General features: G+C 45.8%; 4 protein-coding genes and 1 long non-coding RNA gene across 9 annotated transcripts; 3 read left to right on the top strand and 2 right to left on the bottom strand.

The window, feature by feature from the left end:
- Positions 1-103528: 103528 nt before the first annotated feature.
- Positions 103529-104460, bottom strand: LOC139056026 (uncharacterized). The gene is made up of 3 exons (XR_011512094.1): positions 104115-104460; positions 103741-103878; positions 103529-103663 (listed from the first exon to the last, which is right to left on the bottom strand). It is a non-coding gene; the product is annotated as an uncharacterized lncRNA (long non-coding RNA).
- Positions 104461-107453: 2993 nt separating this feature from the next.
- Positions 107454-221249, top strand: LOC139051003 (importin-4-like). The gene is made up of 28 exons (XM_070527983.1): positions 107454-107666; positions 111716-111802; positions 114307-114392; positions 117431-117472; positions 122572-122704; positions 132469-132605; positions 132694-132736; positions 136088-136153; positions 136668-136769; positions 144034-144117; positions 146670-146816; positions 150348-150401; positions 158191-158300; positions 163758-163866; positions 174898-175045; positions 179297-179407; positions 179899-180015; positions 180089-180212; positions 180395-180506; positions 182148-182287; positions 186060-186307; positions 191265-191458; positions 195254-195433; positions 210604-210815; positions 211972-212104; positions 213176-213280; positions 215691-215760; positions 221043-221249. Exons 1-28 carry the CDS (start codon positions 107601-107603, stop codon positions 221171-221173), a joined length of 3291 nt encoding a protein of 1096 aa, XP_070384084.1. The 5' UTR covers positions 107454-107600; the 3' UTR covers positions 221174-221249.
- A 6563-nt stretch (positions 221250-227812) lies between these two features.
- On the top strand, positions 227813-236968 carry LOC139051018 (uncharacterized). The gene is made up of 11 exons (XM_070528003.1): positions 227813-227985; positions 229937-229955; positions 230181-230330; positions 230574-230618; positions 230779-230805; positions 230967-231009; positions 235008-235038; positions 235189-235259; positions 235410-235443; positions 235679-235709; positions 236901-236968. Exons 1-8 carry the CDS (start codon positions 227828-227830, stop codon positions 235202-235204), a joined length of 489 nt encoding a protein of 162 aa, XP_070384104.1. The 5' UTR covers positions 227813-227827; the 3' UTR covers positions 235205-235259; positions 235410-235443; positions 235679-235709; positions 236901-236968.
- A 20184-nt stretch (positions 236969-257152) lies between these two features.
- On the top strand, positions 257153-264519 carry LOC139051006 (E3 ubiquitin-protein ligase MARCHF2-like). 5 transcript variants are annotated; one of them, XM_070527997.1, is made up of 4 exons: positions 257153-257376; positions 258851-259237; positions 262797-262885; positions 264293-264519. In XM_070527997.1, exons 1-3 carry the CDS (start codon positions 257168-257170, stop codon positions 262876-262878), a joined length of 678 nt encoding a protein of 225 aa, XP_070384098.1. In that variant the 5' UTR covers positions 257153-257167; the 3' UTR covers positions 262879-262885; positions 264293-264519. The 5 variants fall into 5 exon arrangements, with proteins under 5 accessions (XP_070384098.1, XP_070384100.1, XP_070384094.1 ...); XM_070527999.1 differs by having other exon boundaries at positions 258851-259265; XM_070527993.1 differs by lacking the exon at positions 262797-262885 and having other exon boundaries at positions 258851-259210.
- Positions 264520-267301: 2782 nt separating this feature from the next.
- Positions 267302-269903, bottom strand: LOC139051001 (uncharacterized). The gene is made up of 5 exons (XM_070527982.1): positions 269084-269903; positions 268191-268351; positions 267874-268072; positions 267569-267762; positions 267302-267495 (listed from the first exon to the last, which is right to left on the bottom strand). Exons 1-5 carry the CDS (start codon positions 269796-269798, stop codon positions 267415-267417), a joined length of 1350 nt encoding a protein of 449 aa, XP_070384083.1. The 5' UTR covers positions 269799-269903; the 3' UTR covers positions 267302-267414.
- Positions 269904-288358: the final 18455 nt, after the last annotated feature.

Raw genomic sequence — 288358 nt, 5'->3', positions numbered from 1 at the left:
GACTTCCACCCATGTAAAAACGCGCAGTTACCCCACCGAATGAAGCAGGGCACTTGCGCCGCGATCAGCTTTGAAAGTGTCTTCCACCCATGTAAAAACGAGCAGTTACCCCTTTGACTGAGGCAGAACAACTGTGCCACGATCAGCTTTGAAAGTGCCTTCCAGCCGTGTAAAAACGCGCAGTTACCCCTCCGACTAAAGCAGGGCATTTGCGCCACGATCAGCTTTGAAAGTGCCTTCCAGCCATGTGAAAACGCACAGTTGCCTATTCGACTGAAGCAGGGCATTTGTACCAAGATCAGTTTTGGAAGGAGGTCTCTATCCATTTAAAAACGCGCAGTTACCCCTTCGACTCTAGCTGGACATTTTCGCCATAGTCAGCTTTAAAAAGGTGTCCGCCAGCCATTTAAAAGAATTACAGGGTTTCTTAAGATCCCTCCTATAAGAGGTGAACGGCGAAAGCCTACTCTTCCTCCTCTTATCATTCACCTCTTTCTTTTGCCTCTTCTTTTTCTCGTGTTTCTTTTAGTCATTACTGCTCACTACTAAGCATATTTAGTTATTTCTAATCAATTGTGGTCATTACAAGCCGTCGTTAGATATGTTGGTCATATCATAGTCATTAGTAGTCGGTTCAGTCGTTATTAGTCATTACTGGTCAGTACTAAGCATTTTTAGTCATTTCTAATCAATTCTGGTGATTACAAGCCGTCGTTAGACGTATTGGTCATTTTGTAGTCATTAGTAGTCATTTTAGTCATTACTACTCATTACTACAATCTTAGACAAATGCACGCCCTTTGGAGTGTATATCTGCCACAAAACAATGATCGTCATCTGCCTTGCTTGCGTTTCCCTTCTTGAAAACGCTGCGCTCGCTACTTTCCTGTCGTGAATGCTCTGTCATGCTGATAATGCGCATGCCGTTCGCGACTTGGAAGTACCGGACTCGTGGCGTTAAAGAAAGGAAAAGCGGACGAGACAGATGACGATTATTTTTGTGTGGCAAGATACGACCCAAAGGGTGTAATTTTGCTTAAGAGTGAAGACATTTGTAGTCGTTTTTAATCAACTGTGGTAATTACAGGCCGTCGTTAGAAATATTGGTCATTCAGGAGTCATCAGTAGTCATTACAAGTCATTAGTAGTCATTATTATACTAATCATTATTAACCTCTACCAATCTCATATAACGTTATCATTCGCTAACCGTCACTATACCAACCATTCTTTATTCATTAATCTGTTTTCATCTGGCGTGACAACGCTGCGGACACAGAGGTCTGCTGACACAAACTTCACCATGAGCCTTTATTCAACTTTTTTTTTAATCAAAAAAAATAAAAATTCATGTAACCCGCCGTGGTTGCTCAGTGGCTATGGTGTTGGGCTGCTGAGCACGAGGTCGCGGGATCGAATCCCGGCCACGGCGGCCACATTTCGATGGGGGCGAAATGCGAAAACACCCGTGTGCTTAGATTGAGGTGCACGTTAAAGAACCCCAGGTGGTCAAAATTTCCGAAGTCCTCCACTACGGCGTGCCTCATAATCAGAAAGTGGTTTTGGCACGTAAAACCCCAAATATTATTATTAAAATTCATGTAGAAACTCCTCTCGGAGCTGTCTAAGTATGCGCAAGCATTGTTCCACTTGCTCACTTCCACGCAGCCCGGTGTCATTTTCAATGTTATGAAACGTCGTCGGACCAGTATAAACGACAGCGTTGTGGCTACGCGAACTGCTGCGGACGGCGGCGCGAGGTGAATTGATGACGCAAGCAAACTAATGCTGAATGCCTTGCCCATACTGTAACTATAAGAAAATGGAATATACCGGAGTCTACCGACTGGCGCCTACACTCTTAGGCAAAGTTACACCCTTCGGGGTGTATCTCTGCGACACAACGATAATTGTCATCTGCCTTGCTTGCGTTTCCTTTCTTGAAAACGTCGCGCCCACTACTTTCCTGTCGGGAATGCTATGTCATGCTGATAACGCGCATGCCGTTCGTTACTGGAAAATATCGGCCTCGCCGCCTTGAATAAAGGAAATACGGACAAGACAGATCACGATTATTGTTGTGTGGCAAAAGGGTGCAATTTTGCTTAAGAGTGTATATGCCATGCACACACATATTACCAGGTTTTAACTGACGGGAAGAAACATTACTGTGCCGCCTGCGAATAAGAGTTTCTTTTACAAGCGCATACTCATTCCTAATTAGAATGGCGGACACGGCCAATTGTAACACATCTGGTGTTGAGGAAACCACCAAACATCTCTTATGCGACCGCCCCGCATAGGAAGATGGGAGGACTGCCCTTCGGACACCTTTCGGGCACTTAGATGACAGGCCTTTTACAGAGGAGATCTTGGGACCGTAGCCGCGTGCGTCTACTATGTGCAAGGCTACAAAAGCGCTGCTGCGTTTTTTAAATGCACCAGCCTGTATGACCGCCTGCGACTAATTCAGCGATGAAAGCTTCTCTGTTTAACTGTGCAAAGTGTGAACTTCTCTTGTACTTCTCCTTTTTATATCCCCTTTCCCCCTTCCCCACTGCAGGGTAGCCTACCGGGCTCAGCCTGGTTAATCGCCCTCCCTTTCCCTTATAACCTCTCTCTCTCTCTTTCTCTCTCTCTCTCTCTCTGACTTTTCCGGCGCGAATTGCAGTCTGCGCATCTCCGTGTATCTTGCTGCGACGTCTACTGCCTCCTATAATGCATCTTGTTCTGCTATGGACCCTTCCGACCTTCCATATTGTGATGTCGTCTGCATGCAAGGCATGTCTGATCCCCGGTATTTTCTCGAGTTGGGCTGGGAGTTTCATCACGGCCATGTTGAAAAGTGTCGGCGACAGCACTGCTCCTTTTGGCGTTCCTGTATTAGGTGATATGGTCTCGACCGGGTGAGGTGGGTCTTCACCGCAGGAATCAGGAAACGACGACAAAGCCAGGCATAGTGAGGATGAAAAAAAAAGTAGAAAAGATTGTATTCATTTCATTGGTACATGGATGTGACTCTCATCTGAGTCTCGAGCAGTCTCTTTTTTACATGTGGGCCAGCACGGCCTTAAATAACCATTGGCGGTCCTGTCGTCGTCTCCGTCTTCTTCCGGAGCCAGTGGATTAGTAGCGCTTTCGCCGTCCACGCTTTTGTGTCAGCTTGTGAAGTGCGGGGGGAGGGGGCGCCTTGCCTAACTCGAGACAGCTCTGTGGCAGTCGTGGATTGGAGATTGTGCAATGAGGTTCGCTTCAACGTTTTGTCTTTCATGGTGGCCAATCCACACGCTAGCGCGCGCAGCGTGAGCGCAAAGCTCGGTGTGTCCCACTCAAATGCCTGGATGATTTTGAAAACAGCTGGACTGCACCCTTACCATCTGCAGTTGCATCAATGCCTGGAGTCAAGGGATCTTCAAAAGAGACTCAATTTTGCGAATTTGATTTGGATTCAGGAGGAGCAGAATTTTGACTTTCTCACCAAGGTATCCGGACTGACGAGGTGAACTCTTCCTGAAATTGCCAAGTAAATATCCACAATGCCCACTATAGAAGTGAGCAAAATCCCCACTGGCTAGGAAGATCCTGCCACCAATATCAGTGGTCTTTTAAACATCATACCTTGCTGGTGAAGCAGCGCACTGACACGGATACAGTGAAGACACTCAAGAAAAGACGACACTCGCTGCACTCGCAACGTTTGGTGCGGAATATATGACAACACAGTCATTGGCCCAGTGTTTTTTAACAACACTCTGACCGGCAAGACGTATGTGAGCTCCTCAAAGGGCCGCTTGAAGAATTCTGCGGCAACATGCCACTAGCCCAGCTTGACGCAATGTGGTGTCAGCAGGACGAGGCCCCAGCCCACAGCTGCAGCCAAGCACGAGCAAGCCTTGATGTTACCTCCCCAGGGCAATGGATAGGGAGAAACGGGCCTGTCCTGTGGCCGGCAAGGTCACCCGACCTCAACCCTCTTGACTTTTTCTTCTGGATCACGTATACACGACGAAAGCGACGACTCCAGAAGCTTTGCAGGAGAAGATAATTGAAGTCTGCCACAGCATTTCACCGGCGGTGCTCAAGGCAGCGGCAGCAAGCGTTCTCAGAAGATCTCAGTGTTGTATCGCTGCAATAGGTGACCTCTTCGAGAGCTTGCTGTGAAAGCGCATGAAAAATAAACGTAAATTCAGTGAAAGACTGCGTATGGTCATTAATGATACTCTTATTGCACCATTTTCAGCCTTCTGAAAACTGAGTTTTTTTATTTAGGGATATTGAATTTGCTTACAGCTATCGAAAAATGACGGACCTGTTGCCTCCGGCAGCACAAGCGATAACCGCTGCGTCTGCTTATCGCTATAAGGAACTTTCGCGAGGGGCGCACATCGGTGGCGTAAATGGCACAGCCAACGCCTACGTGGTTGCACTGTCGCCTGTTAAGTGGTAGCGCGCCTATGGCTGTTTGTGCGCGGAACGTTGGGGAGCAGTGCAATCACGACGCGCAAGCGGGCATGTCACTTGTTTTGTATTTCGCTGGCATCGTCAGTAAGCTGAAATACACTAATATATATATATATATATATATATATATATATATATATATATATATATATATATATATATATATATATAGAGAGAGAGAGAGAGAGAGAGAGAGAGAGAGACAGACAGACAGACAGACAGACAGACAGACAGAAACAGTTTATTCGGACGTTTTGCAAACTGCTCTGCAATTTTCTAAATGGAATTTTTTTCCCAGCTTCGTTACTTCAGAAGTTGGTTTGTTAATCTTGACTAAAAATCTAATTAAGCAAAATACAAAAATAGCGTGACACACTACGTAGAAAAGTGAGCAACATGCACTTGGTCGCGTCGTGTTAGAGTGCATGCGCATCTTTTTAAACTCTGGCTAATATCAGCTGAAACACCCTTTATAAAGTGACTTTTGCTTAGATACGTAGATTTATTGGATACATATATGTATATTTAAATATATTGTTGAGAGGTTTTGTGGACACATGCAGTGAACTTTGTTTCCAGAACTTTGTGTCGCATTTGTGTATTCCCTTGTACTTCGAATTTCTTATGTATATTTTCCAGAACTGATGTTTTTATGTGATCTCTGTTGCGACTACGATTTCGGTGCAATTACAATACGCAGGCAGGATTCCGTAAAGGCTACTCAACAATAGATCATATTCACACTATCAATCAGGTGATAGAGAAATGTGCGGAATACAACCAACCCTTATATATAGCTTCCATTGATTACGAGAAAGCATTTGATTCTGTCGAAACCTCAGCAGTCATGGAGGCATTACGGAATCAGGGTGTAGACGAGCCATATGTAAAAATACTGAAAAATATCTATAGCGGCTCCACAGCCACCGTAGTCCTCCATAAAGAAAGCAACAAAATCCTAATAAAGAAAGGCGTCAGGCAGGGAGATACGATCTCTCCAATGCTATTCACAGCGTGTTTACAGGAGGTATTCAGAGACCTGGATTGGGAAGAAATGGGGATAAAAGTTAATGGAGAATACCTTAGTAACTTGCGATTCGCTGATGATATTGCCTTGCTTAGTAACTCAGGGGACCAACTGCAATGCATGCTCACTGACCTGGAGAGGCAAAGCAGAAGAGTGGGTCTAAAAATTAATCTGCAGAAAACTAAAGTAATGTTTAACAGTCTCGGAAGAGAACAGCAGTTTACAATAGGCAGCGAGGCACTGGAAGTCGTAAGGGAATACATCTACTTAGGGCAGGTAGTGACTGCGGATCCGGATCATGAGAAGGAAATAATCAGAAGAATAAGAATGGGCTGGGGAGCATTTGGCAGGCATTCTCAGATCATGAACAGCAGGTTGCCATTATCCCTCAAGAGAAAAGTATATAATAGCTGTGTCTTACCAGTACTCACCTACGGGGCAGAAACCTGGAGGCTTACGAAAAGGGTTCTACTCAAATTGAGGACGACGCAATGAGCTATGGAAAGAAGAATGATAGGTGTAACGTTAAGGGATAAGAAAAGAGCAGATTGGGTCAGGGAACAAACGCGAGTTAATGACATCTTAGTTGAAATCAAGAAAAAGAAATGGGCATGGGCAGGACATGTAATGAGGAGGGAAGATAACCGATGGTCATTAAGGGTTACGGACTGGATTCCAAGGGAAGGGAAGCGTAGCAGGGGACGGCAGAAAGTTAGGTGGGCGGATGAGATTAAGAAATTTGCAGGGACGGCATGGCCACAATTAGTACATGACCGGGGTTGTTGGAGAAATATGGGAGAGGCCTTTGCCCTGCAGTGGGCGTAACCAGGCTGATGATGATGATGACAATACGCAACCGGTGACAGCTGCTCCTGCGCAGTACATTGGAACGAAGGACAGCGTCTCTGAGATTTTTCCCTGGCCGTTGCATATGTACAAAAATGTAAACAAGGCCCTCGAATGACAAAGAATCATTAACATATTTGTCCTCAACTTGTTCATTTCACAGCCTTTACATTTATCATATCAGCGGCATGCACTGCTTTGCTGGTTTCGCACTGATATAAAGTTCGTGTGATATTTTCTTTCTTATTAAATGGACAAAGAGCATGGAAGCATTGATATCAATTATTTCTGGCATAATTTTTGGGACATAAGAATATATTCTTTTATGAAAAAATACATATTTTGCTTTTCTTGACAGTGCGTAGCGTTCAAGAATTCGTTTGCAGCATCTTTGGCAATGGCAATGCAGCTATTCATGTATTTGATCCCTCGACAAATTATGTGAGGAGGCCAAGCTCCCAAGTGAGCCCCCCTCCCCTCCCCCCCGATTGAAATTTCTGGCTACGCCATTGGTGCTGCAGTACAAGCGGATGAATTCGCCGCACGTCGCGAATCCGAGAAAACGCGGGTCATTCCATTCACTACATTCATTAAAGAAGAAAAGAAGCGCCTCTTTCACAACGACAAAGCTGGAGGTGGGACCAAGGACGGGCTGACCAAAAATTCAGGCCAGAATACCACCACAGCGAAAGACGAAAGAAAAAGCAGCAAGAGCATTGGATGCTACGAAACCGGTCGTCTGTTTCCGTTGACAGGAGCCTGGACACCTTGCTATCGGCTGTCGCAAGCCTAGAATTGTTTTTTTTTTCTTTTGTGAATGACGACAACTTGATGCTCTTAGAACCCTACCTTCGCGACCTAGTAGTGAATGGAAGGTCATGTAAGGTACTTAGGGACACAGAGGCGACAATGGACATTGTCCACCCAGTGTGTGTTTAACCTGAGGATTTCACCAGGGAATGTGCGTGGATCCAGCAGGTAGTTGAAGAAAATAGTGTTTGCCTGCCCATAGCCACAGTGAAGATTGAAGGGCCGTTAGGACTATTGCTGACGGAAGGAGCAGTATCGCAAAATCTGTCAAAACAATAACCCTACTTATTTTCATATCACTTGGAAATTATATTAAAGAAAAAGGGACTGAATTTCGGTGATCCTACGGCCCAAGCTCTCACTCTTTCCAAGGCTCGAGAGATCACGGCAGAGATAAAACACGGCAACGAAGCGAAAAATATGCCTCATAACATAGACGCTCAAGAAGCACAGCCCATAGCTATTGAAATCAATGAAAAAGGCGCTAGAGAGGAGACATCCGGGTCAGTAGGAATACCGCAGCAAGGGCTAGCCGAGCAATTAGAGATTAATTCGCCACCAACACATTCGGCAAGCACTCCAGACTTACTGAATGTGGTTGGAGGAATCGCGACGGAGGAAGGGAGCGATTACGTCGCGAAAGTAGAAACAAGGACTATCCCTGAGGACGTTCCTTGCAAAGCCGAGTCCAGTTTAAGCAGTCATAAACGATTCAAGGAGGGGCTGAGAAACTCTCTCGTACTTCCGCACTTGGGCAACTTTTCCGAATCATCAAAAGGAAAGAAGAGTGTCAGTGCGGTCCAGCAGGGCAGGAACCCAACGCTCGGTAACTTCAGAGGCGCATTAAGCGACCACCTGGCATGTCAAAAGTTGGTTAAACTGCGCAAGATCAAGCGAACCAAGTATTCCGCTCAACAAAGAATAGAGAAAGTCGCCACACCGCAGCCCGTAAGACAAGCTAACAGGCCATCACACAGAACTTCCAAGGACTCGTTGTGGCGGGTGAGAAAACGAAGGCGTCACGTAGCAGCAAATGAGAACGCGTCACCGCGAGTAGGGGTACGGCTGAAAGATTCAATTGGGCGGAGATACGCGTGTGCGAACGGGACCAGTCAGACTGTCACTGCGATAGAATGCGCCGCGAGAGTGAGTGAAAAAGGAGGCTGGCAATTCCTCCCGCGTTTACGGCCTCATTTTCGGGGACGAAAAAGCAAGCCGCGGGCACACAAAGTTGCAGAAGACGACAGAAGGCTAAGTATGCCTGGCGCCCCTTGATGCCTTCGGCGAGGCCCGAAAGCTTTCAGAAAACGATCCAAACGGGTGCGCATTAGGCGTTAATAATTGTCAAACTAGGCGCATCGATAAGTTTCTTGATTGTTGTGAAGGTCTCCTTTTGTTCTTTTTTTTTTCTTCGAGGGCATTTCGTTTGGACGATTAACGCTATTGCTGGGTTTCAGTGCGTTCTCAGTCTCACAACAAAGATGGCTTTCTCGGAAAAATTAAACACAAAAACGTTAGGCATTAGGCTGGTTGGAAAACGCCCTGAAATATGGTTTTGTCCTTTGTCAGTTTTCAGAAATCTCAAATGAGGACTGCAGGTACGATTATGATAGTGTTATGTGAAGAACGTGTGAACTTGGCAGTTCTCGCGGTTGGTTGGGTGCTCGCGGTTGGTTGTGCCCTGGGCCGAGCGTGGTTTATTTCCAGAAAGCGTCACCAGGTGGGCCTTGGAAAGATCGGCGGAACGAAGCAAGAAGCACGGGGTCTACAGGTCTCCACCAGGTGCTCGGATACTGCAATCCCTTCGAGACATCTTGTGCCGGCGGACGGGCTGTTATGATCGACCTGTCGGGTGTGAGAAGCGTTCAGGCGTGCTTCCCCACGTCGACATGATTGCCCTCTTCTCCGAAGAGGGCACTCGATGACACGCTTCTCTCCGAGCTGCAGGGCAAACCAAGAGGCAAGAAGGCTGTTGTAGCTTCGACGGGGCGGCCTGACGAAGGACCTACGGCATGAGGCCTAAACGGCTGGGGCGCGCAGCGCCGCAGTAAAGAGCCGGTCTGCTCAAGTCGAGGACCAGACAAAGAATCTTTTTATTTCAGCGAGGGAAAACGCAGCAGGCAACTTACAGCGTTTGGCGCTGAGTGGCGCCCTGACGTAAACGACCCAACACCGAAACCGTAAGCCAACACAGGATACCACATCACCTCTCCCTTGAGAGGAAAATGCGCAACTCGCTCTCCTCGCAACAAAAGCAAGTCATGAGTTACAGAAGAACACATGTTAGCACTGTAATACGCGTGTTTGGTAATGGCATCTTTATACAATAGAAAATGACACCTTTGGCTTCCCCAATTTAAGAGAAACGCATAACATGAAGACTGAAAATAAACATGATTGCATTACAGTTCTGAAGAGTTTCAGATGCACACTGGCACACAGATCACACATGAAAAAGAGTTCACCGAGTACAAGTAGACAATGCGAACATCTGTGTGCCCCCTGGGACAGCACCGATGGGTGGCTCATTCGTCCTGAGCCTGACTCGAGACAGCTCTGTGGCTGTCTCGAGTCAGGTTGTGCGTATAAAGCACTTTACACTCCCAAGAAGTTGGGATAGTCCCCGCGTGAGGATGCTAAAGACCTAAGTAACGTTTAAAAACTTTTTTGCATAAAAGGCAAATTCGTATGACGGTCAGTACCGTAGTGATGATTTGCGTACTGCACGTTTACGCTACAAGAAACGTAAGGTATCCCTTATACCAGTAGTAAGTGGAAGAAAGTGTGAGAAACCATCATCAAGGGATAGGTAGTCACTGGAGTGACTCTTTTCAGAAGTTTTCAAGAAAATCCTGTCGTGCAGGGCATTCCACAAGTTTGAATGCATTCCAACGTTTTCCATTTTCAAGCTTGAAAGTATTGCGACCTACCCTACGGTGAATCTTAAGTAGACCCGAGTATTTAGGACCGGACGTTCTCGAGTTACGTACTCAGACAAGATGTCCTGGACGAAATTGAGGACATTTTGTTGCGCGCCGACGGTCCACGTACGTTTTAACACTTTTGGCGTAAGAGCCGAATTCGCATGCAACCACTTCCTCAATAGTCTGGAAGCTGTACTCAGTATCCTGATCCCAGACAAAAGGTTGTCCTTGCTTTAGCAGTTTCCTACGCGGTTCTACCAATTCAGCGTAATACGGGATCAGTTTAGAGTAGTATCGCGTGAGATCAAGAAATGAATGCAGTGACTTCTTGTCAGTTGGCTGCGATGCATCAACAATTGACTTCACTTTGTTTGCCCGCGGCGAAATTCAGTTTGCACTGAACCTAACTCCAAGAAAAGTGAGCTCTAGGACACTGTATACACACTTTTCATTTAGCTCCATGCCAGCAGCTGAGACTCTGGAAAGTGCAGTTTGCAGATTTTTTTTATCGTACTCAGCTTGTGTGCGGCCCCAAATCAAAACATCACTTGGGCAGCACAAGGTACCTGGACAGTCTTTTAAAACAGATGACATTATCTGCTGAACAGCGGAAGGCGCAGATGCCAATCCGAAACACAAACGCTTGAAGCGAAAGAGACCGTCATGAGTGATGAAAGTAATAAGCTCATGGCGTTTCTCTGACAATAAAACCTGATGATAAGCGGACTGTAAGTCCAACTTACTGAACACAGTAGAACCAGCGAGTCGATGCAACAGTTCGTCAGCCCTCGGTAGTGGAAAGGTGTCTATGACGATAGCCTTGTTGGATTCTCTAAGATCGACGCGAAGCCGAATGGAATTGTCCTTCTTCCGAACCACGACGAGCGGAGAAATCCGCTCGGACGCTGAGACTCGTTCGATGATATCAGCTGATTCCAGCCGTTGCAGTTCGGCGGAGACTTGCTCACGGAGAACCAAGGGCAGAGGACGCAGTTTCGCTTGAGACTGGTTGCACTGAAGCTCGGAGATTAACGTCGTGGATGAAGCCCTTTACAAGTCCCAATTGTCCTGAGAACAGATGGGCGAACTCTGTTGGAGCTTTGTGCGGAAGAGACGGAAGCTGAACGCTTGGGTGAACTGGAAGTCCTGATATTTGTTGACATGTGAGCGAAGACCCTTGAATGTCATTGCCTAAAGCTTGAATGGCGTCAGAAGAGAAGCGCCTTGGTTCCTGACGTGAAATGTCACTACTGCAGCCTTGTTGCGGTACTTGACGAGCACGGAGAAACGTCCTGAATGCAGAATTTCTTGCTGCGAATAATTCTTGAGTCGGAGGCTCGAAGGAGATAATAGAAAAACCTTGAAATGTTCTTTGTACAGGGAGCTGTTCATCAGCGACACCGCAGCTCCTGTATCCACGAGCAACTTGAGTGTAGTATTCGCAATGAGGACTTCAGCGTGAATTGTTGCCGGACGGAAATTCGGTGCTTGAATTGTAAGCACAGACGGGACTGTAGTGGCTGATTCTGTATCAGCGGTAGTGGAAACAAGTTCCGTTCGAGCAGGGGACTGTCAATGCGTTCGGTTCCTCGAACGGCAAACTGAAGCGTAATGTCCCACTTTTCCGCACGCACGGCAGGAAACGTGTTTGGCCGGACAGCCTGGATCGGATGCGATGTGGTGAGGTGAGTCACATCGGTAGCAATGGACTGCGATTTTTCGACTGGCTTCGCGGAGTTCGGGCCAGGCGCCATGTTGGCCGGCCTCCCCAGGTCGCGACTTTCCGTCATGCCGCCGAGCGCCATCTTCAAGCCGGCGGGTCAAGGGACAAGGGTGGCGGGAACCGCCATCTTGCGCGCCCGGGCGAGGAAGGTGATGGCTGTCGACACCATCTTGGCGTTGCGTCGAAACGCGCTGAACAGACGAGCTGTTGAAGACTCGAAGTTCTTTGTGAACTTGCTGTACGGTTCGTCCGATTTCCTGTGCCTTCTTGAGCGTGAGAGACGATCCTTTGTAGAGTAACCTTTCTCATATTCTTGCTGATGCGACGCCTTGCAAAATTTGGTCGCGAAGGGACTCGTCGTGCCAAGCGCCGAACGCAGAAGCAGGAGCTAGCCTTTGTAGCGCGGTGACGAAGTCCGGAAAGGTTTCCGCGGGTAGTTGCTTCCTGTTCCTGGAGATAATGCGGTGCACCAGGATATTGGTGCTTTCTTCGTAATGCTGGTTGAAGATGCGCAGAATGTCTTCGAACGTAGTAGCTGTCAGGTCCATTTGCGACGCGAGGTCGTAGTAGAGACGCTGCCCCTCGAAGCCTAAGCTACTCAGTAAAATGGATTTCTTCCTCTCGTGTTGTAGTGCCTCGCCTCCGGTTGCCTCGAGAAACGTGCAAAAGCACCGTTTCCACGTGAGTCACGGTACCACAGGAGTACCGGGTAGCGCCAGGAATGGCGGCATGGGGGGTACGAACGCCATACTGGGAACCGAGAACAAATGCGGGAGAGTTGATGTGGACGAAGCCGAAGTAGACCTAGGGTCTTGCATGCCGGAAGCAGGAGAGCAGCAGAAGTAGAACGGCAAGGGCACGCGGGAAGAAAAGTCAACGGTTTACCTCGTCGCCAGTTTGTTGTAGCTTCGACGGGGCGGCCGGACGGAGGACCTAGGGCATAAGGCCTGAACGGCCGGAGCGCGCAGCGCCGCAGTAAAGGGCCGGACTGCTCAAGTCGAGGACCAGAAAAAGAATCTTTCTATTTCAGCGACGGGAAACGCAGCAGGCAACTTACAGCATTTGGCGCTGAGTGGCGCCCTGACATAAACGACCCAAAACCGAAACCGTAAGCCAACACAGGATACTACAAAGGCGCCCTCCCGCTCTCCGAGCTGACACAAGAGGATGCATGGCAAACCAAAAGTCAAGGAGGCGCTCCCCCCCCCCCTTCCCCACCGCGCTCTCCACAAGCTGACACAAAAGGGTGCACGGCGAAAAGCACAACTCCACAGGCTCCGGAAGAAGACGGCGACGACAACAGGACCGCCAGAGGTTATTTAAGGCCATGCTGGCCGACGTGTTGAAGAGACCGCTCGAGAGACAAATGAGTGTCCCATCCATGTACCACTGAAGTGAATACAACCTTTTTTTTTCTTTTTTTTATCCTCACTATGCCTGGCTTCGTCGTCGTTTCCTGATTCCTGCGGTGAAGGCCCACCTCACCCGGTCGAGATTATATCAGTGGTTTTCCATGATATTTAATAAACAGCGCTAAAAACGTACACCGGACAACATAATAGAGTATGGGACACGCCGTGTATGTCCCATCCTCTACTATGTTGTCCGGTGTACGTTTTTAGCGCTGTTTTTTAAACAACATGCTAAACACCGCGTTCGGCATCAGTTGACGTTCTTCGAGATGCGTCTTTAGCCTGTCTGAGATCACGCGTTTCATCAGTTACCGAGGCAAGGCGTGAGCGAAATGGGTCTTAGATTCTCCAGGCAGGGCGTTTTCTCATGGCGTGGTATTAGCGTAATCATAGCATGCTTGGATTCCGGGGGTAAGATCCCTCTTCTCCAGTGTATACATCGAGGATTTCCAGTATTGCCTGTACGTTTGCTTCGTCCAGGTTATGTTGCAACTTGTTGGTGATTCCGTCCTTGTCCAGGGTGGTGTTTCGAGTGAGCCTTGCGATCTCTCGCGTCAGCTGGGAACACTTTATGTCCCGGTCGAGCTCGATTTTTTCCAGTCCGAAGTAGTCGGCCACGGGCGGTGCTCCGAGTATCGGCTTGCCAACGTACCTACATTGTAGGACACACAATAGCTGAACGTCTGTGCCTGCGTAGTTAAGTTTAGTATTCGGGTCATCCTATGCTTGCTTTCTCTCTTGCTCTGGGTCGGATCTAGTAGATGTTTGAGTATGGCCCACGTCTTCGCAGTGCCCAGCGTTCCTTGGAGGGAGTTGGAGTGCTAGGGAAAGATCAAGAAAGGAAGAGCGGAAAATGGATCCGACAGGAACGTTTTTGTAGAGACATATAAAAGAAAAGAACCGCTATCCAGTTTGAAAGTGCTTATTCTCCGCGTTCGCACACGATAAAACAAATCTTTAACCATAATGTCGTAAAAAGTATATCCATACTTCCATGTAAAATAGAGCTCAGAGCAAAAGTGAAGAACACGGAAAGTCGGGGGCGCGTTGAAAACTCGCATAGAAATGACACGTACTGAAGAGTGAATGTTGGGGCCGTGATAGCGGTGTAGGTTAGTTGTACCCTGCTCCAAGCTCCACTCCTCCACCTCTTCTCTTTTCTTTTCGTTTTTTAAGCAGTATTGTGAAAAAGAAGTGGAATGTCGCCTATATAAGACGGCCGTACATGTGAAAACAAAGGCATCAGTGAGAAGCTAGTGGATAACGGTGTTCAATACCGGACCGCTCGGCTGCTTTTCCTCGCTGATACCTAAGCAGTAAAGCATCATGGGCCGAAAAAAAGAAAGAACGGAAAAAGAAACAGGTGCCGCGCACGTACTGCTGAGCGCTCAAGAACATCCACGCATTCGCGCGATTCCTCGGGGCTGTTTCAACTCGCGTAAAACCTCGGCGGGATAAAAAGGGAAGAAAAGGAATAAAAATAGCGTGCGCAAGGAAATCGGGGCGACGACACGAGGCGGCGCACTTTTCGGGAAGGCCGAGTTTAAGGTAACCGTGCGTGCCGAAGGAGCACACCGGCGTGCGCGGCCGATAAGCCGCCGCCACGCACGGCGAGTCACCGCCGCCGGCTCATCATCCATCCGCGCCGGCTGCAGCTCGGGCGGGCGGCCGCTGCGCTGTCCATCACGCAGGGGCCGCCGCGTGGCATTCCTCGCTGCGGGCGCTGGCGCACATCTCCGACGCGCACTCGAACAGATTGCGCGGCACTTTGGAGTGCGCTCCTTTTCGCGCCGTCTACCGTTTGCGAGCCTCCGATGAGCGCCTTCGAGCCGATCCTTTTCTTTCCGGTTTCCGGCGGCGACTGCGATCGACTTTTTGGGGAAAAGCGACGAATGGAAGTGCAAGATAGGGAGAGAAAAAATGTGCTTCTGCTCTTCTTCCCCACCACTCTTCTCGGCTGCCTCGCTTTATTTGCACCCCCCCCCCCCTTCCTTTTTTTAATTCTCGTTCGTCCAAATCGTTCCACACATTTTTGTTTCTGAAAAAAAAGACAGAAAAGAAGAACAAAAGAAATGGGGTGATGAGGGTTCCGCAGCGCATGTTAGAGCAGATCGCCGACGACAAGCGGTTTGTCTGTTCCGCCGCTGCGCGAGCCGCAGAACGCAAGCCTAACCACGCCGGTCTATGGGAGCGAATTCCGGAACATCGGCTAGGACACGTATGTGGCTGCCGATAGGTTTGGTGATCGGTAGCTCTGCGGCTGGTTCGGGCGGCTGTTTTAGTGGCGGTTGACACGAGCGACGACGGACCTAGCAATGCCGTTTGACTAAACCCTCCAAGCTCTTGATAAGATAGCTTGTACCGCTCATAAGAGAGCTTAGATAATAATGATAATCACATTAAAAAGCGCAGAGAAAAGGCGGTAAGGTTAACCAGCCTAGTTTCTCAACCTGCATCAGGAATGGGGGGATTATGAGAAATGCGTTGTTGCGTCCCCAATCGGCCGTGCGCATTCTTTGGGTGCTCCCCACGAGGAAGCCCCTTCATTAGCGCCCGCCTTGATGGCGACGGGGCCCCCCACCGACTGTGGTGCGCAAACAAAGAAGCTCACCTCGAAGCAACAACAAATGCCGCCCCCCGTGGAAGCAGTAACGACCGCGAAGGGCAATCTCGCGACCCTGACAAGGTGACCGTCACGGAGAGGAAGCAACCGTCGACGACTTTCGTGGAAGGAGTGTGAACCCCTTCGAAGGTCGGACATCAGAAGTGGAGTCCAGTAAGGTGGTGCGACCATGGGCGGAGTTCTGTGAACCGTACGACCCCTCTGATTGGCCGCAACAAGGTCATCGAATTCCTTAGTGTAGGGAACTAGGGAAAAATAACTGCTTAAAAAGCAGACACCTTTGGTGCAGTGAACTGTCTGCAAACATCTGTGTGATGACATGTGTGCGCTCAGACAAGTAGTGATCGAACATGCAAAGGGCTCTTACATGGAGTGCGCACCTATATATGAAGCCAGTTGTATAAATAGGTAAAATAAAGCCATTTCTCGTTTCCTTCAACCTGCCGACCTCATATCCTCAGCAACAGGAAATTCTCAAGAATAGATATGGACGGTGTGGGTCCGCTTAGCCAGTCTAGTGCGACGCCCGTAGTGCAGGCCAGCTATAATTTACGCGCTCTGGCGGCGAAGGCAAGTGACCCTCTATATGAAGCCTGAGTCCGAACCACGGACCCAGGAACCGGGTTACAACAGCGCAGAATAAGTGAATGCACGCACACTCATGTACTCATCTCCCAAACTCAGATTGTCGGTTATGCTATGGTCGGCTTTAAAACCTACTTCCAGGGATCTGGTTGCTTTCTGCCTCGTATACAGGCTATGGCACGGTCTTAAGATCTTGTTGGTTGATAAGGGTATCTCTTCTAACCGATCTAAAGCGGTGCGAAGGGCAAGCCCGTCGTCGCCAAAAGACGGACAGTCGCGCAACATATGCCCCGTTGGTTCACAGTTGGTTCACAGCACAAGAGTGGAAGCAACACACCCCTCCGCTTCAGGTAGACGGCACCTGCCGGCTGACCCGCCGAGGGGAAATCGGTAGTTGCCCTTTTCCTGTCATGCTATCCAAACTTCAACTTTCTCTCTTACTTTCAATCTTTTCTGCCCTATCCCACACCTAAGAATATGTTCAATCACAAACTCGCCCAGCTGTGTTACGACATCCCACGACATGAACGACTTCCCATCATGTGTTGAGCCTAACGTAACAGTACGTCTTTTCGCAGATGATTGTGTTCTCTACTCAACAGTAGGCTCCCTGGACGATCAAATTAAGCTAAACACCCCACTAAACAGCATTGCAAATTGGTGCGAAAGGTGGGGGATGAAGTTCAACATCACTAAAACAACATTCATCACTTTTACACGTAAAAAGGTACCTGACATACTCATTTACAATATAATGGACACAGCAATAATAAGATCAGACATTGTAAAATATTTGGGTGTGACATTCTCGAGCTCGCTCAAATGGGACACTCAGATTGATAACACATGTGCAAAGTCGGACCTGGACAAAGATCACCAATGGTGACCTGCTGCTCGAACTAAAGGACAAATCTCAGTATCAGAAAATCAGTGACTTAGAATGCATTGTCGACGTTGCAGTTACTGTGTCGACACATCGATTCATGAGCTCAAGCCGGGGAGTGATATCAGAAGACCTCTTGGACCTTAGTGGCGACGAGCTGTTGGAAGGTTTTTAGGACCAATATCTCATAAAAGTAGAAAGGCTCACAATCCAACAGGAACGAAGAACAAATTCTAAGAAAGCATGTTGTTCTAACCTTTGATTAAAGTATGCTCCCTAGTACACTGGTGCAGGCTATACCAAAGCTCGTGTAAGTCCGTACATTCTAAACCTTCTCAGATGCTTTAAGTGCCAGTCTAATATTAATGCACCTGCCGCTCTGCCCAATGTAGGTTTTCCCGCACTTGAATGTTTAACTGATGTCATGAGACCTTCTTATGTTCATATACTGCGGTATTTGCAATCACCTATATATGTGCTGTTCGTTTCAATAAAAATTTAGTTGAGAGTTAGCGCTCGTCCAGTCTGCTTCTAGTCTGTGTCCGTGTCACTTCGCGCTACAATTCAATATCACGTGATAAATTGCTTTACGGTTTGAATTTAGCGCTTCTTCAAGTGAATGTGCCATCTGCCGGTAGACATTTTTGCAATTGCTAGTAGGTACAGCGGGGCGTGGCGTTTCTCGCGGCGCTCGATGTTCCTGCGCAGGCGCGAGCAAAAGCGGGTGCAAGAGAGAAAATTTGAGAGCCTTTGCTCCTTGAATATGTGACTCTGCCTAGTCACTACGGAGGAGGTTTCTTAGCGCGTGTTGTATGCGTTTGTCCCCTAGACATGCCGGCATCGGGGATGCGGTCGAGCTTGTTTGTTGTGTGGTCGCTGCTGGCTGCCCGCGCGGCTAGGCAGTGGGCACGGACGCTCTATTTGGTGATCGCTGTGTCTGAAGGGGCAAGGTTCTGACTGGTGTTGTAAAAGTCGCTGGTCGCTTTTTTTCGTCGCGACGACAGATTGCATTTTTTAGAAGCGCTGCTGCAGGAGGGCCCATGTAACCGGCAAACGGAGCCCTCAGGAGAGCACTTGAGGTTATAATAAAACAGGCGGCGCAGGATCTCCGGGGCACCCAAGGGGTAGCGGGGGGATCAAGGCTGGAAGCACGGCGGCCCGTGGGTTGGGGCCGCGGAGGCTTCCGCCGCCCAAACCCGAGGACTAGTCTGGATTTTAGCTTTGGTGTCTCCGTTGCCGGTTTGGTATCCTGGAGGCACCGCCAATCATGCGAAATAATGACACGTTGTTTGAATTAGTAAAAAAACACGATTGAACAAATATAATTACGGCCAGCCGCCAACTTGCGACGCTAAGTCCAGCACTATACCGCGCCCCGCGACTCTTGCCGGCACGCCTAGGGACAAAATCATGCAACACGCGCTAAGAAACTCCTCCGTAGTGCCTAGGCAGAGTCATATATTCAAGGAGCGAAAGTCCCCATATTACCTCTCTCGCACCCGCTTTTACTCGCGCCTACGCGCACATGTGCGGCGTCTCCGCTAGTGCCACGCCACGCTGTACCTACTAGCAATTGTAAATACGCTGCCGGGAGGGTGCAAAACGATTCTCTCCTGTCGCATGACTTTACCGCCCCTCTCTGAGCTGCTTTAATGGTTTGAACGCACCACCTATGTACAGACTAACTGCCGAAATGCATATGTTGTTAGACAGGACTACCCTCTTGTTGTAGTCAGTTGAAACTTTTTCACCCTCAGCTGATGCTGTGAACTATAATTGTGAAAAAAAAATTTGAAGTTGAGTTACAGTTGTGCATTGCCGTGAAGTTCCGGAGGAGAATGTCCGGAATTCCTAGACATGGGACAGAATTCTAGTAGGCGCGTCGCTTATAAATGTACCATGCTTGTAATCAGCCAAAACAAGCCAAGCCAGCGCTTGTCTTCGTCGTTCTTTTGGTCCCTGTTTATGTACACGCTGCAAGCGATGTTTGAAACAATGGAATACCAACTAGCCCGTACCCAAACCCTGCTTAAAAATACTGCTTTATTGTTAAATTCGAGGCTCTGACTTACGAATGTTTGGACGTGGGCTGGTTGGTTCTTTGGCACAGACAAAAAACAGCCCGTAGGCGAAAAAGCGCTCTATTTTCGGAAAAAGGTGTCATTCCATTCCCATTCCATTACGGGCAAAATGCGCTTAATTCCATTTCTGTTCCTATCCGCGGTCACGAAAATGTGGAATAATTCCGGAGTCGTTCTAACTCCGGAGAGGTAACTCCGCAACCCTGAATTGGGAAGTACACGGATTTGCCTGATCATAGTGCTTGTGGATTCAGGCGTTCTTGCGGCTTTGTATATTACGCTTTATAAGCATTCATTGTCGTAAATTTCAGAGCAATCTATACTCTTCGCAGTGCAGAAGACGCTGTGAACACGCACAATCGCTACTAATTGCAACGATTGAGCTTGTCGAGGTGGCCGGACCGAAATGCGCCAAGTCTCTCAATTCACCGGCTTGCCCGCGATAAATTCTTAAGGGCGTTATATGTTATGTCGATGCATGCATGCGTGGCGTAATGGTTTCATTATCGGGCGTCTGTGCTAGACGTCTTGTGTTCGAACCGTCCCGTCGGACAATTTTAATGTTTATTTATTTATTACGCCGTACATTGTTGAAAATGACGAGTTTGCAAAGTCACATAGCCGTTTGAAGCAGAAGGACGAAGCCTAGGTAAATCCATGTACTTCCCATAATTCCTATGCTGGTACAACCACTCCCATTACAGCTTCCGTAGACACTAGCGCCAGAGTGCCCTCTAGTATTTATTCTATGAAATTCTATGGTGCTTGACGCGTGACGTCGACAGTCATCCGCAGCTGCGACTGCCGTATCTTATCTGCCGTCGCGTAATGCATGTGTATAAGAGCAATGTACGATAGCAAAGCGGGGCTTCTTTCGTCACCCTGGAGCACGGCCTTCTAGACTGCTTCCTTGGAAAGCGTTTAGGCGTGCGCTACGCTAAACTCCTCCACACGACATTTACCCAAATTCACTCATGTACACCGCCATGGATCTATGGAACAGCAGCAAGTATATATTGTAACGAACAATTAAGAGAGTCCAGACACAACTATTTATTGTGGGCTAACTTGTGCCCTGGGGGTAAATAAAAAGGACTGTCGCGTTCTAAACAGGAGTGTCTTCTTCTTCTCTCTCGAGCGTCGCTTCACCTCTTCTTCTTGTACACGCCGACAACAGCCACGTACGATGCGAGTTCATGCGGCGAAAGCACGTGCCAGTCTTTTCCTCCAATACGCCATTGTCCTCTTGGGGGGGGGGGGGGGGGGCACGACCCTGTGCGCGTTGCTTAAATATGTTTCTGCCTTGTATCATTATCCCCCCTCCGAAACGCATCGTCCCGATGCGTAAAGCGACGATATTGATCACAAGCTGTTGTCCATACTTAAGTGGTATATGACACAGAATAGATGTTTGGCAGAATATTCACTGCCTGTCATAATATGGCTTCAGTCTGACCAAATGTACAGTTTCTGTGCGACGCCGGCATCGTGATAAGCTCACTTGTATTTCTGGCGTAACTTCGTAGATCAGGTGACTGATGCGGCGAAGCACTCGGTAAGGCCCGAAATAACGGCGCAAAAGCTTTTCGGACAGGCCGCGCGTCCGCACGGGAGTCCACACCCCTACTCTGTCACCTGGTGCATACTCGACTTCCCTTCGCCGTAAGTTGTATCGGTCGGCGTCGATGCGCTGCCTTTGTTTAATGCGATGTAGCACCAGCTGACGTGCTTCTTCGGTCGTCTGTGTAAAGTCGCTGATGTCACGGTTCTGTTCTGTACTGTCGCTGACAGGCAGCATTGCATCCAAGGGTGTGGTAACTGTTCGATCAAAAACAAGTTGGAATGGCGTTACTTGAGTGGTCTCTTGCAATGCGGTATTGTAGGCGAATGTTGCATAGGGTAGTATCTTGTCCCATGTACGGTGCTCTAAGTCTACGTAAATTGACAACATATCGGTCAGCGTCCGGTTCAATCGCTCGGTTAGCCCGTTTGTTTGAGGGTGATAGGCAGTTGTTTTCCTGTGGCTGGTATGAGTCACTTTCATAATGGATTGCGTCAAATCGGCTGTGAACGAGGTACCTCGGTCCGTGATAATTGCAGGGGCACCGTGTCGTAATACTATCTTGGTGACAACGAATTCAGCCACTTCAACGGCCGTTGCACTGATTAGAGAGGATGTGTGGGCATATCGGGTTAGGCAATCCGTCGCTACTACAATCCATCGTTTCCCTGATGACGATGTCGGACATGGACCGAGCAAGTCCATTCCTACTTGTTCGAACGGCGCTCCTGGGGGTGCTATTGGTTGAAGGAGGCCTGCGGGTTTTAATGGAGGCGTTTTGCGTCTTTGGCAATCCCTACATGTTCGTGCATAATGATGTGCTGAATTCAATAGATTTGGCCAGTTGTACTTAGCATGACTTCGGGCGAACGTTCTGCTCACTCCGAAGTGTCCTGCTGATGGGTCATCGTGACAGGCTTCCAAGATTTCGGATCGCAAAGCTGAAGGAACAACGAGTAGAAATTTCTCTGTGCTGTGCTCAAAATTTCCTTTGTACAGGACACCATTTCTCATCACATACGATGACAATCCCCGGCAGAAAACTCGCGGAACATGGACGGGGTGTCGTCCCTCGAGGTGGCTGATGAGTAAGAGCAACTCGGCGTCAGACTATTGGTGTTTGGCCATTTCAGATGTGGTCACGGCTCCAAGAAACGGAAAGTCGTGTCCATCTTTCACAGGAGCAGGCAAACAATCAGCGTCACTGTGCTTGCGACCTGACTTGTTCACGACCGTTATGTCGTATTCCTGCAGCCTCAGACTCCATCTAGCAAGTCGTCCAGAAGGATCTTTCAGGTTTGCAAGCCAGCACAATGAGTGATGGTCGCTGATTTCTCGGAACGGTCTACCGTATAAGTATGGTCGGAATTTTCCTATGGCCCATATTTCTGCGAGGCATTCTTACTCTGTGGCTGAATAGTTGGTTTCAGCCCTCGAAATAGTGCAGCTAGCGTATGCAATTCGTCTTTCCTCTCTGTTTTGCCATTGAACGAGGATGGCACCGAGTCCTAAACTGCTGGCGTCTGTGTGGATGTCTGTTTCCGCTTCCTCATCAAAGTGCGCAAGGACCGGGTGATCTTGAAGTCGCCGTCGTAGCTTATTAAATGCATCTTCTTGTTCACTTAGCCAGACGAAAGGCATATCTTCTTTCGTTAATCGCGTTAACGGCTCGGCAATCTTGGAATTTTTTTTTTTGACGAAACGCGTGCAGTAGGCACAAAGTCCTAGGAATCGCCTAACGGCCTTGTTATTGGTTGGTCTAGGAAACTTTTGTACTGCTGCGGTCTTCTCAGAGTCAGGACGGATGCCTTCGGAGCTAATCACATGACCGAGGAAAAGGAGCTCATGGAAGCCGAGGTGACATTTTTGTGGCTTTATCGTCAGCCCTGCTGAACTAATAGCTTTCAGCACAGTCCTTAGTCATTCCACATGCTAAGCAAAAGTGGTAGAAAAAACCATGACATCATCAAGGTAAACCAGACAGGACTGCCAATTTAACCCGGAGAGCATAGTGTCCATCATCCGCTGAAAGGTGGCAGATGCGGAACAGAGGTCGAACGGAAGTACCTTGAATTCGTATAGTCCGTCTGGTGTGACGAATGCTTTGTTCTCACGATCTCGTTCGTCCACTTCTATTTGCCAGTACCCGCTTTTTAGGTCGAGGGAGGAAAACAATTTCACATCCCGTGGTCTATCGAGGGTGTCATCGATCCTCGGAAGTGGATAGACATCCCGCTTTGCGACAACGTTTAGCTTTCGATAATCAACGCAGAAGCGCAAGGTCTGATCCTTTTTCTTTACCAGAACCACAGGCGACGCCCACAGGCGGGTCGATGGTTGAATTACGTCGTCTCCAAGCATTTCTTTGACTTGCTTGCTGATATTCTCTCCCTCCTTCGGTCACACTCGGTAGGGATGCTGGCAAATAGGCCTCACATCTTCGTCAACAATGATACGGTGTTTGGCGATGGAGGTTCTCTGGACTTTCGGTGCCGTTAAGAAACACGAGGAGAATTCCCGTACAAGGTTCTCTATTTGCTGCTTCTGGCTCGGTTATAGTGCTGCTTCGATGTTGACGGATGCGAGTATGGAGTCTACGTTGTTAGAATCCAGTAGTGCAGCATCGGAAGGGCTCAAATGCGTAATCTCTTCATAATCGTTAAGGCGGGCAATGACGGTTCCCTTCGCAACATGCCGGACTTCATTTCCAAAATTAGTCAGGAAGACATTCGAACACCCGTCACGCAGCCGAACAAGACCCCTTGCCATACAGATCCCTTTTTGGAGTAAAAGCCCAGTGTTACTGTCTGGTATTCCTTCATAGTCGCTGAATACGGCGCTTCTTACGGCGACAGCTATGCTGGATCTTGGGGGTTTCGTGACGTCGTCGTCTATAATCTGAAGTGCATCAAATTGTTCTTCACACTCTAACATCGCGATGGCGTGCTTCGTCGAGAACGACACACAGGATTCCTGCAAGTTGATTACTGCACCGTTCGCCTGCAGAAAGTCCATTCCAATAATTAACTCCCTTGAGCCTTCTGACAGGACAATGAAACTAGCGACGTATGTAAAGCCACGTATTCCGATTCTAGAAATGCACCTGCCCACCGGGTTCCTAAGGTCTCCTCCTGCGGTTCGAATTTGAGTTCCTCTCCAAGGGGTCAGCCCTTTCTTCAGTCTTCTGGCAAGTACTTTACTCATAACAGAATGGTCTGCGCCTGTGTCTACTAAAGCAGTAATTTCGCAGCCGTCTACAAACACACATAAATCGGAAGCAACGTCACTCTTTCCGCAACTGCCCTCACGTCCATCCTTATATTTCAGAATCAGCGCTGGAGGCTTTGTTCTTGCGTCGACAGCGAGCTCACCTCCACAGATCACAGGTATTAGTTTTCCCGACGTGAGCATTGGGGGCGTCGCCTTGGGGAGCTTGAGGATGGACGCGGGCTCGGTGATCGATACCTCAGCGGCACTGTTGACCGAGGTTGATGTTGCTGTGTAGTCTGCGGGCTTTGGTGCGTTGATAAATACTCCTGGATTTCAAGAGGGCGTTCACCGTTTCTTGGGCAAGGAGCATTTACGGAAAACCCCCAAAGTCCCGCTCTGCGGTATTCGTACATCCTGTAGAGATGACTAGCTTCGCCGCAGTGGTAGCACAGTGGGATTCTATCAGGAGTGCGCCATATGTCAGGATTCCGGAATCTCGTCTCCGGCGGAGACGGCAACAACCGAGGTTCGGGTACATGCGTAGTTGGCGCGACGAAAGTACGTCCTGGGGATCCTCTGAGTACCTCGGCGTACGACACCGCCGGCCATACCGGTGACGACGCTTGCGGCTGTGCTTGCGCGTGCTGTTCGCAGACTGCTTGTCTCACTTCTTCACGAATCACTTCTGCTAACGAAGAGACCACTGTGGGGCCGTTGTTCAGCTGTTGCCTCTGGAGCTCTTCTCGAACCACAGATCTTACGAGTTCTCGTAAGACCTCGACGCTTTTCCCGAACATTGCCGACATCGCATCCATAGAAGCGACGTTGATATCGCGGTTGTAGTCTCTCGCTCGCTGTTGAAGTGTCCTTTCCATTGTTCTCGCCTCGGAGCGGAATTCGGCGACTGTGCGTGGAGGGCTGCGAACCAAACCGGTAAAAAGCTCCTGCTTCACAGCGCGCATCAGGTGCCGAAGCTTCTTGTCATCGCTCATGCTCGCATCGGCCCGGCGGAGTAAGCGGGACATATCTTCGACATACATTGCCACGCTTTCGTTGTGTCGTTGGCTTCTTGCTTCATGGTTTTCAAACCACGTTCGCGCACAGTCTTGCAACGCGAAGTAAACGTTGCGGAGCTTCCGGTTTTCGTCCCATCCGTTGTAGTCCGCGACGGGCTCGAAGCCTTCGAACCAGTCCTCGGCGTCTTCGAAGGTGTCTCCGTGAAAAGGCTCGGGCATCCGCGGCTGATCAACAAAGATGCGGGTTGAGGCTGTCTGGAATGTCATTTCAGTATTGTCTGCTGCTGCTATTATACTTTGCTCCGGCAAAAGAGGAAACTCAGGCGACTCACCACGTAGGCGACGGCTCGTGCGCTGGTGGACAGGCGTGAGCTCGTTGGGTCTCAGATGGCGTGGCTCGGGCTGCTTTCTCCAACTCGAATTGGGCTGAAAATCATTACCCCGCACCTCCACCAGAATTGTAACGAACAATTAAGGGAGTCCAGACACAACTATTTATTGTGGGCTAACTTGTGCCCTGGGGGTAAATAAGGACTGCCGCGTTCTAAACAGGAGATCAGGAATGCCTTCTTCTCTCTCGAGCGTCGCTTCACCTCTTCTTCTTCTTGTACACGCCGACAACGGCCACCTACGATGCGAGTGCATGCGGCGAAAAAGCACGTGCCATTATTTGGTCGTCTTCTCCTTCAATATTGAAAGCAAAACCATAGAGCTCGGCACTAGAGGTACACCACAGGGAGCAGTACTTTCTCCTTTCCTCTTTAATACCACCATGAGTGGCTTATCCCGACAGCTCAAAGAGATTCCTCATATCAGGCACGCCATCTACGCCGATGACGTAACGATCTGGACGTGCACTGGGTCGGATGGAGAGATTTCAGAATCACTGCAGGCAGCGGCTGACGCAGTGCAGAAACACGCTCGCAACAATGGCCTGAGCTGTTCGCCGAAAAAGTCAGAATTGCTTATAGTCCGGAAAAAAAATCCCGCAAATGCGGCTGCTAATTTGCCGGCACACATTCAGGTGCAGGTAGCTGGACAACCGGTCCCACCCGTTCCTAAAATCAGAGTGTTAGGATTGTGGATCCAGCAAAACACGAACAACCAAGAAGCCATAGCACGACTCCAAACTACAGCTGGGCAATTACAGAACCTTCTCAGGAGGGTCTCCAACCGACGGCACGGAGTTAAGGAGAAAGATGCCTGCAGGTTAATCCAGGCTTTCTTTCTGAGCCGAGTGGCGTATGTCTGCCCTTACCTGCATCTCAGGATGAGGGATTTGGAACGGATTAACGGTCTAATCCGAACGTTATTCAAACAGGCTCTTGGGCTACCAAAATGGACTAATACAGAGGCACTCCTGAGTCTAGGGGTGCATAATAACGTTGAGGAAATCATAGAGGCCCACAAATGGGCTCAAACAGTTCGATTATCCGGCACACATGTGGGACAGCGGATCCTCGACACCTTAGGGTATCGCCCAGCCTTAGACATCCCGCAACGACAGCGAATACCTAACACTATCCGGACCAAGATCATTATCCCCCCGCTTCCGAAAAACATGAGCACTGAAAACAGCGGTAGACGCAAAGCTAGGGCGGCGGCACTCTGGCAATGTTACAAAAACCAACCCGCCATATACGTGGATGCTGCTCGCACCAGTGATGGTCGACACACTATAGCCGTCACTAATGGCGACGGGCACACCATCAGCTGTGCGACGGTAAACACATCTTCCATTGTGGAGGCGGAAGAGGCCGCCATCGCCATGGGCACCTCCATTCCGGGCACCAAGATTATTATATCCTACTCAAAAACAGCGATTCGTAACTACACCTCAGGTTTCATTTCCCCTCGAGCATTCAGAATAATTAACAAAAACCTCAATCAATTGAAGTTGGTGTGGGTACCCGCTCATGCGGGCAACCCTGGCAATGAGGCCGCCCATCTAGCCGCCCGAGCAGCTAGTAACCGGGAGGTGGGCTTGCCCGTTGGGGTTGACCGACATGAAGGTATCCACACCTACAACGAAATGACCGTTTATTACCGCGAATCCAGGCGAATATATCCATCCCCGCACGAGACACTGACAAGAATACAGGCCACTAACCTCAGGAGAGTACAGACTAGATCTGTACTTAGTCCAAAAAGGCTAGCTGCAATGACCGGTGGTGAATATCCACCAAACTGCAAACATTGTAGCTGTCCCCTTGCGGACCAAGATCACATCTTGTGGGGATGCCAAAAGAACCCTCCCCCGAGAGAACTCTTTAGGCGAGCTCCCTCACATGACGAGTGGGAGAAAAAAACGAAAACTTCCAACCCGCAAGACCAGATACGGTTGGCGGAATGGGCTGATAGCGTCGCGGCTAAGCAGACGCCACGCTAGCCCACACCGCTGGGAAAGAAAGCTCCACTAAAACTTTACAATAAAAGTTTTCTCTCTCTCTGTCTCTCTCCTTCAATACGCCGTTGTCTAATTTGGGGAGGCGCACGAACCTGCGCGCGTTGTTTAAATATGTTTATGCCTTGTATCAATATATATATATATATATATATATATATATATATAAAAGATCATATCGTGAGAAGCCAGCAAAGACAACATAGGGGAAATTACCTGTACTTGCTGAATGATTTAAAGAAATTATAAATAAATGGCAATGTAAGTGGATGAAAAAACAACCTGCCGCAGGAGGGGAACAATCCCACATCCTCGCATTTCACGTGCGATGTGATGCATATATATTTATATATATCAGAACTTCTTTACAGCGATAGCTGTTATGGACTTATTCCCTTGGTAACTTTGATGTCAACCGGTGCCGTCGCTGGAATCCTGAAATTACAAAGAAAGAAATGAACGACAAATTCTTATTTAGAACTTACGAGCAGCAGATTGGCAGTAGAGGACTCTACCTCTCATTCACTCTGCTTCTTGTTTATTGCCTTATTGTCCCTTATACCAACATAAAATATAGTATATACAAATGCAAATCTTTAGCCGTTTATAGACTTTTCGCAAAAGGACCAAATTTGTTTCAAAAGAGCCAAATCGTTCAAAAACACAATCCCCTCATGTGGTTGAGGAAGTGCGAGGCCGAATTCTCTTTTTAAATTATGGAGCTTTAATGAGGAGGGAAGATAACCGATGGTCATTAAGGGTTACGGACTGGATTCCAAGGGAAGGGAAGCGCAGTAAGGGGCAGCAGAAAGTTAGGTGGGCGGATGACATTAAGAAGTTTGCAGGGGCAACATGGCCACAATGAGCGGGGTAGTTGGAGAAGTATGGGAGAGGCCTTTGCCCTGCAGTGGGCCTAACCATGATGATGATGATGATGATGATGATGATAATGATGATGATGATGGCGTGCATAAACCACGATTTGGTTATCGCCGTAGTCTGGGACTCCGGAATAATTTGGACCACCTGCGTTTCTTTAACGTGAACCTAAATCTAAGTAAACGGGTGTTTTCGCATTTCGCGCCCATCGAAATGCGGCCGCCATGGCCGGCAGAGTTCTCTTACATGGTAGTCGAGAGCAGAATCCAAATTCACAAAGCGTTTGTTAGTGCTGCTTGTGACTGGCCGGCCGCCTTCACTTATAATATTTCCAATACCGTGGTATGTTTCCTTACGAATATTTTTGGCGTAAAAACATGTTTTTGTGTGTGTGTACACGCCCAGGAACGCAACTGCATTAAGCCCCATTGTGTGCCTTCCATAGACTGGCGTGATATACGCATTCGGCTACGTCACATGGGGGGGGGGGGTGTCTTTACGTCAATATTACCTCCTTGGAATGCAAAAGTAGCGTACTGAGTGTCAAATTTTAGTATGAATATCTGAGAACTCAAGCGTCCTAGAAAAACCAAACAAGATGAAGTCTTCGGACGTGATATTGTAATAAAATATTTATATCAACTTTTATTCTAAACCAGTTTCTCCACTCTATACCACAAAATTAGAAATATAAAGAACACGCCTTAGTTAATTATGTATTTGCTACCTTTTTTCATGAAAGTTGTTTGCACCCCAGCACATAAAACACATGCGTGTGCTATAGCCTGTGCGCATGGTGTCTGTTTTAAAGTCACTCATACATTAAATTTGAAGACCCTGTGTCAAATAAGAAAAAAAAAGAAAGATCGCTTAGGCGGCAGTCTGACGCGCGACCTTGACCTCGCGAGAATCTTGCATCGTAGCGCATGCAGAACCGCAGCTGCGTGCCGATGGATATCTGAGCTTTTTTTTGCAAATTTTGCGTTCAGTGAGCCTTTTCAGTTAAAACCGAAGTAGTACAGAATTTCTTCTAAATTGCCTCGACTTAAGTGCTTCCCGGATCCCACTATTCAATTGCCGCGGGGGCCCTCTAATTCATTTCAAAGCTTATCATCGGACCATCATTATTTATCTCATTTCACATTGCAATTTGTCGTGCATGCAAGTATGCCCGTCTCGTCACAAGCAACGCACATCATGACGATGAGGAATCGCGCTATCGGTCCCAGGGGTCACAAGTGATTTTCTAAACAGTTAGAGCCTTTGTTAACAAAATACGGGCACGTAGTGAGTGAGTGAGTGAGTGAGTGAGTGAGTGAGTGAGTGAGTGAGTGAGTGAGTGAGTGAGTGAGTGAGTGAGTGAGTGAGTGAGTGAGTGAGTGAGTGAGTGAGTGAGTGAGTGAGTGAGTGAGTGAGTGAGTGAGTGAGTGAGTGAGTGAGTGAGTGAGTGAGTGAGTGAGTGAGTGAGTGAGTGAGTGAGTGAGTGAGTGAGTGAGTGAGTGAGTGAGTGAGTGAGTGAGTGAGTGAGTGAGTGAGTGAGTGAGTGAGGAAACTTTATTGCAGGTCCGGCGAGGACGCTAACTCGTCGCGCACCCGGCTAGTCCCACGTCGGGACCGGCACGTGGTAAGTCAACCATGCTAACGGGAACATTCGGTACGGCGCCTCTGTGAAAGAGGTTCTTGGCAAAAGCTGTCGCGCACGCAAAAATAGCCTCCTTCGACACTTTTCGCCGCTAGCAAGGCTGCCATCAGTTATTGGTCAGCGCATTAACTGTATACGCGTACAACAGAAGCGGCGAGCGACAGACGCCGGCCGGTACGCCGAGCGAAGCCCTGGACTGGCCCCGAGCGCCCACTCAAAGCGCCGTTGCAAAGCCGTGCATGAAACCTGGCGATAGCTGCCCGCGTGCCTACCGCCGACAACACCGGCCAAGAAAATCCGATCATCAGCTCTTCTACACATAACATGCTTCGGGTGCGTCCTCCCTGAGATGTTTATTCGAACGCAGCGAAAACATCGGACGAGCCAGGCTTTTTCATCGATCCCAAGAAAGATCACCGTGGCGAGCTGCGCAGCGCCAAAAGAAAACCAGCCATCCCCGAACGCTCGGGAGCTGCCTCTGGTCGGTTGGAGCCTGGGCGCTTCAACTTATCAAGCTTTCCAGATTTCTGCCGCATTCGACCGCCAAGTTGCTTCTGCTCTGACTACAGTTCCGCTCGTCCGTAGACTTCTCTAAAGGAGAGCACGCGCACTATCGCCGTTTTCCAGTCCCGAGGAGGAGAAACATGTGCAACCGTGGCTGCAGAGCGCTCGCTTTTTGACGTATACGCGCGATTGCTGTGTTGTTGATCAGCAGAGACTGCGATGGTAAGCCACTGGCGTCAATGCATAAATGAAGAGCACGTATAGGGAACCGGTAAGAGGAACACACACAGATCCTTTCATTCGGCAGGATGCGAGCGGAAGTCATACGGCGGGTCTGTCAAGATCACTTGGCCAAACACTCAATCGTGTGCTATTCTGTTTGATCGCGCGCGTGTCAATTTCCATAGAACCAATCGTCATTATCGCCTATATCAATATAGCGACACAACGTATTTCCACCATCGAAACGAGTTATGTATGAGGTGTGCACTGCAGCGGGACTCCTCTATTGCGGCGCCATCTAACGCCGCCGCCGCGAAGCCTGTGCGTGGCCTCCGAAATGCATGGCTCGCCGGTGCGTGCGAGAGCTTAGGTGCGCGTCATGCAGCTGTTGGGCTTCTTTCTGGTCAGGCTGCACCATCTAGCGGCGCTACCGAGAAGTTCTCGCGTAGTCTCCGAGACGAGATGCACGGCGCTCCAGTGCCTGCGAACGCTGAGAATTGCTCCCGAGCTTGCCGCACCCTCAGTGGCACGTACTCAGTGACCCAAGTTGTCGAGAGGCTTATTAAAGAGCGCCACATACACACTGCATTCACGGCGCAGCTAGCTTAAAGCGTTGGCGTGAAAGGCGTTAATTGAAAAGCAGCACATTCTCAGTGCATTTGTGGCGCAGCCTGCTAATGCATCGGGTGGCTGTCCTTGAGGAATGCCTGTGACGTCGGATCGATTCTGCCGAGCATCGAATAAATTTAGGGGATCCTTTTCGTCATTGAAGAGTGACACACACCTACTGGGACAGAACAGAGCGTGCGTCAACTTCGATAAGAAAACTACGGCAGAACATCACGTGGCAATATTGACACTTGTTTGAGCGACAAAGATAAAACACCTGTCTTTATATACATACATTACTTTACATAGTTACCCGCTAATAACGGATGTTACCCGCTAATAAATTCCAGAGTTCAATTGTTGATGGAAAAAACTATGGTTAAAGGAATCAGTGTGGGCGAAAAAGGTTGAGATATTTAGAGCACGGTGACTCCTCGTATATGAGGGTTCGGAAGAAGTCAATTAGTTATCTAGAGAGGAGAAGCGAGGAGAATTGATTAACGTGTGAAGGAATTTTGGGCATTCAAGTTTGCGACGGTCTGCAAGAGCAGTGAGACCAAGTAGGGGAAGAGAGACGGCGAAAATTCCTTTTCATATCTCTTACAAACAAAACGCACCGCCTTTTTTTGCACTGATTCTAGTTTTTTGACGTCACAGTGTTTGTATGGGCTCCATACAACGCAGCCATATTCGAGGATGGGGCGAATGAGGGTTTTATATGTAAAAAGTTTAGTTTCTTGTGGAGCGAGAATGGCGGCGTGCGATGCAAGTAACCTAGTCTTTTAAGGGCCATGTTACAGAAGACGTCAATGTGTTCCGACCAAGACAAATCGTGTGCTAGTAGGATACCTAAATATTTGAATTTAAAGACCCTATTTCGAATTTACCCCTAAACCAAAAATTATTTACTTTTTTCTCACTCAATAAGTGGACCGTCTCGAGGCGACCACATACAACTGAGAAATGTTCCGAAGCAAACCGAAGTAAATTTAAATACCTGTACTCATGAAGCATCATCAAGTTGCTACTTTATTCATATGTAAAGCGAAAATAACGTTTTAACAAAATAGAGAAATAAATAAGAAGTCATAGAAGAAAGCCGCCGTCGTTAATGTGCATTGCAAATGGCGTAAATACAATGAGTTATCATTAATCTTCCAGCAAACAGTACACGAAGCTAACGATTATTATTCTACTCACACACTCCCGAGCACATTCAAAGCTGACTCAGAAAGTTTTCGTACCCCGTTCACCTGACAGATAATAGCAACCGATATTTAAGGAATGTAAGCGGCTGTGTTGTAGATACCGGATGAGTCCGTGCCGATTCGTTCAACAATCACTTCCGTCCGTCGTTTACAGAAGGTGCACCGGTGTACGATTCCAGAGCTCTGGCTTCAACACTCGCCATCCTCCCTCCGAGCCCTTAACGCTGCCAGAGAATGGTGTTGGGCGTGCATTAAGTCAATTTCGAATGAACGCTAGCTCTGTACCAGACGGTATCAGTCCGAAACTTATTCGCATAACTTCTCACTTGTATTCTAGTTTATTGTGTATCCGCAATCACTCTGGCTGTATTTCTGGTGACTGGAGCGCATGTCGTGCCCATACTTAAATCCGATGATAGTTCTCACTCGAAATTCTATCCCCTCGTTTCCCGACCGTCCCATTGCTGTAAGCTTCTTGTAATGTGTAAGCACATTATATATAGGGAAGATATATATATATATATATATATATATATATATATATATATATATATATATATATATATATATATATATATATATATGTGTGTGTGTGTGTGTGTGTGTGTGTGTGTGTGTGTGTGTGTGTGCGTGTGTGCGTGTGTGTGTGTGTGTGTGTGTGTGTGTGTGTGTGTGTGTGTGTGTGTGTGTGTGTGTGTGTGTGTGTGTGTGTGTGTGTGTGTGTGTGTGTGTGTGTGTGTGTGTGTGTGTGTGTGTGTGTGTGTGTGTGTGTGTGTGTGTGTGAACAAGAAGGGAACCAGAGGGGCTCGATTATTGTTATTCACGTACATATAAAGCCAACAGGCAACGAAGCTGCAGAAAACACAGGTGTAATTAGCTATGATTGAAATTGAAATGTTCAAATTTGTGCAAAATAATGAAGTAAGAAAATGGAAATGAAAGTGGCCGAAAATATAACTTATTGCATAATTATATCGTGTAAATGCGAAGGTTGGGGGTTCGGTCCCCACTGGCAATAAATTATATTTTCGGCCACTTTCATTTCCAATTTCTTACTTCATTATTTTGCACAATGTTGAACATTTTAACATTTCAATTTCAATCATACCTAATTACCCCTGTGCTTTCTGCAGCTTCGTTGCCTGTTGGCTTTATATGCACGTGCATAACGACAATCGAGCCCCTCTGGTTTCCTTCTTATATATATATATATATATATAGTCATGTAATGAGAAGCCAACATACACTGACACCAAGTACAACATAGGGGAAATTGCAAGTGCTTAATAAATGAAATAAAGTAATGACAAATTAATGGAAATTGAAGTGGATGAAAAAACAACTTACCGCAGGTGGGAACCGAACCCACAACCTTCGCATGTCGCGTGCGATGCTCTACCAATTGAGCTACCGCGGCGGCGTTTCCCCGCAGGTGCACGTTAAAGAACCCCAGGTGGTCGAAATTTCCGGAGTGCCCCACTACGGCGTGCCTCATAATAAGAAAAAGGTTTTGGCACGTTAACCCCATAATTTTTTAGAAATAGCCTAGGCCGCAGATAACATAATCCTAGTCCATCAGCTGCACTATTCAGAGGTGGACATTACTTGCGGTACAAATCGAAAGACATATTCAACTAATTAACAAAAATGCACTAATTATCATTTCGGTTAATTACTTTACGGCACATAGTGCAATTTACGAATTGTAGCCGGTGAGTTTGCAAGGCGTATCCACTTGGAATGAATTTCCAGAATGACACCTGTTTGGATATATGCGCCATCAAATCAAAGTTGCCCTAAAAATGCAGTGTTCGACTTTCTTTTTTTTTTTAACAGAACGCTCATTTATGCATTGAAGCACAAAAGTAACTGTAACGCCCATGTACTCGTATTTGTACCACAATTTAGGAAACAATATGTCGAAAATGTCATCCTGGAAATTCATTTCAAGTGGATACGTCTTTCCAAGCTAGCTCACTGGCTGCAATTCGTAAATGGCTATATGTGCGGTAAAGTAATTAATTAATGACTGAATTACTGAAATTGTGTTAATTAGTTGAATATGTGTTTCGATTTGTCGCGCCAGTAATGTCCGCCTTTTCGAATAATCCAGCTCAAGGGCAAGAATTATGCTATCTGACACAGGCGATATTTAAAGGTTTCCTAAAACTCAGAAATGATCACCCTGTATATGAAGAGGTTTTAAGGCAAGTTCACCTTAAACCTGCCTGTTCGCCGACTGCGTCATTGTAATGAAGAAACGAGACGGAACTCTGTTTTCTCTGAGAGCTGTCTCTGCTGTTCTTCTTCGTCGTCTTCCACGCGCTGGTCCCCAACCCGGAGTCGGCTCTCTTTTCCTTACACAAAGGGCATTGCTATTTGACGGGGAAGATCTTCCGCTAAAGATCGAGAACATGATTCAAGATTTTACAATGCGCGCTGTACGAACCTCTCGAGGGCGATTATTCGACCACTGCCAGTGCGGACTTGACCTCAGCCCAGCAACATATGCAGATGTAATCCTTGTGCCTGGATAATGTCTTTTTTTGACCAAATTAACTTTGCTAACAGATGCACTCACTGACTTTATCAGATGCATCCTAGAACGAAATTGCTTGAATTTTGCCCCTTTTTGTCGCGGAGACAGGTGCACCTCGGTGCAGCTCCAGTCATGTGCTGCAGATGTCAATGTGCAATTTTTTTTTATTTCTTCGGTTTTGTTTGCATTTCTCCAATCTTTTTAGATTTTTCGTATATTCCTAGGAGTTTGTCCGTATTCTACTTGCTGTCGTTCAGTTACATAGTGAATGCGATGAAGCACTTTCTGAAGTGTAATTCACAGCGGTCAATTATCTTTTTAGCGGCGGCTACAGTTTATCGCAAGGCCTGCGCGATTTCTCAGCGGCGCAACAAAATGCCCGAGAGAGTGCAGCGAGCAGTTTACTCCCAGCGATCTCACATCTTCTTACCCGTCCACTTTGTATCCCCACAAATGCATATATAGTCAAGTGACGTCGCCTATAACACAATCACTGGCGATCACAGACGCGTTCTGAGCGCATAGGCCGCATAGATCTCGCTGGTATGATCAAAGATTCGGCGCAAGGTATTCTTTTCTCTTCATTTCCTTCTTCGCCGATTCTCTGCAGTTATACAACTGACGAAACTTCGCAACGCATCGCCTTTAGCAACTGCGAGTAGGCGGGCGACGCGTTTACATTTTTTTCCCGCACTGACGTTGGCGGGCCCATACGAGGCACGCACGCGCGTTCCGTCTCGATACACGCTTTCCTAGCTATCGGTCTCCGTGCGAAAACTCTCGCGCTTTCCCGGAAAACATAAAGCGGGTGCACCGGTGGGTGAGAAAGCGAGCGAGCCGCCGAGGGTTGCGCCAATGCGCCCACGAAGAGACGCGTGGAACGCGCTCAAGTGCAAAGCGTGTTTACGTTGGCGCGAGAACGCGGGGACATTTTTATCGCGCCACCGCACGCGCCTTCTGCGCCGCAGTCGACGCCCAGATCAGCCGCCATTCACCCCAGGCTTTGATTCTGTCGAAGAACTTGCTCGCGCTCGCCGCGGGCTTCGGTGGCTTTGACTTCTGACGCCCAGTGCGCGTCGTTTCTTTTTTTTTTTTTTCGAAGAGGCATTTTTTTTCTCTGATCTTGTACTCGTTTCATTGCTCTCTCGTTCTAACGTGGTTGGGCTATATGGTCACGTTGGCCGACCTGGTTCGGCGCTGCATGGAGGCCGAAGCTCACCCACCTTCCGTCTACGGTATTTTTTTTTAGAACGATACCTTTTCAAGTTCACTCATTTTCCCTGCTAGCTCTTGTGTGGGTAGCGTAAAGCGCTCCCAATCTAAGCCCCAACTGTCAGTAATTGAACGCCGGGGCACCTTCAATAAATTAACACAACAAGCTGCCAATTTCATTCTCCATGTGCAACAGCGTGTACGTGCGTGCGTGCGTGTTTTACGCGCCGAAAGCGAATCGGCATGATGGAAGTTGGAGACGTTCTGTCTTTTTTCAGTACAACATTTGCGTTCCATACGCGTAGCGACCTTCAGAAGTGTTTATTTATGCATGTTCACGCTAGAACGACCACACTGACAACCGAATTCATTGTCGCTGCCAACAGGAAACGACACAAAGTATAACAGTTGGATGCGGTGGTCTACGACTCTCATAAATATGTGCAGTTGACGACATGCGCTGCCAAATTACGACGCAAAACTCAATTTCTTCAAGAAAATTTTTAAAAATTATGGGGTTTTACGTGCCAAAACCACTTTTTGATTATGAGGCACGCCGTAGTGGAGGACTCCGGAAATTTAGATTACCTGGGGTTCTTTAACGTGCACCTAAATCTAAATACACGGGTGTTTTCGCCCCCATCGAAATGCGGCCGCCGTGGCCGGGATTCGATCCCGCGACCTCGTGCTCAGCAGCCCAACACCATAGCCACTGAGCAACCACGGCCGGTAAGAGGTAAGAAAATTTTTAGATGATAGATTTACGTGTAATTGTGGTTTGTGCAAATTTCGATGTCCTCGCAGTATTTCATCGTTTCTCCCTACTTTTCACTTATGAAACGTTGTTTTCCGAAGGTAGGCCAGCCTTCGACGTGACTTGTACCCTCTGCCCTCGCCCGGCAGCCCTCGCAGATCTGCTGCACCTCTTGTGGGATTGTCCCGATTTCACTCATCAAGGCGCCACTACTTGTCAAAAGCGGGGCGGCACCCAAGCCGCCCACCTGACTACCAGCTGTGCATCTATGGGCCCGCACCACAGATACTCGTTATATTTTATCAAATCTAACCAACTATGCACTTGCATGCACCAAACGCTTCGTGCCGTATGGCAAACTTCCGAATAAAAAAACGCAGCCGAAAATATCATGAGCATTTCAACTTGTTTAACCGAGCATAACAGGAGGAAATATACTGTAATTGTTATTTATACATGTAGATTGCAACATATAAGCCAGCGCAAACTTCATGTTTTTTTTTCTTTAATAAGAAATGGTTCAGAAGAAGAAAGCAAAATTTTCATGTGGTATATTTAAATCACTGTCAATTTCATGTTACGTCCACATTGCAGTAACCCACAGAATCAGAATTTACAAAGTTCATCAACGGAAAGTTGTGTCATTCTTCGCTCGCCAAATGCGGCTCGGAGGCACTGGAAAAATCGAACAGTTCCCACAATTGTTGTTTTGCGTTAGAAGCAGGTTAATTCGAAAGGATTTTTTTATCAATGTTGCAGCGGAAGCTTTGAAACTGTTGGCAGCTATTAGCGAATGTTTGCCGATGGAAAGATCGTGCCTCACAATGATACAAACAAGCAAAATTTTATTCCTTAAATAAGGAACTATAGTTTTGAGTAGGCACTGAAATTGACGATGATGATTATGATGATTATGATGATGACGATGATTATGATGATTTATTGGTATCCCCTTTGAAACACGGCGGTGACAAATAGTAAGCTGACCTGCTTGAGTTAATCAGGTTAATCAAGAATGAGACAGACAGGGGAAGTGGGGGGTGGACCGAATTCTTTCTTCCTTTGTATTTCTTTCTTTTATTTTTTTCTTAATTTTTTTTGACGAATCATGGAGGGCAGATTGCAGAAATGTTATCGAAACAGTTCGGAACAGTTTGACATTAGAGCGCCCTAGGTTCAGTTTCCAGTGGCGGCGTGTACGGGTCCAGATATTCTTAGCACGCTCTGCTGCATCACAGGTTTGACCATCGCCTTGGTCAGATGCAATTTGGCATGCTCAAAGTCTGCAATCCAGGCCCGTAATTTTTAAAAAGTTCAGTAATGCCTTGATGGCCTTGAAACTCGACTGAGCGTCTGGCCAAGGGCCTAAAATAGCGTCCTCCGACAACGGTGCGCTGTCTTCTATCTATCGCCATCGTCACCCATCATGCACCTATTTCTTCCCTCTTTCTTTCCCTCTTCCCCTTCGCCCAATGCCGAGTAGCTGGCTAGAGGAATATACCTCAGGCCGACCTCTCGGCATTTCGTGTCATTAAACTTCTTTCTCTCTCTCTTGGTCAGATGCTCCGCAACCACTGTTTGACTAAAGGCCGGAAGCTCACAAGGGATTCATGCAAGGTTCAAGACGGACGTGGGGGCCAAATACTGCACCGGGGAGGCTAATTCCTGCTCTGACGAGGGAGTGTCCTCTCTAAACCTTAGTAAGCATTCCTAATTTTATTGCAGCTGGACTGGTAATGTACCCCTACAGGATCTCGGCGGTTCTTCTTTTCTTTTTGCAGGTTTCAGATGCCACTGCAATCCTGAAAATGCAGTGGCTGGATGAGGATCGGAACTTGGGGCCTTAAGAATACAAGCCCAATTCTCTACCTCTGCTCCAGTTCTAAACTCCACGCTAGCAGAATAGATAAGATTGAATGCACGAAGATATCTGCCACCAAGTAGTGGCAGTGCCACCAAGAATATATATATATATATATATATATATATATATATATATATATATATATATATATATATATATATATATATATATATATATATATATCACTCTTGATCGCTGCTTTTAGTTTATGAGAGAGATCAACAATTGCCCCGGGGGATATGCAAGCAGCGAGGTTTAGCCTTGTGTGAGGTAATCAATCTAGTTTATTCATAATGTGTTATAATAGGTACGTAGCGCTGGCGTGCACAGAAGTGATTCATTCAAGTCCTGCACCGCCCCCTTGTTCGGAGAAACAATCAGCACAGCCTATAAAGCAACGAAGATGGCAAGCGGCAACCTCCTTCTGGAGGTTCGTCACAAGCTCCAGCATAACAAATTGCCAAACCTGGTCTCATTGGGAGACACCCCTATATCAGTAAGTCCACACAGCTCAATGAGTACAATCCGTGCAGTGTCATCTGACCTCTTCGTGAAAGCGAGTTACTAGAAGGATGGAAAGATCAAAATGTTCCAAATCTCCAGATGATCAAAATAAGGCGCGATGATAAAAAAATTCCTAACGAAACACTTGATAATCACTTTCACATCACAATCCACATCGATTTTCAATCACAATCCACTTTCAATCACAATCCACATCGATTCTTCAAGTGCCTGCGGTTTGGGCATGGGGCGCAAACTTGCCGAGGGCACCATATACTTGTGCAACATGTAGTTCGAACGATAATTCCGCTGACACTTCTTCCTACATTGCTCACTGTTCAAACTGTGACGAAAACCACCGAACTTACTCGCGACCACGCCCGTCATGAAAAAAAATGGTAATTATAGAGGCTCAAGGTAAGAGAGATCTTTTCCTGAGGCAACAGATACGTATCTACACAATTCACAATTAATTATAACTACATTTCACTGGTCATGGGGCAGCGCCACAGTCCTCAGCGTGCGCCCGAGTCACACGTACACGAGCCGGCGGTGCACTACTCCGGCGGCGGGTGCGTATGGCGTGCGGCCACGTGGGCCCTACTTTGAAAACGATCTGCGATGAGGGCAGAGTTTAGGTGCGTCGAAGGCTCGTAGCTTCGTATGCGCTGTGTTCTCACCGCTTAATTCGCGTTGAAGCGAGAGGCAGCACGAAGGTCGATTCGCTCGCTGCTGCTGCCGCTCTTGCTCACGCCAACGTTTTGACAGCGAGTGTCCGCGCTCATCGAGTGAGGCGTGTTTATGTTTGCCTGTGCGGACGTGATACCATGCTTGTTAATATAGTTGGCAAGCGAATGCTTACAAGCTTATACAATGGCCAATAAAACTACTATCTTTACTTCGTACAGCTGTCTACTAATTTGCTATTGCAATCGATGCTTCACCTTTCTGGCGGAACTGCGACATTTTCTCTATTATAAATAAACATCATTAATCTCTTTCAATATTGATACTCAAATATTACTCTCCAAGAATAGGGGTCTTATCCGCAATCTTGGTGATGTCAAAGAACTTCGTAAATTTAGTGCGATGGTGCTATGTGTCCACGAAACACAACTTTAAATCTGCATACACAAACTTTCTTCGGCAATATGTCACTTCGTGCAAGAACCGTGACCATGCTATCACCTCGTCGGGCGGTGTGGCCATAATTGTTGATAAGGGTGTTGTGTGCCAGCAATTATGACTCTGAACGGTGCTGTCCGAGCGGTGTTGTTCGATGTTGTCACGTTGTAGTGATAATGATGAAAACAGTTGTAAAACTTTGAATGTCGAAACTAACTTTTTATTTGATGAACCTGTTCCCACAAAAGCAAGTTACACTCAAAGCACTACCATAGCGGCGAACACAGTCGGCGATCGTCGAAATCTGATCTGCGGGGCAAACGCGTCGGCTTTTATACATGAGTCATCGAAGGTTCCAGAGTAATCGCTGGTGCCCGCGTGTCTTCCAGAAAGTACTACACAATTCGCGTCGCGTATAGAGTATAGACAACGGATAGAACCATTGACAACATTCGAGAAACTTCCGATACATGCAGGCGCGTCCTGCGCTGAGCGATAACGTTTAACTTTTGTTAACCGGTGAAAAAAAATCGGTACCCCGAGAAAGGTCAACAAGTACGCGTGTTAGTTTGCTAGTCCCAACTAGCTCGTTCTACGTCTCTCCAAACTATCAAGTTCATCGAACAAAATTTCAGAAAGTTACCGAAAACTTCCGGAAGCGTATGTAACCGTAGATGTCAACGCCCACAGCACTTTGCGGGGAGACTTTCACTGCGATGCGAGAGGTTGCTTGATAGAAAACGTCCTCTTTTCCTTCAGGCGCGTTTTGGCTTAACAACAGAGAGCCAACTTTCTACAGCCTTGTATATTGACACGTGTACTTGTCTTTATCGGGCGACAAGTTTTGTCGCCTAACAAATGTTATCGCACAGCGCGGGACGCGCCTGCATGTATCCGAAGTTTCTGGAAAGTTATCGATGCTTCTATCCGCTGTCTGTTGTCGCCGAACGTTGTGTTATCTGATTTCATCGCTTGACACGAATGGTGTAGAACATTTTAGAAGGCATGCGGGTCCCAACGTTTAATCTGGAACATCCGATGATTGCTGTATAAAAGCCGACGCGCTTGACCCGCTGATCAGATTTTCGACGATCGCCGACTGTGTTCGCCGCTATCGTTGTGCTTTAAGTGTAGCCTGTTTTGTGGGCACAGGTTCGCCCAATAAAAGCTAGCTTTGTCTTTCACAGTACTGCTACTGTGTTCTCTCTTTACCGTCACTACCACGTGACATCTGGTGGAGGTGCTTGTGCGTTCATGTACCGAACGCCCCCGCAAAGCCGCGATCCAAGTCCGAAGCCCGAGGACAAAACCAACGTCGACCAAGACCAGCCACCAGCCAACCAAGACCAGCGAGCTAGCCGCCGGCTGCAAGGACTGCCCCCAGAGCACGGACTCCTACCTGAGACGAGCAGGAAGATTGCCACCAAGTCCTCCCCAATGGCAGCCCCAGCATCCCCCGTCGTGCTGCAGCAGCCCAGGGAGCCCCCCACGTTCCGCGGTTCAACATTCGAGGACCCGGAAACCTGGCTCGAGACGTACGAGAGGGTCGCTGCATTTAACAGCTGGAACAGCGACGACAAACTGCGACATGTATTCTTCGCATTGGAAGACGCTGCCAGGACGTGGTTCGAGAACAGAGAAGCCACGTTAATGACCTGGGACCTTTTCCGAAGCGCCTTCCTGAAGACATTCACAAGCGTCGTTCGCCGAGAACGAGCCCAAGCACTACTGGAAACCCGAGTGCAGCTGCCCAACGAGACCACGGCTATTTTTACAGAAGAAATGAGCCGCCTATTCCGCCACGCCGACCCGGAAATGTCCGAGGAAAAGAAAGTCCGGCTACTAATGCGTGGTGTTAAGGAGGAACTTTTCGCCGGTATGGTACGAAACCCGCCGAAGACTGTCGACGAGTTTCTTCGCGAGGCCACTAGCATCGAGAAGACACTCGAGATGCGAAACCGGCAATTCGACCGCCGCACCAACGCTACAAACTATGCCGGAGTTCAATCACTGGCCTCCGAAGACCTGCGCGAGGCTATCAGGGCAGTCGTACGAGAGGAGCTTCAGAAGATCTTCCCGTCGTCGCAGCCTCAAGTGGCCTCGATCGCTGACATCGTCAAAGATGAGGTTCAGAGGTCGCTTGGAGTTCCGGAGGTGCAACCTCAATTACCGCAACCCCAACCCGAAGCGATGACCTACGCCGCCGTCGTACGCCGTCAAGGCCCACCTCAGCGACCGCGCCAGGGCCCTGTAACGCCGCAATTCCGTCGACCACCGCCGCCGCCGCCGACAGCGCGCCCACCCGTCGCCCAGCGGAGCTACCCGAGGAAGACCGACGTTTGGCGCGCTCCTGACCACCGCCCACTCTGCTACCACTGCGGGGAAGCGGGTCACGTCTACCGCCGATGCCCATACCGCGACATGGGACTGAGAGGGTTCGCCGTCAACGCGCCGCGTCCAAAGCTTGGAGAGCGCCCACGTGACATCGCCGACTACCTCGCCGCTACTCAATGGAGCCCTCGACGACCGTCCCGTTCGCCGTCACCAGGCCGCTACCTGTCGCCGCAGCGCCGACCATACACCGGCCCAGCGCGGGGCCGCTCTGCGAGCCCATATCCGGAAAACTAAAAGCAGCAACCGATGGAGGTGCGGTTGCTGTTCGTCGAACTGACGAAGATCCTCCGCCGTCGACGAACATGACGAAGAAATCATCTCGACGACCTAATGACGACACGCCGCCGTCCCGAAGAAGTCGCGAAGCCAACACTACACCGACGAAAGACGACTTGACGACGCAACGTTCCAGCTTCAGTTCAACACGACGCAGCCGTGATCCGACGCCAAGACCCAACTGCAACGCCAGACAAAGAACCACCGACCTCGACGTACTTCTAGACGGCCACGCAGTCACTGCCTTAGTCGACACAGGGGCCGATTACTCTGTAATGAGTGGACACATCGCCGCCCAGTTAAAGAAGGTTAAGACTGCATGGGAGGGTCCCCAAATTCGGACCGCTGGAGGACACCTCATTACGCCGACTGGAATCTGCACGGCAAGAATTACCGTTCATGACCGTACTTACCCTGCCACCTTCGTTATCCTGCAACAGTGTTCGCGAGACGTCATTCTCGGCATGGACTTCCTGAACCAACACGGCGCAATCATTGACCTGAAGTCGAAGTCCATAACGCTGTCGGAAGATCGAGCGATACCACCGGAGAGCTCTAGTAGTCACCGTGCCTTAAGTGTGCTCGAAAGTCAAGTCAGCATCCCGCCTCGCTCCAGCATTGTCATTTCCGTAGGCACCAAAACGCCTGCCGACGTAGAAGGCGTCATCGAGGGTGACCAACGTCTACTGCTAGACCGTGAAATTTGCGTCGCAAGAGGGATCGCTCGACTGCATGGAAGGAAAACTGAAGTGTTGCTGACAAACTTCAGCCAGGAGTTCAAGCACATCAACAAGGGCACGACGATCGCGTACATCGAAGAAATTGTGGAAACCAGTAATGCGTTTGTCCTCTCGGATTCCGCCGCATGTAGCCCGACGACCATGGTTCCCGAACCAGACTACGACATTAATCCAAGTCTCCCAGTGATTAAGCAACAGCAGCTCAGAAGTCTGCTCCGACGATACAAAGGCTGCTTTTCGACGACATCGAGGATTCGACAAACACCAGTCGCCAAGCATCGCATAATCACCGAGGAGTACGCTCGACCACTCCTCCAGAGCCCTTACCGAGTTTCGCCGCGAGAACGCGAAGCTATAAGAGAACAAGTCCACGAAATGCTGCGCGAAAGAGATCGCGAAAAGACCGCCTTCATCACCCCAGACGGCCTCTACGAGTTCAAGGTTATGCCATTTGGACTGTGCTCGGCGCCTGCAACGTTCCAGCGCGTGATGGACACGGTTTTAGCGGGATTGAAATGGCAGACCTGTCTCGTTTACTTGGATGACGTCGTTGTATTCGCCGGAAATTTCGACGACCACCTTAGGCGGCTTGCCACAGTACTAGAGGCCATCAAGTCATCAGGGCTCACTCTGAAGCCAGAAAAATGCCGCTTCGCTTACGACGAGCTTCTGTTCCTAGGCCACGTCATCAGTAAATCAGGAGTACGCCCCGACCCCCAGAAAACAGCTGCCATCGCAAAGTTCCCGCAGCCCACCGACAAGAAGGCAGTGCGTAGATTCCTTGGCATGTGTGCCTACTACAGGCGCTTTGTCAAGGACTTTTCACGCATCGCCGAGCCGTTGACACGTCTAACTAAATGTGATGTTGAGTTCAAGTGGGAAACGCCGCAGGCCGACGCATTTGAAGAACTCAAACGACGCATGCAGTCGCCGCCGGTACTTGCGCACTTCGACGAGCACGCCGATACAGAAATTCATACTGACGCCAGTAGCCTAGGCCTCGGTGCCGTTCTAGTCCAAAGGAAAAACGGAGTCGAAGAGGTGATCTCTTACGCTAGCCGGTCGCTGTCAAAAGCGGAAAGCAACTATTCTACGACCGAAAAGGAATGCCTCGCCATCGTTTGGGCTACAGCTAAATTTCGCCCTTATCTTTATGGCAGGCCATTCAAAGTCGTCAGTGACCATCACGCGTTGTGTTGGCTAGCGAGTATAAAGGATCCTTCAGGACGACTGGCGCGGTGGAGCCTCAGACTACAAGAATACGACATCACTGTAACCTACAAGTCCGGACGAAAACACTCCGATGCCGATTGTCTATCACGCGCCCCCATTGACCCGCCGCCGCAAGATGACGAAGATGACGACGCCTTCCTTGGCATGATAAGCGCGGAAGACTTCGCTGAACAGCAACGGGCAGACCCGGAGCTAAAAGGCCTGGTGGAATATTTGGAAGGGCACACCGACGTTGTCCCCAGGGCATTTAGGCGCGGATTATCTTCCTTCACGCTTCGAAACAATCCACTCGTGAAGAAGAACTTTTCACCAGTCCGCGCAAACTACCTTCTTGTTGTCCCGTCAGGACTTCGTCCAGAAGTATTGCACGCCCTACATGACGATCCGACCGCTGGACACCTCGGTTTTTCCCGGACACTATCGAGGATACAAGAAAAGTATTATTGGCCGCGCCTGACCGCCGACGTCGCCCGTTATGTCAGAACATGCCGAGACTGTCAGCGACGCAAGACACCGCCGACAAGGCCAGCCGGATTACTACAGCCAATCGAGCGTCCTTGCCGACCATTCCAGCAGATCGGGGTGGACTTGCTGGGACCCTTTCCGACGTCAACAACCGGAAATAAGTGGATCGTCGTGGCGACGGACTACCTCACCCGCTTCGCTGAAACTAAAGCACTGCCGAAAGGTAGTGCAGCCGAAGTGGCGAAATTCTTTGTCGAAAACATCCTGCTTCGACATGGCGCCCCAGAAGTCCTCATCGCCGACAGAGGAACGGCCTTTACAGCGGAGCTCACCCAAGCCATTCTGAAATACAGTCAGACAAGGCACAGGAGGACCACGGCCTACCACCCGCAGACGAATGGTCTTACGGAGCGGCTGAATAAGACCCTCGCCGACATGCTAGCGATGTACGTCGACGTCGAACACAAGACGTGGGATGCCGTCCTGCCGTACGTAACATTCGCTTACAACACGGCGGTGCAAGAAACAACACAGATCACGCTGTTTAAGCTGGTTTACGGCAGGAACCCGACGACGACGCTCGACGCCATGCTGCCCCACGTGACTGACGAAGAGAATGTTGACGTCGCTAGCTATCTCCAGCGCGCCGAAGAAGCCCGACAGCTCGCCCGCCTACGGATCAAGAACCAACAGAGGACCGACAGCCGACACTACAACCTCCGACGACGCTTTGTTGAGTACCAGCCCGGCGACCGTGTTTGGGTTTGGACACCGATACGCCGACGAGGACTCAGTGAGAAACTACTCCGACGCTATTTCGGACCCTACAAGGTCATCCGACGTATTGGCGCTCTGGACTATGAGGTCGTGCCAGATGGCATTTCGCATTCACAGCGACGTTGCGCACGACCTGAAGTGGTCCACGTGGTGCGTCTTAAACCATTTTACGGACGCTAACGAACTTTCCTTATTTTGTTTTTTTTCTTTGCTATGAGTGCTTACTTATTACTTTCGTTTGTTTGCAGCATCGGGTCGATGCTTTTTAAGAGGGGGGTATTGACACGTGTACTTGTCTTTATCGGGCGACAAGTTTTGTCGCCTAACAAATGTTATCGCACAGCGCGGGACGCGCCTGCATGTATCCGAAGTTTCTGGAAAGTTATCGATGCTTCTATCCGCTGTCTGTTGTCGCCGAACGTTGTGTTATCTGATTTCATCGCTTGACACGAATGGTGTAGAACATTTTAGAAGGCATGCGGGTCCCAACGTTTAATCTGGAACATTCGATGATTGCTGTATAAAAGCCGACGCGCTTGACCCGCTGATCAGATTTTCGACGATCGCCGACTGTGTTCGCCGCTATCGTTGTGCTTTAAGTGTAGCCTGTTTTGTGGGCACAGGTTCGCCCAATAAAAGCTAGCTTTGTCTTTCACAGTACTGCTACTGTGTTCTCTCTTTACCGTCACTACCACGTGACAATATAATACGTACTCCTCCGTAGACTTGAACAAAGCATCCAATACACTCATGCTGTGCATGAAGTGGAACGTCATTCAGAATACTTATTGAACTGACCATTTCCCGATTGTTTTGGACTTAACAAAAATGAAAGAATGCTGTCCACATGATCTCCGAGGGAAAGTCAGCTCAGAGGACTAGGAGTGGCATAGAAAACTCGCGCATTTGACCGAATCACATCTATACATCTCATATTGATGTCGCAATAGCGTATTTAACAGTACTTATTAATGATGGTGCATCAGTATGTATCTCAGAAACTGAAAAATCAGTTTCAAGCTCACGCACTCCCTGTTGTAATTGCGAATGTAAGGAAGCACGCAGAAATCGAAATAAGGCTTGAAGCCTCCTTCGTGACTCACCAGCTACAAAGAGCCTCGTCAGCTTCAAGAAGATAAAATCACAAGGTAGAAGAACGCGTCGCCGTGCTGAGATGGAAAGTTGCCAAAAATGTATCTGTAGCGCAAATTCTTATACAGACAAAAGTTAAGCCTGGAACAGAGTAAACAAATGAGAAGAGCGGCAATCTCATCGTCTACCGTTAGTTAATACCCATGGAGATACTCTCGAAGACAAAGTCGAATTTCTAGGTGCACACATCCCATTACTCCGGTACATTCCTATGACATAAACAACAAGCAGAGTGACTATCGCTGGATCGGAAAAGCGCACGAAATTTCATTCAGAATGGCTGAATTTTAGGCTTCACTAACTGTTGTAATAAGTCCGCTCCAGGAACCCACCATATAGTTCGACATGATCAAACTCTTAAGCCCTGAAACCCAAAATACACACGTGCCGCTTTTCAACACCATATGGTATACCGGAAACTTTCCATCCGCTTGGAAAGAAGCAATCATAATTTCCATTTTCAAAGAGGGATATATAAGGATCGGTCTTTAGCCAGCAGTTACAAGCCTGTAGTATTGACAAGCTATCTCTGCAAACTCTCCGAGAAAATGATAAATTGGCGCCTGTTCCATTATTTTGAAAGTAACAAAATACTAAACTCTTTAGAGTGTGGTTTCAGGGAAGGTAGATCTACGACAGACCACATTGTTATCATTGAGGCGAACATCAGGGATGCCTTTACACACATGGCGCTTTGAAATTCTTCGTTATCTCTCCGGAATGGGCATCCGTGGCAACTTGCTGAGTGTTATCGAGAGTTATCTGTCTAAAACGACGTTTCGTGTGAGGGTTGCCCGCGTTCTACCCCGATCATTCAGGCTAGAAGCAGGTGTACCCCAAGGCAGTGTGCTGAGCTGTACTCTCTTCATTGCAGAAGTTAACTCTTTGCTTACTGTCATATCACGCACGATGCTTTATTCTGTATATGCAGACGATGTGCAGATTGGATTCAAATTATTTAATCTTGCTATCTACGAGCGACAAGTTCAGCTTGACCTGAACAAAATGTCTAAGTGGACGGATGAGAATGGATTCAAGGAATGTACCTTGGTACTCTTCTCAAATAAGAGAGGTATAATACCGGACCCCATCTCAATAGAGAACGACTATCTGTGAGCCCTGTACATAAAGATTTAAGTATCATATTATACCCCTGACACGCAGGCACTCCAAAGGCCTTTGGACGAGGGATCATCTACCGAAAAGGCGTTCACGCGGGTTGACACCCAGAAAGCGGTATCTCCTTTTCGGTGAAAAATTCTTTGCGGGAAATTAGATATCCGAACTCCTTTGTTGGCCGTGCGCAACACTTCAGCAGCACAAAACTTGACAAAACGCAATGGTGCTTTATTAATAATTTTAGTGCTTGCAAAAACGATTTTAGAATTAGCATTGACGCAGCTTAACCAGATGCACTTTTTTGCCGTTTCTTGAGCTACAGTTTAAAGAGGCAGCGTCATGTGCTTTGCTGCGTCGCTTACTGAAAACATAAAAAGAAGTCTTTGCCGTACTCTGTCAGCGGCAAAACTCCTTTTGGTAAGGGGTCCTTCAACGTAAAACAAAGGGGTTTACTCCAGTGGGCTTTAGTTCGCTCTTGTGTCAGGAGTACTAGACTAAAATCTAATTTTTAATCTCCTTATAAAGTACCAGAGAGCGAAGTGACTCGAAACGATTACTTTACTCAAGCGCGTGCCACGCGCTACCTCGGGTAGCGACAAATGTCTCCGGATCTTGTACAAAAGTCTCATACGGTCACGCCTTGACTATGGAACCATAGTGTATCACTCTGCAGCACACAGTACCCTACAAATACTTGATATTGTCCTCCATCTCGGCATTCACCTGGCGACAGGTTCATTTAGGGAATGCGAGTCGAAACCCATTATATTAAGTCAAAAAATGGTCATTACGCCTTTGTAGGACATATCTCAGTTTCTCGTACTTCGTCAAGGCAAAATCAGGTGATTAACACCCATGTCATTCAACTATTGGCGATATGCACAGTGCCAGACTGCATCGCAACCGCTGAGCTGTGCAGGACTCTCTTGTCCCTCCGTTTGGAAGCACTGGTGGAAGAAATAGGCGTTCCACTTTTGGAAAATGTTCTAATGCCTCCCGCTCACCTTTCACCACCTTGATAATGGCTGACCCCTGAATGACTGACCATCTATCTCCTTTGTAAAAATACCAAAGGGCGTTCACCTGAACCCAGATATGCGCGCGCACTTCCTCGAAGTTCAGTCGAAATATTGGTGCGCAGAAATTTATGCCGACGCTTACAAGTCGCCCAATCGTGCGGGTTATGCGGCTCTCGGAGCGCCATTTTGATATCCGGCGCTTCAAATCCACGTACAAATATTTTCACAGCAGAGGCACACGCGATACTTTCAGCTGTCAAACATATAAAGCCAGCAAATCTCGTTAAAGCTATTGTGTTCACAGACTCATTAACTGTCGCAAGAGTTTTAATGAGTCTTCGAAAAATCAAGGACCCCTCTTTAACGAGCAGTATACACTGCTTTGCTCACCCGTATATGCGCAACCAAATGATCTTCTGCTGCGTACCTGACCACAGAGGCATAAAGAGGCAACGTGGCGGCTGACGAAAACGCCACGTCGGCAGCTTTCCGAGCTGCAGGCACAAGGGTACCAGTCCCGGCCACAAAGCTTAAACCTTTCTTACGGCGTAAGTTGAGAAACTATTGGCAAAGGCTGTGGGTTAAACGAATAAACTACACGCGATCAAGGCCAATTTAATCAACTGAATACCTGAATGAAGGCCAACACAAATAGAAGTATTTATTTGTATATTAAGAATGCGGCATACGTGCGGCACCCACTCATATCTTCTGACTGACAACGATCCTCCGACATGTGTTGAGTGCGGCGATACACTCACAGTGCTGAATGTTCTACTTGAGCGCGGCGAAATAGAGGGCAGATAGGAAAAAAGTATTTTTCTTGCCGTATGGAAAACACGTCGCTCTACAGCCTGATCTTTTTTTCTGAACGATGAACCGCTTTTCAATATTATAACAGTTTGGAACTGTTTACCAGACGTGGACGCGCTGAAAATCTAATGCCCAAGCAATTTGTAGCAGAACCTCCCCTCGGAGGCTGTAGCTGCAATGTAAGAGGAAGAATAACTCTCACCTACGTTCCTTTTCCTTTAAGGGCCCCTTGGAGGCTGCAGAGCTCGCTCAAATGTCATTTACATGCAATGTTTTATCTAGTTCTTAACCGATCATCTTAAACAGTTTACGCCCCATCACGTGTATGCTCATATTTTCATTGAATGTGGTTTTTAGGCATATTCGATAATTTTATGCCTGTTTATAGCCACGTTATCCGCGTCATGTTTCTCACACCATTTCACAATTTCAAAACATTGTTCTGTCGCTCTTTGGTCATATCTGGCCCTTTCAGTAATAAAATCCATGCAGGCTTAGTGTGCAGTAGAATAAAGTGGAATGCACTGCATGCATTCGACGGCTAACACAAGCAAGAGACCAAGCGTATATCATAGACGTGTTATCTGCTATACACACAAATGTTGCATAAACGTAACTGTGTTCCAAAAGGCATCGTGCACGTATGTGGTAGAATTTAAAACTATGAATGAACATCGCAGAACCCTACTTTTATGAGGGTCCGGCGCACGACACCACCATGCAATAAGAGCACGCTAATGGCCGTGCATTCAAGTCGGCGTGCTTACAACAAATGGCTACACTCGAGTGCTTGGGAAGTAAACTATAGGACAACTGGCTGGTTTTATGCACCCTAAACCATTATGCGCATATACACTCCTCACCACAACAATGACACGCGGCATGTTTAATACCTTGGCCCGCCTTCAATTCATAATTTTAGCGTTTCCGTTCAAGGATGCTGGAATGTATGCAAGGAGCAGTGCACGGCGACCTGCTGGCCGTACGTTAATGCAGTATCTCTCATTTTCGACTTGCACAAATCAGTAAAGAATACCTTGGCCCAGGGTGTCAATCCAGCACCGAAACTGAGTTCTGCTCTCTTGCAGACCAGGTTAACTGAGCGAACTGCACACTCCGCACCGGTTGCAAGTGCGGTGAAGAAGTAATTGTTTGTCGGACGTTGAAGACGACAGCGACGGTGGCGAAGACTTGTGTGTCAGCGATTCGTCGAAGGTGCATCACAAATGTGCAGCGTACATATGTGGGTTTCACAACCACCTCCACAGAAAGGCCGCGCAATCAAATCAAAGGACAATGGCTAGCTGAGTAGGTCCTCTCGACGTAAAATATAAAAACTATGGCGGTACTGGAAATCCCTCAAATAATCGCTTTTTGAAGCGAAGGCGTTCACTTGTTTGAGCATAAACCTGGAGATGAACGGACTGTGTGGGTTGAACTCGTTGTCGGAGTTAGAGATGGTGAAAAAGTTCAGGTGTATATGACAGTGAGATTAGTTCGATGAATACAATCTACAAGTGACCAAATACGAAAAGAAAATGCAGTGCACGCTGAAAAAAAAAAAACAGTTGAAGAATCAACGTCTTCAGTCAATTGGCTTTAATATAGCAACTTAGCACCTCAGGTGGTTGATGAGAAAAAGGCCGGATCTACATCTTAGGATCGTAGCGATAACATTGTGTCTGCGTCAATCTGCTGTCACTGGCGCGTCGCTGTCCGCCAGACTAAAGAGAACATTTTTTTTTCTGCTTTAATTGAAATGCTTCTGGAAATGTGCCGTCCTTTTTCCCAACAAAGAATACGAAACGTAGGATAGTTTTATTTGCATAGAGTATGAATATTTATTGACAAGAAAATATCTTCCTCGTACGGCTCCATGCTTCTACCTAATAATCGTCGAAGTAGACTTGCTGTTCTCTAAGGAACTGCTTGATAGCTTACAAAAGCTCGCAGTTGAGTAGAAGAAGCAAAGAGCGGGAAACTTCTCGGGGAGATAATCTGGTTATCTGTGAACTCCTTACAGTGCTTGTCTTTAATACTTGTCGGCCAGTTCTTTCTTGCCAATATAATGACACTCCTACGACGCGCATCTGAAGACCTAGAGGCCAGCGGCCTCTGCATGTGAAGATGCGTGTTTCTGTTAATCGGAAACCGCTGACTGACTGCTGGCAAGTCAACGGCTTCCACATAACAGAAAACCCAGACGAGAGCCTGCCCCATCGTACCTGTTGGCAGGCTCCGTGGAAAAGCAGAAGGAAAGAAGTGGCTGTTTTTAAAACAATACCGGAAGCATTGCTCTTCGTAGTTTTACTTAACACTCTGTAGATCTCGTCGCCTTGGCAGTCGTCAGTGCTTCCCCTCGTGTAAATCTCCTTGGAGATGCTCTATAGCACGTCAGCGATCTTGGATTGTGGCATTCTAACATAGCGACTGCTGGCGATAACTGATGAAAATGTATGCCGTTACATACCTTCCGACAACTGGCATTACTGACGCAATTAACTGGTAAAAACCAACAGCACTTAACATTACTGGACCTATTACGAAATTCACACCCTCTCACCACCAACACTGTGCAATCTCCTTTTCATCACTAACTTTCTCGCTCTGCCATTCAAAGAAAGAAAAAAGAAATCTTGAGAACTCGATGCTAGCTTCGGCTTCTCCTCTCTCACCACGCATGCGCTAAGTTATACATACAGTGCATGATGATGAAAACGGGAAGACAGTTTGAGAGGACTGAATGCAATAATGCGTACATACGAGCAACGGTGAAAGACGACATAGCGAAAAAGAAAGGAGCGCGACATGAAGGGCCTGCGGTGACGATCCGCGCCAGCGCAGGCGCTTACGAAAAGAAGAGGAGGCGGCCACGCTCACCCGTCAGCCGTGCGGGTCCAATGGCATTCCGTCAAGAGTTGGGTGACCGCCAGGACCGTGGCGTCGCGACCACGGACAGTGGAGACAGCGCTCAGTCGGCGAATACAGTACACGTCCCAACAAGGGCGTGCGCGTGCGATGTAAGTGGAGCAGCCGCGGTGGAGAAGGACCGGCAGCAAACTCTCGGCAGAGGCTGGAAAGAAGCAAGGTTGAAGAGAGGGAAGCGTTAGGCAATCACGCCTAAGCACGCCTTATCGACGAGCTTCGACGCATCTTGTGAAAAGACCGGACGCAACCACGCGCTCGCGCTATACAGCGCCATGCAGCCCAACGAAATCAGTATGCATTTCGCTCAAAGAATTTAGCATTAAAGAACAGCGTGTGCAGTGTACAGGCACAGGCGGTGTGCAAGTCCTCGCCGTTTCACCTTTCGCCTGTGTTCTTCGAAGGGTCAGAGAGAGAGAATTTATTATAGTAAAAAATCGCCTTGATTCCACCCTGCGAAAATGGATGCATGGCGAAGCTGTTGCCGACGTTAGACAAGCACGACCGACGTTAGACGATGTTATACAGGCACCACCCCCACAAACGACGAACGCCACGCGCGCGCGCACGTGTGCGGAAGTGCAGCATACATGCTCATTCGTCTATAGGCAATCTTCCAAGCGCAAGTGCCTTATTGAACTAATTGAATTTCTCAAAGTAAATTGCGTCAGAAAGTTCCTAAAGTACGGCTCGCACACAAGCTACAGACATGAGAGCTTCGGATTGTAATTCTAATATGCCAGAAAACATATTTCTCTTACACGGCAACTCAGAGACAAAGCCTATTTTCCACCTGGCGTTCGAGGTCTGTCTGAGTGGCCGCGGCCGCTAGGTGGAGGTACGGTTTTTAGACAGTGTTTGCTATAATGTCGATTGCGGTGGCAGCTCCCGCGGTGTAACAGACGCAAGGGCACAGCGCCCACGCATCAAGGACAGATACATTGTGAGCACACGTACGTCACGCGCGCACGCGGAAGTGCAGCATACATCCTCATTCTCCTATAGGCCCTCCACCGAGAGCAAGTGCGTTAATGAACTAATCGAATTTCTCACAGTAAACTGCGTCAGGAACTTCGTAAAGTATACGACTTACAAGCTGCAGACTTGATAGCTTTTCGAATATACGAGAATAATTCGGCATCGTCACGGGACAATATCGCCTGATGACGCAATGTGATGCCTCTTAGAGAAGCAGCAGACTGTGCACTTTCCGCTTCTTTGCACTGTCTCCGGGACCGGCCCACATTTTCGTGTGAGCGTAGCGCATGCGGACACGAAAAATCCCGACCAACTAGAAGCTAACAGCTTCGCTGTAAAAGGCAGGAATATATATATATATATATATATATATATATATATACATATGCGCTCAGATGAATAATCCCCATGAGAACACTCTCCAAAGAAAAAGAAGCTAATTATGAGCAGACCGTGAACATGCCGCCCAAAACAATGTCCTGGGTGTGCTGTACTATATCACGTTCTTCGACTGGGGTCTTTTTGTTTAAAAGGGTGCTGTGAAGGTAGTATCGTCATTACGCGACAACGATTTACTAGCGGCAGGAGACATTACTAAATTTCCGATAATCGCCCATTCACTTAACAACTAAGATATTTTAGCCAGTTACTTTTTTTCATTCCGCATTTCATGGCACATATTTCAATCGAGGAATCGAATTCGACGAATTCCCATATCATGAAGCTGGGCATTCATGCATGTAAATTGCGCAGAAATGCATCGGCTTTCTTGTTACTATTTTCACAAGAAACCTTCTTCACGCAAGCTGCCCTAAAATGACTAGTTTAAATGTTAATAAGCAATTTCATTCACTGATTGCTTTTAGTGATTATCACGATTTACTGATGCCTGCCATCACTACAGTATGCGCTACAAAAGAAAGGACATCGTTAATTAGCCCACTGTTGTTTTTGAAACCACTTTCTTCTGACGAAGCATATGACTTTACTTATTGTTACTTAACGTGCTTTCCTTGCTAACTTAATTTTACTTACATTACTTATTTACTTTACTTACTTACTCGACTTACATTACTTTCTTTGCTTACTTTACTTACGTACTCAGTTTACTCACTTACTTTATTTTACTTACGTTGCTTTAACTTTGCTTGCTTACTTAAGTGCTTCCACTAACTTACTTTTACTGACTTTCTTTTAATTATGCTTACTCTTAGTTACTTTTACTTTACTGTTCTTACTTACTGTCCTTACTCACTTTCTGACTTTACTTACTTACTTAACCTACTTTGGTTACTTGCTTAGTTTTCTTTACTTACTTTAACGGTTCGTAACAGCTTGTATGCTGCCTGTCATGCTCTGCCACTCAAGTCCAATGTGGCATTGGAAGGCCTGATGAATGTACTATGTTATCTAGAAATAATAAAAAGAATTATTGTTATCATTATTATGACTATTACTTCTTTACTTAATTAGTCAGTTATTCACTTACTCACTCTACTCACTTACTATACTTACTTACTCTACTCCCTTATATCACATTATTTTCAATACTTTAATTTACTTACTTTATTTTAGTTACTCATTTTACTTTACTTACTTTACTTACCTTGCTTACTTTTACTTACCTTCGCTTGCCTTACTATGCTTTCTTACTCACTTCATTTACTGACTTTAGTTACCTTACTTACATTGCTTTACTTTGCTTACTTGCTAACTGTACTGCTTTACTTTACTTACATTGTTTTCCTTACTTAGTTACTTACTCATTCTGGTTACTCACTCACTCTACTCACTCATTTTACTTACTTTACTTTCAATACTTTAATTTACTTACTTTATTTTAGTTACTTACTTTTATTACGTTTACTTACTTTTACTTTAGTTACTTACTTACCTTACTTACATTGCTTTACTTTCTTTACTTACTTACTTTACTCATTTGGTTTACTAAGTTTGCTTACCTTAATTTACTTACTTACCCTCCTTTACATAGTTACTTCACTTACTTACTGTACTGCTTTACTTTACTTACATTACTTTACTTAGTTACTTACTTACTCACTCAGAATGGGAAATCTGTGTTAAACAATCATGCCATACGCATACATTCCACCTCTTTTCGTGATAATGAGATGGATGGTTGCTGATACAAGACCCACTGAAGGTGGCGATGTGATATGCTTTAATGATGAGCCTGGTCATCTCGTTAAGGCTTTTTTCTAGGATCACTGCATCTTTAGAGAGAGGCCAGCAGGGGCGTCATTTGCAGTGCTGTGCAAGAAAACCATCGACCTGCTCTTTGTTTAGATTGTTATTACGCTCTCTTAACCTATCATTAAGGCATCGTCCGGTCTGGCCGATGTAGCAAGCTCCGCAGGTTATAGGTATCTGGTAGACGGCACCTGTTATACACCCTAAGCAAGCTTATTCCTGCGATTCTTTTCGCAGGTCGTCTTCTATGTACCTATACAGGCGTGGCCTTTCTACATAGACTGCTTAATTTGTTAGGCGCTGAAAACGCCACAGGAATGTTATTGCGTTGTGCTGTTTTCTTGAGTCGATGTGACAATCCAAGCATGTACGGTATGATTACTACGCTATTCTTCTCTGTATTAGGGCACATTGGCGAGGAAACTTTCGATTGAAGTTGCTTCAGTAATCCCTCAGCTACCGATACGATGATGTGGCTAGGGTATCCAGAGTCACGAAGGCGTTTCACTTGTTGTGTTACATTGATTAGATGCTGCCACGATTTCTTTAGAGTATTGATTAAGCACATCTTTACGATGTCTGTCTTGACAAGCTTAGAGTGCGAACGAAATGAGAGCAATGGTTTGTTAGCGTGCGGATGATAACAACAGCATGTTTCTAGAATTCTAGATAAGTTAGTAATGCTGAATGAAATAAAGAATAGTCTGTTATTGTGGCTATTCTGGAGGGTAACTCATTCCATTCTTTTATTGATAAGGTCAAAGGCGAATTCTTATACTTATCCGTCCGGACAAAGACAGGATTAACTTTGTAGGCTTTCCTTTACTTACTTTACGTTATTTGCTTATTATAATTAATTTACTTACTTACTTTAATTATTTTACTTACTTTAATTACTTTACGTACTTTACTTGCTTGCTTACTTTCCTCGCTCGAAGGCATTAGAGAAATGTGTGGTTCGTAATAACAAATTTGTATAGCAATGCGCGGTTTAACAATCTGTGTTGTGCACATGTGATTCGAAGGTTGCATCCTCAGAAATGTTGGCGATGGAAGCGTACGGGCGGGTATAATGCAGACTTGTTCCTGGAATAAAAGAGTCCTAGGGTAAATTTGCTCGTCCAGACGGCACATCAACTTTCAGGCTGTAATCAGAATGGAATGTGCACAAGGTACGTGTTTTAAGGTGTCTTAGTCTAGAGCAGGGGCCTTCAAACCCCGGCCCTCCGGTGGTTCCCGACTGGCCCGTCGTTCATCGAGACTCTGTTTATGGCGATCGACCGCAGCGGCGCCTCCTCGAAACGGAGACGACCACGCGCTTGTACTTGCACGCACAGCATGCAGAGAAAAGTGGTAAGGCAAGACATCTTCGAGTAACTAGCCATACTCGAGCTGGAGTGGGACAAACGAAAATGTGTGACAACCGATGGCAGGAAAAATAAACTCGGAAAAAGAAAAAATGCTTTTGGTAAAGCGATGCCTGATTAGTCGGAAACTGCCGTGGCAGGTTTTTGCTGCACATTTTTCTACTCTGCATACTCAATGGAAAAGCACTCGGAGCAAAATATGTGGGCGTGTCCTGTGAATTACACCAGTCTGCATGGACTTAATCATCATTCACTTCCTTGAACTTTGTAAAGGGGCTGAAGCAGAGTTCATGGATATGAAGAGGGAACACAATTTACCAGACTTACCAGATTCTTATCACGCTTCTTCTGCTTCGGAAAAGAATAGTCTTTTTGTTTCTGAAAAGGACCGACCTGAGCCGTTGCTGTCCGTGTCATGAGTGGCTTTGAAAGTGAGTGGTGGCGGTGGTGCTGCCGCAGCGGCAGAAACAGCAGCGGTATGTCAGCGTCTGGAATAATTCTGACTGGCAGAACAACTAGAAAGGAAGAAAAAATTTAAGCAGGCAAGTCAATAGAGTAAACAAAAGATGCAGTCTGGTGCATAAGCAAGCGCATTAGTAGTGGTGCTCAGACAACAAGATGCATGCACAAATTTACATTCGTTAATACCGAGTTCCATGCGCCAATTATCGCGTCAAGAAGAAATTCTGTCGAGGTCCCTTTCTAGCTTAAGAGAGTCGTCAGGGCTAGTGAGTTTGTGGTATACTACACAATCGCTGGCAAATAGTTCAATGGGGGAAATGTGAGCAATGCCTGTTCCATTACATTCATGGGAAGTTCAGGGGTAAGTTGCAATTATTTCGTTATGTTCTTTAGTTAGTGATCAGCCGTTTCTTTTTAAGGGTCTGACTGCATGAGATTCTATAAGATCACTATAAAAATAAATTATGTGTGCATTTTTAATTACTGCTACTCTGAAATAAATCCCTAAAAGATGCCTTCTTTTTCTGTGTTATGGTGATATTATCAAATGTCAATTGAAGTCCACGATCAACTGATTGTTGTGCAGCATACTGTATATATAGTCCATTGCAAGTGCACTTACGCCATAGGAAGAGAAAAACGCATTCTTATCGTCCGCATACATTGGCACTTCGTACGATCCAGGTAGGCATGTTATGTCGTTAATATGTTAGGTACAGCAAGCCGCCTAATTTGCACTATTTTAGGACACCTTGCTGTAGTAACAGCATACTAGAAGCAATTATTTTCAACTGAATAAATTGTTTTCTATTTCACTAACTTTTTACCTACTCATATGCAACACGACATACTCCATAAGTTTCCAGTTTCTTTTTATTGTCATTATTATTATTGTTATAATCTCATCGTCTATTGAATTAATGCTTTCTCATATCTAAAAACAAATGATATGTTACCTCTGTTTGTTAAGGGTTAATATATCGTTGATATCTAATAAGCCTCGTTTACCTTATTTATTTTTCTGGAAGATATACTGGTATCGGCTTAAATTAGAACAGTGCTCCACAACGTTACCTTAGCATACGGGGTTAACACATGCCACATTTAACTAGTAGGGTAAAAGCCACTGGAAAGAGACAGGTTGATCATGTATACAAGTACTTCAGTGGTTTCATATGTCACGCTTTTAGTAACAGTCGAAGAAAGATTCCAGCCCCGACAAAATATATCTGTGCGTGCGTGCGTGCGTGCATACGTGCATGTGTGTGTGTGTGTGTGTGTGTGTGCGTGTGTGTGTGTGTGTGTGTGTGTGTGTGTGTGTGTGTGTGTGTGTGTGTGTGTGTGTGTGTCTTTATATACATTTAAGCCATTATATATAATTATACTAATTCATAAGAAGGGGGAGGGTAAAGAATTCAAGAATTATAGGCCTATTAGCTCGATTTCAGTATTACGTAAAATATTCACCAATATAATTTCCAGTAGAATCAGGGCAAAACTTGACTTCAATCAATCAAGAGGACAGGCTGCCTTCATTAAGGAATATTCTACAATGGATCAAACCCATGTCATCAATCAGGTATCTGAAAAATCTGCGGAGTACAATCAACCTCTCTGTATGGCTTTTTATAGATAATGAAAAGGAATTTGATTCATTAGAGGTACCAGCAGTCAAAGTGGCATTGAGTAATCAAGGAGTACTGGAGGCACACGTGAATATCTGGAAATATTTACAAAAATTCCACAACTACCTTGGTTCTCCACAAGAAAAGTAGAAAATTACCTCTAAAGAAAGGGATCAGGCAAGGAGACACAACCTTTGCAATGATATTCACTGAATGCCTAGAAGTATTCAGGCCATTAGACTAGCAAGACATAAGAGTGAAGATGCACGGCGAATATCTCAGCAACCTTGGGTTTGCAGATGACATTGTCCTGTTCAGCAACACTGGGGACGAACTACAACAAATGATTGAGGACCTTAACCAAGAAAGTGTAAGAGTTGGGTTGGAGATTAAGATACAGAAGACAAAGGTAATGCTCAATAGCCTGGTAAGGGAACCAGAATTCATGATCACCAGTTAGCCTCTAGAGTCTATGCAGGAGTACGTTTCTCTACATCAATTACTCACAGGAGACCCCTGATAATGAGCAAGAAATTTACCAAAGAAGACAAATGGATTGGAGTGCAGACGGCAGGCATTACCAAATCCTGACTGGGAGCTTGCCCCTGTCGTTGAAAAGAAAATTGTGCAATCATTGCATTAATTCTTTCGGTGTCGACATATGGACTAGAAACTTGGAGGTTAACAAAGGAGCTCGAGAACAAGTTAAGGACCGCACAAAGAGCGATGGAACGAAAAAATCGTGAGTCATTCCACTCTGCGAAGGTTGATGACCAGCGAAGCTGTGTAGCACACGACAAAGAGGTGACACAGCATTTTGTACAAAGGTATGAACACATTTATTGTCTTGATCGGTGGTCGTTACATTAAGTTTATTTCATTCATTTCATTTATTTTCACCTTAAAGGCCCGGACGCATTACATAAGGGAGGGCTTTAATCCTTGTAACAATGTTAGAACAAATGTACAGAACAGTAAAGAAACAACAATAAAACAAATACAAGCCAGGAACAATTGTGAAAAAAAGGGGAACATCGTGTTAGAGTAAGGGTAGGTGGGATCGGTAATTGAGCAGTGTGGTTATTTAACATTTCTCGGAACGTTTTACGGTCAGTGCATGACACGATATCTTTTGGGAGATGGTTCCAATAGGTTATAGCGTCGGGAAAGAATGAAGTGTTCATGGCAGATGATCGGGTGTTAATGTTTGCTATGTGACAACTGTGGCTTAAGCGAGAGGATGCATGTAAGGGTGGATTTAACAGGGAATGCCTGGAGTGTGGATGGTAATAGAAGGTGTGAAGCAAGCAGAGACCAGAGATGATCCGGCGGGAAGCAAGTGATGGTAGTTCAAGTGTACGTTTTAGTGCGGTTATGCTGGTATCAAGAGAGTAATTCGAAGTTATAAACCAAGCAGCGCCATTTTTATTGCTTCTATGTCATAGGTTATATATGATTGGGAAGGGTGCCAGATAGATGACGCATAGTTTAACTGCGGACGTACGAATGTTAGATATGATAGCTTTTTTTTATTTCTGGTGATGCGGCTTTCAGGTTGCGTTTTGAATATCCAAGGGTGCGTGAAGCATTAAAACAGATGGTGTCAATATGAGTTGCCCATGATAGTGTCGATGGCATGTGAACGCCAAGATATTTGTAAGACGGGGCATTATTAATAGGAGCTGAATTGATGGTGTAGGTGTCACTGGTTAAGCTGTGGTTGCGGGTGAATGACAGAGCTTTGCATTTAGTAAGGTTAAGCGGCACGTACCATTTCTCGCATCATACTGCGATGGAATCGAGATCCTGTTGCAGTGCGGTGACGTCATTCGAGCCTTTGATTGGGGAATATAGGACACAGTCACCCGCGAAAAGAAGTAATTTATTCCTAATGTTAGCAGGTAAGTCATTGATGTATATGAGGAAAAGTAAAGGCGATAAACCAGCGCCCTGTGGCACACCCGATGTTACGCTGCTTAGAGATGAATTATGGTTATTTGCAGAGGTAAATTGTGTGCGCCCTTTTAAGAAGTGTTCAAGCCAGGTAAGCAAGCTATTTGGGATTCCGATAGATGCAAGCTTTTAAAGTAGGTGATTGTACCTTTTTCTAGTCGTCGGGCAAGCTTTCAGTCTTTAAGGATTGCGTAAATATTAGGTGTAATACCTGGCTAGAAATGTTACTGGTGTTAACTAGTATTTTGGCGTTAATTCCATCACACCCGGCTGAGGTGGTTAGTTTTAGTGAATTAATGAGGCTATACATATGCCATCAGGGTTGATCTTGATGTCTGGCATTAATTTCACTGGGAGTGGTGGGATTGGTTCAATGGGAGTGTCATCAGTGTTGGAGAAAACTGAGGTGAAGTAGTCGATAAGAGCTGACACGCATTTCTCAGAGGTAATGAGATTACCATCCGGATCTGTTAGTTCAATCTGTCTAGTATGTATCTTTACTGAAAGTAAGCGCCAGAATTTATTGGGGCTTGATCGTAGAATCGTAAGAAGGTCATGATTAAAGAAGTTATCTTTGGCTATCGTCAGCTCCTGAATATATTGGTTAGCGCACAGTTCATGTTTTCCCCAGGTTTCTGAGTTATTTGTAAGTTCGACTTTTCTGTAAAGCCTTTTCTTTTTAGTAAGGAGAGCTTTGAGCCGTTTGTTAAACCATTCATTGTTGTGACTTTGGTCTTAGCTGCATTCAAAGAGAGGTTATTATCTTTGCACCATTTAGAAAAGGAAAGCACGTCTGACTGCAGGGTGCGACAGTCATCAACAGTGTGAATTTTCTTTAAAATTTTGATCTCATCGGCATTAGAAGGAAAGAAGAGTTCGAATAACGAAATGAACGTCATTAATAAAGATTATAAAACAAAGTGGTCTTAATACTGATCCTTGAGGGCCGCTGCTAGTTGCCATGTAAAAAAGAAGACGTTTGGCCATTGACGTTAACATAACATGATCTATTAAGATAACTACACAAGAGATTGACAAGTGACGAATCCATATCACAGTGCGTAAGCTTGATCAGAAGCAGTGAGTGGCAGACTACATCGAAGGCTTTTGCTCAAGTCACAGTAAACGGTGTCAACTTGCCCCCTTTGAAGCACCGGCGCGTAGATCTCTGTCATGAAACTTGCGAGATTTGTGATAATGGAGCGGCCGGTGAGAAATCCATGCTGATTCGGAATAAGTGAGTTCTTCACAGTAAAAGACAATATATTGTGAAGAGCGAACTCAAATATCTTAGACGCTGCACAGAGAAGAGAAATCGGGCAATAATTCGAGACATAGGTTTTACAGCCAGACTTAAATACAGGGAAAACGCGAGCAGTTTTCCACATGTAAGGGAAAGTGGAAGCGCTCAAGGAGTTGTTAAATATAGATGTCACTACTGGAGCAAATATACTTCTGTAAGCTTTAGAACTGCGGAGGGGATGCCGTCGGGGTCGCATGATAGGGAAGGCTTCAAGCGTTTAAGGCATTCGTGGAGGAGATTTTCATCAAACACAGCACTACATGCAGGAACCATCGTGTCCTCCTGACTCCCCTGCAGCTTTAAATAATGATGAAAAATGGGCAGCAAAACAATCCGCGACTGCTTCGACTTCTACTCCCTTAGAATCAAGCAGGCGAAAATACTTTTCACGTACATTAGAGCGCTTACAAGTGCACTTCCGAAATTCCGCCGGCCGCTCGGAGGCGCTCTTTTCCAAGAATGCCATATATATGAGTCGTAATCCCGCTTATAGGGGCGTTTACAGAGGGCCCGAAAAAAGCGGAATTCTTCTCTCCACTATTAGGCGCATGAATTCTAGATTTTTGGTGCCCGCGATCTTTATTTTTACGGCAATTATGAGTTTCAACGAGATTCAGGGGGGATATTTAGAGTGTTTAGGTCTGTACTGGGGAATGTATTTGTGCATACTGCTCAAAGCAAGCTCCGTAAGCTGATCTACTTGGTCATCAACATTGGTTTTGTTTGTAACCAGTGACCAATCGGTGGCGGTAAAGAAATCGTATAAATCGACATAATCCCCACGCTTGAAAGCAAAGCCAGAGGATTCATCTATGCCATTGGAAGGAGCTCTGCCTCAGGGCTGACAAAGAGGCAGTTATCTCGAGTGACAGATGAAACTTATCGGGACGCACAAGGGACATTTCAGAATGAGAGACATCTAAAATATGAGCATTCGAGATGCAAACGTCTAAAACGTTGCCACATGAATGAGCGATCAAGTTATGTTGCTGAAGGAAACAGAAGGACAGAAAGTCCAACAAGAGGCTGCATTTCTTCTCTATGTAATGATTGTAATGAGAATATCTAAGCTGATCCAATCAATTCCAAATGTATTAAAATCACCATGAAGGATTACTCTGTGCTTGCTATGAGAAGATATTAAACTTTCAATAGATGAGCTGGCCTCATCAAACAAAACATGGGAAATATTTCGCTATACATAGAAAGATTTAATCAACAATTTTTCACAGCGCGCTAGGCTGCGAAAAATTGGGTCTTGGCTGCTGTCTTGGCACGAACGGCTGTAAATTACCGGACATATTGCTAACCCAAAACGCCCGGGCCGGCGAGCGACGTCACCGTGAACGTGAACTTCAACGCAAATATACCGTCGTCGTCACGCCGTTGCCGTCATACCATCTTCTTCAATACAGCATCATCATTCCTTCTTCGTCCTCCCATTGTCGCCATGCCATCATCGCCATTGCGTCGCCGTCCTTGCGTCCTGGTCATACAATAGACATCACGCAGTCGTGGTCGTTCCAGCGTCTTCAATACAGCATCGTCATTCCTTCTTCGTCCTCCCATTGTCGCCATGCCATCATCGCCATTGCGTCGCCGTCCTTGCGTCGCCGTCATACAATAAACATCATGCAGTCGTGGTCGTTCCAGCGTCTTCAATACAGCATCGTCATTCCTTCTTCGTCCTCCCATTGTCGCCATGCCATCATCGCCATTGCGTCGCCGTCCTTGCGTCGCCGTCATACAATAAACATCATGCAGTCGTGGTCGTTCCAGCGTCTTCAATACAGCATCATCGTTCCTTCTTCGTCCTCCCATTGTCGCCATGCCATCATCGCCATTGCGTCGCCGTCCTTGCGTCCTGGTCATACAATAGACATCACGCAGTCGTGGTCGTTCCAGCGTCTTCAATACAGCATCATCATCCCTTCTTCGTCATCCCATTGTCGTCATGCCATCATCGCCATTGTGTTGCCGTCCTTGCGTCGCCGTCATACAATAAACATCATGCAGTCGTGGTCGTTCCAGCGTCTTCAATACAGCATCATCACTCCTTCTTCGTCATCCCATTGTCGCCATGCCATCATCGCCATTGCGTCGCCGTCCTTGCGTCCTGGTCATACAATAGACATCACGCAGTCGTGGTCGTTCCAGCGTCTTCAATACAGCATCATCATTCCTTCTTCGTCCTCCCATTGTCGCCATGCCATCATCGCCATTGCGTCGCCGTCCTTGCGTCCTGGTCATACAATAGACATCACGCAGTCGTGGTCGTTCCAGCGTCTTCAATACAGCATCGTCATTCCTTCTTCGTCCTCCCATTGTCGCCATGCCATCATCGCCATTGCGTCGCCGTCCTTGCGTCGCACGTCATACAATAAACATCATGCAGTCGTGGTCGTTCCAGCGTCTTCAATACAGCATCGTCATTCCTTCTTCGTCCTCCCATTGTCGCCATGCCATCATCGCCATTGCGTCGCCGTCCTTGCGTCGCCGTCCTTGCGTCGCCGTCATACAATAAACATCATGCAGTCGTGGTCGTTCCAGCGTCTTCAATACAGCATCATCGTTCCTTCTTCGTCCTCCCATTGTCGCCATGCCATCATCGCCATTGCGTCGCCGTCCTTGCGTCCTGGTCATACAATAGACATCACGCAGTCGTGGTCGTTCCAGCGTCTTCAATACACCATCATCATCCCTTCTTCGTCATCCCATTGTCGTCATGCCATCATCGCCATTGTGTTGCCGTCCTTGCGTCGCCGTCATACAATAAACATCATGCAGTCGTGGTCGTTCCAGCGTCTTCAATACAGCATCATCACTCCTTCTTCGTCATCCCATTGTCGCCATGCCATCATCGCCATTGCGTCGCCGTCCTTGCGTCCTGGTCATACAATAGACATCACGCAGTCGTGGTCGTTCCAGCGTCTTCAATACAGCATCATCATTCCTTCTTCGTCCTCCCATTGTCGCCATGCCATCATCGCCATTGCGTCGCCGTCCTTGCGTCCTGGTCATACAATAGACATCACGCAGTTGTGGTCGTTCGAGCGTCTTCAATACAGCATCATCATTCCTTCTTCGTCCTCCCATTGTCGCCATGCCATCATTGCCATTGCGTCGCCGTCCTTGCGTCGCCGTCATACAATAAACATCATGCAGTCGTGGTCGTTCCAGCGTCTTCAATACAGCATCATCATTCCTTTTTCGTCCTCCCATTGTCGCCATGCCATCATCGCCACTGCGTCGCCGTCCTTGCGTCCTGGTCATACAATAGACATCACTCAGTCGTGGTCGTTCCAGCGTCTTCAATACAGCATCGTCATTCCTTCTTTGTCCTCCCATTGTCGCCATGCCATCATCGCCATTGCGTCGCCGTCCTTGCGTCGCCGTCATACAATAAACATCATGCAGTCGTGGTCGTTCCAGCGTCTTCAATACAGCATCGTCATTCCTTCTTCGTCCTCCCATTGTCGCCATGCCATCATCGCCATTGCGTCGCCGTCCTTGCGTCGCCGTCATACAATAAACATCATGCAGTCGTGGTCGTTCCAGCGTCTTCAATACAGCATCATCATTCCTTCTTCGTCCTCCCATTGTCGCCATGCCATCATCGCCATTGCGTCGCCGTCCTTGCGTCCTGGTCATACAATAGACATCACGCAGTCGTGGTCGTTCCAGCGTCTTCAATACAGCATCATCATTCCTTCTTCGTCATCCCATTGTCGTCATGCCATCATCGCCATTGCGTCGCCGTCCACGCGTCACCGTCATACAATAAACATCATACAGTCGTGGTCGTTCCAGCGTCTTCAATACAGCATCATCATTCCTTCTTCGTCCTCCCATTGTCGCCATGCCATCATCGCCATTGCGTCGCCGTCCTTGCGTCGCCGTCATAAAATAAACATCATGCAGTCGTGGTCGTTCCAGCGTCTTCAATACAGCATCATCATTCCTTCTTCGTCCTCCCATTGTCGCCATGCCATCATCGCCATTGCGTCGCCATCCTTGCGTCGTCGTCATACAATAGACGTCACGCAGTCGTGGTCGTTCCAGCGTCTTTATTACAGCATCATCATTCCTCCATCGTCATCCCATTGTCGCCATGCCATCATCGCCATTGCGTTGCCGTCCTTGCGTCCTGGTCATACGATAGACATCACGCAGTCGTGATCGTTCCAGCGTCTTCAATACAGCATCATCATTCCTCCTTCGTCATCCCATTGTCGCCATGCCATCATCGTCATTGCGTCGCCATCCTTGCGTCGCCGTCATACAATAAACATCATGCAGTCGTGGTCGTTCCAGCGTCTTCAATACAGCATCGTCATTCCTTCTTCGTCCTCCCATTGTCGCCATGCCATCATCGCCATTGCGTCGCCGTCCTTGCGTCCTGGTCATACAATAGACATCACGCAGTCAGGGTCGTTCCAGCGTCTTCAATACAGCATCATCATTCCTCCTTCGTCATCCCATTGTCGCCATGCCATCATCGCAATTGCGTAGCCGTCCTTGCGTCGCCGTCATACAATAGACGTCATGCAGTCGTGGTCGTTCCAGCGTCTTCAATACAACATCATCATTCCTTCTTCGTCATGCCATCATCGCCATTGCGTTGCCGTCCTTGCGTTGTGGTCATACAATAGACATCACGCAGTCGTGGTCGTTCCAGCGTCTTCAATACAGCGTCATCATTCCTTCTTCGTCCTCCCATTGTCGCCATGCCATCATCGTCATTGCGTCGCCATCCTTGCGTCGTCGTCATACAATAGACGTCATGCAGTCGTGGTCGTTCCAGCGTCTTCAATACAGCATCATCATTCCTTCTTCGTCCTCCCATTGTCGTCATGCCATCATCGCCATTGCGTTGCCGTCCTTGCGTTATGGTCATACAATAGACATCACGCAGTCGTGGTCGTTCCAGCGTCTTCAATACAGCATCATCACTCCTTCTTCGTCATCCCATTGTCGTCATGCCATCATCGCCATTGCGTCGCCGTCCATGCGTCACCGTCATACAATAAACATCATACAGTCGTGGTCGTTCCAGCGTCTTCAATACAGCATCGTCATTCCTTCTTCGTCCTCCCATTGTCGTCATGCCATCATCGCCATTGCGTCGCCGTCCTTGCGTCACCGTCATAAAATAAACATCATGCAGTCGTGGTCGTTCCAGCGTCTTCAATACAGCATCATCATTCCTTCTTCGTCCTCCCATTGTCGCCATGCCGTCATCGTCATTGCGTCGCCATCCTTGCGTCGTCGTCATACAATAGACGTCATGCAGTCGTGGTCGTTCCAGCGTCTTCAATACAGCATCATCATTCCTTCTTCGTCCTCCCATTGTCGTCATGACATCATCGCCATTGCGTTGCCGTCCTTGCGTTATGGTCATACAATAGACATCACGCAGTCGTGGTCGTTCCAGCGTCTTCAATACAGCATCATCACTCCTTCTTCGTCATCCCATTGTCGTCATGCCATCATCGCCATTGCGTCGCCGTCCATGCGTCGTCGTCATACAATAGACGTCATGCAGTCGTGGTCGTTCCAGCGTCTTCAATACAGCATCGTCATTCCTTCTTCGTCCTCCCATTGTCGCCATGCCATCATCGCCATTGCGTCGCCGTCCTTGCGTCGCCGTCATACAATAAACATCATGCAGTCGTGGTCGTTCCAGCGTCTTCAATACAGCATCGTCATTCCTTCTTCGTCCTCCCATTGTCGCCATGCCATCATCGCCATTGCGTCGCCGTCCTTGCGTCGCCGTCATACAATAAACATCATGCAGTCGTGGTCGTTCCAGCGTCTTCAATACAGCATCATCGTTCCTTCTTCGTCCTCCCATTGTCGCCATGCCATCATCGCCATTGCGTCGCCGTCCTTGCGTCCTGGTCATACAATAGACATCACGCAGTCGTGGTCGTTCCAGCGTCTTCAATACAGCATCATCATAACTTCTTCGTCATCCCATTGTCGTCATGCCATCATCGCCATTGTGTTGCCGTCCTTGCGTCGCCGTCATACAATAAACATCATGCAGTCGTGGTCGTTCCAGCGTCTTCAATACAGCATCATCACTCCTTCTTCGTCATCCCATTGTCGCCATGCCATCATCGCCATTGCGTCGCCGTCCTTGCGTCCTGGTCATACAATAGACATCACGCAGTCGTGGTCGTTCCAGCGTCTTCAATACAGCATCATCATTCCTTCTTCGTCCTCCCATTGTCGCCATGCCATCATCGCCATTGCGTCGCCGTCCTTGCGTCCTGGTCATACAATAGACATCACGCAGTCGTGGTCGTTCCAGCGTCTTCAATACAGCATCGTCATTCCTTCTTCGTCCTCCCATTGTCGCCATGCCATCATCGCCATTGCGTCGCCGTCCTTGCGTCGCACGTCATACAATAAACATCATGCAGTCGTGGTCGTTCCAGCGTCTTCAATACAGCATCGTCATTCCTTCTTCGTCCTCCCATTGTCGCCATGCCATCATCGCCATTGCGTCGCCGTCCTTGCGTCGCCGTCCTTGCGTCGCCGTCATACAATAAACATCATGCAGTCGTGGTCGTTCCAGCGTCTTCAATACAGCATCATCGTTCCTTCTTCGTCCTCCCATTGTCGCCATGCCATCATCGCCATTGCGTCGCCGTCCTTGCGTCCTGGTCATACAATAGACATCACGCAGTCGTGGTCGTTCCAGCGTCTTCAATACACCATCATCATCCCTTCTTCGTCATCCCATTGTCGTCATGCCATCATCGCCATTGTGTTGCCGTCCTTGCGTCGCCGTCATACAATAAACATCATGCAGTCGTGGTCGTTCCAGCGTCTTCAATACAGCATCATCACTCCTTCTTCGTCATCCCATTGTCGCCATGCCATCATCGCCATTGCGTCGCCGTCCTTGCGTCCTGGTCATACAATAGACATCACGCAGTCGTGGTCGTTCCAGCGTCTTCAATACAGCATCATCATTCCTTCTTCGTCCTCCCATTGTCGCCATGCCATCATCGCCATTGCGTCGCCATCCTTGCGTCCTGGTCATACAATAGACATCACGCAGTTGTGGTCGTTCGAGCGTCTTCAATACAGCATCATCATTCCTTCTTCGTCCTCCCATTGTCGCCATGCCATCATTGCCATTGCGTCGCCGTCCTTGCGTCGCCGTCATACAATAAACATCATGCAGTCGTGGTCGTTCCAGCGTCTTCAATACAGCATCATCATTCCTTTTTCGTCCTCCCATTGTCGCCATGCCATCATCGCCACTGCGTCGCCGTCCTTGCGTCCTGGTCATACAATAGACATCACTCAGTCGTGGTCGTTCCAGCGTCTTCAATACAGCATCGTCATTCCTTCTTTGTCCTCCCATTGTCGCCATGCCATCATCGCCATTGCGTCGCCGTCCTTGCGTCGCCGTCATACAATAAACATCATGCAGTCGTGGTCGTTCCAGCGTCTTCAATACAGCATCGTCATTCCTTCTTCGTCCTCCCATTGTCGCCATGCCATCATCGCCATTGCGTCGCCGTCCTTGCGTCGCCGTCATACAATAAACATCATGCAGTCGTGGTCGTTCCAGCGTCTTCAATACAGCATCATCATTCCTTCTTCGTCCTCCCATTGTCGCCATGCCATCATCGCCATTGCGTCGCCGTCCTTGCGTCCTGGTCATACAATAGACATCACGCAGTCGTGGTCGTTCCAGCGTCTTCAATACAGCATCATCATTCCTTCTTCGTCATCCCATTGTCGTCATGCCATCATCGCCATTGCGTCGCCGTCCACGCGTCACCGTCATACAATAAACATCATACAGTCGTGGTCGTTCCAGCGTCTTCAATACAGCATCATCATTCCTTCTTCGTCCTCCCATTGTCGCCATGCCATCATCGCCATTGCGTCGCCGTCCTTGCGTCGCCGTCATAAAATAAACATCATGCAGTCGTGGTCGTTCCAGCGTCTTCAATACAGCATCATCATTCCTTCTTCGTCCTCCCATTGTCGCCATGCCATCATCGCCATTGCGTCGCCATCCTTGCGTCGTCGTCATACAATAGACGTCACGCAGTCGTGGTCGTTCCAGCGTCTTTATTACAGCATCATCATTCCTCCATCGTCATCCCATTGTCGCCATGCCATCATCGCCATTGCGTTGCCGTCCTTGCGTCCTGGTCATACGATAGACATCACGCAGTCGTGATCGTTCCAGCGTCTTCAATACAGCATCATCATTCCTCCTTCGTCATCCCATTGTCGCCATGCCATCATCGTCATTGCGTCGCCATCCTTGCGTCGCCGTCATACAATAAACATCATGCAGTCGTGGTCGTTCCAGCGTCTTCAATACAGCATCGTCATTCCTTCTTCGTCCTCCCATTGTCGCCATGCCATCATCGCCATTGCGTCGCCGTCCTTGCGTCCTGGTCATACAATAGACATCACGCAGTCAGGGTCGTTCCAGCGTCTTCAATACAGCATCATCATTCCTCCTTCGTCATCCCATTGTCGCCATGCCATCATCGCAATTGCGTAGCCGTCCTTGCGTCGCCGTCATACAATAGACGTCATGCAGTCGTGGTCGTTCCAGCGTCTTCAATACAACATCATCATTCCTTCTTCGTCATGCCATCATCGCCATTGCGTTGCCGTCCTTGCGTTGTGGTCATACAATAGACATCACGCAGTCGTGGTCGTTCCAGCGTCTTCAATACAGCGTCATCATTCCTTCTTCGTCCTCCCATTGTCGCCATGCCATCATCGTCATTGCGTCGCCATCCTTGCGTCGTCGTCATACAATAGACGTCATGCAGTCGTGGTCGTTCCAGCGTCTTCAATACAGCATCATCATTCCTTCTTCGTCCTCCCATTGTCGTCATGCCATCATCGCCATTGCGTTGCCGTCCTTGCGTTATGGTCATACAATAGACATCACGCAGTCGTGGTCGTTCCAGCGTCTTCAATACAGCATCATCACTCCTTCTTCGTCATCCCATTGTCGTCATGCCATCATCGCCATTGCGTCGCCGTCCATGCGTCACCGTCATACAATAAACATCATACAGTCGTGGTCGTTCCAGCGTCTTCAATACAGCATCGTCATTCCTTCTTCGTCCTCCCATTGTCGTCATGCCATCATCGCCATTGCGTCGCCGTCCTTGCGTCGCCGTCATAAAATAAACATCATGCAGTCGTGGTCGTTCCAGCGTCTTCAATACAGCATCATCATTCCTTCTTCGTCCTCCCATTGTCGCCATGCCGTCATCGTCATTGCGTCGCCATCTTTGCGTCGTCGTCATACAATAGACGTCATGCAGTCGTGGTCGTTCCAGCGTCTTCAATACAGCATCATCATTCCTTCTTCGTCCTCCCATTGTCGTCATGACATCATCGCCATTGCGTTGCCGTCCTTGCGTTATGGTCATACAATAGACATCACGCAGTCGTGGTCGTTCCAGCGTCTTCAATACAGCATCATCACTCCTTCTTCGTCATCCCATTGTCGTCATGCCATCATCGCCATTGCGTCGCCGTCCATGCGTCGTCGTCATACAATAGACGTCATGCAGTCGTGGTCGTTCCAGCGTCTTCAATACAGCATCGTCATTCCTTCTTCGTCCTCCCATTGTCGCCATGCCATCATCGTCATTGCGTCGCCATCCTTGCGTCACCGTCATACAATAAACATCATGCAGTCGTGGTCGTTCCAGCGTCTTCAATACAGCATCATCACTCCTTCTTCGTCATCCCATTGTCGTCATGCCATCATCGCCATTGCGTCGCCGTCCATGCGTCACCGTCATACAATAAACATCATACAGTCGTGGTCGTTCCAGCGTCTTCAATACAGCATCGTCATTCCTTCTTCGTCCTCCCATTGTCGTCATGCCATCATCGCCATTGCGTCGCCGTCCTTGCGTCGCCGTCATAAAATAAACATCATGCAGTCGTGGTCGTTCCAGCGTCTTCAATACAGCATCATCATTCCTTCTTCGTCCTCCCATTGTCGCCATGCCATCATCGTCATTGCGTCGCCATCCTTGCGTCGTCGTCATACAATAGACGTCATGCAGTCGTGGTCGTTCCAGCGTCTTCAATACAGCATCATCATTCCTTCTTCGTCCTCCCATTGTCGCCATGCCATCATCGTCATTGCGTCGCCATCCTTGCGTCGTCGTCATACAATAGACGTCACGCAGTCGTGGTCGTTCCAGCGTCTTCAATACAGCATCATCATTCCTTCTTCGTCCTCCCATTGTCGCCATGCCATCATCGTCATTGCGTCGCCATCCTTGCGTCGTCGTCATACAATAGACGTCATGCAGTCGTGGTCGTTCCAGCGTCTTCAATACAGCATCGTCATTCCTTCTTCGTCATCCCATTGTCGTCATGCCATCATCGCCATTGCGTCGCCGTCCATGCGTCACCGTCATACAATAAACATCATACAGTCGTGGTCGTTCCAGCGTCTTCAATACAGCATCATCATTCCTTCTTCGTCCTCCCATTGTCGCCATGCCATCATCGCCATTGCGTCGCCGTCCTTGCGTCGCCGTCATAAAATAAACATCATGCAGTCGTGGTCGTTCCAGCGTCTTCAATACAGCATCATCATTCCTTCTTCGTCCTCCCATTGTCGCCATGCCATCATCGCCATTGCGTCGCCGTCCTTGCGTCCTGGTCATACAATAGACATCACGCAGTCGTGGTCGTTCCAGCGTCTTCAATACAGCATCATCATTCCTTCTTCGTCCTCCCATTGTCGCCATGCCATCATCGCCATTGCGTCGCCGTCCTTGCGTCACCGTCATACAATAAACATCATGCAGTCATGGTCGTTCCAGCGTCTTCAATACAGCATCATCATTCCTTCTTCGTCCTCCCATTGTCGCCATGCCATCATCGTCATTGCGTCGCCATCCTTGCGTCGTCGTCATACAATAGACGTCACGCAGTCGTGGTCGTTCCAGCGTCTTTAATACAGCATCATCATTCCTCCATCGTCATCCCATTGTCGCCATGCCATCATCGCCATTGCGTTGCCGTCCTTGCGTCCTGGTCATACAATAGACATCACGCAGTCGTGATCGTTCCAGCGTCTTCAATACAGCATCATCATTCCTCCTTCGTCATCCCATTGTCGCCATGCCATCATCGTCATTGCGTCGCCATCCTTGCGTCGCCGTCATACAATAAACATCATGCAGTCGTGGTCGTTCCAGCGTCTTCAATACAGCATCGTCATTCCTTCTTCGTCCTCCCATTGTCGCCATGCCATCATCGCCATTGCGTCGCCGTCCTTGCGTCCTGGTCATACAATAGACATCACGCAGTCATGGTCGTTCCAGCGTCTTCAATACAGCATCATCATTCCTCCTTCGCCATCCCATTGTCGCCATGCCATCATCGCAATTGCGTAGCCGTCCTTGCGTCGCCGTCATACAATAGACGTCATGCAGTCGTGGTCGTTCCAGCGTCTTCAATACAGCATCATCATTCCTTCTTCGTCATGCCATCATCGCCATTGCGTTGCCGTCCTTGCGTTGTGGTCATACAATAGACATCACGCAGTCGTGGTCGTTCCAGCGTCTTCAATACAGCGTCATCATTCCTTCTTCGTCCTCCCATTGTCGCCATGCCATCATCGTCATTGCGTCGCCATCCTTGCGTCGTCGTCATACAATAGGCGTCATGCAGTCGTGGTCGTTCCAGCGTCTTCAATACAGCATCATCATTCCTTCTTCGTCCTCCCATTGTCGTCATGCCATCATCGCCATTGCGTTGCCGTCCTTGCGTTATGGTCATACAATAGACATCACGCAGTCGTGGTCGTTCCAGCGTCTTCAATACAGCATCATCACTCCTTCTTCGTCATCCCATTGTCGTCATGCCATCATCGCCATTGCGTCGCCGTCCATGCGTCACCGTCATAGAATAAACATCATACAGTCGTGGTCGTTCCAGCGTCTTCAATACAGCATCGTCATTCCTTCTTCGTCCTCCCATTGTCGTCATGCCATCATCGCCATTGCGTCGCCGTCCTTGCGTCGCCGTCATAAAATAAACATCATGCAGTCGTGGTCGTTCCAGCGTCTTCAATACAGCATCATCATTCCCTCTTCGTCCTCCCATTGTCGCCATGCCATCATCGCCATTGCGTCGCCGTCCTTGCGTCCTGGTCATACAATAGACATCACGCAGTTGTGGTCGTTCCAGCGTCTTCAATACAGCATCATCATTCCTTCTTCGTCCTCCCATTGTCGCCATGCCATCATCGCCATTGCGTCGCCGTCCTTGCGTCCTGGTCATACAATAGACATCACGCAGTCATGGTCGTTCCAGCGTCTTCAATACAGCATCATCATTCCTCCTTCGTCATCCCATTGTCGCCATGCCATCATCGCAATTGCGTAGCCGTCCTTGCGTCGCCGTCATACAATAGACGTCATGCAGTCGTGGTCGTTCCAGCGTCTTCAATACAGCATCATCATTCCTTCTTCGTCATGCCATCATCGCCATTGCGTTGCCGTCCTTGCGTTGTGGTCATACAATAGACATCACGCAGTCGTGGTCGTTCCAGCGTCTTCAATACAGCGTCATCATTCCTTCTTCGTCCTCCCATTGTCGCCATGCCATCATCGTCATTGCGTCGCCATCCTTGCGTCGTCGTCATACAATAGACGTCATGCAGTCGTGGTCGTTCCAGCGTCTTCAATACAGCATCGTCATTCCTTCTTCGTCCTCCCATTGTCGCCATGCCATCATCGTCATTGCGTCGCCATCCTTGCGTCACCGTCATACAATAAACATCATGCAGTCGTGGTCGTTCCAGCGTCTTCAATACAGCATCATCACTCCTTCTTCGTCATCCCATTGTCGTCATGCCATCATCGCCATTGCGTCGCCGTCCATGCGTCACCGTCATACAATAAACATCATACAGTCGTGGTCGTTCCAGCGTCTTCAATACAGCATCGTCATTCCTTCTTCGTCCTGCCATTGTCGTCATGCCATCATCGCCATTGCGTCGCCGTCCTTGCGTCGCCGTCATAAAATAAACATCATGCAGTCGTGGTCGTTCCAGCGTCTTCTATACAGCATCATCATTCCTTCTTCGTCCTCCCATTGTCGCCATGCCATCATCGTCATTGCGTCGCCATCCTTGCGTCGTCGTCATACAATAGACGTCATGCAGTCGTGGTCGTTCCAGCGTCTTCAATACAGCATCATCATTCCTTCTTCGTCCTCCCATTGTCGCCATGCCATCATCGTCAATGCGTCGCCATCCTTGCGTCGTCGTCATACAATAGACGTCACGCAGTCGTGGTCGTTCCAGCGTCTTCAATACAGCATCATCATTCCTTCTTCGTCCTCCCATTGTCGCCATGCCATCATCGTCATTGCGTCGCCATCCTTGCGTCGTCGTCATACAATAGACGTCATGCAGTCGTGGTCGTTCCAGCGTCTTCAATACAGCATCGTCATTCCTTCTTCGTCCTCCCATTGTCGCCATGCCATCATCGTCATTGCGTCGCCATCCTTGCGTCACCGTCATACAATAAACATCATGCAGTCGTGGTCATTCCAGCGTCTTCAATACAGCATCATCATTCCTTCTTCGTCCTCCCATTGTCGCCATGCCATCATCGTCATTGCGTCGCCATCCTTGCGTCGTCGTCATACAATAGACGTCATGCAGTCGTGGTCGTTCCAGCGTCTTCAATACAGCATCGTCATTCCTTCTTCGTCCTCCCATTGTCGCCATGCCATCATCGTCATTGCGTCGCCATCCTTGCGTCACCGTCATACAATAAACATCATGCAGTCGTGGTCGTTCCAGCGTCTTCAATACAGCATCATCACTCCTTCTTCGTCATCCCATTGTCGTCATGCCATCATCGCCATTGCGTCGCCGTCCATGCGTCACCGTCATACAATAAACATCATACAGTCGTGGTCGTTCCAGCGTCTTCAATACAGCATCGTCATTCCTTCTTCGTCCTCCCATTGTCGTCATGCCATCATCGCCATTGCGTCGCCGTCCTTGCGTCGCCGTCATAAAATAAACATCATGCAGTCGTGGTCGTTCCAGCGTCTTCAATACAGCATCATCATTCCTTCTTCGTCCTCCCATTGTCGCCATGCCATCATCGTCATTGCGTCGCCATCCTTGCGTCGTCGTCATACAATAGACGTCATGCAGTCGTGGTCGTTCCAGCGTCTTCAATACAGCATCATCATTCCTTCTTCGTCCTCCCATTGTCGCCATGCCATCATCGCCATTGCGTCGCCGTCCTTGCGTCCTGGTCATACAATAGACATCACGCAGTCGTGGTCGTTCCAGCGTCTTCAATACAGCATCGTCATTCCTTCTTCGTCCTCCCATTGTCGCCATGCCATCATCGTCATTGCGTCGCCATCCTTGCGTCACCGTCATACAATAAACATCATGCAGTCGTGGTCGTTCCAGCGTCTTCAATACAGCATCGTCATTCCTTCTTCGTCCTCCCATTGTCGTCATGCCATCATCGCCATTGCGTCGCCGTCCTTGCGTCGCCGTCATAAAATAAACATCATGCAGTCGTGGTCGTTCCAGCGTCTTCAATACAGCATCATCATTCCTTCTTCGTCCTCCCATTGTCGCCATGCCGTCATCGTCATTGCGTCGCCATCCTTGCGTCGTCGTCATACAATAGACGTCATGCAGTCGTGGTCGTTCCAGCGTCTTCAATACAGCATCATCATTCCTTCTTCGTCCTCCCATTGTCGTCATGCCATCATCGCCATTGCGTTGCCGTCCTTGCGTTATGGTCATACAATAGACATCACGCAGTCGTGGTCGTTCCAGCGTCTTCAATACAGCATCATCACTCCTTCTTCGTCATCCCATTGTCGTCATGCCATCATCGCCATTGCGTCGCCGTCCATGCGTCGTCGTCATACAATAGACGTCATGCAGTCGTGGTCGTTCCAGCGTCTTCAATACAGCATCGTCATTCCTTCTTCGTCCTCCCATTGTCGCCATGCCATCATCGTCATTGCGTCGCCATCCTTGCGTCACCGTCATACAATAAACATCATGCAGTCGTGGTCGTTCCAGCGTCTTCAATACAGCATCATCACTCCTTCTTCGTCATCCCATTGTCGTCATGCCATCATCGCCATTGCGTCGCCGTCCATGCGTCACCGTCATACAATAAACATCATACAGTCGTGGTCGTTCCAGCGTCTTCAATACAGCATCGTCATTCCTTCTTCGTCCTCCCATTGTCGTCATGCCATCATCGCCATTGCGTCGCCGTCCTTGCGTCGCCGTCATAAAATAAACATCATGCAGTCGTGGTCGTTCCAGCGTCTTCAATACAGCATCATCATTCCTTCTTCGTCCTCCCATTGTCGCCATGCCATCATCGTCATTGCGTCGCCATCCTTGCGTCGTCGTCATACAATAGACGTCATGCAGTCGTGGTCGTTCCAGCGTCTTCAATACAGCATCATCATTCCTTCTTCGTCCTCCCATTGTCGCCATGCCATCATCGTCATTGCGTCGCCATCCTTGCGTCGTCGTCATACAATAGACGTCACGCAGTCGTGGTCGTTCCAGCGTCTTCAATACAGCATCATCATTCCTTCTTCGTCCTCCCATTGTCGCCATGCCATCATCGTCATTGCGTCGCCATCCTTGCGTCGTCGTCATACAATAGACGTCATGCAGTCGTGGTCGTTCCAGCGTCTTCAATACAGCATCGTCATTCCTTCTTCGTCATCCCATTGTCGTCATGCCATCATCGCCATTGCGTCGCCGTCCATGCGTCACCGTCATACAATAAACATCATACAGTCGTGGTCGTTCCAGCGTCTTCAATACAGCATCATCATTCCTTCTTCGTCCTCCCATTGTCGCCATGCCATCATCGCCATTGCGACGCCGTCCTTGCGTCGCCGTCATAAAATAAACATCATGCAGTCGTGGTCGTTCCAGCGTCTTCAATACAGCATCATCATTCCTTCTTCGTCCTCCCATTGTCGCCATGCCATCATCGCCATTGCGTCGCCGTCCTTGCGTCCTGGTCATACAATAGACATCACGCAGTCGTGGTCGTTCCAGCGTCTTCAATACAGCATCATCATTCCTTCTTCGTCCTCCCATTGTCGCCATGCCATCATCGCCATTGCGTCGCCGTCCTTGCGTCACCGTCATACAATAAACATCATGCAGTCATGGTCGTTCCAGCGTCTTCAATACAGCATCATCATTCCTTCTTCGTCCTCCCATTGTCGCCATGCCATCATCGTCATTGCGTCGCCATCCTTGCGTCGTCGTCATACAATAGACGTCACGCAGTCGTGGTCGTTCCAGCGTCTTTAATACAGCATCATCATTCCTCCATCGTCATCCCATTGTCGCCATGCCATCATCGCCATTGCGTTGCCGTCCTTGCGTCCTGGTCATACAATAGACATCACGCAGTCGTGATCGTTCCAGCGTCTTCAATACAGCATCATCATTCCTCCTTCGTCATCCCATTGTCGCCATGCCATCATCGTCATTGCGTCGCCATCCTTGCGTCGCCGTCATACAATAAACATCATGCAGTCGTGGTCGTTCCAGCGTCTTCAATACAGCATCGTCATTCCTTCTTCGTCCTCCCATTGTCGCCATGCCATCATCGCCATTGCGTCGCCGTCCTTGCGTCCTGGTCATACAATAGACATCACGCAGTCATGGTCGTTCCAGCGTCTTCAATACAGCATCATCATTCCTCCTTCGTCATCCCATTGTCGCCATGCCATCATCGCAATTGCGTAGCCGTCCTTGCGTCGCCGTCATACAATAGACGTCATGCAGTCGTGGTCGTTCCAGCGTCTTCAATACAGCATCATCATTCCTTCTTCGTCATGCCATCATCGCCATTGCGTTGCCGTCCTTGCGTTGTGGTCATACAATAGACATCACGCAGTCGTGGTCGTTCCAGCGTCTTCAATACAGCGTCATCATTCCTTCTTCGTCCTCCCATTGTCGCCATGCCATCATCGTCATTGCGTCGCCATCCTTGAGTCGTCATACAATAGGCGTCATGCAGTCGTGGTCGTTCCAGCGTCTTCAATACAGCATCATCATTCCTTCTTCGTCCTCCCATTGTCGTCATGCCATCATCGCCATTGCGTTGCCGTCCTTGCGTTATGGTCATACAATAGACATCACGCAGTCGTGGTCGTTCCAGCGTCTTCAATACAGCATCATCACTCCTTCTTCGTCATCCCATTGTCGTCATGCCATCATCGCCATTGCGTCGCCGTCCATGCGTCACCGTCATAGAATAAACATCATACAGTCGTGGTCGTTCCAGCGTCTTCAATACAGCATCGTCATTCCTTCTTCGTCCTCCCATTGTCGTCATGCCATCATCGCCATTGCGTCGCCGTCCTTGCGTCGCCGTCATAAAATAAACATCATGCAGTCGTGGTCGTTCCAGCGTCTTCAATACAGCATCATCATTCCCTCTTCGTCCTCCCATTGTCGCCATGCCATCATCGCCATTGCGTCGCCGTCCTTGCGTCCTGGTCATACAATAGACATCACGCAGTTGTGGCCGTTCCAGCGTCTTCAATACAGCATCATCATTCCTTCTTCGTCCTCCCATTGTCGCCATGCCATCATCGCCATTGCGTCGCCGTCCTTGCGTCCTGGTCATACAATAGACATCACGCAGTCATGGTCGTTCCAGCGTCTTCAATACAGCATCATCATTCCTCCTTCGTCATCCCATTGTCGCCATGCCATCATCGCAATTGCGTAGCCGTCCTTGCGTCGCCGTCATACAATAGACGTCATGCAGTCGTGGTCGTTCCAGCGTCTTCAATACAGCATCATCATTCCTTCTTCGTCATGCCATCATCGCCATTGCGTTGCCGTCCTTGCGTTGTGGTCATACAATAGACATCACGCAGTCGTGGTCGTTCCAGCGTCTTCAATACAGCGTCATCATTCCTTCTTCGTCCTCCCATTGTCGCCATGCCATCATCGTCATTGCGTCGCCATCCTTGCGTCGTCGTCATACAATAGACGTCACGCAGTCGTGGTCGTTCCAGCGTCTTCAATACAGCATCATCATTCCTTCTTCGTCCTCCCATTGTCGCCATGCCATCATCGTCATTGCGTCGCCATCCTTGCGTCGTCGTCATACAATAGACGTCATGCAGTCGTGGTCGTTCCAGCGTCTTCAATACAGCATCGTCATTCCTTCTTCGTCCTCCCATTGTCGCCATGCCATCATCGTCATTGCGTCGCCATCCTTGCGTCACCGTCATACAATAAACATCATGCAGTCGTGGTCGTTCCAGCGTCTTCAATACAGCATCATCATTCCTTCTTCGTCCTCCCATTGTCGCCATGCCATCATCGTCATTGCGTCGCCATCCTTGCGTCGTCGTCATACAATAGACGTCATGCAGTCGTGGTCGTTCCAGCGTCTTCAATACAGCATCGTCATTCCTTCTTCGTCCTCCCATTGTCGCCATGCCATCATCGTCATTGCGTCGCCATCCTTGCGTCGTCGTCATACAATAGACGTCATGCAGTCGTGGTCGTTCCAGCGTCTTCAATACAGCATCATCATTCCTTCTTCGTCCTCCCATTGTCGCCATGCCATCATCGTCATTGCGTCGCCATCCTTGCGTCGTCGTCATACAATAGACGTCATGCAGTCGTGGTCGTTCCAGCGTCTTCAATACAGCATCGTCATTCCTTCTTCGTCCTCCCATTGTCGCCATGCCATCATCGTCATTGCGTCGCCATCCTTGCGTCACCGTCATACAATAAACATCATGCAGTCGTGGTCGTTCCAGCGTCTTCAATACAGCATCATCACTCCTTCTTCGTCATCCCATTGTCGTCATGCCATCATCGCCATTGCGTCGCCGTCCATGCGTCACCGTCATACAATAAACATCATACAGTCGTGGTCGTTCCAGCGTCTTCAATACAGCATCGTCATTCCTTCTTCGTCCTCCCATTGTCGTCATGCCATCATCGCCATTGCGTCGCCGTCCTTGCGTCGCCGTCATAAAATAAACATCATGCAGTCGTGGTCGTTCCAGCGTCTTCAATACAGCATCATCATTCCTTCTTCGTCCTCCCATTGTCGCCATGCCATCATCGCCATTGCGTCGCCGTCCTTGCGTCCTGGTCATACAATAGACATCACGCAGTCGTGGTCGTTCCAGCGTCTTCAATACAGCATCGTCATTCCTTCTTCGTCCTCCCATTGTCGCCATGCCATCATCGTCATTGCGTCGCCATCCTTGCGTCACCGTCATACAATAAACATCATGCAGTCGTGGTCGTTCCAGCGTCTTCAATACAGCATCGTCATTCCTTCTTCGTCCTCCCATTGTCGTCATGCCATCATCGCCATTGCGTCGCCGTCCTTGCGTCGCCGTCATAAAATAAACATCATGCAGTCGTGGTCGTTCCAGCGTCTTCAATACAGCATCATCATTCCTTCTTCGTCCTCCCATTGTCGCCATGCCATCATCGCCATTGCGTCGCCGTCCTTGCGTCCTGGTCATACAATAGACATCACGCAGTCGTGGTCGTTCCAGCGTCTTCAATACAGCATCATCATTCCTTCTTCGTCCTCCCATTGTCGCCATGCAATCATCGTCATTGCGTCGCCATCCTTGCGTCGTCGTCATACAATAGACGTCATGCAGTCGTGGTCGTTCCAGCGTCTTCAATACAGCATCGTCATTCCTTCTTCGTCCTCCCATTGTCGCCATGCCATCATCGTCATTGCGTCGCCATCCTTGCGTCGTCGTCATACAATAGACGTCATGCAGTCGTGGTCGTTCCAGCGTCTTCAATACAGCATCATCATTCCTTCTTCGTCCTCCCATTGTCGCCATGCCATCATCGTCATTGCGTCGCCATCCTTGCGTCGTCGTCATACAATAGACGTCACGCAGTCGTGGTCGTTCCAGCGTCTTCAATACAGCATCATCATTCCTTCTTCGTCCTCCCATTGTCGCCATGCCATCATCGTCATTGCGTCGCCATCCTTGCGTCGTCGTCATACAATAGACGTCATGCAGTCGTGGTCGTTCCAGCGTCTTCAATACAGCATCGTCATTCCTTCTTCGTCCTCCCATTGTCGCCATGCCATCATCGTCATTGCGTCGCCATCCTTGCGTCACCGTCATACAATAAACATCATGCAGTCGTGGTCGTTCCAGCGTCTTCAATACAGCATCGTCATTCCTTCTTCGTCCTCCCATTGTCGCCATGCCATCATCGTCATTGTGTCGCCACCCTTGCGTCGTCGTCATACAATAGACGTCATGCAGTCGTGGTCGTTCCAGCGTCTTCAATACAGCATCATCATTCCTTCTTCGTCCTCCCATTGTCGCCATGCCATCATCGTCATTGCGTCGCCATCCTTGCGTCGTCGTCATACAATAGACGTCATGCAGTCGTGGTCGTTCCAGCGTCTTCAATACAGCATCATCATTCCTTCTTCGTCCTCCCATTGTCGTCATGCCATCATCGCCATTGCGTTGCCGTCCTTGCGTTATGGTCATACAATAGACATCACGCAGTCGTGGTCGTTCCAGCGTCTTCAATACAGCGTCATCATTCCTTCTTCGTCCTCCCATTGTCGCCATGCCATCATCGTCATTGCGTCGCCATCCTTGCGTCGTCGTCATACAATAGACGTCATGCAGTCGTGGTCGTTCCAGCGTCTTCAATACAGCATCGTCATTCCTTCTTCGTCCTCCCATTGTCGCCATGCCATCATCGTCATTGCGTCGCCATCCTTGCGTCGTCGTCATACAATAGACGTCATGCAGTCGTGGTCGTTCCAGCGTCTTCAATACAGCATCGTCATTCCTTCTTCGTCCTCCCATTGTCGCCATGCCATCATCGTCATTGCGTCGCCATCCTTGCGTCGTCGTCATACAATAGACATCACGCAGTCGTGGTCGTTCCAGCGTCTTCAATACAGCATCATCATTCCTTCTTCGTCCTCCCATTGTCGCCATGCCATCATCGTCATTGCGTCGCCATCCTTGCGTCGTCGTCATACAATAGACGTCATGCAGTCGTGGTCGTTCCAGCGTCTTCAATACAGCATCGTCATTCCTTCTTCGTCCTCCCATTGTCGCCATGCCATCATCGTCATTGCGTCGCCATCCTTGCGTCGTCGTCATACAATAGACGTCATGCAGTCGTGGTCGTTCCAGCGTCTTTAATACAGCATCATCATTCCTCCATCGTCATCTCATTGTCGCCATGCCATCATCGCCATTGCGTTGCCGTCCTTGCGTCCTGGTCATACAATAGACATCACGCAGTCGTGATCGTTCCAGCGTCTTCAATACAGCATCATCATTCCTCCTTCGTCATCCCATTGTCGCCATGCCATCATCGTCATTGCGTCGCCATCCTTGCGTCGCCGTCATACAATAAACATCATGCAGTCGTGGTCGTTCCAGCGTCTTCAATACAGCATCGTCATTCCTTCTTCGTCCTCCCATTGTCGCCATGCCATCATCGCCATTGCGTCGCCGTCCTTGCGTCCTGGTCATACAATAGACATCACGCAGTCATGGTCGTTCCAGCGTCTTCAATACAGCATCATCATTCCTCCTTCGTCATCCCATTGTCGCCATGCCATCATCGCAATTGCGTAGCCGTCCTTGCGTCGCCGTCATACAATAGACGTCATGCAGTCGTGGTCGTTCCAGCGTCTTCAATACAGCATCATCATTCCTTCTTCGTCATGCCATCATCGCCATTGCGTTGCCGTCCTTGCGTTGTGGTCATACAATAGACATCACGCAGTCGTGGTCGTTCCAGCGTCTTCAATACAGCGTCATCATTCCTTCTTCGTCCTCCCATTGTCGCCATGCCATCATCGTCATTGCGTCGCCATCCTTGCGTCGTCGTCATACAATAGACGTCATGCAGTCGTGGTCGTTCCAGCGTCTTCAATACAGCATCATCATTCCTTCTTCGTCCTCCCATTGTCGTCATGCCATCATCGCCATTGCGTTGCCGTCTTTGCGTTATGGTCATACAATAGACATCACGCAGTCGTGGTCGTTCCAGCGTCTTCAATACAGCATCATCACTCCTTCTTCGTCATCCCATTGTCGTCATGCCATCATCGCCATTGCGTCGCCGTCCATGCGTCACCGTCATACAATAAACATCATACAGTCGTGGTCGTTCCAGCGTCTTCAATACAGCATCGTCATTCCTTCTTCGTCCTCCCATTGTCGTCATGCCATCATCGCCATTGCGTCGCCGTCCTTGCGTCCCCGTCATAAAATAAACATCATGCAGTCGTGGTAGTTCCAGCGTCTTCAATACAGCATCATCATTCCTTCTTCGTCCTCCCATTGTCGCCATGCCATCATCGCCATTGCGTCGCCGTCCTTGCGTCATGGTCATACAATAGACGTCATGCAGTCGTGGTCGTTCCAGCGTCTTTAATACAGCATCATCATTCCTCCATCGTCATCCCATTGTCGCCATGCCATCATCGCCATTGCGTTGCCGTCCTTGCGTCCTGGTCATACAATAGACATCACGCAGTCGTGATCGTTCCAGCGTCTTCAATACAGCATCATCATTCCTCCTTCGTCATCCCATTGTCGCCATGCCATCATCGTCATTGCGTTGCCGTCCTTGCGTTGTGGTCATACAATAGACATCACGCAGTCGTGGTCGTTCCAGCGTCTTCAATACAGCGTCATCATTCCTTCTTCGTCCTCCCATTGTCGCCATGCCATCATCGTCATTGCGTCGCCATCCTTGCGTCGTCGTCATACAATAGACGTCATGCAGTCGTGGTCGTTCCAGCGTCTTCAATACAGCATCATCATTCCTTCTTCGTCCTCCCATTGTCGTCATGCCATCATCGCCATTGCGTTGCCGTCCTTGCGTTATGGTCATACAATAGACATCACGCAGTCGTGGTCGTTCCAGCGTCTTCAATACAGCATCATCACTCCTTCTTCGTCATCCCATTGTCGTCATGCCATCATCGCCATTGCGTCGCCGTCCATGCGTCGTCGTCATACAATAGACGTCATGCAGTCGTGGTCGTTCCAGCGTCTTCAATACAGCATCGTCATTCCTTCTTCGTCCTCCCATTGTCGCCATGCCATCATCGTCATTGCGTCGCCATCCTTGCGTCACCGTCATACAATAAACATCATGCAGTCGTGGTCGTTCCAGCGTCTTCAATACAGCATCATCACTCCTTCTTCGTCATCCCATTGTTGTCATGCCATCATCGCCATTGCGTCGCCGTCCATGCGTCACCGTCATACAATAAACATCATACAGTCGTGGTCGTTCCAGCGTCTTCAATACATCATCGTCATTACTTCGTCCTCCCATTGTCGTCATGCCATCATCGCCATTGCGTCGCCGTCCTTGCGTCGCCGTCATAAAATAAACATCATGCAGTCGTGGTCGTTCCAGCGTCTTCAATACAGCATCATCATTCCTTCTTCGTCCTCCCATTGTCGCCATGCCATCATCGTCATTGCGTCGCCATCCTTGCGTCGTCGTCATACAATAGACGTCATGCAGTCGTGGTCGTTCCAGCGTCTTCAATACAGCATCATCATTCCTTCTTCGTCCTCCCATTGTCGCCATGCCATCATCGTCATTGCGTCGCCATCCTTGCGTCGTCGTCATACAATAGACGTCACGCAGTCGTGGTCGTTCCAGCGTCTTCAATACAGCATCATCATTCCTTCTTCGTCCTCCCATTGTCGCCATGCCATCATCGTCATTGCGTCGCCATCGTTGCGTCGTCGTCATACAATAGACGTCATGCAGTCGTGGTCGTTCCAGCGTCTTCAATACAGCATCGTCATTCCTTCTTCGTCCTCCCATTGTCGCCATGCCATCATCGTCATTGCGTCGCCATCCTTGCGTCACCGTCATACAATAAACATCATGCAGTCGTGGTCGTTCCAGCGTCTTCAATACAGCATCATCATTCCTTCTTCGTCCTCCCATTGTCGCCATGCCATCATCGTCATTGCGTCGCCATCCTTGCGTCGTCGTCATACAATAGACGTCATGCAGTCGTGGTCGTTCCAGCGTCTTCAATACAGCATCGTCATTCCTTCTTCGTCCTCCCATTGTCGCCATGCCATCATCGTCATTGCGTCGCCATCCTTGCGTCACCGTCATACAATGAACATCATGCAGTCGTGGTCGTTCCAGCGCCTTCAATACAGCATCATCACTCCTTCTTCGTCATCCCATTGTCGTCATGCCATCATCGCCATTGCGTCGCCGTCCATGCGTCACCGTCATACAATAAACATCATACAGTCGTGGTCGTTCCAGCGTCTTCAATACAGCATCGTCATTCCTTCTTCGTCCTCCCATTGTCGTCATGCCATCATCGCCATTGCGTCGCCGTCCTTGCGTCGCCGTCATAAAATAAACATCATGCAGTCGTGGTCGTTCCAGCGTCTTCAATACAGCATCATCATTCCTTCTTCGTCCTCCCATTGTCGCCATGCCATCATCGCCATTGCGTCGCCGTCCTTGCGTCACCGTCATACAATAAACATCATGCAGTCGTGGTCGTTCCAGCGTCTTCAATACAGCATCGTCATTCCTTCTTCGTCCTCCCATTGTCGTCATGCCATCATCGCCATTGCGTCGCCGTCCTTGCGTCGCCGTCATAAAATAAACATCATGCAGTCGTGGTCGTTCCAGCGTCTTCAATACAGCATCATCATTCCTTCTTCGTCCTCCCATTGTCGCCATGCCATCATCGCCATTGCGTCGCCGTCCTTGCGTCCTGGTCATACAATAGACATCACGCAGTCGTGGTCGTTCCAGCGTCTTCAATACAGCATCATCATTCCTTCTTCGTCCTCCCATTGTCGCCATGCCATCATCGTCATTGCGTCGCCATCCTTGCGTCGTCGTCATACAATAGACGTCATGCAGTCGTGGTCGTTCCAGCGTCTTCAATACAGCATCGTCATTCCTTCTTCGTCCTCCCATTGTCGCCATGCCATCATCGTCATTGCGTCGCCATCCTTGCGTCGTCGTCATACAATAGACGTCATGCAGTCGTGGTCGTTCCAGCGTCTTCAATACAGCATCATCATTCCTCCTTCGTCCTCCCATTGTCGCCATGCCATCATCGTCATTGCGTCGCCATCCTTGCGTCGTCGTCATACAATAGACGTCATGCAGTCGTGGTCGTTCCAGCGTCTTCAATACAGCATCGTCATTCCTTCTTCGTCCTCCCATTGTCGCCATGCCATCATCGTCATTGCGTCGCCATCCTTGCGTCACCGTCATACAATAAACATCATGCAGTCGTGGTCGTTCCAGCGTCTTCAATACAGCATCGTCATTCCTTCTTCGTCCTCCCATTGTCGCCATGCCATCATCGTCATTGCGTCGCCACCCTTGCGTCGTCGTCATACAATAGACGTCATGCAGTCGTGGTCGTTCCAGCGTCTTCAATACAGCATCATCATTCCTTCTTCGTCCTCCCATTGTCGCCATGCCATCATCGTCATTGCGTCGCCATCCTTGCGTCGTCGTCATACAATAGACGTCATGCAGTCGTGGTCGTTCCAGCGTCTTCAATACAGCATCATCATTCCTTCTTCGTCCTCCCATTGTCGTCATGCCATCATCGCCATTGCGTTGCCGTCCTTGCGTTATGGTCATACAATAGACATCACGCAGTCGTGGTCGTTCCAGCGTCTTCAATACAGCGTCATCATTCCTTCTTCGTCCTCCCATTGTCGCCATGCCATCATCGTCATTGCGTCGCCATCCTTGCGTCGTCGTCATACAATAGACGTCATGCAGTCGTGGTCGTTCCAGCGTCTTCAATACAGCATCGTCATTCCTTCTTCGTCCTCCCATTGTCGCCATGCCATCATCGTCATTGCGTCGCCATCCTTGCGTCGTCGTCATACAATAGACGTCATGCAGTCGTGGTCGTTCCAGCGTCTTCAATACAGCATCATCATTCCTTCTTCGTCCTCCCATTGTCGCCATGCCATCATCGTCATTGCGTCGCCATCCTTGCGTCGTCGTCATACAATAGACGTCACGCAGTCGTGGTTGTTCCAGCGTCTTTAATACAGCATCATCATTCCTTCTTCGTCCTCCCATTGTCGCCATGCCATCATCGTCATTGCGTCGCCATCCTTGCGTCACCGTCATACAATAAACATCATGCAGTCGTAGTCGTTCCAGCGTCTTCAATACAGCATCATCATTCCTTCTTCGTCCTCCCATTGTCGCCATGCCATCATCGTCATTGCGTCGCCATCCTTGCGTCGTCGTCATACAATAGACGTCATGCAGTCGTGGTCGTTCCAGCGTCTTCAATACAGCATCGTCATTCCTTCTTCGTCCTCCCATTGTCGCCATGCCATCATCGTCATTGCGTCGCCATCCTTGCGTCACCGTCATACAATAAACATCATGCAGTCGTGGTCGTTCCAGCGTCTTCAATACAGCATCATCACTCCTTCTTCGTCATCCCATTGTCGTCATGCCATCATCGCCATTGCGTCGCCGTCCATGCGTCACCGTCATACAATAAACATCATACAGTCGTGGTCGTTCCAGCGTCTTCAATACAGCATCGTCATTACTTCGTCCTCCCATTGTCGTCATGCCATCATCGCCATTGCGTCGCCGTCCTTGCGTCGCCGTCATAAAATAAACATCATGCAGTCGTGGTCGTTCCAGCGTCTTCAATACAGCATCATCATTCCTTCTTCGTCCTCCCATTGTCGCCATGCCATCATCGTCATTGCGTCGCCATCCTTGCGTCGTCGTCATACAATAGACGTCATGCAGTCGTGGTCGTTCCAGCGTCTTCAATACAGCATCATCATTCCTTCTTCGTCCTCCCATTGTCGCCATGCCATCATCGTCATTGCGTCGCCATCCTTGCGTCGTCGTCATACAATAGACGTCACGCAGTCGTGGTCGTTCCAGCGTCTTCAATACAGCATCATCATTCCTTCTTCGTCCTCCCATTGTCGCCATGCCATCATCGTCATTGCGTCGCCATCCTTGCGTCGTCGTCATACAATAGACGTCATGCAGTCGTGGTCGTTCCAGCGTCTTCAATACAGCATCGTCATTCCTTCTTCGTCCTCCCATTGTCGCCATGCCATCATCGTCATTGCGTCGCCATCCTTGCGTCACCGTCATACAATAAACATCATGCAGTCGTGGTCGTTCCAGCGTCTTCAATACAGCATCATCATTCCTTCTTCGTCCTCCCATTGTCGCCATGCCATCATCGTCATTGCGTCGCCATCCTTGCGTCGTCGTCATACAATAGACGTCATGCAGTCGTGGTCGTTCCAGCGTCTTCAATACAGCATCGTCATTCCTTCTTCGTCCTCCCATTGTCGCCATGCCATCATCGTCATTGCGTCGCCATCCTTGCGTCACCGTCATACAATGAACATCATGCAGTCGTGGTCGTTCCAGCGTCTTCAATACAGCATCATCACTCCTTCTTCGTCATCCCATTGTCGTCATGCCATCATCGCCATTGCGTCGCCGTCCATGCGTCACCGTCATACAATAAACATCATACAGTCGTGGTCGTTCCAGCGTCTTCAATACAGCATCGTCATTCCTTCTTCGTCCTCCCATTGTCGTCATGCCATCATCGCCATTGCGTCGCCGTCCTTGCGTCGCCGTCATAAAATAAACATCATGCAGTCGTGGTCGTTCCAGCGTCTTCAATACAGCATCATCATTCCTTCTTCGTCCTCCCATTGTCGCCATGCCATCATCGCCATTGCGTCGCCGTCCTTGCGTCCTGGTCATACAATAGACATCACGCAGTCGTGGTCGTTCCAGCGTCTTCAATACAGCATCGTCATTCCTTCTTCGTCCTCCCATTGTCGCCATGCCATCATCGTCATTGCGTCGCCATCCTTGCGTCACCGTCATACAATAAACATCATGCAGTCGTGGTCGTTCCAGCGTCTTCAATACAGCATCGTCATTCCTTCTTCGTCCTCCCATTGTCGTCATGCCATCATCGCCATTGCGTCGCCGTCCTTGCGTCGCCGTCATAAAATAAACATCATGCAGTCGTGGTCGTTCCAGCGTCTTCAATACAGCATCATCATTCCTTCTTCGTCCTCCCATTGTCGCCATGCCATCATCGCCATTGCGTCGCCGTCCTTGCGTCCTGGTCATACAATAGACATCACGCAGTCGTGGTCGTTCCAGCGTCTTCAATACAGCATCATCATTCCTTCTTCGTCCTCCCATTGTCGCCATGCCATCATCGTCATTGCGTCGCCATCCTTGCGTCGTCGTCATACAATAGACGTCATGCAGTCGTGGTCGTTCCAGCGTCTTCAATACAGCATCGTCATTCCTTCTTCGTCCTCCCATTGTCGCCATGCCATCATCGTCATTGCGTCGCCATCCTTGCGTCGTCGTCATACAATAGACGTCATGCAGTCGTGGTCGTTCCAGCGTCTTCAATACAGCATCGTCATTCCTTCTTCGTCCTCCCATTGTCGCCATGCCATCATCGTCATTGCGTCGCCATCCTTGCGTCGTCGTCATACAATAGACATCACGCAGTCGTGGTCGTTCCAGCGTCTTCAATACAGCATCATCATTCCTTCTTCGTCCTCCCATTGTCGCCATGCCATCATCGTCATTGCGTCGGCATCCTTGCGTCGTCGTCATACAATAGACGTCATGCAGTCGTGGTCGTTCCAGCGTCTTCAATACAGCATCGTCATTCCTTCTTCGTCCTCCCATTGTCGCCATGCCATCATCGTCATTGCGTCGCCATCCTTGCGTCGTCGTCATACAATAGACGTCATGCAGTCGTGGTCGTTCCAGCGTCTTCAATACAGCATCATCATTCCTTCTTCGTCCTCCCATTGTCGCCATGCCATCATCGTCATTGCGTCGCCATCCTTGCGTCGTCGTCATACAATAGACGTCACGCAGTCGTGGTCGTTCCAGCGTCTTTAATACAGCATCATCATTCCTCCATCGTCATCCCATTGTCGCCATGCCATCATCGCCATTGCGTTGCCGTCCTTGCGTCCTGGTCATACAATAGACATCACGCAGTCGTGGTCGTTCCAGCGTCTTCAATACAGCATCATCATTCCTCCTTCGTCATCCCATTGTCGCCATGCCATCATCGTCATTGCGTCGCCATCCTTGCGTCGCCGTCATACAATAAACATCATGCAGTCGTGGTCGTTCCAGCGTCTTCAATACAGCATCGTCATTCCTTCTTCGTCCTCCCATTGTCGCCATGCCATCATCGCCATTGCGTCGCCGTCCTTGCGTCCTGGTCATACAATAGACATCACGCAGTCATGGTCGTTCCAGCGTCTTCAATACAGCATCATCATTCCTCCTTCGTCATCCCATTGTCGCCATGCCATCATCGCAATTGCGTAGCCGTCCTTGCGTCGCCGTCATACAATAGACGTCATGCAGTCGTGGTCGTTCCAGCGTCTTCAATACAGCATCATCATTCCTTCTTCGTCATGCCATCATCGCCATTGCGTTGCCGTCCTTGCGTTGTGGTCATACAATAGACATCACGCAGTCGTGGTCGTTCCAGCGTCTTCAATACAGCGTCATCATTCCTTCTTCGTCCTCCCATTGTCGCCATGCCATCATCGTCATTGCGTCGCCATCCTTGCGTCGTCGTCATACAATAGACGTCATGCAGTCGTGGTCGTTCCAGCGTCTTCAATACAGCATCATCATTCCTTCTTCGTCCTCCCATTGTCGTCATGCCATCATCGCCATTGCGTTGCCGTCCTTGCGTTATGGTCATACAATAGACATCACGCAGTCGTGGTCGTTCCAGCGTCTTCAATACAGCGTCATCATTCCTTCTTCGTCCTCCCATTGTCGCCATGCCATCATCGTCATTGCGTCGCCATCCTTGCGTCGTCGTCATACAATAGACGTCATGCAGTCGTGGTCGTTCCAGCGTCTTCAATACAGCATCGTCATTCCTTCTTCGTCCTCCCATTGTCGCCATGCCATCATCGTCATTGCGTCGCCATCCTTGCGTCGTCGTCATACAATAGACGTCATGCAGTCGTGGTCGTTCCAGCGTCTTCAATACAGCATCATCATTCCTTCTTCGTCCTCCCATTGTCGCCATGCCATCATCGTCATTGCGTCGCCATCCTTGCGTCGTCGTCATACAATAGACGTCATGCAGTCGTGGTCGTTCCAGCGTCTTCAATACAGCATCATCATTCCTTCTTCGTCCTCCCATTGTCGTCATGCCATCATCGCCATTGCGTTGCCGTCCTTGCGTTATGGTCATACAATAGACATCACGCAGTCGTGGTCGTTCCAGCGTCTTCAATACAGCATTGTCATGCCTTCTTAGTCCTCCCATTGTGCTATGAACAGTTTACACCCTTTGGAGTGTATATTTACCACACAACGACAATCGTCATCTGTCTTGCTTCCTTTCTTGAAAACGCTGCGCTCGTTATTTTCCTGTCGGGAATGCTATGTTAAGCTGATAACGCGCATGCCGTTCGTTACTGGAAAGTACCGGGCTCGCCGCGTTAAAGAAAGGAAATGGGGACAAGACAGATGACGATTATTTTTATGTGGCAAATATACACCCCAAAGGGTGCAACTGTTTTTAGAGTGTATAATATGGATACACTGTTATTAAAGTGGAATGTCAGGGTTTTACTCCCCAATCTAGACCACATTAAAAGGAACTCTAACAAAGAACTCTTGCAATACAAAGGTGCTGTGTCTCCAAGAAACACATCTTAATCCTTCCCACACGAACTTTCTCAGGCAGTATATGCCATTTACCGAAAAGACCACAATGACGTCCTTGCCTCATCGGGCGGTGTGGCCATAGCAGTAGATAAGGGTGTTGCTTGCCGGCAATTACAGCTTAAAACACCCCTAGAGGTAGCTGCGGTCCGTGCAGTACTCTTTAATAAGCTGGTCACAATTACCTCCTTATACACCCCCCCCCCCGTACTACCATCTTTCAAAAACAGAATTTCGCAGCTTTATCCATGAACTGCCCGAACCTTATATTGTCGTGGGAGATTTTAATGCACACAACTCCCTTCGGGGGGTTGTCGTTGTGATGCCAGAGGACGCTTAGTAGAAAACTTCCTCCTCACTACAGGTGCATGCTTACTAAATAATAAAGAGCCTACAATCTATAGCGTGGCAAACAAAACATTCTCATCTATCGATTTAAGCATTGCATCTGGTACACTCGTGCCGTATCTAGAGTGGAACGTGATTAAGAATCCATATGGGAGCGACCATTTTCCGTTTCTCATAAAATTAACAAAAGGTGACGAGTGCTCTCCACGCGTCCGCCACTGGAAAGTCGAGTCAGCCGACTGCAAACGCTACAAAGAACTCACGCGCATGACCTGGGAAGACATCTCTACACTTCCTATTGATGATGCAGCGTCATATCTGACAGCGTTTATTGTTGATGCGGCGTCACTATGTATCCCCGAATCAAATGGATCGCCCTCCAAACAACGTATTCCCTGGCGGATCGCGTAATGTAAGGAAGCTCGTAGAAATCAAAACAAGGCTTGGAGTCATTTCGCGACTCTCCAACTGCGGAGAACTTGATCAGCTTCAAGAAAATAAAGTTACAAGGTAGAAGAACACGCCGCCGCGCTAACGGCAAAGTTGGGGAAAATACATCAGTAGCATCAATTCATATACAGGCGAACGAAAAGCCCGTAACAGGGTGAACAACATAAAAGGCAGCGAAACTCATCCTTTACCTTTAGCAAATACACAAGGAGGCACTATCGAGGTTCAAGCTGACTCTCTAGGGGCACATATTCAGTACATTTCTAGTTCATCCCATTACTCAGATACAATCCTGAGATACCAGCGACAAGCAGAGCGACAGCTTCTGGATAGGAAAGGAAATAGAAATGAACCTTACAACTGTCCATTTAACATGGTGGAATTTCAGGATGCACTAAATTGCTGCAATAAATCGGCTCCTGGAAACGATCGAATAGCTTACGAGATGATCGAATACTTACACCCCGAAGCACACAAAACAGTACTATCACTCTTTAACGCCATATTCTCTGTCAGCTATATTCCATCTGCCTGGAAGCAAGCAGACACAATTCCTATTCTCAAAAGTGCAAGGATCCGTCTTCGGCCAGCAGCTACGGGTCTATAGCCCTAACAAGCTGCTTATTGAAACTCTTTGAGAAAATGGTAAACAGTCGCCTGATCCATTATCTTGAAAGCAACAAAATATTAGACTCCTTGCAGGGTGGATTTAGGGAGGGTAGATCCACAACAGATCACCTTTCCCGCGTCGAGGCGAATATCTGAGATGCCTTCATGCACAAACAGTTTTTTTTTTTTTTTTGAGGACGTCTTGTTGGGCGAGTTGGTCACAATTCATCTTGGGTACTAGGCGCGAACACAAACACGACACAAGGAAGGAGACGGGACAGAACGCCACTTACAACTGCTTTATTCGGAGGCACACTACACACTTATATACCCGTCTTAGAAACAAGGAACACAATCACATCAAGATTGGTATGGAAGCAAACGGTTTAAATATTTCTTTTCAGCCATATATAAAGATATTTATGGGTCGCTGACGCACCATGCTTCCTTTCTTTCCGATAAAGAAAGCTTCAATTTCAATTACTTCCCGAGCTTTTTTATCTCTACTCTTTGCTAGAATCCACGCCCCTGCAAAACATGGCTTACATGAGCGTGACGGGCAGGACTTAATGTGCTTGGGAATGTTTGGCCCTTCTTTATCTTGCTCTATATTTCTTTCATGTACCCTAATTCGGTCGTTAACGCAGCGCCCAGTTTGCCCTATGTAGGAGCAGCCGCATATGAGAGGGAGATTTCATACACGACACCTTCGGCGCACTTCATAAACGGTCGCCCATGCTTGGTGCCGCATCCATTTTTATCGTCTCGTATTCTTTCGATACGAGAACAAAGGCGTCCTAGCCTTTTGGGGGCTGAAAACACAAGCGGCACTCCATGTCTGCTAGCAACCTTCTTTAAATTGTGGGCCATCTTGTGTACATAGGGCACCACCACAGTATCGAAAGAATACGAGACGATAAAAATGGATGCGGCACCAAGCATGGGCGACCGTTTATGAAGTGCGCCGAAGGTGTCGTGTACGAAATCTCCCTCTCATGCGGCCGCTCCTACATAGGGCAAACTGGGCGCTGCGTTAACAACCGAATTAGGGAACGTGAAAGAAATGTAGAGCAAGATAAAGAAGGGCCAAACATTCCCAAGCACATTAAGTCCTGCCCGTCACGCTGATGTGAGCCATGTTTTGCAGGGGCGCGGATTCTAGCAAAGAGTAGAGATAAAAAAGCTCGGGAAGTAATTGAAGCTTTCTTTATCGGAAAGAAAGGAAGCATGTGCGTCAGCGACCCATCAATATCTTCATATATGGCTGAAAAGAAATATTTAACCAGTTCGCTTCCATATCAATCTTGATGTGATTGTGTTCCTTGCGTCTAAGACGGGTATATAAGTTTGTGGTGTGCATCCGAATAAAGCACTTGTAAGTGGCGCTCTGTCCCGTCTCCTTCCTTGTGTCGTGTTTGTGTTCGCGCCTAGTACCCAAGATAAACAGCTTTCATTATCGGTATTTTTAGATATGGAGAATGTATACGACACAACTTGGCGTTTTGGAATTCTTCATGATCTAGCTGGTATGGGTGTCTGAGGCAACCTCTTGAACATGGTTCAAAGCTTCTCTCTAACCGCACGTTCCGTGTCAGGGTTGTTAATGTGTTATCTCGTCCATTTACACAGGAAACGGGTGTACCACAAGGTGGTGTGCTAAGCTGCACAGTATTCGTTGCAAAAATGAATTCCCTGTGTAGGGTCATACCATGCACAATGTTCTAATCTGTGTACGTGGATGACGTACAAATAGGATTTGAATCATGTAATATTTCTATCTGAGAACAAATTATCTAAGTGGGCTGAGGAGCATGGATTTAAATTAAACCCTCAAAAAAGCACGAGCGTTCTATTCTCGAAAAAGAGTGGTATAGACGAGCGCACGCCAAGTTTCGCCCGAGACGCCAGCGCTCGTTTCTCCCCTGGCGGCACGGTTTCCAATCCTCCGGGGGTTTGCTTCCGCCGGTTCCCTTCGCTCGCGCTGAGCCAGAGGAGGCCAGGCTGAGCGCGCGCTGCACGAGAGAAGGCTTTCTCGCGCGCGCTGCACGCGAGAAGGTGTAGGTTTCCGTCGCCGCTTCCCTTCGCGGTCGCGCCCGCGTTCAGTTCGCGCTGCGCGCGAAACGTCTCTTGTTTGCGACGGCGCCTTTCGAATAACCGGAAATTATTATTGTGTTGTTAACTGTCACGACAGCAATGTAAACATGAAAAGGTTGATGCCACCAGTGAAATTATACCGATTCACAAGAAAATGGTACGAAAGAAGCAGACGACAGACATGGATTACTGCGGTGCGCCGAGCGAAGTAAACATCTGGCAAACGAAGCGAGATCGTTTATTGATCACTCCTGAGTGTATGACGGTTTCTATATCTAACCCACGTGAAATTAATAATTACTCGGTACATAATCATTTTATTCATACAAAAACTTTAAGTTCAACGAGTGCTTGTCCTGTCTTCTTTCTCGTGTTTCGTTTGTGTGTGCGCTGTCTGAGAATGGAAACCACGTCTGTTGTATGCGCTAGCAGTAGCCGAAATTCACGCGTGCCGAGAAATTGAATATGTGCATGATGCATTGAACATGACCGGAGTTCATTCCCGCTTCACCACTGCACCGGTCGATCGGGTTACTGGACGATACACACCCGCGTCTTGGTCGCGCCGGCATTGCTGAAGCAGGAATGATTAATAATACTTTCAACTTCCGTCTCTTGAGTACTGTTAAAAAATGACCAAGCTGTCTACATTGCTGCCTCTATTCCATATTGTAGGGGACGTACTAGTTAAAGTTGTGTGCGCATGTCGTACTTGTGCTATGCAGCGATATATCTTGTTTATTTCCGCACAGTGTCGATAGAAGTCCGTTGTCGCCATCAGAGACAACACGGATTTGTAGCAAACATAATGTGAGAAACTGCAAAAATGACTTTAGCTCGTAGGTGCCGTATGTATGTGCCGCATCGTATGTGCTGACGATTTTTCCGGCGGCACATACGATGTCGTTTCCAATTACCTGCTCAGCGTCCCTTACATGGTTAAGCAGACGCTGCCCTTTCGCCGCATTGCAGCCATAAAAATAATCGTCAAGCGTACCGATCTTCTTAAAGGCAAATATAGCGTGTGCAGTTTGTTTCACACTAAGGGGAAAACTCGGAACGTATTGCATCGCGATACGGCAAGCAATGGAGTCGTGCGGCGGCAGCAGCTCGAGCAGGCTGTTATGGACTTCCCAACCGGTGCCACCAGTGTTACGACACCCAACCGGTGCCACCAGTGTTACGAACTTTGCACCGCTGCACCACGATTACGGCTTTGTGGTCCCGTAGCGCTCGTCACCCGTTTCGTGACAGAGCGTTGGTAGCGAAGACTCCGAGCCTGGCGTCGATGAGAATAACAAAAGGGACTTTATACATTATATACAGGTTATCATACAGGACATGAACGGATCGGCACTGGGGCCGAGAGCTCACACAAACGCGACTGTTCTCGCACGACGGCGTCCGGCGAAAACGCGTTTCACATCTCACCCCAGTCGGGAGCGATACTCTCTCCCGGTGGGGTCGGCAGATCCTGTTTTCGAGCGGCGTGTCGCTGCTTTTATAATCCCCGAGGCCCATTGTCACTCAACCGGCCCAATACAAAGTCAGCACACGACGGTCGTCCGAGGGGTCCAACCAGCGACCGCGCTGGCCACCCGGTTCAAAGTTCGCGCGCGCGGTGACCTCCAGGCAAGGGAGGTGCGGCGCCGGGCCGTCTGGCACACGCGGACACGTCTAAACACGCTGAGGCTTCTCCCGCACGACGGCGCAGCCTCTTGTCTTGTGAAGGGAGAATTATGGCGCTCGCAGGATAGATTCCGCATCTTGCAGATTCGGAATCCGGGCTTGTGGTAATGGCACAACAGCATCCCCGCCCTCAGATAAGGCGCCGGGAAGACGAGCTGCCTCCACGTGGCTCGGATGCCAGGCGCGCACGTTCGTCAGGCTCGTCCAAGTTCACGTCCAGTGTCGGGACGCCAGGTAACATCACGTGCCCAGGTCCGACTCGCCAGGGCAGGAGCTCTGCTCACCACGTCGTCGCCAAGGCACCTTGACCAGCTCCGCTCGGGTCGTTCCTAAGACCTTGCTTCTCGCCACTGGTCCCGCTTGGTCGTTCTGCAGCTTGCAAAACCGACCGGCAAAAGGCAACACCCAACACGAACAAGTGCCCTCTGTCTCCCGTCAAACACCAGACAAGGCCATAATTCAAATCAACCTAACTAAATTGTTTTCCCCTTTTTTCTCCCGCTGCAACAAGAGGCAGGTGTACGATCTAGCACACAAGGCTTAAACAATCAGTTTTCAAATCTTCAACACAACAAAATAGAAACAATTATTAATCAGCAATAATAATTACAAATAGAATGGTCCCCTTGAAATCGCTTGGACCGAAAACATACTTCTGAGGAAGCAAATGAGGTCATTCATTTTTCCCGGCGATATTTTCGCGGAATCCGAAGCTGCTTATATTTGCGACCCTGCTTATCCGTGTAGCGGCGGTACAATAAGCCAGATTCCTTGCCAAATGAAACCCCCTTTTCTTTCACTCCCCGTTTGACGCTGCTGTTCTCTCCTTTCCTCCTTTTCCTCTTCGCGACGTTCCTGTTCTCTCCTTTCCTCCCTTTCCCGTCGTTCATTTTCCTTCCTCTCCTGCTCGCAACGTTCCTTCTCCTCCCTTTCCCGACGTTCATTGATACCCGCCAAGGCCTCAGCGGCTTCCTCAGCCGTTACGTCCACAGTCCTCATGACCTCAAGGATCGCATTCTTTCTTTTGGTTGAGCCCAACTCAATGCCCAACTCCTCACAAATTTCGAGAAGTTCCTTCACCTTGTACTTCTCCATCGTTCACACTGTCCTCCTGCTGTTTACCCTTTTTGAATATACCTGCCGTACGCTACTATAACACTACTAGTAAGACATATGCAAGTATTTCACACACTGCCCTGTTTACCCTCTCAGCATCCCCTGGTTTTCAAAACACTCTTACTAGGCTTGAAACACACAAGGTTAAACACAATGCAACACCAAGTCAATCCCTGAGCTACTATAACCTGTGTCAGAGAAAGTCTGGTGTTTGAGGTAAACTTCAGGCACTCACCGCGCCGAGGTAGCTGATGCCGGTCAATCCCGTAGCTGCCATCCAGTGTTATGGACTTCCCAACCGGTGCCACCAGTGTTACGACACCCAACCGGTGCCACCAGTGTTACGAACTTTGCACCGCTGCACCACGATTACGGCTTTGTGGTCCCGTAGCGCTCGTCACCCGTTTCGTGACAGAGCGTTGGTAGCGAAGACTCCGAGCCTGGCGTCGATGAGAATAACAAAAGGGACTTTATACATTATATACAGGTTATCATACAGGACATGAACGGATCGGCACTGGGGCCGAGAGCTCACACAAACGCGACTGTTCTCGCACGACGGCGTCCGGCGAAAACGCGTTTCACATCTCACCCCAGTCGGGAGCGATACTCTCTCCCGGTGGGGTCGGCAGATCCTGTTTTCGAGCGGCGTGTCGCTGCTTTTATAATCCCCGAGGCCCATTGTCACTCAACCGGCCCAATACAAAGTCAGCACACGACGGTCGTCCGAGGGGTCCAACCAGCGACCGCGCTGGCCACCCGGTTCAAAGTTCGCGCGCGCGGTGACCTCCAGGCAAGGGAGGTGCGGCGCCGGGCCGTCTGGCACACGCGGACACGTCTAAACACGCTGAGGCTTCTCCCGCACGACGGCGCAGCCTCTTGTCTTGTGAAGGGAGAATTATGGCGCTCGCAGGATAGATTCCGCATCTTGCAGATTCGGAATCCGGGCTTGTGGTAATGGCACAACAAGGCGCACACGCTTGAGGGGCGGTGTCGTGATCTGCGTCGTCTGCTATGGCGGCGCGCGCTGGCCGCATTTTCGGGAAGCGTGGTACTGTCAGGGGCAGTGCACCGATTTCATCGGTACTGCGGGAACTGAGCTGATGTTCTTTACTAAACGTTGTGCGTCTCCACACTCTGATCCTTCACTGGCGCTAATGGAGTTCCACAAACGTCTTTTGACAACATGGTTCATTTGTAATTTCGAAGGGCCGGAGTACTGAGCGTGTGCACGTATATTTCTTCACTGTGTGTGCTACCGTAATGAGCAGCGACAAAACGCACCAAGATGTGCGCGCAACGTGCTCAGTCTTTGTTTGACTCGAAAGGAAAACAAAGCACTCAACAATGGGAGTCGAACACGGTGAAACAAACGGACACGATTAAATGAACGTTTTAGGTTCAGACAATGAGCTGGAAGTGATTTTTCTCGATAATCATTCGCTACACCAGACAGACCCTGCCCGCCGGTGGGGAAGTGGACACGTCACGCTCGGAACTTCAGTTAGTATCTCGTCATGTCCCCAGCGGCAGCGATGACAGCGCTCATCCTGGAAGGCAGTGAAGTGTAGAATGACTTGATCAGGGATGTGTTCATTCGCTGCACGTCTCAGTCACTGACGATGGTGGATCGAAGCCTATCCTTGGGCGACTGATAGAGGGGATGTTGCGCCAGCGATACTTTCAACGAGCCCCAGACATTTTAAATGACGTTGGCGCCCGGGGATTGAGGCGGCCGCTCCAAGAGAGTGACTGCGCGCTCTTCTAGCAGTTCTTGCACAGCACGAGCAGTGTGGATCGGCGTCCTATCGCGTTAGAATATATAGTCGCCTTCCAGAAACGGGCCGTCAAGAATGTATGGAATCTGTACGTCGTCTATGACTGCCATGCAGCGATGAACTTACATTCGAGGCGTATCAGTGGGCGTCGCGCAACGCTTAGCAAAGAATACCGGCTCCTTTCACGCAGTAACGATGTGATCAGCGCCCTGCACCTGACAGTAGAACGTTTCTCGACAATGCGGCCAGCGTGCGCCGCCGTAGCAGACGACGCCGTTCAAGATCCCGCCCCTCGAGCATCTGCGCGAGCTGCTGCGCTTCGAGTTTTCCCCTAAATGTGAGAGAGACTGTACACCGCCCTCCGAGGGAAATGTCCACGCGCACACACCGCGCGCGGCGCGAAACGTGCCCAAACACGCGCAGTGCAGGAGGCAATCAAGGCGGCGCGAACGAGAGATGGGAGAGGGGTACCACCGCTAATAGAATTTTGCTCCGCATGCGGCGCTCTCAACGCCGGCGCAGCAGCGCCGCTCTCGGTGCCGTTTTTGTCTATAGGGTGTATGCACGAAATCAGGCGGCGCGGTGCATTGTGGGTGAGCGGCCATCTTGTAGTACTCCTTAGCAGACGCCCGCTGTAGCCTCCGCACCCGCTAGTGCAGCATGCTGCGACGATAAATGGAATCACCGCTCCAGTGACGCGCTGCAAGTTGCCTGTTCACAAAGACAATGACTTCAGTTGTTAGAGACTATGCAGCAACGTTATCTGAACGTGACAGACAACGTTACGAGATCAAGACAAAAGCGATTGGCATGGACCCTTTTACGATGCGTGCAAGCGACTGCATCAAAGACATTGGCTTGTGGCCGTGCGTGGATAGCTCAGACATCTACGAATTCTTGGTTCTGAGGACCAGCTTCACGACGCGTAAGCAGTTGAAGTCGCGGAAGGCGCTGGAGGCCCACAATTTTGTGACGAGCGGCTGGGTGCACGAGCCGTCTGTGAAGGTGGTGTCTGCCGATACCATAATCATCATAACAAAGGTAAGGCGTCCTCTTTTGCACCATAACATGTGCTGATGCCGCACATGTTATGGTAAATCAGGCTTGACAGGCTGGTCCAAATAAACAGCTTTACATACCAATTCGTGGCTCCCAACTCTTGTCAGGCTCGGCCTCATTTGTGTGTGGAGAGCTTTCCATATCCATGGAAATTCCACTGGTAGCTCCTGCATCAATCTCATGTGCAGGGCTGTCTCCACCTTTGGAAGCATCTGTAGCACCTGAGATGAAAGACACCTGTAGCAATGCTACTTGCACAGCATCATGACAAACGAAAGGGACGGTGGTTTGTCCTTACCGGGAGCAAATGATCGGCGTTGTGCGCGTGAGTTTTGGCGGTTATATCGCTCGTTGTTCGCCAAAATGTTCCCATAACCTAAGCACTGCGATGGGGCCCAGTCGGGGTTGCAGTCGTCGAAGAGGTCCGACGGCCGACCTGAAACAAGCCAGTAAAAAAGCGCCAACATTCACGGAAACGAAGTGTGTGCACGATATCCGAGGCCAACCATAATTTATTTAAATATTGAGGAAAACGTAGTTGCATGGAGCGCTGTTAGCCCTGATCGCTAAAGGTGCCAATCTTCTGTTAACACTGGCAAAACCAAAAAGCTAGCTAGGTACCTCAACATTACACCATAAGCGTTCTTTTAATGGTCATGAAGAATCACGTACCTGACAAGAAATGCCGCGAACAAACCCAGTATTTATCCGGGTTCTAGTCTATTCCGCGCCTGTTGATGCGTGCGATCCATTCGCGGCGCCTCCGCTTGCACAGCTCCTTCGTTTTTTCGCATTCTCGACTGCGCACCTTCGGGATCTTGAAAAATGCACAGTCCTTCTCATTCGTCTTGAGCTTCACGGCCTTGGTCTGGGTGCGGCTCGAGCACCTCACAACAGCGCAATAAACCATGGTGACCCGCTAAACGACACCAGACACACGCTTCGCTTCGAAGCGGCGGCAGCGACTGTGGCTGGCGTCTGCTAAGGAGTACTACAAGATGGCCGCTCACCCAGAATGCACCGCGCCGCCTGATTTCGTGCATACACCCTATACCACCTGACCCCGCTATCTTAATGGGCAACGGCTATCTGTCAGCCACGAACATATTTTTTCAGGAATTGTCTTAGACTCCAAACTAACATTTGTTCCTCACCTCAGGTATCTGAGAGCGAGGTGACTGAAGACAATGAATTTACTGAAGCTCTTGTCCAGCACATCTTGGGGAAGTGACAGGAGATGCCCTTTGAGCCTCTGCAAAAGCCTTGTACGGTCCCGCGTCAACTACGGAGCTGTAGTGTATAGCTCTGCTGCGCCTAGTGCTTTGACGATGCTAGATCCCTTTCACCACTTGGGTATACGCCTATAGCTACAGGTGCTTTCAGGACAAGTCCCGTAGAAAGCCTGTATGTGGAATCTAATGAATGGCCATTACATATCCAAAGGACATATCTTTCCTATGCTCTCAAGGTTAAATCAGATTTGGAGCGTCCATGTCATTCATCTATTCGTTACGTGTCTACTGCCAGGCTATTTCGCAAGCGCCCAGATATTAGGGCTCCATTGAACCTTCGTTTGATAGCGCTGGCAGAAGAAACAGGCGTCCCATTTCTAAAGAATGTCCTAATGGCTCCCACTCACCTACTAACCCCCCCCCCCCCCCCCCATGAGTATAGCAGACCATTCAATGCAACGTCTTTTTTGTATAAATGTCAGAGCGTGCGCCGGAAGCACATATACACTCCCATTTTCGTGAACTTCAGGAGAAGTACTCCTGTACAGAATATTATAGAGATGCCTCCAAGTCCTCTGCTGGTCTTCCTTACGCACCTCTAGGACCTTCATTTTCAACATCCGGGGCACTAAGTCCACACACACAAGTATCATTACAGCGGAAACCTACGCTATACTCTCGGCTACCCAAAAAAAAAAAAAGGCTCACAAATCTCGCTAGAACTATTCTGTTTAGAGATTCATTAAGTTTAGTCAGAGCTCTAATTATTCCATGAAAACATAAGAACTCAGTTTTTAGTAAGCTGTACAGTTTGTTGTGCTCCGCATATATGTACAATCAAGTGATTGTCATATGCTGGGTGGCTGGTCATAAAGGTATAAAAGGCAACGAAGCTGCTGACGAAAACGCTGCGTCAATAACTTATAGCGACACAGATGCAAACATTCCTATCCTTTCCACAGACCTCAAGTATTTTCTACGCCGTAAGCTAAGAAAGCATTGACAAGGACAATGGAATACCCAAGTAATGAATAAGCTGCACGTGGTAAAACGAAAACTAGGAAACTGGATAACTGGAAAATTAGCACGATATAACGAAGTATTTCTTTGCCAATTAAGAATAGAACACACTTACAGTACTCATTCTTACCTCTTGATTAGAAGCGATCCTCCTACTTGTAGTAAGTGCGGCAATAAGCTCACAGTTCTCCATATTCTTTTTCAATGCCCTGCAATAGAAGCAGATAGGAAAAAGTATTTCCCTTCTGTATATGCGAAACCATACCTCTGCACCCGGCATTTTTTCTTAGCAGTGAACCGCTTTTTAATCTCGAAATCGCCTTAGAGTTTTTAGCTGAAATAGGCACCCTGGAAATCATTTGTCCAGATAATTTTAGCACCTGGTTAACAGCCCTTGTATGATGATGATAAATATAGTGTTTTGTGGCGCAAGGGCCTTGTATGCAAGGGCTCTTCTGAAGCACTTTTGACACTGTTATGTTTTTTTTTATCATGTTTTTAACGAAACCCAATTGCCATAACCCACATCACTAACTAGTCAGTGTCATTATTTTAGTGCCTATATGTTTTACGCCATCTACAGTATTGTTCTAAGCCCTTTTACAGCCATGTCACATCTACCATGAGGAATTCATTGTCCATGCCATTCGCAATACATCGTTAACATTACCATGTGTCATGGCGCTCTTTGGCCATAACTGCCCCTTGCGCCATGAAACACCACACATCATCAACAAATATTTTACATATAAAATACTATTTTTTTAGACATATGCATTGAAATTTTTGCTAAGCTCGTTTCGTGTATCACGCTTTGGGTGCACGTTAAAAAAGCCGGAAGATCCCACGCCCTCTGGGAATCGATATTATGCGAAGCAGTGTGCGGCGAGCCTACCAAGTTAACAAAACGACCTTGAGAGCACCAAGACGTATCGGCAGCTGTTTCATGACCTACATGACACGCATGTCATGACCTATTATTTTTTATCATACTCTTGTCATACTATGCCAATTTTGGTACATACCAAGACGTAGGTGGCTGTTTCATGACCTACATGACACGCATGTCATGATATTCATGTCATGACCTATCATTTGTTTTTGTCATACACTCTTGTCATACTATGTCAATTTTGGTACATACCAAGACGTAGGCGGCTGTTTCATGAACTACATGACACACGTCATGATATTCGTGTTATGACCGATCATTCATGTTCGTCATACACTCTTGTCACACTATGCTAATTTTGGTACATACCAAGTTAACGAAACGACCGTGAGAGCACCAAGACATAGGCTGCTGGATAGATACTGTCAAAGTGGCAAAGGTTCGCCAAGAAATGCTTCGCATTTAAAACCCTGGGTTGTCTTAGTTACTTCAAAGCCCTTGCGGCGTCTTACGTTGCTTCCCAACGTTGAACTGAATGAATCAACGAATAAATCAATCCATCCTTTCACTTCAGTACCAGCTGTTGACAAATTTATGACGTTACCTGCAGCATCTAATCGGAGTTTACTAAAATCGTGCACCGAGAACGCGTGTCGTCTGGTCAAGCAGGCGACGTACTATGTTGTACGAAATTAAAATACCTTATCATAAATGCGTGCCTCGAAAATACCGCTAAATAATGTTTTTGAGAAATTAGACTGTCACACGCTCTATGAAAGTTGCAAAATTTCTGCCTCATCCGGCGGCGTTGCGCTACGGTAAATGTATACCCTGTTGCGTTGACCGTCTAGTTATAAGTCTAGTGGTCTAGCCGGTCTAGCAGCCGCCGTACCGTAGTCTGGCGCAGGTCTAGAGCGACACGACTTTTAACAAGCAGTCTAGCGTAACGTCTTAGCGTTGCTAATCCGAATCTCCTATAACCGTCACTTGCGGCGCAACGAGCTACCAGTCAACATGGCAGCCTCCCTCGAGAGCATTTTGTTGCGCTTGTTGGTCCCTGACAATGCCGTCATTGCTCAGGTACGTTTTTTTTGCAAAATATGCGGGAATTCTTCAGCGAATCCACGTTGAAATGTCCTAAATAAGCACCCATCTTGGTCACTTCTCTTGGCGCAGTTAAGTGTGTTTAAGCATACGAGCGCACGTCACACGCACATGTCACACGTGCGTTAAAACAGGTGAAAACGCTAATAGGAGATTTAAAGAATCGCTGTTCCCTATCCTTTGAAACGCCTATTAAAAGGCTTGATGTGGCTTCTGTTATCGTTTAACGGTTAACAGTCGCACATTGTAACTTGCTTTCGCTTTTTTTTCTTTCATTTCCTACATTTTTATTACAAACGAGCGAAATTCACGTACTCTGAGCTGCGTGAGGTGCCCCTGCCCTCCTGCCTTCAATACGAACGAAAGTTTGGTTTAGTAGAATGAAAGCGCGTTACGAATATTATTGTTACTTAGGTTAAAACACTGATCTGATTTATATTGTTCTCGCACCGTGATTATTTATTAGCTTTCCACGCATGCAATCTTAAGCACTGCTTTCGCTGATCTAGCAGACGTGCAAACAATGTTACCTGTGTAGTTTGCAGTGTTAGTCACAGTTGTGAAGGCACTCTGCAGTCTAGAGAACAGCAGCATGCAGGTGGTAATATACTTGCGAATTTTTGCTGTATTTGACCTCTCTGACAAATAGCAATTTCAGTAATTTCAATAGCAATTTCAGTCACCGCAATATATATATATATATATATATATATATATCACCTGGCACGAAGTGCTTAAATGTCCGCAACAAATGGTGCACCAACTGCACATCGCTCTACTGTTTTGGCACAAGCATAATGCCAAAAACATAAAAGCTAGAATTGTGCAGGCACATTGAAAAACAGAAAAGATGTTCATGTGTCGTCACATTTTCTGTCACTATGTGTGTCTGAAACCTAGGCCCACAAGGAAAATATTTTAAGTCAGCTGGAACCTGAAAAAGACACGAGAATCTCAACCCACACCCTGGCATTACTGCTACACATTGTTCGCTCCAAGGCAGTGCTTTGTAGATGTGCACTTTTTTTTGCTGTTAAAACCTATAATAGGTACTGTTGAAGGCATCAAGGGACTGCAACTTTTTCTTAATGTTCAGTATTGTCGAGAGATGCATAGTGACTCTAAAAAAGTGTCTTGCTCTGCTTGGTCATATGCTTGTCGCCACAAGAAAGAAAGGGGGGGATACCTTGGTCACATCAAAAGCTCCAAAAACCAGTACTAATGTCATCTTAAGAAGCACTGGTACATGCTGCTACTTTTGGCAGGTGAAATCAAGCATCAGCAGAATGGTTTCCAGATAGCGATTCCATTCGTGAGGTTCGTGTGAGCATAGTTTATGCTCCTGATTTCGTGACATAAGTGTAAAATGAGCCAGGAAAGCTGCTCCTGCTGGGTGTGGCACATTGCAGTTTATGCTGTGTGGCACATTGCTTGCTAGGGACTGGTTTTGCTTGTGGTATGTAAGGACTGTACATTGTAAAATTAGGTTTAGTATGTATGTGAACCATAAAACTCAGGCAATTAAACATGCCAGTGACAATACATTTGGGGTTTTGAAGAAGCCACATTTTCCATACAGTTACAAAATTGAAGCTTCTGCGTGTCAACCGTGGGCTGCCTAATACCTTAGTCGCGCAGTACACTTTTGATTTTAATGTTGGCGAGTGGCATCAGGATTGGCTCCCTTCTGCAGTTTGTGCAAAGGAGCCAATCGGCCAATCGCAGTTTACAAGTTCGATCCTGGTCAGGCTCGATCACGCTTGAAAGTGTCCCCTGTGACACTACAATTTTTACGCGAAACCCAATCACAGAAACTGCACCATTCAAAACAACATGATTAACTTGTTCAAAGGTACATTCTTAGTATAAAGTCCAGCTTTTTGTCTATTCAGCAGTTAAACTGTTCAATCAGCCTGTCACCTGGGACCACTTGTATAAGTAATTTAACACTTTTAAAAAGCCTGTATGACTGACTGTAAGTTGCCACACAGTAAGTTGTCAAAGGGGAAAGGTATAATAAAGCTTCTTACATTTTTCAGTCCTTATGCTATGTACGAGCATCCCTGTGAGTCATTCACAATGGGTGGTGTTTTTGTGGTGCCTTTGTTACATTTATTCTAATGTTGTTTGTGAAATTAATCAGCTACTGTTGTTACGAATACCAACCACGCATCTTCATAGGTGGTCTAGGTGGCTGTAATCACCAAACATATTTTCTCATGAACAGCAATATATGCAACTGTGTTCTAAAAGATAGCCTATTACTGTTTGCTGTAAGGAAGATTTACCTCAGAGTTTTTTAATGGGGCATCCAGGCATCCACATCTAAGTACCACTGGTAACCATTGAATTATGTTGCATTTAATGTATGAGTGTTGGCCTACCAGCTAATGACATTGGAACTATGATGTGGGGTTTTAAGGGTCTTCTCAAAAAAGCAGCTGAAAATATCCTAGTTCATCGGCACCATCATTACATGATTGTAGCTTTGTTATTATAGTATAAATTGAAAATATAGTAAAATTAACAACTATAGCATCTTAAGCAATTAAGCTTGGCTACCTAAATTGTATGGTGTGCAGATCAGTCATGTTTATGCAAACCTGTCAAAACTTATATTTTTAGATGATGGGTTTATTTACAGTTTAATGTAAGATTTTAGCATTTGTAGTTGATTTTGTTGAGTTTCAGTGTATAAAACTTAGCTGTGACAGTTTTTTACACAGTATTGCAAGAAAATTGAATGTAAAATTTCACTTCTGTGATGTAGTATTTTTGGCTTTTATACAGGTGTTTTCATATTTACACTGTGGTTTACTAACAGCACATTGGTAGGTGTGCTCTGAAATCTGCTAATTAATATTAAAGTCTGACAAAATGCACACGGACCATGTGAGGTTACAGAGCTATCCAGCATGCATTAAGTGTTGCAAGATGTAGCTTCTGCTTTTTTACTGAAATGATAACTACATCTGCTTAGTGCCTAATAGTGTAGGATTCTTTAGCCAGTGCTTGACCCAGCTTGGCACATAGAGTTACATGGTTACCTGGAGGCTGTGCCTGTTTCGCAGGCATTGTTTCTGTGTTAGCTTAAGTTTTTTTGTTAACTGACTGCCAAATGGCAGGAAATGTATCAGCCTGGCTGAGAGTTGCCTGTAGCCCATCTCACCAAAAAAAGAGTGCTTTATATATGGCAAAACCATACTAAACGCAGGGGAAAGCAATGCCACGAGATGTCTAAAATCATTTGAAACTGCCATAAACACGAATATATAGGTACTGAAGTAAGGTTCTGAATTCTTTTCAAAGTTTTGCAAAGTAGAGTAGCAGGAGCCTAAATGATGATCCAAAGAGTTTGAAGGATGACACATGCACATATAAAAAGACTTGGCCAGCCAATTGCTAGCTTAGCAAAATGTGTAGCCAGTGTACCACATACCATGTTAATTAACATGGTGAAAGATGTAGTATACAAATTTGTTACTTTACATGGTCAAACTGTGCAGCTTTGATCAGCTGGTTGGCATTAGGACAGAACAATTAATGTGGTATTCATGCTTGAAGCAGTCTTTACATATGTGAAATACCAAGGCTCAGACATGATTTACCAATGACTGTTGTCACTAGAACATGCACCTAATCACAGTCAAAAGCAATAGATGTATCCTGGCTCTTTGCATTGGATAGTGGAGGCATGCTTTCTTGTAGTGTTCAGAATGTATAAACATTATATCAAAGGTGTGGTCGACTAGCATCTTAGCAGTTCTTGCTTGGCAGTGCACAAGGCCTATTGTCTGCCTATTCAAATTCCAGACTATGCTGTGCACACCTAATGGCACAGTCTGTGTACTGCTGCCTGGTGCAATACATAGTGGGAAATTTAGAAGTCACAATATGTGCACCAAGAGTCTTATTTTGAACATAATTCAGTGAAAATGAATGCACTTGTTTTAAATGGTAGATTTGTTATTTGGGCATACTGCGCTGGATGAGTGCTATAATGTTACAATTTGGCTCGCACACAGGCAACTCAGGAGCTCAAGGAAGCATACAGAGATTCTAACATTGTGCAACACCTCTGCCATGCACTTTGCATGTCTGAGAATGTTCAGGTAAGCTCATTTCAAAATAATTTTACTTGTGTCTTTGTAGGATATTTGTCATATTTGGAAAGGTTGCTTCCTTCATATAACCTATTGTAACCCTGTGCTCTAGCCAAATGTTGCATTTGGTCTTTATGCAAGGTGTCCCAGCTAACTTTAGCCAGAGTTTAAAGATATGCAAATGTCACGTAGTTGGATAGAACGAAGGTAATGTTTGCCGTCGCTTGGAGATACTCAAACTATTTTTCTCATTCCGCCTAACTATAAAATTAGTCTTAATTAATCAACTTCTCAATTTTAATTAGATTAAATGTGTCAACGAGAATATTGTAAAGCGACATGAAAAAGTCCCAATACAGCTTTCTGTTCCTCAATATAGGCTACATAAGTGTTTTTCCTAGCTTGAAAGAAGCTCGAGAATACACGTAATGTTCCTCGAGCGGCCAGTCACAGGGCAATTTCGCGTGCATTTGCAGGCTTCTTTCACACTCAGAAAAACACTTTTAATAAAAAAGTTACACCATGGTAAGATCTAGCCCTTGAAGGACATCATCACCACCTTGGGCCGATGTTTGTCTCGGAACGTTTGTAGTGCTGCACATTACCCCAGTAAGGAGTGAACATGTAGAGTTATGTCCCTTGCGCAAGCACAATGTTTTGCCTCTGTCACAGATGAAAATGAATCGGCCATTGCAGGTGAAGACGTAGACACTTGTACTTAGTAGGTGTAATGTAGCCATGGCAATACAGTATCCAAGTTCGGGGGGAAGAATTGTGGCATGAGATGATGAAATTAATCATGTTGGTCAGTTTTTATGTAGCATGCTGTGATATAGTTTTTGTGAGACGGCCTTGTCTAAATAACTATTCTGGGCTTAAACAAATTTTTTTAGAGACCCTTTAATGGGATACTGAAGAGCAACACTAAATCAGTTTTATAGACAAACTATGGCTTCAGAAATTTATTGTCAATATTTGGTAGGAAAATGTTGATTACAGCCAGAGGAAATTGAGGTCCAGCTTTCCCTTCTTAAATGACATACCAAGGGCTGACAGGTCAGTGTGATTTCATGCATGTCAAAGTCTCGTATTTGCGCTGTTTCAATGCCACAGATGTTTTGAAACTTGCTGTATGGAGTATGTGGCCCCTTTAGAATGCAATATGGTTCTTCTTTACCAGATGAACTATTAACCAGGCCTGGGCAGAGGCTGTCAAAATCATTAATGCCATGGCAAACTGGTGTGAGAACTTCAGGCCGGCATCACTCCCGGTCTTTTTTTTTTTTTTTGGCTTCTTCAACATTCTTGCTCACCAAGGCTCTGCTCAAAATAAAAGGGGATGTTTTTCTATTGTAGAAAAGTAATTTGCTGTTAGAGCTCAACTTAATGGATAACTTTTGTATCCCTTTTAAGTAGTACTGATGCAAACTTTGAGAGCTATTGTTTTCCTCTGATGATTACTTAGGGATGCAACATCCATTGTACAGAACCTCATAGTCTCCACTCTTTCTTTCAGAAATAATTACTTAAGCCCTCCTTTATTAGTATGACCACTCTAAGTTTCCACACCACAAAACACTGTGATGCTGCTGCTGACCCATTTGTAAATGTAGCTGCTAATGGATGACGTGATATGACAGATAGATGCAGACATCTTAGTGCCCATATGCCCCATGAAGAAGATTATGAAGAGTGCATGAGCACATCAAGTCATCTTCCGTGCAACCAAATCAGTTCTTCCCCTCTGCCTCACTTCAAGTTCCTTCTCATTTTATAAATGATAAGACCAGTAAGAGGAGCTGCTGTGAACAAAGGGAATGGGAGGGGTAGGTATCTGTGCTTCGTGCAACAGCACAGATTCAACAAAATGTTTATCTTTGCCCCATGTTGGGGGTAATGAAGAAATAAAATAGCCTTGAGATGAAGCTTGCACAAGCTAGTCTGCTGTTTGCTGCACTTGCACATTCCCATGCCCCATCCATCACCTGTGGGTCGTTGCTGAAAACAAGAGCTTGCTAGAATCATGTGCTGTGTTCATACTGTGTTGATGCCTATTTCACAGGACACTGTGGCTTGGACAGTATTTAAAGCCATAATAAAAAAAGGCCCTAACCTTTGCTGGCCATTTATACTTGGTTGAAGGTATCCATATGTACGGATGAGTTGAGCAGTGTATGTACAGTCCGCCACAAAATTTTATGGATCACGGGATCTGAGAAAAAGCTCAGTATATCCGCAAGCTCACAACGGAGTCTGGTGTTCGCATTTCCAGCCGCTGCTAGTGTACAAGAGCAACATAGTGATATACGATTTTACTGGATACTTTATGGACTGCTCAGAAATTAAATGTTTTGCGAGATCCCGTGGTCCATCAACTTTTGTCATTGACTGTACTTCAACTTTGAAATATTGTGTCAGTTCTTTGAGGGCAGCCGAAGTTGCCATAATGTAGCTCTTTAGAAGTGTCTAATTACTTAATTAAATGCATGCAATTATGTGCTGTTTATGTATAGGTACGGCAATACTCAGCAGTGCTTCTGCGGAAGAAGTTGTACCGCCTAAGAGCCTGGAAGAAACTATCATTAGAGACACAAAATGGGTAAGTTTATGAGTCTAGGTTATGCCACCTTGGCGACTTCGAATTGTTTTTCATGCCTTGGTCATCCATGTGTAGTCTTCATGTTCTCCTTGAAGCAGAGGGTAATTTGTTACAGCACTCAACATTTGTAGACTATTCTGCATTACTTATAATGTTCTTGTATTTATCTTCAGTTACATGTGCATAATGTAATTTTCATATTATACTTCTTCATTCTTGATGCATTTCATGCATCAGTGTTCATGTCTTTATTGGTAAAACGGATGTTCATGCTGTGCACCAGTTATGACTTCACAGCCGCTAAGCCATTGGGAGTTCAAGAAGGCAAGCAAGCTTTGCTCCGGCTTTAGTTTTGCTCCTGGATTACAGTGAGAAACCACTAGCTAGGATGTTGATAACCGCCGTGGTTGCTCAGGGGCTATGGTGTTGGGCTGCTGAGCACGAGGTCGCGGGATCGAATCCCGGCCACGGCAGCCGCATTTCGATGGAGGCTAAATGCGAAAACACCTGTTTACTTAGATCTAGGTGCACGTTAAAGAACCCCAGGTGGTCAAAATTTCCGGAGTCCTCCTCTACGGCGTGCCTCATAATCAGAAAGTGGTTTTGGCACGTAAAACCCCATAATTTTTTTTTAATTTTTTAGGATGTTGATGTGAATTGAATAACTTCAGGTGACTGAAGAATGCTGCAGGACCTGCAGCTGTCTCGGGACAAAAGCCAACTGCATGTGCTGCACTTCGAGCTAACAGAGGAAAAAAAATCCAGTCTCCGCTGCTGCTGCTAGTGCATGATTGGCAACATGCTAATGAAACCTTGTTTATTAAGCAAATTTATTTTTATCCTGATAAGTCGAAATGAGTAGCTGGAAGCATGCTATATTAAATCTCACCACTTAGTCAACAGTGGTGTAGCTAGTGGTTCACGATTAGTATAGCGAACAGCCCTAATTTACAGATGCAATTTAAAGAACTAACATGACATGCTGTGTTGTATCTGTCATGCCCTGTCCATAAACTTCAGCCGTATGCTATAGTACTTTCCGTTTAGACCCTCCGGTGAGACTCTCCGGTCAGCCCTATCTGCTTGGGTAAGAAGGCTTGCGTGTCCCATGATGGGGATTGCTAGAGAATTTTAACAAGTTTCTTCGTCACTACAGCTAGACATATGATTGCATGTGGGTGAGCCTGATATGCTCACCCACTTAACAAAGTGTCGCTGACATTTTGTTAAAAGCAACTGTTGATTTGTACTGAGCTTCCCGTTTCATTTAAAGTTTGTTTGCCAATACCAGTTTTTATATTTTTAATACATGTAGGAACAAATCTTATTAATTGATTAAGAGATTCCAATTAATCAAGGTGATTTTTTATCAATACTCAGCTGAGATTTGTTTGTTCATAGCAAAATCTTTTTGTTTTACTCTTCTGCTGAGTATGGCCGTGTGATGCAGCGGTGTTAAAAATGTGTTGCAGTTAAACGCACTGTCTTAAGAGGGTGCTACTAAGGTTTTGTTCACAGTGCATGCCTGCTCTAACATAATCACTGACGTCACATGTAGGAGCTCTCCGAACTTCCTGATGTAGTTGTTTTGATGCAGGGTTTCTTTCTTACTTAAAATTATACTGGAGTCACACAGGCAAATTTAGTGACGCTTGGAGTTAGTGCACTTCACCACATCGAGTGTCACTTTTGCGGCACACTGATAAAGGAGAAAAGAAAGTGCCATTTGGAATTGATGGCAGTGCCGATGGGTAACTTAGATAGCACATTACATACCTATTATTTTAGCCAATATTTGCAAAATAACATTAAGACGATCAATTGTCACAAACAAAAACCGGACGTCATTGCATCCACCACCCAAGCAAAGCGCTGCACAGTGGGAAGTCCTGACAGTGGCGAAGTGTTGGCCCTAAAAAGGCTGCACAAATGTCATCCAGAAAGGAGCATAGTTTTCATGAGCAGGAATACTTGGAACATATTAAATCACAAAAGAAAATGGTTTCAGAATTAGCGCTGACTGTCTGCTAATTATTCTTTTTTTTTATATTTGAAGCATTGCCATCAAGTCTATACACGCTTTGACGCAGTGAAGCGAGTTTGATGATCACACTCGTAGGCAAGTGTGTTCTCCAGGGAGAGTCACTAAACCTTTCCCTATGACAGCATGCAAATGAACACGAAATGCATTCACTCAAATCTGAAGTATTATTTATGTATCCACTGTGCAAATTGAAGAATTATACATTTGACTGCAGGCACAGAGAAAGTTTGAAACGACTGCTTAGTATTTACATGGTTGAAAAGTTGCCGTAGTTGCTTTTTAAGGCACCAATTACCTCTGTCTTTTGAAGGTTTAGTTTTCATCTTTTACTGATACAGTCATCACTAGAGACAAGCAGCAGTAAAACACATTAGAAAGTAAAAAAAAAATTCATTATGTGTAACTGCATCTGCAAATGTGGACTCCACTCTTGAAACATCTAATATTTCACATGCAGTAACAGATCAGCTATATTTCACATGCGGTATACTTGAAAACACCCAGCTCACAAATTCACCTGCTCTAAATTATTGCTGTTAAATACAGTTAAACAAGAAACGCCACCACATGAACACATTACTAGTTCCACCAGCAACCATCCAGACATCTTCCATCACTTTCTTCTAAAGTGCATCTTATGTATTAAGCAGTTTTGCAGTGCAAGTCGAATCGGAAGTGTCATAAAGTGAATTTTTAAAAATTGATATTCTCATTAGTACTTGTTGTTCTGAGGTGGTATTTTGGCATGTAAAATTATAGGCACAGCACCTGAAGTAGATAATGTGGCCCAGAGTAAAACAGGTGTGAGAAGGTTCCTAATTATGGTGGTAGCAGTGTATCTTTCAGAGCTGCATTTTTTTTTTTTAACTTTCATTGGTTCAAGCATCCCCCACCGCCATTTTTATCTGATGCCATGCCCTGGTTTGGTACTTGGAGTGTATTTTATTTTTTATAATAATTCTAATATGACTGAAGTGTTGCCTTTTTGTTTCAGGTTGAAAAGTGGCCTTCTCCAAAGACTTACTACTGAACGAGAGTACGGTTTGCATTTGTTGCACTGTTTTTCATTCATATTCAACATTTAGCCATTATAACAAAGCACATAACAAAGGGCTTTGGGGAAAATAATATCTGAAACATCACCGTATTTTCTCACACCACCCTGTAGCACATGACAGGTTCTTGAAGAAAATATAATTTGGATCATTGCTTTATTTTGTTGTACGTTTAGTAGGTGGATGTCTCAAAACTAGTGTTTTTCCTGGGATTTTTCGCAAGTGGACTTGGCCTTAGTGCTGACTTACTACAGTAAAATTATTCCAATCTGTTTTTATTCCAAATCTGCCATTAGCCCTCCGTGATGGGTCAGTATGGCTTAAGCTCTGCCCATTTGGGCGTCGTGCCCGCCCATATGGGCTGTACCCGAGCCATTCTGACCTATCACTGAGGGCTAATGGCAGATTTGGAATAAAAACAGATTGGAATAGTTTTACGCTATACCAGCCCAAGGCTGCATTTGCAGTATGTGTCTTAACTACAGTTAATTAGTATATTTTACTCATCAGAAAGTTGCTCACTTTAATTTTTTGTGCAAGTAATGCTTACATGTTTAAGTACTCCAGCCTAAGGGGCAGAAGTGAAGTATAAAAAATGTTTTAGTTATAATTATGCTCTGCAATAAAGTTGAATATGTGTTGAAATTTCGTTATTCTAATTGCTGCTTTACTATAAGTTGACAAAAAAGGGGTCAGCACCTTTGCATCCACTGCAAACATTAAAGGCACACTAAAGGAATGTTAGATGAATGTAGATTTCTGTACCAATGTTTCAAAGTTAATACTTTAATTTTTTTATTGGCAGAAGGTCAACTATTAGCAGAAAAATGGAAGTTGAATTTCCTTTTCGAATTTGGCACCCAAAGCATGACACCAATGACGTCAGTCTGACATCTTGACTTTCGAAGTTTTTCTGCATATTTAAGTCATTGTTTTATGGGATAAGGTCCCCAAATGCTGCTACATTCAGTACCTGGTTATGTTTGAGTACAGTGAAGTCTTTATTGATAAACGATAAAGTAGCACTGAGCAGAAGTTACCACAATTTATGATATGTTGGAGAGTGTGGGAGTTTTGTAGTAGTGTTGCCACCCTCTTCTTTTTTATGCATCCTTTTTTTTTTGGTTACCAAGTGTCCGCTCAGAATAAGGCTGACTTATTTGACATTCCAGATGGGTAGTCTACCAATCCAGCTTAACTTCAATGTCTCTCTTTTTTGTCCCTTTAATAAAGCATGCCTAGATTACTTGTTGTTTAAAGTACTAACCTCAACAATTATATTAGCAAATTAGCTGTACTGGCTATTTCCCAGACTTTGTGGCTTGACTGTTGTTCACCACATACTTTGCTGCAAGAAGTGTCTGATGTCTCGTTACAAAACCTCTTTTAGATAAAGGGTTACTACCTCAGAAGCACCTTTCAAGTTGAGATGGCTCCACTTGTTTGTATTTACAGCCGTGAGCAAAAGTATGTGGACTGTGGATTTCTGGAAGAAGGAAAGCTTTCTTGCAGTATAGGCATGTAGCTTCAAATCTACAGGTGTAGTGCAGTGCTTATACAGCAAACTTATTTGTCAATTTTAGACTATATGCCTAGGTGGAAAATAAATTCAGTCTTTTTTTTAGTGGAAAACGTAGTCCACATACTCTTGGTCACATGTGTAAGCTAAGGTTGGGCTAAATGCACCCATGGCTAGCAGACCAGCTTTTAGAAAAGCACTGTTATATTAGCACACAGGCGGACCACACATTGTGGTGCCCAACTGTCATATTATCAGCTGCCAATGATAGAGCACACACTTTTGTCGAGTCTTGATAGCCACAGCATCTTGCATGTAACCAACTCCTGTTTAGTAATTATTTAGTGAATGCTGGTAAAAAGAGTAGTCAAATCAAACTATGCTGCACCGACTCAGCTGTGTACCTACAGTCGAACCCGGCTATATCGAACTCGCAGGAAAACGCCTATCAGTTCGAGATAGAGCATAATTTGATATAAACCTGCTAAAGAATTGGATGTCATAAAAGCACATACCATTTATAAATAATTTTATTGATGAAACAGCTTAGTTTCACATGAAATAGTCCTGTATTTTCTTTTGCTTGAGTTGCGACGCACACACTTCTCCACATTGTCTAAGGAGTCGGAGTAGCTGAGGCCACAAGCTTCCACATTCGTGCAGAAGCACTGGACTAGTGTGAGTGCACCAATCACCTCGGAGGACCTGGGCAAAGGACCATCATTGCTTTCCTCATTGTGCCCACTTTCACTTGTGCTCGGTACGATGTCGGCAATGTGTTCTTCGTTTTCAGTCTCTAATGTAGTCGCGACCCTATCATCTGCACTCACAAACTCGGTCGACCATCGGTTCGTCAACGGCTTCCAGAAATTCTGACAGCTCGGTCCAAACTTTGGCAGCACCAGCAGCGGCTTCATCGCACTCATCAGAATTTACAGTCATCACCAGGCACGCAGGAGCCGGCCTGTCGGAAGCAATTTCAGATGAACCACATGTACACGGCCGTGCGTACGCGTCAGGCACCATGGGCACCGGGTCGCGAGTTTGTCCGCTTTAGCCCTAATCTCCCCGTTATTCTTCAAGATCGTTCTGAGAGTGCTCCTCGGAATCTTGCACGCTGCATGGCATCCGACTTCTTACCGCGTTCCACCCTATACATGATTTTGAGCTTCACAGCGAAAAGCAAATTGTGCCGCTTCATCGCAGCAACACTGTGGGAGAAGGCCCACAAGGTGCAAACACAATGAACCCGAAAAGCAGTGAGACAACTTGCACTTGCGCCATCTTGCATGATGAGGGCAGAAGAGCCTCTGATCAGCTGTCTGAGCAAGCGCTGCGGGTGGGCCAGGATCATTTTTTGCAGGGAGGTGTTGACAGCTTGCTCGACACAACGGGGTCACAGTAGGGAGAGCGGTTTGATGGAGCCGTGCCGCCGGGTTTCCCCGCCCCCGCAAAAGAAAGCAAACTTCTCGGGGCACTTTTCAACTGCCTGACGTTCGATTTATCGAGTCGCTGCTATTTTTGTTCAATGTAAGCGTAACTTTTGCTGCATATACTTATTGTAACTATATCGTGTTCAGAAATTGTTCGATATAAAGAATAATTCGATGTAAACCGGTTCGATATAGTCGGGTTCGACTGTATTAAAAGTAGCATGCCATGTATTAACATGCTACCTGTAGCAGTAACAGATTTTAGCAGTGCACAGTGTGCAACTGTATGACATGGTGCTGTGCACAGAGTTGAGGCCAAGGAGGCTTCACACCTTTGCTGACTACATCTAAAAAAAATGAAATGTTGAAATTTCATTTAATATGCATGCTCACCAGTACTCACACTGTCTTAAAGAGAATCTACCAGTTCTTTTTGGTTTAGAATGGATCATTTTGTGTAGTGATAGTATGTGTACTATATGGTTTATAAAAATGGGGGCTGCACTGAATAGCAGTGTTTGGGTAGAATGCTCCAAGGACAATAGCATTTCCCTCATGATGATGGTCAAATGTGACATTTTGAGGGTCACATTTTTTCCTAAAAGTTCATCCCACCATGGTCCCTTAATTTTTTTTATTGCGGATTTTAATTCTTATAGGGATTTATTATGAAGAAAATATCTTTTTAGATTGCATTAAATCAACGAAATATTTTGTAGTGTGTGCATGGACAAACAGCATACTTGTAATTATATATATATATGAATGTAATGAAAATCTCGCATTGTGGTTTTATGTTTTAAGTTGGTCTGAAATAATGAGGGCCTATATTTTATATCGTTCCACTTCATTTTCCATTATTATCATGTGCCCTGCCGAGGGGCCGACAAAGTAATCTTGCACCAACAGGAGAGCCTCCAGGTGAAAATTTCACAGTAGCGCTTTCAGAGATAAGAAATGAGATAACAATCAGTTTTCGAAGTGCTCATAACTCAGTTACATGCGCAACAATGCCGAATTTGAAGTGTGGACAAGATCATGTTGCAGTAAACTGGGCCAACTGGGTACTCTGGACATTTTCAAATTCTGCAATGACAACATTTTGGTCCACTCAGAGAGGCCGTATCAGCCCTGTGCTCCAATGAGAACTGACAAGATGGTAAATTTGACAGTATGGGTTGAATTTGACAATGTCCAGAATACCACCCTGGGAATACTTCTAAACCACCATGGTGGCAGCCACCGTAGAACATGAAAATTCAGTTCTGCCTGTAGCCAAGGAACAGCAGCACATAAGGTGTTTTTTTTTAGGTCACAGGAGGTTGCAGTACCCGCAGAATGACATTAGGCAGCATTTGGTTTCGAAAAGGCGTGTTTTTCCAAACATTCTGTTGCCACCATATGTGCGCATCCGGGACCATTTGGGACTTGTTTCCATCACTGTAAATGTACGGCGATAACCCTTAAAAGGGTTGACTATAGTGTAACATATTTTTGCTTATTAATGTTCCCCCTCCTCCTTGTCCCTTAAGTAGTTTTTTTAAATGTCATCAGTTTTGCATATTTTGTTGTAGTGCACAGTGTCTGCATTTGCAGTATCCTCAGTAAATCACTTTTGTAAGAAATGCACCACAAGCGGTTTTGTCATCTGTAGCCAAACCTTGTCACTTTTGAAGTGTTAATATATTCAAAGTATTACTTCCTAATTCCAATAAAGCACACTTCTTCCTTTGGATAGTAGCTGTTCGTGCTTCAGGAATTTTGTACAATGCACATAAGAAAAGCTAGAAAATTCTGTTTGGAGTTGAGGTGTGCAGGTCACTGAAATCAAAGCTGTGGGCCCTTGAGCTTTTAATTATGCAGAACTACTTGCAGTTTATGAAATATCCATATCTAAAAATTAATTGCACCTTTTGAATTGTACAAACTAATCAGCCATTGTGACTTACATGGTCTGTTTTGTTGCAAGGTGAGAAGTTGCCCTTTCTTCTGTTAGCATCTTGCCTCTTTTTCTTTCTTTATGGTTTGGTAATTTAGATTTTATGTCATTAATAAATGTGTGCAGCTTAAACTAAAACTTAACTTTGTTGTTCACTGTATGTGTTGGGGCCTCTTTCTTGAAACACAGAAAGCCAGTTGTCCTGGCAGTTTGTCAGCTGGTGGCAGTCATAGCCAAGCACGAATGCCAAAGGAGACCATGGACAGAGCTGCAACAGCTCTTGAGTGCACTCATGCACAGCAAGAACATAGACGAATGCACGGTCAGTGCAGGCAGCCCTTTCTTTTTTTTCATCTTTATTTGCGTTACCTTTGTTTTGATTACCTAAGGTTAGTAAATTACGGTAAACATTATATGGTAGCTGTCTTTGAGTGAGCAAGATGACTTTCTGTATGCTTAATTACCTTTTTATTTTGCTTGTTCTTTGCATTTTAATTGAAGCACTTATCTCATTTGAATTGTTTTTGTTTATATTATCATCATGTCAACACCTCATTTGAAGTAGCAAGCCCTGCATATAGCTGGGCTTACAGCTCCCTTAACCTCTCCCTCATGTTTAGCTATAACAATTTTTGTTTTACACTGAAGCTTGCCACTGAGGCATATTCAAATGTAAGGTCTCCGATTTGGCTGATGCAACCCACAGGGTCACCAATTAGTTCCCAAATGTGTAAACTGGTGTGCCTTTAGCCTTATCCTATGAACTTGGTCCCCAATATACCTATTCGCACAAATGTAATGAAAGTTTCTTTCTCAGTATGACCAGCCTGTGAAAGCACCTTGCATTATATTCTCGGCCGTGACGTGAACCTCCCACCCCTTGGTGGTAGAAAGAAGCTGTAAAGAAATAGAAACTCTTGCCTTCACACACTTTAGTAGTCTACACTTAGGCAATGGTAATAACTGTTATGACTAACATTGATATATTTAATTAAAATGTCTTGAGGGGCCTGTTGGTTAATTCTAATGACAGATTGCCAAATGCACAACATTGGGAAACAGGGCACCATACAAGAAAAGATGCACAGAAAGATAGAGCGCAGACTACCAAGAAACCATTGGTGGTCTGCACTCGATCTTTCTCTGTGTTTCTTCTTGTGTGGTGTCCTGTTTTCCAATTTTGCACATTTAGCAATCAGTCACTTATATCTTTTATTGATTTAATTTTCTGTGTGAAAGAACATTTTGCCCCATTTGTGTACCTACCAAGTTAAGAAACCGTAAATCTGACCTTTAAACGTAATCTCTGTGGCGATGACTGTATATAGAAGGCTGGCCACTGATGTTGCAAGAACATTTAAAGCCCATCAGATACCGTCAAAGGTATATGGTATTTAATGAAAAGTAACTAGTTCAACCGGCACGACGCTGAACAAGAGACTATTAAATACAGTGTAGTAGAGCTTGTGTAATGCTAAGGGAGCATAGGAAGCACTATGTGCCCCCTTTCCATTACTTCAGTATAACTGTCTTGTTCTGAATATTTCACATACATTTTAGTTCATCAAGTAAGGGAATGAACTCTGCTATTGGAAAAAAAAAAAAACTTGTTCTATGTCTGTGGCTCCGACACAAAGCGCGCTGCATGGCCTGAGAATGTCAGCAGCGCAGTTATGGCACGCAGCCAGAAGAAGTTCACTAAAAGCAGACAAAGAAAAAAAAAATTTACAAGTAGAAACACATAGAAAAATCTACTGTATTTGCTTGCATAAAATCACTTTTTTTCCCAAAAATTAGCACTAAGTTGAGGGGTAGTTTGTTATGCAGGGTAAATTTTTGAGCAAACCTTTTTTTCACGCAGCCACCATTAAAGGGGCCCTAAACCACCCCCTCGGGCTTGGTGAAAAAAAACGCAGTCTGCACATAGCATACACTGCTGTGAACATCTCGCCCAAGTTTTGCAGTTGTACGCAGCATGTGGATCTCGCAAGTGGAGCACGAAGTCGCCTATCTCTTCAACGCTCTCTTTTCAACAGAAGCCTGCTCCTCACTTTTTTCTGGATGCTTTTTTTTCGTAATGTTTCGGATTCCCATACACAGCTGCTATTGGCCAATAGCTGACATCAATCAAGGAGGGTGTTCGATAAAGGGAAAATCAGGCATCGACCCGTTCATAGCAATTGTTACAAAAGAAACTCATATGGGTTCCTCCAAAGAAAAGCCTCACATTTGAAGAAAAGTTCGTCCTGGTCCAGGACTAAAACCCGGGTCCACCGCCTTTCTGGGGCAGCATGGGTCCCGGGTTCGAGTCTTGGACCAGGACGAATTTTTCTTCAACTGTGAGGCTTTTTTTTTCGAGGTACCCGTGTGGGTTTCTTCTGTAGCAATTGCTACGAATGGGTTGATGTCTGATTTTCCCTTTATTAATTAATTATCTCCGCCTTGCAGGTTTCCGCAGAGCTATAACCTCAAACTCCTGCCTTTGCTTCATTGTTGACAAATTCGACTTCGCCCTGCCATCTGCTAGCTGCCTGGTTAGCTCAGATGGTAGAGTGGCTGCCTCGGAAAGGTGGTGGTCCCGGGTTCGAGTCTCGGACCAGGACAAATTTTTCAACTGAGAGGCTTTTCTTTCGAGGAACCCGTATGGGTTTCCTTTGTAGCACTTGCTATGAACAGGTCGATGTCTGATTTTCCCTTTATTAATTACTTCTCTCCACCTTGTGGGTTTCCGCAGAACTATTACATCAAGGAGAGTGTCTGGATCGGTGCGCTTCTTCGTACTGTTACTGTGTGTATTTATTGAGGCAGTTCAATAGACAAGATTAAGTAAGCAAAGAATCTGCTTTTCAATTTAGATAATAATCGCGTACTTCTGGTAGAAGGTGGCTGTTGTCGTCTGCTCATGCTCAGCTGCGGCCGCGCACGTAGGAATTAAACTTTGGCCACCCTGCTTATCGGTGTCGTAGCCATCGGGTCTTGCTGATTTCGGCTAGTTTTGAACACTCAACTAGCCTCGACCCATGCAAAACCTAATGTCAGACCACACGCACGCTTGTTAGCATGTGCTCACTCCTGGCCATTTCTGGTTAGAGACTTCGCTTCATAATGAGATATTGATAGCGCTTCAAGATGTGCAAATTGTATGTGGCTAATACCCCTCTCAAAGTGGACATTTTAATGTCATTAGATCTGAATGCCATTCGGTGCAACGAATGCCATTCGACCTCTGGTGGTGCTACACAGGAAAAATTAATGTCATTCGGTCATGATCATAACCAAATGGCTATCATTGCCAAAAAAATGGTGAGAAAAGTCAATCTATTTATTTTAATATAAATAGACGGCGTTGCTTCACTGAAATCATGCATTTAAAGCTTTTATTCCAGAATGTCTGGCGATTGTAAGCCAAAATAAGGCTTAGCCAGCTTAGTAGCCATAGCCAATAAATTGAAGACAAAACAATATGATTGCCATAGCAGCACTGAACGACGACACTCGGTTGCAGTAGATGAAGCAGTTAGCTGATGCGGGCTTTGCGTTGCAAGCAAAGCATACTAATCAGAGGAAGAGGCTCAATCATCGAATACATGCAGATGCCATTCGAGACACCGAAAACATGTGCATACAGGCACCCAAAGGTGGCGACAGCCACCAGACGCCACTGAGGTGGAGAGTAAAAACATTGTGACAGATTGCTGTACATCTTTTTTCTAGTTAAAATGACAGATGCCCTAAACCACGTAAAATTAATTACCTTTTTACATGAATGCTTCCCAAATTACGCATGCTCAATGTCATATCTTGCCTTGTCTCTGGGGTACAAAGTATACATTCACCTCGAATGTGAAGCCGAATGAGTTTCTTGACCTCATTCGATTGCGGAAGTCATTTGATTTTAATGGCGTTAAATATAGCTGTGTAGCAACCGAATAATGTCATTCGATGCTAATGCCATTCGGTTCGAATGACATTAAAACGTCAAGTGTGACAGGGGTATATCATCCATCGGTCAAGCTGGTGCAGGACAAAGCCGGTCTGCACCATGTAGCACACCCAGACAGGAGCATGTGAGCGCCAGCGCGCACTCTAGCCCTGTTGTGCACAAAGCAAACACTGCAGTTGCATGTAGCTGCGGTCTGCTGCACAGTGTAGATGCCATGGCCGCTGCAGTGCGCCACGCCAAGTCTACTGGCTAAGCGCACCGCGGCTCGCTGAGGACAACCGTGATTGGCACTTTGTAGGTGCCAAAGTCAGAAATAGTGGCATTTACGTGAACATCCAAAATCAAATGTGAACTCGGCACCACGGTGATGTTTAGTAGGCGGAACGTTGTGGACATACCCCGCTCCACTGTAGCTTTCACACTGCAAATCATTGAAAAAGGAGCGGAAGCACTGCGAACAGTATGTTTGATTGTCCATAACTCCGCTTCTGCTGAATGCATTGAAGACCTTTTTGCGAGAAAGTATTTCTGAAATAGTCTAATTTACCTTCACATGCATTTTTCTACTTATATAAAAAGTGGTTCAGGGCCCCTTTAAGACCAATCTATGATGCAAGCGTCCAAAGACCAGCTACCAATGAATCAAACATAGACGGAAGCTATGCGAAACGGCTGCCTTCTATTTTCTCACCTTGAAAACGCTTGTTCCGAATCAGAATCTCTGCTCAAGGAATCCATACTATCAGCTGCCTCTTTGTCCACATCTCCTTCAATATAGTGTCGTCCTACAACAGATGGTCCTTGGTAGCGTAAAGTGAGTTTGAGATGCCAGTTCTCTTGAAGCTTTTGATGACGCCATGATAAGAAATCATCTTCCACACCTCTATACTCCGTTCCATTCATAGCAGTCAACGCTGCAGAAGCTACGCTAGAAGTTCAGTCAAGAAAAGTTGTCACTCCGCGCATTTCGTCTATGCTTAATTGGGTGTTACATCCATGCTTTGCTTTTTAAATCTTTTTTAAATGCAATAAACGTTACCAAATTCAGCGGACTGGATGCCAGGCAAAACGATTTCCCTGTTTCCATGTACTTAGAGGATACTAAGGTAAAGCTTCTTTTCAAGATTAGCTAGGTTGGTAGCTTATATTTCTGAAATTGCGAATAGGTTATTCTCATCATAATCTAAGACTTTACATTCTCACACCATCTCTCTCTAACACGACAGGTTTTGGCAGCATCTTCATATTGTTTAGTAGGGAAGAGACGAATATATTGCATTCAAAACTATGCAACTCAACCCAGCAACTGGGATGGGATTTTCCTTAACATAAATGACTCAAAATACAAAAAAAAATGGTACTGCTGTTCAAGCGTAAAATTAAAGACAAAAAATTGGCTATTGTTACCTGCTAGTAATCAACATTTCTTTCCCAACAAATGCCAGTGTAACTTCAAGAAATATTCTTTCAGTCTAAGCTTATTTAAGGTTTCCCATTTAAAACAGTCCTGTGACACTTGCAGGCTGCAGAAACTGGAAACAGTCACCGAACAGCCTTTGCTTTTCTAACCATGAAAATTGTATTGACCATAACACATACTTGAATGGTTTGTAGCTGTAAACCTTTTTCACAGTGAGGAGGAAACTACTCACAACCCAGCTTACACGTGTGTTGCTGCTGCTTTCCTCCTCTTTGGCTTGTGCGTTCCAGCATCAACGTGCTTGCATTACCTTGTCTCAGCCGCACATGTAGTATTTCAAAGCCGCTCTAGCTCATCTTCAGCACTTATTTTGCTAAGTGGGGTTGTTCAAGGTCCATAGGAAACCACTGTGCCGTTGTGGACTTCTCAAGCAACTATTAAAAGTGTAAAAAAACTGGGAGATAAAGCTTGCAGGTTTCACAACCATCCTTGGTGGTTTAAGAATTGAATCATTTCCCTATTAAGGAGCTCAGTGGTGCCTTTGGATCGCCATTCCGAACAGAAAAGTATTTATGCCTACAGAATGTGTGATGCGAGAATGGAGGGCTCTTAACATAACATGATGCATTCGAAAATAGGATGTTTTCACTTTGGGCACATATTAATGGAGCTACGTTTTCTGAATGCCTGCATAGGTCGTCATCTATCTTAGATAGCCATATGTTGAAGCACCATTCGTTCAATCGCTGAATTCTATAACTACTGTGACAGTGTCACATCACTAACAAGATTGAATGAGAAGGCTCACAGTGGTTGTGTCATACTGCTGTCCCATAGTGTAAAAAATGCACATACCCATTTTCAGTCACAGTCTTAAAGCCTATTTTGACAGCTTGTTTTTTATTTGCCTCTTTCTTTTTTCTCTCTATCTCTTTTTTTCTTTGTGTGTGTATGTGCATGCGTACGTGTGCGTGTTGGTGAAGGGGAGGGAGCAGTTGTGAACCTGTAGTCGGCTTGCTTTGCCATGAAAAGCGCTCTAGCTTCGTTAAAATTTTTCTCACTCTGGCCTTGAACAAGTCAGGAGAGCACCAACAACAAACTCATTACTGCATGCTTGCAGAATGTAAATAATTAACAAGCTAGCACTCTGCTTACTAGCTTCTGCTAAATGGAGCATTTATTTATTCCACGAAAGAGAGCACATGCCAGAAACAAATATATATTGAAATGTACACGTGTATGGGGAATCCTTGTTTTCTTATGTCACAGTAACGAAACGTCAGCTTTTCAGCAATCTGGACATTTAATAATATATTACTTTTTAAAGCTAAGCAACCGCGGGATGCTACTTGGCAGAAAATTGCATAGCAGAGCGGATATCCTACCAGGTGACAGCATTTTCATGATAGATCTAGCCATAGGCAGTGTGATATGCAGTTCAGTTAACGCTTTAGACAACGCAACCATCATGCAAGAAAATGCGAAAAAATGTTCATTTTGCAGCTTGGCAAAGGGCTTTTCTCACAACGCCAAGCACCGCTGTGGCCAGATGCTAGATAGCGCCACTTTCCCAAAATCGCAACAATTCCCAAGTTAAAAAGATGTATGCTAGTTGCACCCAAATGAAACCAGGGAAGGCATAAGGGAAATGAACTGTTCCTTCTAATTGAAGTGTAGAAATAATGAGGAAAAGGGGAAATGAAAGTGGACGAAAAGTCAACTTGTCACGAGTGGGAGCTAAATCCACACATTCCTCATTAGACATGTGATGGCATAGCATTGAGCTACTGTGGCAGCCATGCTGTTATGCACTTTCTTGGCTATTGGTGTATATGTACGCGATTAGCTCTGTGGACGTTAGTGCCACTCATGGCCATGGCAGAAGATGAGGATAATACTTTCAAACCCATGCATCACCTAGTACATGAAATTAAGGGTAGACAGCTGTCAAATAAACCCTCGTACGCCATTTCTTGGCATCAAGGATGCCTAATTCGAGGCCTTCACTGTGAGGGCCCCTCATTCCCTTTAAGAGGAAACTTTAGCTCGGGGCGTCCTATATAAATGCATGGGAAAGGAGACATTGTTTTTCTCGCCGACCACTGTACTGAAATTGATTAGGTTTGTTACATTTAAGAGAAAAGGTTAAAATGTAGCAGCTGTGGAAGCATATTTTTTATTCAGGCTGTCAATGTTTTAAGAAACATTGTGGAAAAATGAAAATTGCAAATTTTCTAAAAACAAAACTACCAAGTTTACAACTCTGTAGCTTAGCAATGAAAAACAATATCACTATTCTGAAAACTGCATTAAATAGTTCATCTAAAGCAGACAAAATTGGTATATTATACGCCCCTGTAAAATGTATTACTAATTTGTGAATAGGACTTTTGCAAAACTCTTGTAAACGTTGTAACAAAGCCACATAAGCTGTAAATTAATATACCAAATTTGCCCGCTTTAGATGCTTTTGGACAACTGACTGACTGACAGATAACGGCCGCTTTAGATGCTCTAATGGTTATCTCTTTTCAGTCATTAAGTTTGCAGAATAAAGTATCTCTGCTTGATTGCATTATGATTTTGAGTATCCTCAAGCCAAGTTGTGTGTGTCAGCAGAGAGTTTTAGCTTGTTCGTATATGCATTGCCCCTCATGGAATTATGGCTACTGGAGGCAGACATCACCAGCCACGTTGGTGGCACCATCTTGTGGTGTAGAGCTTAAAACTATTATTGCAGTGATCAACCATATTCTAGTTAGCTGCTGGTGTAAAGCATTGTAACTGACGCAGTCATTAGTATGCAATCCTTTCTTATTAGTATTTTTCGTTGACAAGGGCATTAATGTAGTACAACAACATTTCTAACGCGTTCTGGTTGGACTAGCATTACAGCATGTTTCTATCAGCATACCGACCACATCTCCGGTAACCCAGTATTTCGTGAAGGGTAATATGTATATATATACAAGCTAAAACCTTCCAGTATGGAAACACAACTGCAGAAATGGAAGGGCTCTTAAACATATTAAGTTTTTCTTGACTCAGAACAGGGCAAATCAGGAGGATGTAGTGTAATAAATTGTCTTTTGTTTTACTTGTGTTAGAATGTGGAACAGGCCTCTCTCTCTCTCTCTCAGCTGTGACATCACAGGCAGTAATAATAAAGCTGAAAGTGTTACCACCTTATCGTACTGCTCTAGACTACTTGGTGTTTGATATTTGTGCAGATGCTCCACCCCCTGTAGCATCGCCTGGATACCTGCTAAAACTTATCTCCGAAGGATACCAGATGTTCCCATACGAGTTCTAAAACCATTAAAATTGGTGCACTCGAATATTACTAAATGTATTTCAGTTTAACAAAATCTGGGATATAACAAACTTTTTTCATATACTACTAATCTTCATTCCATTGAAAGGCATGTGTCATCTTTTTGGAATTTAACAAAGCAATCTTGTTTTGCAGTTTTGTTTTAATGAAGTCTGTCTATACAAATCACATGCATGTGCCTGAAAATTTTATGTCAAGCAAAAGATAAGAAAACATTGCCTAAATCAGAATTTGTTATTTGGTATAGAACCTTCTTTGTACAAATATTGGCATTGTATGGTGAGAAATGCTGATCGCCAAGCAAAAAAGGAAGTCTTTCATGTAAATATGAAAACCACACTGTGCACACATCATTCATGCTTGTGGATATAATCCCAAACACATCAATGGCCAATCAGAACACGAAAACTCCAGGTGGTGGTGAGCTTACCAGCACTTCAGTGATGATGAAAGGAACTCGCGTCTTCGTGTCATCACACCATGTTGTCCTCATTGTTGTTGCGAATGACATTATGGTGATTGCATTCATAATACCTTTGTAAACAAACAAAATGATGACTTAGTATTGGTGTAGCCATCATGGTAGCTCAGCGGCTATGGCGTTGTGCTGCTGAGCACGAGGTAGCAGGATTGATCCTGGTCATGGCGGCTGCATTCCGATGGGGGCAGAATGCAAAAACACCTGTGTACTGTGTGTTGTGTGCATGCTGAAGAAACTCAGGTAGTCAAAACTGATCATGAGTCTCTGACTGCAGTATGACTCATAATCAGATATTGGTTTTAGCACTTAAGACCCCACAATTTAAATTGCATTGCTGTGTTGCGCTGCTGCGGATACATGTGTACAAATAGCGCTGTCTTATGGCAAATCTTAGCACTATGCACAGTTCGTGTTGAAGCTTTTCTCACAGTGTAATCCCATCACACATGCCAGTGCTTTTGATTCTGCAGCTATTACTGGAGTGTGTTGTATGATTTTCTTAAAAAATGGTTCTTGAGGTGATGCTATCCTCTAAGACTGCTCTATGAACTTTTTTTTTTTAACATAGAAGTTTTGATTTGACAAAGTTGCAAGTGCTACTTTGTTATACTGAGGTTTGAGTGTATTTGGTTAAATTGAAGTTCTAATTTTCTCGAAAATTTGTGACAGTTAAGAAGGGGCAGGGTCGTCACCGTGTTCATCCATAAATTGAAAGAATTTAAAAGTGCATGTGCCACATGCACGCACATACGAGAAAACCGTGTCTTTTTATTTAGAGACGTAAGCACAGTTCATAAGGAAAAAATATAATTGTCAGCCTAGTCTCTCTCATTAATCCTACACTATGTTACAGTGTTTGTAATTGAGTGTTGCATTTTATGACATGATCATCTTTCTTTTTACCACAGCTGGGCTTCCACATGGCTAGTGTCATTTCTTCTGTGGCACCAGAAGTATTCTCAAATCACTTTAAGCCACTTTTCAAATTGTTTGGTGATTGCTTCCAAAGCTGTGGTGATGACCAGATCTGTTTCTATGTGATCAAGTAAGTTGGCACTTACTTTTTGGGTTATTCCAGCTTTGCATACCTGCACCAGCTTAATTTTTATATTTGGCTATTTCTCTTTTGCTAGGTCTATGACGGCATTAGTGAGCTCCATTGGCACTGATGATGCTGTGAGTATCACTAGTCTGTTTAACTTGGTGCTTTACCTCTTCTTTAGCTTGTGTTTGCTTGTTGTTTAAAATGCAAGTATGCTTATTTAAATTAGAATAATTGCTTTGTCTGAAGTTTCACATAATCCTTACCCAAGCACTTCTGTTTTGAACTGAATGCAGGTAGCTGGTTTGATGTATTGTGAAGAGCAAATCTAATAAGTACCTTGAAGGGAACTTCAAGGTATCTGTTAGGTTTGCTCTTCACAATACATCAACTTCAATGTATCTGTAAGAATGGCAGTGCTTCCTATCATCTTTTCATCTCGGCCCTGCATGCTAATCGCATGTTCGGGTTTTGTGCACCTCCTTGAAGACCCTTGCAATCAGAAAATGATATATACGAGGGTGAGTCCAAATGAAAGTGAGCCGACCCACCCCGTGCAATAATAGTTCAGTTCATTATCTGCGAGGCATACACATAGCACACAGGCATCTCTCATTTACAAAAGTGACATGCAGGTGTGATAATAAAGGTTCTTTGATGCTCTCATACACTGTGTTGAACATGGTTGCCTGACATAATGTATGCTTCAAAAGTTGAACAGCGTGGTGTCGTGAGGTTTTTGATAGCTGAAGGTATTTCCCAAAAAGAAATTAGTCGCCATATGGCTTCCGTGTACGTTGAACATTGCATTTCATTGGCCACTGTGAAACGTTGGAGCAAACGGTTCAAAGAAAGACGTGAAAGTTGCAAAGACGATCCAAGACCGGGCCAAAGCCACCGTGCAATCACCCCCAACACAATTTACAAGAACGGAGGATAAGCATTGATGAATTGGCAGAGCATGCGAACATCAGTCACAGTTCGGTTCACACCATAATTCATGAACATCTTGGTTATCGACTCTTGTGTGCGCAATGGATGCCCAAGATTTTGAACCACCGCCAGAAGGCTGAGAGGTTCGGTGCTGCCTTGACTCATCTGATCCAGTATCACAATGAGGGTGACGACTTCTTGTCTGCAATTGTGACCGGGGACGAATCATGGTGCCTCTACTCCAGCCTGAAACACGACGGCAAAGCTTACAGTGGAAACATTCGAATTCACCTTCCCCCAAAGAAAGCAAAGGCCGTCATTTCCGCCAGAAAGGTTTCTTTGACTTTTTTGTCGATCATCTGGGGCCATTAATGATCAAATTTGCTAAACCTGGAAAGGCTACTATCAACCGCTTCCAATATTGCGAAACGCCGGATCGGCTACGTGTCACAATCAAGAACAAATGATGTGGAAAGTTGACGAATGGGGTCATCTTGTTCCACAACAATGCCTGTCCCCACGTTGTTGATGTGGTTAACACAAACCTTTAAGTTCAAATGGGAAATGCCGCAACATTCACCATACAGCCCAGACCTGTCGCCTTGCGACTTCCACATTTTGGAGCAATTGAAAAAACAGCTCAAGTGAACCAGATTCGTGTCAGACGATGATGTGAAAGAGTCAGTTATAGACTTTTTGGAGCAGCAACCCAAGGAGTTTTATGAGACAGGAATTGTGCGACTCATTAGTCAGTGGGACAAATGTCTAAATGCTCATGGAGACTACTTTTAAATAAAGTACCCTGTTTGTCATATATTCGCATTGGCTCACTTTCATTTGACTCGCCCTCATACAAAAGCCCTTAAAACTCATTGAAAATAAATCTGCTCCTTGAAAACTGGGGTTTAGGGCGACATTTGGAACGTTCAAAGTAACAAACATTGTATAGGGGCTATGGCATGAATGCTGTCTATCCAAAAACAATCCTAAATAAATTTTCTTTTGAAGGTGTCGCTAAACAATTGCTCTATGTGGCATGTCCACAGCCATCAATGACAGGCTTGTCAGAATCACCATTGCCATTGTGGAGCTAGACAAATCCAGATCATGTGACCAAGTCATGCTACCATTTTGTTGTTTTGCTAGTTGGTTCACACTGCAGCCATCATGGCTCCACTTTTGGGCCCTAGGCTCTAAAAATGCCTGGCGAAAAATAAATTTCTACCATTTATTATTAACATGATGAATATCTTTGGTTTAAGTTATACACTTTGAACCATCATGCCAGGAAGCGATTGATATCATTACAATGGGAAAGCCAACTTAGCAAAGTGGCCTTAAGAGTTGAAAGCCTGTGACCAACTCTGCAGCTGCATAGCTGTAGAGTTGGTCCTTCTTAGCTGCAAGAAAGGGCAGCTAAGAAGGATATTTCAATATTTTTGGTATATGTGCACGAATAAGGTTTGTTCCCACCTCCCCCTCCCCCCCTTAGCCTTTGGCATCCTTGAAATCCTCAGTGGCTATGGTGTTAGGCTGCTGAGCACGAGGTCACGGGATCGAATCCCGGCCACGGCGGCCGCATTTCGATGGGGGCGAAATGCGAAAACACCCGTGTGCTTAGATTTAGGTGCACGTTAAAGAACCCCAGGTGGTCGAAATTTCCGGAGTCCTCCACTACGGCGTGCCTCATAATCAGAAAGTGGTTTTGGCACGTAAAACCCCATAATTTAATTAATTTTTAATCCTTGAAATTCTTGAATTGACCTTGAATTTTTAGTGAAGTGTTCTGTACAAACCCTGCATGTCAAATTTCGCACAGAAAGTAATCTTCAGTATTACAGCACTCTCCTTTTATAAATATGCCTATTGTTGTCGCTGGAGACTAGAAGTAGCTATAAGCTATGTTTAATGCCATGGTTTAGGCTGTTTGACCATGATTGCCAAGGGTTACTTTATTATGACCTTCTGTGCAGGTCCTCTGTAACCTGTTCATGGTTGCAAATATAGCAGGTGTTGCACACATGGCGAACACCTATTTCACTCCTAATGAGAACCCCCAAAAAATGTTTGGGTCAAAGTACAAGTTAAAAGCAACTTTGTCATGCCAATATCCTTAGAAAACCTGGTATTATGCGTAAAATTTTGCACAAATTTGCTCTAAGAAGTAAGTCAAACTTTTTGTCTTCATGTAGAACAGTGCAGTAGACAATAGCTGTCAAAAGGATGGAGGATAAGAGGAAACTTATTAGCCATGAATAGTCAAAAGGCACCTACATGTGATATTCTGACAGCTTTGTAGATAGGTGCCACTGGAAGGTGGTGCCTCCAAACTAACCACACATTAATATATACATATATTAAAATATGTTTATTATATCAGAGTGGTTCTGGTCATACATGTACCCACCTGAACATAATTGGGTGTATATGTGTGTTTATATAATTATTATGGTACATATTATTATTGTTGCTGCTGTTGCTGTTGTTGTTCCGAGTTTAAATTAATATTCACTGTCAGTGCATTTTAGTTCTGCTTTTTCATTCCCCTACAGAACTGTTTCCAAGTGCTAATCCCCTGTGTCATGGAAGTTATCCGAAGACTAGCAAGTTCAAGTGAGGTGAGTATGAAATACTTGTAGATGGATAAGCCATGGTACTTAAAGGTAAAAATGCAGCGTGCACAAAAGTTATCTAAACTGCCCTTGTGGCTACAGCTTTCCATGGTCTGACAGTTTTTTGCATTGTTCACTATCTTTGTTCATGTAAAATCTTTTACTTTTCTAGCACTGTTTACTTTAATCTGTTAGCACTTCCGTGTCATGCGCTATAACATTCATTGCCTGTGATAGTCTTGCATGGAAAGTTGACTTTTCTCTATAGGTTGAAAGCAAAACATTGTCTACCTATTTTCTAGTTCTTTGCACAGAAACTTGAGGCAAATTAGACAGAAGTCAAGACACACAGAGTTTGCGGAGTTTGCAGAGTTTGCGGAGTGCTACGGAGTTTTTGTGCTATTAACTAGAAAATATGTCACACAAACAAGGCTGAAACTCAACCCTTGCAAATTGTCTTCCTAGTTTTCCTTAAATGTGAGGTAAAGTGTGATTTTTGCATTTCTCGTTATGAAACCAGGACAAGGCAGTAGAAGCATTGGAGCTTTTTGATGAACTGATTGACTCTGAGATTGCCATCCTTCTGCCTCATATTAGGCCACTGATCAAGCTGTGCCTGGAGGTACGTCCTTCTACAAGAGGGTAGTTTCTAGTATAGCATTCACATTCGTTCTTGTTCTTACCTTGTAAATTATTGCATGCCTGTTTACTTTTTATCGCCCGAAATGGAAATGTACGCAGTACTCATGCCTACAATTACCTCTTCAATACTGTATTAAAATAGTTCAGTTCATTATCTTATCATAGAGCAGGGCATAATGTGAAAATTTACTGTTAACAGTACAGATATTTAACTTCACTGCCAGATATGCACGCAGCCTGCAGTAAAGCAGGCTGCATGCTGATCTGCTGATAAAAGAATAGTCGTACAGGTGCATATGGCACCTCACATGAGCATTAACAGAAGTATATTATTATACTGCATTAGTAGTGTGCACCCTGAGCAATGTTTTAACCCAGGCAACATACAGGCTTCCAAGGGATGTCTAATGGATATCCCTATTGGGACGTTGGGGACATCCTTAGGATGTACCAAAATGATCCTGAAAAGCTCCCAAGTGAAACACTGAAAGATGTTCTATAGATGCCCTGGCTACGCCTTTTTTTAGATGTCATTGGGGCATTAGTCAGTTGTCGAGTCCTGGTGTATGACTCGGTCTGGTTGTCATTGATCACTTGTTTTTTGGTGCTACCCTGTGGCAAATTTCGGTGCTACCCTGGAAGCAGACGCACAGCCATTTCACATGCCGTCTCTTGATGCAAATCTACATAAAATATTTTGCATTTGGATTCCACATCGCAATCGTGTCCACGATGGTGCATTTTTCGTACCTTGCTGAGTAGGAAGTCAACCAGACGTCGTTATTTCGATGGGGGACTTGTGGTTTTTTTTTTTTTTCGGATGTCCATGGTACTTTTTGTGTCTTCTGGCTTTGTTCAACCAAAACAGTGCAAAAATGAAGTACTGGTGGTGAAGTCACCATCTCACTTACCAGCACCAGAGGTGTCTTAGATTTTGCAACATCTGGCTTAAACTAGTTCGTTGTGCACTAATAATAACAGATTCCATTGCTGTAGTAAAGACTTAACTTGCCAACACTTACGTACTTTTTAGCTCAAAAGGACGCAAATGAGTGAAACTGTTACGAAATCCATGATGTCACAGTTACTTCATCGGTGCCATGAATTGAGCCGTGAAATTGAAAAAGAGATGTTCAGTCTTCAGTATCTGCGCAAAAATAACGAGGAATTTTAAAACACATGCACTGTGATTTTAGTTTTAGTATTTTTGTCAGTGTCCCTTTAACCCTTTACGGACAAATGTTGCCTATGGGCAGCATACCATAAGATATTTTTTTCATGCCAAGATTCGCCTTTGAGTACAGACTTTCTGGCTAAATTTCTTTGGCCAACACTTAAAGGGACACTAAAGTGAAAAATGATTTCTTCTGCATCAGTAAATTACCATTCTACAACACCAAAAACACCACTCTTACAACGATAAGACGTTTAGTAAGCCAGAAAAAGCGCAAGAACGAAATACGGGTGGCGACGCCTACTTGAGTTCCCGCACCTGGGGGCTGTGACGTCATGGATTCTGATGGCATCTTTTAGGGCCTACTAATTATATATAGCGGTACAGATTGACTACATTGTGTTCGAAAGGAACCAAATATTCAACATGTCAAGTTTTGGGAACCTTTATTCAGCGAACGCGGCCCAAATGCGAAAACATACTTTGGAATCCCTGACGTCACGCTGACGTACCGGCGCTGGGGTTTCGGCGCGAAATTCAAGTACTGATACTTGGACCTTCATTTTCTCATCTAATAATCAAACTATTCTTTTGAAATGACTGCCTGCAGGGTTCTCAAACAATGCCCTTTTAGTCTAAACTGATTTATTGTTTTGCTTTAGTGTCCCTTTAATGATAGACTTGCATTGTTAGTGTTTGGCAATATGCCTGTCTTAGTTGAATGGAATCAATACCGTATTTAGTCGAATCTAACATGCACGTTTTTCCGGATAAAACAGGTCCAAAATTTGCATGCACATTAGAATCGAGTATGACCCTAAATCCACATTACCATATCACCATGAGCATTCGAAAAATGGCTGCCTCATGCGCGCGTCTAGCCTAGCTGCTGTAGCTTCCTCTATGTGCATGCCTCCATGCTGTACGTGTTAGCAGGTGCTGGTGTAACTTAGTCTAGTGCCTGTCTTCCCGTTTACTGCATTTATTCAATCAGCATGGAAGCGCCGACTGCAAAGACACGCCGAGTCCACCATGATGCCGCATTTAAAAGGAAAGTTATCATGTGCGTGGAGACGGACGGAAATCGGGCCGCATCACGGGCGTTCGGAGTTCCCGAAACTTGGGTGCAGGACTGGCGCAAACAGAAGGAGAATATTTTCGCCAGCAAAGTAACAAGGAAGGGTTCCAGTGGACTGAAGCAAGGCAACTCTGGCAAAATAGAAGAGCAGCTCGCAGAATACATGCAAGAGCAGCGAGCGGCACTGCGGCCTGTGATGACCGATCTGCTCAAAGTACGGGCAATGCAGTTAGCCCTACAGAAAGGGCTAATGCGGAGTGACTTCAAAGCGAGCAGGTGCTAGCTATCAAATTTTATGAAAAGAAAAGGCTTTTCTCTTTGAAGGCGGACAGGAATATGCCAAAAATTGCCCAAAGAATATGAAGAGAAATTGCACAGTTTTCAGCGGTACGTATTGAAGTTGCGCCATAGAAACGACTACCACTTCGGACAGATTAGAAATGCCAATCAGATGCCGCTCTACTTTTACATGCCTGCCACCACAACCTTTGAAAAGAAGGGGGCAAGCAAGTGCGCATTTTGTCTTCCGGCCACGAAAAAACTAGAGTCACCGCAATGCTTTGTTGCACTGAGGATGGGCACAAGCTGCCCCCGTATCTTATCTTCAGACGGAAGACCCTCCCGAAAGGAAACATGTTTCCGAGTGGTGTGATTGTGCATGCAAATGAAAAAGGTTGGATGACCACGGACTTAGTCGCTGACTGGATTGACAATGTTTGGCGGAAGAGACCTGGCAGCAGTTTGGGTCTGCGTGGGATGCTTGTGCTTGATGCGTTCGGGTGCCACCTTGACCAGCGCATCAAGGACGAGCTGGCTGCATGCAACACGGACCTTGTCGTGATACACGGTGGCATGACATCACAGCTCCAGCCGCTCGATGTTTGTTTGAACAAACCAGTGAAAGATAGAATTCGGGCGCTCTACACCGAATGGCTTGTCAGTGGTTGCCACAAATTCACGCCCGCCAATAAAATGAAGCGTGCCTCGCTGCAGGACTTTGCTGGATGGATGAAAGATGCATGGTGTACGATCCCGTCTGCCATGGTCAACAAGGCCTTTAAAAAGTGCGGGATTTCGAATGCCATAAACGGCACCTAGGATGAAATGCTTTGGTCTGTTGATAGCGATAAGGAGTTGTTTGACAGCGACGATGAGCGATATCTATTGCCCCACGCGACTCGTACCGGCGCAGTGAAAATCTTGGTGGCGAGGTACACCGCTTCCATTTGTGTTTTTATTCATCGCAACTTTAGTGTATTGGGAATAATTTTTTTTTTTTTGTATTTCTATATGAAAGCACGAGGTGTGGAATATTGTACCCTTTTTTTATGATTTTTTTTTTTCACGGAAAATAGATGCTCATTACAATCGAGGGCGCATTAGAATCGAGTAAATCGGTAATTTGATGACATCTCGCTGGTCGAGAAGTAGATTCATATTAGAAAGATAGTTAACAGATTAGAATGACAAAAACTATTTCCTATAGGTAAACATGCATTGTTTATTCATGAATACAGATAGGCTTCCATAAATACTTCTAATAAGATTAAAGAAGTAGATACACTGGGATAGATATATTCCAATTCGGCACTTAAGCAGTAGTTCGCATCAAAGGAATCATCGCTCGACTCACTTGCAGAAGAGCAACTGGTGTGCACGTCCATGTAGCCTAATCGAACCACGTATGTGAGAGCATGCGAGAAAACTCGATGGTTGTGAAAACCAAACGACTCAGAAAGTTGCAGTAATCCTTCATCCCATCACTAAAGAGGGGCACTTGGTTCTCGCGAGTCTCAGGAAAATAAATGCAAGCATGGCAACATTGTTTGTTTACAGTGGCATTGTTTGTAATACCAGCGCCCACCTGTGAACAGATGTAATCGCACCACTTTGAGCAATGAACAAATGAGCACCTTTTATAGATAAATGAAAACACCCTGCAAGACGAAACCAAAACTAACCACTGCACATGCATGCACGTGGGGATGCACGAGTGGTCACAGATGAACTGGCATGAACAAGCTCTGGAATCAAAACCAATAGATTACAGAGAAAAAAAATGATTGTATCCACATAGGGTGGCAGTACTTGCTGAGCAACAGAGAGTTGAAAAATTGGCATGTTATTCAAACATGCAGATGGTACGTTAAATATATGGCATTGACCATTTGGGACGTGTTTGCGGCACCATATATTTAAAGGGACACTAAAGGCAAATACTAAGTCAACGTGGATTGGTTAAATGCCTTTCCAGAAACCTCGCAATGCTTGTTCCGTGCCAAAAAAAATACTTAGTTTACGAGAAAATTGTATCTGAAGGGTCCGAATACTTTTTTCAAAATTCAAATCTCCCGCCACCAGACCGGGGGAGTGGTGACGTCGCATACGCCATCACCGCCCTTTGCTGCCGTCGGTGAGTAAAACGGCACCCGACAGATGGCGGCACTGAGCCAAGACAGAGTGGTGGATTCGCCGCTGCAACTGCTTTTTGGTCAGGTGGTGTAGACTATTCAAGTGTCCGGGGACACCACATGGAAGTTGAAGTCTCTGCTGCTTGCAGTTTGTGCGAGTTGTGCGAGCCAGCAAAACCAGTGTAGCACAACGCGATCAGGAAAGTACTGAAACACGAAAGCGTGGGTGGCGCAGAGTCAAGCAAAGACAAAACCTTTCTACCGCCTGCGTCGTTGTGAACGGTAATTTCAATTAGTTCTTTTTTCTAAGCATGAAATGGAACTGGACAAGGAGCATTTTCTTCCATCTTATAATGCAATACGAGGATGTTATTTTGCAACGAGTAGTTGAGTACTAATGACAGAATTTAACTGAGGAGTGCTTTTGTCATCGGGCAAGTGCTCAAATGTCCCAGGGGAGTCTCTAATCATGTCCTGCATTTACCTCGATTTCTTGATTATTAAGGCTCTGTTCGCAATAATATTGATACCTTAGAGATTCTTGAGCACTAATCTATCACTTTAGCATGACTTAGTATTTGCCTTTAGGGTCCCTTTAAGCCTTTGACCCTTAAGGGGTTAACTTTCACACTGTAAAACAGTGTGGATATGTTTGTGTTCATCACCCCAGCATTTTCGCGGGCCAAAGTAACCGCTAGATGACTCAGATACCAGTCACTCTCATTGTAATCTATCTGTTGTTCTCCAAAACCAACGCTGATTGAAAATCGTGAATATCTCAAGTTTCAGGCAACCTATTCTTTCTTTTCTTCATACAAGAAAATGTAGCTACAATTCATTGTCAAAATTCTCAAATATTATACAGTCTTAGAAATTCACTTTGCTCTGGTGTTTGCTGTTTGCTCTGGTGCTGTAAATTAAGTTTACGAAATAGCACTTCATTAATGAGGCAGTTAGAATTTTGTAGCATTGCCTTTTTTTTTTCAAAATCTATTGGCATTTTAGCACTGGGAGCATGTTTTGCTCACTACGATGGCTTCATTGAGACAGACGTTTGCTATTTGCAACAAAACATGAAGCCACCACCTTTCTAATTAAATACCAACTTATTAAAACACCCAGCTACATATGTTGCCAGATATGAGTTTGCATGCCTAGTTAACCCTTTGACTGCCACTCCCGAGATAACCCAGGCACCCATCCTCATATAGCCCCTGCCACTCTAGGAAATAAAATGATAGGAAAGAGAGTGCAGTGGTGCAATGCCATGAAGGCATACGAGAACTCCTTGTCATATTGTTTCATCTTTTGTAAAGGTATTTTGTTACTTGTTAGCTATACCAAAGCATCATCATCATCAGCCTGGCTACGCCCACTGCAAGGCAAAGGCCTCTCCCATGCTTCTCCAACTACCCCGGTGATGTGCTAATTGTGGCCATGTTGTCCCTGCAAACTTCTTAATCTCATCCGCCCACCTAACTTTCTGCCGCCCCCTGCTACGCTTCCCTTCTCTTGGAATCCAGTCCGTAACCCTTAATGACCATTGGTTATCTTCCCTCGTTACATGCCTGCCCATGCCCATCTCTTTTTCTTGATTTCAACTAAGATGTCATTAACTCGTGTTTGTTCCCTCACCCAATCTGCTCTCTTATTATCCCTTAATGTTACACCCATAATTCTTCTTTCCATGGCTCGTTGTGTTGTCCTCAATTTAAGTAGAACCCTTTTCGTATGCCTCCAGGTTTCTGCCCCGTAGGTGAGTACTGGTAAGACACAGCTGTTATACACTTTTTTCTTGAGTGATAATGGCAACCTGCTGTTGATGATCTGAGAATGCCTGCCAAACACACCCCAGATCATTTTTATTCTGATTATTTCAGTCTCGGGATCCAGATCCTCAGTCACTACCTGCCCTTAGATGTATTCCCTTACCACATCCAGTGCCTCACTACCTATCATAAACTGCTGTTCTCTTCCGAGACTGTTGAACATTACTTTAGTTTTCTGCAGATTAATTTTCAGACCCACCCTTCTACTTTGCCTGTCCAGGTCAGTGAGCATGCATTGCAATTTGTCCCCTGAGTACTAATCAAGCTTAGTATAGCTTACCAAAGTATAGCTTTCATTTAAATTTCAGTCTTCTAGTTATAGTTTGCTGCTTTAAGAGCGAGGAAGTGTTTTTACCTAAACATTTAACTACACATTCTGTCTGATTCTTTACTGCAACAGCAGTAGAGAGACCTTGAAACTTGGTTTGCTCTGTCTGCTCTTCCATACATTCCTCCATCATTGTCATACCACCGTTGTCATGTTGTCATCATTGCATCCAGTTGGAGGTGATTGTACAAAGTTGCAGCAATTTTGCACCAAGGAGGGTTGGGCTGTGTAACTGCTGTTACAGTAAATGAGTTCAGAGCCAGAGGAATCGCTGGAGTCGCCTTATAATGTAAGGACCTTTTGAAGAGCATAAAGTATCGTTATGCAGAACAGTATTGTTCTCATCCTTATTGCATTTGCATAACTCTGTATATCACGCCTTCGTGTACTTGAAGTGGCTTGAGGGTGACGACTGCTTTTTCAGATTGCTGGTGACTCGAGAAAAGGAGATGTGCTACGTGTTCGAGCCATGTCCGTTTTAAGCTGGATGATCAACGTCAAGAAAAAGGTAATTTTTTACATCTGTTTAGTAGTGTTAACTCAGTAATGCAACTCTAAAGAGACCAAAAATTGTGATGGTTTCTGTCTGACTCACAGCAGAAGGCAAAGCTTGACGAATGTTGACACATAAAAATGTAAGCAAGAAAACTGAAAAGGGGAAGGGCAGTAGGGAGCTTATCTCGATGGCACAGATGCAAATGCCATCAAAGAGGCTATCTACTCCAAGGTTTTTTTTACTGCCACTTCGCAGTGCTTCCTTTCAAGATTTTGATCAGCATTGTCAATGAGCTGGAAGTTTGTGGTATGATGAGCATCAACAATGCACTTAGCCGCCATAAGCAGCAGTGCATTCAACAGTGAGGCAGCCAGTTTTGGAAAGCCTGTTCAGGTACATCTGCATGCTGTGTGGCAAGAAATTTGAAGTGGTCTCAACTCCAGGTAGAAGCTGCACAATTGTGCATTATTTTTTTCAATGCAGCAATTGTTTCAATTGATAAATTCAATTGATCAGCATGCTGATCAGTGTATTCCTTTAGAGGACTGGTGCTGTGACCTATATTCAACATTTTTTTTTGTGTATATATATATATATATATATATACAGTAAAAGCTCGTTAATTCGAACCGCAAGAGGAAGCCGCTTCAGTTCGAATTAACGAAAGTTCGAACTAACGAAAGTGAAGGAGAGCAACAGTACACTGCGATTTGGAAGCAGTAGGGAATGTCAGAAATTTGGCGTGTCAGAAAGTGATGGCGTGTGCCGCAGGCACACGCCATCTTCAAGTCGAAGCTCTGGGTCCGACTGTGCCACACCACCGATGTCCACAGAAACGAACGTTAGCCGAAGCTTAACACCATCACAATGAATCACGACGGCCGATACCTCCTAAGCTGAAAACAGAGGTACACAACCGATGAAGACTGCCGAGACAAAGACGCCGAACATGTGAAGGTGGCGAAGGCCCTGATTCGTTGGTTCTTGATTGCAAGCACAGCTGCGACGTACTTGATGCGCTGTGTTTTGGCGCTTGCCGTGCCATCTCTGCACAACATTAGCAGCTGTACAAGATTTGCAAAGCCTCCGAGATTCGCAACGGGCAAGAAGTCTCGGAGGTTACGTAGAACGGAGAGGCGGCAGCTGCCGCTGCCTTCTTTCTGGCTGAACCCGCGTCGGTTAGATTTTTTTCCGATTTTGCCTTCTCTCGCCGTTCTCTCCGTTTAGGAGGCAATACAGCCTTGTGTGTAGGCACAAGCGCATTTCTCTGGCCGTGTGCCAGGCGAGCGTAGTTCGAATTATCTGTGAGGGAACCTTCTCGCGTTCGAATTAACGGACTTTTTTATACATAGACTTCTGTGGAGCTTGGCCGGACCAAATCGTACAGTTCGAATTATCCATAAATTCGAATTATCTGTACATTCTCTGTATATTGTATACTGCATTTCTCTGTATATATACATATATATATATATATATATATATATATATATATATATATATATATATATATATATATATATATATATATATATAGACATAGAACTACATAGAACTGGCCACAGCTAAGGGGAATTTTATAAAACACACCCATACGACAGTCATTTGTACGTAGAGCAAACGGGACGGTGTATCAATCAGAGGCTAATGGAACCGGTGGATCGCCTTCTAATCTTTCCCTACATTGCCAAGATTGTAACTGCACACCAAAGTTAGATGAATGCGCGATATTGTACAGGCATAAGAATGAAGACACGCGTTTTATGGTAGAGGCATGGCATATCTATAATGGTGGAAGTGCGTGCATGAGTCAGCCTTCGATTACATTACATAAGGAAGAGATTAAGTGCCTCAACAGTTATCTCTCATGTAGACCGGCACATGTACCCGACTGACACGTAGTGATACCATTCCTGAGCTTGTGCAGACGAGTTTTGTGTCTTCTTTCTTTTTTCGTCTCAGTGCTCCCTTCAGTTGATAGTCTGCGTTCGTGTTGTCTACTTCTCTACTCTTGTGTCCTGTCTGCACACCTCACCTCTTTCTCGCATAATGAATCCTTACCAACTAGCTCAGCTTTCTTTCGTTCTAAGCTTCACTTTCTAGTTGTAATTAGGGCCGGTATAATGTAAGGATGGCTTTCACTTGTTATATTCCTTTCTTACCATCCATTGGCCACGATTGGCTGATTCTGGTGATGACACAGGCAAAGCACCACTTGGTTGTAATTAGGGCCAGTATAATGTAAGGATGACTTTCACTAAGTTCTATTCCTTTGTTACCGTCCATTGGCCACGATCGGCTGATTCTGGTGATGACATAGGCAAGGCACCACTTGGAGCACTGATGAAGCACGGAAGGAGTCGAAATAAATTCGTTACATTACCAAAGCTCAGGTGTGTTCTGTAATCAATCCTATCTGAAGCAATGAGCACTGCATATAGAAGTGCTGCCATCTTCAAGATTTATTAAATTTACTCTGTCTCTCCCCCAACGTGGTTACATTATTGTTTTGGTGTTTTTTACTGTGGAGGATTGTGTTTTCAATCATTGCTGGTTGTGTGCAGGCAGTTGTGAAGCACAAACTGATTCCGGAGCTGCTGGATGTGCTCTTCCCCATTATGGAGGAAGTGTCAGCTGGTGACCTTGACCATGTTGAAGATGAAGAGGAAGATGAGCAGTCCTGCCAGTCTCCATCTGCCTGCGCTGCCCAGGTACGCTGGCATTTTTGGGAGACAGAAGAAGGCATTTTATGAACGTACAATATGTCACACTATTTCATTAGTCCCAAGTAGATTTCTTTGGTTAATTCATTGCTTTACAGTTTTTGTGCTGTCCTGCCATTATTAGTAATACTATTGACATTTTTCTGATGTGCACCAAGAGTGTGCACAAGCTCACGTTCAAATTTTTCTGTTTATTCCTATCTATGTGTTGTTTCACTTTTTGTCAACTGATAGGGCTTTTTTTTTTTTCTCCTAAGGCAGCGAGCAGACTTAGATGCTTGGATTTTTTTTTAAATGCCAATAAACACCTGCAAGTTTTTCATCCAAAACAAACTGTAAAGTCAGAAACCTAATTGTACTCAAAACACATGCATTCACAGTGGAGTTTTTCTGAGCTTTCACAAATACTCAGCTCCTGACAATATTTCGAAGACTTTATTTCACATTTTTAAGGCACATGCAATTGAACCTCGTTATACTGAAGCCGGGTCCGACAGGAAAATACCTTCGGTATTCCCTCAAAGCTGCGACGCCTGTCAGAGTTTGTTTCTTCAAAAATGTAACTGTTTACATGTAATTCATTACCGAAAAAAGCAATTGAATTACAGTGAGCATTACCAAGTGAAAAAAAGATGTTTAATTACAAAATTACTAAAAACTAATCTATTACAAGTAATAATTCCATGTCATTCGTTATGTACAAGTCTGGCCCAAACCCTTCTGCTCAGTCATCAGTCCAATCGTCACGTGTGATTTCACGCTCGGTCACCAGTGAGGTCTACAGAGGCAAACTTATTGACAGCAAACTTCCCGCGATGGCTTCTTGCTAATCACTTCTCCGACCATTGGCATGTTTTCGTCACAGCCTTGCTGTCTTTATCGTGTGGCCTTACTAGTGGCGTTTTATTGGGAGTCTGCAACCAAAGTTGTGGTTTGGTGCCGTGGGGACAACTTTGTTCACCGTCGCTATGTTTTCAGCATCAAAAACAGGATAATGCACTAAGAACTGAGTAGCACTTCATATGGTGTTGGAAATTTCGTTTGTCTTTTACATTGGCCCTAGGGGTAGGAGATTGTTCTACTTGGAAGTCTGAAAAATCAGTTAGCAACTGCGTTTGACATGTTCACAACCGGTATACATACATCTTGAGCCGCCGGTACGACGTAGGTCAAACTGGCAACGTCGCTCGTGTACTTCAGTTAGCTACTGGTGCAGCTAGTAGCGACTGTGATACTGACTTTTCTAGATGGCGTTAGCTATGTACCATATTTATTGTTTTCAGTTACAAACTGATATGTTTTTCAACATCCTCAAATCTAAGCTGACCCTAGAGTTTGGTATATTATTGTTTGAAAAAGACTATCGGCCTAGATTCAAATAAATAGGATAACTGTGTAGTCGCTATACAACATCGCGTCTGTAGCGATCGTGGTTTTGTCTGCAATTGTTGCATCAAACAGTAGTTTTGTTTTGACTAAGTGCGTGTGTTGGCCGCGTGGCTTAAGGACCACAAGGCTGCCATCCATGTTCACGTCAATAGCGGCCGCGGCTCCGGCCGCAGCGGTTGCGGCAAACAATATTTTCGTTTTAACTCTGTGCAAAGCTGTCGAGGATGAAGCGCACCGGCTAAATCGCAATAAATGGATGACCTGTTGGCTACCAGCCCACTGGCTAAAAAATAATTGAGATGTGCGCGCGGCAGTGAAAAGCGTATCTCCGATAAAGACTCGCACAGCAGCTGCACTGTGAAGGAAGTTGTGAGGCCTTTGCCACTGTGAGATGACAAGGATTGCAGGTTCTGCACTGCTTTTGTGCAAAATAGAAACAGTATTTGCTGATTCACTCAGTAAATAAAAGCATGTTGATGTAGTGAGCATTTGTTTATTGTTTTCTTGATACCCTCAATAATTAGACATTCGTTTAATTCGGACATTTCTTTCAATCCCATGAAATCCGAATAAATGAGGTTTTACTGTATCCATGTTATATTAAAGGGCCCCTGAAACGGTTCGGACAAATTTTGTAGATGCGTAGGGTGCACCTAAAGTTAATCATTCACACCGAAGTGTCTCATATTAAGAGAGCTACAGACAATTGCAAGTTACCCTCCTCCATAGTCATGCATTTTCTCCTCAACTTGTTCGCCGAGTGATCGGGGCTAAGCTCCGCTTTCACTGGCTCTACGTCATGATGGCACGTCATGTCGTCGACTTCCGGTTCTCTAGGGGCAAGCTCGCAAAGCCTCTCCAAACTCTCCGCCAGCTGCTTGGCAGTCAACCCCAAGCGAGAGCTATCGAAGCAGCGTGCATTGCGAGCATTCTGTCGCAGCGCCGAACGTGTCTAGTATTGTGGTAACCACAGGCGAGCTGGGCATTTCGACGGATGCGTGGAGGCATAAATTCAAGCTGATGAAGGAACTTTAGCTAGATGTACGTGAGCGGCCTGATCAGTCTGCATGGTCCAGCCACCTGTTGGCGCAGAGCTTAACCAGCCAAACAAGCGCTAATATTGCTCTAACCAAGTGTAAAACATTTTAAGCATGTACAAAAACAATGTGCTAACAATTACACTCCTGTGAAAAATTTACACCAGCAGCAAAAAAGAATACATTTCGTGACTGCTGCTGTGTGTGGTTGAGCTCTGTTCCATCAGGTGGCTGCACCACGCAGACCATTCACATTGCGCTTCTGCACATCCCCTGAAACGACACGGTCAAACGGCCAGGCCCTGTCCCCTTGTGCTTGCGTTTACCCTAATACTAGACTCGCGAAACGCTATTGCGTTAGTAATCTTCTGGTGTAAAGTGACGGCCTCAAACAGGCAAATCCTGGCGCTGATCGGATAGCGGTAGTCCGATGTGCTGCAGCCAGTCCGCTCGTCTGCTGCCTTGCAGAGGGACACGATGTTGCAGCTTGACATATTGTCAGTCACTACGTTTGCATTCCACAACGCAACAAAGTCGAACCATAGTGCTCGCGAAAAGGCTGAGACCGACTCTGACCACGGAGCTCTCGTCAAAATGGAGCACATTGTAACACAAGCAGACGACGCTTGCTGTGTGCCGGAAGTGCTTAAGTATAGTGAGAAATTGTTATTGTGCATTCTCTTTCTGTTATTCTTTTTATAGAAACAAATTAACTCCCATTCGAACTATTATGAACAACATTTGTTCACCATAACGGTGGAAAAATGATCAATGACGCGCCCTGGGCAGCAAATCGGATAGCTCACCCTATTGACGTCAATTGGGCGATTTACATCATATGGGAGGGGCGGCTGATGGCAAGCAAGGGCTGCGATCGGCAGTGATGTACATTTTTAAAGCCTTATAATAAATTACAGGCTTTACGCGGAGCACTTAGATGCGTCAATTAATGATCAGAAGTACCTACTCTAACGACTCGGTACGTTTGTACAAAATCGTCAAAAACGTTTCGGGTCCCTTTAAGGTTTGACTATTCTGTTGATATAGATGGTGCATCTGCTTCTTTCTTTAACATGTTTCCTTATGATTACAGCTCATTGACACCATGGCCCTCCACCTTCCTCCAGAAAAGCTGCTGCCTCCTCTGGTGGGTTCCCTGTTTTTGTGAACTCTTGAGACTGAAAATACGTTGGTGAAATTAGATGTCGATAAGAATTAATAGCGACCCACATTAGCTATACCAACACATGCACCAAGTGATGGGCAGTTAACGTATGGTGTAGAATTTTTCAAACATTGTATTCTCAGTCCATACGTTATCAGTAGAACAGCGAGCAAATACATCAGCTATGTTTTGAACGGTGTAGTGTCTGAGTTGCTCAAAGTGATCAGTTTCTCAATCAAAACTTTCTGAACCGGTGGATAAAATGAAGCAGATATGTCACCTGGCCACAAAATTGCCAGATTTGTTGCCCCTTGAATTTTTTTCTTCAGGCCTATGTGAAGAAAGAAGTTTTTGCATCCAAACCCACAACCTACCTTGACGACTGTGCATGCGCATGCTCACACACGCATGCACACTATATGTGACCAAGCAAGCGTTTACTGTCGGGCACTTTTTTATAGTATTAACTTAAACAGTCGAAAAGGCTGCAGTCATTGTTTCCTATTATATGGCGGGCACACAGAAGTAGTGAAGTCTGTGGAGGCGAGGGACTTTCGGCCTAAGGAACAGGGCATAATGCGATGTGCTGCCAAGCAAAGCTCTTGACAAGGTCAGCCGTGCAGCTAGTGACAATTGTTGTCTGGATACATCAGTGACAGAGGCAAGCTCTGCAAGGCAGACTCACTACTTAAAAATAAAGAATTGGTTGGCTAGTGTAATACAGACCATGCTGACATTTCTCGCACATGGGGTTTCATAAGCTTCCTAGGCACTCAGTTCTAGTTTTCCATGGGAAAAAGTGAGGTTTCCTCATGCTACAGGGCTTAGAGGAAGGGCTTTTCATGTATTTTGAATATTGATGCCACAACAAATCATCAGTAGCAGCAAACCCTGAATTGTCAAACGCTGCCAAATTGCAAGGATTTCCATGTATTTTGAATACTGATACCACAGCAAATCATCTGCAGCAGCAAACCTTAAATTGTTAAAAGCTGTCAAACTGCAGTAATTAAAAATTGACATATCTTAAAAAAACTAGAACTGATCAGATCTTTTTGGATGTCCATCGATTCCAGTATTCTGGTATCAAAAAAAAAATTATTTTTTTATTGCTCTTTAGGAACTTCTGGCAATCTTGAATCTACAAATGCACCTGGTATATAAAAACGCTGCTCCTTGGGCAGTAAGGTAGCTTGGACATTGTGTGCCACTCGGCAATTTTATGTCATGTTTTGGTAATATCCATTTCCATTTATCTTGGTGCTTCCTTTGTCAGCTTGGTAAAGATTCATTGTTCAAAGTATATGCTGCACTTCAAATACCTTGTCACCTTCTGAGGTGCTGCCAGTCAAACATACACGCCTTACATGTGATAGAGCATTCCTAAAAACCCTGTTATACGCTGTCATTTCCACTGTGCTAGTGATGATCCACTTAGCTTAGATCATCACTATTACACCATGATAAGGTAGTCAAACACTACATCTCTCCAAGGATGACCAGCAAGTGTTGCCATGTTGTCTTAGTCTCCTATCGTGAGGGAAAGCCATCTTACAGGTTTTGCAGTTGTTATTCTTTGCAAAAGACATTACCTGTACACCATGATGTGAAGGAATGGATGCCAATTAGAAAGCCAGTGAACAGCCTTGGTACTTTGCTCAACCTGCTAATCTGCTACATGTATCATTTGCACCTGTTGCAAGATCTTTTCTGCTGTGCTTCAGCTTAATTGTTTTAACATTGAAGTTGCTGGACACAGTTAAGTAATGTCCATTAAATAAGGGGTGTGTTTTTCTCTGCTTTTCTTTTTGTGCATGTATATGACACATGAATTTTTAACAAGATTCTTCAAAAAAGCAGTTCTCCTTCATAACAGAAACTCCTGCTCAAAATATAGCAGTTCTACTGCCCCCAGAGCTGATCCAAAAGCAATAGAGGCAGTTTTCACTTATGCATTCACAGAAGGCTGCTTTACTTTGCAGTGTAAACAACAATCGGTCCAGATGTTTATATCTACGTAGCATTACTGTCACACCTACGGCACTTCTATTGTGTCTGGATGTTTTTTCTGCTAAGTGATAGCTATAGTAAGTGTGTTGCACTGGAAGCTTTGCATTCACATGCCATACACAGCAGTGGTGCTGATAGGACTGTGCATGTTGCAAGTTTTCAGATTATAAAGAGAACTGAAATCCATTTTGTTTAAATAATGCTATAGCATTTGAAGAAATTTGTAGTTTGCTACAGGGCCATATGTGGGTGTCAGTTGACATGCAAGCTGGGTTAAATTATTTGGAAGTTCAAACTATTTCTTATTCAAGTACGAGTTGTTCAAATTTTTTGCATACTTACCTGACCTGTTAGTTTTCAAATTCAAAAGTCAAATGTTCCCGCTATTGTAGGTATGGTGCATGAAAGGTTGCTTTTGAAGTGCTTGCCAGGTCCTAATTAACTTTGGATGGCTAATTAGCAGCACTATTGTAACTTTGCCAAATGCAGTGAAATCCTGATAATTACAAATCTCTTAATTCCAATTGAAGGATAATTCAAACTAGTACCCTGTTGGTCCTGAAAGAGTCCTATTTACTTGAATAGTGAAAAACTCCAGCGAATTCAAACTCCAGAAACTGCATGACCGTTACTTCTAACAAGATCTCTCACTCCCAGGCACCGCTTTTTGAACAGACCCGAGCCAAAGGCAAAGGTTCAATCGTAAAAATGGTGAGGAATGACGTGCAGGAAGCCGAAACCAAACCGGAGCAAGCAGAGCAATGCACACCCTCCTTTCCCATTCGGCTTGAAAGGAGCAAGAAAGAGACCCCAGCGCATGCACACCACATTCACTTATGACCCCACCTCCTCTCCTCCTAGCGCTCACTCGATCAGATAGTCTCCAACATGGCCATGTGGGAGTACAGCAAGCGTCAAGCTACCATCCTTCTCGGCTCACCCTCGCACATTTTTTCTCACACCCACAGCAAATGGAGCGCGAGGCATGATCTTATCAGACTTGAACTTTAAAGGAACGTGGGCTTCTTCCGGCACATGTCATGGCACGCTGATGGAGGAACTTTTTCAGTGCCAGACGCAGTGATGGCTTTGGTTTTGAGCTCTGTACCGCACCATTGATCAGGCACTGTATTTTAAGGGGCTCTCCTTAGTTGAACTACGTTTTATTCAAATAAATTTACGGTTCTCTTGGAGTTTGAATTAACGAGGTTCTACTGTATCACTGTTACACATTACCTTCAAGTGAAACCTTAACGTTAGTACCATCATAACAAATTGAAACACAATAAAGAAAGGGCAAATTGTATTACCGCTTATGCATAATTATTCAACAGTGCAGCTTGACATTCACCACTTGGCTAGTTCCTAAGCATGTTGTAATTCCAAAACAACATATAAACGCTTGAATCATGCCGCTGTCAAAAATTCTGGTCTGCTGATTTTGACTTTTTCTATAATGGTGCAAGGCATAACCAACTATGCTTGCTTAGGAAAACTTTCGTATGGAAATTGAGGGAAACTGCAGCATATTGTTGCACAAAATGAAAAATAAAAACACCCAGCAGCCATCTCCACTTTCTGTCATCTTGTTGCTTGCACAAGATCCAGGCACCTTTCATGGCACAGATGACTTGTACGTCGAGGATTGGACCTCGTGGTATGAGCATGTCAGCAAACAGAACAGGGGGAACGATATGCTTATGCTGGCAAATTTAGTATTTTATCTAAAAGGAATCGCGCGCGTCTGGTACGAGACGCATGAGAACGACCTGGCCAGCTGGGACCTATGCAAAAAAAAACTGAATGACTTGTTTGGCTAGCCCTTGGGTTGTCAGCTAGCCACTAAAAAAGAACTTGACTCGCAAGCAGACATTGACTGAATCATGCATTTCATATATTCAGGATATTTAGTGCTTTGCCATAAAGTTGACAATGTCTGAAGCGAACAGGATCGGGCACATCCTCAAAGGTATCGCTGATGACGCATTCAACCTCTTGGTATGCAGGAACTGTGCTACTGTGGATGCTATTGTCAAAGTGTGTCGGTGATTTGAACATGCAAAATTCTGCTGTATTACCCAGCAATTCACCAAACTCCCCAGTACTACGGCATCATCATCATGCAAAGTACCACCACTTACTTTGCAATCACCAGCTTCGGACACTTTGACATGTATCATTCGTCGTGAAATAAAAACAGTGAGCCCCTCTTGTGCCCATTGTCTCAACTGCCAACCAGCCTATGGTTTCCTTGATTCAAGCCGTTACCAGAATGTCACTAATCTAGGATTCTCCTCTGTCGGCACTGTGAACGCTCCAAACACCGACCACATTCCGCTGTTCCATTCCACCCCACTGAGTAGAGGACACCAGATCGACCGCCCAATAAGTATTGCGTGCCCTCGAGTTGGGCACATTGCACGGCACTGCTGGAGCCACCAGACCTCGCCGACTGGTTGGAGCACCCAAAATCCTCATGCTGAAGACTATTCCCATACAACACCATCGCGGTCTCTGTCTCTTCTTCATTAGTGCCAGCCTAATGCTGCAGTCTTCTGCTGCCTCGCAGCAATAGATGTGCCTTGTGCAGTTGATCCTGTATATACTGAACTCAAAGGGGATCGTAATATAATTTGATATACTGATAGTTTGAAATATAACATATGCCTATCTCAAGCTTATCTGATATCTCCACACGTCTTGGGACAGTTTCCTGAGATCGTTAAAAGCAGGAACTTATTTATTTGCTTCTCCAAGGCCGAGTCAAATGCACAAAAGTTGTCTTATTTATTGTTCATGAACAGTGCAAGTCGCTCGCGCGGCGGAATGGTTTTTGATATATCCCAGTAACAACATTGACGTCCTACGTATATCCTATAGACAACCACTGCCAGAACATGGAAGTCTTGGGGATATGTTGAATACGTCCTGCAGACATGCCTTAGATGTTTGTTTGGCTGCACTTTTCATGTCATGGGGCCATGCCGCATACATTTAACAAACAAATGCCAGGGCCTTTTGCACAGTGTTTGCTATAATATCAATTACGGTTGCAGCATACAAAGTGTTACGATACAACGGGCAGAGCACCCGCACATCAAGAACAATTTGTAAAAGCAATAACGTCAGAAAATTTGTAAAGGGTGACGTACACACAAGCTGCAGACATGATGAATTCAGATTTTAATTCTGACACGCGAGGAAACATAATTCTTTTACAAGGAAACTCGGACGAAGCCTCAATTAGTGGAAAAGTATTCACATGTATGCTGAAAAAGGTCCTTGTAGGATAACCTTAGGACATCCATGGTAGGATATCTAAAACAGGTCCGTGTGCGATATCCTTGCGGCATTGTGGCAGGATATCCAAAACTGGATGTTTGGTGGATGTCCTATTTGTGTTTGAAACAGTGGACGGACATAGGGACATGATTCGGATGTCCTACGGATAATGTGTTTTCACTATAGGTACTGATCACAATGCTAACCTTAAAACCCTGCATCACCCGGGCGTGAAACTGTAGTGTGCCTTGCATGCATCAAAATGCTTGTTGCACATTTTTATTCAAGATAAGATAGAAATAGATGCACTGTGGAAGCAAGACTAGCCTGTATCGATACATGCCCCGCTGCCATCAGCAACTTGTACTGCGAGTTGCACGTAACAGTGCCCGGCCGCATATCCATTACAATACCAACCATGTACTGTTTAAGTGGCTGATCGTCATACATGAGCAACGAGCCAGGCAGACCATTGTGTCGTATTTTAACGTGATAGCGTTAAGGAGCCCGTGTCGCAGAAAATCCGGTGTCTGATGTTGTTTCGGCTAAAAGATTTTCGAACCACCCATACCCAGGTCCTCCATGTGACACCAGGAATTTACTAAACTAATTGAATTTCTAGAACTAAAATACGTGGAAAAATGGTAAACTGCGAGTTACAACCTACAGACATGATAGCTCTCGGCTTGTAATTTAACTGAAAACATAATTCTGTTACGTGAAAACTCAGAGAAACCCCTTTTCTAGCGTTTCTACAATTCACAGACTGGCCGCAGCATCTGCCATTTGCGCGTGCCGGCACGCCCGGTTCCTTGCAGTACCTCCAGCTGGCACTCACCACTGCCGCATCGAGCCCACGCAAGAGGCTGTGTTTCTACCATAAAGTCCAACATCGTGCATAGCGTTCACGGCCAGCATTTCCCAGTAAACATTACGGTTACATACGCTCCAGTTGCCGGGAAGCGTGAGAAGCAGTCAGGGATCTTTGAATGCTATCGCATTCCACTCTTAAAGGTGAAGCTTAAGCATCCTCCAAATTTTTGGAGCCCACTTCCTGTTAATATCAGTCATTCTTACTTCTCAACGGCCAAAAAAATCTGCATGTCTCTCGCATGCCGCTCAGTGCTTCAACACCTCGTGACCGGTATGTCCCTTCATTCTCGGCCTCTGGTCCCGTCATCAGGGACTGCCAATACTATGTACACGCTGTTAGTTTCGAAAGTTGCTTTCAGCTTGCAGAACAGCCAAGTTCGTTCCCACTTACATGTAAGCGAGCGAGCACAAATGCAACGCCTTGAGCGTTGACCTGCGGATCACACAGCGATGACTCTTGCACGCCGCCGGCGCAATGGTCTTTCCACAAAGTGCAGATGTGGCGTGTGGTGGTTTTGTTAAATTCAAACTGTAATGTAAAGATCCATCCAAATGGAGGTAGGGGTTGGATTCGTTTTGGCCGCTCACAGAGTCCTAAAGTGCCATTTGCGGAAAGCCCTTATTTACAAAACAAACCCAGCAGCACAGCATCTCTAGTTAAGCATGCCATCCCCAGCGCCCACTCAATGAAAAGATTGAGTGTCATCCACACTTTGTTGTGGAACGTTTATCAGACCAGGAGACCTTTTGTGTTTTTGAAGCATAATGGCAATCTACTCTTGCCAATAATGAACGGTCACAGTTAGCGTGAGCCATCTATATGTGCAGCGAGCAAAACTGAGGGCACCCTGCTCACTTTTCCTCCATGGCAAGTACTGCCCATTAGATTCAATTTGTTGCTTGACAGCATCTGCCAAAACAGGGCTGTTTCAAATTTGTCGGGATTAAATATTTCCGATGACATTAGAAGAGATTGCGTCTCCATTAGGAGAAGAGTACTTGCATGAGCACGGTGCATTGCAGCGTTCGTTATATCAAATGGGGTGGTGAACGAGAGTTTGATGTACACGTAGTACACTACAATACTTTTGCATGGGATTTTCGAGAGGATTTTACAATGTTATGATATAGACAGTAATTCGATATATTCGAGTTATATATAACCAGGATCAACTATATTTGCCTCACAAGCAAGTTGCCTTATATGCCTTACATTACCTTCACAATTTCTTCTGTAGTTGTTTAAATTACACTACTAATTTGTTGTTTCTGCTTTGCCTCAATATTTAGAATGTTCAGTATGAAATAAACTAAACAGATCTGATTTAACAGTACTGTTTCCCACTAGATTTCACCTCTGAAAACAATGTAGAATAATCTTTTTTTTTTTTCCCTGTACTCTCGCTTGGCAAACTAACGAGAGAAAGAAAAGGGAAAGGGGGGCATGATTTTTCATCATAAAATAGAGGCAGAATAAAATACTTTTTTCAGTGCTATACTTATTTCTTCTGTGGCTAAAAATTATTCCACATGTTGTAAGTGTTTATTGAGGTGTCTGCATTATTCCAACTGGCACTAATGGTTCTGATTCTTTGGTGAAATGCAGTTTCAGCATGTTGACAAGTATGTGAAAAGTGAAAAGGCCTCCCAAAGACGGGCTGCCTATCTTGCCATTGCTGTGATTGCTGAGGGGTGCTCAGAAGCCATTCGACAAAAGTGAGTGGGAATTTTGTTGTTTAGGGAGCCGTGGATGAATAATTTGTGTATCTACATGCATTTGTGGGTAGGCAACAGAGTTTTGACCAGTCTGCCCAACATACTTGTTTCTATATTTAACAAATTTTTACCGTAGGATTTAGGAATACCACATACATGATCAATAATTGTGATATTCTACCTCTGAAGAACGAAGCTCCCAACACATTTGGTTGTTTGACGTTAGTAGCAAATGGAACATTCTAGGTGCTGTGCTAGAACCATACCATTATCATGTTTTAAATCAATGCACCATTGTCCCTCTCTAGTTAATATATATAAACTAAACATATGACTTGGAGTTTAGTTATTTTGAAGGAACCCAAACCACTCTGTGCATGAAATTTATTTTTTACTGGTGCTTACAGGGCATAAATATTGTAAATATTGTCCTTTAAGAACTTTAAAGAGCCTCTAAACCACCATCAGCTCAAAAATGAGTTATATAGCGGCTTCATGTGTACTAGTCTGCAATGAACATACAACCAAAAGAGTTTTTTTAAGTGGTGCAGTAATAGCAAGGTTACAGGCATTTGACAAATGACCATGTGGCTACTGCAGTTTCCTACTCGCCGCATCCTCGTGTCATACTCTCACCAACTTCATGCTGCACAGGGAAAGCTACAGGTGGCATAACCACACCAGAAGAAAGGCTCCTTCATTGTCTGCCATTAATCACCCTCCATGAGGCACTGACTGAATAGAAGCTTTGTAAAAGGTTCAGTGGCCCACAATGGCCAGATCCCCCTCCATTCTCTAAACACACAGTCGGCACTTGTCCAACCATTCGACACCGTTTACCGCTGGTGACATTATCTGGAGCACCCTGTTGACATCACCATGCTCCGAAAAGCACCGGAAAGGCCAGGAGAGGAGCACAGGATTGTGCTTTTAATTTGTGATGTCCCCGCAGCACATAACACTGCCACATTCGCTGAAGATGATCACCACAGCATTCTGTATACGATGCACCTGTTTATTTGAAATGCATTAAAAAAAAAATTTCAGAGTTGGTTTAGGTTAATGTAATGTAATTGCCAAATTACTTAACACTCATATACTAGTACATAGAAGAAAAGAGCATACACAGCCTGTTGTCATTTTGTTTGACGCTGTTCATGCTTCAAGATGATGAACCAACAAGCCCAAATTCTGATACATTTGAAAGGCTCACCATATTGAAGTAACTGGGTGCAGTGTGCTTTGGCTGTCATATTCTTACCACAGAGGATATCCTTACCTAATGTGACTTCGACTGAAGGCAATATGAAGGATGCTCATCCACGTGAATACTTACACCTGCTCATGGTTCCTGCTCTGCCCTGCCTTGCTTTTTTATTCTCTTTGTATGCTAAAAGCCTTTTTCAATTTCTGACCACGACACGCTCTCATGATAACTTCTTCCATTTTTTGAAAAATATTTCTCCCCTAGAATAAATTGCCTTAGGATGCATGATACCAAGAAAAGAGGCCAACACATCTGTTTAGCATACAAAAGCGTCTTTTTAATAAAAAAAATCTAAGCTTAGCTGATTGAAAACTGAAACTTAAGTCAGCCCTGTAAAACTTGCAGTTACGCGTGCATGTTGCATTCATTGTTATACATGTATAGTACAGTAGAACTTCGTTGATACGATGCCATATCGTACGATTTCTCGGCGCCCTTGTTCATGATTGAGAACACAAAGAATGACTCAGTACGGTTACGCTTCTTTTTTTCTTTTTTATTTCTCCCCCCCCCCCCCCAGTTAATATGTTTCTAAAAAACACAATCTTCACCAATGTTCAGTACATTGCCAAACTGCAACCATATATTTTTGCTGGTTGTTAGGTCCCATGTGAACAAAAAAGGTCTGATGCACGCCCAATCGGGAGCATTAGATGCCCTCCATGGCATCTTACCCGCAGTACACGCACTCGGTTTCCTCTTCCAGTACCTGCAAATCGTTTCGCGGGTCATTACACTGACACTCTCGCCATGAACCCTAAAGTGACGGCAACAAGCTACAGCAATGATCAACAAATTTCTCCATCGCGGAGGGCTATCTGTTGCTGTCACTTGTCACGTCGCCAGTTCTTGGCCAGCCAGAAAATTTCACTTGTCGCCTGGTAGTCTGCACGGCAGCTTCCACCGGGGACTGTGTGATTGCATAACATGGCAGCAAACAGTTTGTCCACTTCCATCTGAATTCTCTCTGGCAAATTTCTGTCTGCTGTAACCAGCGCGGCGGCACGGCAGTTCTCCGGAAAAACTTCACCCTCCCAGTATCCTAGGTCACCCCAGCACGGTTTGGTCCAATCAGAAACGCTGGCGCAAAATCGGACCATAAATGGGCATAACCGTCTCATGCATGCACCTGGAAGTGCCCGGCTCCAACTTGTCACGTCTGCAGACAGGGAGAAGGTGTGAGTGCCTGAAGGAAGAGTAGGCACCGCTGGTACACACACTCGCACGTACACGGCTCGCAAGACTTCCAACACTCGCGTCTTGGCGAGTCGTCGGCTCCTCCATAACGCCTCATGCTTCCTGGCCCTTTGGCGCCATCTGCAAAGGTCTTCCTATGCCTGATTTCGAATATCTCTGCGCTTTGCACTCGCTAACAGTTGCCACACATGCGAAGTGTAACATTAGCTATGGTGAAAATTAATGTACATGCTGAGCAGCTTGTGTGAACAATTCTTTTTAAACCTGTATCGGGATTTTGGTTGAATAGTCTGATCGCATCATTGCGGATCCTGTCATTGTATTTTTCGTGATTTTTATTTTTTACTCATACCAAGCGCACTGCTACTAATAATTTCATCTATTAATTCTGCTAGTGTTCTCTATTGTATAAATTACTTGATTGTCCTTTTTTTTTGTATTTATATGTATGCCCTCCCTGCAATGATCTCTTGTGAGATTGGCAGTATTCCTAAATGAATAAACGCTACGCGACTTTCGTCCTCCTGCTTGAGCACATTCACTCCACGCTCTTTTCACTGCAGGAAAGGAAATATTTTTTCACCCTTAGCCCGCCTAGCAACGAGGATTGAGCGGAAGAGCCATTTGCACAATAAATGCCGAGAACACGACAAAACTGTATGAATTACAGCAATGTGGTATAGTGCAAGTTTCGCAGGGTTGGAGATAGTGACCTGGCTTCCTAACACTTTCGACGAGCAGCAGACAGCCGACTCAACGCAACAAAAGAAAAATAAATGAAACACAAATATGCTCCTGAAATGCACAAATATAACATGATTTGAGCAGGTTAACAGTGCTCTCTGTTTGTTTCTCAAGTATTACACAATATTAAAATATGGCGAAAACACATGCAAAAGCTTCAGAACTTATTATTTAATGTCTCAACTTGTGTAACTATATGCAAGCTGCTCCACACCTACCGAGCAAGCGCAGAAACTGGGAGGGCGAGTGTCAAGTGACAAGAGGAAGCACGGCCGCAAGGCGTTTGGGATGAGGAGATAGGTCTCTGTGCTTAGTTTTTTCAGCCCTGAAGAAACTCGTTAACTGGAACATTTTCCCGATTTTATTTCACTTTGCTGCCAAAGCAGTTTTGGATGGAAATATCACAAACATGGTCAACAGCCCAGAATACCTGTAACCCTAGAATTTACATTAAACTGAGCATAATAAGATACGTTGGCTTTTGTGTTTGTGCTATCATTTGAGACTTTTCTTGTGGTTCTTCCAAGCACCATTATATTTGAAAAGTAGCACTGCTAGCCTCGACGACAGGGGTTCGATCCCCGGCTGCGGCGGCCACATTTCGTTGGGGGCGGAATGCCATAACCCCAGGTGTTCAAAGTTAATCCGGAGTCTTCCACTGCACCGTGCCTTTGAATCATATCATAGTTTTGAAAAGTAAAGCCCCGGAAATTATTAGTATTACATGTATATTTGAGATGTTCGCTGAATCATAATGGCAAAATTTTCATATCCCCCCCCCCCCCTCCCCAGCCATCCCCCTGTCTTGCTACGCCTATGATCACCGGAAAACTACTTGGTCGAGTTCCAGCGGCGTGCTCGTCAGCCTGAGTCGTCAAGAATGCTTTTTTTTTTTTCCTTCTTCTTCTCGCGGTGCCGCAGCAATGACGAAGAGAGCAATAGTGGCTCTCCTGCAGCTGGGCAACTTAAATGAGAAAGATGATGGCCCAAATTTCACTTTGCCGACGTTCAACGATGATCGCTTCACTGTTTTTAATGAATACCATCACAGCCCAAACTCTCTCTGCCTATCTATCCGTCATTGACATGAGACGTGTGCATGCTTGCCGCCCATGCTTGCTAAGCTCTGCTTCGGTCTCGTTCAGCCAAGAGAGCGGGAAATAGAGGGAGAGATTGACTGTCCGTATACTTAGCATAGGTTGGCAGTGCAGGAGAATACTCACTCACCATAATTTTTCCAGGCCCCGCACTCACTCGCACTCACCTCCACTCACACTCACCTCCACGCACATCACTCGCACTTACTCACTGGCACTCACTCACACTTGCACTCACCTCCGCTCATACTCACTCGCACTCGTACTCACCTGCTCACACTTACTGGCACTCACTCACACTCAATGGCACTCACTCACCTCCCCTCACACTTACTGGCACTCACTCTCACTCATCCCCACTCTCTCGCACTCACGCCTTTGAAATGAATGTGAGTGAGTGCACTCATGGGTAAGTGTGCCGACCTATGGCTGTAACAGCAAAAAATAAATAGTAAAATCAGTCATTGCTTTGTCTCATCCCAAGATGAGGACAAAGTACAGGCATTGTCTTGTCGTTATTATTGAGATTAGTTTTTTGTTTTGACACTTATGTGAGAATTCAGCTCAACAGAGTTCGTATTAACGAGAGTTCATTGTATGTTGAGAGTTGCTCAACTGCTAATCACAGTGATACACAAATCAAAGCTTGGAATACTGGGATGTTAAAGAAATCTATCACAAGTTACCTGAAGCCAACGTCGAATGGTGAAAGGAAATGTTGCTGGCATTGAAAAGTGTGCGTGCGTGCGTGCGTGTGTGTTTGTGTGTGTGTGCATGTGTGTGGTGAGGGGGGGGGGGAGTTTTCACAGTGTGCAGCTTTGCAGTAATTTGGCACATATAATCATGGACATTGTGTTCAATGCATTGCAATTGTTGCACCATGTTTTGGGCCTCTTTCAATTCACTGATATGCTATACTGCACTGTGACAGCACATCAGAGGCACCAGACGTAGTCTACAATATAAGATTAACGACCCACAAACAAATCATGCATTGTTTTAAAAAACTTGCAAGATGGTTCTTTCTGCATTTCCTACCATGAGATGCTTATCCTAATTAAATTATTACAGTGGTTCTACTTATGGAGATCGATTTATGAAAATTGCTCAATATCATTTACTGATTTGAATCACTATGGCTGTTTTGCCCAGGCATCTGCCAGCATTTGTCCAAGCCATCTGTGAAGGTGTCCTGGACAAGGACGTTCATGTTCGGAACGCTGCTCTCTTTGCATTAGGCCAGTTTGCTGACTTTCTGCAGGTAAGCCAGACATACTTGTGCCTGGTAGGTAATGTTGAGGCAAGATTTGATCCTGTGCATGAGTCTTGTCAAAATCATAATTCAATTTTCTCCTCTGCTAGTGTCACATGACAACTTTAAGTAGAATTCTTCCCAAAGGCAGAGCAGGCTTGTGTGCATTTCTGTGCTCAAAAAGATGGTCTTTGAGAGTGTATTTATTTTATATTTATTGCTGAAATGTTGATCTGTTCACTCTCAAGCATTATGTTCTAATTAAGTGCATGTATGTCACTGTCATACCAAAGTAGAATGAAGAGTACGGAATAAGCCACTGCTTTGCAGTGTGCTTCACATCAGCTTGTTCGCACTCATTTCTCAATTTAAAAACAGCACAAGGAAACAGGACAAGAAAGTGACACACGCAAAAACACTTAATTGACTACTTAACAATTGTAGGTTTATTTTGCGACACGCAAAATATACACTGCGGAGACAGTGTGAGGCTAACAAGAATGAGAACAAAGACAAGGCCAGGCCACCACGAAAAGAGCCGGGGGGATTCAGATCAGACGAGCCATGATGGCTGCTCAAACTGCCCTTCGTTGGAAGGGAAAGAAAAGAAATGATATGTTAGGCCTGCCACACCATTCGAAAGCTGGACGGTTGAAAGGGCTGAAGTTACCGACCTACTGGGAATTTAAGTAAGGTGTGCCCAAGGGCTACTAAGGAGGGAGGACAATGAGCAGGGCTAACATTTAAAAGGAGTAAAAATGCAATGTCAATGAGCGGCCAAGATATAAGAAGGAAAAGAAATGAGAGAAATGTTAAATAGAAAAAGTAAAAGAATGTGAAGGCTACCGAATCAAATTTAGGCTTTATTTTTCGGAGGAATGTAGCAATCATGAGGCCATGCATGATAGATAAACAATGAAAGAGGTACAGATACATGTAAGTGGGCTATAACTAATCTGTTTTAGATTCCTTAAGAGCAGGTAAGGAATACTCGGGATGTCTTAAATTCCGCTCAGTGTTCCGACACATCGCGGCCGGTATGTTCTTTCGTTATGGGCCCTTCCCCTCCGGCCCCTACATTGCTGACTGTCAATGCTACACATATGCTGTTAGTTTCAAAAGTATGGGGTCATTCCATGCAAAACGTCCCAGACCCCAAAAGTGACCATCATTGATTTTCGTGAAAAAATTTGGACTAGGTGGTTTTCGTGTGAATAAGGTTTCGCCAAAGGGTTTTCATCGAAAAAAAAATTTTAATCATGTGAGCGCTCTTTGAATTTTCCGGGAAGAAGCAAAAGGTGGTTGGAGGTAAATTTTTTTTATTCAAGTCTGAAAGTAGGTGCAATAACAAAATTTATTTTAGAGCATTATACTGGCATCCTTCTTTCAGTTACATTATAATTGAATGCATTTTAGAATTTTCCGTATTTATTTGGCTTAGTAAAAGAAGCAAAAAAAAAGTTGCGTTTTGAGAAATGTTTTGCATAAACTGTGTTAACTTTTCAGCTACAATAATTTGTCTACCGTTTCACCAATTGCTGTAGTGTATGCTAAAAATAATTCGAAATTATTAAGAAATAAATTTTTTGAGAAAAATACCTCCAAAGTTGGCAAAAAATGACTTTCTTGCGAGATTCAGGCCAAATTTAAGCATTAAGGCCCTCTAGATAAAATTATGTCAGATAGCTCAACATACGCACCGACCTCTTAGCTTCTGATAGAGAATTTTTTATTTGGGTAAATTTTGTTGGAAGCAAAAAAAAATTTTTTTGAAGTTGGCAACCCATGTCACCAGTATGCACTGCCGAGCTCAGTCTTCACTGCACAATGAGTATGTGGCGCCAGAGAGCTTTTGGGCTTACATATGCACATTTAAATCCTTCAGAGGGGCCTATTTAAAAAAAAAAAAATGCCATAATTTTCCTAGGGTGACCATAAAGTGAGAAAAAAGTATTTTGCGTTGGTATATATGTTTTGTTTATTCATGAATAGCAACAATAAAAAAAAGGAAATGAACTTTTAAAAATAAAAAATTTGTTGCATTGTTATATACATAGTTCAAGGCTTAGAAAATGCTCACACAAGAATATTTTGCAAGTCTCAAATGTTTCTGCTCTTACCCTAATATTTACGTCCATAGCGTAATCAAACTGCGTAAGTGAGTGCACTCAAGAAAACTGTGTGGTTGTGTGCTCATCAAAAAAGCAAAACATGGGACAAACTTCTGCTAATCTTCATCTTATGACCAACCAGAGGCAGTTAGTTTTCGCGAGTCTCCAAAGAAAAAGGAAATGCATGCACGGTGGCATCCTTCGTTCGCGTATCCCTGTGAGCAATAAACGAGCAAGTAACAGGCGATTGAGCGATTAGTAACGAGATAGACATCAGTTTTACAAGCACAAGAAGCCAAAACCACCCATGGAACAAAACCCAAACTAACCGCCACCTGCCCGCACGCGCGCCTATTCACAAGCAGTAGTATATAGACACGCCGGGGCAAACAAACCATGCAACGGAAAACGAGAGAGGGAGGGGCAAGAAAAAAGATTCCCTCTATTCCCGCATAGTGGCAGCGCATGCCAGGAAACAAAAAGAAAATTGGCGCGATTTTTAAACGTACAGACGGCGCCGTAAATATATAGCATCGACCATTTTGGACTTGTTCGCAGCGCCGTATATTTACGTCATTGACCCTGAAAGGGTTAAGGCAGATCTTGTTTTATTACCTCGAGCTCTGCGCTTTGAAATGTGTGTACTGCGACTGTATCATGCTCCAGACAGTCAGAAACGACAGCAAAACACAGCGCAAAGACCTCTCTACAGACAACTTCGGGATGTATTGTGGCTTGTGTGTTAACCCAGTGATATGATTGTGGTGCATCCTGAAGTATAAAACTGTAATTTTTCACGAAATCCAACACCATGATGACCTCGTGTTGGCTTAGGTTAAACTTCAGTTCTTGAAAGTAGCGAGCTTGCTGCTTACTGATGAAATGGTGAATCGTAAGTTGGTTGAACATGACTGTGAACTTCTCGGAAAATTGTTCTGGCATCAAAACAATAGTTTCGAGTCTACAGCAGACTCCGCTTATCCATTGCTGGACATGTATGTTGTCTCTGCTCTCTACAACATGGGCAAGACTGTTGAAGCAGATCCTTAGCGTGCTTTGCTATGTCACTGGCAGATAAGCACGCCCATCTCTGTTTCTGTCTCCTCAAAGCGGACACAAAGTGTCTACCAACCGGGAATACCGGGAATTCTCAGGAAATTTGAATAGTCTGGAAATACCCAGTCTGACAGGGAAAACTCAGGGAATTTGGGCTTTTATCAGGGAAAATTAGCTGTAACTTCACTGAAAGGGAACGAAAGTCGTGTTAATGCTGGCTCCAGTAACATAGGAATTGCAACGAATCGTCATTGACGCCGTGTCATCGGCATGGTGTCGATGACGAGTCAACGAGTAGTTAACGACCGATTTTCCACACGCCCAATTTTTCTAACATGCCCGATAATTCGCACGGCTTTGCGGACCACCACGTACTCCATATAGTCAATGTATATTGCCCTGACTACAGGTCTGAAATGGCATTAATCGGTCACCACCGCCGCCATTTTAATTATCTCATTGCCTCAAACCGGCATTCCGCACGCAGATCCGCTGGCAGCCGTAGCCACCACCGCAGCAACATTAGGCCTAGCTGCTTCTACGTTCGCTATTAAGCTTCTTGCTGTGAGGTGCTGTCTTTTTAATTGAAAGAATTCGCCGCTGTCAGCAATGGCACCTACTTCGCCTTTATAATCCTTGCGATTGGCTTCAAAGCTCGCAGAGCACAGCGTGTTGCGTAATGCCAGTCTTCGAAAGTTAGCTTTGCCTGAGTACAGCAGTGTTACGCGGTGAAGGATAACAAGCGTGGGAAGGGGCAGTTGTCACGGGACGCAGTATGTATTCCTTAATTATACACGCGTGCACCCCCGTCTCCTGTCACAGTACGAGCACCGATATACCTAATAAGTGTACTGGCAGGTCTTAGGAGCTTTTTCGGACGTGCCTGTGGCAATTTTAGCCTTTAAGGGCAGTTAAAGACATGCATTCATTTTTTTCGGATGTTTTTGCGGCCCTTGGGAGTCTGAAAAATCGAACGTTGACTGTACAACCCACCAAGAGGATGCTTCAAATGATCCATGGGGTGAACGCATGGCAGAAGGAAGATGAGAACAGAAAGGATCGACGCACTGACGAATTAATGGGAAAGGAAGCGTGCCGCCACCTCTTTGAAGGAGCTTGAGCTCAAAAAAACAAAGTGTTGACTGACGCCGAGATGCAGGTGTCCCTCATTCAAACCAAAATAAACTCTTTAAAGCAGTGAAACCCAACATTGAGATGTGTACGGGCTGAGAGTATGTCAGGACAGTTGAGGTTGACTTTCCAGCTGCTGAGAGAGAATTTTAGTTGTGACAAAGTTCTGGCCTCATACCGATGAGCTTGCGATCAGTTGATAGAAATAGCTCATATTCAAAAATGTTTACTTATGTATCGATCTCCTTTTCATTCGTATTTGAAAATTTTCGACTCAATTTGGAATAGGTTTTACCATTTTTTTCGCTGTGCCCTCTGTTTTCTTATTAACTAAAGTAGATATTACTCCTTACTATTCAAACTGGATTAAGTCATTTTTTTTTTCAACCTGCTTACTATAGAGTGACAGCATCAAGCAACATGGTGTCAGCCTGTCTTGATTTAATATAAAACAAGGTTTTGGCTCACGCAGGGAATTTTGCAAAGGTGCTCAGGGAAAAACCTGGAAAACTCTGGGAATTTGGAAATATCAACTTGGTAGACACCCTGGGACATGGCTACGTTATTGCCACAAACTTGCCGATTTTAACGATATTATTCATTACTAATACTGTTTCAATACGCGTAATGTACTCACAAGAAAAAATAATCACGTTCATCACGTTCGGCTTGCTCCGCCGGCCGCTTTTTTTTTTTCTTTTTTTTTATGTCTTGCACTGTCAGCAGCAGCGGCCTGCTTGTCAACCCGCAGCAAATGCGGGATGAAAAAAAGATTCTTTTCATGGGAAATTTAACCCGCGTAATGATCACACCCCTAAAGTGTGATCATTATGCGAGTAAATATGGTATTTATCTGCTCAATGCTCTTATGCCCCACATATCTTAACATGAAGCATGCAAAAACTAACTAAATACGTCAGACATACTTCCATGATAAGATTGCATGATCTGTCTAATGTACCTGTAAAAAAAGTCAAGGGAGATGTTGGACGTACCTTTAGCAACAGCTAATGTAAGAACAGCTGTGTGCCATGCATTGCGTGCAGGTTAAAGAACCCCAGGCGGTCAAAATTAGTCCCATGACCCCCACTATACCATGCCTCATAATGAGGTAATGGTTTTGATGCACAAAACACCAGTTGTGTTTTGTTTTTCCTTTTTTTTTCCAGTTTGCTACTGCTTGTGTGCTGTCTAGAGAAAATGATCGTTAATAATGTGTGTACCGTATTTACTTAATTTTAATGCACCCTTGATTGTAATGCGCACCCATTTTCCATGACAAAAAGAAGGGGGGGGAAAGTGCCCTTGATTGTAATGCCCTCCTGTTTGCCATGACCTAAGAAAAGTTCTTTACAGTACCGCGCACCTCATTCTTTCATACAGAAGTACAACTTTCTCTCATTGGAAAAAAAGATTTACTCCCAATGCACTAAAGTTGAAGCATCGATTGCGATATTAAATTAGTAGACAGCTATACGAAAAGTAAGGATAGTAGTTTTATCGGCCGTATAAACTTTTAAACATTCACTTACTAACTAAATTAACAAGCATGGTGTCACACACGCACGAGCAAACATAAACACGTCTCACTCAGTGACTGCGGAAACTGTTTATCAAAATGCTGTAATGAGGAAGTGCGGTAGCAGGAGCGAGCAAATTGACCTTTGTGCGGCCTCTCGCTTCAACACGAACTAAACGACGAGAACACAATGTGGTGCACCTAGATGCATAGACTCTGTCTCCATCGCAGATCGCTTTCATGATGGGGGCCTGCACGGCGGCGTTGTATGCAGCAGTCGCCGGTGTAGAACACCTCTCCTGTTTCCGCCAGTCCCGCACACAAATTTCGGAAACTTCGAATGCCCGTGATGCGGCCCCATTTCCATCCATCCCCGCACACGGGATCGCTTTCCCTTTAATTGCAGCATCGTGATGAACTCGGCATGACCTTGCAGTCGGCACTTCCTTGCTGATAGAGCAAACGCAGAAAACGGGATTACCGCGAAGCAGTTTTGCCAGATCAGGGAAGGCGGCATAGCCCAAAACTAGAAAAATTGTTGCCCAAATGTAGCCAAACATGAAAAAGAGCAAAAAGATTTTGTGGCCAAATATAGCCATTTTATTCTGCAGTACTATTTGTATACAGTGAAACCTCGTTATAACGAACAGTTAAAAAATACGAAATTAGTTCGCTATATCCATAATTCGTAATATAAAATTTCATAAAATATACATGCAAGAGGAGCAAAATTCAATCAGAGAAGGCACAGCAACTCGAACGATGCTTACTTGGGTCACGTTCATTTATTTACGCACAAAGAACTGCGTTATCGCGGCCTGCTTCTTGGTGTTGATCGCATTCCGTATCAAGCCCTGTTCCACAGTTTGCAAACAATCAACATGGGCAAACCCACTGCCCTCAATAGCACTGCAGTGGCGGTGCAGTAAATCCAACGCATCACGTGCTTCTTGTGAAGTCGGAATGTTCTCATCGTCTACAGGGTCTACAATCTCGAGCTTGGTCTTTAACGTCAGTGCCACTTTTTTTTACATTCATCGCCATCACAGCACTACGCACACCCGCGCACCGCACTCGACACGACCACCGAAAGAGCCTCCACACAACGCTACGATGGCCACGCCACTGCTAACACTAAAACGCAAAAGCAACATTCGATCACGCCGCTGCTGAAGCGGCGCTGTCAGCGGTTGTGAGATGCGGACGATTTCTTTGGCTGTCAACTCTCGATGACGACGTGGCATCTGTGGCGCTGTCAGCGCCTGCGAGGTAGTCCTGAACGTTTCCTGCGCCGCACAAAACACTTGTAGTGCAACGAAACCTGCCGCCTGCTATTAAAGTGAGGTAGGGCTTGGCGTCGCGAAGTTCGTTATATCCGTTTTATGCCAAGCCGCGTTCGCTATAGGAAGTTAAAAATACATGTGTTTGATAAAAATATTTCGGAAGAGTTCGATATATTCAATAATTCGTTATATGCGTGTTCGTTATATCGAGGTTTGACTGTATATATTTTCGCATTCGACTACAGCAATCCATTTTTGCATAACCCATCTTCCCATTTTTCTTCCCATTTTTGCTAACCCATCAAAATGTCCGTGACACCATAACAGTCGACCCTTGACATCAACAGGGGCATCCTGCTTGCACACCGAACACTTTTTGGTTGGCCCCGGAAACTCAAGTTTCGGTGAATCACTGCAGAGGGTGAACCTATCGAAATGAATCTAAAATCTAACCACGAACAAAAAAACTTGAAGGACACTTCACCTTTAGGAGTGGAACGCGATAGCATGCAAAGATCCCTGGCTGCTTCTTTCACTTCCCGGCAACTGCAGCTTATGTAACTGTAATGTTTACCTGCAAATGCTGGTGGTTAATGCTATGCACAAAAGCTCTCTCTCTCTCTCTCTCTCTCTCTCTTCTTCTCCTTTTTTTTTTTCGATTCTTTGCACAGCGGGCGCTGCCACTGCCGCGGATGAGTACACCAACCAGATGGTGTTGCAAGGAATCAAGCGCACCGTTCCCACTAATGGCAAATTTGGCAAATTGCGCCGCTGCACACCGGGGTGCCCCAATGCACCACTTTATTCAATCATCGTCGCCCCGAGGCAGCCCAGTGCATGCCGGTGCAATTTGCCAAATTCGCCATAACACAGACCTCAAATGGCAGCTAGAAAAGGGGTTTGTGTTTGAGTTTCCGCGCAACAGAAATATGTTTTCTCAAATATTCAAATCAGAATCCAACACTATCATGTCTGTAGGTTGCGTGTAAGTCGAACGTTGCGAATTTTCTGATGCATTTTACTTTGAGACATTCAATTAGTTCAGTAACACCTATGCGCCAGGCGAAAGGCCTGTTTGGTTCTGGATCACTTTTCTCATATGCATAGCAATGCTGGCACAGGACGCTGATACAGGATTTTCTAAAACACTTGTCATATTATAATTCGTCTCACAGGTAAAGGTAAATGGCAGTAAAGCTTATCGTGAAAAACTTGGAGCAAGTCAAAAGCGGTACCTGGTGTTATACTTCACCCAGAAATTATGGTCATGAACACATTGGAGCGTGTAATCTATCCGTGCTTCCCTCCTTTCATTCTGGCGCCATGATTGCCCGACCCTATTTTATTTCTCTCCCTTCCTGAGCATAGCCAGGTTATTACAGTGTACTGTGAAACACCCTCTACTCCCTGGCTCATTCCGATGCCCATCGATCAGGTGTCTGACAGCTGAAACTGATAAGACAGAGATGAGACGATGTTGCTGGCGCAGATGTTAGCACGGTTAAACGCGATGTAACATTACGTGCATCAAAGATCAAAGCCATCAGCTCGGACAATGATGCACTGAGGAGAGTGGGGGAATTGCACGCACGCACACACGCACAGCCACACCACCAGCTCGGCAATCTAAAACATGGCCTTCGAGATTTGTTGCTACTCGATGAGAGCCACCTCTGAAGCGTTGGTTAGGGTGCCACGTATAGCCCAAACAAAGCCAAGTCGCAGATTTTCAGTAGCCCAAATATAGCCACATAGCCAACTCGCCCAAGTTGACACCAAAAATACTTTCATGTAGCGCAATTTGGCTATTGGCGGCGAGGAGTTACGGAGTCGCCATCTATCGGAAGCACCTCGCTGGCGTAGTATGAGGGATCACGCGGCACGCTCCTCATAGGTTTCGCTGTCAGCACTCACTGAAAACACCACGCGCGAGCTCTCCCGTACATTTCTGTAAGTACTTTCGAAACGAGGGACGTTTCTTACTGTCTAAATAATAATCTTGGACAAACTAAAAGGACAGAATCGTTGACAGACGCTATCTTTTTACTGAATACGTACAGTGAACGCCACTGCGCGCGGTCGCCGCGATGGAGTCTCCCGAACCGGCTTCTTGCGTGAAAGGTAGGTAACCGCTGAGAGCATAATAGAATAAAGCCTCAATGCAGCGATCGCATAGATTCGCAGCGACCGACTGCGCATCTGCAGGCTTGTCCGCGCACTGTTTCGCTTTCGCTGCGTGCGCGTTTTCGCACCGTGCCATGAGCTTTAGGCTGCAGAGTATGAGCATATGACAGTATACAAGCAACCATTGTTGCGTGGGTGCTATCAGAGCTGGTCAAAAATGATTTCATTGTAGAGACTTCGACGTCTACAGGAACTGTGATGTGCCTTCACGACGATTCAATCTTTTTTTTTCTTCTTCTAAATCCTTGGACGTTTCAATATTATTTCTCAAGTTGCGTCGCACTGTATGTTTATCGGTGTTTTCAGCGTGTGATTTCTTGCTGCTTCTTTTTTGTAATCCAATGCATTAATTCATAACACAAACATGACCATATGCCATGCTTTTTTTTTAATGTGCTTCTTACCGCTCCCTTTCCACTCCAGTGAACTTGCCAATATCTATAGCATGGACAAGTTCATAGACCGAACCGTCATGACATTAGTCGGGCAGCGGACTCGGGCGACCGTCTCAGTGCGCGTTTTCCGAATATCGCAGACCCAGTGCCGTAGCAGAATATTCCTCGCGTCTGTGCTTGCTGCATACCCAAGTTGTAGCCGATGACTGTTTGCTGGTTTTATGTTTCGCGAGCCAAGCTTCAGGCAACATCTTGTCCTGCGGCTACGTGTGAATAAGGCTGACACGGAGCTCCGTTCCGTACATCCAGCACTGTGGTACCGAGCAGTAGCCTACCATGTTGTGCGCCTTCAAAGGCATCCACTACCTATTGTAGTGCTTTGAAGCATTGTAAAGGAGACACTCGAAGCGGGAAAATCTCGCCACTAAATGGGGACTGCAGCGTACGAGGGAATTTAAGCTCTCGTTTTCAGCTCGCGTCGGCGCTCCTGAAGCAGCCGACGCAGCCGCTATGCCCACGTGATCCCTAATAGCACGTCACGCCGACGGTGGCGCCAGCTTTTCCAGTGGTGGAGCTCGAGGCCAATATATAGCCAAACCTGGGAACACTGCCGGGAAAACGGACGGTGAACTAACCTAAGCCAAAGGAGGCATTGCCTGAGCACACATACTACAGCACATGGAGGAAGCTACAGCAGCTAGGCTCAAAGCGCGTACGAGGTGGCCATTTTGAAATGCTAATGGCAATATGGTAACACGGATTTAGAGTCATACCCGATTCTAACACGCACGCAATTTTCAGACCCATTTTATTAAAAAAAGTGCACGTTAGATTCAGTAAATATGGTATATATCCCCCAAAAGGTGTGCGTGACCAGGCCAAAACTTTTTATTTTAATGCATCGTATACTTTAGTAAATGCGTGGTAGGGATTTTTTTCATAAAAGTTGATACCAAGAAAACATGGAAACATTTGCTGATTTCTTTGTCAACCCCCATGTTTTTCTACCCTAATTTTTGCCAAAAACACATTGTGCATGCACACTTAACAATTTTCTTCTCTTTAAACTGGCTAATATAAAACTTGTTGGACAGTCAGTATCTTGCGTCTTGCTTTTAAGTATGCTTTCCTGCTTGGTTTGATGTTGATTTTATTTAGAGCAATAGCAAACCACTAAAAAGGTAATCGTACATAAATAATTACTTTACCAGTTAGACAGTGAAAATGCCTTAAGAAGTTAAATTGTTGGAACGTGGAGTGAAATTTAACTTCTTGTACTTCAACATGAATTGAGACACTGCAGATTTTTCTTTGCTCCAGTTCCATCAAAATGATTAGATTTTTTTTTTTTCCTCATTTAGCCAGACATGGGGAAGTATGCCAATCAGGTGATGCCCATCCTGCTAAACCACTTGGGTCAAACAGCAGAGGTGATGGCTCAGACGCAGAAAGACCCACCAAACCTCAGCAAGACCTTCTATGCACTGGAGACCTTCTGTGAAAACTTAGGTCTGGCTTTCTATGCCCTGTGTTATGACCTAATCTGCCTTTCAACTGCTAAGAGAGGAGAAACCTACCATGGTAACTTAGTGACTACAGTGTTGTGCTGCTGAGCGCGAGGTCCCAAGCTGCCTTGTACGTTTATCAGCCCTAAACACTTCTGATAGCGTGTTTCTGCATCACAAATTTCTGTGATTATCATGTAATCTGTTCTGTAGTTGTTGTGTAAAAGCGCCGGGGGTACATTCAAATTTAAAAGGTTGTATACTGTTGGTTAGTGATGCAAAACTATGAATACTATTGATTAGGGGTTTTCAAGTACTGAAATTTTCTAATTGAATACAAATATTTGGAAAAAAATGACTTCTGAATGTAGAATTGGATATAGAATAGTTTCTTATTTCTGAACGTGAAACAATGTTTTTGTTAAGTCCATTTAGTAAAAATGAGGTTTTATCACATTACAGTAAAACCTCCGTAGTAATTTGAAGTTCGCCAGACCACGTAAAATGTTGAATCAAGTATTGCCCAAAAAGAACAAAACACAGAAAAAGAAGGACAGAACTGCACGACACAAGCATGTCGCATTCAGTTTCAGTGTAGCAGGGCTATTCGAAGTAATCATTGATGTGCGATTGCTTGGTATGGTAGTTCACTGCACCAATGATCATGGGGCGAAATTCTTGGGCGATCACTTTCAAGGAGAATTTCACATTCATAAGAATTGGCGCTGGACACGTCAGAATATACACCCAACAGCAATCTTGGCATTATGCAAAGATAACAAGCTTGGTGCAGTGCCAGAAATGTTGGCTTTATACGTGGACACGTCCACCTCTGAGCTTCGCGAAAGTGATACTGTCTCCGAAAGTGATCGCCCAAGAGTACCGCTCATGATCTTTAGCTCGCTAATCATGCACTGCATCTCACAGTCACCAGCGCTACTCAACACAGCTGTGGACAATGTTCAGGGACTCACTAACCATCACAGAGCTAAAGGTTTGTCAGTACCTGGAGTTGCAACCACAGGCAAGAAACTGTAACCAATTAGAATTTCAGAAATCAGGCCAAAGCTGCACAACGCCTCTCCAAAGTGGCTATGAAGTATTCTTGGCATTCAGCAGCGTCAGTAAGTGCAAAATGCATGTTCTCAGCTAGTACCAGGCATCTCTCAAGTAACTTTTTTCACTTCAAGGACCCCCTGACAATTTGTTGTAAAATAAATGAAGTTCAAGTTGAACATGCTTGTGTATATCGACCAGAATGCTTGGCTGACGCATGATTAGGTTACACATCTTACTGTTCAGTTTGATTGGAAAGAAAGCTGTTACAAATTTGTATGACTGCAGTGCAGCAAACTTCATTGCATTTTGACTTTTCTGGATTATAACATAAACTAATTTTGTTGGTGTGGTGTAACATTGGTTGTTTTGAATATTTAATATAGTGATAGCCATATTTGTGATTTCAGCAGTGGAGACAAATCATTTAATTCATTCGCCAAAATATTGTTATAAAAATGCATGAACTGAGTGTTCTAGGTACTCTGTTATCCTAAAATTTTCTGTAATACATCTAGCTAGCAGTTAAAAACTATTGATGGCGCTATCGATAGCAAACGCTAGAGAACTATAGTAACACCCTCAATAATACCATTGATGGCATTTTTTACACTAAATGATTGATTCTATGAATAGTTAATTTGTGAATAGTTTTGCAGTAGTAATGTACATACTGCAAGAAAGCTTAGTAAGCATCCTGAAATAAATTGTGCTCAATGATTGCTTGGGCATCTCAGTTCCGAGCTTTTAGAAAATCAGTTTCCGCTTTTCTTTCTTCCTTCCTCTCTTTCTTTCGCAAACCTCATGGTTCGTAACATGTTTTCGTCCTCTGTTAATGTCAAAGTGGGAAAAAAGTGTGTGCGTGCATGCATGCGTGTGCGTGCGTGTGTGCGCGCGTGTGTGTGTGTGCACGTGCGTGTGTGTGTGTGTGTGTGTGTGTGTGTGTGTGTGTGTGTGTGTGTGTGTGCGTGTGTGTGATCACTACCATATGAAGCCAGCAGGCATTGAAGCCAAGAAAAGCATAGTGGTAAGTACCTCACATGTCTCCTTGCACACACAGACACACTCACTCTCTCTCTCTTTCGAAGTTGTAAAAATCAGAAAAGGTTTCAGGATAAGCGGAGTTTCCAGATAAGCAAATTCACAAAAATAATAAGCCCCTAGACTCCTCATTTAAGTGGGCCTTCGATGTTTGGATACTTGGAAGCTTGAACTCTTGCTTTTTGCTCGAAAAACCTTATTCGAATCCATCCACGACTGTCTCCTTGTTCTTAAACACCATCAACAGAGTGGACAAAGGAATACCAAATTTCTTGGCAATGTCGGACTTCTTTATTCCTTTCTCTACCTCTTTTATGAGGGTGCAACCTTACACTCTAACTTCAGCGATTTGCACTGCTTAGATGCTGCCATCCTGGTGCAATTCTTGCAGTATTCACTGAATCCACAGTCAAGCGTCACAACTTACATGGTGTAGTGCCCTGATCCACAAACTTAGACATGTAGAGCACGACGAATAAGCAAACTGACCCTCTCCCCACACATGTGAGCATGCTTGTTGCATAGGTAATTTGTGCCTACTCGTACTTATCACACTTCATCAGGGGTAGGAGCTAGAGAAATAAAATTTCATTGAATTTTGAGGAGCATAAAAAAAATTTTCTTCTTTTTTTTTTCAGGAAAATACAAAAGATTGAAGAAAATACTATTGCACACAGAGCTAGGAAAAATCCGACACATTTATTTCTCTAACACTGAAAAGAAGATAATTGTTATGTTACTTCATCACAAAAGTCCCAGCAGAGCTTCCGGGTTATGGCATTGATTTCACATTAAAGGGCCCCTCACCAGTATGGCCATTTTGAGCTGACAAGCGCAGAGCATACATTGTGCGATAACGATTGTGTCTGCAAAGTATTACACCTCTACGCGCCGCGGAAAGATCTGAAATTTTAAACCAAACACCGTTTTTCCTTCTCCTGGCGGCTGCCATGCTCCAAGCCGGAGGATGACGTACTCACGTCCCTACGCCTACATCCTCAAGTCCGCAGTGTGACATCACTCGTGGTGACACGTGACTTCGAGAATTATTCAAGGCACCATCTGTTATTTGTGTGATATATTGGTTAAATTGACGAATTGAAGTTTAGAGAAATAATAAAACACACAAACAGAATGTCTGCGTGTTTTTCGCTTTACTTCGGACCAAAGCAAGAGAGATGTACTTCCGCTTCGTCTGCTTGTTCCCACGGTCGTGTGGTCGCGTGCGCAGGTACCGAAGCTGTTCCATTGTCTACCGTGTTCCACCGCGTGATCACACTCTGCGATCCTCTTGTTCTGCCTCGGTATTCATGTAGCACTGAATACTATACCGTATACACTATACCGCTATACTATACCGCTAATCATGTTTCCTTGTGTACAGTGCACAAAATGGTGCGCTGCACAAACAATACAACAGCTAGCGTGTGACACCAAAAAAGAAAAGCGAGGAGCAAGAAAAAATGAAGGCGGGGCCTGTGATGTATGCGTCACGTGATCCTCGAGGTCCGGTATGGGAGAACGCGAGGAAGGAACTTCGCTTGCGTAGGCTAGACGGGGTGAGTGGAGAGAGCGCCTTGCTTGGCAGTGGAGCCCGCCTGCTGAAATCATGGGTTCGTGGCACTGAAATATTTCTGTCTCGGCTATTAATGAGCCCGTTTAAAAAATTTTTGCGGCAGAACGCTCCCTAGAAGACGCATAACAATTTCCAGCGTATAACCAAAATTTCCTATGGGGCCTGGTGAGGGGCCCTTTGAAGCATCAGTACGGACATTTGTATCAATCTGTGTCCAATTCAATTCTGCTTGACGCGTCAACACTTCACTGTGCAGCGGACGAAGCCTTCCGGAGATTGAGGTTCAGTGCATGTACACAAGTTTTTGCATGCGATTCTTTACTAGCCTGTTCCGTAGCTTGGCGTGCAATAAATGAGTGTGCATACCTTTTGTCACGAGACCACCCATTAAAACAAATGAGTTCAAATAAAACAAACCTTTGTTCAAAATCATGTATAACCTCTGTGCCGTATGCTAAACAGCTCCGCTGGTCAACCACCTTTACAGAGTGGAATGGCTTATGATTTTGTTATCAGGGGCTCAAAGGATGTGCTTTTTACAACTCTTTGAATGTTTAAGAATCTTCCGGAAATTTTGTGCAGATGGAGAGCTTGTGTCCTACTTGCCAGATGTCATGCGGCAAGTCCTCCTCTTCCTGACGGCACCATCATACCGAGCTAAGGAGCTGGCCATTAGTGCCATTGGCTCTGCTGGTAAGTATTGATTTGTGTGTAAACAACCAAAATGAGCAACATCAATTGTCATGCCCCCCACCCCTTCCACCTTTTTTTCTTCTTGAAGAAGGGGGGAGGGTTGCCTGCTATCCATCCTGCCACTCACTTGGCCTCTTCTATTGGGTTTTTTTTTTCTGTTCTTTTTCTTTTATGTGATTCGCTAATAAAGCTATATATCTGTACCTCTGTTTGTTGCTCTGCTTCAAGATGTCCATTTCATTCCCTCTCAAAGTCATATTTTCATTTTTGTCTTTGTAAAAGCATCAAAATAAACCTAGAAATTTTGAAATAGACAGATGAACAGAAACCTATCACCGCTGATTTTGTTTGGATGTTGCTAGCCCAATAGCAATACAGTAGGGTATAGGAATTTTTATTACAAATTGAGATGCATTATTAATGAAAAGTGTCTATTAAGCTGTCTCATTTTTTGTCTAATCGTGGTCATTTTTCTTTTCCCACGAATGCAGCCAATGCTACAAAAGAGGCAATGCTACCATACTTCCCTCAGATCATAGGTGACCTCAAGCAATATCTAACGGAGAACCAGTCTGAGCAGAATGCCACCCTTCGAACTCAAGCTGTCGGTGAGGCTGCAGCAGAGCTGCTAGTGCCACATTGCTTTATCATGGCAAATGAGCTTTTTAATCACATTTTCAGACACATTGGGCTGTTTGGCTAGGACTATTGGAGCTTCCAATTTTTTGCCAATGGCTCCAGAGTGTGTGCAACTCGGGTTACACCTGATCAATGCAGTTGATGATCCTGATTTACGCAGAAGCACGTGAGTAGCGTACACTGTTTGTGCCTCTTGAAAATTCTTAATGCAGTCGCTTTCTGGAGGACCTCAACTTGATAAATGTCACTTTTCGAAAGTACAACTTTCTTGCACTTACTTTTTTTTTACTACCACTGGTGCTTTGTCATATCACATTGAACAGAGCTTGTGTAACACTTGCCTTGCAGGTATGGAATGTTTGCATCTGTGTCTTCGGTGCTGAAAGCTGACATGACACAGTATTTGGAACCTATCCTGGATCACATGTTTACTTCCTTGCAGTCAACTGAAGGTGTTGTGGTATGTTAGATTTGTAGATTTCAAGAATGTACAAACGCTACAATTTTAATTTTTTTTTAATACTGATTCAAATTTCGCTTTCATTTTGGTCTTCAAATCATGTAATTATTTATAAAAATTTACGAGAACACTAATATTTCAAACACTTGTGAGCAATTTGTGTATACGGAAGCAAAGCTGTGAACATGAAACTGATGCAAATGGGCATTAACCTTTTGTGAAATCACAGCTACTGCTGATACCTTCAGTATTGTTCTATTACATGTATGAAAGCATGTGAACAGCATTTCAGTCGCTGGAGAACCTTCTGTGTTATCTTAAATGTATCCACACAGGAACTTAGAGCAAGCTTGACAGCAGGTCAATTTTCTACAGCTTGCAAACACAGATGCAGCATAGGTTTATTAGATAATGCTCCAAATTTACTAAATATATGGCCTTCACCCTTGGCGTCTTTGATGTCCATAATAGCTTTTTTTTTTTCCCCTCAATTTTACCTTAGCATTAGAGATGTGCAAATAATTATTTTTGAGGCCAACTCGAATATGAACTGAATAGTGCCAGAAGCAAATCGAATATTGAATAGTTGGATAGTTTTCAAACAATGAAGCGCCATAATCACAATTAATATAAAATGTTTTTCACATCCTAGTATTAAAGTTAAGTTTCTGTCATTACATAGTAAGTATTAAGCATTGTTTATTAAAAGCACAAATAGAGCATTAGGAGCAAACAAGTTGTTCCTTCGCATGCACAAGACTTTAGAAAGAAAATGCGAATGATCGCTGTACAGCCTGTAAAGTATAGCTAATTAAGTGATGTAGCCTGTAGACTTTAAGAAGTTGGCCCTTGAAAACTAAGGACAGCATCGAATGGGTCTGCTTCACAATCTTCAGTGATATGTGCTGAAAAACATGAGCCCTCTCAAAAGGTTGTACAGTGAAGGCTTTCCCTTTCTTTTTTTGTAAGTTTGGTACTGTGGTTGCAACGGCTACGACAAAAGGGTGGAGTCTGGCGAGCAGGAATTATTTATTGTTTTACAAACAGGTCCTGCTGAAAGTGTGGACAAATATGTCCATCTAGGGTGCAAAATCTAAAACAGCCAGAAAAGAGCCTCCAATGTGCTGTCATCTGTGAAAAATAGCTGGAAACAGCCGCTGCAGCCAGCAAATTGCCGGTCACTCTGACTTTGGCCTTGGCCGTCACATCCGGTGAACTGCCGGCTGTGGAAGTGAATGGATTAAACCCAGAAAGCTCGTACACCTTTCTACATCAAGGAAAATGAAAACATCTTGATCATTTTTCTTTCGTGCCATGAAAAGTATGTTCATACCGAAAGAAACTGTTATTTGAGTTAAAAATTAACTATTCCTCTAAGTAAATGTTTACTAATTATTTTGCTTAGCGATTCATAAATGAAACTTTGCTCCACCATGTCAAAAACGCTACTATGACTTTTGCATTAAGTTTCCCACGCTTAAATCAAGATTTTGAGGTATTGAACTCAGCAGGCTTCGTGATGTTAAGATAATAAAATCTGAAGTATGCTATAAAGGCTGCTATGTTTGTTACCTTTAAAAAATGACATGTTTGTTTCTCTCTCTCTCGCTCTCTCTCTCTCTCTCTCTCTCCATGCCGTAGACACAGCCTGGAGACGCTTGTGGCTCTAGCGTCCAACTCTTTGATGACCTTGAAGAGAGTGACGATGAGGCTGCTGAAATAGACACTGACAGTGCAGGAGATGCTTTTGATGATGACAGTGAAGACGATAATGAGCAAAGGTTGGTCCAACTAACAGATCTCTACTTTTAAACCTGCCAGCACTTTTGACTGTCTTTTGAGCTGAAAACAAATGAGGCATTCCAGTACAGTAAACCTGATTATTCGGATTTCATGGGACTGAAAAAAATGTCCACTAATAAACAAATGCTTACTATATCAATATGCTTTTATTTACTGAATAAGTCAGTAAATCCTGTTTCTATTTTGCACAGAAGCAGTGCGGAAGCTGCAATTCTCATCATCTCAGGCCTTATTAGCGCTCGCAGCGGCAAACACCTCGCAACTTCCTTCACAGCGTGGCTGCAGCGCACATCTTCGTCTGAGACGCACTTTTCATAACCACATGCACATCCTGATTATTTTTTCTCCAGTGAGCTGGTCACCAAGAGATCATCCGTTCATCGCGATATAGCCAGCGCTTTTTATTCTCAACAGCTTCCGCCGTATTTGCGACATTGCACTGAGTCAAAACAAGATGACTGTTCGCCGCAACCGCTGTGGACGAAACATTGGCCGCTATCACCGCGATCATGTACAGAGACCATGAAGTTGTGAAGGAACACAGCTAGCACACGCCCCTGGTCAAAAACAAAACTACTTTTGGCCGCAGCTGCTGCAGCTGAAACCACGGCCGCTATCGATGCGACCATGGATGGGGACTGTGCAGTTATAAGGCACACGGACAATTTGGTGTTATGCACAGCAGTAAATGCAAGAATAAAGGCTCTAAAGGCAAAAATAAGCACAAAGCATACTGGTGACTCTGTCTTTCATGTACGATTTCCGCTGATGACTGTGGCAATGCAGGCTTTACGGCTTCGTTTCAGTTGGATTCTAGTGTTTGTTTGGCTCTTTTGAGTTACACATTTGCAGCGCTTTGCATTCGCCGAGCTTCGAGAGTTGTCCGAATTAACAAGGGTTTAATTCCATTAAATAATACATACGCCTGTCAGGACCAGAGGACAAGTCCGAATTATCCAATTTTCCCAATTACAGAGAGTTGAAATAGCTAGGTTTTACTATAATGATATTTATGCATATAGGATGTCCCAGCTCACTTCAGCCAAAGTTGAGAAATATTTAGATTTGATGTTGCACGACGCAACCAAAAGAATGTTGTTGGCCATTCTATGAAACAAATCACAATATTTTGTATTTTGTTGCTTAATTAGTCAAGATTATTTAATGAATTCACAAGTCTTGGAGCATTCTAGGAATTGTCTGGTCATTTTTTTCTATATGTCGTAAAGGAAGCCTGTGAAATGTGAAAAAAAAGAAGCATGTGACTGCATGCTTGTGCACCGCAATCACAGTGCTCTTTAACGTGCCATGCATGGATGAAAAGCACTTATAAGCTATTGTACTCCAAATGAGAAAGTGGAAAGGTGGTTTTTAGATGTATTGTGCTCATTGCTGTCATAAACTACCGTGTCTGTTACTTTCAGCAGTGCACCTGAGACCAATCGCTGGAATGAATTTTCAATATCTGCTTCACTGCCTTGTCACATTCTCATCGGTAGCAATCTAGGTTAAAAGTGCTGTTCGTTCATACGTGGCATGATCAGAGCACTGCAGTTGTGGTACCCAAGTGCACAGTCACATGGTTTTTTTTTTTTTTTCGTACTAGCATTTCACAGGCTTTCTTTGTGATGTAGGAAAAATGATGAGGGACAAGGTAAGCAGTTAGATACTGCTAAATCGTACATTTCTTAGAATGCTCTGCAACTTTCTCATTAGATGTTTTCACCTAACTTCAAAGGAATCCTGTAACGATTTTGACAATCTTGTACAAACACACTGAGTCGTTAGGGTAGGCCCTTCTGATCATTAAGTGGCATATTTATGTGCTTTGTGTAAAGCGCATAGTTTATTTTAAGGTGTTCAAAATGTGCATCACTACCAATTGCAACGGCGGCGCTCCCCTGAGATTTCAGCCGCCCCATCATCATCTACATAGTGGGCGCACATGATGTCAGTCACGCACACTATCCGATTGGCTGCCCACATTGCATCGTCGATAATTTTTCCAGCTTTATGGTGAACAAAGTTTGTTCATAATAGTTGGAATATTGATTAATTTGCTTCTGTAAAAAAAAAGTAGTAGCAAAGAGAATGCCTAATGACAATTTATCACTACACTAGAGCACTTTCAGCACACAGCAAGTGTCGTCTGCTTGTGTTACAGTATTCTCCATGTTGATGCAAGCTGCGTGGTGTGTGTTGGTCTTGAGGTTTCTTTTTTGCGAGCACCATTAATTGCCCTTGTTGCTTTGTGGGCTGCAGATCTTGTGATTGGTGACATGTCAAGCTGGGACCTCGTGTCCCTCTACAAAGCAACAGGCAAGCAGAGTGGCTGCAGCACATCAGGCTGCCGGTATTTAATCAGCACCAGGATCTATGCATTTGGGGTCGTAACTTCACACCGGAGGATTACTACCACAATAGAGAGCTTTAGCGTGTCCTTTATTCCCGTAAACGCAAGCAGGCTGGGCGTTTTGCCAGATGGGCAGAGGTGCAATTGTGAGCGGACTGCAGGATGCAGCCACCTGGTGGCACAGAGCTCAACCAGACAAACAAAGAGCTAATATAGTAGTAACCAAGTGTATTCTACTTTGACCTGCCGTAGTTGCTTAGTGACTTTGGTGTTGCGTTACTTAAGCACGAGGTTGCGGGATCAAATTCTGGCCATGGCGGCCACGTTTCGATGGGGACGAAATGCAAAAACACCCGTGTACTTAGATTTAGGTGCACATTAAAGAACCCCAGCTGGTCGCAATTAATCCGGAATCCCCTCTACGGCGGGCCTCATAATCAGATCATGGTTTTGGCACGTAAAACCCAAAATTAAATTTATTTATTTTATTCTACTTTGCTGCTGGTGTTAATTTTCGGCAGCAGCGTAATTGTGGAAACATTGTCTTTCTGCATGTTTAGAATATTTTACACTAGGTTACAGCAATATTACCTCTGTGTTTGGCTGGTTGTGCTCCGCACCACCAGGTGACTGCACTGTGCAGGCCATTCATGTCTATGCCTTCCCCCATCCATCGAAACACCCAGCTCGCCTGCATTTACCGGAATACTGGACCCACTCGGCACTGCAACATAATGCTTGCAACGCAAGCTGCTTGGGTAGCCCTCGCTGAGGATCAACAGTCGGGCGGCTAGCAGAGAGGTTGAAGAGGCTTCGCGTGCTGGCTCCAAGACACCGGACGTAGACAACATGATATCAGATCATGATGCAGAGCCAGTCAAGGCGGCGCTTAGCCCCACTTGCTTGGAAAATGAGTTGAGAAGGGAAAACATGTCCAGGGAAGAGGGTAACTTGTAATCATCCGTAGCTCTATTAATATGACTCTTCACTTAATATGAACGCAAATGTTTTACTGTGCCTGTACCCTATGCGTCTACAAAATTAGTCCAAACCATTTCAGGAACCCTTTATAATAAACTTGCAAAATTAGGTAAGTTACCTTGATGAAGATCCAACTAAACAGAATGCAAAAATTGTGGTTTGTTCCATAGGAGGACCAACAATATGCTTTTAGTTATGTCCTCCTATACCAAATCCACATATTCTGAAACCTTAGGTAAAGTTAGCTGGAACACCCTGTATTTTCATGTTTCTGTCAATCTGCAGGTATGCCTGTACGTGTGTGCATGCATGCATCTGTCCATGCCTACGTGCAGATAAAGGACATGAAGCAAAAGCATGGCTCGTAAATTTTTATGTAATGGCTAGGGTTTAAGAAAAACATTGCGCTTATGCAGCTGCACTGTTGCAAATGCCTACCTGGAAGAGAAGGAAGACACGTGCGTGGCCCTGGCAGAGATGGCTGAGAACATTGGACCAGCTTTTGCACCATATCTGGAAAAGTGCTTCACTGAAGTATACCAGATGGCTGATTACCCAGCTCCGGATGTTCAGAAAGCAGCACTTTCCTGCCTTGGTCAGCTGACGGTGGTGCTGTTCAAGAGTTCCACTGAAGCTGGTGATGGCAACTCTGCAAGCATTTCTGGTGAGCTCATTATCAAAGGTTTCACAGATAGCATGGGAATTTACAGTTTTTCCTTACTTTGTATTTCTGCTTAAAAGGGAGCTGTCTACTGCTCGGAATATGTCTTTGGATTGTGGTTGGTATGCAAAGATTGTGTGTTACATTGATGGAAATGGGCATGCTTTTATTCCATAAGCAACAAATTGTATTTGGCTTTGGAAATAGTGCAAAAATGACATGTGGCATCACTTTATGGTGAAACAGTATAAACAAAATGGTGTACCATCACATGACCTCCATGTAGGGAGAGCTATATTGCTTTGATTCATTGATGCATTGCTTGAAGTTATATTTTATGCACTTCTGCCAACTTTCTTTTTCTTGTGTTGGAGAGTTGCATGTTGGCAAGTGGCGCTGCATTTGTGCGAACTGTCCTTCCTGGCTCAGCTGACAGCGGTGCTGTTCAAGAGTGTGAATAGCACCGTGGAAGTGGTGCAAGGGTCGCTGTCTTTTTCAGGATGTCGAAAAATGCATTGCATCTTTTAAGGCATGCCGGCATTGTCACAACACCAGCGTATGCATACTTTAGCACAATATACCTGCTGGACAATCACGCTAAAGGCTTTTATTTCAGTAGCAGTGCCAACTGAAAAACACAGACTGCGCCTGTAGGGAACACATGACTAGGAAAAAGAAGCTAATGATTTATGCAACCGATTAAGTGCTGAGGACGGCTCATATGGTCGTAATTTTAGTATTTAACACGAAGTAACCATTGCTGCAGAAACCCTATGCAGTTGCAGGTTCTAAATTTTACTGGCATGGCATTCCCATTGCGTCCATAAATCAGTGTTGCAGGAATTCGTACACAATTTCAAGAGACTACACAGATAAAAAAAATTAAAGTTTAAAATTTTCTACTCATTCTTCAAAGAAACCACTACATGTTTAGACACTCCTATTCTGCTACAAAATAGGAGGTCCTTGAATAAGGTAGACAGTCTAAGGCATATGAACAGTCTGAAAAGGCTAAAAAGATACGGGGTGTTCGAGTAGGGAAATTTCTCACTCCCCCCCCCCCCTTTTTTTTTTTCTAATCGTATGCATCCTAGGGAACATACTAATGGTATCTTCGACTGGTCGCCTGTACGCCCCGAAGCAGATTCGGGTAGATCGGGCGTTTCCCGAGCTCAAAGGCAGGGGACAAGCGCGCAAGCCGAACGTGCGACTCGCTCTCGGAGGAGGAAATTGCCGATGCGAAACCACGTGACTACTGCCAACGTCCGATGATTCGCCTATCCAAAGCTCCCGGCGCTGCCGGAAAAACCGACGGACGTGCCGGCGGGACGAGCGTTCGTCGAGACGCCAGCATGCAGTGGCCTAGGTTGCCAAGGTTACGGTGGGCCGTCGCCAACAGCAGCGACGCAGCGCTGCGATGACGTTTCAATCTCGATGACTGCTTTGACGACAGGGCTCGGAGCGCCTCAGAGCGCTCCAAGATGGAGGAGAGCAATCGCGAAGAACCAGCCGAACGCAGGGCGCGCACCCTCTTTCAACCAGCCGAAGACAACGCCGCTCGCGAGAGCGCTCCAGAGCGCTCAGAAACGACCAGCCGAAGATAGCATTAGAGGCACTGTATTGGGCAAAAGATGCCCCAACTATAGCATGCCTTCCATGCCAGGCTAAGCACTAATGGATGAGCAAGAGATGCTGAGTTCAAGTGTTTGCTATTCCATATATTCGAGAACTCTATGCTATTTGAAATTGTCGAATAGTTGCTTCTTTTCTAATGTAAGGGAGAACAACACTTATTCTGTAATGTTATTCTCCCTTTAGACAAAACTTATTCCTGTTTTCACAATATCACTCACGCTGTAACTTCTAGTGCACTGAAGCTTTTGTCGTTTCCATTAGCACCATTCAAAATGCAGATCCAGAGCACCATACTCTTCATTGTCATCTTTTGGCCTCTACATAGGGAAAGTCTGATGCAAGTGGTGACTGTTCCGAATGATTCTGCTGCTCGGGAGGTACAGATGTTGCGCAGAGATGTCAGAGAGTGAACGCATAGAGCAATAAGTTCTGGGCTCACTAATTTCCAGTCATTCTATTAAGATGTCTTTAGACAGCCTATGAAATTGTTGTCTTGATTTGGGCAAATCAATTCATTATTTGGCTAGAGAGCAGTGCTGTAATATTACACCTAAGCATAGTGTACTGTATGCCAGAATGAAATGCGAACAGTGGAGCACATGGCTTGTGGCACATGAAGAAAGGCTGCTTCGTAAAATGCTTTGCTGCATTCAGTTGGGGGGTATTTCACCATCGTGAGATCGTATTCTATAATGATCCTCTATTTTTTTTTTTCTTTTAAATTTTCGTCATTGGCTCAGATGAAGCTCCACTAAATGATAATAAGAACAGAAAATTAGCTGGATCATTACAACATACCTCTGCTGTAATGTTCGCCACAATTGCTCTGCTTATCAGTGTTTTATGCACATGTCAGCGGAGCTGTGGAACGCTCATCGCTAGGCACCAGTCTAAAAAAATTATTTTTTTGTTCTTTACAAGCATCCACTTGTGTATGCTAATGCACATTGTATGAATCAGAGGCCTGCAGCATCCCACTGGCATGCTTGTGAAACGCTGACAAGACTTGTTGTTTCACTGCTTCTGCGTGCAGTATAGACAGCTGCATTACAGAAAGTAGTCATCCTGCTGACAAAAACACTGCAGAGAATGCCTTCAGCAGTTCTTCAGCAGAGCACTGCAGGTTTTTTCAGCAGCTTCAGCTTACGCATTGGTAAATCGCAACATCCCGACAGGGCAATATTGGCTGTGAGGTTGGACAATGGTTATAACAAAGTTATAGATATTGTGAAGTAATTTTGGCTCCGCCTTTGACTTTGTTATAGTGAGCTTTTACTATACACAGTAGTTTAACTAAGCATTTCCCGCATTTACACCTTTGTACCTAAAAAGAGAGGGAAATCTAAAGACAGAAACAAATATTTTTCATTCATTCTACTTGGCATTGTAACCCCATTTTTTTGCTTGACTCGGCTAGATTAAAGGGGCCCTGAACCACATTTTATTGAATTCAAGAAATGCATTTGAAGTTAACCTAGACTATATATAGAAATAATTTGTCACAAGACGTTCTTTGATGCATTCAGCAGAAGTGAAGTTATGGGCAATCAAACATACCGTTCGCGGTGCTTCCGCTCCTCCTATGATTCGCACTGTGAAGGCTACGGCAGAGCGGGGTGTGCCCACAGTGCTCCACCTACTGAATGTCACTATGGCACGCAGTTCAAATTTGATTTTGGATGTTCACTTAGACACCGCTATTTCAGATTTTGGTGCCTATGACGCGCCAAACATGCCATATGCAGTTGCCCTCAGCAAGCTGCAGTACGCTCAGCCAGTGGACTCATCACAGCAACCCGTGGTGGCCACGGTATCTATGCTACGTAGCAGACTGCAGCTACATGCGACTGCAGCGTTTGCTTTGTGCACATCAGGGCTAGGGTGTGCGCTCGCGCTCATATGTTCCTGTCTGGCTGTGTTACGTGGTGCAGACCGATTTTTTCCTGCACCAGGCTCACCGACGGATAGTAGGCACATCGAGCTTGCACATTTTGAAGAGCTATCAATAACTTTGTCATTATGAGGCAAAGTGCATCTAACTAGGAGCGGCCAGGAGTGGGCACCCACTGGCAAGCATGCATGTGGTATGATCTTAAGTTTCATGCGATTCAAGGCTAGTTAAATGTTCAAAACTAGCTGAAATTAGTGAGTCCCGACGGCTAGACACCAATAAGCAGGGTGGCCAAAGTATAATGCCTAAGGCCACGACTGAGCGTGAACAGACGATAGTCAGCTTTTTCCGGAAGCACGTAATTATTATCAACATTCGAAAGCAGATTTTCGCTTACTTCAGCCTGCTTATTAAACTGCGTCAATAAATGTACATACATAATAACAGCAGGAAGAAGCATACTGATCCAAACACCCTTCTTGATTGATGTCAGCTATTGGCCAATAGCAACTGCATATGGGAATCTGCCATATTACAAAATAAAGCATCCAGAATAGAGTGAGGAGCAGGCTTCTGTTGAAAAATGAGCATTTGAGAGAAAGGTGGCTTCGCGCTCTGTTTGCGAGATGCACGCGTCGTGCATGACTGCAAAATTTGGCCAATGTTCACAGCAGCGTATGCTATCCAAGGACTGTGTTTTTTCACCAAGCCCAAGGGGGGGTTCAGGACTACAAGTATGTGTGCTTGGGCCATTCTAGTGTACCATCAGTCCACAAAGTGTACAACAAGCAGACTACTTGTAGTTTCAGGCTACACTCGTCATTTCACTCTTATGAATCAGAGTAGAGAAGAGCTATATTGGCAAAAAAGCAGTGACATTTCTTTATGGTGGAAAGAGAAAACGTGGTAGTCAAATAAGAGCTGTAAAGACAAACGTTTTTGTAAAGACTTACGCACTAAGAAGCCAGGAAAGGAGTGGATAACTCGTATGATGAAGTTAAAGAAGCAGAAATATAAACTACACTTAGAAGTAGAAGATTGACGATAATCGGGGAAGTGATAATTAGCATTATTTAGGTTGCCTAATTAATCATATTTTTTCTTTTGCATGTGTTGAGTGTGTGTGCCTGTTTGCACAAGATTCAGTAGGCCAAAGTAATCTAAAAACAATTAGGTAATGGTCTTTTTGGCTGTACAGGGGCTAAAGCATAGGCCAGTTATTGTCTTTGAGGCAACACCATCCTGTGGTGAGGAATAAACTTTCACAAGTCTAAAGACAGTGGGGCTTCGTAGGAAAAGAAAAACATGCTAATGTCATGCTTGTTGTTGCCACTGTTGTGTAAAAAGATTAGTGATGCTATTTCAAGTGTAGAAAATTACTGCCTACTGCATTCTCTTCTGACTTCTTCTACCTATTTATGTATACTCTTTCAGATGCGTCTAAAGCAGCAAGCATGCTTATTTCTAAGCTTGTGGAAGTTGGGCATATTGAGAGAGAACGAGAGGTTGTCCTTGCAGCCCTGGAGACGTTGGCTCTTCTTATTAATGAACTCAAAAGTGCAGCATTTGAAAGTGATGAGCAAATGTGTCTTGTTGTCGACTTAGTGAAGTCTGCCTTCAATAACGAGGTGCGTAGCATTATTTGTTGCCTTGGTATATAGTTTTATTATCTCTGGAAAGCTTCCTATATTGAACAAGTCACTGACTGCAGTTTAGGATGGACTGTTTGTATATGCTCAGTTATCTCCAATTCTTCATAAAACTCTCATATGCCCCATATAGCCAGTGAATACTGGGGATTGAACTTGTGAATACCATGATGTGTATATAAGATTTTCCGGGCGAGCTTTGCATGTACTGACAGCGTAAGCCATTTCAGTGACGGGGAATTTCTGAGATGTCGTAGAGCAGTTTAGTCATAGCTAAAATGAAACAATCTTGATTGAGCTTCTACAAACCACAGCTTTCGACTGCTGAGTGACCATGTGTCCTAACGAAATTCTGAATAGCTTGATTGTTAAGATTAAGTTTTGCCAGCCAGTTACTGACATGACATTTTCAACTAGTAATTTTGTTTCATTAAAGGAAGGTCCAAACACTCTAAACCCCAGAAGAAAAACTGGCAAGTGTCATAATGGCCAAAATATTTTACTGTAATGCTTGTTTCTGTGAACTAGTTTCACTTTCTGTACCTGGGTGCTGGACACATCATCACATCATAGTTGACTTGTTCACTCTATTTCTGCAATGGCCATGCGACTGCCACACACAAGCACCCTTGTTGACTTATTATTTTTTTTAATGAGCAACGTCGCCAAACCTAACCTTACTGCAAATTTTGCACAGTGTCATGACATCATGATAATGTTGATGATGCCATATATTCAGGGATGCAACAGCTGCATCAGTTGGGCCGTTTTGATACAATTGCGTATTTCTGCACCAAGCTGTGCCAAAAGCGTGACATTTGTTGAAAATGCACCCTGCTGGGCCAAAATGCCTCGACTAGCCTCAAAAGTTCTCACTCATGTGGCCGGTAGTATAAACCGATGTCCTAATTTGATGTTTCACGATAAGTGGCTACCGCTGTCAAATGTATAGCACAAACGAGCACTGTGGTATGAGGCAAGTTCAATTCGAAGCCCGCATCTGGCCACCGCTGCACTCCATGCAAGACGGCTCGACTGCACATGCACCTTGCAGTCTGGACACCGCAAATAGCAGTGTATCTTCTTTTTGTTCTGATTGATGCTATGAGAAAAAAAGCATTCTCGAAATGGTGGATTTTGCGATCGTCAGCTGCTGTTCTTGAGCACCGTGAGCTACGGCTTTGCTTTCAAAACTGGTTAGGCCTAGCGGCACCTTCGGTGCTTGCTCAGCACTGAGCCAACAGTGGTGGGCAGATGTGGTCTGCTTGTGTGGTCAACACGAAAACTCTCCACCAGTGGGGCGTGCCACGCAAAATGCAAGCCTTCAGCAGACACTAAATAAATTTGGGGAATGCAGAAAGAGAATGTCGAAAAAGGCAAAGCATTTATGTCATGTCAGTGATGTCTGCACTAGTCATGTATAACTGTATAAGATGCCAGCCAGTTAGCTTATAGTCATGCGTAAGAGCAGTTTGGTCTTGTCTTATAGGTATCTAGTGTAGTCAGATGCTGCTCAAGTGGAAGAGCTGTCTGGTATACAAATAAGTTTGGGCTTGTCATGTTCTAGACTAGTCAGATGCTACTCATCGGTCAGAGCACTGTGAAGTACTGAAAAAAAATATTTTCAGCTTTTTATACCAACCTTTTTCTTCTATGCTTTATGTTTATTTGCTTCATCCTATAAATATTCTAAGCATTTGAATCAACCTGCTTTGCAGGTTGCTACGAATTCACCTCACCTTGCGAGTTTCCGCAGAATTCATTGGTCACTTTTGCAGGACCTTTTCCACTGAAGTTATAAAATGATTACACTAAAGTTTAAGGCTTTGTAGCCGTGTCACATTGCTGGGGTTAATTCTAAATAGTTGCTGAAAAAGTTTGCATGTTTTGTTTTCTGTAAGTAAGCAAGCTTTCTTCTGTTAACTGCTCCAGATTTGGAATTTGGTGCTCCAAATGAGTTTTTTTTTTTCAATAACCTGCTCCATAACTAAAATTTTCCTGCTCCAAAAATTGCTCCAAATCTTACTTCAATTGACGCACCCCTGCATATATAGCACTTCGAGACTAACTAACCTTAGTATCACACTAAAATATCTTATGTTTCACAACCTTCATACTTGCCACATGTCATCCTTTTACTTGGCATTGACCATGAAGCCAGAGACAACTCACATAGGCTTGGCAAATGGCAGGGCATCAGTAATGGTGTGCTGGTCTGCAGGTGACAAGCATCAAACTTCATAGGAATGGTTAAGCACTTAGAGGATGAGGACATTAAAGAAGACAAGCACACAGCACTTGTTTGTGTCTTCTTTCACGTCCTAGTCATCTATGCACTTATGCGTTCCTAAATATGTCGTATCAACAAGCTCGAACATGCATGTTCATCAAAGTGCACCCAATCCCGATTACTTCGCCCACATTCTTACAGAGGCAGTGTGGAAAAAGTTTGTGAGTTGCCGTAAAACCTGCAACGGGCACTGCCCATCACACACAGCTGGAGCACATGCGTCCCATCCATTGGGCAGACATGAACCTCGCACCAGCTGTTCCGACTAAACGTCGCCGAGAATTAAAAAATAATGTAGGGCTTTACACAAACAGCGATCACTGTGTGTTGATGGACATCATTTCTGCAAGTCATTTTCTTTTTTCTTTTTTTGCAAAAATGTTCAAATAGCCAGGTAACTTTAAAATAATTTGCCTAATCAATAAGGCATCAACGCAAAAGTTGTGGAGCAAGGATTCGTGTGGTCCTTTTTTCCATGAGAAAAGAAAGCCAGTGAATTTTTTTCTTTAATAGCATGTGACAGCGGATCCATGTGCCAGGGATTACAGTACTCTCAAGCGTAAACTTCGTCAAATAAGGGCTTAGATATCACATTGAAATTGAGGGACTGCGCTCTTTCCCTGATGCATTAGCAGCATTCAGTGCTCATCCTTGTTGCTTATCAAATGCAAAGCCCTGCCTTTCAGCATGCATAAGATACGTAGTATAATGGATGGTGAGGTATTGCTGGTGTGCAGACAGGTATCATGTGGTATCTTTTTTTATTTTGTGCACTGTCTTTTCTTGTCAGAAAAAAGGACCACACGTCTTGGTTGCTATGAACACGGGTATCAGTCATTTTTCAACATGCTGCACAGCTTAAGCATTGACTCCTCATTTATTAGATAAAATAATTAAAAGTTTACTCATGAAATTTCATAATTTTTGCTACATAAAAAGTTATGACTAGCATAAATGATGCCCATCAACATACACTGATTGCTGTTCCTGTAAAGTCCTACATTATTTTTTTATTCTTGGTGACATTTAGTTGGGACAGCCAGTATGAAAGCATTAAATTGTGGCAGCTAGATATTGCATTAATAAAGCCTTCAAGCCACTTAAGTAAAATACAATGAGCTATTTTATGTGCTCCCCACCTCTCTCTCTTTCCTTGTGTGTGTATTTTGAAATTTTCGCTATCTTCTCTGTATCCAAAATATCGGGCAGTAACTGCAAATTTTTATGGCTTATTGTACCTCCAGTAGAACTTGCCCTTTGCTTAGTTGGTTCTTACCGAGTGACATAATTGCCACAAAAACAAAGAAAATTGAAAGAATTATCTCAGATAGTTTTTGTGAATTGCTGACACTTTTCCCCCCCTACTTTCAGAAGTTAAATTGCTGTTGCTTTTAAACATGCATACTCTGTTGAGCATCAAGTTTGCAGTGATCATGTAAGTATACTTATCTGTGCCACCACTTCCTCCCACTCCCTTTTTAAAGCTTAAATCACAGTGTGCAGACAGTGAGATAGAAGATGCAGATGAACACGATGAGGCTGAGTATGATGGTTTGCTCATCCAAATGGCTGGAGACTTGGTTCCTGCAATGGCTAAGGCACTACCAGCTGAGCGGTTTGGTCCTTACATGGCAGGGCTGCTACCTCTGTTCATGGGCAAATTGGTAAGATATGCGCCTTTGTGCTGAGGGAATGCATCTTACTAAATAAATAGAAGTTGTGACAAGTGTTTTGAAGGTATTATTTGGCCTTGAATCCTTGAGCAGTATTCTTAGGAGATTGCTTTTGGAGATAATTTCTCTTTCAGGAAACTCGGCACTGGACACATCAAAGTATACGGCCAACAGCGCTCTTGGCACTTTGTGAAGATGCAAGCTTGGCACAGCGACAGTAACGCTGTCATCTGTACATGCGAACGCATCTGGTGCCGAGTCAAGCAGAATCTTGTGAAAGTGAAACTATCTCCGAAGGTGATTGCCCGAGAATGTCGGGCCTGCTTTTATCTGTTCACTATGCTGTCTTGGCTCAAGTGGGAGTGGGCATTTGAAAGAGCCCGCCGACGCAATTTTAAGTTGTGCTTTTTTTAGATTGTGACCAAATATACCTCAGATAGGTCTTTTAATGTCAGAGAGACTGACACAAAAAAAAAGAGGAGAAATGGGTTTACATACCAATTATTCTCATGAAAAATTTCAAGTTGCTCTCAGCTGAATATTTTTTTAAACTCTTATCTCTCATTTTAATTTTCTAGCGATCTTCATGATGATCTTCCACAGCCAATACCAAAAGGCTATTGTGCACACAAAAAAAATTCACACACCATGGTTTCCAGTTCATTGCGACATATTTCCTCAAGTGCTGATAGTTGCAAGACCCACACGCAGCAAGCTCAAAGAATGCTGAAACTGCAAATGGCAGTGGTTATTAATAGCTTAGAGGAACTCCAGCCAAAAGAGTGCCAGCAACAGTGCTCATAAAATGCCAAGCTATGGCAAAAACACTGCAGGGGATGCTGCCACTTGTCCACTATATGCAAATCCCAATTTTCTTCTGTGGTCTGTTCTCATGCACCTGACATTGAGCAAGATTGTGGTGTAAATTGTATATTGTGAATATGATAGATTGTCTGCTTCATTGGCACACATGTTACACGGCATGATCTCCCTTCACTCAATAAGTTCCCTAATTTTGGGAACTTACTATGGGTCTATGTTAACATTGCACGAAGAAGGGCTACACATTGTAGCCACCTGGTTGAATGAGTTTTCCAGCTACCCATATTGAAACAATGTTGGCTCTTGTGGAGCACATGCACCTTGTGAGGACCTTGGAGTATACCGTATATACATGTGCTGCAAAAAAATGCAACAAGTAAAGCAATAGTTGGAGCCTATAAGAGCCTTGAGAAAGTGGAGTGGTGCCCTCTCTCAGGTGACATCAGGTCAGGGACTGCTGCTGCAGTACACTTGCTTAATCACTTTGTGTTAAAGGGAGATGCATCTCGGAGATCCTTTTTTTTTTCATAATAAGGCTAATTGGATGGAATTTATACACAATAAATAAATTATTCTCTTATTCATAAGCATTATTTTAGTTTCTCATTATCTTACCTGGTAAGCTTCCTGCACCCCCTTGGAGGTGGGAGAAGTATTATCTCTTGTGCAAGGTTTGGGCTTCATACCATGCTTAGAAGAGCATGATAAAATATTCTATATTGCTCCTTATAAACGTATTGTAAACAAGGTAAAAATGAGATTTTATTTTAGTTTTATTATTTAAGAAATAAAATTTTAATCACTACTATAGTTATCGGGAACATTGATGATTGCCCTCTTAAAATACATATAACCAGAATTGGCACAAATTACAATAAAGCCTATATCTACGTTAGGCGCTGTGTGCACATTTGTGCATGCCAAGATACTGCATCAAAAGAAAAAGCAGTGATGAAAATAATATCTAAAGCTTCTTGCATGCATCTTGAAACACGGCTGATTGGAGCTGCACTGCAAACTTGAATGAGATACGTAAAGTGTTTTAGTAAAGCGAGTTTGAACGTGGTAGACAGCTGGGGGTGTTTGCTCTCGGAGTCAGTATGTCGTCATGTAGCGAGTCAACTTCTTTCATTGTTCTTCACAATGCTTTACACCAGGCATCTTTTTCAAGTGTCTTGGTAGGTACTTTGCAATTATGCTAGACGTAAAGAAAAGTTGATCTTCTCATCTATGACTTGTCTGTAGAGAGTTCTTGCACAGAGTCTACATAATGTAAACTTGACAAAACTCATTAAAAAAATTTAAATTCTTAATCAGTTATGCACTATGCTTTTCGTGATTCTAAAGATGCAAGAAATGTGGTGAAACAAAATTTTCAATGAACAGAATTAATTGGCGTCCTTGTAGGGGGATGTACTTGCATTCTACGCATCCTTGTTCACATGCATGCAAAGTTAGGTGGAGATGGAGTGACTTTAACTGCAAGTATTTTTGTGCATGAATAGTAAGAATAGCATAATATTGAAAAAAAAAGAGGAAAATGAAGTTTAGAGTTTCTAAACATGCTTATTAATAACTGTTGCAGATGATCAATTCGCATGAAATTTGGACAAAATTCAGACCAGTCTTTCCAGAACTAGCGTATAACCTCAAAATTATCCTTCCCCTTAGGCGGTACCCTCAGAACCCATGCGTGCTTCCTCCTTTAGCCGGGCTTTCTTTGCTTATACTGCAATGACGAGATTTAGCTTCAGCTACCTGTGCTCCAGAGATTGTTTTGATTCTTCTCTGGTCTCTCTGGTTCCTTCCTTCCAACTCCAAGTTGGAAGGATGCCCAACTCTTGTAGAATCTCCTCAAAACCTTTGTGGCTTTTTTTGACCCACAGTTTGGCTGTAGAAGTGGCATTTCCACAGCGGTGCATGAAACATACCTTGTTTTGGGGCAGTACAACCAAACCTCTTTGTCAAGAGATTGGCCGTATTTTAGGGGTTGCCCTGAATACAGCAAAGCAACAGCTTTTCACTTGTCAGCCTCTGATATATAGCAAGCGTAGTTTTTGCCTTAATGCCGGTGAAATGTGTAGAAAGAGCTGTTGTTGACTTATCCAGAGCTAGTGCTGACTTGTTACAGCGGGAAAGCCCATCATCTGGGCGAAACCTGTGTGGTTTTGCATGCCTCGTCAGTAGAGTGTCAATGGAAAGTTGCCTCTATTGCTACCATGCCTCTAGTAGAACCATTTTGCACAGACTTCTGGTTGGATAAGTACCTTTATTTAAACATGAAAAATGGTTTAAGCATAGTTTTGCAATCAAAATTTAAAAAATGATATTTTAGAAGAAAAATACCATTTTTCTAGCTGCATATTCTCTCAATTAATTGAGTGCTGAGTGAATCCTTTGACATATGTGGCACCTCTGCGGAAGCATTGGGCGATGCCTGTTTAAAGAGCTTCTCATCAAATGTATTTCATATGAAAATGCATGTGCAAAAGATGGTGCAGGTCCTCAGGTATTGAACAAGGGAAGCATATTGATTTGGGAACAAGGGAAAGAAGTAGAAGGGGACACATTGGGATGGCAGTAAATAAACATGTACATGCTGTAGGAGTTGAGGACGGACTTTGCGATGAAAAACTTGGGAGGTTTAATTACATTATTTACAGTGAGAGTCAGTGAACAGTCTTAGAGTCATTACGGGCCGGCAGCAACTCGGACGCTGTGGCCCGTCGCAAGAAGTTCGAAAAAGATGAATCAAGGAATGCTCTAGGAATCCTCCGGAATGCTCTGCTGCTGCTCCTGGTCTTCGTCTTTTAAGCCCTTCGGTGTCTTGATGACACGTCACGTTCGGCCAATGGGAGAGCCCGCTCAGGCGATGCCATTTTCGGCCAATGGTAGGCGCCCGTCCGATGGAGTCACACCCGGCGAAGAGAGTCGCTGCTCGGGTGTTTGTCCGAGGGTTTACTTCTCCCTGCGGTCTTGCCTTGCTGACTTGCAATGCGTCGTCACAATGGGTGGACGGGGACGACGCTTGGGCCCCAATTGTCCGAGGGCTTTCTTCTCCCTGCAGTATTGCCTCGCTGGCTTGCAAATGCTCTCTTCAAAGAGGGCAGGGGGCGACGCTGCCAGGCCTTCCCGGTACAACACAGCCATCTTGCCTCGAGACCCACTTTACCCGCAACAGTGTCAGGACATAAGAGTCCCCTCCCCTCACTTTTGGGAAGAGCCAAGCAGTGAATAGCTCCACCGGCTGCACACGAAGTGGGGTCCGCCAATGTGTTTGCACGTGTCTTGCCTCAGGAATGTGGCATCCGTGTTTCTGCGCTCCTTAATTAGCTGTGGTGCGATTCGATGTGGTCTGGGGAACTCGAAGTAGGCTCAGGAAATGGTCCCGTATCTAACAGCTCATCCTCACCCCGGAAGTTCGCAATGGCCAGTGAACTCAATTCGCTGGCCATGAGGAACGCTGAAAGAACCTGCAGGGTACTGGTGTCAAGCCTCGTTTGACAACCTTCGGGATCCTGGGCCCTGGAGAACATATGTCAAACAAACAAAACAACACAGCGCTTCACCACCTGTAAGCGCAGGCTCTTCACCCCTGACTCGCCAGGCTATTACTGAGTCAAAATGAACCCTGATCTTTTATTTCCCCAGTTTTGACAAAGCAATTCCAACCACCTTTCCAAACCACTATCCATTTCTCCCCGAATGCCGACAAGACCAGAGTGCTATTGTTGTAGCAAAACAATGGGTCGTTGCCGTTGCAAGCAAAAAATGAAAACAGCCGAACATAACTTAAGTGGCCTAATACACGAACAGCATGTTTTCAACCTATCACAGTGGCGTACTTATCGCACGTATTGGTGCCACTGAACAGTCTGGTCAACTTCACAAGTACGTAATCACAAGCGCGTTAGCCTTGTGGTCACTAATCAGAACGCGTACATGCGTCGTAGGCAAACTTTTTATTACGCCTACTCACGTGTCTTTCTTTAGTCCCTACAGCACACGTAACCTAAACGAACAATTAAACTTGCGGGACTTAGCACTCGGCAGAACCCTTAAAATAATGCGTCTTCTAATAACTACTAGTTCCAGGCACGCTCACTAAAGAAGTCACAATACGGCTGCCCTCAACACACATGAGCAACCCAGTCATAAATCTGCTTCCTTCCGTCCACACAGGACAGGCACCAAGGGAACTAAGAACGCTTCTCAGTGCAAATCATGCACTCACTGAAAACTACGCGGTTAACCTTAGAAAATAAAAAAACGCTTATAAAAAAAGGAAGGTTAACTAAAACACATGCGCGTTATGATAGGCCTCTCACCGATAACCTTGACACTCGGGTTACTTGCACACACAAAAAGAGAAAGCCTATATACTTTTTAACTAACACTTGCGAGACTACATGTTTACATAAACCTCATCTTTCAAATTTCGGAGCTTCTCAAACGAAAACACAAACAAAGCTCAAACCTTACACATTGAAAGAAGTCCTAGTCTCAAATCGCGAAAACTTTCCGATGCTCAAAATAAAACAAAACAGAACGTTTTACTTCTACGGAAGCTCTGTTTGCCTCCCGTTCCAAACGTTTTCGACTGACTCACTTTTAGCCTTACTCGAGGGGGTCGCGGTTTGAAAGCTACTCTGGCTTCCGAGGAACAACAAAAGGGCTGACTCACTATCAATTCCCCCGAGACGTTACAGTCCCCTGCCAATTTGCGTCCTGGCGCCCCGCTTTCAGCATGACCTCAATTTACCGTGTCGTTACCCCCCCACCTGGTCTCGTCTTGCCACCTTGCGCTTCTTCGTACTGCACGCTGAGCTTCGAGGAGAACGACGGAACGGCGAGGAATTTAACTGCCCCATGCCCTTTGTCCGCGCCCATGCAGAACATGCTTCGCGGTCCCCCTTTGACCGGTGGCTCGCATGTGTTTGATGCGTCAACATCATCAGTGACGACCGCACCTTTCTTCTCCTCGCGCCCTGCCCTTTTGGGTCTCTCGCCGTCTTTGGCAGCGCTACATTAGTCACCGAATTCCGATCCTTACGGCGCTTCTTTCTGCGGCGCTTTCTCTTGGAATTTCCTTTTATGCCGTCCTCTGGCGCCTTGTGCTCGCCGCTACACATCTCATCGGCCCGGATCGGTCTCTTACCCGCACAGTCTGATTGATTTTCATTTAAATCAACACTCTCTCTGCCTCGACTGGCAGACAGCTCAACCGACTCTTGAACAATGCAGCAGGCTTTACTCGAGTTATGCAACTCGCACTCTTGCGAACTGCCCTCTACTGCATTGCCCAGCTCGCGCTGTGCATCGGCACACAGCCCGTCGGTATCAATCGCTGTCTCACGCGCACAGTCCGAATGATTACTAACTGAATCATGCCTATCTAGGCTACCTAGACTGGCGGAGAGCCGCACCGATCCCTGAACAATGCAGTTGTATTCTCTTGAGCTACGCAGCTCGCAATCCTGAGAATTACCCTCAACTGCATCGTCCAGCTGGCACTTCACTTCGGCACGCAGATCTGACCTGACATGGGTGCTCGCGTCTGTCGGGTCAGCAGTAGCCAGTACTTCGCTAACTACCTCGCTAAAGTTACATGCGACGCACACGCGTGGTGACTGTGCCAATTCATTCACAGCTGGCCTAGCTGTCTCTACAGTGCTCTGTTGGCACAGCACCTCGTCGCTCTCACTGTGGCCTTTAACGGTCTTTGTTGCCACTAAGGCATCGTTAGCAGTTAGCCTTTTTCCTTCATCTATGAATGTGCAGCCAATCTCACAGGCACTACTCTTCTCGTTGGATCTTGGTGAAAATCTGCTAGACACTTCCTCATTCTTGTGCATGACAGCCGTTGTCTGTGTGCCATTAACTGATCACAATACTGTATTTCTTTTAACAATGCTGCCTTCTCTCTCATACTTTTGCTCACGCTCACGCTTACGTTCCTGCTACGCACGTTCATGTTCATTCTCACGTTCTTGACGCTCACACCTAAGAGTAAGTTCTTGAAGCTCACGCTTCCGTTCATTCTCGCGTTCTTCACGCTTACGCTCACTCTTACGTTCATGACGCTCACGCTCCCGTGGTTCTTGTATCACCTCCCAAGCAAGCTCAATGCTTTTGTCATCATTGCCACTATCTTGAATCGCCTTTATGATAGCTGGTGTTTTCATCTGTTCGTCCGCCTCAACTCCCAAATCGTCGCACACCAACAACAAGTCTAACCTCGCTAACCTTCTAAGATCCATGGCAGCTGCCCCGACTGGTGGTTAGAACTGTTTTCCTTATTAATTTGTGCAAACACACAATGCAACATATTCCCGATTCCCAGAACTACCAAAATTAACCCACAACATCTGAGTCTGGCGAATCAAAAGGAAAAAAACCACGTGCTCACTTACGGTTGCAGCACCCTGCCATCCGGTTCATTGGTCCGCTGTTCCCGGTTCCTCAGGACTCCCTGGGTCGAAGGCTCGCTATTCTTCGCTACTCCCAGTTCCTTAGGACCTCTTTCGACGAAGGCTCTCTCTTCTTCGCTCTTCCCGGTTCCTCGCTACTCCTTTGGACGAAGGCTCCTTTTCGCTGGTCCGGGTTCCTGAGGATTTCTCTCGACGAAGATTGATCCGTAGCGTTGCCACCAGTTGATGCATTTGGAGGCGATCCCACCGCTAGCAACCAGTTGTAGGAGTTTAGGAGGACGTCGAGATGAAAAAACTTGGGAGGTTTATTTTCAATATTTACAGTGAGAGTCAGTGAACAGTCTTAGAGTCATTACGGGCCGGCAGCAACTCGGACGCTGCGGCCCGTCGCAAGAAGTTCAAAAGAGATGAATCAAGGAATGCTCTAGGAATCCTCCGGAATGCTCTGCTGCTGCTCCCGGTCTTCGTCTTTTAAGCCCTTTGGTGTCTTGGTGACACATCACGTTCGGCCAATGGGAGAGCCCGCTCAGGTGACACCATTTTCGGCCAATGGTAGGCGCCCGTGCGATGGAGTCACACCCGGCGAAGAGAGTTGCTGCTCGGGTGTTTGTCCGAGGGTTTACTTCTCCCTGCGGTCTTGCCTTGCTGACTTGCAATGCGTCGTCACAATGGGCGGACGAGGATGACGCTTGGGCCCCAATTGTTCGAGGGCTTTCTTCTCCCTGCCGTATTGCCTTGCTGGCTTGCAAATGCCCTCTTCAAAGAGGGCAGTGGGCGACGCTGCCAGGCCTTCCCGGTACAACACAGCTGTCTTGCCTCGGGACCCACTTTACCCGCAACAGTGCCAGGACGGAAGAGTTCCTTCCCCTCACTTTCAGGAAGAGCCAAGCAGTGAATAGCTCCACCGGCTGCACACGAAGTGAGGTCCACCAACGTGTTTGCACGTGTCTTGCCTCAGGAATGTGGCATCCGTGTTTCTGTGCTCCTTAATTAGCTGTGGTGCGATTCGATGTGGTCTGGGGAACTCGAAGTAGGCTCAGAAAATGGTCCCGTATCTAACAATGCTTTATCATTTGAATCAACTTTGGCATTGAGTTATGATACCCTCTGTGTTTATACTTTCCTTTTGAGCTTATTTAAAGAAAGTACTGCTGGTTTCAGTTTCATTTTTTATGCTTCTGTGTACATAATTTACATTGCTTACTTAAAATTTCCAAATGTTAGCATTGAAATAACCTTTGCCATAACACCAGCGGAGCTGTCACGGCTGAAAGTTACCTCAAAACTGAATAGTTTACTTGCCAACACGTAGGTTCAGTTAAAAATAGGAGCCAGGAAAAAAGAAAAATATAGCTTAATCTTACTTTTATAAAGTTTTTTTTAAATTAGCCATAATCTTGTTGGTTAAACTACTAGAATTGTTCTTCTAGCATTTATTCCCATCTTCGTATAGGTTTAGTTCACTTGGATCTGTGATGGTAAACAAAGGAATTTTCTGTAAACGTGTGTGTGCAGTCGACGTCTGAAGTCCACAGGGCATGAGATCTCGGAAGAATCGAATAATTTCCTCAGCCTGGGTACACAGCCTAGACTTTAGACCTGCAGCCTGGATTAACAGATGTGGCCAACACAGTGACGTGCTACTCTAATGTTTGCAGTAAAAACGTGATGGGCAAATAACTTTTTTTGCACTGATTTATCTTAGAAGTTTTTTGAGCAGAAAATTAACAAATAAGTTGAACTTCTTCCCTACTTGTCCACTCTGTCTGGAATATATGTGAGTGATGTGTTGATCATAGAGAAAAGTATCTACTGCACCTTTCAAATCAAAGGTGAATACATTAGTGGCAACAAAATTTAGTTTTTTGATCCCATGCTCCAGAACCTTTTGCGGTAGGGGTATTTCATGAAGGTGTGCTAGATGGCTAACTGGTTTGACATGCTTACTTAAAGGGGCCACAAACCACTTTTTTACCGAAGTCGAGAAATGCATTTGAAGTTAAATTAAAAAACTATTTCAGAAATATTTTGCCACAAAAGTACTTCAGTGCGTCCAGCAGAAGCCGAGTTCCTGGCAGTCGAACACCGCATTAATGGTGCTTTCGTTCATTCTTCAACGACTTGCACTGCGAAAGCCATGGTGAATCGAGGCATGTCCACAACGCTCCGTCTGCTGAATGTCATCATGGTGCAGAGTTCAGATTTGATTTTGGACGCTCACATATACGCCACTATTTTCGATTTTGGCACCTATGACGTGCCAAGCGTAGTTAAGTGCAGTTGTCCTCAGCGAGCTGCAGTGCGCTGAGCCAGCGGACTCATCACGGCACACCATTTGCTTTGTTGCACGACAGGAATGGAGTGTGCACTCACGCTCATGTGCTCCAGTCTGGCCATGCTACATGATGAGGACCAGCTTTGTCCTGCACTAGCTTGACCTACAGAAAGTCGCCCCATCAAAGTTGCACATTTCGAAGCGTTATCAATAGCTCAATACGAAGTGAATTCTGCCAAGGCATCTAACCAGGAGTGGCCAGGAGTGGGCGCATGCTGGCAAGCATGCATGTGGTTTGAGCTTAAGTTTCGTGTGGTTGCAGGCTAGTTGCGTGTTAAAATCTAGTCAAAATTAGCTAGAACCAACGGATGCAGCACCGATAAGCAGGATGGCCAAAGTTTCATTCCTACGCAGGCAGCTGCGGCCGAGCTCACAGTGAGCAGATGATGGCTTCTTCCTGAAGTACGTAGTAATTATTATTGAAATTCGAAAGCAGATTTTCACTTACTTCAGTCTGTTTACTGAACTGCCTTAGTAAATATACACAGTAACAGTAGGAAGAAGGGCACTGATCTAAACACCCTTCTTGATTGATGTCAGAATAACAGCCATGTATAGGAATCTGCTATATTACGAAATAAAGCACCCAGAAAAGAGTGAGGAGCAGGCTTCTGTTGAGAAGAGAGCAATTGAGAGAAGTGACTTCGCGCTCTGCTTGCGAGATCCACGCGTCGCGCACGACTGCAAAATTAGGCTGAGACATTCACAGCAGCATATGCTGTCCAAGGACTGTGTTTTTTCACCAAGCCCAAGGGGTGATTCAGGGCCCTCTTAACGTACACAGCTTGAGCAGACTGCATATCTGCCGCCTCGTCTTCAATTCATATCGGTGCACACTGTACACATTCCATAAATATCATTGTTAATGACCTTGACAAGCAAAAGAGACTATACAAAAAATTCCAACTAATTGTTTTAAAAAGAGTATCAAAAGAGTGTCTTCAAAGTATTTTGATTTCTATGTCTTCATACTCTAATGTGCTTTTCTAATATTAAGGGTGTTGTCATACTGAGGCACCTATCATTGTAGGGTGCAAGTTTTTGCAACTCCACATCGTCAAACAGTGCAATGATGAAAGTTCTGCGCCAATTGCACCCTTTGAGCTGTGCCAGCCTGCTCCAAAAGACAAATTTTAAATGAAGTGATTGAACTGAGCAGAATGTTTGCATTCCCTGGAACCACACAGCCATAGCCATGCCTTGGTGCTATTCTGAAGATTGTCAAATTCCGCCATATTGTCTACTCTGATCGGCCCAAAGAGCTGCTACTGCCTCTGATTGGCTCAAAATGCTGCCATTACAAAATCTGGCATCATTGAAATTTGAAACGTGCCTTCTTATGGGAATGCTGAATTCATCAGCATCTCAATGTCCGTGTTTATTCAGTGGAATGTCATTCAACATTGATACCACAACAACCCCTGGCCTCCGCTCTTCAGTGAATACACCAAACATAACAGAGCCTAGTTGCAAACGAGTGGCTGTGCTCTTTCTCCAATGGCATCAGTTACGTTGGCCACGTATCTTCTTCCTTTTAAGCGCTAAGCTATGTTTTGAACGTGCATGAGAAGCGCAGCCTACTAGATGAAGAGGTTTGCATTTGAAATTACTGACATTGCTGGCGTCGGGGTGCATTGTCACACGGTATTTTTTCAATTTCTGCGGGCTGTTTTCTTTTGTTGGAAAAGGAAGAAAAAAAGAAGACGCACAAACCTAGGTTGCTTTAAAGGGCCCCATCAGGCCCCATAGCAAATTTTTTTTATACGCTGGAAGTTGTTACGTGTCCTCTAGGGAGCATTCTGCCGCAAAAATTTTTAAAGTCAGCTCATTAATAGCAGAGATAGAAATATTTCAGTGCCACGAATCTATGACTTCAGCAGGCGGGCTCCACTGCATGGCAAGACTCCCTCTCCACTCGCCCCATCTAGCCTTCGCAAGCGAAATTCCTTCCCTGCATTCTCCCATGCCGGACCTCCAGGATCGCGTGACACATACGTCACGGGCCCCGCCTTCACTTTTATTTTTTCTCCTCGCTCCCCCACCCCACCCCACTCCGGCAATGCGCTTTTCCACTGGCGGCGTTGCGTGCGAGCTGTTATCGTTTTGCGCAGTGCATGATTTTGTGCGCGGTGCACAAGGACACAAGACTAACGGTATAATTCAGTGCTACACAAATACTGAGGCACAACAAGCAGATCGCAGAGCATGATCATGCGCTGGAACACGGTAGACAATGGCATAGTTTCGCTACCTGCACATGTGATCACACAATCGTGGGAACACGCAGACGAAGCGAAAGTACATTTCTCTTGCTTCAGTGTGAAGTAGAACAAAAAACACCCTGACATTCCATTTGTGTGTTTCATTATTTCTCAAAGCTTCAATTTGTCAATTCAAGCAACAGATCACACAAATAACAGATGGTGCCTTGAATAATTCTCGAAGTCACGTGTCACCACGAGCGACATCACACTGCAGAGTTGAGTACGTAGGTGCAGGGACACGACTACATCATCCTCCGGCTTGGAGCACGGCAGCCGCGAAGAGAAGGAAAAATGGCCTTCGGTTTGAAATTTCAGATCTTTCCGCGGCGCGTAGAGGTGTAATACTTTGCAGACACAATCGTTATCGCTCAATGTATGCTCTGCGCTTGTCAGCTCAAAATGGCCAGACATGGTGAGGGGCCCTGTAAGCGCTGTTATCCGGCATTATTTGACATCCATCACAACCTCTGCAATGTCACATTATCCATTAAGTTTGTTAATGAAACTTACCTAATGAAACCTGCATATGGCCATATTTGCACGTAAATATCACAACCACAAATATAATGCAAGGGGGCTTTTGGTCTTTCAGAAAACATGTATTAGTAAAGATTAGCATGCAAACAGGAATAATTACTATAGAAACAGTGATAAAAAGCAGATGGCCGGAAGGCTTTATTCATCGTTACCGCGAGGGACCATCGTAAAGTAATGTGAAAAAGTGAGTGCTGACATTTTTATCACGTTACGAAAAAAAAATGCCGCGTTACATTAGTGTTATGAACCAGACTACACCACAAGGCACATTCGAGGCCAGCAATTTCAAAATAAATCTTGTGTTATATTCGTGTAAATACAATAATATGCTCATTATTTGCACAAAAAAAGAAGCATGTATTACTAGCATGAACAATGCAAGCAACATATAGAAAGCGCCATTCCCCAAAGCCCTACATTATTTTTTTATTCTTTGGCTGCATATAGTTTGCACAGATGTACCGGTACTTGTACACATTTCTGTCCCGTCATGTCACTGACGTCAGATAGAAATGTGAGTACCATGCCAAGAGAGCATTTGCCATTATCCGTGTCATTGTTTTCTCTCTGCATAACCAAAAATAAGTCATTGTGTTCATTTTATAATATTCAAGATAAAAAATCAGACGCTGGAGGTGCATCGCCTCCGAAAAAGCTAAACACTGAAAGGGATATAATACTGTTCTGCAAAGTAAAAAAAATATAAGAAGAAGAATACTTTTTCTTTATCTGCCGGTATTTCACTCATATTGAGCTTTATCAAGCGACTCCAAAACACATGACTTCTGCTCCAAAATCTGCAATTCGTGCTCCAGACAAGCTCCAAAATGGGAAATTTGCTGCTCCCAGAACTGTTTCAAAACACCCTTGGCCACTTCCATTCCTGCAGTGTTTACTTTGAAGAATGTATAGTGCACCTAGCATCTTCGATATATTTTTCGGGGAGGGGGGCGGGGGGGGGATACTGGACACATACAAGACTTTTATCGATGCAGTAGTGAGACTAAAATGAATGAATAACTATAGAAGTAGAGAAATCCTATCCATCCATCTTACAAACATCTAAATTTTCACTCACCAAAACTGTTCAACCACATTGCTCTTCCCTCGGGAACACGTTACCCTTCTTTCAAGTTCCTAAACCGCCATCGCCGCCTTTTGATGGAGGCAAAATGCAAAAACTCTTGTGTACTTCGATTTAGGTGCACATTAGATGGTCAAATTTTATCTGAATCCGCCAGTATGGCATGCCTCAAAAACATAGTGTGGCTTTGGCATGTAAAACCTCAGAATTTTTCTTTTTTTTTCCACGTTCCTAACTCCATCTGCTTACCATTGCTTCACTTGGTGAGCTTTCTGTGTACCAAGTGTAACCAAAATAGGTTTCAGAAAACCAAGGGCTTCTATAGACAATATGTCTTGTTCTACGCATAAACCACTGCAGATGTACATCCTATCCTCCTCTTCCCATTTGCACACCTGTTAAATTTGACAGAATGGTAAAATAACAGAATGAGTGCTTCCTATAGCCACAGGGTATGTCTGTGGGCAGGCATTATTATTCATTGTTTAGTCAATAAGACAGCACCAGAATTGATTGGAAGTAGCAGTCACTTTGAAATTGGCCCCAAGTGTCAATGTTAGACTTAACTCTCTGCATAAATGGAAATTAAGGACCTATCTGACTGATGTGTGTGTCTTTTTTTATTTATTTATACACCCATGTAACTAACCTTGTGTAGCTATTTGAATGATTGACCTGTACCTGTTATGTTAGGATACAATAACACAAACATTCCTTGGCGCTTTTTGAAAACTCTCAAGATTCCCTGAAATTTAAAAGCTGTGGAAGCTTTTCTATACACACTACACAAATCTCTGTATAATTCATTTCCTTCAAGAAAATCGTCACAAACTGAATCCCTCAAGCAATAAGCCACTGTTAAACATGAACGCAGGAAATGTAATGTGCATTCTGTCTATACAATCTGTCTGGAAACAGGACTTGTGACCTAGCACTGGATAAACTGCACAATTTCTACTACTACCGCACTGCTGCAATAATATTTGCAAATGAACACTACATTTTGGATACGTAATATGTACAATATATTCCCTTTATAGCAATGCTCACAAAACTTTTAAAAAATATCATTGTTATAACCAGTTATTGTTGTACTTGCTGTGACCCTAATCTGCCAGCCTTTTCTGCTTTATTTGTGGGGTGCAGCAGTAATTATGCATACGTCTTAATATGTTTCATCCTATAAATATGTACTTCTTCATCTGCCTGTATCCCAGTGCTGAAACCACATAGTGAGAACTAAATGGCGAAAAAAATAAGCCTGATTGTAGTATTAAAGTACAGCTGTGTCAAATCGTGTTACTAGACAATGTCTGTTGAGGGTCGGACTCCGCAATTGCACTATCTGTCACACTTAGTCATTTGACGTGTGCCATTGGCAATTCTTTGGACTGCATGCAATTGTCCACTAAGTGGAAGAATGTGCTTTTGTAGTTGCCTGGTGTATAAGGCACTTTAAAGCTTGAATTTATGTTGTACATCATGTGCAATGACGGTTGCAGTGTTATAGGCAGTTTATTTTTTCATGAAGGTGATGCAGAATTATATGTTGCTGGAATGGCTTATTATTGCAAGTGATGTATAGTAACATAATAGTGTTGTTATAAGTGGATTGCACTGTTACACTTAATTTTTGGAGTGCCCCATGAAGCCCCTATACTCGCTGACCACCAGCCTGTTTCTTGCAGAAAAAGCAAAGCAGCACAACAGACAAATCATATGCTGTTGGCACTCTAGCCGAAGTGGCCCAAGGCTTAGGCCAAGAAGGCATTGGTCCATTTTGCCGCCCACTACTACAGGTTTTCCTAAATGGAATGCGTGACCAAGATGGTGAAGTGCGCAGCAATGCTGTTTTTGGACTTGGTGTACTCATCCGCAGTGCACCCAACATCCTTCAGCCGTATCCTTCCTTACATGTATTCTTTCTTTCAATACCCAAGGGCAACTTCTTTTGTGTTGCTTATGTTTTACATAAATGGAATGCAGATGTTTCCTCTGCATGTCACAACTGTTTGTTGCGGATAGTTGCTGCTTGCCAGCTAGCAGTATCTAAAATGAACAAGGGAAAAAGTGCGCACTTTCACATAGGCATGGTCCTTATCTACTGGGTGCGCACGATACTTGATAACATGATAAGCTCAGAAATAGAAGCAATATTTCAAGCAAAAGTAAATATATTAATTCGATATTTTTTACATTGTTTATTTTGTTGCTGTTCTTCAGGATTGCTCAATAAGCCCATCTTCAGCCTTAATATTTAACTGAGTCTGGCTTCGATAATTGCTGCATTCGTGCATCAGATAGTGCTTGTTAATGTTGGCCAGTGCTTCCAGAACAGCAGCCTTTGGCGAAATTTCAGCATTTTGTGGTTGCTATGCTCCTTCTCAGAGATTCTTTCCATGCATAGCAGCATAGTAGGTTTAAATGTTGAGAACGGAGATGCCACACTGAGGTTGATGTGGCCGCTGATGTTCACAGCCAGTCACTGTTTGAGCCCACAGTCCCTATGGGAGGAAGCAAATTCATTACTTAAAAATGGCACCTAATATCCACCTGTACTGAAAGCCTGACTGTTGACTCTGCAACCTAAAGCTGCTAGGCAATGGCCACAGTTGGCTTTTCAGGGTTCTCACTCACGAAGGTTTCAACTTGCTGGAGAAACTCAACCAACTAAACGATGTCTGACTACTGGCAGGACTTGTTTCTCTTTGTCACCGATGACAATTGGCCCTGAGCTCTTGTCTCACCCCGAAAACAAAGAAATTCGCCACATTCAAGAAAGTGGCGATCTTAAGTCGCTGTGGCCGGCATATAAAGAAACTGAAACTGCATGCAGTTTCATCTCCTTTGTCGCATTTGTAGCTACCACCCTGGAATAAGTTTGCTAGATAAGTGGCAGAGCGGTTGATGCATGACAGCTAGATAGATAGAATGAGAATGTTAATGCCACTGGCACTCCGAAGCTGTATTTTCAAATATCTTGCGCATCCTGTGCAAGTCATCTGAATGATTTTAGTCACCAGGCTGTTGTAACATCCCCTGAACTTGAGCATTAGTGAGTATCCAGCATTGCTGGAAGCTCTCTCTACGATGCTTGCACGTGAGGACAACAGGCATGCCAAGGACAACATATGTGGTGCAGTTGCCAAACTTATTTTGGTTGGTGTCAGTGTTGTGCCCCTGGCACAGGTAAGTTGTTGAATTAAAGTTTTGTCTTACTGGGGGGTCTTGTAAAAATACTTCACCCTGGGAAAGATCACTAAAGGCGGCCACGGTGCATTAAAATGAACTTTTAATGTGTTTGCTAAGTTTGAATAAATGTAAAGGGTGACAAATACCACATGATAATGCACCTACACATCAGCGATTGCAGCATTCTGAAATGCAAACCTCATCATGCACTGTGCACCTTACCCATGTTGAAAGCCCATGCTTATGGGTTTCACGTTTGATAAGGACTGAAGATACACTTTGAAAAGTGCGGCCATGTTGGAGACAAAATTTGGCCATTCATTCGCACTGCAATAACCTGGGACCATATTTGACGACATCTATGTTTGAAAGCACTGCAATCCCTAATGCATGGACACATTGTTGCGTGGTATTTTAAATTTTTTACTGGATTTTTTTTTGTCGGAAGAAAGTACCAGACAAGACCCAGGTTGCTTCAAATGCTGTTATTGGTCATTTCTCTATATACTCCAACTTTTTCTTTGATGCCTTATCGATTAAATTAACTAAATATTAGCTATTTAAACTGAAATAATTTTTTGTCCAGAATGAAAAAAACTCATGAACAATTAACAATGCCCATCAACATACAGTAGTTGTCATTTGCATAAAGCCTTTATATTTTTTTATTTTTGGTAACATTTATGGTTGGAACAGCTGGTATGGTGGTTGAAATTGTGAAGTGATTGCTTTTTCAGAAAAGTCAAGGCTTGAGCATTCTTTTACAGTGAAGCTGCTAGGTTCAGGCTGTGGTTCATAACTCACTTTTCAAGCACTCTTTGGAATTTTTGTCTCTCAGTAGAACAGAAAAGGTCATGATGGCTCATTTAAGTGCAGATTACTGCTTTTCAAGGCCATTGATGTTGATAACACTTTGTTAACACACTCCCAAAAAGTGAAGAAACCTGTAAATACAATCATTTGAAAGTACAAATCAATTTCTTGCACTGTGGCCCCTCTTGAGAAGCATCAATGTGTAAAGTGTCATAGCAAATATCTGCTGCCAATGGTAATATCTTATTTTTCCAGGTTTTTCCAGTGCTGCTTCAGCAACTTCCTTTGCAGGAAGACTTTGAAGAGAATGTGAGCATCTTCCAGTGCATCTGCTACCTCTATGGACTAGGACATGAGGAGGTATAAGCTTTTTTTTTAATATTGCTTGCTGTCAAAACATTGGTTACATTGCGCACGTGCACACAGAAAATTATGATTCATGGAATCATGTGTTAAAATGCATTGCTAAGTCATTTGACAATGCAATGCCTGGAGCTGACACTGGCATTTGGTACATGTGCATTACACTGTACTTGCAGCAATGCCAGATATTGGCGTTCCACCAGCCATTCTTTAAGTACTGATAAATGCAACTGTACATCTTTTCTTTAGCAGCCATGGTGCCACCTTTTCGACCTGAAGTGAGATTACCAGCAGATCTGTGTGCTCTTACAGTGTACATATACGAATAATCTTTTGAGATGAACTTGAAGAGACCTTGGAGGCAACTTCATTTTATCAGATGTGCCTTGAATCTGTAGGAAACTAAACAGTGATCCCCTAACTGATCAGCTTATTGTAGAATTTATTTTGACATAGCTTGCATCAAAAGGAAAGGGTGACTTTCACCTGGGGCTCTATTAATGTGCACCCAAGGCACTGTATGTGAGCAGTTTTGTATTTTGCCTCCATCAGAATGTGGTCGCTGTGGCTGAAAATTGACCCATGACCTCATGCTCAGAAGCAGAACACCATAGCCACTTAGCTACCACGGTTGGTGATCTACAATTTGTGCACAAGGAGCAAGTTCTTGTGTACATGCATGCATGGAATATCTAGCTCAGCAGGCAATTTGGAGTGCCACATTGCAGATAAGTGCATAGTGTGCCAAGCTTTTATTGCCAAGTTTCTCTGTGCTGTGCCAAATTTCTTCACGGTTTTCTGGCGACACATCTCTAGAGTCACAGCAGTAGTGAAAAACAATAAAATATTAAGGGATATCATTCAGCAGCTACATATCATATAAAGTGAATAGCTGTCATTATCATTTAACTCTTTATCTCCATGTTGCTGGTTTACAACTACCACATGTGCTGTGGCATGACACGGCAAGGAGCAATGGGTTCTACTGTGCTTTTTCTCTATGTTATGTAACGAATGCAAGAGCCTCATAAACTGTGGCTACACTGCACTTCTTATGCTTCCCTTATGTCACCTCATTGCTGGTTTAAGACTGTCTGATGCAATGTCGGGCAAAACACAACAAATCGGCTGTGAGCCATTGCTGCTTTTAGTGCACGCCATTTGTCAGCATTGTCATGACACTGTTAATTAGACTGTATATTTTCGAGGGACGAAGGTGCAACATTGGATACATGTTAAAGTGGCTTTCTTTTTATTTATATTCAACTAAATCATTATTATCTTGCTACAGACTGGACATAACTGGGCAGCTTTGGTACATAGGGAATATTAACAGCTGTTCACAAATGAGCTTCTCATTGTCGTGACAACATGATGCTAGTTGCAGATATCTGGTTGTGAACGGTACGCAGATAGAGAGCTCTGGAACAAAGTGTAGCACATAATATCTGTTTGCTGCCAGGCTATTGGTGGCAAGCAACAGGAAACAGTCAATACTGTCTGCATAAGGGACATTGTAAGGGGTAACTGGCAGGGCCTTCAAGCACAACCGGATACAGTAGCATTCCTCCAATGGGTCTTGTCTACAGTTTTTGTCTGTACCAGTAGCTTTAGTAGCCTATATAGTTGTATATTTCAGAGTTTCATCACTAGATGTGCTCATTTATTTCTAATTGGCTTAATCCCTGAAGTGCCATAACAGAGTTTTAAAAACTTGATAAATGCTGATTTTTTTTTTTCTCAAACCTGCATTTATATTGATTTTTCTTTCCTAAAAAATATGACACCAGGAATGCCTATAGCGCATTTACTGCTCCTGCTGAAAAAAAAAAAGATCAAAATATATTGTGTATTATTTGTCAAGATTACAAGGAAGTACCTTTGTCATGATGAGCTAACTCGTCATCAGCAGTTAAGAGTCAACATGCATTATGATCTCTCCACTAACAAAACACTGCATATGTGTGTTTTCATGTACACACTTCTAGAGCCACCAACCCAACCCGCCCATCCAAGGGCCATTTGTAATACCTTTGTGAAATAGTGATGGTGACAGTTCAGAGAGCACAGATTCTTCCACATCAGCTGAAATAAGGCGCTTGAACTGCAACACGTGCTTTGATAGCGAGCATAGTCTGCCAGCCACTCGGCCTTTGATTCAAGAGGGTGGCCGTTGGACATCCCATCATAGGATGCACATTTGCCACGCAGTTCACTCAAGCAGGCAGTGATGTCATATGGCATAGTAGTGCATTTTGGCAAGTGTTGCTGCGGTACATGAACTTTTGTTCCTATTTGTCCCTTTAATATTTTTGCATGTGTTGCTAGTATAGTATAACCGAAGGGAGTTGACCAAATTTCTTGAAGTTTGTTCTCAAATTTTTTTATTTGGCTCTGTTTGTTGCAGTTCATCAAAAATCTTCCTTCCATTGTTCGTATCATCCTCCAAGTCATCCGCACTGACCAAGTCACTGAAGGTTAGTCCATTTTTTAATATTTTAAATGACACTGTTCTCAGTTTTCAACATGAGGCATTTTGTGCCTGCAATTTAGAGCAACATAATTCATGTTCACATTACAAAGCATTTGTAATCGCACACATTTACATGCAGTGCCATAGCTGGCAGCGACATCTGTTGATTATTAGGCTATACATTACTGTGTCCTATATGTGATGGTAATTGTTGCATAAGCATCGTAGCACCTTAACAGTCAAACCCAACTAATGAACTCAGATACAGCAAAATATGCTGTCTATTGAACACTTTAAGTTCTCCTGTCATTATGCATGTAAAATGTATTTTTTATAACGAACCAGACATTGGATATATTGAACTTTGAGCGCGCACGATCTGTCACCAAACAGCCGCAAATGCACTACTCCGCCGGCTCCGGGTAGTCTCCTACAAGACGTGACTTGAGACACAATCCGCAACACCTTCCACCATGCTGGACTGTGTCAAGAGGGGGCAGAAGTTGTGAGTGCAGTGCAAGACAACAATAACTTTGCCGTGCTATGCAAAGAGCTCGCCGATGTTCCAGAGGCTGTGCCAGAAAAATGTTGCCTTCAAGGATTTTTTGACGGCTGTCGAGAACATACCCTGGCTGCGATGGCGAGCCCGCTGTACTCGGAAATCGTTGCCAATATGCTGGCGTATGGTGCTGCCGAGGAGCTGCCGCCAGAAGACTATCACCCCCTCCTGATATTACATGAAGCCCTTTCTCTTGGCTGATGTGCTGCCACGATACTGCTCGGGGATACAGAGAAGCAGACTGGAAGTTCACTGAAATGATGTCGCATGTCGAAAGTGCGATCCTCATTGATGGAGCTAAACGATGCATTCAGGCAAAAATCACTGCCTACTGCAAATATGTGTACTTTTCTGTGCAATAAATTACTTTTGGAGTAATCATTGGCAGTGAGTGGCATGGGTTTTTTTCGTTAGGACGTTTTTGCTTCACTGTTCACATCATCGCGCATAACGAATTTGCTGCTGAAGTTTGTTATAGGCAGGCTTAGTTATATTGTACTCCATATATTGAACAAGTAGCATTGAATCACACTGTTCGTTATAACTGGGCTTGACTGCAGTTGCTTATAGTAGACATATTTTATCCTTTTGCAGTACCATTTAATTCTGTTTAAAATATATATATATATATATATATATATATATATGTGTGTGTGTGTGTGTGTGTGTGTGTGTGTGTATATATGTATGTGTATGTGTATATATGTATGTGTGTGTGTGTGTGTGTGTATATATATATATATATATATATATATATATATATATATATATATATATATATATATATATATATATATATATATATATATATATATATATATATATATATATACTGTAGCTACAGTTTTGGGAATTTTATGTCAGTTTTTACGAAAAAAATTAATTATTTTTGCAATATGGTTTCACTCATCGATATCTGACCATATCCTTGGAATTCTGATGATGCAGGTACTCTAGAAGGGTACTTGCATCAAGCAATCTTATTCAGACCAAGTTAAAGCAACCAAAATCAGCAACAGCAAAGTTAACAAGTCACAGAGCAATTTTTGTCACTTTGGGATGTGTAAATTTGCTGCTGCTTGTGTGCCAAGTCTAAAGGTCAAACTTCATTAGTACAGTGTGCATGTAACCCACAAAAGTTTGTGCTCAGCGCAAACATTAAAAAATTGTGCTGAAAAGGGCATAAAGTGTTTTTGGAGTGCAGCAAATTCAACTAAACACCAAAAGTGCCTCATAGCAAAGTAATAGCTCACAAGTCATAAATAAGCATAATTTCAGTAGAGTGAATGATTCAGCTGATGTGCAGCACTGCTGTCCTCTCTCAAAAGTTAAAGGGACCCTGAAACGCTTTTGACGATTTTCTACAAACGTACTGAGTCGTTAGAGTAGGTCCTTCTGATCATTAATTGACACATCTAAGTGCTCTGCGTAAAGCGTGTAATTTGTTATAAGGTTTTAAAAATGCACATCGCTGCCGATCGCAGCGCACTACTCGGAATTTTAAGCCGCCCCTACCCATATGACCGAAATAACCCATATGACGTCAGTGGGGCGAGCTATCCGATTGGCTGACCAGGGCGCGTGATCAATAATTTTTCCAACTTTATGGTAAACAAATGATCTTCGTAATAGTTTGAATGTTAGTTAATTTGTTTTTATAAAAAGAAAGTAGCATAAAGAGAATGCACAAGAACAATTTTTCAGTACACTTAAGTACTTCCGGCACACAGCAAGTGTCGTCTGCTTGTGTTACAACGTGCTCCATTTAGACGAGAGCTCCGCAGTCAGAGTTGGTCTCAGTCTTTTCGCGAGCACTATGATTCGACTTTGTTGCCTTGTGGACTGCAAACGTAGCGACTGGCAATATGTCAAGCTGCGACATCATGTCCCTCTGCAAGGCAGCGTACGAGCGAACTGGCTGCTGCGCATCGGACTGCCGCTATACGATCAGCGCCAGGATATGCGCGTTTGTGGCCGTCACTTTACACCGGAAGATTACTAACGCAATAGCGTTTCGCGAGTCCCATATTAGGGCAAACATAAGCGCAAGGGGACAGGGTCTGGCCGCTTGACTGTGCCGTAACGGGATGAGCCGAGATGAGCACAAGGGCAAATGTGAATGGTCTGCACGGTGCAGCCACCTGGTGGCATAGAACTCAACCATACACAGTAGCAGTAACGAAGCGTATTCTTCTTGGCTGCCGGTGCGTATTTTTCGCAGGAGTGTAATCATCAACACGTTGTTTTTATAAATGTTTAAAATGTTTTACACTTGGTTGGAGTAATATTAGCGCTTTGTTTGGCTGGTTAAGCGCTGCGCCAACAAGTGTCTAGACCGTGCAGACCAATCAGGCCGCTCACGTACGTCTCCGCCAAAGTTCCTTCATCAGCTTGAGTTTATGCCTCCAGTCATTTGCCGAAATGACCAGCTTGCCTGTGGTTAACGGAATACCAGACATGTTCGGCGCTACGACAGAATGCTCGCAACGCACGCTGCTTCGATAGCTCTCGCTTGGGGTCGACAGCCAAGCGGCTAGCGGAGAGGTTTCGCACGGGCGGGGGCGGGCTTCAAAACAACCAGAAGTGGACGATGTGACGTCGCATCGTGACGCAGGACCAGTGAAGACGGAGCTTAGCCCCGCTCGCTCGGCGAACGAGTTGAGGAGGAAAAGCGTGGCTGGGGAGGAGGGTAACTTCTAATCGCTTGTAGCTCCATTAATACATAACGCTTCACTTAAATTGTGGTGCGAATGTTCTACTTAAGCTGTACCCTACGCGTCTACAAAATTTGTCCGAACCGTTTCAGGGGCCCTTTAATGTGAAATGTCAACTGGTAAAACATTCTAGAATACAGAGTTGCTGGCTGGGGTGCTTCTGTCATGCAATGCATTCTGCACCTTTTCAGTTAAAGAGAATAAATTATGTTTTGCGAGACATTTCTCTTGCCTTTTTCCCCTCCTTCAAATGCTCCATACTGTAAGGACAGATGAGCGCTCCTTTACCCCTTCTTCTTTTTTTTTAATGACGTAATTGACACTTTGCACAACCTCTCACTTGAGTACTGTTCATGTACAGTCATGAGCAAAAGTGGATAGACCACGGCTCTGGGCGCAGGAGCAGCTGCGGGGCCGCTACACGCGCTTCAGGACTGCCAAATGACGACAAACTTCACCCTCACTCTCGTGCAGGTGCTTATCACGCTTGATAAATTTCTAGTGCACCGTTCAGTTGCTCTGCTACTGACGGTCGCGGCGAAAGGGCGTGCGCATCGCGAGGTGCCCAAACTCTCTAGGGCGAACTGCTTCCCTCCTCCTCCATTATCGGCACACCTTGACGGTTACACCAGTTATGCGTCGATGCCGTGCCTGTATCGGCATGCTCTTGGAAGGCACGCGCAGCTTCCACTCAACTCACGAATTATTAGGTAGAGATGAATACATTGAGGCGTAAAATACCATGCACTGTGGATCCTCGCTTGGAACACCCCCTTCAAATAACTTTTAAAAATATTTGGCACTCACAGGCTCTTTATTGCCGTGAGAAATTAACAATCTGAACATAACATTCAACTAATACTTGGGAAAGTTGCCAATAACGGCAATAACACCAGCAGCTCGTGGAACATGGAGGTAGAGCATCTGTGAAACACGAAGTTCTATCAGAAATACACAGATGGAGTGACCACCAATAGGTGCAGATCTGAACCACATCGAAAATGTGTGGGGGCTGATCAAGAAGCAGCTTGTGGCCCGGGATCTCCACACTGCTACAGCTGTTCAACTGTGGACTGCTGTAAAACAAGAATGGAAGGGAATTGAAGCAATGCGCAGTGCATTTGGCTTCAAAAACGATAAAGCCAAGTGTGTGCACTGTCGCACTCCACTTAGTCGGCCCTGCAGCAGGGAAGGGCAGTGTTGTGCTTTCCGCGGCTGGCATGGCGCACACACACTAGCATTTCTGCTGAGCAGCTGTGTGTATATCACATCATTGTGCATATGCTGAGTGGAATGGAGAGTACACTTCAATATAAAACCATCTAATCCTTTCATTGGGCACTGACAAACACCAGCAGTTTTACGACTGTCTCATCCCGTGTGCCATCGAGGTGCAATGCCAACATTGCCGCTGGTGGGGCTGTTCATCATGCCAGCATTGTGAGATGCCTGGTAGTTGCCAGTGCGGGCACTGTTTTTGCTGTTCAGCAGCAGTTTCCACGTACTGCATCACACCACTGTATCACCCTTACGTATTGTTAGAACATTATCTGAGAAGTTTAAGCGCAGTGCTATACTTTACTGTTGTGGTCAGTACTTTGCGCTTCAAGCAAAACTACAATTTATTTTATTTAGTTCATCATACATTATCATTAGGAGCGTCAAAGTGTAAAAAAGTATGTGCGTGAAATGTGGGAAGCCAGTCACATGGTAGAGGTAGAGAGGGGATGGGAGAGCTTAGAATAGTGTGTGTGTGTGTGCATGTGTATTTGTATAAATATATAGTGCAACTGGCGGTGGTCCGCTCCGGACCACCTTCAAGGCAGGATGTGTGCCGAGTGAGCTCCTGAACAACGCTTTGCAGTGTGATGAACACGGTTTAAATCATGGATCCCCAGGTCCTCAGAAGTATGATGTAACAATAACGCATTTCTCTCGCATTTACCACCAAATCGCCGCCTAATTTTTCTGAATTGTGCAAATACTTGATAATTTTATTTTTCTTCATTGCAGAAACAAAGATCAACTTGCTTCATTTGCTCAAGTCTGTGAGTCTGGGCATCCCACAAGAAATTCAGGCCATCCTGCAGGCATGCACGCCTGAAGAGCAAGAAACATTTAATGCTGTATTAAAAGATTCCTAATTTAAAGATCCCGAAGTCATAGATATATTAATAGAGCATTTCAAGTAAATCAATAAATTCCTAATTTTCTTGTGTTGTTTTGTGCCTTTCTGGTGCCTGTCTGGTACTTAAAATTGGTGGTATGATAAATAAGAAGTGGAAAATTTTCAAGGTCTGTAACAACCTTGAAATTGGAGTTACACATACAAAGGCAAGTAGGAAAGGAGTGTCGCTGTCTTTGAATTACAAAAGTCACAAGTTCATTATTTAGAGGTTTAGAACAAGCGTTCATGCTAATATTTCCTTTGTTAGCTATGTAGATGATAAAATGATAGGTCACATTGTAGTGCCGAATTAAATAAACACTACCCCAAGTGTGAGCTAGGCATTTAATTCTTTATTGAGCGAATTTGTGCCCAGGATGACAAGCAACACTGAAACCACAATGATAGCAGTGAGCGTGGTCATCGGTCGTAACTCTGATCTTATAGGTAAAGTGTGTCCGCTATTTATTCATGTGTCGCTGTACATCGTATTGTAATCACTGGTGCTAAGGTGAAAAATGGTCACCAGCAAAATGCAAAACAATATATATACATACATATAACATATACATATAATTTTATGTTTAAGCAAAACATTTTCAGTACTAGAATTGAAAATTTGTGTAAGCTGAAGGGTGCAGTGCCTGCAGTATCGTGCCTTAACCCTTGTCATTGAAAGAACTGATTTTTAGTGGTACTAGTTAGTATTTTTTTATTTCGAGAGATTTTAGTACATACTGTGATATATCAAATTGTTGCAATTGTTAGAGAGAGAATACGGATGAAGGCAGGCAGGTTAACCAGAGGTAGTTCCGGTTGGCTACCCTGCACGGGGGGAAGGGGTAAGGGGAATAAAAAGAGAAAGAAAGTGGAAGGGGGAGATGGAGAGAAAGCAAGACGAGCACTAATAAAGCGCGTACACTATAGAGCGGTAGTGGGCGGCGTTCTTAAAGTCTATCGTTAAGCCTCGTAGACCGCAGGAAACTTAATAACGCGACTAAGGCCTTCAACGCGAATGTTCTTTCAGAGCACTGACCTAAAGCTTGCAGTTCTGATAGTGGACGATTGTCCAACTGGTCTAGTGCTCTGCACATCACTTGTGTCTGGGCACTATATCGCAGGCAGACACAGATAATGTCTGTGAGCGTCTCTTCGCTGTTGCACGTGTCGCACGTGGGGCTGTTGGCCATTCCAATAAGGAAAGCAAAAGAGTTCGTAAAGGCAACGCCTAGCCACTGATGGTACAGCATCGTCTGTTCACGTCGTGGTAACCCAGGCGGGAGGTGCATCCATATGTCCAGAGAACAAACGCAAACGACACATGGTGTAAACTGTCGAGTCCCACAGGGGCAAAGTACAATCACGGGACATCAATCGCAGCCCAGCCACAGCGTCTGTTCGCGAAAGTGGAATGAAGACTCGTTGACCACTTGCAATTGTTAATCTTGTAAAATAAAGCAATGTAATATATTAAGTCATCCAGAAATATTTGGGCGTTAGTAGTTAAGCTTGGCATGAGTACTGCAATAAACAAAAGCATATCCGTTTTTACCTAAATACAAGGGGAAGTCGTAAAGTAAACAAACTTTTGAGACAAGGAACATTTATTACAATGATAGAAAACTGAAACATACATTATTTTTCTACATAACCTCCCTGCACTTCAACACACTTAGCCAAACGTTTCACAAGTTTTTTTTTATTCTGTCGGAAAAAACGTTTTTTCGTTGCCCCTGTAACCAACTTTGCACCGCATCAATGACTTATGCATTGGTTGCAAATCTTCCCCTGAGCGCGTCCTTCAATGGTTTAAACATATGAAAATCGCTGGGAACCAGGTCTGGACTGTATGGCGGGTGTTCCAGCAATTCGAAACCCAACTCCTTTATTGTTTCGGCCGTCCATTTGGCAGAATGTGGCCAAGCGTTATCTTGCTGCAGGATGACACCTTTTTGCAGTTTTACACAATGTTTAGATCTAATTGCAGGTTTCAGTTTAGTTCACACAATACATCATAACTCTCACTGTTCACAGTTTCGCCTCTTGGGGTGAAATGAACGGCTAGCACACCTTCCATGTCCCAGAATAGTGTTAGCATAATCTTACCAGCTGATGGCTGACGTTTAAATTTAATACATTCTGGTGATGATTAGTGTTTCCAAACCATGCTCGCGCCTTACTTTCCGTTTCGTGATGATATACCCAAGCTTCATCTACAATAACAATTTGCTGTAAAAATCCATCTCCCTCGCGACGATAACGGGTCAAATGTCTACGAGAGATGTTCAACCTTTGTGGCTTATGCTGCGCTGAAAATTCTTTCGGGTCCCACCTTGCACACACTTTTCAATAATTTAGCCTGTCATGTATGATGGAATATGCAGAACCATGATTGATGTGTAAAGTATTGGCGATTTCATCTACTGTGCTTCATTTGTTTTCCATCACCATACCCTCAACAACTTTCAAATTGTCCTCAGTCGTTGACGTTGATGGCCTGCCCGATCTTTCCTAGTCACATAAAGTTCTTCCCTGTTTGAAATGCTCTATCCATTCGTAGATCTTGCTTCGCGATAAACAACTGTCACCACACTGCGCTTGCATTCAACGAATAATTTCCACAGGTTTAGCACCTTCCACAAACAAAAGCGAATCACTGCCCTCATTTCCTCCTTGGTGCATATCGACAATGGAGCTGCCATGTTTAACGGTCTGCTACACTCTAACGACTAATGTGGGAATAGAAGTGTTGCAGACGACACTAATTAAGCGCTGGATACTAGCAGTGTTGCCAAACCCTAGTACAAGAAATTGCAAAAGTCCCTTCACTTCTTGACTTCCCCTCATACATGCTGCAATTGACAAAATTCTTAAGCATATAAATATGTGGAAGGTTTAAAACTTGGTGCTCAAAAGATTGTCACAGCTTTTGCTGGACACTGATGTTAGACTGTGTTGCCTGTGCCATGCAGAGAAGTAACTGATTGATTGCAAACACATGCATCAGGTAATGGTGCTAAAGATGTTTTGAATTCCTTGTCTCGTAATGCATCTTCCAGCTTTTCTAATTCTGCGTTTTTCAGTCCTGTGACGCAATCATGTGAGGGTGGGGAACATGCACAGCTTTATGTCTGAAAGCAAGGCAGTCTATATAGACGCTTAGAGGAAGTTAAGGTGCTTCCAGATGGAGTTAAGGTGCTCCAGTAGTACTGGTGCAGTTTTAAGCGAGAAAAAAATTCTTGGTAGATTGTGTCGGACATCCTGACAAAAATCCTGCATTAAAGCAGTCGATGTGCGCGATTTGCTGCTGTCATGTTGAAAAGCACAACATGTATTAGACGCCATTTTTTTACGATTAACTCAAAGCAGCACTACAGTAGTGCTCTTTGGCCATGCCCCCATGCCCTAAACTTTGTGCCATAAAAATTCATACATCATCATCATCCTTAAAGCATTGGAAAGCAACAGATGCCGTTAAAACTTGGTCTGGTCTTTCAGCTTACAGTGGAGGATGTTGCTTGCTGAGTAGAACTGAAGTAGGTGTTTGGCAGCAAACTGAGTATCGATTTGATTGGTCAATGTCCTATTGAGAGGAAAGAGTTTGGTCGCATGACAACTTGCCTTGTTCATCTTAATGCTAAATTTTGATGGTGCACAGATTTCCACAAGTGGGAAATGAAATGAAAGCGGAATGAAGTGGGAAATGAAATGAAAGATATTTGAAAATTGGAAGAAGTGCTGCTGTTGATTAGATCGGAAAGAGTTCTTAGCCTGACCCATTTCTGTTAGTATGATGTCTCTGACCCTTCAACTGCAGGATAACTATAGTGTGTGTGAATCATTTTATCATTGGTTTCTTTTTTCTTTTGTCAAAATGAACATAAATTAAGTTTGAAAACATTTGAAAGTGAAACCAATTGCTGGTACACCAAGCATGTATCCAAAAACTGCATTTAAAATTGAACAGCTTAGAGTGCATTTTGAGCGAAATGGTTGCCCAGATGCTTAAGTGCTGAAAAAGCATGGCATGGAGAAGACAAATTAACAAAATTTTACTTTGACTAATTTTTAGTAGCCTGTTTATATTTTTCTGCAGTGGCTGGTCACTAGCAGTGAATTATGTCACTTAGATGAGCAAAGTAAACAGCCATTGCTATTGCTGTAGTGTTCTCCATGACTGAAAAACTCAATCCACATCTCAAAGGGCTGCCAAAAGCACTAAGGCCTCAGTTTTTCAGAACAGGAAAGAGCAAATAATGATTGGCAATCTTCACAATTACATTGCAAACACTAACCAATATATGCCAACGGTACTTGTACCATCAGCATATATTGAAACACAACAGGAAATAATCGATCACAATACCTATTACATCCCATGCTTTCATGTATTTACATGCAATTACTCTGTGGCCAGTTTCTAAACATGAAGTAGGCCGCCACTGCCGCCAAGACTCAAGGTCTGGCCACCGCCTGGGGAAGGGAGGCTCCGGTGGGGCTAGTCTCCCGGTACCCCGCCTCCCTTGAGCCGAGCAAGGACTTTGAATAAAATTTTCTCTAACTCTCTCTCTTACCCTAACCTGTATTGACACCATAAATCACTGCTGTGCTCGCCAGCAGCTTTAATGGTGAGCACAACTTGCTATCAGCCTGTTGATTTGTGAAGCCAGTGTAAGCCAAAACCACCAGGACCAGGTCAAGCATGTTGATACTAGGTTTACTTGTACAGGTACAGTTTAAACAGACAGACTGGTCTTGCAACAAGTAACGCTATCTCAGTGAGTGTCGCTATGTAGTCTCTGAGAGGCTGAAGAGCAACTGTGATAACCACTTCCTCTTCTCTTTTTATATCATGACACTAGATGAAGAGACTGGGAAGTCAGAATAAAAAGATTCGGCAATAGAAGCAGGGTTGAAATAATGCATCCTACCACCTCCCTAAAATAATTTACTGGAAAAATCCACCAATGGCCTTCTTCTCAACATTCCTTTCAATGTTACCTTGAACCCAAGCACAGCAGGAGAGCAGCGGCTCCTGGCATCATAGCATCATCAGTGCCAGTGGACGTGTGCTGAACATTGTGAAATCATTCTCTTTCTCCTTCGCACCCCAAAAACGTTTCGTAGCATTTTCACTATAAGCCCATTTTTTCATTGCGAAACCAACCTTGCTAAAACAGCCATCACTTAATTGGCAGAGTTAAAAAAAAAAAAAACTTGGATATTCAAATCAGAACTTTTGGGAAAGGATGTGGGTCAACTATAGCACTTGTAGAAGCATATATGCTTTTAGAAGTGCATCTCTGCCACTTTGCCAGAGAACATGTATTACCTTGATCATCCTCTAAGTGTGACCAGCGAGGACTATATAGCGACAACCTCTCGTTATCTAACTGTAAAGGCTATCAGGCAAGGGTCGATTGCTTTGTCTGGAGTTTTCACTGTGTAAGCACATACATCTGCAGTAATTGAAGTTTTGAGATAAGCCATGGATTCATTTCAGGAAAAGATAATTGACCAATGATTACCAAACATTTTAGTCACTGACTTGATGTGCTTTGCTTTTGATTGGGGTGATTCCATATAATGCTAGCGTTCTAAATTTCTCAGCTTTTTTTTTTTGTGTGTGTGCCTAAAGGTAGTTTCAAGATTACCATACTTCAGATAGGCCCACAGATCGTGTGACTTCATAGGTGGCAACATCCATGAGCAAAATTTGTGAGAATGAAAAAAAGAGACGAAGCGCAATTGTAAATACTTCCATGTGGCGACATGAAAAGTATGATAATGCTCCCAAAAAACACGAGTTTACGCGCCATATATATTGTGAAGTAAAAAAAAAAAGTTCAGTGCCCTTTCACTCTGGGAAAAAGGATTACCAGCGAAGCTGTGAATGTGGGCCCCTTAATGGTGAACTGCACTTCTGCCGCGGTTCGGCCCACGTTTGGGGAGTGCTTAACGCCTGCTTTACCTCGGCCGCGGGTAGGCCCGGCATTTCACTATATTCGGGATTTTTTTTCTACACGCCAGCTTTGCTGTAAAAAAGAAAAATCATTCTTTTTTTCTTTTGCGCTTCACTTTCAGTATGCCCTCTGCAGAATACGAATATTTATAAAAAGTGGTACACGGACGAAAGTAGGCCTGCGTGGTGAGAGCGAAATAATAGAGTGCCCATTTTCCCAGGCTAGCGTTAACTAGGGATTAAGACGCCAGGTGCTGGCGGCCGAAGGCCGGAATCCGTTGAATCAGGTCACGGCGGTTCACGAGAGTTCACGAGGTTCACGAGGTCACGGCGGCAGCTCGATTACGGCGGTGCGACACTCGAAACGAATGCCAAGGTGCAAACGCGGTACAGGCGTTATGTCCGACTAACGAGCACGGAATGCGTATGTTTGAGAGGTCCTGAACTGCAGGTATGATCGGCTACTGGGGCGTAAATACACACCACACTTGCGTAGACACATCATACGTGCGTAAGCGGGGTTTTAACGGCGCTCGTGCCCGTATGCTGCGTCGTCTGCTTCACACCTGTACGCTTGCACCAAGTCGGCACCCACAGTGGAGTGGGTGCAGCAAAATCATGAACCAGCCCTGCACCTTTTCAAACGAACAGCGTGGGTCAGCTAGCGCCATGGCGCCATTGCACTGCACCGGTGTAACAGCAGGGCGCAGTGCAGCACCTCGTGAACTGGTTCAGATGGTGCGGGCGAAGCGAACGTACCACGAACCGACCCATAGATGGAAAGCAAGCTTCTACTCAAATACAAAGAAACCTTTTCTGCATATAGGCCGCGTGCACCGCCTATAGAGGCGCCACTGATAGCCACCTAGCGGGCGCTTCCAACAATACGCGTGGGAGCAGTAGCAGACGACAACGCTTTGCAACAAGGGTGACTGAAGTTCGCGGCTGCGATTTGTCCTTCGTTCGGGCGCCAGACTGCTTCTTCTGCGGTGACAGCTGTAGGGAAGACGCAGACCTCTGTGGGGGCGGGTATGAACAAGATGTTACCGGTGTTTGGGGCAACATGGTCCGCACACGCGCCAGGTGCGTCCCGCAGACAAACTACATGAAGACCATTTACATGAAGTGGAGCTCATGTAAACTAGCCGACAAATTTAGTTGACTAATGCGATGTCTCGACCGTGTTTTTTTTTAAATTCTACCCTTGCCGTAATGCTGCTTCTGTACCTCAGTAATAAGCACCCGTCGTTAGTGCAGATTACAAATCCGCATGGTGCGATGTCTGCATATGCCGTTGTGATTTTTCTGCCGATGAATACATGTGACGCCGCCGAATAAGTGTAGTGAAAGTAGCCTGAAGAAGAATAATTGCGAATTTATTGATAGAAACGCGTACACTATAGTCAACGAAGCCACCAAACGCACGGGTTAATAAAAGCGCGTGTTAGCGCTCTACCGCCGATGAACTGCCGTTCGCGCTGCAGTTTTTGCAATTTTAAATTCCCTAAGGGAGCTGCTTGGAAACGTACAAAGCTATAGTCTGACTAACTTCGCAGTACTTTTTTTAAATGTTACTAGAGAGAGGTGCCACATGATATATTTAAAGGCAGAGCAGCGCCAGTCAAATTAACTCCAGCGCTGGCGGCAAGGCCGGGTGTAGTCCTATGCGACGTAAGCATAATAAGAAATAATTCAGTTGAGTACAAAATTCACTTGCAAGAAGCGACTACGTTGTGAAACAAATCACTCGGCGTGTTAAGTCTGCTCAGACAGCATGGTGTGATGACTTACCAAACGTGACGCGAACTATTCAGCGAAAAATGGATCAGCGAAAAATGGAACAAAAATACCATATGCAGCAACTATTAGCAATTCTCGCCCTGAGCTACCTATTTTCTAAACACATTTCCCCCAAAACCACAATATCTAAGATGCCCTCGGGCGAAATGAATAAACCTGTTAAAGAAGCACTTGCTTGGTGTCATTCCGATAAGACACAGCGTGATTTATACCCTTTACAAACGGGGCAGGGTGAAAACCTCGCAGCTCAAAGCAATCAAGAGTTATGCATGAAGCAACTAGCAACAGTTAAACATGTGCGAAGCCACGCATAAAATAGATGTAAAAACATGAAGTGCGCGACAGCTGGTGCGAGGATTTACCGGGCCACATAAAACTAACAATTTCAGTTCTTGGAAACTTCTGTAGCTTTAACATAAAAGACAATGCGCTCATGCAGTCGTGCTGCCTAGCTAGCTCAACGCGGTAAAGAAGCGGAAAACAATATAAGTGGCAAACGGCATTCCGAACTTTAGCGAAATGCCTTTAAACCGCATGTTGCACTGCAGACGAACTTCGTCGCTTACGCGTCTAACTACAATCGAGTAAAAAATAATAATAAAAAAGAAAAAACACCGAAGCGACAAAGGAAAGGATGAGAACAAGAAATTTCGCGCCGAAGCGACGATCCATTGCCACCGTTGCTCCTGCTGATGAGGCTTTGCGGGGAATAATTAGAACCGTATCGCCGGCACGTTTTCGCCCGTATTTGAGCCCCCCACCCTGCAACAATTCTTCTTCGACATTCTTCGGAAGCTTTGGCCATCCCACACATGCGAAGGGTGTTGCCTATTTTGCTCTGAAAACACAAATAAGACGGGGAAGCACTATCAGCGACGCAAAAAACTACGGCGTGCTACGGCGCGCGGCTCGCTCCTCTCCCATGCATTCTGCGCAAGGCCGCCACCAGTGGCGCGGCCATCGGCGTGCACGCCGCGTAATCCCAACGACCGAAATGGTAAAAAACAATAACTGTCCGTGTAGCAATATATATATATATATATATATATATATATATATATATATATATATATATATATATATATATATATATATATATATGTGTGTGTGTGTGTGTATAGAGAGAGAGTTTCTCACTATTTGAAGTTTATCCAGTGCGGCTAGGGGGCAGTGTGACGTGTATCTATCCCGACATGCCTCTCTGCTTGGGGCTCCTTCGCAGCGCGCTCAAAACTCTTTCATTCGCATCGAACCCATCAAGCCACTTCACCGTGACTGCACACTGTTCGCACCTTGGCATGGTTTGCCGTTGCCGAGTAGTTCCTTCGGCGTCTTCGAGTCAATCCGTTTTCATCGTTTCAAGTATGAAGCGGTAAGAATTATATCGCTGCTTATTATGTTATGCCCACTTAATCACCCACAATTCGGATTTTCTTTTTTTGTTTTACTCCTGCGTTTAAGAAAATTTTACTCGCTTAGTGATGATCTTACACAGACCTGTTCCTAACTGTTTTGAAGGAATGTTATTACTGAATCTGTAAACCATGCATTTTTAAATGTTTTCTGTACGCACTACGTTATGAGCTAGCACTGATCTTGTTTTTAAACTTTTCAGGGTACCTGTGGCTGTTCAGCGTGCCGGTGTCAAGACGCCACGTGTGTACGTATGCTGTCTGTCATTAGTCGTTGCTAATCGGACGTGATGCTTGTTATCCCTGACCTACTGAAAAGTGAGGAATATAAATGACTGATGCCACGTTCTCTGTAGTGTTTTTTTATTAATGTAAGGAGTTCCTAATAGTTTCATCATTTTCTTGCAGGCACTGGACAGAGGCAGTCATCGAATAGTAAGTATCGGCGCATGCTGCAAGCATTTGCGCATTTGATGATAAACCTAGCTCACACTGAGTACGATGACGATATGAATGGTTCTGACTGCACATTTGCTTGTATCTGTGCTTATGCTGTTTGTCTTGGTTACTTCTAACCACGATCTTGTATGGTGCAGCACTGTCCCTGCCGGCGTAAGCTGAACGCTCCGATGTGTAGAGGTGGGTGTATTACACCAATATCATCTGACTGTCAAGTGCAATTTTTAACTATTTTTGTGACACTTTCTAAAACAAGCTTGAGTTTTGTCACCGTGTTACTTGCGGAAGGTTCTCCAATCTGAGTGCTTACTTTCCATTCGTACGATTCGTTCCCACTAAAGTGCCCGTCACATGAAGCGACATACGAACTTAACACACCTGCGCGTTAGCTACCATTGTGTTCGATGAGCGATCCCCACTATTGCGTGTAAGGCATGTACACTGTCGTCCTTTATGAAAGGGAACACGCGAGCGCGTGGCCTGCGCTCTGCGGCGGCTGCCCACAGCGCCATCAGCCGACAGCTAAAGAAAGCACGTCCGCTTTTGGCGTCATCTATTGGCAAACAAAATAACCAGTCATGGCCGGTGGACAAGCGTTGCTAGATTATGCTCCCTCACCGCTCGCGCAACGGGCGATGCCTGCAGCGCGTCGTCTGTTGGTAACAAACCGAGCGTGGTGCACGAGCACGATCGAAACGTAGAAGCTCTGTCTCTCGCCTTACGCCTGTTGCGCTTCGCCTAAACTAGAGCTATATAGGTGAGGGCGATGCACTCAGCGGAAGGTTTGGTTGTGGTTTGCTTTTTCGAAAGTGTATCACTGAACGTCGCGGAAATTTTCCTTCGAGGCAGATTCCCACTTACCCGGAAAGTACTTGCCTGTCGGCAGAGAAAGTTTTCTGTCGTTTAGTATATCTGCACTTGATGCTATAACGCCATGCACAATCGAAGCACCCTGACCGTGATGACAGCGAAGGTATATTGCTACGTAAGAAACTTGAAGCAAAAAAAAATGTTAGAAATGTTTGTAAATATTTTAATGAATCTTGTATCTGTAATGTAAAAGACGCGAGCACAAAATGCAAAAACAGATATCAATACATTTATTGACATAAAAGATATGCGTATATTTTTCTTTTGTATTGAGCACCAAAACAAAACAAAAGTCTGAAATATGTTGTGTGGACGCACTTCTCCGTACCTCGTGCCGTCCCTATTTGCTGCGACGACAGCTGCCATTCTTCAGGGTAGCTAGTTATACAAGGCGGCCGTTAGTGATCTGTTGCTTCTCAGCCGCTTCCACTCCTTTGTGACACCCCAAAGCTCGTTGGCCGATAGTCCGTGCAGACCGAGCCGCCAGCGCAGTTTTCAAAAGGCCCCGCACGTTCTCAATAATGTTAAGGTCTGGAGACTGGGGCGGCCACCTTAGAGAGTCGATTCCACGATCCTCGAAAAAGCTTGTCACCCTTCCGGATGTGTGTATGGGCGACTTGTCTTGCTGGAAGATGTAAGCACCTTCCGGGAAGGGCCCATTCAGCAAGCAGGGCACCATCACGTCGTCCAGGATTGAGCAGTAGGCGGCAAACGTGAATCTGTCCTCTATGCGGACTAGTGGACCAAGCCCTTTTTTGGTCACGAGGCCCCACACGCACACTGCTGAACGCCCACTTGCAGCCACTCGCTGGAGATATTCTGGTCTGTAACTGAAGAAAAGTATCATTAGATCATGCATTGACACCAAACCAACAGTCACTCAACTTATCTCGAATACCCTTCCTTTACGCCAAACACGCGGTATTCCGCTGTGCTACATGGCGCGCGCATTTATCGCCGGCTGCTCATGTATACGTTTCGTACTGTTTTAGGTTTTTATTCACTTTCCTATTTCTTTCAAGTTATTTTGCTATTTTCTATTCTCTCATATCGAAGCAGCAATTGGGCTGGTGGCGTGCCTCTGTTTGTGGCAGTTGCCAGCCTACTGCCTCCTCTTCCGTGCCTATACTTTCAGCATGTGCTAAAGTGTCTTTCAATGCGAACTAATACTGATGAGGGTAATAATATTAGTAATATTAGAGAACACAACTACACTTTAATGCTGGTGAACGTAATCTAACACCGTGCCTTGAATATCAAGTTCACTCTGGCGTCTACGCCAGAGAGAACTTGATAGGCTACAATATCACACAATGCATAAAGAAAGGTAACCGCCCGGTAGAGTTTTTTCAGCATTTCTTACAGTGATATAATTACCGTTAAGGATAAAACGTCACCTACCGGCGGTTTTCTGGGCGCCACACTCTGTCTCTGGTCCCACCGGGTTGTGAATTAACCTTCGTCGGTGAATACAACACTTTCCCAGTCGGAGGTAATCCAATCTGCGTGGTCCTTCCCAAACTGCAGGCGTTTGGCTTTGTTGGTGCCTCGAAGCAGTGGATTCCTGCAAGCAATCCTCTTTTTGAGACCAGCTTCGTCGAGGCGGCGCGTCGCAGTCGTCTCGCACGCCCTAATGCCAAGTTCCTTCAGTACTTCAGGGACTGTTGTCTGCGGCTTCAGTGCTACTGCAGCCACAATCACACGGTCTTCGTATTCAGTTGTTGCCCGAGGTCAGCGCCTGTGCTGAGCGTCCTTCACACGGCGTTCCGTCTTGAAGGCCTGAACAATCCTGTTTGCTGCTTTTAGTGGCCTCCTTGTAGTTGATGCAATGACCTGCCTCGTGGCCCACAAAAATAAGGAATTAAACTACACATGCCCTTATCACTTTTTATCGAGCCTGTACGCAAGGCGTTCAGCATCCTACCTTTCCCTCTCGTAGTATTTTGGAGCCCATATTTACACGTATGAACTAGTACATTATCACTGCTTTCTTTACCCCGGCATTCTTAAATGGTCATAGACTCGAACTTGGTCCACCGACCGAATTGATCATAGCGCTGCCACTCGGCTGAAAACCATGCAGGGGTTTTGAAGGACTGCTGCCGGTTATCGCACACACAATGACCATTTAGCCGAGGGGAATCGCTACCGTCGTCTTCTTTAACTGCTCGCACGGATTCACGCGCACGGAAACGCTCGAATTCGGGGGTTAGTGCCATGCAAGGTTGGTTTGAAATTTATCCTCGAGCGAGTCTAAACTGGTATTTCTACTTTCATTCCCGACGCAGGGACAATACAGCGCAAGCTAAGCATATTTACATGAAAATTCACACCTTTATTCGCTGGAGAACTATAATGCTGTATACTGTGTTCTTGGAAATGTGTTCAGTTGTGGCTTAAGCAAATGCGAGTTCTACGACGAATCCATAGAGCTCGCATGATAGTGTATCACTGAATGATACAGAGTATCATTCAGTTATAGTTAAAGAACTACCAAACCTTCCGCTGAGTGCATCGCCCTCACCTATATAGCTCTAGTTTAGGCGAAGCGCAACAGGCGTAAGGCGAGAGACAGAGCTTCTACGTTTCGATCGTGCTCGTGCACCACGCTCGATTTGTTACCAGCAGACGACGCGCTGCAGGCATCGCCCGTTGCGCGAGCGGTGAGGGAGCATCATCTAGCAGCGCTTGCCCACCGGCCATGACTCGTTATTTTGTTTGCCAATAGATGACGCTAAAAGCGGACATGCTTTCTTTAGCTGTCGGCTGATGGCGCTGTGGGCAGCCGCCGCAGAGCGCAGGCCACGCGCTCGCGTGTTCCCTTTCATAAAGGACGACAGTGTACAAGTGTTGATAGTGTGAAAACCTATAGCAAGCTAGCACGTCTCAATTTTATAAAGCGCCTCCATGAAAATATGACAGCAATTTTGTTGCCGTATTCGTTTATTCCCGGTAATTCGAAAACCGGTACTCATTTGAAGCAGGACAAAACTCCATTATATATTGCTAGGTGGTGTCAGCCTGACCCCTGCCCTGTTGCGTGTTAGTGCCATGTGGTAATTTCAATTCGTCGTACAGCACAATATCGGGTAAAAGCAACTGCACTGTGCAAGTTGCCTTTCTGTAAACTAATACGGTAGTACAAAGTAATGAATTGCCGTTGACAGTCTGTGTTGCACTACTGTGATGATTCAGTGACAAGCATATGTCTGAAATCATTTGCGGACGCACAATTTAACTGACTGCAGTTTCCATTCATGAAATAGTATTTGGTGGGCTTTGTTCTGACCTTTGCTCTGCACTTCCAGGGGCAACAACCAGCACTCCTGCATGCAAGAAGTGAGTATTGCAAACAGTTGCCGTCGTTAATTGCTTGTGATGACTGTTTTGTTCGTATGAAAACGTTGATTCCATTGAAATTTACTGATTTTTTGCTGACTTGGCAAGATATTTTTTGTGCAGTTTCAGTAATTTCACTTCGTTTTTCAGGACAAGGAGGAAGTAAAACAAGATGGGTGGGCATGACAGCTGTTGGATGAAACATCTGCCCCATCTAAATGGTTTGTGTATCAGCTCGGTTATTTTGCTTGTTGTGATGATCAAGTGTTTCATACTTCTGCATGGTGAAATAATTTCCCTCTCTGATTCATCAGTTTTCTCATAGGTTCAGAAAGTCTACTGCTAATGCTGAACAAATGCATTTGTTCCAGGTTACCTCGAAATGCTTGTGCAATTGGTGAGAAGGTTGGTATCTTTTCTGTTGATCTGATGAAATGCGGAATGAGACAACACAATTGTGTACTGCTGGTGCTTTATTATAGGTTTTGTACAGTACCTTAGGCAGTAAATTTCTTGTGATGAATTTCATATCGCCCCAGTCCTACTTATTGTGCGGATTGATGTTTCTGACATTTTCGCAGTTTGTTTTAATTGATAAGCAACTGTACTGCTGGTGCTTATTAAGTTTTCATTCTTCTAGCCTTTCGGCAGTGCCTCGTCCGCTCTAGTGGGTGAGTGGATCTTTGTTTTAATGGTTTTAGAATAGGGGGCCCCAAAGAAATAGCGTCGAAGCCACTGCGCATGCGCGAGACCCAAACTGAGTTTGGGTTTTGCGTTGGGAACGCTATTATACCGATTTAGCGGTAGCCTAAATAGCGGCCCCAAAAGCTTGCGTAGCAAACATGGCGGCACCCATCGAAGCGACGGCTTTAACTTAGCACCAAACTGCGTTCGATTCGTGGTAACGCGTGAAGTTCGCAAGATAGGAGAAGTGACTGCGGTTATTGTTGTCTCTCAACTAGCGTGTGTTATGAAAATGATTTGTTAGACGCCGCCGATTCCGAATTCGATTGTGGAGTTTTTGGCTTGTAGGCCTACATGGCTAAGCTTGGCTGATGTAGACACGTAAAGTTGGTTTGCTCAAAACTAAGCGTAGCTAGTTGTTTGCTGCTTACTGAATAACCTCTAATGAAACGCGAATACACGCAAGCCAAAACTACTATTCCTATCAAAATGGTATATTTTATTTCATTATTTCTGATAGCTTTCCTTTGACGCCGTAGTTGCGCTGTCATTGCAAGACGCTATACGCTAACGCAAGGCCCTATTCTAAAACTTCACTCGTGCTTGCCCCAACACCCGCAAAGCTCTTTGGGGTACCTATTCTAAATTCGACTTTCATGCTGATAAGTTGCGTATTGCCCCAGTTAACTTTTACACCCAAGTGTTCTAGTGGATGGGCCTGGCCATGTTTTTATGGTATGGCCATCTGTATCAGTATAAATGCCAATTACTTCTAGCTCAAAATTTTCACACTATATTAGTTTGCCGCCTGCAAGAGCTTTTTTAAGTTTGCTTAAAGTGCTTTTAAGTTTTAAACTGAGTGTTTTAAAACTGAGTTTTAAGGACAGTGAAGGTACCAACCAAAGATACCAACGCAAAAGTAAATACATGGGTATGCATGCATATAGTACCATTCAAGACTAGGTGGCGCGCTCCGCCGCCGCCCGATTCAAACGGTTGAGCCTCATACATCCATGCAAGCCACTTCTCGTGAGCCAGCTAGTAGTCGTAAGCACGACTGATAAACTGAAATTTCAAGGTTCTTGCTTATGGTGCAACTATAATTTGTGCACTCGGTGGCTGTGCACCCGATTTTTGTGGAAAGTGCAAAAAAATGGTTTTGATCATTGTTCCTACAGGTACAGCGGATGTAAGCCACTGCATCTTCACAAAACGGCTTTTGGTGAAATAAAGTTTTCATTCAGACTGTCCTTGTTTTCACTGCTCCTACTGGCTGCAAACCATAGGCAGTCGCTCAATGCGATAGACGAGCCTGGCCATGTTTTTGTTAAAGCTACGTTTTTAGCGCTGTGTCGGCACTGTAAGCTATTGCTTGCCTTCTGTCTATAACGGTCATAAAACCCACCCCTCCGGAGCGGCCAGCTGCGGGCAGTGACTTCTACTTTGCCGTTATTCGTATCGTGTCCCGTGAAAAGTGCGAATTGTCGAATTGAATATACGCAGCAAGGAGGGATGATTAGCGCCCGATTCTGCAGTTATCCTGCTTTTCAGGGCAGGTACCAACTAGCGGCCCCGGCCGAAGCTAGCGCGTTTTCTATGGAACGAGCGGGTTTTTAGCGAATAAAAGCTGCAGGTCGATTGAAATAGGCAGGTGACATGTTCTGGAAGACAATCCACTCGAGCCAAATGCAGTGGCACGCTGTAGCAAACAAGAATTTTGTTCCAATCGGTTAAAGATTCAGCAATGGAAGCCTATGGAAACGCCAATAATTTGTACTCGATTTTCGAGACAATAACAGTAACTGATAAAACTACCTTAAAGGGGCCCTGAACCACTTGCTATCGAAGTGGGGAAAGACATTGAAGTTAACTTTCTGCATAACCATTTCTTCAATCCCTTGTCCTTGCGTCGAGTTGACAGATTTGGCTTCGCCCTGCTGTCTGCTAGCCGCCTGGTTAGCTCGGATGGCAGAGCGGCTGCCTCGGAAAGGCGGTGGGGAGTCCCGTGTTCCAGTACCGGCCAGGAAGAATTATTCAACTGTGAGGCTTTTCTTTCGAGGAACTGGTATGGGTTTCCTTTGTAGCAATTTCTACGATTAGGTGGAGGCCTCATTTTCCATTTACTTCTGTCCACCTTGCGGGTTTCCGCAGGACTATTACGTCATATTTTTCTTAATCTTCAAGCAGCATATATTTCTCGTTTGTATTTTTGCGCATATAGTGTTCCATCGGTAGCTCTTGCGAAAGGCAACAGAAAAACATGTAAACTTCCTGCTTGCCGCTTCAAACAAATAAAACATAACCTGCCCCATCCGGCGCCCTGTACTCAGATTTATGGAAAGTATCCTTATAGAAAGAAAAGCTATAGAAGAAAGCCATTCATTTTCCCGTCCTATTCGCGTAACAGAATGCGCAGTAAATTATTATGTTGCGGTCGGACCTCGGGCGCCAGAAATAGTTGTAGGTAGACATTCTATATGCTAAGCTGGCCCCTAAGCCGGCACGATAGCCTAAGTAGTGGCTACATAGTGGATATGGCCTTGCGCTGCTAAACTCGAGCTCACGTACGGGTTCAAACCAGGTCACGGAATTAGATGGGAAGGAAATGGCAACCCTCGTGTACTTCTGTTTAGGTGAACGTTCGAGAACCCCACGTGATGAGAACTGAACACGGTGCTTCATAATCATATCGCCAGATGTAAAACGCCAGAAATTTTGTAATTAAAAAAATAAACAAAAAAGGAGCTAGCTGCGTCCTTCGGCTTTATTCAGGGTAGTAAACAAAAATTATTCTTGAGTCTGGTGTCTGAGAAAAACATGTTGTGCTTATCTTATATTTTATACCTAAATTTAGTGCCATTCCCAATTGTATGTCCGCAGAACTACGCAGCTACTGTATTATAAACGGCTGCTTTCAGTGATCCGGAGCACTATCATAAGAACAGTAATGAAGCAGTTAAAGGAACTGCATGCCTCACATACACGTGGAGATATTTGTAAATCTGCTGTGTTCGTTGAAGTAGGCAATTGTGGCACCACATAGGACAGCCAGTTTTAATGGGTTGCAGACATGGTGATACTGTCAAAAAGGTGTTTTCCTTGCCTAAGTGAAGTTAGCATATTTGCAAGCTGTCCCAAAACGGGGTGTGAATGATAGCTAGAAACTTGTTCAGCCGAACCAATTAGCACCCGCGCGTTAATTCTCTCGGGAACTGGCGCGCCTCTCCGCAAAAGCGACGACTCTCCAACAGCACAATCATTCGGAATAAGAGTTCTCACTTGCATCAGCCCTTCACCTTCGAGACTTCAAAAGTGCTGTTATGCGTTACATTCGAACGGAAACGGCTATTGGATCATTTTTATAGTGACTTCTGAAGCCGAACACGGTCTGAATAGCAAACGCCATTCGATTAGACTATGTTTCTACTTCATTTCGCCTGCTGGCACGTTGAAGGAGACCAGACAAGCCGCGGAGATTACATTGGTAAAGACTTCCCGGTATCCCCGATTTAGTCTGAGTACGTATTCAGTATATTTTGCCTTACACTTGTTCACATTTTTACTGGGGTAAAAGAAGTCAGAAATATATTTGCAGGATATTTACAATAACTGTAGCAGCTGACAGGATGGTAGACAGCGCGCGATCTCCAGAGCGTCGTCTTCGGACCAAGCTTAAGATGTCTTTTTCGTCAGCGTGTCACAATATTTACGTCCAATAATTGCCTTGATTCCTTTTCTCCGAAAGTCGATTATTTCACCTGGGGGTGGTGCAGCTTTTAAAAGAAACACGTTTATCCCGGTCGGGATTGGATTGGAAAAACTTTAATAAAAGTCCTGCAGGTCGGGAGTCTTCACTTTTTCAATCAGTGCATTTGGAATATCTGCTCATTTTTCTCTTACATGTCTACCTTTATGTCTAGAAGTACATTGGTCATCTGCATCTCTTCACGCCACGCAGTCAATAAACGTGGTTTATTACACTATCATATTGTTTTCTTTGATCATTGGCCCTGATCGATATTCCACCAACAAGAAGAGCGCTTAAAATGACACGATATCAATAAAAAAATTTTCGTAGCTGCATGTTGTTCATAGGCGGCTTCTATGGCAAAAATTACGTGTTACTTAGAAAGCAGTGTCAAAAATAGAAGTTCACTTACAATAGCAGTTAGGGAAAAGTTAGCAATAGCAGATAGGGAAAAGGTGACGTGAGAAGGCAAGGAAACGTTCGATAAACTTAAGTTCAAGGTACGGTAGGGTGTTTCTGCTATTTCTGAAAAATATACATCATGCAAATATGTCAAGCGTACAAATTACGCAGGGCGTGCAGAAGCAGAGCCGCTTTAATTAAAGTGCACCGCAAGGTCTAGGTGACACAACGGAAGCAGTCGCACGTCAAATCAACATTTATGTGCCCGCCGCGGTAGCTTTGCGGCATGGCACGGCATGGCATTGCTCGAGGTCGCGGATTTGATCCCGACCGAGGCAGGCACATTTCTACTAGGGCGAAATAAAAACGCTCGCGCACTTTGATTTGAAGACACGTTAAAGAACACCATGGTGCCAAAATTAATCCGGAGTGCGCCACAACGGCCAGCCTCATAACCCGATTGTGGTTTTGGCACGTACAGTCCCATAATCCAATTCAAGTTTAATGCTTCTGCCACGATGCGATGTGTCATGTGAAGCAATGACAATGCTCAACCCTCTCAGAGGTTATGAAATATAGGCCACAACAATGCCTCAAGCAAACACCTCTCCCTTTGTGTTTTGTCTACTACGCAGACGAACAGCAGTGGTGCACGCAAGGTAACGTTTAACATCAACTCGCCACTGTCGTGTTGGACAAAACGTTGAAGAAATGAAACATTCGCCGTCAACATCACGGCTAATTATCGTTAATCAAAACAAACAGTACAGAAAGCTTCGCTTACATCGATTCCCACAGTGCGTGGGATCTGCGTAATTCTTTTGTTGTCCAGCGCCATATTGGACGCCCCAGACGTGAGCCGATTAGAGGGTGTTAGAATAGGGGACCCAAGAAAATTGCGTCCGGGCCGCAATTGCGCATGCGCAGCACACAAGTCTGTGGTTGTTGCGTTCGCGTTGACCCAAAAATCAAACTGGCGTAGGTCCCCAAGCTGTCTTGGTTCGCTCTCGCGAGCTGCTAGATAGTCAAGAGAGCCATACACCTAACGCAGTGATTATGTTTATGACATTTTATTGTTTGCACCTTTTGCTCAAAAATGTACTCTGTTGTTTTCACTTGCAAGAAAAGCTTGCTTTGAAGCATCTCTTTATTTTCCCCACTGCGGCGTCCCGATCGACCGCTCGACGCAACGCGGCCTGCGTTTGACCCAATTCTCAAACTCAGCTGTTGCTCTAAACCCAAGAGCAGCCTAGCCAATCCGGCTTGGGGACTCAGAGTCTTGCGTCCCTAATTTTAAAAATATATTGTGTTCGCCACAAGCAAGTTTATCCCCTCGCCCACACAAGAGCATTACTGAAGGCGCTTATGGCGTTCTCTAGAAATTAAGTAGTCGCTGCTGTGCATTAGTGCAGTGTTCAAAGAGCACTGTAACAAAATGTGGCATTTGCTGCAATGTTGCATTATCAGTAATATGTGGCGCTGGGTAAAGGTCGCACAGATAAAGTGGGACGTGCTAAAATAGCGTGCAAACTGGCTTAGTACCAGCTGGGTCGCATGCTTACTTGACATATTTCATGAACGTACAATAAAATGATCATACGCCTTTCGTATAACAAGTGACGTTTAGGAGAGTATATTATCGACTCACTACAACCGGAGGGTTTCAATACTGAAAAGTCTTCCAAACCACAGGGAGCGTCGCTGTTTACGTTTCAGTGAGAGAGAGAGAGAGAGAGAGAAAACTTTATTGCTCAGTTAATCGGGGTTATGGCAGGTCTGGGTGGGGCCCTCAGTCCAGGGCTCCACTGGCTCTTTCGGTTCGCTGAGCTTGGTCCAGGAGGGCCAATTGGCTCCCCTGATCCTCGCTTGCGAGTAGTGCCTCCCACTGCCGTACGAAGTCTGTGATGCTTAGAAAAGGTGAATTGACGTTGCTTGGCCGAGCCGTACATTCCCACGTTATGTGGGCCAACGTGGGTTTTGCGCCGCACCACGGGCAGGTGTCGGTGTAATATGTCGGGTGCTTCCTGTGTAAGAGGTTTAGGTGTGGGTATGAATTAGTTTGTATGAGACGCCAGTCTTGAGCTTGTCTTCTATTTAGTTTGCAGTGCGGATGGCTGTAGGTCCGTCTGTCCCTCCTCTGATTCTCTAATATGTCGCGCACTGCGGACAGTGGTTCCTCTGGGGTTCTGGCCGCTGTTCGGTCGTTGCTTCCTCGAGCTATGCGGTCTGCCCTTTTGTTCCCGTCGAGTCCGTTGTGCGCGGGGCACCATGTAATGCCGTGGTCCAGGTCCAGTCGTGAGCCGAGTATTCTTTAGGCGCTGCGCGGTAGCATTCCCCGCATGAAGAGTCGACAAGTTGCCTGCGAGTCTGTGAGCACATGAGCCGACTGACCTTTAAAGTCAGCGTCTCGTATCGCCAGCGCTATTGCCGCTGCCTCAGCTATGCATACCGAGGTAGTCTTAACCGTAGCGGTTATCGTGGTGACTCTATTGATTGCGGCGATTGCGTAGAAGTCCCTGCGAGTGGTTGCACTCGCGTCCGTGTAATAGACGGCCGGATCCTTGCCGAATCGCTTCTGCAGAGTCTTCGTCCTGGCCTGTCTGCGGCCTGCGTGGTACCTGGCACTCATATTTCTTGGTATAGGTGAGACATGGATGTGCTCCCTCAAATCACGTGACAAGTCTGTTTCGTCTCCGCAGAACAGGGGTCGAGCGTTGTGTCCCAGTCTTTGGAGAATCGAGCGGCCCTGGGGCGTAGAGCTCAGCCTTTCTCTTTGCGATATCAGAACTGCAGCGGCATGTTCTTCATACTTGTTGTAAATACCCAACCGCTCCAGGCGCTCCGTGCTGCCTGTGTTCGGGAGTCCCAGAGCAGATTTGTATGCCGTTCTGATAAGGGTGTCCACCTTCTTCATTTCAGTTTGGTTAAGTTTTTGGAAGGGCACGCCGTAAGTAATGCGGCTAATCGCAAATGCTTTCACCAGCCTAATAGTTTTTTCTTCCGCGAGTCCGTTGCGGCTGCGTCCAACTCGCCATATCATACGTGCCACACTCTTAACGGTTGGTTTTAAGCTCCGAATTGTGGCATCGACGTTGCCATTCTTTTGCATAAGTAGGCCAAGCACTCTCATTTGGGTGACTTCACGAATGGCCTTGCCGTCAAGATGTAAGTCTATTCTTGGTGTGGCAGTTTTCTTATGACGCTTGCTGCGTACGCACATGAACTCGGATTTTTCGGGTGCGCACGTCGTACCCGCGTGCTTGGTGAAGTTTACTACCTTGTCTATGGCCTCCTGTAATAGGTCTTGTTTTTCTCCGTAGGAACCCCGGTGTGTCCACAACGTTAGGTCATCGGCGTAGATTGTACATCCGAGGTACCGTGCTTGCTCGAGTTCTAGGGCCAGTCGCCTCATCCCGACATTGAAAAGAAGCGGTGACAAGATTGAGCCCTGTGGAGTTCCTAGGTTGGGCATCGCAAAGGCGTCAGAGCGCGTACTGCCCAACCCAATCGTTGCCTTCCTGTCGCGAAGGAAGGTAAGGACATACCGAAACACCCTTTTTCCGCAACCTATGTCTTCCAGACCTTCGAGGATTGCTTCGTAAGAGATCGTGTCAAATGCTTTTTTGACATCGAGCGCCACAACTATCCTGGCTTCTTCGCTTCGTGGCGGGTCCAAAACTTCGTCGCGAAGCATAAGAAAGGCGTCTTGTGCCGAGACGTGGGGCCTGAAGCCGAGCATAGAATGGGGAAAAAGTTCATTCCGCTCGATGTAGTTGCTCAGTCGTGTTTGGATCACCTTCTCAAAAAAAGCTTCCCTGCACACGACGTGAGTGATATTGGTCTCAAGTTTTGCAGATCTCTGGGTTTAGCCGGTTTCGGTATGAGTATGATAGTAGCCTCTTTCCATTCTTCTGGAAGTGCCCCGTCGTCGGACCATACATTATCATTGAAATAGGTCGCAAGCTGCCGCAGTGATTCCTGACTCAGGTTGCGCAGCATCGCATTTGTAATGTGGTCCGGACCCGGTGCGGTGTTCTTCCGGAAAGATTGTCCGGCTGCATAGAGCTCTGCCGTTGTTATGGGTGCGTCCAGCTCCGCGTTGTCCGGTCCCTCATTGTTGTATTGCACTGATGTGTCCGGTACTCCTATGTAGACGCTCTTAAGGCCCTCCATGAGGGCATCGGCCGTGCCATCGTATTCATTTTCAATTAATTTCAGTGTTCTGTTTGTGGTGGTCCGTGTGCCTGTCAGATCTATCATACTGCGCAGAATAGCTCATGTTCGCTTTGTGCTCAGCGTTCCTTTGAGTGCATCACAAAACTGAAGGAAATCGGTGTCTTGCAGCTGCTGCGCGTACTCACTGGCTTCCTGCGCAAGCCTGGCTATCCTGATCCTGAGTTTTCTGTTGTGTCTCTGTCTCTTCCAACGTTTGGTCAGACTTCTCCGCGCTTCCCACAGGTGTAGTAGATGCCTGTCTACTGCCGGTGTTTCGACTGTTGTCGATATTTCCCGTGTAGTGCTTCTGTGTATTCTCCTGATGAATTCTGTCCATTCTGTAGCACTATCGCACGGTGTGGCCTGCCTTTGCCTCTGTCTATAAGCTGTCCAATCGGTTATGTTGGCTTTTCCTAATCTATGGCGAACCCGCGTCGTGTTAACTGAGACACCAATAATGCAGTGATCACTGCCAAGGTCTTCGCCTAGGTTGGACCAGGTAACACCTCTGTCATTGTTGCTGAAAGTTAGATCCGGCGTGGTATCTTTGACTACACTGTTTCCCGTTCTAGTTGGTTCACCTGGTCGCGTCAGCAGGACCAGCTCATGCTCCTCCGCGAGGTCGGCTAGCCTTTGGCCCTTAGGAGTGCCTCGATCATAGCCCCAATCAGAGTGCGGAGCGTTAAAGTCCCCTAGGATAATTGCCCGGTCGTTGCTTTTCACTTTGCGCAATGCGGCCGTCACTAGCACGTCGAACTTTGCCTTCCTATCTCTAGGTGGGCTGTAGACGTTGGCAATAACTTTTTTTGGTTTGCAGCGTCTACATGGCCATACCTTGAGAACCTGATGTTGGTCATCGCAGTTAGGGACGTAGTCCACGCTCACCGCTATGTCCGACCGTGTCAGTGCTGCTATCTGAGGATGGTCAGGGTGCGTGTGCATCTTGTATCCTCTGAGGTTCGGTATCTTCTTGCCTGGTTCTTGTAGGCATATTATATCCGGGGGAACAGGCGTCGCTTCTATAAAACTCAAAAGTGCTGCGTGTTTAGTTCTAAGAGTCCTGCAGTTCCACTGCCAGACTTCGAGGTTTTCGGCTACTCTCATGTGGCGATTAGCCATCTATGGTACTTTCGCTGTCGCTCAGCTCTCTCTCTCTTTAGGCCTGCGTGCAGGAGTTCCTGGGCTGGCACATTTTCGTTTGTTAGGTCCCTCTTTCGTGACATGAGGAGTCCTCTACCTGTCGCTTGAGCTTGTACAGCTCTGCGAAAAGAAGTTGGATTTGTCGGGCTATGGTATCCAGTTTATCGTCGTTTCCTGTCACTTGTGTGTTCGCGTTCTTGGTTTCTGCTGGCTTGGCTTTGTTCGCGTGGGGCTCATTCCTTTGTTTCAAATCAGCTAGCTCCCTTCGAATTTCTGCAAGACTGTCCTTTAAAATTCTGTTCTCCTCTAAGATTTTTTGATAGGCTGGACTCTGAGTTACTGGATCGGCAGTGGGAGACACTATTCGCGCCCAGCTTACCTGTTGTGTGGCGATGGCCGCCGTCTGATGTTTAGACTGCGGAGCCCTCTCCTGTTTGAGGGCTAGAGGCTTGACATTGCGTGCCCGGGATGTTGACCTAGATCTCTGACGACTCCGCCGCCTGGTACGCGATCTCGATCTGGATCTCGATGTTCCTGCTTGCCTGAGTTTGGAGGGGTTCCCCTCTTGCCGTTGAGGGAGCTCCGGAAAGTCACTGAGCTCCAATTCTTCGTCTTCGGTTGCAAACCACCGGGGTCGGTGTTGTTGAGCAGCTTTGTGCGCTCCGCTTCTCGGTCGGCCTTGTGGTCGTGTTTGCTTCAGGCGTTTTTTGCAGCTTCGGTCGCCCGTGAGATGCTGCCCCCCGCAAGCGGCACATCGCGGTGAACACTCGTGTCCGTCTTCGGGCTCGAACGCCCCACAGATTCCACACACTTTTGTGTCCGGTTGCGGGCAGGCGTCCGTGCGGTGGCCGACGCTGTGACAAATCTTGCAAACCTGCACCGAGTTGCGGTATGGATGACACGCCATTTCCCCACCGCAATAGTAGACGAACCGCGGTAGGACCGTACCGAGGAATGTGATGACTGCGCTCTTCGAGTCCCCTAGCATTCTTGCCTGGATTATCTCGATTCCCTGGGTACGGACTCGGAGGTTTGCCTTGATTGTCTCTCCGGGCGTGGGCGGCGGCAGTCCATGAATGACACCTCTGACGCCGCCTTCTCCTGTGGCAGCTTACGCATTGAACGCGTGCGTCTTGCCATTGACTGTGAGAGCTGTGATCTTGCGTAGGAGATTAGCTGTCTCTTCCTCAGACGTTGAGACTATTGCTATGTTTGAGCCCTGTTTTATGCGCAGTATAATATGCTCACCCTTTACTTTGTTGTGGCAGGCCGCGATCACTGCTTCTGCGAGCATCGGACTGGTTAGAGTTTTCAACGGGAGTCCTTGGTGCGGGCGGAGAATGATCTTAAAGTCATCCCGCGGCAGTGGTGGTTACTTGTTCCGTCGCACCCTGCGTCGGCGGATGGGGGGCGAGTTCTGTTCCTTCTGCGAAGGCTCGTTCCGTTTCGCCTGCAGGCGTTCCTTCGCTTGCTGCCGTTTTTGGCGGAGCGTTAGCACCGTCTGCCATCCCTCTTCGTCGGTTTCTCTCGTAAACCGCCGCAGGTCCTCAGCGTCCGTGAGAAGCATTGTATTAGTTTCATCTTTACGAGGAGTTAAGGCTTCGGAAAAATCCATGCCGTCTTCCTCCGTACCGGGTTTCGGTTGGGACGGCGCGCCATTTGAGGCGCCCGCCGCAACAGGAGCGATTTCTTGAGACGCCATATGCGTCGGTGGCTTGTGCCAGATGCTGCACCGACGCGACGAGGCGGCCGCCGCCGCGCCTTGCTAGCTCCGACGCCGCGTACCTGGTAGCTTCTTGAAATTGTGGAGCCGCCGAAAACGGGCCTAGGTCCAAGAGGATGGTGTCCCTGGGTTCCGTAGACGTTCACGGTTCTGATGATACACAATTTCGGTCGGCTACTGCAACTATAACCAACGAAAAACATGGATATTGCGGAGCTCGAAGCGGGTGCTGCTGCACACCTCGACGCCGCCTATCGGTCCTCCACGTTTCAGTGCGTACCACCAACCGGTCGTTGACAGGCTTTCGACGGTTAACAAATGTCTGGTGGAACCCTAGCTCAACGTAGCGATGTACCACTGTGCTCACACGCATAGGAAAATTAAGCTTACTCTAAACCGACACATCACGAAGGACTCCGCTCGGCCCGTGCACGCTTGCAGTTTCGGCGTCGGAAACGAGGAATACAATGAATACCCGACTTTCGATGCATTCTTTCGTTGGTCCCATCCTAGTGCGCATAGTACACGGACGAGTTTTGTCCAACGATGCAAATATGCGCTTTCTTGTAACGAAAACTGGCGATAAGTATAATGATAATACAATAGAACTCTAAAGATAATTTTTGGGCTTTTATTGTTTGCGAGATAAGTAACTGAAGCGCAAGACAGGCAAAGGGAGGCACAAAAGCCAATAATAAATAAAATAATAATAAATAAAAAGTTGTTTTTTTTGCATATATTCTGCGATCGGAAGAATATTTTTATTCTTGCATTGAAAAAGCGACGTTATATGACTGCTCATGTGAAAGTGCATTCAAAAGAACTAGTTCTATCATGCTAACCAAAATTAACATTGAATTCTCGCATGGAAAAGTGACGAGATTATTTGCAGAAAGTGCGAAGATTTGGAGTAACTACTGTTCGAGAGTAAGCGCTGTCAATGAAAATTTGAGAATTTTTTTCAGGTTCAGATTTATTGGTTCCAAAAAAAAAGTATTTACAACATCACAAATATACAGACGAGGGTCCCAAAGTGAAAGAACTGTAGTGGGACTCTCGGTTAATAATAACAACATTGGTGATATCTATAGACAGCAAATTAGCGTTATTATCAAATAACATCGACAAATCAAATACATTATTAATAATTTCATTTAAAATCAAACAAACTCGAAAAAGCATGTTATAAAAGAAAGTCGGGAAAAAAGCATGCATGGATGAAGTACAAGAAATGAGATGTGAGACAGAAGCCAAAGATATACCGCCAGATCGTAGTACAGTTATCGCAGGAAATGATGCTTAAGGTAATTTTTAAAGATTTCGAGAGAAGTACAGGGTTTTATAGTTGATGGTCATTCATTCCAAGGATAAATTGCAGCGAACACAGATGTTTCTTTGCCGTAATTGGTATGAACCACGGGTAACAAGAAATTGTTAGCCGCAAATCTGGTTATATTTTTACTCTCCAAAATGCCAGCTGCAATGAACAGAAACGTAAGGTTATTATGAAGCAACTTGTGGGATAAGACGAGTATGTTAAGCTGGAACAATTATTAACAGACCAGATATTGTACGCGCCAAGTAACTCGGAGGCGTTGGATTGCATGGGGCTAGAAGTGATAATGCGCATTGACTGATTTTGGATATGTTGAATTTATAAGTGACAAGCGTACGTGTTGCCCCATGAACCAATGCCGTGATTAATGTGACTATGAATGAAAGCACAATACAACGCTAGCAGAGCCCCACGAGAAAAAATTGGCAGTGGCTTAGCTCGGCTATGCCGGGATATACGTAGCGAAAGCTAAGGCATAGCATGGTTAGCCTTGGTTAATCTTGATTGCAAGTCCAGGTTAGTCTGGTCGTCTAGCTATGTTGCGGCGTTTAGCCAGTCGTTCGGCGCGCTGTTCGTCTGTTTCTTGGGCGATTCGTTTCCCCTTCATCTCGTTCCAATGTCGATTCCAGGCCTCCTCCTGCTTATCAGATTTGTCGCCGTCCATACTGCCGCCTCAACTGTGGTTGGGGCGCACGCGAGCTCTCCTTTTCAATCCTCCGACATGTTATCAGGCATACGACGCAGCTGGCGAAGCGAGCGGAGGCGAACGCAACGACGAGGAACGCGTGTGACGTCACGTGCCTCCTCGGAGCACGGAGAAATCGCAAGTTCGCGGCCAGTAAAGCTTTCGCTTTAAAAAAAGGGCGAGCTTTGATTAATGCACGGATATATCAAACGGAGTCTTCTGCTTGATATATTGGAAGCGACAGCGAAATGTATGGTTGGGGTCAAGATGTATGCCAAGAAAAGTAACGTCGTTGCAAACGGGAATTAAATGAATTCCAAGCTTTAGATCAGGAGTATAAGTTAAGGGCCTCTGAGCACTCTTAAACAACATAAATTTAGTTTTGAGAGGATGAAGAACCAAGCAATTGTTGCTACACCATTTCGTAATGTTACTCAATGCAATATTTAACATTGAAGTAAGACCAGTAATAGATTTATCAGATGAAGATATGGTTGTGTGATCTGCGTATAAAACGCAATGAACGTAGTTGGAGGAGCAGAAGCTTGATGTGGGCGAGTTGGTTTTGCATACTTGAAGAAATGAGCGCTACAAAGACGCGGACTAAAGGAGGAACATGTACATGATCTATGAACATCACATGAACATGTAGCGCCTTGACTTTCGTACGTGTTCCTCCTTTAGTCCGCGCCTTCGTAGCGCTCATTTCGTCAAATAGTTGGAGGAATTAAGAGAATCGGGAAGATCATTAATATATAGAAAGAAAAGCAAAGGACTTAGAACATGATCCCTGTGGCACGCCCTGGTTAATACATTTTGTTACAGAGAAAGTATTTGCGACATGTACTGTGTATGGCCGATGAAGTAAGTATATTTTTAAGAATGTTATCGCAGGACCGGTTATACCATAAGAGTCAAGTCTATTAAACAGGACTTGATGGTTAACCGTGTCATAAGCTTTCATCATCATCAGCAGCAGCCTGTTTTATGTCCACTGCAGGACGAAGGCCTCTCCCTGCGATCACCAATTATCCAGTGAGTTGGCCCATGATTGTGCGCGAGGTCTTACACACCGCGGCGGTTCCGGTGGACTCACGGGCGGCGACTTAGGGCTGTACAGGGATTCGCTTCACACCTTCAATGAAATCTTAGCACATTATCAACTTGCTCGGCGGACCTTTCCTCTACCACATCCTAAACTTACTAGACCACAACCGTCCGCCTTTTGCATGCTCCAAACGGGGTCATTCCCCTCCAGGGGCCGATTCAGTCACTTCGCGCCTTATGTAGAACCACACTGTCCAGACTGTGGGGAGCCGTACTGCTCCTTATCTCGTATGATCTGGCAATGCCCTGCGTTACGCAGCTCATCGCTTACCACTCTAACCGACTGGGAGGCAGCCCTTAAGAGCGGCGACCTCAGAGCAACTACGGGCTGTACAGAGGGCCTGCGACAGGGCGGAGGACCACGATCTTCCGACCTCGACGTGGGTGCGGCCCGCGATGGTATATGGTGACTCCCTGAAAAGGGAGGTACCCTAACGCGGTTCCTCAGGACCATTAGTAAAGTTCTCTGTCTGTCTGTGTGTGTGTCTGTCTGTCTGTCTGTCTGTCTGTCTGTCTGTCTGTCTGTCTGTCTGTCTGTCTGTCTGTCTGTCTGTCTGTCTGTCTGTCTGTCTGTCTGTCTGACTGACTGTCTGTCTGTCTGTCTGTCTGTCTGTCTGTCTGTCCGTCCGTCCGTCCGTCCGTCCGTCCGTCCGTCCGTCCGTCCGTCCGTCCCTCCCTCCCTCCCTCCCTCCCTCCCTCCCTCCCCTGCGCCAACCGACTCCAACTAGCGCCCGCGAATTTCCTAATTTCGTCGCTCCACCTTGTCTTCTGCCGTTCTCGGCTGCGTTTCACTTCTCTTGGTACCCATTCTGTAACCCTATATAATGGTCCAACGGTTGTCTAACCTGCGCATTACATGACCGACCCAGCTCCATTCTTTTCTCCTAATGTCAATTAGAATACCGGTTATACCCGTTTGCTCATTGATCCAAACCGCTCTCTTTCTGTCTCTTAACGCTATGTCTTTTCTTCCTTCCATCGCTCTTTGCGCAGTCCTTGTTTTCAAGCTTCTTTTTCAGTCTCCAAGTGTCTGCCCCACATGTCAGCACCGGTAAAATGCACTGATTGTGCACCTTCCTTTTCAATGATAATGGCAAGCTTCCAGTCGAGCTGACCATGTCTGCCGTATGCGATCCAACCCATTTTTATTCTTCTATGAATTTCCTTCTCATGATCACGGTTTCCTGTGATTAATTGACCTACGTAAGTGTACTCGTTCACCGACTCTATTTGTTGCAATTCGTCTGCAGTGTTGCTGAATAGAACAATGTCATCGGCAAATCGAAGGTTGCGGAGATATTCACCGTTGATCCTTACTCCTAAGCCTTCCCAGTTTAATAGCTTGAATACTTCGAAGCACGCAATGAATAGCATTGGAGAGATCGTGTCTCCTTGTTTGACCCCTTTCTTTGTAGGTATCATCCTACTTTTTTGTGTAGAGTTAAGGTAGCTGTGCAACCTCTGTAGATATTTTCCTAGGTATTTACGTAAGCGGTCTGTACTCCTTGATTACGTAATGCCTCTATGACTGCTGGTATCTCTTCTGAATCAAATGCCATTTCGTAATCTATGAAAGCCATATAGAGAGGCTTATTGTACTCTGCGGATTTCTCGATAACCTGATTAATGACATGGATGTGATCCATTGTAGAGTATCCCTTCCTGAAGCCAGCCTGTTTCCTTGGTTGTCTAAAGTCCAGTGTTGCTTTTATTCTATTGGAGATTATTTTGGTGAATATTTTATATAATACGGGGAGTTAGCTAATGGGCCTATAATTTTTCAGTTCTTTAACGTCTCCCTTTTTGTGGATTAGTATAATGTTTGCATTCTTCCAGTTTTCTGGGACCCTTGCAGTCGATAGACATTTCGTACAAAGCGCCGCCAGTTTTCGAAGCATTATGTCTCCTCCATCTTTGATTAAATCGACTGTTATTGCATTTACTCCTGCCGCTCTTCCTCGTTTCATGTCTTGCCAAGGCCCTTCTGAACTGATCGCTAGTTATAGGAGGAGTTTCTGTATCCTGTTCATTACTGTTTCTAATTGAAGTATCCTGACTCCACTGGGTACTGTATACAGGTCAGTATAGAATTCTTCCACTGCTTTTACAATATCTTTGAGATTGCTGATGATATTACCCTGCTTATCTTTGAGCATACATCTTGGTTTGTCCTACGCCAAGTTTCCTTCTCACTGATTTCAGTCTGCGTCCATTCTTTATGGCCATAAGCTTTTATGGTCATAAGCTTTACTGAAGTCTAAGAAAACAGATCCGACTAAGTTTCCCGAATCAATACATTTTTTTATGTAGTCAGAGACAGCACAGCTAGAGTATTGGTACTGCCAGGGCGGAAACCAAATTGGTTGTTTTTGAGCAACTATACTTTGTTAAGTAGTTATTAAGACGTTTAACAAATAATTTTTAAATGAGCTTACTAAGGCAGGAAATAAATGCAATTGGTCGGTAATTAGTAACTGTTTCTTTGTCGCCTTTCTTAAAAACAGGGAAAATCTTAGCGTTTCTTTTTTTTTAATGGAGGGAATGCACCTTGTTTAAACATAAGGTTGATAATGTTACAGAGCGTGTCGGAAACTAAATGCGCAACCAGTTTTAAATGCCTGACACAAATTTTCTCTAAACCAGGCCCTGTATTTTTAATATTAGCAATCGCGGAGCACACTTCATTTAATGTAGCTGGTAACAAGAAGAATGATTGTGTCGTACGGCTCAAAGTATTATACAACTGCGCATGTAGTCTCTACTCTTGTGTCCTGTCTGCACGCCTCACTTCTTTTTTACATAATGAATCCTTACCAACTAGCTCAGCTTTCTGTCGTTCTATGCGCATGTAGGTCATTATTAGTGTACACGGAAGAACAGTAGTCCGATAAAACATTAGCAATTAATTCGTTGTGCTCAGAAAGAGTGAGACCATTGTGTTTTGGTTATAGAGGCATCAACAGATGAGTTCTTAAGAAAAGAGTTCAGTAACTGCCACTACTTTTTGGGGTTATTTTTTTTCTGCTCAAATTTATTTTCGCAGCACCTTTTTTCGCTTGTTTAAGTAAGACGTTCAGTAATTTACAGTACCTACTATATCGTCTAGCCAATCCAGTATTAAAGGGCTGACGTTTAGTTTTCTTGTACATGTTTTCCTTCTTCCTTAAACTTTCTAAAAGACCATGCGTCATCCATGGGTTGTGCGGATATTTATATATTTTCCTACGTTGCACAGTGCGTGTGTTAGTCTAGACGGCCAATAAAAATAAAGAGCACAAATCGTTCAGTGCTGCTTCGGGATTAGACATAGAATTGGCGACCAATCAGTTTTACTGATGGCTTCAACAAAGGTATCCGCTAAATATCGAGGTAAAGTAACTATTATCGTTCTCGTGAATTTCATTGATAAATGTAAGAAAAATTGGAAAATGATCGGTTATGTCAGTAGCAACCCCGGGGCATGGCGATGGTGATATGTTAGGTAACACGTGATCAATGAGCTCCCACGAGAGGCTGCTCTAGTTGGACAGTCAATAAGTGATGCAAGACCAAATCCAGTAAAACCATCAGTGTAAGTTGTGTACGGTGTAGCATCAAGTTCAAGTAAGTAATATTAACATCACCTATAATCAGTACGCTCTTATTTTCAAAAGTTAGCTTTAAAAATGCGGTATTAAGATAAAGCAAGAAATCGCTAAGGGAAGATGACGGTGAGCGATAAATGCAACCAATAATCAAGTTCTTATCATTGCGATTAAGGAATGACCGGTCGACTTCTAGCCAAACTGACTCACAATAATTCACGTCAACTGCCAGATCAAATCTGCGCGTGTAGGTGACATCTTGTGAAATAAAAATGGCGGCACCACCATGACTATCAGTTGGACGATGACAATATTCTGCTTGATAAGATGGAAAACCGCTCACGTTGTTGTCGGCATCAGAAAGCCAAGTCTCCGATATGCAGATAAAAGTGAAGACATGCTAAAGTGAGACGATGAAGTTATTAATTGCATCTATGTTCTTACGAAGGCCACAAGCATTGAAGTGAATGAGTGATCTTTTTTTTTTTCAGTAAGACGATATTTTACGTCACCGGGGGAGAGCAAGGCCCTGAAAAAAGAAAGGGCAAAAAGTTTTAAAAAATTATTTACGATGAATCGCGTGAAGATTCGAAGGTCGGATTCAGTGATAATGCGATAGACCCTGCTGTCATCAGTTTTGCGGGATTTATCTAGCAGTTTTCTGTCTGTAAGTATTTCCACTTGTTTTCCTTTTTTGATTGCCAGCGCCTTCGAGAACACCTTCTTGTTGTCAGTGGTCAAGTGGTCATTCGCATAGTTGGTGCCACCGGTGAAACCAATGTGGACAGTGCGAAGCCTAGCCCTTCTCGCCTTCCTGATAAACTCATTTTTCTTATCGAGTGAGCAGAAGCGAGCAATGACGCTCTTCTCATTTGACCTAGAGGCAACATGGTGAGCCGTCTCGATTTCAGCGGGTAAGGTAGGGTACTCGATAGCATCGCCAATTCGCTTCAGAATGACTCGGCAGTCTTCACGCTTGCGATGTAGGGATTCTCTTAATTTTCACATTATTCATTCTCGAATACTGCTTTAAATCAACCACTCTTCTTTCGAGTGCTTCGTTACGTGACAAGAGCGCCTTGTTTGAGGTTGCTATATTTATTTAATTATGTAGAACTATGCCAGTGACAAGTTAAACTCTAGTGACTGTACGGAAAAAAATGATTTTGATTTATGTCCTGGAATTTTTAACAAAAGTTACCGAAAATCGATAAGTAAAAAAAAAAATAGAAGCGCGAAGACTGTAAATCCGTAACTCTGCGCGAAAAACGGATATCGCAGTTCCGTAAAGTGCATCCGTTAGAGCATCTAAAGCGGACAAATTTGATAACGTTATTTTAGTGCTTACGTGTTTTTTTTTTTAATGTTTGCGGAGGTTTTGCAAAAGTCCCTCTCACACCTTAGGGTTTTTCAGAGGGGTTTGTAATACATAAATTTTGTTCGCTTTAGAGAATCAGTGTAGCTTACAGAATTGTGATGTCGTTTTTCATTGATGAGGTACGAAGTTATGAACGATAGTCTAGGTTTCTTTTATATAAAAACACAAGGACAATATCTATATAAAAAAACGACGGCCTAAATAAAGAACCTGGTCACTAGATTCTAATTTTTTTCTTCTAAATGCAACAAACCTCAAATTTGGTGCAGTGGTTGCCGAGAAAAACGATTTCTTCGTTCTCGTGGCGTGATGTTGTGCGACTGAGTCGCGAGATGGTGTGCCTCACCGCGACGGCATTGTTTTTATGGAAGGCACAGAAAAATATAACGTTTGTTTTGCTAAATACACTGACGTTATAAAATAAACACTCTCAAAAATATAGACATGCAGTAGTTGGAGAGCGCCATGTTACGCAACACACAGTTATACAAGAGCAGCAAACCTTTCCTGTCTTCCCTCTCTTCCCTCTCTTATTAGAGCTAGAGCAAAGCAATGCAAGTTCCACTGGTCTCTACTGTGTTCCCTTATAATATATATCAGTGGCAAATCACCTGTTGCATACGACAAAGGAGATCCCCCCCCCCCCCCTGCTGACGTCCCAGGGTGGATGGATGGATGGATGTTATGAGCGTCCTCTTTGGAATAGGGGCGGTGGGTTGCGCCCAGCAACGGCATTTGCAGCCCTACCCTCCGTAGTGCACGATACCAATAGTTGGCTTAGGCCATATGATCGGCCAAGGTCATGGAGTTTCCTACAATGACCAGGGTAACATATCTCCAGCATATCATTACAGTTTGCATTCATTTTCTTATCATGTTTCGCAGTTGGAACCTTCCACTGAACAAACTTTTTCGTGAAGTATTATATGTATTTAATTTGCTGTTTCGTGGCTTAGAGCCCCCTGTATCGGAGGCATGAGAACATATCGTTTACGTATAGGTTTATGCACTCGGTTAACACATTCGACATTGAATTCTACACCACAAACTGAGGTTGAGGTCGGGTTTTCAACCTCAATAATGAGGTTGGAGCTCTCAGGTCGATGGCAGCTGCTGAAAGTTGAGGTGAGGTATCCTAAATGCGCCTCAACCTCAGCGGATGAGGTTGAGTGATGTCGTCAAATATGGGAGGTTGAGGTGAGGTCAAGCATACTGAGGTTGTTTGCCCACCTTTAGCATGAAACAAACGCTTCAAGAATTAAACGATAGCGACGTCGATTATACAGTAAAAGCTATCTGTCTGTCTGTGTGTGTGTGTGTGTGTGTGTGTGTGTGTGTGTGTGTGTGTTTAAGCGAAGCTTTCTCGGGTTTGACGTGGCTACATGGCTGCTGTTGGGTCGGTCGTTATCGCGCATATATATATATATATATATATATATATATATATATATATATATATATATATATATATATATATATATATATATATATATATATATAGGTTATATGTTCCGAGTCAAAGTAATTTTTTTTTCTTCGATTTGGCTACTCAGTATGTGCCACTAAGTGCGTGCCCGTTCTCGGCCAATCCTCCAGAATGGGCTTGTCCGACAATGGTTCCCACGCAAAACCTGAGCATATAATGCGCGCTCACAGATATCTCTAAAGCACGCCGATCTGTTAATGGAAGGCTGAAGCGCACTGTAACGTGTCCTTTTTATTTACTTTTTAAATTTAGCCTTTCAATATTTACCACTGGGGGTGTGCCCATTCTTGGCCTGTCCTCTAAAATGGGTATGTGTCGATGTTACAGAAGAGGTACAGAATCCTTAAATGTATAGCTAGATATGCGTTGTATTTTCTTTGCATACACCCGTCATCGCATATCTTCCTATCGCCTATATTCCCTCGATAAGCACCATATATCGCCTTCGTTTTCATGACATCGCTGTCAATTCGGTTGCCGGTTCCATTAATGTTCCTTTCATTTTGCCCTCTGTTCGGTAAGTTCTTCGCAAGGCACGGCATCCAGGTAAAATCATTGAGCTTCTGAAGACCACGTGGAGAAAAGTAACGATTCACCCGCCAACAGGTAATCGAAAGGCCGCGTCCAATTTTCGGGGGTGCATGGCGCAAAGTGCGTACTATCACCGCGCGGCGAAGATGATGAGGACGAAGCCGCCGCGCCGGGGGCGCCTGCGGTGGCATGGACTCGCTGAGTACCGCCTCCGCTGGGCCCTCTGGCAAGAGCACGCAGCCCGACGACGCCGACATATGCCGCATCTGTTTCCGAGGGGTCAGCTGCGGTTCCCTGCTGCAGCCTTGCCTCTGCCGAGGTACGTGCCTCTCGAAGTGAGAAATCTGGACGTATTTGTTCATTGCGCCGTTCTTCCAGCGCACACAAAAGAAACATAGAAAACGGGCACAAAATATGTGCACAACGCCCGTGTGTGGTGCATTTTTATATATTCGTTTGCGTCTGTTTCTTGCTTTGTTAGAACGTCCTAAATAAGCAGACGAACTCTTGGCCGCTGCAGGCAGTAGTCAACAGGATGGCTCCGCAATACCGTGGTTGTGCTTAGATTATCCCATCTTGTCCAGGAATGAGGGCCCTGCGTGAACAAAGACTTCGTATCAACCGTCGTTCGTTGCGTGCTGGCCCGTAACGTAGTGCGCGGTTACCAACCGTCGGGAGGTATGCGGGACTCGTAGCGTTTTCTCCTTGTGCCGGCTGACGTCCGATGTCGTTGTATAGTCCTTACAATCCAAATAACTATCCATGCGCGGCTGGAAGTGCCGCATGCTGGTCCCCGAAGGACGTCGAAGAAAGGAGCCCGTACCATTTCGTACGCTTCTAACATTCTTCAAAATGTTTTCGATTGCATGCACCCTAAAGGCGCGTCATGTTGATCAGGCTGTTTACATGAAGAGTTGAGTACTTAAAGAAATAGTCATAAAAAATAAAAGTAAAAAAAAAGGGGGGGGAATAAGAGCTACACAAACTGCATTAGTGCAGCTCCATTACACATACACTGCATCATGAAGCAAATTCAGGAACCGCGCTGCAGAATTCTCGATGTGAACATGCAAGTAAGCTAGTGTTTTGTTTTAGTCGGCCTGCTGATGACGCATTGTCACCTCCAGCGCATCACGATACAATATACTCGCGTAATGTCGGTTATAGTAGCACGAGTTGACTGGCTATGTTAATTGGTTGGACATACATCACTTCGACATCAGGTTCAACATCAGCGCTTGTGGCGTCAGTTTTACATTCTTGTGTCATTTCCTTAATTCTATGCTGCCTTATTATGTCAGCAAGGAAACTCGCATTTATCATGCGAGGTTCGCGAACTTGCGATGTCCATATTTACTCGATTGCTGCTTCAAAATTATGAATCGTTAACGATTAATGTCTTCAATTTATAAACTTCAATATTGTTTCCACCAGGCAAATGAATTGGCAATTTTTTTTTTTTCGTTTACTGGTGAATCGGTTCAGCGGTTGCCTAATAGAACACTTCCACGTGTCACGTGTTTGCTTTGAAGGAAGCAAAAAAAAAAAACTGTTGGCCATCTTTCACGGGTAGCATGTACAATGTCGACCCACCCGCCTGCCAAGTTAATTGGTATGCCCCCCCCCCCCCCCCCCCGCCTTCACTAACGCGGTAAGGCCCGCGTTGCATATATATTTTAGAAGTATCGGATGCGGGTGACTTGCTTACTTCGAGACGAATTTAGCACCCCAAAAAATTGTGTCAGCAGCACTTCGGCATGCGCAGATGCCGTCCTGGGTCCTTTTGTACGCAGAGTCAATGGCGTAGGCAAACCTCGAAGCGTGACAACAAGCGCCGCTCGTGCAGGCAGCATTGGCTTCGCGCACAAGCCATGCATGGAACGATGGGTGTCGGAGCGTAGGGAGGAGGAGTGCAACATCTGCCACTACAACTACCCGATCCTGCGGAGGACGCGGACCTTCTGCGACCTACTTCGCCACCCGGAGGGTCGCAAGGAGCCGCTTGTGTACGCGCTGCTGGGCGTCCTGTTCAGCCTGAGCTTGCTGCACGTGTTCGCGTTCGCCTGGATACTGAGTGTGCGCATGTGGGGCCGCCTGCCCTGGATGTACCAGGTGCTGAACGCCGCTGCTCTCCTGGGCCAGTCCCTGCTCTGGTCCGTCTTCCCCTTCGTAGCCTTCAGGTGCGAGCCCGTTCCCCCGAACGAGCTGGTCAGCCAATGTCTCACTTTGATTTAAATGTATGGCTGAGTGGTTCGCTGCACGTATACGTAGTGTACCTTTTACGTGGGGCACATATGATCGTAAAGCGTACGTCCGTGTTGTCTTGTTGATTTTGGCTATGAAAGCATTTATTCCCTGCGCATATGCTTATGCTTGTATTGGATTTTCACACATGTTCTGTTACGCGGTTCTGTGCATGTTCCGCATGTTCTGATACACTACTGTGACTCGTATTTAATACCCACTCCTGCCTGAACTACAGGTCGGCAGTACTTAAATAGTACTTAAATGAATACATAAATGTGAATATATTCACTTTTATTCGACCGCTTTAATAATCGCTGTTCGTGAATTAAGCAATAAGTTATCAGAATTTGGTGCGCTCTAGAGCGCAGGTTAAAAAAAAGCGCTCTAGAGCGAAAACCATAAAAAAAAGTTGTTTTTGATTGAACCGGAACATTACACTTTTTTTTTTCACTCCGGAGCGAAACCGAAAGGGAAAAAAAACGGTAGTTTTAGGTTCAGGTTGGCCACCTTTTTCTGGAACTTTTCATTCATGCATTGCCTTCACTTGTGCCTCAACTATGCTTCCTCATTTGTAAATACATACGATCTCCCCGTGATTTCTTAAATAGCAGCACCGTAAGTACGGTTTTCACGGTATTGCGGCAGGGGCCAGACTATATATATTGTGTAAATATGAAAAAAAAATGAATCGCATCGGACGCGAGGACTCGCCAGACTGTGATGCATGTAAAGTATCTGAGACAGTATACACATACTTGTTACTTGCCCCCCCCCCCCCCCACGGCAGGCATTAGCGTCACTTAACAACAGGCCGTTCAGAGAAAGTGTTACTCGGCCATTGACCGGACATATCAATAAAGCGAGCCATCAAGGCCCTTGTAGACTATTTAGTAGGCCTAGATTCAAGGCTGTGAGCGGGCCCTTCGAAGACGATTGTGTATGCATGGCGTTTCTTTTTTTAGATGCACGAAAAGTTTAAATGTTGCGTGTGGCAGAGAGCGCAATTCTAACCCTGGATCTAAATTACTCCATGAGGCGGCCATCACTTCTACGAAAAGTCAAAATGCTTCATTTAATAATTAGCATAATACGTTAATTAACTTCATGATAAATTGTTTTACTGCACATATTTCAGTCTACCAACTGTACCTAGAGTATGCAAGGCATATCGACTTACAACGAAAATTCCCAGGACTACGCCACTTTCGAGGTAATATTTTTAAAGTGTCCGACGAAATGCAATGGAGTTTCAGTTAATTTTGCGCTTCAATGCTAAAACAACCTTTTCTTTAAAAAGTAAGGCTAACAACAGTGCGTTCTTGCCGCAAGTTTGACTGCTCTCGAAACCGGTGCCATCCTCAGAATTCGTTCTGAGGATGGTCAGAACGGTCAGCCTGCAGGTGGGCTGACGGCTCGAAGCTTCTTGGTTACTTTACGGCACATATTGCAATGTACGAAGTGTAGGCGGTGAGTTTGCAACGCGTATCCACTTGGAATGAATTTCCAGACTGACACCAGTTTGGATATATGCGCCATGAAACTCGCCGTAAGAATGCACTATTCCACTTACTTTTTTAACAAAACGCTCTTTTATGCATTGAGTGAGGGAGCTTAGTGATGAAATACATGTCCCACTCCTCGAGCATCGCTTAATGCGTCCAACCAAGCTGTTACCTCATTGGGAGTGGCAGGTGGTAGTATGTGACATGTGCTTTCTAGAAGTTGCAAAGCACGCACCAGAGGTCGAAATACGAATGCATTTCCTAGAACTTCAGTACAAGCACTCGTGCACAGAGTTCTATACAGACGCTTCCAAGTCACACGCCGGAGTGTCCTATGCAGCCGTCGGTCCATCCTTCTCGGAATACAGTGTACTGCATCCAGAAACAAGTATCTTTACGGCCGAGGCCTACGCACTATATTGTCGGCTGTGAAGCATATAAGGAAATCATAACTCCGAAAATCAGTCATATATATACAGATTCCCTAAGTGTCGTGAAGGCCTTGATGCCACTCTGTAAACATAAAAATCCTGTACTTATATAGCTCTATTCCGACCTGTGTAAAGCTTAGCTATCTAAACAGCATATCATTATATGCTGGGTACCTGGCCATATAGGGGAATCGAAGGTAACGTTCTGGCAGGTAACGTTCTGGCAGTCCAGATGGCCACGTCAATTGCATCACATGCTGTTAATCCTACCGCTGCGGTCCCTGTCACAGATCTGAAGCCTTTCTTACGAAAGAAACTGCGAAACCACTGGGAACGCATGTGGGACTATACGAAATAAATAGTAAACTGCACGTGAAAAAGCCACAGTTAGGTTTTTGGCCCTCCGCAACAAAATCGCGGTGAACAGATGTCCTATACTGTCCTCTCACAATAGGACACACATTTGGGACCCATAATTTTCTACTTACTGGAAATGAATCTCTAACCTGTGGTAGATGCAGTGAGAGACTGACCGTCCTCCACGTCCTCCTGGAGTGTCGGGAAGCCGAAGCTGAGAAAGAAACATTCTCCTCTTGCATACCGTTATTACATACCTCTTCACCCGGCTATGTTTCTTGGTAAGGAACCGCTTATTAATACCAAAGTAGTCTTCGGTTTCTTGAACGATGTTGTCCTACATGAAATAAGCCTATTAAATTCATAGCGCATCCTCTTCCCAGAGGATGCTGCTGTGATAATGTTTTGTATAGCACATGCCTCCAGACCCTTGTGTTTCAAGGGCTCTAATGAGGCAGTAGTGGTCTAGCAAATTTTAGCATCAGACATATTTTGTACATCGTATCATTATGTCGCAATGCATCTTAAAGCTGATAGTTCCCGTCATTTGTCATCGCCACAATCTTATTACACATAGATTTTACGCACTTAGAGCGAGTGTTCTTAAGGCCCCTTTGCAGCCACGTCACATCAACTTCATAGAAATAATACCTCGACTGCAAACCCATTAACACTAGTATGGCGCTCTTTGGCCATACCTGGCCCTTGCGCCAGTAAATATCACACACAATAATTCATTTCATTACGCATTGAAGCCCAAAAGTAACTGGAACGCCCGTGTATTTCGTCCCACGATTTGGGAAATAATATCTCGAAACTGGTGTCATGGTGGAAATTCATTTCAAGTGGATACGTTTTGCAATCTCAGCAGCTACAATCCATAAATTGCAATATGTGCTGTAAAGTGATTAATTAAGAAGGTAATTATTGATTTTTAATTAGGTAAATGTGTGTTTCGATTTAAGGTGTTTCGATAGTAATGTCTGTTCTTCGAATAATCCAGCTCAGAATTATGCTATCTGCCACAGGCGATTTTTAAATAATCCGTGAAACTTAAAAATGATCGCCCCTCACTGCGGATTACCATACCATTAAAAGAAGCTGAAAAACGAGGCGTCAGTGAAAGTGATAGTACTAACAGATCTGATTATCAATTGAGGACCGATAAATCATAAAAAGCTACGCTGATATTGTTTTCAAAGATGGTTATGCGGCCCCAAGGAATTCAAGAGGATGCAAGCGGCGGAAGGTGAAACTTGTTCGGGACTTCCCAGCGGCAGCTAGCCTCCAGGTGCGTCCCGTAGGCGGCTCGAACTGTGGAGAACGTAACCTGCAACTCACCAGGGCATCGCTGCGAGGCTCGAAAGGCGATCCTTGCTACTCGTGATGCAGGGTATACGTAACAAAAAAGAAGTTATGGGCGCTATTCTGAAAGAAAAACTTGGCTGTTGTTTTCTTCAATTTGACAGTGTGCAGCCGACAGTGCCCGGTTTCAGAAGTTTGTGCATGTGTGTGTGTGTGGGGGGGGGGTACTTTGCCCCCACCCCTATTTGGTAAATACGCCTATAGACCGCTTCTATAGCTCCATCAGCGCAGACTCAGTGTGTTCGCTGTTGAGCTTGCTCTTCCCAAGCGATTTGCGTAGAGATGACTTCAATGATAGGATAAGCCTCTCCCACCAGCGTCCACGCACCAAGGCGCACCTGCGTGACATATTTACGCTCCATGCGATCCGTCGATCAAATTAGATTTGTTCATGTTTGTTTGGGCGCACGTGACAGCATGCTTGTTTAGTTGCTTACTGCAACTTATATGCGGCTGATAAAACTACAAACTTTATTTCGTGTAATTACCCGCCGTGGTTGCTCAGTGGCTATGGTGTTGGGCTGCTGAGCACGAGGGCGCGGGATCGAATCCCGGCCGCGGCGGCCCCATTTCGATGGGGGCGAAATGCGAAAACACCCGTGTGCTTATATTTAGGTGCACGTTAAAGAACCCCAGGTAGTCGAAATTTCCGGAGTCCTCCACTACGGCGTGCCTCATAATCAGAAAGTGGTTTTGGCACGTAAAACCCCATAAATTTAATTTTTATTTCGTGTCAGTGTCTAATCATATGCCATCGCTATCAGTGATTCGCCGTTTCTGGCGATGCTGCGTTTTTTTTTTTAATATAGCAGCTATATACGTGGAAACGCTTAACTAGAACGTCGACCACACGGAACGTATTTTCCACGTTTCTCCTCTCTTTGGAACATGGAACAACTGCTAAACGGTGTAATCCATGCGTAACTTACAACCTCCAAACAAACGGCGCAGTGCAGACATTGTTATAAATGGATATAGGGGGGCGTGAGTGATTTTGCTGTTTACGAGACCTTGGTAAGCTTCGAGTTCTCTCCGCAGAAGTGAAGCGGGCAAGAAAGTCGATGGCGGGCTGCTGTATATGTACGGCAAAACGGAAGCCCGCAGGTTTTCATGTTCTTTCTCTGCGGCTGTAGTCACAAATTTAGAAATCGATTTCGCCGTATATTACGCGGCAAATTATATCCACACTTGAGGAATACGATACGCATTTCTTTTATTTGAAAACGCAGAAAGCGGTCTGGCATATAGTACTGTGACATATACATATACATGGGACACGCGCGACCATGGAGCTCGCAGCAGCGTCGATAGATGCACACACACGTCCTCGCAGGATGGCGTGGGAGAGCTCGTGCCGCTGGTGCCTGCTGAACGCCGAGATGCGCATTCTGCTGCCGGAGGACAGCGAGAGCCGACCGCCACGCGGCGAACTTCCGCCCTGCCAGGACGAGAAGACGCCGCGGGCTCCCAACTGATGCAGAGGATGCGAAGCTCGCATCAAAATTTATTTGCGCTTCTGGCAGCAAATAAAAGGCGGCTCTGCTCAACCATATGACTGTAGATATGTGTTTGAGAACTTTGGTGGATGTTGAAGTCTGTTCGCGCGAGAAGCGCTTGCGAAGTAGAGCACTATATACCAGTTCTGCTGAACTGAAAGGGACTGCAGGAGTCGTTATAGACAAAAAGCCATACGCAAGGGTCAGTATTTGTCATTTCCTCCGATTCTATGTTTCATCATCATCTGCCGCATCGAATGGCGGATCCACGGACGAGCCAATGGTGCGTAACAAGTAATTTTCGTTTTTTTTTTTTTTTGACCAAGTACAATCTTTTTACATATAAGGAAACTAAGGTTTCTTAGTCAGTGTTGTAATTTCACAACCTCTTACCCAAGGGCAGGTAGATTACGAGTTATTTTGGAATAAAGCCCGTCATAGTTGCAACCCGACGCGGTGGCTTAGCGGCTATAGTGTTGCTCTGCTAAGCACGAGGTCGCGGGAACAAATCCCGGCCGCGACGGCCGCATTTCGATGGGGGCGAGATGCAAAAGACGCCCGTGTCCCGTGCTTTGGGGGCACGTTAAAGATTACCCAGTGGTAAAAACTAATCCGGAGTCCCCCACTAAGGCGTGCTTCATAGTCAAACCTTGGTTATGGCACGTAAAACTCCAGAATTCGATTCAGAGTGCGCATGAGCCGAAGAACTGGTTTAGGCCGTCCTCGGGAGCTTGCTTGACTTTTTGACCGCAAGGAAGCACTGTAGAGCTCAACACAATGATTGGCACCCGCCGTGGTTGCTCAGTGGCTATGGTGTTAGGCTGCTGAGCACGAGGTCGCGGGATGGAATCCCGGCCACGGCGGCCGCATTTCGATGGGGGCGAAATGCGAAAACACCCGTGTACTTAGATTTAGGCGCACGTTAAAGAACCCCAGGTGGTCGAAATTTCCGGAGTCCTCCACTACGGCGTGCCTCATAATCAGAACGTGGTTTTGGTGCGTAAAACCCCATAATTAGATTACACAATGATTGGCAGCCAAGAAGACTGCGTAGTGTCGCCAAGTGCAACAAATCCACCCTTATTTAGATTTCTGGCATGTTATTTTCGTGAATCGCGTCAAGTTGGTCAAACGTTTGCTGATACTACTATCATAAGTTACGGCGTTTTTTATTTTCATTTTGACTTTTTTCGTTATGACAGCATAGTGTTGTGTGAAAGTCGCTCCATCAACGCCACCCGTTCGTTTCCTACCAAACGCAAAGCATTACCTTTCGTACAAGCACTTGAGTTCCGGCGTCAGTTATGAAATGCGCATAGCTTTTTGGTCGATCTACTGATGATTGTAATCAACTGGTCTTGCGAACTCCAACCTGAAATTTTGTGTCATCTGCCTAGCTACCTTACATGGTGGTGTGCTTGTGCGAGGACAAAGGTACAAAGGAACAATCAGCAAATATGTGCTGATTGTTCTCGTTGCTCTGCAGAGTCTTGATGGAGAGCCCAACGTCCTGGAATCGCGTTTATCTTACTTTACCGGGTGTTTCTACGAAGGCGTCCGCCAACCACTGCAAGTCATAGGCGTCAACTTTCAGTTGAGCGTCCATTTAAGTGCTTTACAACTAACGTCGATGCGTACAACTGTGCTTATTTTTATCCTCTGCGACGTGTAAGCTCGTGCAATATATGTGTTTATGTTTATCCACCACGAAAATGACAACTTAACTGTCATGCAATTTTTATGTTTATGCACTAGACCGCTCACAGCTATGCCGAAATGCAAACACCAAATTAGGAGGCTGCACAGTGTCAGGTGTCCACGCAGCGATGTAACGAGGACGAAAGCGACGTTTGGTACTTGTCGACGGAAGAATAGTGATGACAGATGTATGCTAAGAAAAGTATGATACGCGTCAAGCAACATTTAGAGATTGTACCTCGTGTCACAATGGCAGGTACCCATTCTGCAAGATTGGCGCTGTTATATTAACCGGTTGGTGTGCATTAAAGATGCCCGTGAGCCGACATTATATGTTCAGGTTTTATGTCGTAATATTTAATTGTACGTTACGCAGAACAGAGGTGTGCTCATTTGCACTACCTACTTTGTCGGCCAGCACACAACGGTTATACAAGCCCATTCCCCGATAAGTCATTTCGGCGCACATAAATAACCTTCGTGTATACCACAAATATAACTGCCGAGATGTTGACCGACCAAGTGGTCAGCTCCCACCACGCCAAACCCAGAAGGATAAGGCAAAGAAAGCTTCACTATAAAGTTGGTGAAAGCGAAAATTCAGAAAGCGGAACTGGTGTGGTGGGAAGGGTTGGTATGTGCGCATTACCGCAGGAAGTACAGATGGCAATGACCGCTGCTGGCGTGTATTATAGCGTGGTCACCCTTCGCAATTTTTTAACCAGAACACGTGGACATCGTTCACGGCGAAATTTATAGCGTGCACGATAGCCAAGGACGCAGAGAAAGTGAACACTGCGTCTTGGTCTATTGTGCGCGCTACAAATTTCGCCATGAATACATATTAACTCGCGCGACCATCAGACCTGCTTGACATCGTCTTGTGCACCCGCGCATACTGTTGCCGATCCGGCCGCCGCTCGCCGCTACAAAGCCGCTGACACGCCGTGCGGTCGATGTTAGCTCGTTGCAAGGGTGTACTGTACCACTAATATATGTATGAAACTCTATGGGGTGTACATACACGTCACGCACTCACTATTGCGGCGTCGAGGCCGGCGGCAGTTTATCTGCTTGCACTGAGGAATGATAGCGCCACTTTTTGACAGGCATCCTGCCAAAAAAGAGCGTTAAATGTGACTCGCATGTAGACAAGCCGGGAAAAGAAAAGCTTTATTCATCCCACGAGGAGAGACGAGCAGAAAATAAGCGAAGGGTGCTCCGTCTGGCGGCGAGGTGGGATGGCTGCCTGTCGAGGCATTCAGGTCAGCTGGCGCACCAGGAAAGCTGCCACGATGCCAGTCAGGACACTGAGCAGTACCACGTTTACCAGAATGCAGGCCTGCGCAAACAGTGCCTGCGCTTAGCGAAGCGGACAGGCGGACGGTGCGTGTATGCTTATAATGTAGACTCGCCTGCTCCATGGCACTGCGGTTGGCCAGCGAAGCGGCCGATGCTGGCAGTAGCGGAGCGGCCAGGCTGGCCACCGAGAACTGGCTGCGGCTGTCTGTGTCTTTGGTGCGGGAAGAGCTCGGCTCACGAGACGGCCGAGCGAAGTAGCCAGGCGGAGGTCCCACCGGAGGCACCGGCAGCACAGAGGCCACGCGCCCTGCGACGCGACATGCCTTTGACGGATCCCATTGGATCGCGTGCAGCGAGTCGTCTAAAGTATTCCTGGTAGTTCGAGCATCGTACAAGACTGCTCTGACGGAGCACTCACCTGCTGTATCGACTCGGATATCCTTCATGCGCGGAGCGTGCTGTGGGGCAGGCTTCTGCGGGTCGTCTTGCTGACGTGCCGGCTGCGGCTGGTTAAATTGCTGCGGCTGCATCTGTTCTCGCATGTGCTGCATCTGCTGTATTTGTTGCATTTCCTGCATTTTCTGCATCTGGTGGAGAGCCTGAGGTGGCGGTGGAGCCTGCAGGGAGTTGGCGCGGTTGTGCTAAGAGGCATCAGTTGTAGAGCCGATTTGATTGGCGAAATTCCCGCGGCCATTGCTCCTAGTTTGCAGCTCTCGCATTACTCGTGTGTCATACCTGATCGACTGGCACGGAGTGCTGAGATGGCACCGGTTGCTGTGGTGGCTCCGACTCAGCCGTACTCTCGCTTGATCCACTGGTGCTCATCGATGACATCGAGCTCATGCTGCTCTCATCAGGTTTGTCATGGTGCTCGCTCGAGCCCTCCGAGGCAGCGCCTGAACGTTATAGTGCATCAAGTAAGTACTTGAGCCCACATAACCTGCGACTATACCCACCCTCTGTGCGTATCTTGCCATCGTCAGGGAAGGCGGCTGGTTCGAGACTTATAGCGCCTTCCAGCCCCTGTGATGCGCCTATCTTCGTGCGAACACCGACAAGAACACATGCACAAATTCGGGTACTGCAAATGCTATGACCCAGGGTAATAATAATTCGCGAAGGCTCCTTAGTTTTGTCCTTATTTATCGATCCAAGGTAACACGAACGCGCACGACGACGCCGGATCAAAGGGCCTGAAAGACTTGCAGGCCACTAGCAAGCGCTGAAAAGTATGAATTACGAATTCCAGTCGTTGACTCAGCCGCAGCACTCATGTTTATAGGTTCACATTTAGCATTTCGAACAAAGTAATAAACAAGAGACAAACTGCCCACAGTTAAACCTGCAAGTCGCAGTACCAATCAACGCAGTTGATTGAGCAATTATATGTGACCACATTTTCGATAACTGCGAATAATTCGGCCGTTTTTCCATTGCTTCTAAATCATACCTCTTTCCCCGCATTTTTTTTTTTTAATGGGATGCTTCCTCTCCTTAGTAGTTTTAACCTCCAACGGACACCGACTGGTCCTTGCCGAGGTGCGAAAGACTGCTGAATGAATTACGTCAACGAAAAATAACTGAGGAATGTTTAAGTCGTCTAACAAACACACGTACGGGCAACGTACCAGCATAGTAAACGGCGGAGCGCGAGTCCTCCTTCATGAGCTCCTTCGTGGGGGACCAGTCGGACTCGGCAGCGGCCTCTCCAGGTGGGCCATTCTGACCGGGTGAGCCATTCTGGCCGGGTGAGGCCTGCTGCTTGGCGGTCAGCGTAGCGGTCGGTCCGGCCACGTCCCCGGCCTGGTGCATCATGCCCACATGCGTCACCACGGGCTGGCGAGCCTTGCTGTCCTGCGGGGTGGCCAACTCCGGGCCGCGCTGAGTTCCTGGACTCGCTTTCCAGTCATACGAGCCCATGGCCGGATAGGCAACCACGCCGGGAACGTATGGGTGCTCGGGCACATAGTAGCCTCCCGCCTGGTACTCGCGTGGCCCATAGCCCCTGGCATGCTGCGGGCCGGCCCCGTACTCCCTGGCAACCTGCGGGTAGTGACCTAGAGCCGCGTAACTTGCGCGTCCCGTGGCAACAGAAGCAACCGTCGGTGAGGCATGCTGCACGTAGCGATAGTCGTGCGCCCCGAGTGATTTGGAGATCACGTCCCGGGACAGCCGGCGCCTCGAGTCCGGCGGGCAGGGCAGCGCGTAGCTAGAGGCCGCCTTACTGCGAGCGTCCTCGACGTGTGGCTGCCGGCGTCCCTGGTCGTTAGGGCGCCCAACGGGCAGCGAACCCACCGACGATGACTGGCGGCGTTGCTGGTCCGGGCTCTTATCCTCAGCCATGGCTTGCGGGCACACACTATGGCGGCCCTGCGAACGTTTTCTGGAACTCTGGCTAATGCGCGAGCTGTGCTATGCGCGCCCTCGCGTGCCTGAACGCGCCTCGAGCAGTGCGTGCACTTTGTCCTCGTCACAGTGCTCCGATGGGACCGCGAGGAACCGGAGAATATCCGAGATGAATAAACAACATTCATCCGGCGTCACAAAAGGAATCTGAGAGGAACCCTGACGCGCCTATTAGCCCCTTTCCCCTCCCAAATAAATCTGCTTCCCACTTAGGTCTCAGGCCAGTCCTGTTCACCTTTAATAAATAAATAAATAAATAAATAAATAAATAATCTATCTATCTATCTATCTATCTATCTATCTATCTATCTATCTATCTATCTATCTATCTATCTATCTATCTATCTATCTATCTGTCTGTCTGTCTGTCTGTCTGTCTGTCTATCTATCTATCTATCTATCTATCTATCTATCTATCTATCTATCTATCTATCTATCTATCTATCTATCTATCTATCTATCTATCTATCTATCTATCTATCTATCTATCTATCTATTTAGCACAAAGCAGAAGTCTGCGTGAGGTTGCTAACATCTAATGGCTGGATTCAAATTATTGACGTGTATCGGTAGCTAAACGCCTGCAATTTTTGTCCGGAGGTGTTTTTACAGAAAACGACGACAGTTGGGAAAAAGTGTTCTAGAAGACCACTCAAACATTGAAGAACACGCAAACATGTGCGACTGTGAAACTAGAGGAAGAATTTCGTTCATGGTTACGAACGACCTTATGATTTTAGGCCGATTTGCGTGCCCGAAACTTTTAAATGGAGCAAAGAAGTTCGGGTGACGGCGTCGTACTGCTGTAGTTCCCATTCTCATAAATTATATGTACTAGCTGAAAATATATTTAAAATACCCTAGTTCTTGTTTATTTAGAAAACGAACGGCCCGAATGGAAAATATACCTATGCTCTGGGAATCAAGCGGCGTGTACAAAGTCCTGGAATAGCTTCGCACGTAGGTGTTGATGCTCGTCCAGTTGCGCTAGATCTCTGGATCCTGTGTCCCTGCATGTAAATGTAGCACGCACGTTGTGCCCGCCTCCCTATAGCTGGACAGGCAGCGCTGAAGTGGTGGACATTTATCTTGTTCGCCAAACCTGTGGGAACAAGCTTGATATTTTTGTCTTCAGTATGAGGGGACCACCGGGGTGACGGCGAACCAGTTCGGGTGCGCGGCAACAATGCTGAGGCGAGACAGACCGTCAGACGTAATAAACACAAACAATAACACACGGTGGAATCTTGTCGCTTAGACGGAGGTTCACGGGGTTGGCGCGGCTCGCATGGGTTGTTGTCGCCTTGTGGGCAGCTGTGCTGCTTTGTGCATATCCATGGCCTATTCGATGATCACTGTGCGTAAGAAATGAACATGTTGCAGATGAATCTGTTGAAAGATGTTTGTGATAACGTAGAACTGAAACTGGGGGGCGGCATTCCGCAAAGCAATGGAGAGCGCTTCGATGCGAACACGGCGAACGGGGCTGGCAACGAAGTGAGAGCTGGTAAACAAGCCGAAACCAGCACGCCGGAAAGCATTGGCATAAACGTCAGTAATGGTTTCTAAGGGGCTATCAATGATGTGCCGGCTGTGGAGCGAAGGGTTAGGATGAGACGGGGGGGCATCGCGGCCCTAGGTGCTGCTTTCGGCGACGAGGAGGAAAAGCGTCGGGTGATTTTTCTTGGCGATTCAAACATGCGAAAAGCAGAACCAGTAGAGAGGGTAGGAGCAGGCGAGCGAGTGCAGATTAGCGCGCTTCCCGGGGAAGTGATAACGAAAGACGAAAGCCAAAGAACGCATGTGGGACACAATGGAGAATCAGTGTGTGAGTGAGTGAAGAAATTTTATTGCAGGTCCGGCGAGGACGCGAACTCGTCGCGCACCCGGCGGCGCGTACCGTATTTTCGCGATTCTAAGCACCCCCCGATTCTAAGCACCCCCCCTCTATTTTCGCGAAAAAGTTAGGAAAAAAGTTTGCATGCGAATCTAAGCACCCCCCTATTTGTTAGGAAGAGCGCGTAGCCAAGGCCTCCAAACGCGCTTGCTCACTCTGGAATCACTGCTCGGCGGACCTGCAGGCACGCGCGCGATGCTTCCGTTGGACGCGTTTCGCGGCCATCTGACCCCGGGGGTAAAGACAAAGCTTGCGGAACACCAATAGCGGCGTGGTTGCGATTCCGGGTGGCATGACGCCAGTGCTGCAACCCCTCGACGTTTCAGTCAACAAGCCCTTCAAAGCCAATCTCCGACAGGAGTACGAAGAGCGGGTGCGAAATCTTGACCGGAAGAAGACGCCGACGGGAAAGCTGCAGAAAGCGTCCCCATTAACCATCGCAAAGTGGATTTCGGACGCGTGGAAGAGGGTCCAAGTGGACGTTGTGGTCAAATCAATTAAGGGGTGCTCGATCACAAACAACTTCGACGGAACGGAAGACGAACTGCTGTGGGATACCGAGAGCAGCGGTTCATGCGGTGCGACGAACTTGAGTGGCAGTGATAGTGACTGAGCATCCTACACAAGTGGTAGGTTCACTGTCTGCACCGATTTTTATTTTGAAGGTTTGCAAAATAAAATGTTATTTGTCGCACCCATCTCGTCGTGATGTCGCAGCGAAAAAAGGGAGGGGGGGGGGGGTTCCTTCTAGATTTTTCAAATCTAAGCACCCCCCCTCACTTTGGGCATCGCGATCGTGAAAAAAGGGAGTGCTTAGAATCAAGTAAGTACGGAGATACGGTATTTCCACCCCTGTGCGTGTTTCCGGGGCGTGGAGTTGCGGAGACGACGGACGTTTGCGCGCATGCGCGAGTAAGAGCGGTTGCGAGAGAGGAAATGTGGGGACTTTTGCTCCTTGAATATACGACTCTGCCTAGGCACTACGGAGGAGTTTCTTAGCGCGTGTTGTATGCGCTTCTCCCTAGGCGCGCCGGCAGAAGTCGCGGGGCGCGGAAGTGCTGAACCTAGCATCGCAAGTTGGCGGCTCGACGCAACTATATTTATTCAATCATGTTGTTTGCTAATTAACAACGTGTCACTATTTCGCATTATTGGCGGCGCCTCCAGGACACCAAAGCGGCAACGGGGACATCAAAGCTAGAAGCTGCACTGGTCCGTGGGTTGGCTCGCAGAGGCCTGCGTGTGCATGGTGTGTAAGATCGGCTGTCCGTTATCGCGGACAGCCAATTTTTATGCGAACACCCGCTGGCACGCTTCGGCGTCCGCGGCCCCAACCCACGGGCCGCCCTGCTTCCAGCTTTGATCCCCCCGCTACCGCTTGGGTGCCCCGGATATCCTGCGCCGCCTGCTTTAATATAACATCAGGTGCTCTCCTGAGGCCTCGGTTTGCCGGTTACATGTGCCCTCCTGAAGCAGTGCTTGTAGAGTATGCAATCTATCGTCGCGACTAAAAAAGTGACCCGCGACTTATACAACACCAGTCAGAACCTTGCCCCTTCAGAGACAGTAATCACCAAATGGGGCGTCCGTGCCCACTGCATCACGCGGGCAGTCAGCGGCGGTCAGCGACCCCCCCTCCGCCGTGCCGGCACGCCTAGGGACAAACGTACGCTACACGCGTTAAGAAACTTCTGCCTAGGCAGTCACATATTCAAGGAGCAAAGGCCCCCAGATTTTCTCTCTCGCACCCGCTCTTACTCGTGCCTGCGCAGAAACGTCGAGTGCCGTCAAAAGCTCCACGCTACGCTGTACCTACTAGCAATTGTAAAACGCCACCCGGTAGTCCCACGTTGGGACCGGCAGGTCTAGCCCACTGGCCCGATCGCGGGCTCGTCGGACAGCCAGGATTTGCTTGTCTAGAGCGGGGCTACGCAGAAGTGAGTCCTACTCCTCATTGATGAACTTGGGGTATGTAGACCCGCACTCCTAGAGCATGTGTGTTAGAGTGGACGTCTGCCCGCAGGACGGGCAGGCGTCGTCGCGATATTCGTCGGGATAAGCCTCGTATGGAACGGACAGACACGGATGTGTGCTGGTCTGTTGAAGTCCAAGCTAAACGGCTTGCGCCCTATTCTACTTAGGGTGAGGGGGTGGAAAGACCCTTCTAGACATGTAGAAGAATTTCATAACTTTGTTGTGAGTAGCGGGAGCGTCCCTGTGGCCGTAGGGAGGAGGGGAGTCGACGCTCCTTACAGAGGAAGCGCGGTCGGTGAGGTCGCGCGAAGCCTCGTGAGCAGACTCATTGGGGTTCGGGGGAGCATCCTCGACCGACCCTACGTGAGCGGGAAACCATTGAATCGGATGATGTGTGAGAGCATACGGACTCGAGCTGCTAAGAAGACGAGAATTACTTTCTTGGCGGCGGCGGCAGCGGTGGCAGCGGCAGCAGCAGCTGCTGCTGCTGCTGGAAAGTCGAAGAGGCAACGAAAGATTCGTTTTAAAAGTGTCAATGAGAAAATTGTAGAGCGACATGAAAAACTCCCAATACAACTTTCTGTTGCTCAATACGTGCTACATAGAAGTGTTTCTCCGAGCGTGAAAGATGCCCTCAAATACACGCAAAGTGCCTCGAGCGGCCAGGCGCGTCTGCGACGACTTCGGCGTTTAGAGTGCAGGGAAATGCTATTAATTTTTTTTTCGAACGGTTCCTCATGAGGCTACGGGGTTCTCGCCAGAAGAACTATATAGTGTACGGGAGGACACTCCGTTCGCCACTGAAAATGTTAAGAGAGATGTGGGAGGAAAGAGGAGAGAGTCCAACAGTGGTAGAATACGTGCTAAATCTGCTGGAACCCAAGAATTAGTCTAAAAGAACATGGGAGTAGCTCAAAAGAACGACAAGTTCTATTACGACAAGAATGCGAGGCTTCGTACGTTTAACGCCGGAGACCAGATAATGATCCTCAAACCTTCAAGAAAGAACAAGCTTGAAGTTCACTGGGACGGACCCGTTAAACTGTTGCACAAACTTTCAGATACTATGTTCTGAAAATGCCCGGTCGCAGGAAGGAGGTGAGGATATACCACTGCAATTTGATGAAGCCGTACGTAGAGCGGAGCGGAGTCGTTAACTTTACCATCAAGGAGCAGGATGACACTACAAAATTTCCCAGCCCGCCGCTGCTGCGGGGGGTGGGGGCGATATTCGGAGAAGCGACCTTGGAACCCTCCCCGCCGGCTGCGGCGACTCACTTTGTAAAGACGACAATGCGCCTCGTCAACAGCCCGTCGGCGCTGGCATGTCTAGACGCGGTCGGCGGACCAAGTATTGTTAGTGGGGTCGGCGTCGCTTCATGGTTTGATTGGAGTGGGGGAATTCCTGGAAGGGGATGTTTTGCGGTGCGGTCTCACGGGCCCCAGAAGTCGTCACAGTCAATGGACCGACGCGGCGGCCACTGACTGCGGGGTCAACTCTGGGATCAGGAAGCGCCTGCACCGGGGCAAGACCCCTGTCTGCGCGAACCCTCTCACCTGGGTGTGTTCAGTGAAACATGTGCGGAAGTGAGTGTGTAAACCCTACTCCTCAAAGGCGGGTCGGCTACTGACTTGGGACGCTCTGAATTGGTCTACGGTGAACTGCCGTTTTCCCTCACCTAGGGATCTAGGGAGGACAGTGTTTTTAAGGAGCCGTTGCGCGGCTGCTGGGTGTGCATTCTCTTTCAGTCATGCTAGACTGATGAACTATAACGTTCTCATGTAGATACTGTAAATAAATCACATATTCCTCATTCTCGATGAGAACAAGTCCCTCCTTTCAACAACGTCCTCAGCGCGGATGAGTTGGACGACGGCATGGGCCAACTACCATCTATTTCATGCCCGACCCCAATCCTTCCACTGTATGACCTAGCTGATAACGAAGGATTGATTAGGTCCCGTCGAATTCCTATTTTTGGTGTGTATTGTTATCGCCTCAAAAACAAAGCTACAACGAATTTACCTGCACATCGAAATAATTTAAGCGCTTCTGGCGGAAGGCTGATTTGTTGCTTCACAATTACGAATGCCACGCATCAGTGCCGCGGCTTTCCGCAGACCTCACTGAAGTGTGCTCTGCGCTAGCGCTAACGGAAGCGCTATAGCGACGCATTTGACAAGTGTGCCGATGTCAGAAATAGTCCTGCTGCAGTGCTCAAGGAATCACTCAACTCGTTTGCTGCTTGTAACGCTACTTGTTGTAGAGAGTTCGACGTTTGAAGAACGTGCAACACAGTTGATGACGACCTGATGATGTAATCGTAATTGGTGACAAAGCCATCTAGTGCGGACAGGATGCGAATGTCAACGAAGGCAACAATGATGATCTTGTAAACGAACAAATAATTTTGAGAGCAAGGGAGGCGATCGATAGCGGCATTCGACGATCCACAGCTAGCTTTATTTTGTGTGGCTGCTGCGTTTCGCCGCTAAGCACGCTGTGAACCTCCGTGCAAGAAGCTGCAGTAACATCTGTCAAAGTGAGCACAAAGAAATTAGCGACTTATTTTACTAAGTCTCTGTTTAATTTACGTTAAATAAAGGTTGTCTTTAGTTGAACGTGCTTCGCCTGCTCTATATTGTCAGCGGTACGGTGCGCAACCTCTGCAACGAAGTGCCCTATATAACGAAGGATTTTGGAGGTCCCGAGCACTTATTTATGAAAGCATTTGACTGTATTCGGTCATTCCAGCGACGCAGGCGGCGCCACACGGCCTTCCTCCGAAGCAGTCACCCGGTGATAGAAATCTGCGGCGCACTTCGGCGGTTCGGTCTGGCGGTGTGCAATGGTGTGCATAGACGCGCCGATGTGGAAAAACGGGAATAGTAATCGCATGTGCAGTGTGCCGCAGTGCTCAAACTGTGCCGTAGCGAGTGTTCTCTGCTAAAGTATCTTTAGAATGTACTTTAGGACAGGCGTAATGACCTGAGGCACTGGAACCAGTTACGAAGCTTGTACTACATTTGCAAGATACTGAATTGCATACAGAGGTGATCCCACCTGTCTACAGCGATCGAGCCGAGCACTGCATACGCAAGAAAGAAACAAATTTTAAGGGAGGTACCGAGTTACGAAGAAATTCGAAACACAAGTGGGAAAACGTGAAACCCGTTCAGGCACAAGCACTTTGTCCTTAATTAGTCAAACATCTATGCTAAATTTTGGTTCATTTGCTCCGCCGTACGCTGCTCGAGGCTCTAGACGAGCGTGATCACCCCTGTACGTTACGAGTTTCGTAAATTGTTGTGTTTTGCAGCCGTGTTTGTTTTTAGTTTACATTTAGAAATGCACTAAAGTTTCGTTCTTACTGCACAGATTAATTTTTTGAAAACAGGAGCGCTTGAAAATCAACTCACGTCTTTTACCAGTATGCGCTTGCGTTTACTAAGTGTGTGCGAAAACACAAATATATGGCTTCATTTCCGTGAGCATTTCAAGGCTAGTAACGACATACTGACTTTTACAGAGCCTGTACCTTCACGTACTGCGGCGTTAACGCAGTGCAGCGGGCCCTTGATTGCACTCGTCGGCAGGCACAGCGATTCGACGCTGACCTCGGTGTCTCTAATGGAAGAGTAAACTGTTGGGTTAGTTGCTTTGACATGATTTTTGCAAAGGGGAGCGCAGAAGCGTTGCGGAAAAAGGAGCCGTGGACAGGAAAGACGCTCACTTGCAACTAGGCATATTTTCAGTGACAAAACGATTTCACACAACCTAAAAAGAATCGGGAAAAAACACGGCGTTGACCTCGTCTTCACAGCTCCTCTCAAGCTTTCTCGGTTGTGCGCAATTGCGAAACGGCCATAAGAAGAACAAGACCCGTGAAAAGAAACACGAAACCACTCGGCTCGTGTGCTACCGAAGTGGCATAGATACCACTCGACTGTGGGAAAGTTCACACTGGGCAGACGGGGCGCTGCCTAAATGACAGGCTAAGAGAGCATTCTTCAGCTTTAAAGGCCCTGAGCAACAACGCGCACCTTTCTGTGCACTGCAGGGATTGTGGCTGTAAGCCCCTTTTCGATAAAACCGAGATTAAAAGCAGATCGAAAGGCAGACTCGAAAGGGAAATCGTCGAGGCTGGTCAGATTCACGCTCATGCTAACCTTTGTATTAGTGCCCCGTCATAGCATCTGATGGATAAGGAATTTACGTTCCTCGCCCTGGGCTGAAGTTTCTACGTCACCTCCTCTGTCGCTCTCCCTCCGAAGGTGTTTGCGTCGCGAACAGACGCAAAGAAGTGTGCGTCTTTCACCTTCGACAAGCAACAACCAAAGAACCTTTATTATCAGAAAGCAGCGGCTTGTATAGACCGCGTCACGAGTGCCCCAGCGGCGCTGTAACTGCTGACGCTGCCCAAGCTGACGAGCTATCTTATCGCACAGAAGGTTCTTTTTTTCATGACTTCTGTCAGGCCACTTGCACGTGCCGTTGTTGCTATCACCTACACTATAGCTGTCATTATTAATGTAGTGATAAGTGCCCCGTTAGGCGAATTTTATATATATAAACAATGTAAACATTTTTTTTTTAGAATTCTCGATGACAGCGCACGCGCACTAACGTTCCTGATGGTTTGTCTTTGAAAATATACTTAGTCCCAAGTGAGCGTTTTTCCTGTCCACCTCTCCTTTTTCCGCAACGCTTCTGTGCTCCCCTTGTAAGATTCGTCGGACGATCTCGCCGCTGCCACCATTTGTTAGAGTTGTCGGACGATCTACGAGCTGTAGGCCGATCTCACCGCTGCCATTCAGATGTAAGATTTGGCAGTCGTAGCTGTAGGAAGGAGCTTGACTCTTCGTCGGGACTTAGGAGAGCAGGATTTATTTACATGTTATTTACAGTTGAACATGAGATACATCGACAGTCTAGCGGGACTCCCAAATGGAGCCCGCAAGACGAGCATACAGCAAATAGCTTACGAGCAACAGCTCACGAGTACATTTCGAGCACGACAACGAGCACGACGAAGAGCACACCAACGAGCACACACTAGCAGCCGACAATCGCTGCTTATAAGCACTCTGCTCGACGTCATAGTTCGACGTCATTGAAGGTGACCCGCCCTTTTGGAGGAGGAGGAGGGCTCACATACACGTGCCGCACACACACACAGGTGTAATGGTCCGGAGCCGACGTCAGAGGGGCTTCGTCGAACTCTGAGCCGCCCCGGGTAGCACATTGTCTTGCGTCTTGGTCGGCGCGTGGGAAGGAGCCCCCGTCGGCGTTCCCGCGGCAACTCCCCCACTCATAGCAGAACAGGGCGGCGTTGTCGTGTTGCGCACAAAGCCTGCTACGTCGAACTCGGAGCCGTCCCGGGTGGCGCGCCCGGGTAACACATTGTCTGGCGTCTCGAAAAGCGCATCCATGGGGGGGTTCCGCCAATTACCTCCCCTCGAGAACTCCCCTGAGCTGACCCCTCGCCACGTGGCTGCCGGTTATCCGCAGTTGTCTGAAGTGCGCCACCGTCCCGGTTGGATCGGAACACGTGCAGCGGGCTGAAATAGCTGCAGGCCGATCCACCCTTCGCAAAAATTGTCTCTAATGGACTTCGCCGCAGGATATGATGTGACCGGCGTTGAACGTAGGTTCGCCTTCATTTCGCCTTCTTGTGTGCCTTTGTATGTTCTATAAAATTGTTTCAACACGGTACGCGTCGACTCAGGTTTCGTTACATGATGTGCGCGGTAAAATTGGCACCAAGTTATTTTAGGGATATTTGGGCGGTAATATAACTGCGCGTTACAATCGGGGCGTGGTAGAATCGTGCAAATACGATATTTCCTTCTGTCCTAAATTTCTTGGTGATAATTCTACTTCAAATGTATTTATTGGCGTGATTGTTACCATTTTTATTTTTGTTAATATAATTTCGTTAACCTTGTTTCTGCCTTAATATGTTGCAATTTGTTTCCATTCCGATTGGTGCCAGTCGATACAGTCGGATAGTATACATGTGTGTCTTACATATTGAACTTTGTAGGCAACGGCCACTATCGTTGTTAGTCGCAAATTTGAAGCCGTCGTAATTATCTCAAGTTTTCTTTCCGCTCTCATGCATATTGTGCTTCGAGTATTGCTCCAGTGTTGCCGTATGTGCCGTTTCGATCTTTCTCCTGCTCAAACCCGCTTGTGGTAGCTGGCGACTTTAAAGCTGCGCATCGCACCTGGGATTACGTGTATGACACCCCCAAGGGTACCGTGCTGTGGCAGCATGCGAACGGCCTGGGTTTCACCCTACTGACGGACAAGGAGTTCCCCACCTGCATCGGCACGTCCACGCACAGGGATACCACCCGGATCTCTGCTTCGTGAAGAGCACAGCCGATGCCCGTTGGTCCAATCTCGCGAAGGATCTTGGCAGCGACCATCTCATACTGGCCGTGCACTTACCCACCGTCATCATGATGCCCAAGTCGTACACGTGGGTCGACTGGGACCTCTTTCGCAAGACTCGCGCCGCACGATTCCCTCCCGACACTGCCCCGAACCTCGAGACGTGGACGGCTCAGCTCAAGGCCGACGTGGCTAAGGCCACGAAAACAGTCAGTATGAACATGCCCACCGAGAAGATAGACAGCCGCCACTTGCTCGAGGCCAAACAATCTCTACTGACTCAATGGAAGAGCCAGCGTCTCAACCGCAGGCTCCGCAAACGCATTACAGAACTGAACAAGGACATAATGGAACATTGCAGCACTCTATCCAAGCAGCAGTGGGACGAGGTCTGTAACTCGGTCCACGGACATGTCCGCAACGGGAAGACGTGGAACCTCTTCAGACCCCTACTTGAGGACATCAACACCCGCACGAACCAGCGCCACTCGCTCACTGAAGTCCTTCACCAGGCCAAACGCACCGCTTCGCCGGATGGCGTCGTAAAGACCCTCGTACAAAAGTACCTATCGATACCCTCAGGCCCGCCGACCCTACATCCCGAATACGCCGGTATCGACAAAACATGTACTCTCCTCGACGCCGAATTTTCCGTCGAAGAGGTGTGCTGGGCTCTCCACGAACTCAACAGCCTGTCCGCACCGGGCCCGGATGGCATAACCAACAAGCTCCTGCGAAACTTAGACGACCCCTCGGTCGTGTATCTCACGGACGCCATCAACGACGTGTGGGGGCGGGGCCGCCCACGCGATACTCATTCTAAGACCGGGAAATGCGCCTGGCGTCGATAACCTTCGCCCCATCTCGCTCGCGTCGTGTGTGGGTGTCGTACTCAACAGAGTCGGCCGGTATCTTAAAGACCGAGACTGTTTCACACACCGCATGATCGGCTTCCGACCCGGGCTTTCGACGCAGGATACGATGCTTGTCCTGAAACACCATCATAGACGCCGGGGCCACTTGGGACACCCGCGCCATACTCGGCCTCGACCTGAAGAAGGCGTTCGATAACATCGAGCACTCGGCATTACTTAATACGATCGCGGACCTATAGGGCTTGGGCGCCGGTTCTACGAGTTCGTCCGCTCCTTCCTAACCCGTCGCAAGGCCGTGCTCCGTGCGGGAGACCTCACGTCGGAAGAAGTCGAGCTCGGACAGCGTGGCACCCGCCAGGGCTTCGTCCTCTCGGCGACGCTGTTCAACCTGGTGATGATGGGGCTCTCCGAACACCTCTCGAAGATAGAAGGCCTCGACCATACGACATCACCATCTGGTGCTCCGTGGGGTCGGACGGCTTTATCGAATCCGGCCCCTCTGCAGGAGGCAGTCAAAACCGCCGAGTCCTATCTCGACCACACGGCCCTCAAGTGCTCCTCCGCCAAATCGGAGCTGCTGCTGTACTGTCCAAAACAACAAGTCAAAAGGCCCAAGGGGTGGAAACTCCCGACCGAGCGCAACATCACCATCCGCACCAGAGACGGTCGCCCCATCCCCAGGGTCAATTCCATCCGAGTCCTGGGAAGGAAAATGGAGGCGGGCGGGTCAAACATTCATAATCATCATCATCATCAGCCTGGTTACGCCCACTGCAGGGCAAAGGCCTCTCCCATATTTCCCCAACAACCCCGGTCATGTACTAATTGTGGCCATGTCGTCCCTGCAAACTTCTTAATCTCATCCGCCCACCTAACTTTCTGCCGCCCCCTGCTACGCTTCCCTTCCCTTGGGATCCAGTCCGTAACCCTTAATGACCATCGGTTATCTTCCCTCCTCATTACATGTCCTGCCCATGCCCATTTCTTTTTCTTGATTTCAACTAAGATGTCATTAACTCGCGTTTGTTCCCTCACCCAATCTGCTCTTTTCTTATCCCTTAACGTTACACCTATCATTCTTCTTTCCATAGCTCGTTGCGTCATCCTCAATTTGAGTAGAACCCTTTTCGTAAGCCTCCAGGTTTCTGCCCCGTAGGTGAGTACTGGTAAGACACAGCTATTATAGACCTTTCTCTTGAGGGATAATGGCAACCTGCTGTTCATGATCTGAGAATGCCTCCCAAACGCACCCCAGCCCATTCTTATTCTTCTGATTATTTCCGTCTCATGATCCGGATCCGCTGTCACTACCTGCCCTAAGTAGATGTATTCCCTTACCACTTCCAGTGCCTCGCTACCTATTGTAAATTGCTGTTCTCTTCCGAGACTGTTAAACATTACTTTAGTTTTCTGCAGATTAATTTTTAGACCCACTCTTCTGCTTTGACTCTCCAGGTTATTCACTGAGCATGCATTGCAATTGGTCCCCTGAGTTACTAAGCAAGGCAATATCATCAGCGAATCGCAAGTTACTAAGGTATTCTCCATTAACTTTTATCCCCAATTCTTCCCAATCCAGGTCTCTGAATACCTCCTGTAAACATGCTGCGAATAGCATTGGAGATATCGTATCTCCCTGTCTGACGCCTTTCTTTATTGGGATTTTGTTGCTTTCTTTGTGGAGGACTACGGTGGCTGTGGAGCCGCTATAGATATCTTCCAGTATTTTTACATACGGCTCATCTACACCCTGGTTTCGTAATGCCTCCATGACTGCCGAGGTTTCGACAGAATCAAACGCTTTCTCGTAATCAATGAAAGCTATATATAAGGGTTGGTTACATTACGCACATTTCTCTATCACCTGATTGATAGTGTGAATATGATGTATTGTTGAGTAGCCTTTACGGAATCCTGCCTGGTCCTTTGCTTGACAGAAGTCTAAGGTGTTCCTGATTCTATTTGCGATTACCTTAGTAAATAGTTTGTAGGCAACGGACAGTAAGCTGATCGGTCTATAATTTTTCAAGTCTTTGGCGTCCCCTTTCTTATGGATTAGGATTATGTTAGCATTTTTCCAAGATTCCGGTACGCTCGACGTCATGAGGCATTGCGTATACAGGGTGGCCAGTTTCTCTAGAACAATCTGCCCGCCATCCTTCAACAAATCTGCTGTTACCTGATCCTCCCCAGCTGCCTTCCCCCTTTGCATATCTCCCAAGGCTTTCTTTACTTCTTCCGGCGTTACCTGTGGGATTTCGAATTCCTCTAGACTATTTTCTCTTCCATTATCGCTGTGGGTGCCACTGGTACTGTATAGATCTCTATAGAACTCCTCAGCCACTTGAACTATCTCATCCATGTTAGTAATGATACTGCCGGCTTTGTCTCTTAACGCATACGTCTGATTCTTGCCAATTCCTAGTTTCTTCTTCATTGTTTTTAGGCTTCCTCCGTTCCTGAGAGCATGTTCAATTCTATCCATATTATACTTCCTTATGTCAGCTGTCTTACGCTTGTTGATTAACTTCGAAAGTTCTGCCAGTTCTATTCTAGCTGTAGGGTTAGAGGCTGTCATACATTGGCGTTTCTTGATCAGATCTTTTCACATTCAAACGGTCCACAAACTGACAACAAAGACGGACAACGCGATACGACTCGTACGCAGAGTGGCCAACCGTCACCACGGCCTCAAAGAAGACAATCTGCTACGTCCCATGCACGTGTTCGTCCTATGTCACTTTACGTACGTCGCAGCAATGCACAAGTGGAAACAATCGGAGTGTGACAAGCTCAATGCACTCATCCGAAAGGTAGTAAAGCGGGCCCTCGGGGCTCCCGATCACCACGCCGACGCATCCACTCCTCGAGCTCGGGGTGCACAATACGCTCGAAGAGATCGCTGAGGCTCAGGAGAGAGCGCAGGTTACGACCACCAAGACGGGCCGCCACATCTTGCGCGAGCTCGGCTACTTTCCACCGACCACGCAGGATCCACCGGAGTTTACGCCGGTTTACCCACGATCGCGCCCATTCCCCGAAATGTATACATCCGGAACACATTTGTGGCAGGCGCCTAGCCCGAGCAACGGCTTTCCTCAAACGCATAAATAAGAAAGCGGACGACGTCGCGTTCACGGACGCCGCCGCCTACCGCAGTCGTGGTTTCGTCCTCGCAGCGGACCCTAAACGCCGCCACGGTATACTCACACGCGACCCCGAGGTGGCGGAGCAAGTGGCCATAGCCTTGGCAATGCTCGATGACAAGCGAGATGTAATATTCAGCGACTCGAGTCCGGCCATCAAAGCGTTCGAGAGAGGAGTAGTCTCCGACCTGGCGTTACGGGTCCTCCGCGGCGCTGGTCCGAGCACCCTCAAGCACCACACCGTCATCTGGTTTCCCGCCCACCTGGCTCGGCATATAGTGGTAAGGTTTTACCGCCTTGGGTGTCTGTTTGACAACATCTGAAAGTACTATAATAGCTAGTGGCTGCCTTTGGAAGCGTCAGCAAGGCAGGCTACTGCTCGGTGCCGCAGTGCCGGACGTACGCAACGGAGCCTGCTGCAGCCTTATTCGCACGTAGCCGCAGGACAAGGAGCTTTGTGAAGCTTGGCTGGCAAAACTTAGAACCGGCAGACAGCCATCGGCTACAACTTGGGTATGCAGCAAGCACAGGCGCGAGGAACATTTTTGCTACGGCGCCGGGACTGCACGATGTTCGGTGAGTAGCAGAAAACACGCACTGAGACGCTCGCCCGCGCCCACTGCCCGGCTAATATCATGACGGTTTGGTCTATGAACTTGTTAATGCTATAGTCGGTTACAACTTTAGAAAAAAGGGGGCGTTTACTCCTCCGACACGGATGCACACGAGCATGCACCAATGCGCGCGCACTCTGGACCGACGTCATGCGCCGGACGGCCGGTGACTTCGCCGCTTCGGTCGTCTGGGCGGGGCCTCCCCTTTTTTCTAAAGTTGTATCCGACTTATAGATACTGGCAAGTTCACTGGAACGGAAAGGGAGCGGTAAGAGGCACATTAAAAAAAAGGCACGGCATATGGTCATGTTTGTGTTATGAATTAATGCACTGGATTACGAAAAAGAAGCAGAGGGAAAGCGCACGCTGAGAAGACCGATAAATATACAGTGTGACGCAACTTGAGAAATAATACTGAAATGTCCAAGAATTTAGAAGACAAAAAAAAAAAGACTGAATCGTCGCGACGGCACATCACAGTCGCCGTAGGCGTGGAAGTGTCTATAACGGAATTTTTTTTTAACAGTTCTGATAGTGTCCACGCAATTGTGGTTGCCAGTGTACTGTCAAATGCTCATATGCTGCGGCCTAAAGCTCACGGCATGGTGCGAAAACGCGCTCACGGAGAAAGCAAAACATTTTGCGCGGACATGCATGCAGACGCGCAGTCGCTCGCTGCGAACCCGTGCGATCGCGGGATTGAGGCTTCATTCTGTTATGCCCCATTTGGTTATACAGACAGCAAACTATAAGTACATATTTCACATAGTTTACTCCCAGCGTTTGGCAACCTTTCACGCAAGAAGCCGGTTCGGGAGACTTCATCGAGGAGTCCGCGCGCAGTGGCGTTCACTGTACGTATTCGGTAAAAAGATAGCGTCTGTAAACGATTCTGTGCTTTCAGTTTGCCCACGATTATTATATCGACAGTCAAAAACTTCCCTCGTTTTGATAGTACTTACATAAACCTCCAGGAGAGCTGCCGCGTGGTGTTTCGCTTATAAGCGAAACACCACGCGGCAGCCCTCCTGGAGCGCGCCGCGTGATCCCTCATAATACGCAAGGGAGGCGCTTCCGACAGATGGCGACTGCGTAACTCCTCGCCGCCAATATCAAATTTCCTCGATTTACCTTCTTTTTTCGCCCTTCGTCATCGGCTCGGACTTGACTCGCTCGCCGCCGAGCTGCCGCTATCCCTGCGATCTGCCCCACGGCGCGTCGCGTGAGAAGCAATAGAACTTGAAATCGAACATTACGATATACGGGCCCTGCATTGCCTGCGCGAAGTAAAATCGAAGAGCGTGGTGCTGACAGTGCGCGCTGTGCGGTGAAATTGAGGAACAAAGTGCGGCACTCCCGAACTAGAGAAAAAAGGGCAGCCAAATAACAGATCTCCATAATATCTTCCCCATCCTGACTGTATAGTTTTATCAGCAGAACGAAGGAAGCGCTGAACCAGCCTAGGTTGAACCCTTATGATTGCTGAACGGCGATCTGCGAGCTATTCACGCTGGCGATAGCACTGGGATTTCGATCTCGCCATGCAAATATCTCCTTGGCATTGGCTTTGAAGCGGAGGTCACGGGAAAGCTGACCCAGCCCTTCTACCGGCCAACACAGTAATTGTGAGAGGAACTTCGCGGACAGTGTCGGCAGCAGAGATCTAGGCCATTCCGATGAATGCTTCGCGTCCGACCGACCTCTGGAAGCTGCAGGCCGGTGGCGATGAACCACAGCGCCCAATATTCCTTCCTCTGCGTGGAATGACCACTGGTACGCTTGCACCCGAGTTAATAGCGTAGCCTGCAAAAGGTCTACTTAGAAAACCGGCAAGGGCGGTGCAACTCATTATCCGTCACTTCTTCGAACGCGTATCGCACTTCCAGCCGTGGTCGACACCGAAAGAGCAACGCTAAGCAGACGACGAAGGCAAGTAATAGCCTCCGATGCCACAAACGCACGCGCCCGCGACGCCCGCGTGTCTCCGGGGTGGCGCGAACAGCGCGCGCGGCCAGGGACGCAAGCCAACAGCCAAGCCACAGCAATTGACTACCTGGGACTACCCCTTCGCTATAGTGAACTAGAACACTTCTAGTACACTGTACCTTCGCCGGTTCCTACGACCGGTTCGCTTTGAAGATGATTGACAGGCGCGTGGCGTATTCATAAATTGCGATACCGCCCCGCTGCCTCTGACGACCTGTGACGTAACCAAAACGAACGGTTCCCCCAACCGAACCGTTATAAGATTCGGCCCTTGACTATAGGGCCCAACCACGCTCGCCTACTTTTCTTTTTCGAAAATAAAGTTTTCCTTCCTTCCTTCCTTCCAACGTGCTCTATAGAAGGCCTTTGTTCTCAATGTGTTGTGTGTTCATTATGTAAATAGGGAGTTCCCACATACATACCTTATAATTTATTCTTTTTTAAACGCAATCCGCTTTAAAACCTGCGGTGCGAGGCGTACTAAAAGGGCTTCATTAGCATCCGCAGCAGCCTATTTATGTCCACTGCAGGACGAAGGCCTGTCCCTGCGATCTCCAATTACCCTCCTGCGCTAACCGATTCCAACTAGCACCCGCAAATTTCCTTTTTTTTTTGTCCAACGATTAGCTAATCTGCGCATTACATGACCTGCCCCGCGTCAATTTTTTTGCTTGATAGCTATTAGAATATCGTCTATACCATGTTGCTCTTGATATTTAAACCTAAGCTAGAGCTGTCGAGGCTAATTTTTTTTCAACGAAATTATTCGGCTCAACCGCAAAAAAAGAAGAAAAAATAATAGTGTGCCCTCCTAAAATGCTTGTGCGCACCTGAAGACGCATATGACAACGTTACATTGTTCACAAACAGTATATATACCGCAAAATATAACAATTAAGGCTGCGTGGCTGAGATCACCGAGAACAGAAAGAAACATATTTAACAGGGATAGGCGGGCTAGTTGGTGGTCGATATTGGAATGCATCATGTAACCGCGCAAACAACAAGGGACAGAGGAAACACACATCACGAATTCACACATAGAAAGGAAGGAAGAACAGGGCCCATTGAACTAGAAAGTAACAATCCGCGCCTGTCTTGTGTGTTTCCTTCTTTGTCCCTTGTTGTTTGCGCGGTTACATGATACATTCCAAAAACAGAAAGAAAACCGGCCGGTTTTTCAAACGCTTAGTGGCGTCGCATTTCTAAGTTTCAATTTGTCAAAATAAGCTTATGTCAAACCTACGCAAGTAAAGACGATGAGCAAAACGAGAACAAGGTAAAAGCGGGAGCCAACGTGTTTCGACAAGTGGACTCATGTCGCTTGGAAAAGACCAGTCCACTTGTCGAAACGTCGGCTCCCGCTTTTACTTTGTTCTCGTTTTGCTCATCGTCTTTAATTTCCATCTCCCACCTTCCCCGTGTTTCCGTACGCGAGTAAAGAATGGTGACGTCTCCCAGACCACCTCAACGTCCTGTATATGTCTGCCATAGAATGACATTTAAATTGCGTGCTACCTGCAGGTAAATGTGAACAAGCTTGTTCGGCACAACGGATGTTTAATACTTCAAATTCATATACTCACGGACACTCAACGGTGAAAG

The sequence above is a fragment of the Dermacentor albipictus genome, chromosome 1, assembly GCF_038994185.2.
Source record: "Dermacentor albipictus isolate Rhodes 1998 colony chromosome 1, USDA_Dalb.pri_finalv2, whole genome shotgun sequence".
Classification (NCBI taxonomy): Eukaryota; Metazoa; Arthropoda; class Arachnida; order Ixodida; family Ixodidae; genus Dermacentor; species Dermacentor albipictus.
Note: the sequence above shows the minus strand (reverse complement) of the source record. Positions and strands in the feature narration are given on the sequence as shown.

Bases quoted from the DNA above. Each gene is read 5' to 3' on its own strand.
- LOC139051003 (XM_070527983.1), top strand. From the start codon at position 107,601: ATGGCAGCCTCCCTCGAGAGCATTTTGTTGCGCTTGTTGGTCCCTGAC. The intron at 195,434-210,603 runs GTAAGATATGCG...TGTTTCTTGCAG, and splicing joins CTCTGTTCATGGGCAAATTG to AAAAAGCAAAGCAGCACAAC. The intron at 213,281-215,690 runs GTATAAGCTTTT...TGTTTGTTGCAG, and splicing joins ATGGACTAGGACATGAGGAG to TTCATCAAAAATCTTCCTTC.
- LOC139051018 (XM_070528003.1), top strand. From the start codon at position 227,828: ATGGCGCCATTGCACTGCACCGGTGTAACAGCAGGGCGCAGTGCAGCA. The intron at 230,331-230,573 runs GTAAGAATTATA...TAAACTTTTCAG, and splicing joins ATCGTTTCAAGTATGAAGCG to GGTACCTGTGGCTGTTCAGC. The intron at 230,806-230,966 runs GTAAGTATCGGC...TGTATGGTGCAG, and splicing joins ACAGAGGCAGTCATCGAATA to CACTGTCCCTGCCGGCGTAA.
- LOC139051006 (XM_070527989.1), top strand. From the start codon at position 257,168: ATGGCGCAAAGTGCGTACTATCACCGCGCGGCGAAGATGATGAGGACG. The intron at 257,377-258,850 runs GTACGTGCCTCT...TTTTGTACGCAG, and splicing joins GCAGCCTTGCCTCTGCCGAG to AGTCAATGGCGTAGGCAAAC. The intron at 259,238-264,292 runs GTGCGAGCCCGT...ACGTCCTCGCAG, and splicing joins TTCCCCTTCGTAGCCTTCAG to GATGGCGTGGGAGAGCTCGT.
- LOC139051001 (XM_070527982.1), bottom strand. From the start codon at position 269,798: ATGGCTGAGGATAAGAGCCCGGACCAGCAACGCCGCCAGTCATCGTCG. The intron at 268,352-269,083 runs GTACGTTGCCCG...TATAACGTTCAG, and splicing joins CTCCGCCGTTTACTATGCTG to GCGCTGCCTCGGAGGGCTCG. The intron at 268,073-268,190 runs GTATGACACACG...AACTCCCTGCAG, and splicing joins ACTCCGTGCCAGTCGATCAG to GCTCCACCGCCACCTCAGGC.